Genomic DNA, 225,548 nt, shown 5'->3' with positions numbered 1-225,548 from the left:
CACTGGTGAGCTGGTCAAAAGGGAAGGACAAAGATGCTCTCAGTATAGTCCCCATAAATTGGATCGTAGATTTCGATCCTGAAGACTCTAACAAGGAGTATCTTATCGAGTGCCGCAGTGGCAAGAGGCCTTCGAATGGGTGGTTGGTTGAACCAGCACATTTGAAGTTGGCAGGCAAGTACAGTTATTATTATCAACAAAGTAAAAACAGCACAAAATTGGACAGTAAAATAAAATATTTGATGTAACGTAAGCCACATAGTTTTGTTTCTATGCACTATAGGTGTATGTACTATAAGGAACTATAGTACTGTTAGGAAGGAACCTCATGTTCTTAATTACGGTTGCATGTTTTGAAGAATGTGACTCCTAGAGTCCTAGACTCCTTGAGTCATAAATATTAATAAACGTACTTTATTGATCACATCACACAGTTAGTAGTTAGTTGCACACTACACGGCATGCTTCCGGTGAAATAATTTTTTTCCGCATTTATCCCATCCTCGGTCTGTCGATCCTCCGCTGCAGACCAGGAGCGGTGGGCTGCCAGGTGCCAGCCGACACTGACGGACCAGTACCAGTATCAGTACTCTTCATCATTGGACAGGTGGTGATCTTCTTGCATGTTTTATTAAGGATTATTAAGGGTTATTAAGGAGGAAACCCCGGGTGAACGTGGGGTTTGCATGTTCTCCCCATGTTCACCCGGGGTTTCCTCCTTAATAACCCTTAATAATCCTTAAATAAAAACCCCACACAGAAAGCATTGGAGCAGCAGGCACCGAAGGCCACCAGCGCCCACAGCGGGATTTGAACCGGGGACCTTCTAGCTGTGAGGCGACAGTGTTATCACTTGTGCCACCGTGCTACCCAAAGGTGCCTAGGGACAACAAGTCCTGATAACCACAGATACTCATGGCACCTCTCTTCCTTATTTATGATGCTTGTTACATCAGCTCCATGCCTAAAGACAGCACACTCACATACACACTCATACACATTGTTTATCACATATCCAGAACAAGATACAGTATGTTGTGCCCAGGACTTGGGAACTGGCCAGTTATGTTCTGTAACGTATATCTGATTATTGTACGGGGTTGGTCAAACCCAACACCATAAATATGAACTTTTGTCTAACAACTGTGCTCATTCTGGCGGAGAACCTGCGGAAACTCTGTCAGTCTGAGACCAGAACTGCATTGCTTTACATGTGACCTCAGTAAATACTTTGACTGTGAACTGAGGATTGCTCCGGATTGCTTTATTTATTTTTTAATTTTTTTACATATTATGTATCTCCAACTTGTTTGCAGTCCTGCTGTAGTAAATTTGGTGGGCCATATTTTCCAGAAATTCCATCACTCTTAGTGGCTGTGAAGATATAAGATCACAAGCACAACACATCAACATCTGCAAGTACATTCTGTCACTGGTGATTTTCTTTGTTTTTATTCATGTTTGTCTTTCCTTCTTACAATTAATTAGGTGCAACTAGGGGATGATGACACCAGAGTCTCTGCCCATTGTTGGGAGACTGCCAAAGCCCAACCGATACCAAAGGGAATGGCCCGCACCCTCCTGCTGTGCCTGTTCAGTGTTGACGTCCTGCTGAAGTCCAACCTGATGGGAGAGGTCAACAAGGTTGATCCAAGAGCAGAGAGACGTCAGCCTCTGGACCCCAAGAAGCTTAAAGCTTTACTCGGTAAGACTTTTAAGAAGTGATTTTTAATGGATTAATATATTTTGCAAAGTTATTGTAGATGGTAACAAACACTTACACAAAGACTGAAATGTACACAACTAAGAGAAAAACAGATGGACAAATAAAGCATTAACAGTTTAGATATTTTTTTTCAGATTTTATCAGCATTACACAGACAGTTTATTAAATACCTGACCAGAGAGGAGAATATTCTGGATCACTGTTACACCACTGTCAGGGATGCTTATCACGCTGTCCCCCGTGCTGCACTTGGCCACTCTGACCATGTCATGGTCCACCTGATTCCTGCATATAGGCAGAAACTAAAGCTCTGCAAACCTGTAGTGAGGACATCAAGGAAGTGGACCAGTGAGGCCGTGGAGGATCTCCAGCCGTGTTTCGACTCTACTGACTGGGATGTGTTCAGGACTGCCACCAACAGTCTGGATGAGTACTCAGAGGCTGTTACGTCCTACATCAGTCTGAGGACTGCTGTGTTCCATCACGCACAAGGGTGAGTTACAACAATGACAAACCCTGGTTCACAGACAGCTAAGGTTGGCAAAGGAAGAAGCCTTCAGGAGTGGGGACAAAGACAGATTCAAAGAGTTGAAATACAAGTTTAGCAAGGTGGTGAAAGAGGCTAAACGACTGTACTCTGAGAAGCTCCAACACCAGTTCTCAGCTAACGACTCTGTGTCTGTCCAGAAAGGGCTTGGGCAGATCACCGACTACAAGCCTAAAGCCCCCCACTCCATCAACGATTGACGTCTAGCCAACGATCTGAACGAATTCAACGATGTCAACAAACTCTTTAGGTGACAGAACCGCCGGAAAGCAGCTGGACCAGATTTTGTCTCCCCACCCACCTTTGAAGCACTGCACTGATCAGCTCCAGTGTTCACAGACATTTTTAACAACTCACTGGAGACATGTCACGTGCCAGCCTGCTTCAAGTCCTCAACCATCATCCCAGTTCCCAAGAAGCCAAGGACCACAGGACTTCACGACTTCAGACCCGTTGCCCTGACCTCTGTGGTCATGAAGTCCTTTGAGCGCCTTGTGCTCTCACACCTCAAGGACATCACCGACCCTCTCCTGGACCCCCCGCAGTTTGCCTACAGAGCCAACAGGTCTGTAGATAATGCAGTCAACTTGGCCCTCCACTTCATCCTCCAGCAGCTGGACTCTGCAGGAACCTACGCTAGGATCCTGTTTATGGATTTCAGGTCTGCCTTTAACACCATCATCCCTTCTTTCTGAAAAAACATACTGTGTTTTCCGGAAAACAAAACAAAACAAAACAAAACAAAAAACAGACTTGTATATATATATTTATATTGTTATATTTTTTTACTTCTTTAATACCTTATATTTAGTAGATGTGTCATGCACCCACTTCACCAAAACAAATTCCTCGTATGTGTACCAAAACTTGAATAAGAGTAACAAGTAAAGGTAAAAGTATTGTTTTGTGGTTATTAAAGACAGCAGTCAAAAGTTTGAATATCATTGTTTATATGATTTCAAATGTTTTGCCTAAAGGATGCTCAAAATTCCTTTGTCTGTAGCAGCATTATTTATTATTAATTTAATGTATATGTATGTTTTATGTAAATGAATGGTCATTTACTCCCACAAATGAAAACCCTCTAAGTAGGGCCAGGGGTGGTCACCTTTCTCACCACCACTATCACTCGTTGTTTCTGGTTCTTCCATCTCGAAACGAACTAACAAAGGCAGCTGAAGTGTGGTTAATGCAGACAGGCAGCGGAGTGAAAGGTGGAATGGAAGCATGCACGTGTCTACAATATATAATTAGATATATTATTTCATATAAATTATATATAATAACATATATATTTTTCAACATATTTGAGACATATATGTTCCCATATATATCTGATTATATTTTCTTGTACATTGAGGTTTATTATCTGATATAATTTTACATATATTTTTACATATATTCACTGTGTATTCCAATATATAATTTCATATAATGTGGGATATATTTCAATATAAATAACAATATATTAAATAATATTACAATGTATTTATATAATATTTGAAAACGGCAATAATTGCAGTATTTTCATGCCACAATATATCACTTACAGATATAATACATTGTTTTATAATACATCATGATATATTACTAATTTTCACGATATGAAAACACGTGAAATATATTGTCACATAATATATTGAGAAATATATTTTTGTTGTGTAAGGGAAGGCAAAACTGCCAAAAGAGCTGAACATAAATCCATCAATTACAAAAGAGGAAGACAGACAGACAGAGATGCACGCACACACTCCATGGGGGGTATTGCTCCTGGTACAGCTGACAGGAAGTTAAAAAGTGCAGCTCAGTTTCCAGCTCATTTTGTGTGTAGCAGATACACACTCTGTTTTTTCTTGGAAGCCATGTTTGTCTTTGGCATTCATTCTCAATGTCAAAGCTTTGCTCACTAAATTTGTACCAAAAGGATTACTTAAGTTTTTGGTTTATTCTTTCCAATGTGTTCAACAGGTCTCTGTTTTTCTTCTAATAATTTGTTTTATACCAATGGGTTTCCTGACTGTGGGCTCTGCCTGTGTCCCAGAACCAGCTGGTTGAGGGGGCATCTCTCTTGATGGACCTTGCTGTAAGTGAGGGCTTTACTATGGAGCATGTTAGGATTACTTTTTCAGAGGTAAGAGAGAATCCACACGCAAAGAGACCAGCCAGAGACAGATATATGGGAGAAACAGCAAGTTTACTGGGCTCTTTAGGCGGCGCAAAATACTGTTTGACAGTCAATGCAGGGGGAGTGCAGTAGGGTGTGGGCAGAGCACTGGTGGGAAAAGCTGGCAGGGCTGAGTGGAGGATAAGCAGAGGGGTGTGAGCAGGAGGGTGGGGCTAAGAAGCTCCACCAGAGTCCATGACACACTTCCTTTTAGGTAATTCTGAACTTTAAATGCTCTTGGATTTTGATGATTAGCAGGAATTGTCCTATTTACGCTCTGCATGCTCCCCATCCATTATTTTAAATGAGTAAATTATCCAGGAAAACACTAATTGTTTCAGAAAGTATGAAAGGTTGAATGAGAAAAGTCAAAGCAATAATGTCATCATTAAGATGAATAATTTGATCTTTGAATTATATTTTTAATAATATTACTACTACTACTACTACTACTACTACTACTACTACTAACAATAATTCGATGTTTACATATTAAATTACATATTACAATATTGAACATACTGTTTATTGTTTACATTTTTTATCATCTGCAACTTCACACATATTTTCTGGTACATACTTTATAGCTCTGGCTCTCTCTCTATGTTATACACTTAGTTATATTTTATATACTTTACATATGTCGCTGAGTAGAATATATATATATATACTGTGTCCAATTTGGCCACTAGATGGCACCGTGCCATTTTGAGTATCCCCTGGTTGCTAAGGCAATTATGCAGGAAAAAGCAGGAAGTGGAGACTCTTCCTGTTCCGGGTCACCCAAATGACATTGAAAGATGTTTTCGACCGCGTGTGTTGAGTACCTCGTTGAGACTTTACTGGTCCCGAGAGGGCTGCAAGTTCTGAAAGTCATGTGAGTCCACTTCACAGAAATATATTGTGTTATTATAAGAAACTTTCGTGCTTGTATAGTGTACTGAAAATGGCGTTTATTTTCATTGCGTAGTTTGTGGGGTGTGTGGGGTTGATGGTTGCCCCCATATACATACCTACATTGGCACAGAGTTGTGGTGAGTGTAATTTTGAAATGTACTGCACCATTTTAATTATTATTAATGTGCCAGGTATTTCATGCTGTATTTGATTGCACCCAAGGACATCGGGGGAGGAGATCACCGCGGGAGAGGATGACACATTCATCAGCTCTACTCCTGTTTGCACACCTTTAAGTGACAAAGTTGAGCTAAGTCTACATAGACATTTCACCATGTCAGAGAGGGAAAGTGACAACGAACAGGGCTCCGGAGAAGAGGCTGATTCCAATGAACAGTTGCAGGCCAAACTTACTGAACTGAGTGACAAACATGATAAGGTCATGGAAGCTATCGCTGCCTTAAGTATTCAGGATTCAGGATTCCTTTATTGATCCCCGAGGGGAATTTGTTTTTTGTAGCAGTGCTCCATACAAGATGGAATTATAGAATTAGAATAAAATTAGAAAGAAAGAAAGAAAGAAAGAAAGAAAGAAAGAAAGAAAGAAAGAAATATATATATAAAGACAATATAAAAACCCCCAGAATATTAATACTAATAATATATGTAATAACAAATATACAACACAATAAAATGTACAACAATAAAACAATATATATACTGAGCATTGGATTGAAGTTGGATGTGCAAAATTGAAATGGAAAATATACATTAAAATTACTATATATACTGAACATTGAATGTGCAAAATGGCAGTGGATGTGCAAAAAATTGAAAATGGAAAATATATATCAGAACAGACAGTGAAAGTGAAAGTCCAAGGGCCATTCAGAGGGAGGAGTTGTGTAGGTTGATGGCCACAGGCAGGAATGATTTCCTGTAGCATTCAGTCCTGAGTTTTGGTGGTATGAGTCTTTCACTGAACGTACTCCTGTGCCTGGCCAGTACATCATGAAGTGGGTGTGAGATGTTGTCCATGATAGTCCATAGCTTATTCAGCATCCTCCTCTCTGACACCACCGTCAGAGAGTCACACTCCATCCCCACAATGTCACTGGCCTTGCGGATCAGTTTGTTGAATCTGTTGGCATCTGCCATCCTCAAGTAGTGGGTCAAATAGGTCATACATTTATGTAGAAACTTTCGTGCCTGTATAGTGTACTGAAAATGGCGTAGTTTGTGGGGTGTGTGGAGTTGATGGCTGCCACCATATACACACCTACATCAGCACAGAGTTGTGGTGAGTGTAATTTTGAAATATACTGCACCATTTTAATTAATATTAATGTGCCAGGTATTTCACACTGTATTTGTAATTGATTATGTTTTTGTTTTCTTTTATTTTCAGTTAACAGAGATGTGAGCTGCCACTGCAGTTGTTTATATACCAACTTTATGCATAGTGAAGACAATTAAAGTTACCATACCTCAGTCATATTAGGATTGGTTTACACACTCCAAATACATTTAACACTGCTCCTTTATTTTGAGAGTAGTCGAGAATAAAGATCCCTGTATATAGTATTGTGTCCGGTGTCGTTCTCACACTATCACCAGGCTACGCATACTTAGTTATATTTTATATATTTCACATACTTTGTTATATTTTCAGAATTGCTGTTATTTTATGCTTATATACTTAGTTGTATTTTAAGAATTGCTGCTATCAGTTTTTTTCTATGTTTATGTCTATTGTTTAACATGCTGCTGCAACAAAAGAATTTCCCAAATTTAATAAAGTTCAGTCTAAGTCTAATGACATTGTCCAATGATATTACATTGTTAGAAAAGCCAGAAACTAACCTTTTATACTGTCAAAGCTGGAAGTTGAAAACAATTTCCTGAAAAGGCTGGAAAAAATATACAGTCATGGAAAAACTTATTAGACCACCCTTGTTTTCTTCAATTTCTTGTTCATTTTAATGCCTGATACCACTAAAGCTACATTACCTGAAGAATACAATGAACACAACAAAAAATGCAGCTGATTCCATAATACTTTATGTCCTATTTGACATGCTTAAGCTTAATTGTATTCCCAGGGTATATAAGAGGCCATTTCATATCATAAGCAGCACTGCACATGCAAAGGCCTAGAGCGGTTTCCTTCTTACATTCAAGCCTAGCACAACTCAGAAGGTGTCAGCTCTCACATAATGCCTAAAACAAAAGAATTATGTAAAGCCACAAAGGCAGCCATCTTGTCACTGCTGGAAATTGGCATGAGTGAGAGACAAAAAACTGAAGATCTCTATGACAGCCGCTCATTACACCAAGAAAAAGCAAGCCGACCATGGTACTACCTGTCACAGTCCAGCATAGCACTTACCTGTGCTGCAGCTCTTCAGCCACGCCCCATACCTGCCCATCTGCACACCTAGACTTTTAGGTTCATCAGGAGGGTATTTAAGCCATGCTGTCATTCTTCCCAGTTGCCATATTGTCTTTGCGTCATGCCAGACTCTCGAGCGTTCTTCTCCAGACTGATCTCCGGTGTCCGACCTCACCTGTTCCTGACTACTCCTCCCGTCCAAGCCCTGTGTCTGCAGGTGTGCAGATCTTACCGCCTCGGTGGTTTCAAAGAGCACATTCCTCCCCCTAGAGTGGTTTCGACCATGCCAAAATCTGTCAGTGATTTCAACGTTTGATCCGCTCTCCTCACACTCCTCAACTCCTTCTGAGCCGGCTCTCTGCTCAGTACGGCACAGTATTGTTCCGGTTGTCCGTTTTCCCATACTCCCCATAAATCGGCCGGCACCGCAATTGGGTCCTCCACTAGCCCGTTACAACTACCCAATTGCTCGAGGCAGGAAACGTCTTTCTACCCCATGAGAGGACCGTGCACTCATCCATTCCTGTGTCAGGAATTGTCGTCAGATCTCCAGGGACCTTCAAAATGAATGGGCACTGTCGAGAAATGTGACTTGTTCAGCAAGGACAGTTCAAAACTGACTTCTTGAAGCTGGTCTGAATTCACACAGGGCACAGAAGAAGGCCTTCATCAACCAAAGGCAGAGGAAGTCCCGGTTACTCTTTGCTAGGGATCACAAGGATTGGACTGTTGATGATTGGTTCTCTTCAGTGATGAATTCAATTTTGGGTTGATGCCCACTCCAGCCAACTTACTGGTTAGGAGAAAGCCTGGAGAAGCCTACAAACCAGACTGTCTTCCCCCTGTAGTAAAACATGGGGGTGGATCGTTGATGATCTGGGGTTGTTTCAACATGGGTGGAACAGGGCAAATGCAATTCTGTGAAGGGCGAATGAACTAGGTCACGTACAGGGCTACCCTTGAAAACAGTCTTCTTCCATCAGCTGATAAACTCTTTCCTGCCTTGAATGGCTGGATTTTCCAAGAAGAGAATGCCCCTTGCCACACGGCAAGGTCACTTAAAGCCTGGATGGAGAGCCAGAACATTCGAACCATGCCTTGGCCTGCTCAATCACCAGATCAATCACCAGATCTAAATCCAATTGAAAACCACCGGCTGCAATCCACAATCCAGATTCAGCCACTGTAGAACCTGCAAGACGACCAAGCACAGAGACTCCGGGGAAGGAGCTAAGTTAGTAACACGCCATGGTAGGACATGAAAGCATGCAGATGGAGAGGGACAGAAGGACAGAAGGACAGAGGAGCTCGGTGTATCTTTGGAGGTCCCCCGACAGTCTAATCCTATAGCAGCATAACTAGGGGCTGGTCCAGGACAAGCCTGAGCCAGCCCTAACTATAAGCTTTATCATTAGGTCTGAATACGTTAGCACTGAGTGGTGATGGAGAAGTGGAGGATGTGAATAATAACAGCATGAAAGAGCTAAGGCAGAGAGAAAGAATCTTAACTGCATTGGCATACAAAGTCAAGAGATTAAAAACATTGCTTGACACTAACTGTAATACTGTCAAATTTGGAAGTTTCAATGAGTTACCTAAAAATGCTGGTAACACTTTACAGTAAAGGTACATTGTTTAACATACACTTTTTCAAGTAATGAATTCAATAATAGTATTAACTAAGGGTTAACAGTTCACAAATGTGTCTAGTAACCACTTACAAATGGTGTTCACACAGTATCTTCAGTACGGTGCCCCCTGTACAGGGGGCAACCTGGGATGCGTGCGCCGTCGATGATCGAAGGTCACACTTGCGAGCACCAATCCTAACTTGTAGCATACCAGAATAAGGGGAGAAACTCAGCTAAAAGCCTCTACCAAGCATTGCCACGAAAACGAAACCTAATTCATACTGCAATAAATTATATGGGCATATAAGGAAAACACGAAAACAGCGTACGTCCAGTTTAGAGCGTCTGCTGTGTTCACCACTTTATACAAACCACAAAAGCCTGATATCATATGAAAGCAGAGAGTCTGACGACCAAAGGCATACAGTATATCTTACCTTTGCTGTTTTATGGCTACTGACTACTGTAAGTGTGTAGTTAGTTTCACTTCTTCGTGTCATTCACAAGTGAATAGGCAGAGCGCTTACAGAGGCTCACAGACGAGGCCGAGGTGTTATTTTACTGTTTTATTTGTATTTCGTCCTTTCATGAGAGTAAAAACAATACGAAAAAGAAACCGGCGCTACAGAGAAGATTGGTAGAGAGATAACGGTACTCCGCTCAGACGAGCGCCTGTGGGAAAACCTCCATAAAACTGCTCAGGTTCATTATTTTGGCATGTACTTTTGCGCAATTACTCATCAGATATGACTTTGTCTAATTCGTAGAAGAATTTGGCCTTCATCACATGATTTAAAGGTGGTTTTTACTCAAAATAATGTTTTGTTTTTTTTAATTAATAATTTCTACTGTGTTCAAGATGAATTTACTCTGACATAGTAACATATATTTTGATTCTGACACTTCTGTAGTAATCTCACAGGTTTTAGCTTACTTTGAGACCAAGATTATTCATACAGCCCTTGTAGTTGTGAAGATATACTCTTTTTATTTTGGGTAGGTCATTTGGGAGAAGACAGACAAAATAAGCCTGGTACTGAAGAGGTTAACTTCAGAATTAATTTATACAATACCTAGTAGTTTATGAAGATGCTATTAACATTTATAAATACCCTAAAAAGCATTACTGCTAGAACAAAAAGCATTAAATTACTGTTACCAAATGTTTCTTGCTAACATTTTTTGTGGACAGTTATTACCCTTCAACTTTTTGGAAAAACAAACTTTTTTTCTTTATCAAATGGCTTAGCTGTGAAGTTCATGACATACATGCTAATTGTTATCAACCATATACTAATATTAGTTAGTACCTTGTAGCAGAACTGACCTGTAATTGACCCTCTTTCCCCCTCTTTGGCATTCCTTCAGGAGAAATGGATTTGTAAAACATTCCAACTGCCAAGAGCTATTGACCAACTGAACAGTTGCAGGAGGTGCTAATTTGGAGAGAGACAAGATGTCTGGCTTAGAGACATCTCCTCCACACTCTTTCAGGAAAGCAGGAATACCAAAACCTTCCATCAAAGGTTGCCTTCTCCTCACTATGTTTCTCATGGAAATGCTAATTCTTTCTTAAAGAATGGTAAAACTGTCTGAATGAAAAGTGCCAGGTCCCAGAGGAACCTACAAAATCAGATAATGCTGATGGATTGTAAATTAGACATTCCTGAAGCAAACTGTTTGTATGTCTGTGTGCCTTCTTTCTAATACACCAGGATAACCGATTCTCTATGTTTGATTTAACTTTGGATTTTCTTACAGTGCCAAGCCCATAATCTGGAGGATATCAATGCTTTTGCGGTTGTTCTAGCTTGTAAAATGACAAAGCTGTGATTTTAACTTTTCTGAGATTCTACCATGGAACCATGCTGCCGTCTAGAGGTTTGTAGTTACGCTGTTGTTGTTACGTTAGATACTTGATATAAGACAATTATGATAAGTAGTAATAATCATTTCGGGCAAATACAGTCTGCTTTTCTTTATTTCTTTGCTATGTGGTGTTAGTTATAACTTGGGTCATCATATATATTAGGATGAGTATTTGAAATTGTTATGATTATTGTTGAATGTCGTCATTTGTTCATAAGAATTGTCTAACGCATGTTGGGAACAGTGTCGAAATGCCATTGAAAATTGATCATTTGAAATATATCTGATTGACCATAGTGAGAAGCAGATAAGCCCATTTTTCGAATCATTAATTAATCCTCCTCTATCAGGTGAAATCACATCGCTCACCCGAAAGCTGTCCCACATGCGCGACAGCCTATTGGTGATTAGACACGCCTTGGAGGATAATATCGTCTGCAGCATACAGTGCAAACTCAGTTTTCTATTCCGTTCTCGTTTCTGTAAGTCTTACTTTTCTCGTTGTCTCTTACAGTTGTTTTCTTCACTGAGTCTCATCCAGCCTTCTTTGTCTTAGTTTTGTCCATTCGTTTTGGTCTTCAAGTTTCTCCATCTACTGTGCTGCTCAAAGCAACGCTGAGTAGCGTGAGTTATTCTTCAGAAGACGTGTTTTTTTTGTTTTGTCATGAAACTTTCATTTTACTCGCCACGTTAAGCCTCATGATTTGTTTTTTTATTTGTAAATTTTAGTCAAGTAATAATAATTTTGGAGACACTTTTCGACCAGCCATCGAAGAGGTTATCAATCTTATTGTTATCAGTCTAAAATCATGCTTCACATACACAACAAAACTGAAAACCTGCAGCCAGTTGAACCTTTGGTTCAGGTTAAAACAACCACCCGGAGCCGTTCCTCGCCTGTCACCGAAACCGTCGATCCCAGTTCCTGAAACATCACTGTCCAACATCAGCTCTCAACCTTGGTGTGCATGGGTCTCCCATCGGACTGCATAGCAGATCGAGCTATGGACGATTGCTGGAAGCATCTTCAGGCCAGTTTGGAGTGGGCCTCGATAAGAACGCCGCCAACCAAGTAGGCATGCTAAGCGGGTTTGAATAAGAGTTGGTCCGTGAAGTTATGATACTGTTAATTTGCCTAAATTCTCTCAACTATTCATTCAGTCACTTAAATTTACATTTAAAACTTACTTAAAACTACTTCTCACTATCGCCAAACTTATTTTGCCATTGTGTTGCCGTAAGTTTCTCTTTGTGTTATGCCATATCACCTATATCTTCTGTCGTACTATTCATGATACATTATTCATTATCCATAATTGTGTTTAATAAATAAGACTTTGATTCAAGTCGTGGTTGGACGGTGTCCTTTTGCGCTGGATATAAACGATCCCTGTATCTAGAGTTTCAGACTGGTCTATTGTTGGTTCATTCGTTAGCATTTCATCAGCATTATAGCAGCTAATCCCTGCAGTCCTTCTTAGCTGAGGAAGGTGGTGCCCCGGTATTTTATCAACGAATGCAACATCAAATTAAGTTAATTCCCCTATTACCACTATTACTGTATTAGCTAATGTTAAATGTCAGTCTGCTGCACCAGGGGGAACAATCGGTGGTGGATTACTTGATAGACAATGGCACACCAGGGTGACTGGAAGGCCACCACTCTCCAAGACATGTGCGGGTTGGCAGAATACATAAAAGACTAAATGGTTTCCTACAAACTGTTGGAGTGGAATGGAGTCATTGAACTGGCCACTAGGGTGGATCTTCGTTTCCAGACTCGCTGACAGGAGAAGTGTCGGGGAACACCATCTCACCAACCTTCAGCTCATCTTTGGGAGACAGCGGTAGCTGCTGCCTGCTCTGCCCTCAGAGTCCAAAAGGGGGTCCAAAACCATGCTGTTCGGTTGCACCAGGCTATTAGAGTAGAGAGAGAGAGGCGTTGCCAAGCCAACCTCTGCCTATATTGTGGCCAGGCCAGCCATTTTGTCTCCCGCTGTTCAGCAAAAGATGGGGAGGTACTGGCGGACCAGACCTCCGCTCTGCACTCCTCATACCAGCGATTGCTGTTCCAGTCCAAGTTCCTCCCCCCCGGAGGCTCTCACACACTGAGCACTTACATGGACTCTGGGGCTGATACCAGCTGATACCAGATACAAATGGACTGTAATGATAAATGGACTGTATTTTGTATAGCGTTTTTCTTGTCAGAAGACCACTTGAAGCGCTTTTACAACTGAAGTCTGCATTCACCCGTTCGCGCACTCATTCATACGATAGTTAAGCCACCCACTCATTACAAGCATTATCCAATCACACACCGATGGCAGGCTGACCTACAGCCTGGCACGTCTCCGCCCAAGGGACACCTGTACTCACTGTCTGCTCTGGAGAGAGAGTTGATGGAGAACCACGTTAATGATTCTTTGGCGGCAGGCATCATCCAACCATTGTCTTCTTCATGGGTAAAAAGGATGTGACACTGAGACCATGCATTGACTACAGGGGCCTGAGTGACATCACCATCAAGAACTGCTATCCACTTAAACCACTACGTGTTCATCTACTTGGATGATATCCTGAACTTCTCCCGGTCCCATGAAGAACACATGTCCAAACTGTCCCGCAGCACCTCCTGGACATGGCCGTTGGCTGAACTGTGAACTATCAGGGGCTGAGCCCAGCTTCTTCTCAATCAAAAAAATTTTAGAAACATACTTCTCAAAAGATTGTTTCAATGCATTTTTTTCTTGCATGTCAGGGGCTACATATTGCTTAAAATGTGAAAACTGGAGAAAGAAGGGTTTGGATTTGATTTACCACACTAATGCACTCTAATCGACGTGCTGAGGTAAGCGTATCGTCTCACTTCCTGTTTCTGGTTGCTGCCTTACGAGTAGTGTGCATTTGTCGCTCTTGTTCCTCTGAGTGTAATTTGCTCTGTGTTTTGTTACAGCGGCCTTTTGTCCACACTCTAGAGTAACATTAGTTCTGCTCAAGCACCCATAAGTCTGTTTATTTAGCGACCGTCAATTTTATTTGTCTACGCGCTTGTCTGCTCTGCTAGCTATACCAACTTAGCCTAGCAGCTAGCGATGGCTTCTCTCTGTCCCTCTCCAGCTCTCTCCTGCTTGGTGTGTCACATGTTTAGGTACTCCTCTGCCTCCTTTAGTGATACTGGTACGTGTAATAAATGTAGTTTATTTGGTGAGTTAGAGGCGAGGCTTAGTGAATTGGAAGCTCGGCTCCGCACCATGGAAACAAAACCATTAGCTATAGTTAGCCAGGCCCCCGTAGTCGGTGCGGACCGACCAAGTGCAGCTCCGGCTAGCTGTCCCTCGACAGCTCCCGAGCAGCCGGGAAACCAGGGAGGCTGGGTGACTATTCGAAGGAAGCATAGTCCCAAGCTGAAGCCCATGGGTCACCACCAACCGCTTCATGTTTCTAACAGGTTCTCCCCACTCGGCGACACACCCGCTGAGAAACCAACTCTGATTATTGGCAGCTCCATTTTGAGAAATGTGAAGTTAGCGACACCAGCGACCATAGTCAAATGCCTGCCGGGGGCCAGAGCGGGCGACGTCGAATCAAATTTGAAACTGCTGGCTAAGGATAAGCGTAAATACCGTAAGATTGTTATTCACGTCGGTGGTAATGACACCCGGTTACGCCAATCGGAGGTCACTAAAATTAATGTGGAATCGGTGTGTACATATGCTAAAACGATGTCGGACTCCGTAGTTTTCTCTGGACCCCTGCCAAATCTGACCAGTGATGATATGTTTAGCCGCATGTCATCGTTCAATCGCTGGCTGTCGAGGTGGTGTCCAGCAAACGGTGTGGGCTTCATTGATAATTGGCAGACTTTCTGGGGAAGACCTGGTCTGATTAGGAGAGACGGCATCCATCCCACTTTGGAGGGAGCAGCTCTCATCTCTAGAAATCTGACCGATTTTATTTATGAACCTAACCCCTGACAACTCAGAGTTGAGACCAGGAGGCAGAGCTGCAGTCCTACACGCTTCTCTGCGCCTCCATTAGAGCAGTTACCCACCCAACACTCCATAGAGACTGTGTCTGCCCCCCGACCACGTAAACTAAGTAAACCAAAAGTACAGAGAAGAGGAGTTAAACATAAGAATCTAATTAAAATTAGAACAACCTCTGCAATAGTACAACAAGATAGGAGAATTAAATGTGGACTCCTTAACATCAGATCTCTGTCCTCTAAAGCTGTCCTAGTAAATGAGTTAATATCAGACCATAATGTTGATTTATTTTGTCTGACTGAAACCTGGCTGTGTCCTGAAGAGTATGTGAGCCTAAATGAAGCTACTCCTCCGAGCTATATTAATACTCACATTCCTCGAGGCAGCGGCAGAGGAGGTGGAGTTGCAGCCATTTTTGACTCAAGCCTTTTGATCAACCCTAAACCTAAACTCGACTACAACTCATTTGAAAGCCTTGTTCTCACTCTTTCTCATGAGAAATGGAAAACAGTGCAGCCACTTTTATTTGTTGTAGTATACCGCTCTCCTGGTCCTTACTCTGAATTTATAGCTTAGTTCTTGAAGCAGATAAAGTAATTATTGTAGGTGACTTTAATGTACATGTCGACGTTGATAATGACAGCCTTAGCACTGCGTTTATCTCAGTATTAGACTCAGTTGGCTTCCGCCAGAATGTACATGAACCGACTCACTGTTTTAACCACACCCTCGACCTTGTTCTGACATATGGCATTGAAATCGAAGACTTAATAGTCTCCTCACAGAATCCTCTTTTATCAGACCATCATTTAATAACTTTCGAATTCATATTACCAGACTACCAGCCAGTAGGCAAAAATTCTTATACCAGACTCCTGTCTGATAGTGCTGTAGCTAAATTTAAGGATATGATCCCATCAGTATTTAATTCAATGCCATGTCTCAATACAACAGAGGAGTCTTATGCTAACGTTAGTCCCTCCCAGATTGACTTCCTGGTTGATAGTGCTACAGGATCGTTGCGTATGACACTTGACTCTGTTGCTCCCCTAAAAAAGAAGAAAATTAAACATAGGAGGTTAGCTCCATGGTATACTCCTCAAACCCGCAAATTAAAGCAAACTTCACGGAAAATAGAAAGGAAATGGCGTTCTACCAATTTGGAAGAATTTCGGTCCGCCTGGCAAGACAGTCTTAAAATATACAGGAAAGCCCTCCACAGTGCCAGGGCAGCCTATTACTCTGCAATAATAGAGGAAAATAAGAACAATCCCAGGCTTCTCTTCAGCACTGTAGCCAGGCTGACAGAGAGCCATAATAAGAAGTCCTCGACTCCTGCCGTTAACAGGTACTGTTTTGTCTTCAAATGCAGAAATCGTAGAAACTCTTACTCAGTCTGTCGCAGTTTTAGACTGTTTTACTCCTGTTGACCTTCACCAACTAATTTCAATAATTTCATCATCAAAATCATCTACCTGTATTTTAGATCCTATCCCGACTAAGCTGTTTAAAGAAGTATTACCTCTAATTGACTCTTCAGTTTTAGACATGATCAATCTCTCTTTATCAACAGGCTACGTACAGTCCTTTAAAGTAGCTGTGATAAAACCGCTACTGAAAAAGCCTACTCTTGATCCAGGGGTTTTAGCCAACTATAGACCGATATCCAACCTTCCCTTTCTCTCAAAAACTCTTGAGAAAGCAGTTGCCAATCAGCTGTGCGACTTTCTAAACAATAATAGTTTATTCGAGGATTTCCAGTCAGGATTTAGAGTGCATCATAGCACAGAGACAGCACTGGTTAAAGTTACAAATGACCTTCTAATTGCATCTGATAAAGGATTTGTCTCTGTACTAGTCTTACTGGATCTTAGTGCTGCATTTGACACCATTGACCATGGCATCCTATTGCAGACACTGGAACATTTCATTGGCATTAAGGGAACTGCGCTAAGCTGGTTTAAATCCTACTTGTCAGATCGCTCTCAGTTTGTACGCGTTAATGATGACTCCTCTGTGCTCACTAAAGTCAGCTATGGAGTTCCGCAGGGTTCTGTGCTTGGACCAATTCTATTCACCTTATATATGCTTCCTTTAGGTAAGATTATCAGGAAGCACTCAATAAATTTTCATTGCTATGCAGATGATACCCAGCTATATTTATCAATGAAACCGGAAGAAACCAGTCAGTTAACTAGACTACAAGCATGTCTTCATGACATAAAGACCTGGATGACCTGCAATTTTCTGACGCTAAACTCGGACAAAACTGAAGTTATAGTAGTAGGCCCTAAACATCTTAGAAGGTCACTTTCTGATGACATAGCAGTTATGGATGGCATTGCGCTGGCCTCCAGCACCACTGTAAAGAATCTGGGAGTTATCTTTGACCAAGACATGTCCTTTCACTCCCATGTAAAACAAATTTCAAGGACTGCCTTTTTTCACCTACGTAATATCGCAAAAATCAGGCATATTTTGTCTCAAAATGATGCAGAAAAACTAGTCCATGCATTCGTAACTTCCAGGCTGGATTATTGCAATTCTTTACTATCAGGCTGCCCAAATTCGCTGCTGAATATTCTCCAGTTGCTCCAGAACGCTGCAGCACGTGTTCTGACAAAAACCAGGAAGCGAGATCATATTTCTCCAATACTCGCCACTTTGCACTGGCTCCCTGTAAAGTTTAGAATAGAGTTTAAAATTCTCCTCCTTACTTACAAAGCCATAAATGGCCAGGCACCTTCTTATCTTAAAGAGCTCATAGTACCTTATTGCCCCACTCGAACACTGCGTTCCCAGAATGCAGGTCTACTTATGGTTCCTAAAGTCTCAAAAAGCAGAACAGGAGTCAGAGCATTTAGCTATCAAGCTCCTCTCCTGTGGAACCATCTTCCAGTCTTTGTCCGGGAGGCAGACACTGTCTCTACATTTAAGAGTAGGCTTAAAACTTTCCTTTTTGATAAAGCTTATAGTTAGGGCTGGCTCAGGCTTGTCCTGGACCAGCCCCTAGTTATGCTGCTATAGGATTAGACTGTCGGGGGACATCCAAAGATACACCGAGCTCCTCCGTCCTTCTGTCCCTCTCCATCCGCACGCTCTCATGTCCTACCACGGCGTGTTACTAACTTAGCTCCTTCCCCGGAGTCTCTGTGCTTTGTCGTCTTGCAGGTTCCCATGGACAGTGGCTGAATCTGGATTGTGGATTTCAGCTGCATCTCCTGCCTTGGCCCTGCCTGACATCCACTGCAACTGCTACTGCTGTTATTACATCCACTGTCACTGTTACTGTGACTGCATGTCTGTCTCTCTGTCTCTGTCTCTGTCTCTCTCTGTCTCTCTCTCTGACTGCTTGTCTGTCTGTCTGTCTGTCTGTCTGTCTGTCTGTCTGTCTGTCTGTCTGTCTGTCTGTCTGTCTCACTCTCCCTCTCTTGCTCTTCCTCTCTCACCCAACCGGTCGAGGCAGATGGCCGCCCACCCAGAGTCTGGTTCTGCTCGAGGTTTCTGCCTGTTAAAAGGAAGTTTTTCCTCGCCACTGTCGCCAAGTGCTTGCTCATGGGGGAAGTGTTGGTTTCTTTGTAGATAAAAGAGCTTGGTCTGTACCAGCTCTATATGGAAAGTGTCCTGAGACAACTTCTGTTGTGATTTGGCGCTATACAAATAAAATTGAATTGAAAAAAAATTGAATTAAATTCACAGCAGACACTTTCACTTTCCGGACAAGTCACAACGACAACTTTGACCCAACATTCTCTGTCAGAACATTCTGCCAATTGCTAACATTTCAATTCACTTGTGTTTTTAGTCACGTGAAATTCAAACTTTACCTTCTGCTTCTCATTTTGACTAGAGGACTGAGCTAACGTTTGGTGGTAAACCCATCAACTGAAGAACCGATAGCCAATAAGACATGAGTATTTCCATGCATTTACCTGTAAACCCTGTCTGATTGGTGTGGCCTCTATCACGTTCACAGAACATACAAAATTTCAACACCACTGTCTTATAGTGACAAACTGCTCAAAGTAGACTGTGGATAATTATTCTGGGCTACAGAAAAAATCTTTGGGGCTACAGGTCAGAATGCCCAGCCCAGGTGACATCACTGCTCCTGGAGAACTCGTTCTTTGTGAAGGCTGAGAAGTGCAAGTTACACAACTCCTCCATCTCCTTCCTGAGGTACATCGTGGCTAGAGACAGCATTCACACTGAGAAAAATGATTCTGGGAGGATGTAAATGTAACACAATTAAACCTATGATATCAACAATAAAATGTTTGTTTTTCTCTCTACACAGAACAATTTTGTCCTGGACTTAATCTGTATAGTTTAAAAGACAAGACATTGTGCATTTGTCCCTTAACAAGATGTGTTTATATAATTCCAGCCAATCTTCTCATGTCCACTCATGCAGCAAACATTTTATTGTAATGGAGTCACGTGATTCCCTGGACCCGCTGTAGCTGCGGGTGTTGGAAACTGGCCTGGAGGTGATGGCAGAGACCTTAGCTGGGTCCATCTGCACAGCTTAATCTACTTAAAAAAATTAAGGGAACTTTTTGCACAAGATTATTATGTAGTTCACACAAGGCTGGTCTGTGTATGAACTACTCAATGTTTCTCACTAAGAAATACTGTACATTTTCTAAGTTAAGTCAGCTTAAATTTTCCAAGTAAAATCAACTTAGTGTTTACATGTAAAGTCATCTTAAAATCATTTTAGTAACATAAATTTTACTTTGAAAAATAAGTTATTTTACAGCCAAAATCAGGCTTACTTTAATTGAAAATGTACTTCACGCAGATACCAGTTTTGCTTGATCTGCACAGTAATCTCATGCAAAAGTTGCCTTAATTTTAATTAAATCAGGCACAATATTTCTCAGTGAAATATAACAGTAATCAATTATTACATTTTATGATACCTTTTGTATAAAGCTAACATTTTGGTCATGAAATAATTAAAATTAACAGGACTCAATATCTGCCCCACAGATTTTGAGCTTTTTTTGTCTAAGATAAGAAAAAAAATCAAATATCATGTGTTTGCAAAAACTTACGACAATCCACAAGAAATGCTGGAGAAAAGTTTGGAGCCAATATTTCATAACACATAATACAGATATGGACATTCCTAGGCTCCACTCAACAACTGGGCAAAAAATCTGAGCAATACCCATGAGTCAAACATTAGGAACAAATATTTGTTTAAAATATTTAAAAACTGAAAAACATTTTGAAATATAATTTAATCCATAAATTAACTCAACTGTGATTAGACATGTTTCTTTTGAAACGCTTGGTGTTAATTTGGAAGTAGTTGGACTCAATATACAGACTGGAGACAAGAGTAAACAAGGAAATAAGTTTATTAATAGAGAAAACAATCTCAAACATAATTTTCATTTGAAAATATGGTGCAACAGGACTGGACGATGCTAAGCTAACATTAACTTGGCGCCTGAAAGATACTATGGCCGGGCATTTTGACCGGCATGTTTTTAACTTGACGTTATTGTTATCAGAGTGGAATTGCAAGGAGACTCGTGCATGCTTATTTACACTGATATAATCTAGAGCAGGGGTCGGGAACCTATGGCTTGCGAGCCAGATGTGGCTCTTTTTCGCAGACAAATCTTCAATAAAAAAAATAACGTTAAAAATATAAAACATTCTCATGTATTTCAATCCATTCATTTCCTACCGCTTATGTTCATGGTTGTGGGTGGCTGGAGCCGGTCACAGCTGTCCTCCGGGACAACACCAAATTTTTATTGGATAATGCATAATGTACACGGGTCGTTGTGAGGTCAGGAAGTAAACTTCCCTCCATTTAATCAAGTAGTCAGCTAGCTAATTGCAGAAACCCTTTTGACGAAGAAGATGGCTAAAAGAAAAAAAGATGAGGAGTATCGTACTTTTCAGCAGGAATGGACAGAGGAAGAAAGGATGTCAAGAGCTACTGTGCAGAGTGCAAGCTAGTCAGCAGCAACTCCATGTTTGGACACAACAAGGTGACTGGAATTCTAGCTTTGCTGGTGCTTTAGCAATTGTGAGAAACGGAAAGCCATTCACAGATGGGGAGTATGCCAAAACATTCATGCTTGATGTTGCCAATGAACTTTTTGACGACTTTTCGGATAAAGGCAAGATAATCAAACGAATACAAGACATGCCTCTGTTGGCAAGAACTGTTCACGATCCCAGTTCAGCGTGATTGCAAGGTATGCTGTCGATGACACACTACGTGAGGAAAGTCTTGCTGTTTTGCCTACGAAAGGGACGACAAGAGGGGAGGATTTATTCAAGTCTTTCACTGAGCTGGCTAAAGAAAAAAATCTACCGGTGGATAAACTTATTTTGGTGTGTTCCGTGCATGGTGGGGAAAAACAGAGAGTTCATAGCACTTCTTCGTGAACATGAAAAGAGACCCATTCTAAGTTTTCACTGCATCCTACCTCAGGAGGCGCTTTGTGCTCAGATGTGTGGCGAGCAGCTTGGTGAGGTGATGTCACTGGTCATTCGGGTGGTCAACTTTATTGTTGCCCAGGCTTTAAATGATCGGCAGATGCTGAATGAAGTTGGGAATAATTATCCTGGTCTGCTTCTGCACAGCAATGTGTGTTGGTATCGCAGCTTGTCTGAGCAAAATCCAGACTTTTCTTGAAATGAAAAACGTCAAGCATCCTGAGTTAGCTAACACTGAGTGGCTCCTGAAGTTCTACTATCTCGAGGACATGACTGAACATCTGAACCATCTCAATGTGAAAATGCAAGGCATTGGAAATCCAGTCTTATCCCTTCAACAAGCAGTGTTTGCATTTGAAAACAAGCTGGAACTCTTCATCACCGACATTGAAACAGGTCGTTTACTACACTTTGAAAAACTGGGAGAGTTTAAAGATGCATGCACAGCAAGTGACCCTGCTCAACATCTTGATCTTCAGCAGCTAGCGGGCTTCACATCTTATCTCCTGCAGTCATTCAAAGCACGCTTTGGAGAATTTCGTGAGCGCACTCGTCTTTTTAAGTTCATCACCCATCCATACGATTGTGCAGTGGACAGCGCCGACCTGAGTTACATCCCTGGTGTCTCCGTCAGAGATTTTGAGCTACAAACTGCTGACCTGAAGGCCTCAGACATGTGGGTGAATAAGTTCGTCACTGAATGAAGATTTGGAGAGTTGGCGAGCAAACACAAGTGGGGAGAAATGAAAAAACTTCAATCCGCGGACCAGCTGATTGTCAAAACTTGGAATGCGCTTCCTGTCACATACCACACACTGTGAGTATTGCTGTACTAGCAATGTTTGGCTCTACCTATGCATGTGAGCAGTCTTTCTCACATCTAAAGAACATTAAGACCAACCTACGATCACGTTTAACGGATGGAAGTCTCAACGCCTCCATGAAGCTTAACCTCACCATGTATCAAGCCATCAGCAAAACCATGCAGCACCAGAAGTCACATTAATGGTAAGAAGTACTTTATTCATCATTGGTTGGCAACAACATAACAATGTTATTAAAAAGAATTCAGAGACTTAATGTACTTTAAAAGTGTTGGTCTTACATAAAATGCACACATTTACTTGTATTTAGTTTTAAACATATTTAATGGCTCACGCGGAATTACATTTTAAAATATGTGGCGTTCATGGCTCTCTCAACCAAAAAGGTTCCCCACCCCTGGCCTAGAGGCTAATAATACAGAGGAATAAACTGCTCAACACTCATTGTTGGAAACTAAAGGAGGAAGAGAGTTTATTGTAGTGCACACACGGTTTTATACATATGCATTACATGTCCCTATCAACACATATGATTGGCCATCACCTACTCAAAATATGTTTTATAAAATAAAAGTTCCTCCCGTACAATTGAGGGCATATATATTCTGTATTTTTTAACAGTTATTGTTCTAAACTGCATTTTACAATGCAAAACCACCAATTACTGGCTAACAGAAACCCTTTTATGTTAATGTATTAACATCACACTACAGACCTTCAACAGTTAGCCATAAAGTCACATGCTAACATGGTCTTAACAAAAAGCCTAAGGTTATGTAATTTTTGCATTACAAGAACAAGAAAATACTGTTACACACGTATATACTACTTGGTAACTTTATTCTTACCTTAAAATGTCTGGTGGGGTGGCGGTGAACCCCTGGCTGTATTATTATAGTATTTATTTGAGTGAAAGGCAGTTGAAAGGGAATCGTGTGACTTTACTTCAAAGTAAATATTACAATAAAATGTTTGTGAGTTTGTGTGTGAGTGGACATGAGGAGATTGGCTGGAATTACATAAACACATCTTGTTAAGGGACAAATGCACAATGTCTTGTCTTTTAAACTATGCAGATTAAGTCCAGGACAAAATTGTTCTTTGTAGAGAGAAAAACAAACATTTTATTGTTGATATCATAGGTTTAATTGTGTTACATTTACCTCTTCCCAGAATCATTTTTCTCAGTGCAGCTCCATTGCTGCCAAAAGGTGACTTTCCTGTGGACCATGCCGACGGAGAGGGCTTTCCAGACTCTCAAAGCCCAGTCCACGTCGGCACCCATTCTCCAACTGCCCAACCCTGAGCACCAGTTTTTCATGGAGGTGGATGGTTTGGACGTGGGAGTGGGGGCAGTGCTGTCCCAGCTTTCAGCCACCAACTAGAAACTCAATCCCTGTGCCTTCCTCTCACGATGTCTGTCTTACCCAGAGAGAAAGTATGACATTGGCAGCCGGGAATTGCTGGTGGTCAAGATGGTGCTGGAAGATTGGCATCCAGGTCTGGATCGACCATAAGAACCTGGAATACATCTGCACGCACAAAGACTAAACTCCGAGCAGGCCAGGTGGTCTTTGCCCAATTCCAGTCCAATTCAACTTCTCCCTGTCCTACCAGCCTGGATCCTGTAACATCAAGCCAGACACCTTGTCTCGTAAGTTCCAAGAGTAGTACTTAATAAATTGTGAACTTACGCAGTCCAAAAGGATGAATGTTGCTGAACTCCTGAATGAACTTTGAACTCTGTGTATGTATGTTTGAGAGAGAGAGATTTAATTATTCGTCTATCGTCAAGATAAAAATAGCAGTGTAGAAACTGAAAACTTAAGAGGGATGATGACACATGAATGATGGACAGAGAGAGATAAATAATAGACATGGTCTGATTATCACTGTTTTCCAAACAAAGCAGTGCTGAATAAAGAAGGCCTGTGAACTTGGGTAAATCCTTAAAAAAGAAGACATCATCCTGTATGTGTGTGACAGATAGAAAGAGAATGAGAAGATCATCTGTGTCTTTTGCATTACATTAACTGTGAACTTACCAAGGAAAAAGGATGCAAGTGAAGTCATCCCCTAAAGGACTCCTTTAACAAACAAGTGAAGGCATCCTGTGTGTGTGTGTGTGTGTGTGTGTGTGTGTGTGTGTGTGAGAGAGAGAGAGAGAGAGAGAGAGAGAGAGAGAGAGAGAGAGAGAGAGAGAGAGAGAGAGAATAGTCAGTGTTGGAGTGTTGGAGTGTTGGAATCCTGTCAGAGAGGAGGAGAGGTTCAGGCTTGTAGAAAAGCAGTCCAGCTTAACGCAGGTTTTCTGTCCCTGTTCACCACCACCACCACTGTCATCGGTCACGGGAGCTGATGAAGGCCCTGCTGTGGCAAACATATCAGAAATGTTTGCACATTTGGCAGCGTTGGCTTGAATAGCTAGCTTCTTCTTGTCTCGCAGTTTCTCTGCACCTCCTTTTCGTTTTCTCTCCTTTTTCGAAGATCTGTTTCAAAGAACAGATTACGTTACTGACGCAAAAGAGGGGAAGTGTTTCGTGATATGTGACCAGCCACGAAAAAACCAGCAACAAGTCTCCCGGGGGGCATTTTGAGTTATTTACAGATTCTGAAAGTGTAGTTTCTAAGCTCTCCAATGATGTCTAACACATGGAAATCTGAAAATATTTGAGGAAGATGTGGCCATTTGGATGTAGGCACTCCTCAAACTATTTTTTTTGAGAAATCCAGCAAGATTCTCACCTACCAGGGGAGCCAGGTAACACAGTGCTGCTCATTGCATCTCATTTACATAAGCCCAACCCCCACTGAACAATGGTTATCAAATGGAAATGGAATTCTTAAGTCCCTGAATAAAAATGAAAAACAAGAAAGGCAATATACTTAAGAGTTAGAAGGAGCAAATGTAGATACTTATTTCTAATATTAAATAAAATAAAATAAATTCTGTCACTCTGTGGTGCCGTGGGATGGATCAGTCTGTTGCTGAATGAGCTGAATGAGTCAAGTCAACTTTATTGTCAATGCTGCTATATGTACAGGACATTAATAGAGGTCGGCACTTGATGATCATAAACTCCACAAGGTGTCAACAGTGTCTAACAGTCTACAAATCACCACAGCGTCTTGACACCAAGCATCCCTGATATAAACACAGACCCCGCCACCGCGGTGTCAGCCGTAGCATGTTAGCTGGTCCAGCTGGATGGTGGAGTCCGGTATGCTGTTATTGAGCCATGTTTCCATAAAAACGAAAACACAGCACTCTCTCACGGTCATGAGTCGATCTCAGAAGGTGTATATAGTCCAGTTTGTTGTCCAAGGAGCGTACATTGGTGAGTACGATAGATGGTATAGCTGGCTTGTGTGGATTCGCCGCTAGCCTAGCCCGGATACCCCTGTGCTTTCCCTGCTTCCGCTTCCTCTCACACCGCCTGTGGCGCTTCCTCTGTGGGTGCGCTGTAGTAGTGGGGGTCGGTGTCGAAATGGGCTGCCGGAGTAGGCCGGGATCGAGTAACTCAGCTTAATTTAGCATGTGCCGGGTTTAATTTGCAGATTGCCGTGTTACCGATGTCAAAAAGAGTCCCACGGCTGTATGTGCACATTGGGACAAACAAGCGCAACGAAAACATAAAGTCACTCGAACACACCGACGAAGACAAACGTGGTGTCTACCACATTGTCGGGACAGAGAGGAGCTGCTGCATCCGCACGTGCCGCCATCACTACTACTACTCTTTGTCATATTCTTCATCGTCTTCATCTTCAGCTAAGGTCAACTGTAGATTAGGGATGTTCTTCAGTGTAATGCAGTTGCTCTCGTCGATTTCTTCAGTTTCATCTTCTAGTTCGGGTTCAGAATCAGAAGTGAGATCGCCATCAGCATAACCAGAAGCTGCATAAGTAGCCATGTGGTTCCCTTTTGATGTGCAGCTGATTGGCCGAAAAAAGAATAGAAGCAAGTGAATAGCCGTGAATAGCTAAAGAAAGCCAGTATGCTAATTTACTGTTGAATTGCCACACCCCCAGCTAGGACCGAGAATTTCCTCTTAAACAACCCAAATTCAAATACGAAGTTTATGGTTTTAAGGCCCCCAATACTGTTATGTGAAACATTGAGTGGATCCTTCTTGATTTCAACGTACATATTATGCAAAAAAAAAAAATAAAAAAATAAATAAATAAATAAATAAATTTTTATTTGTTTACACAACTTGCGCCGGGCCAAGCTGTTGCTGGTTTTCTTGTGGGGGGTCACATATGATAGGGCGAGATGAGCCCCAACACGTGTCAGTGAAGAAAATAACCTATGGACGGCAGACCAGAGTGTGTTGAGGGCCGGTCGGTGGCTATGAACAAACTCTTGCACTGACTTTTTTTTTTGCCGAATGCATTACACTGGCAGGACCAAAGCAAAAGGAGTTGGTGTTTAACAATGTGATTGGGCCAACCCAATGTCAATCGGGCTGCTGATCAACTGTCTGGTATTATGGGCCGGTTAAACAGCATGGCGGCCCACCAGGAAAATGCCCGTTATGCCAGATGGTCAGTCCGTCCCTGACAGCAGTGGCTCAGGAGGTACAGCGGAGGTGGAGCAACTTATCAGAGGGTGATTCGATCCCTGGACTTGACAGTCCAGAAGTATCCCCAAAATTGAAAAGTAAAGCTGAGAGTGAAATGTGTTTGCAATATAGTTGTTCCCATCTATAGGATATTGTGATTGGTTTCATGGATTCATTTAGCAAGGTATTGCATTTGATTTGCCAGGTGGTACAGTTTGGAGTGCCTCACCCACTTTTGAGATTTAATACTTTGTGAAGTTGTTTTCCAAAAGAAATTTGAAATGTAATAGTCAGTAGATTTGAACCATGTATCTTGATGTGACAGAGAGTCACAATTTTGATGGTTGAAATTTGTCCTGTGAAGACTGAGAGAGACAGAATCATCCAGCACGGGAGGTGGTCTTTTACTGTTTTGAATAATGGAGTGTAGTTAATATGGAAAAACTGACAGCCTGGGGGAAATGTCAATACCCAAGTATCAAATATCATCAGTCTGAAGTGGTAGTGATAAATTATGTTCTGCAGAATCCCAGGCATCTTCTGAGACTGGGAGTATGGTAGACTTGTTCCAATTGATTGTGTAATTAGAGATTTTAAAGCAAGTGTTAATGAGATTAAAGGTTTCTTCTAGCACAGGTAAGTACAATAAAATTGCATCTGCATAGAGGCTAATTTTATGTTGGAGGTTAGCGGTGAACTCCTTTAATGGTGTTGTTATTGTTATATTGTGTATGATTATTAGTTTATTATGTTATTCTGTGTATTTGTGGTGTTTTTCTCTCCGTTTCTGCAGTGGAGGTGTGGCCTGGCGGTGCTCTGAGCAGATGGCACACCACAGAATGACAGAATTTATTTTATTTAATATTCAAAATAAGTATCTACATTTGATCCTTCTAACTCATAAGTATATTACCTTTCTTGTTTCCCATTTTTATTAAGGGGCTTTTTGTAACAAAAGAATTTCCATTTCCATTTGATAACCATTGTTCAAACTACTACAATAGTTTCTGTCCTACGGGCTAACAGATACCAGATGTCACTGATGGCTAGACCAGTAGGGGGGTTGGACTTATGTAAATGAGATGCAATGAGCAGTACCGTGTTACCTGGCTCCCCTAGGTGAGAATCTTTCAGGCTGGATTTCTCACTAAACTAGTTTGAGAAGTGTCTACATTCAAATGGCCACATCTTCCTCAAATATTTTCAGATTTCCATGTGTTAGACATCGTTGGAAAGCTTATAAACTACAAAAAGGTTATCACCTTTTGTCCAGTGTTTTGTCTCTCTCTCTCTCTCTCTCTCTCTCTCTCTCTCTCTCTCTCTCTCTCTCTCTCTCTCTCTCTCTCTCTCTCTCCGCTGTGTCTGTAACCTCAATGGTTCACTTCAAAAAGCCGGCTCTAAGAGACGTTTCGTTTGCGTCCGACACAGCATTACCACATGACCATGCAGAGTGAAATAATCATTTTAATGATTTATGAGGAGATTTGGTGTGTATGACAGGTATCAATATTTACTACCCAGTACATCAGTGTTGACAGATGACTTGTAGCCTCTATAGTGATCATACAGGCATTATTATAACAGAAATATTCAAGGTATAAGCTACAATAGGGCAAACATTGTAATGAGACATCTGAATAACCTCAGCTTTGTGTTGAAAAGGTCACAGTGCACATTATCACATTTTTTGAGGGGGAGATTTTTTTATTTGTATGTTGCCTATGTTTTTTGATTTAGTTTATCTAATGGGGTTTTGTGGTGATGAGGGACTCAGTGTATCACAAAAGGAACTGGCTCACCAAAAGCTACACTTTGGACATCCTTGGTTACTTACTTAGTCATGCAATAATTATTTTACAGGTTTTACAATAAAGCTGCTTTGACAACTGTGGCCACTAGATGCTGCTGTACACTGTGAGCATATCAAATCAAAGAGTCAGTTGGGGAGCAAGAGCGTTATCATCTCCTTTTATACTATTCTTAGTGCATCACAGGATAACTGTTTAAACACCCATGCTTGTAAACATACTGGTGAAAACAAAGAATTTCAACAGTGAATTTTAATGCAGTAAACCTTGCACGTCATAAGGAATACTAATTATATGCACTTGGTCACTCCTATGTCCATAACAAGCCACAGTCTGTCTGTCACGCTGCACTGCACTGACAGCACACAGTGTAGAATCAATATAGAACAAAATGACAGAAAAATCCAAGATAATCATGATATAGACCGAACTTTAATAACTTAAAGAATCACAAACCAAGGCAACAGCAAGCCTGCGAAAGTCGCTTTTTATTGTCATCTGGAAACAGTTTCCATTGTCATGTGTGCTACTTCTGGTATGTCTGTATTAGATCCTGTTTTTTGTACTTCCACCACATTTATGTATTTGCCTATGTTTTGTGTATCTACAGTGTATTTCTGTATCAGTGTATCTTTCAAACTATTCCTTCTTTCACCTGTATTGCTATGCAAGGACAATGACATTTTGAAAATGTACAATTTGTTTTAATGTTCATTGTGATGCAGTTTCTTTGTCAAGTGTGTTTAAATACCAACGCAGTATTCTGTGCTAACACACACAAAAAACCCCCAACAGAATTAAATAGCATTCAAACAGAATACAATTTCAACACACTGATGTATTCAGTGTATGGTAAACTTTTATTCAACCTTGTTTTCAATCAGACATCATAATCATCTAGGGAGGCAAGCAGCTCTAGTTGACTTTCCATTTACAAAGCTGAGCTATAAAACTTGTTAAAAATGACTTCAACTGTGGTTGGTCACATATGAATGCTACATTGAGGAAATGAATCAAACACCCATTTTTAAAATTCCCTGATGAAGTTTGTTAGATTGCCTGTTTCCAAGTTGAATCTACTAAATTATGTATGCAAAATTTGGGGGACTGGGGTACAATGTTCACACCGCTCAGGTCAGGTTAAGATGAAAACAGCTCAGAATCACACTGAGCTTGGTCAAATGGAAGTGGAGTGGCAGTCACCTTCCACAGCTCCTGCAGAAATCGACAAAGATGTATATTATGAAAACTGCACCGAATCCCTCTTGACAAAGTGACAAAGGTGTGCACTCAAGACTTTTCACTTCACTCAAGATTTCAATCTCGTTCCAAATCTCAAAAATCTTTCTCATTTGAGAGAAGAACTGTGATGGAAAATCTATAAGTATGCTACATTTTAAGCCAGGTTGGAATTAATTTCAACAGGTAGCCGCAGAAATTTCACCCTCAAGTTTATGAGCCTTGCACAAGCTTGGCTGGTCATTTAATAATAATAATAATAATAATAATAATAATAATAATAATAATAATATTCCATTTATGGTTACTTCTCTCTCCTCCTTGAACTGCCACCTTATCGTGGTGGAGGAGTTTGAGTACCCGAATGATCCTAGAGGCTATGTCGTCCGGGGCTTAATGCCCCTGGTAGGGTCTCCCAAGGCAAACAGGTTCTAGGTGACGGGTCAGACTAAGAGCAGTTCAAGAAGCCCCTTATGAAAGAAATTAAAGCAAGGAAGCGTACGTCGCCCGGATTGGCGTCACCGGGGCCCCGCCCTGGAGCCAGGCCTGGGGTTGGGGCTCGCAGGCGAGCGCCTGGTGGCCGGGTCTTTGCCCACGGGACCCGGCCGGGCACAGCCCGAAGGAGCGACGTGGGCCCGCCTTCCCGTAGGCCCACCACCCGCAGGAAGGATCAGAAGGGGCCGGTGCTATGTGGAATGGGTAGCAGTCGTGGGCGGGGGCCCCGACGACCCAAATCCTGGACAACGACTCTGGCTATGGGGACATGGAATGTCACCTCACTGTGGGGGAAAGAGCCTGAGCTAGTGCGGGAGGTTGAGCGGTACCGGCTAGAGATAGTCGGGCTCACCTCCACGCACAGTCTGGGCTCGGGAACCCAACTCCTTGAGAGAGGCTGGACTCTCTTCTACTCTGGAGTTGCCCGCGGTGAGAGGCGGCGAGCTGGTGTGGGCTTGCTTATAGCCCCCCAGCTCAGCCGCCATGTGTTGGAGTTCTCCCCGCTGAGCGAGAGGGTCGCTTCCCTGCGCCTTCGGGTTGGGGATAGGTCTCTCACTATTGTTTCGGCCTACGGGCCGAACAGTAGCGTAGAGTACCCGGCCTTCTTGGAGTCCCTGGGAGGGGTACTGGAAAGTGCTCCAACCGGGGACTCCATTGTTCTGCTGGGAGACTTCAATGCTCACGTGGGCAGCGACAGTGACACCTGGAGGGGAGTGATTGGGAGGAACGGCCTCCCCGATCTGAACCCGAGTGGTGTTCTGTTATTGGATTTCTGTGCTAGTCACAGTTTGTCCATAACGAACACCATGTTCGAGCATAAGGGTGTCCATCAGTGCACGTGGCACCAGGACACCCTAGGCCGGAGGTCAATGATCGACTTTGTAGTCGTATCATCTGACCTTCGGCGGTATGTCTTGGACACTCGGGTAAAGAGAGGGGCTGAGCTGTCAACTGATCACCACCTGGTGGTGAGTTGGATTCGCTGGCAGGGGAAGAAGCGGGACAGACTTGGCAGACCCAAACGTACCGTGAGGGTCTGTTGGGAACGTCTGGCGGAACCCGCTGTCAGGGAAGTTTTCAACTCCCACCTCCGGGAGAGCTTCAACCAGATCCCGAGGGAGGTTGGAGACATTGAGTCCGAATGGACCATGTTCTCCACTTCCATTGTTGATGCAGCCGTCCATAGCTGTGGCCGTAAAGTCGGCGGTGCCTGTCGTGGCGGCAACCCCCGAACCCGGTGGTGGACACCGGAAGTAAGGGATGCCGTCAAGCTGAAGAAGGAGTCCTATCGGGCCTGGTTGGCTCATAGGACTCCTGAGGCAGCTGATGGGTACCGGCAGACCAAGCGTGCGGCAGCTCGGGCGGTTGTAGAAGCAAAAACTCGGGTCTGGGAGGAGTTCGGGGAGGCCATGGAGGAGGACTACCGGTTGGCCTCGAGGAAATTCTGGCAAACCGTTCGGCGCCTCAGGAGGGGGAAGCAGCTTTCTGTCAACACTGTTTACAGTGGAGGTGGGGAGCTGTTGACCTCGACTGGGGATATTGTCGGGCGGTGGAAGGAATACTTCGAGGATCTCCTCAATCCCTCTGTCATGTCTTCCGTAGAGGAAGCAGAGACTGGGGACTTGGAGGTCGATTCATTCATCACCGGGGCTGAAGTCACTGAGGCAGTTCGCAAGCTCCTCGGTGGCAAAGCGCCGGGGGTGGATGAGATCCGCCCTGAGTACCTCAAGTCTCTGGATGTTGTAGGACTGTCTTGGTTGACACGCCTCTGCAGCATCGCGTGGCAGACGGGGACAGTGCCTCTGGACTGGCAGACTGGGGTGGTGGTCCCTCTTTTTAAAAAGGGGGACCGGAGGGTGTGTTCCAACTATCGGGGGATCACACTCCTCAGCCTCCCTGGTAAAGTCTATTCCAGGGTACTGGAGAGGAGAATCCGGCCGATAGTCGAACCCCGGATTCAAGAGGAACAATGCGGTTTTCGTCCTGGCCGTGGAACACTGGACCAGCTCTATACCCTCCACAGGGTGCTTGAGGGTTCATGGGAGTTTGCCCAAACAGTCCACATGTGCTTCGTGGACTTGGAGAAGGCATTCGACCGTGTCCCTCGCGTCATTCTGTGGGAGGTGCTCCAGGAGTATGGGGTTGGAGGCCCTCTGTTGAGGGCTGTACAGTCCCTGTACAACCGGAGCAGGAGCTTGGTCCGCATTGCCGGCAGTAAGTCGGACCTGTTCCCAGTGCATGTTGGACTCCGGCAGGGCTGCCCTATGTCACCGGTTCTGTTCATCATTTTTATGGACAGGATTTCTAGGCGCAGCCAGGGGCCGGAGGGGGTTCGGTTCGGGGGCCGGCAGATTTCGTCTCTGCTTTTCGCGGATGATGTTGTCTTGTTGGCTTCCTCGAGCCAGGACCTTCAGCATGCGCTGGGGCGGTTCGCAGCCGAGTGTGAAGCAGCTGGGATGAGAGTTAGCACCTCCAAGTCCGAGGCCATGGTTCTCGACCGGAAAAAGGTGGCTTGCTCCCTTCAGGTTGGAGGAGAGTTCCTGCCTCAAGTGGAGGAGTTTAAGTATCTTGGGATCCTGTTCACGAGTGAGGGAAGGATGGAACGTGAGATTGACAGGCGGATCGGTGCAGCGGCTGCAGTAATGCGGTCGCTGTATCGGTCTGTCGTGGTAAAGAAGGAGCTGAGCCGAAAGGCGAAGCTCTCGATTTACCGGTCAATCTACGTTCCTACCCTCACCTATGGTCATGAACTTTGGGTCATGACCGAAAGAACGAGGTCCCGGATACAAGCGGCTGAAATGAGTTTCCTCCGCAGGGTGGCGGAGCGCTCCCTTAGAGATAGGGTGAGGAGCTCTGTCACCCGGGAGGAGCTCAGAGTAGAGTCGCTGCTCCTCCGCATCGAGAGAAGTCAGCTGAGGTGGCTCGGGCATCTCTATCGGATGCCCCCTGGACGCCTCCCTAGGGAGGTGTTCCAGGCATGTCCCACCGGGAGGAGGCCCCGGGGAAGACCCAGGACACGCTGGGGTGACTACGTCACTCGGCTGGCCTGGGAACGCCTCGGGATCCCCCCGGAAGAGTTGGAGGAAGTGTCCGGGGAGAGGGAAGTCTGGGCGTCCCTGCTCAGACTGCTCCCCCCGCAACCCGGCCCCGGATAAGCGGAAGATAATGGATGGATGGATGGATGGTTACTTCTCTTGGCCAAGTTTAAAAGCTGATATGACCATGAACTATTATTCTTGCCATGTCTGTCAGGTTAGGGGCAAACCAAACCAAATTATTCCCTTTGTTCTGCTGCAACCAATTCCAGTGATTGGCAAACCCTTTCAGCACATAATCCTAAATTGTGTCAGTTCACTCCCGAAAACAAAATCAGGACATCAATGGTGGTAGGAACAAAATCAAATTGGTAGAATTGAAGGTGATGAAAATACATGTGAATTGAAAAATGGAGTAGTGAAAATAGTTGTGAAATGAAAAATTGAGTGGTAAATCATAAAGTAGTTTGATTATTTTAAAGCCGATTTGATTAGTCATATGATGAAAACAGAGCCATGTTTCATAATTTTCTCTAACAAATATAACTAAAGAAAATGGAAGCGATGAAAATGCCTACGAATGAATAGTGGAAGTGATGAAATGTATGTGAATTGAAAATAAGAGCAATAAATTGTCGAATGTATTGGTAAAAGTTTGGTTTGGTAAAAGTTTGGTAAAAGTTAAGAGCCAAAAGTTTGGCTCTTAACTTGCAGGCCTGGGGTGTGTTAAGATGACAAAATGTAGCAAAATGTATTTATTTATATACATTTTTTAAAAAAGGTGATTTGCTGAACACCCTGTCGTGTTTCATTATGGCAGGGTTTACACGTTGCTGTTGATTAGGCAACACTTCTGACACACCCACCAGAAAATGCATCTCAAAGCCCATTGCATCACATGCTGTTCAACTCAGAAACCATAGACAAATGGTGCAACCTGTTTACAGACTGAGCGTGTCAGTGTGCTTTTATTGACATGGTAGCGGCATATCAAAAACTCAGCAAGTCAGTGGCTGTGGTGTTTGACTGACACTTTGGGTGGAAGTAACAAAACTATACTATACTATAACTATAAACACTCAACCCCAATGCTGTTCTGCATTGTGTTGAGCCTTTGATAATTTTTCCATTTTTCGTTTACCAAAATCCATTCAAACAGAATGTTTGAAAACAATTTAATTGTTTTGAAACAATTTAATTTCAAAACTCTTTGTTCAAATCATAGCCTCTCTGTCCATAAAACACAGAATATCCAGGAGGTAGATATTTTGTTGGTGACATAGACTGATTGACTGATGACATGACTCATGCAGTCTTGTTGGAGAAGATGAGAATTGACTGGAGGACAACATGGTAAGGTCATTATCCCTGTTGGACCTATAGAGTTCATCTAATCCAGAACTGCACTGTACAAGTATCAGGAATATAAAGAAATACATAGTGCCAAGTTAAATGCTGTTTAGTTCAGGAAAAACTGGGAAGAGGAGTGGGGTCTCAGACTGAGAGGCAAGAAACACATCTACTCCCACAGGTTCCCTAGCCATTCAGTCAGTAAGCTGCTAGGCCACAAAATTTCACCTCCAACAGCATAAGGACATGCTTATTTCAGATTTGAAATAAAGCATGTAATGCTATAAGTGCATATCTGTGCAAAAATAGCAAATAGTGAAAAACGAGAACCACTGTACCACAAGGGGGTCTATGGAGGGTCTAGCAGGCAAGGTTGAAAGCTGAAAACTTTTCAGCAGGACTGGTAGCTGGAGGGTAGCAGGCAGGGCTAGTAGCTTAAGTCTGGCAGACAGGACCGAAAGTTGATGGCTAGCATACAAGGCTGACAGATGGAGGCTAGCAGGCAGGGCTGGTAGCTGGAGGCTAGGAGGCAGGGCTAGCACTTGAAGGCTAGCCGGCAGGGCTGGTAGCTGGAGGCTGACAGGCAGGGCTCATGGCTGGAGGCTAGCAAGCAGAGCTGACAGACGGAGGCTAGCATGTAGCTGGAGGCTAGCAGGCAGGGTTCGTAGCTGGAGGCTAACAGGCAGAGCTGACAGCAGGAGGCTAGCAGTCAATGCTAGCAGCTGAAGGCTAGCAGGCAGGACTTGGAGCTGGGGGCTAACACGCAGGGCTGGTAGAAGGAGTCTAATAGGCAAGGCTGGAAGCTGGAGGCTGACAAGGCTGGTAGCTGAAAGCTAGCAGGCAGAGCTAGCAGCTGGAGGCTTGCAGGCAGAGCTGGTAGCTAAAGGCTAGCAGGCAGTGCGAACGGCTAGAGATAGCAGGCAGGGAGAAAGCTGGAGGCAGCAGACAGAAGAAAGGTGGAGGCTAGCATACCTAGCTGAGGGTTGGAAGTCAGCAAGCGCAAATGGCTGGTGGCTAGCAAGCACAGTGTAGGCTAGAGGCTAGCATACTGTAGTTCTCTCCCCTTAGGTGCTGTGCTCTAGCAGGTGGATTCCAGGTAAGCCTAGGTCTCAAGCAGTCCAGATTCAGAGTTCTTTTGCAATCCAATAAAATCCAGTGACATCTACTTAAAATATATCTTCCAGAGATCCCAGACTGCGGGAGGTATGTTGTTTCTGAGTGTGTGCAAAAGATGCTAGCTCATGGAACCATTGCTTCACATGTGGGGAGACAGGTGACAGAGCAGTGGGATGTCTCAAATGGGGGCAAGTGGGGAATTTCAGCCAGCCATCTGTTAATGCACACTTGCTAAGTAGCAGAGGAGAGCAGTGCCCCACAAAGGCAGAGAAGCATACTGGTAAACCTGCCCATGTCAAGGCAAACTGCATGACCCCCCACTTGCAAACAAAGACATTGAAGCTAAAGATATTACAGTATATTCAGTTCTTACCTGCTGCCATTGTTTCCTCATCCGCTCCCTAGTGCCCTTAGTACTTTTCCAGTCTCAGTCATGCCCACCTGCCTGCTCACCTGATCACACACCTGAGACTCATAGCAATCAGTGCAGAATACAGTGGCAAGAAAAAGTATGTGAACCTTTTGAAATTTCATTGTTTTATGAATAAATTTGTCATAAAATATGATCTCATCTTCATCTAAGTCAAGGGTATTGACAAATATAATGTGTCTAAAATAATAAGATTTTTTTTTCTTTTTTTTGATCTGTCATGTCTTTATTGAAAACAACCAAAAAAAAAACCTGAGAGTGCTTGTGGAAAAAGTATGCACTCCAGGGCCTTAGTAAAAATCACAATAATAAAAAGGTATACTACCTTAATAAAATCTCAGAATAAAATCACTTAAGTGCTTATTTGAGTTGAACATACAAAAATAAATCCTTAAAAATCCAACAGCTAATTTTGTCTTAAATTTCCATGTGTTATTTAAGTTTATTTCACAAAAAATGAGTGTTTCAGTAACTAATTATATTTCCCATATATACATAATATTTTCTGTAAATTTGAGTGAAAATATTTGAGTATGGAGCAATTATACTGATCAGTTTCAAGAACTTTAATTATTACTCATTCTCAATTATTACTCAATAGTCTTCATATCTAACAACAATTTAAGAAAATGAGTAAGTTTTGTTACGCAGAATGTCATGACGTGCCCCATTCGCGGGCAAAGGGTGGATTCATGGGAAATCTATCCTGCATTTTGCAGCCATACTATGGAGCTAAATCAGGGTCAAATGTTTTGTACTTGAAAAAATAAAATTTGAAACTGAAATTTCAAGTTTTGATCTTGAATTTTGAAAAAATACATCAACTTATTCAAAATAAAAATAAATGTATAAAAAGTTTTTTCAGGTTAAAAATAATTATGATCAACTCTGGTAATTCTTTTGAATAAATCAATTTTTTTTACACTCTCAAATCTTTTTTCAGTTTCAGATCTTTCTTTTTCAGTTTCAGATCTTGCTTTTTCAGTTTCAGACTTTTGACCCTGATCTAACGTGGGGGTTGTGGCATCAACTGAGAGGGGAGTGGAATCATGACAGAGAGCTTGACCAAAAGGCTACAGACCTTCCCCTATCATGTTGCCTTCATGGAACGTACGATCAAAAACGATTCAGCTACGTCACATGATTGGCAGTGAATAAACTGCTGTCACTGACAAACTTCCATTTGCATGGCCAAAACTGTTTTAATTTCCAAGGCTGTTTAGATGTGAGATGGGGAAGCCGTTTTAGACAGTACTGAGGACCAACTGTAGTACAGGAGCGACAAAATCACATCAGATTGTGCACAGACGCCCACACTGTAAGTGCTGAAATGTCCGATTTCCACGTAGCACTGTGAATGCCTCGCAGTGTCCGCTGGCAATGGCGTCCGGACATGCTGGCTCACCTGCTGGACCCAGCACACAGGTGAGAAAAGAAAGGTTGGGAAATCGTGATAAATATCAACATGAGGTCGTTTTGTAACAACATACAATGTTTCTGACATCTTTTAAGTGGTGAATTGTCATAGCTCAAGGTTAAGCATAGGGCTAACGTTAGCATCGAGTAGCTGCCAGCGCAATAGGTGGATAGTGACGTTAGCCTATGCACTGCGTGAAAAACACAGATAATACTGTTAGTTTGAATAAAGGTGCTGCTGTTTTGTGGTTGCAGGAATGCATGGGGTGCTGAAAAAGACTGCAGTAGCCTGCGGTGGAAAAGTTTGAGCTTTCGCCATTTAATGTATTCATGTGTATTGTTACATTCTGTGTTTGCCAGAGTGTCAACGATAACCCGGCAGTTGCACAAAGACTTTTAAACATGCTCACACAGAACCTCACACAGGGACAGCAAGAGCAGGAACGAAAGCAGGAATCCTCATCCGTAGATCAGGAGATGGCCAGGTTATAGATATGAATTTTATCTTGCATGCTAATTTTAAGGTAATTTCACTACCTAATGTTATAGGAGCATTTATGATCATGGTTTAAACAATTATTATTTTTTATCATGCAGATCTTTTCCTGGGTTTTTCGCAAGAAGAACTTACCTTGGAAAGCGAAAGATGCCAAGTCAAAAGACCTGTGCCACCGCATCTAAAAAAACCTGGAAGCCTTTTAGTTTAGACTGGCTGATTTATTAAAAAGAATGACCAGAGTTGATCATAATTATTTTTAACCTGAAAAAACTTTTTATACATTTATTTTTATTTTGAATAAGTTGATGTATTTTTCAAAATTCAAGATCAAAACTTGAAATTTCAGTTTCAAATTTTATTTTTTCAAGTACAAAACATTTGACCCTGATTTAGCTCCATACAACACGGTCTCACAGATGACCATGGTGAATTTATATGGAGGATTATACGTCGGTAAGTAGAGCACTTGCAGTTTTTAAATTAATAGCGACCCTGTCTTCCCTCATATAACGCTGGGTGTTGTTTTTTTCTTTTAAATACTGTTGCCACCATACTGTTGTGCATAAGCTAACTTTGTTGACAGTTTTCTAGCCACCAAATTGCTCAGCTAAGTTAAGTTAACACACGGTTCATTCGGTTAACACACAGTTTCACAGGTAACAAACCATCGGACCGTTTAAGTTAAGCTTTCACCGCGCACAGCTATCTCTGTTTAGATTTATAGTTGATTTAAAAAGTAACAAAGGTCCGAGAACAATCCCAAGTGGATACTGAGCATGATGTAGCACAGACAGAGGGCCGGGACTCTCTGGTACAGCGTGATGAGCAGTTAAATTCCGTTAACAGAGTGAGAAATGCTAAAACAGCGTTTCAAGTTAGCTACAGCAAGGGTAGGTTTTCTTCCTATTTTCAAAATAAAAGCAAAAGCAACCAATTCTGTCGCAATGGCTTTTCTTATGACGGCAACAGTATTTTATTTTGTGAAGATAACAGGAAGTGTTTTGCTCACTATGGCTAGCTTGAGTAGCGCCGAAATCGCTGTATTCGTTGGAACAAAATTGCAAACAGCTCTGTGTGTGTGTGTGTGTGTGTGTGTGTGTGTGTGTGTGTGTGTGTGTGTGTGTGTGTGTGAGTGTGTGTGTGAGTGAGTGTGTGTGTGAGAGAGAGAGAGTGAGAGGATGTTACTTTTACTTTATTCTGCTATAATTTATTTGTTAGCCCCCCCCAATCAATTTCACCACCAGCCACCACTGAACCTAACTGACATGTTTTTAGTGTGTTTTTCTCCATTTAATGTCCTGCTATGCTCTTTTATGTTCGTAGTTGGTATTTGTCTTGTGACATGCAGGTTGAAAGTGAGCTCTTCACAGTTATCTTTACAATGTCTGTAGGATGCTGCGGATGGATCAGCCAGCGTTCAAGAGCAGTTGGCAGATGAAGTGATGACGATTTACCTGCAGCGGAAAGATGGGTCAGTTGATGTCGGCATAGTGATTGAGGGCAGCACCGTCCTCAGCAGTCTTGGGGATCTTAGCAGAGCCTGCTGCTATCTGATGGGACTGACTTATGCATTAGATCTGCGATACCCCAAGAACCTCAAATACAGTTTTGAGGTATTCCAGAAAGTACTGCTGGAGCTGGATTCTGGAAACCTTTCCAACAGAGTTCAAAGACTGAAGAATTACCTCTGTATGTAGTTGCTGGCTAATGTTCAGCAAGATGCTCTCTGATTGAGGGAAGTTTTCGTCGGCAAGGTTTACCTGTCCAAAGTATAGAAGTTTATTGTGGTTAATATTTACATAAGAGTCTTAATGTCATCAAAAAGTCGTTCTTGGTGCATTTCAACCATATGCTGCATTCATTTCAGCCGGATGCTCACATGAACAATGTCACGCTCACTGGTGAGAGTAAATCACAGTTCAAAGACTGAAGAATTACCTCTGTATGTTGTTGCTGGCTACTGTTCAGCAAGATGCTCTCTGATTGAGTGAATTTTTCATTGGCGAGCTTTACCTGTCCTAAGTATAGAAGTTTAATGTGTTAATGTTTACACAAGAGTCTAAATGTCATAAAAAAGTCGTTCATGGTGCATTTCAGCCATATGCTGCATTCATTTCAGCCGGATGCTCATATGCTCATGTTGAAAATCAAACTACCAGTAGATAAAAGAGTTTATATAATGCAAGTTGAGAAATCTCAATCAGACTCTGTTCAGAGATAAAGTTGATATTTTATATTTGTCAAAGTAGACAAATAAATGTTTAATGAAAAATGTTGGTGTGCAGAATTGCTTTGTTTTTTTGTTTGTTTCAAATATTGACCTGAAGTACTAAAGTAGATTAAAGAGAAAATACATTTTAAAACATTAAGTAAATAGAACATATTTATTCTGATATTTGATAGTCCATTATTAATTACATTCTGTTAAAATCATCAAGTAAATGTTGCAGATTTGTTTTGTTAAATAATAATCTATTTTCAGTTACATCTACCTAACATTCTAATTTTATCTACTCAATTTTTTGAGTAGTTCAAACTTAGGGTTACTATTGCATAGACTTAAAATTTTAATTATATAAAATAAATTTTAGATTTCATGGTACTCAGTGTAGTTATCCAGATCAGCTTAAATTTTTTAATTACATTTACTTAATTCATAAGGTAAATCTAACTGATTTCACAGCTTTCAAATTTACTCAATATTTTGTGTGTAATATTGTTACACAGATTAAATTGGGTAGAGCATAGTTAAATTTTTCTGAGTGTGTGAACCCTGGAGTTAATGACATGAAAAAAGCTAATTGGAGTCAGGTTTTAGCACACCTGGAGTCTTGTTAAGTTAATGAGTTTGGGGGTGTGGACAAGAGCGATTTTGACTGATAAAAATCCCTCAAACTTTTGCAGTTTGCTCTGCACAACAAGAACACACTTATGTGAACCATGCCTCGGCAAAAAGAGCTTTCAGAGGATCTACGATTTTGAAGAATTGTTGATTTACATAAAGCTGGCAAGGGTTACAAAGTTATTTCAAAGACTTTAGAAATTCACCAGTCTACAGTTAGGCAAACAATCTACAAATGGAGACACTTTGGGACTGTTGCTACTCTACCAAGAAGTGGGCGCCCGGTCAAAGTGACACCAAGAGCACAACAAAAACTCATCAGTGAGGTACAGAAACAACCACGAATGACAGCCAAAGATTTGAAGGCATCATTGGACCTGGCTAACATTTCTGTTCATGAGTCTACATTACATAAAACATTGAACAAGAAGGGTATCCATGGCAGGACACCACAAAGGAAGCTGCTGTTTACTAAAAAGAACATTGCTGCACACCTGAAGTTTGCAACTCTCGGCGGTATTGGCAAAATGTTTTATGGCCTGATGAAACTAAGATTGAACTATTTGGAAAAAACACACATCTGGCATAGAAAAGGCATGGCATATCATCATGAAAACATCATCCCAACCGTAAAGTATGGTGGAGGAAACAAGGGCCTGGCAAGCTTGCAATCATTTAGGGGAAGATGAATTCCAAAGTATATCAGACAATTCTTCAGGATAATGTGAGAATGTCTGTACGTCAGCTGAAACTGTGTAGAGGGTGGGTGATGCAACAGGACAATGACCCAAAACACCAGAGCAAGTCCACAACAGAATGGCTCCAGAAAAACAAAATCTGCCTTTGGAGTGGTCAAGTCAGAGCCCAGACCTCAACCCAATAGAGATGCTATGGATTGACTTGAAGAAAGCCATACACATGAGATGTCCAAAGAATATGACAGAGCTAAAGCAGTTCTGCCAGGAAGAATGGGCTAAAATTCCTCCTCAATGTTGTGCAGGTCTGATCAACAGCTACAGGAAGCGCCTGGTTGAGGTTATTGCTGCCAAAAAGGGTCAAGCAGTTATTAATTCTAAGGGTTCACTTACTTTTTCCACTGCCATTTTGAATGTTGAATGAGTGTGTTCAATAAAGACATGAAAAATCAGAATTTTTTTGTGTTATTATTTTAGATGCATTATGTTTGTCAAACCCCTCGACTTAGATGAAGATCAGATCACATTTTATGACAAATTTATTCAGAAAACAATGAAATTCCAAAAGGTTCACATACTTTTTCTTGCCACTGTATAAGCTGCTCTGCCACACTCACTCTTGGCCAGACTGTCCATCATGTAATATCATCATCAAGGTATATGATTGGTCCCAAATTTATTCTGCAGCAGGACAATGACCTCAAACATACAGCCAATGTCTGTATGTAACTATCTTCAGCATAAAGAAGAACCAAATGTCCTGGAAGTGAGGGAATGGCCCCCACAGAGCCCTGATCTCAACATTATCAAATCTGTCTGGGGTTTTCTGAAGAGACAGAGGAATGCATCCACAGACGATCTGTTGTTAGTTCTCCAAAATGTTTGGAACAACCTACCAGCTGAGTTCTTCCAAAAACTGTGTGCATGTGTACCTACAATTCCGATTACAATTAGTCATTTGGCAGATGCTTTTATCCAAAGTGACATACATATGAATTCACACACTGATGGCACAGCATCGGGGTCAGCTTTTGGGTTCAGTATCTTGGCCAAGGATACTTTGTCAAGTGGACTGCTGAGGCCAGGAATTTAACCACCAACCTCCTGATGCTCTACCACCTGAGCCACAGCCGCCGCCTAGAAGAATCAATACTGTTTTGAAGGCAAAGGGTGGTCATACCAAATATTGATTTGATTTAGATTTCTCTTCTGTTCATTCATTGCATTTTGTTAACTGAAAATAAACTATTAACACTTGCATTTTGAAAGCATTCTTAGTTTACAGCATTTTTTCCACACCTGCCTAAAACTTTTGCAGAGTACTGTATTTTTCCATTTCCTGCAAATAAATGTAATTTTTTGAATATATGCCAGTGGCTTTAAAAATCTTGAATATGATTTTCTGTAGATGTAACTCAACTTAAGGCTATATATGCTTTTTTTTTTTCTTCTTTTTTGTACAGACACCACTGCTTTGTATAAAATTAAGTCTTCCACTTCATGTACTATGCAAGCTCAGGCTAAATTTAATGAAAATTGATGTCTAAGTCCACCACTGTTTGTCACTTTATCCTTATCAGCACCTACTGGGGCAACATTCTCAAATCCAGTTACTGAACATGAAAATTTGACCCAAAATTGCATGCCAGCCTTAGTATAATCAAAATTGACACAAAATGGAAAAAGTGTAAAGCAATACCTTCCACTTCGTACACAATCTTTGTGCGTCTTCCTGTGTGTCTACACAAAAAGTGTTCAGACACAATGTCACTCTGATAAGTTCCATGTAGGAGCTGGATTCAGGTTTTAGATTAAGGTCTGTTTCATGTTAAGCATTAAATATTGTCCCCATCAGAATGTAATGGTGAGTGTGAGTTATTCCCTTACCAGTTGCTCTATGCGTTCATACAGAAGAAACTGTGAGAAGTTAGAAGGGAGATGCTCCACGCTGAAGCTGCATCGTCCATCCACCAGGTGTTGGAGCTGGGACAGACAGTGGCTGAAATGGTCATAGGCTTCACAGGAAACATCCATGCGTTGCAGGGTGAAATTAATCCTTGAAAGAAATTCAGGCACAGCATGAAACCTGATTACTGCTTGAGCTGATCACAAGTGAAGTTGAATACTGACAGAGCAATCAATACACCTGAAGAATAAAGACTTAAACTTGCACTTAGACTCAACTTTATTGATCCCAATTTGAGAAATTCTTTTGTTGCAGCAGCATGTTAAACAATACACATAAACATAGAAAACTAAGTGAAAAGAGTGTTCTTAAAAAATACAACATAGGGCTCTATTTTCGATTCTGCCGCCGGTGGCGGAGGTGCGGCGCAAAGTCAGGTCTGCTTCGCCGATGGGGAGAAGTGGCGCAGACTTTGGTATTTTCGTGCGCTGCCGGCGCAACTACTCCCGCTTCTCATGTCAGTCCCACCCAGCGGTGCAACTTGGAAGGAGGGAGGGGAGAAGGCGTGGAGTGGGTTTGACACAGCGGAGTCCAATCTTCACCAATCACACCAGCTCTTTGCCTCACCTTTAAAAACGCCGCTGGTGAGGCGCATGGCAAGTTTCGAGGATGATGCCCAAACTTCTCCCAGGAGGAGAATGCCCATCCTGGCGCACCTCTGTGTGCCCGCCTGCGCTGCATGAAAATACCACTACACGGGGTGTGCACCCTGCACCCCGGCAGTGGCGGGGACGAAAATAGAGCCCTTGTCAGGATCTTGTTTTATTTTGGCATCTTGAGTTCCTGTTTTATTTTGGTAGGCTGCCCTTGTGTGTCTTAGTTTCTTTACTTCCTGTATGTTTCCCACCTCGTTATCGTGATTCTGTCCACCTGTGTCTGTTTAGTCCCCCTGGTCTATTTAAGTTTGTGTCTGTTCCTTTGTCTGTATGGGACCATTCCCTTTGCGTGTGGTTTTTCTTGTCTCACTCTACAGTGAGTATTGTGGCTTAGTCCTGGTTTTCTTTTTTGGGTATTTTAGACTTTGGTTTTTCTGAACTACCTCTTGTGTTTTGTGATTTTGTTCCTGACTGGGTTTTGTTGGCCTGACCCTTGTTGTTAATAAATCACTTGGACTCAACCTCTTTTGTGTCAAGTCTGCACTCTTACGTTCACTCCTTTTTTCTGGCCCACCACTATCCGTGACAGAATGCTCCCACCAGAATTTAACCCAGCAGACTTGATTTCTCGGTTTGGAGGAGTGGGCCAGCTTCCTGCCCAAAGACGAGAGGTCTCCATTCTGTGGGACACGGCTGGCTTTTAAGACGTCCTCCACAGGAAGGAAACGGGCCCGCGGACATAAGGCCGCAAATCAGCCTCAGGTTCCCAGCTACCAGCCCAAGTCTCAGCCTCAGCCTCAGCATCAGCCCCAGGTTGCCAGCTGCCAGCCCAAGCTTCAGTCTCAGCCTCAGGTTCCCAGTTACCAGCCCAAGCTTCAGCCCCAGCATGCGGTTGCCAGCTGCCAGCCCAAGCTTCAGTCTCAGCCTCAAGTTCCCAGTTACCAGCCCAAGCTTCAGCCCCAGCATGAGGTTCCCTGCTACCAGCTCAAGCCTCAGCCTCAGCCTCAGCCCCAGGTTGCCAGCTGCCAGCCCAAGCTTCAGTCTCAGCCTCAGGTTCCCAGTTACTAGCCCAAGCTTCAGCCCCAGCGTGCGGTTGCCAGCTGCCAGCCCAAGCTTCAGTCTCAGCATCAGGTTCCTAGTTACCAGCCCAAGCTTCAACCACAGCGTGAGGTTCCCAGCTACCAGCCCAAGCCTCAGCCTCAGCCTCAGGTTGCCAGCTGCCAGCCCAAGTTTCAGTCTCAGCCTCAGGTTGCCAGCTACCAGCCCAAGTCTCAGCCTCAGCTTCAGCCCCAGGTTACCAGCTGCCAGCCCAAGCCTCAGCCTCAGGTTCCCTGCTGCCAGCCTAAGCTGAAGCCTCAGCCCCAGGCTCCCAGCTAGCAGTCTAAGCTATTGCGCGGCGCAATGGACGGATTGACCGAGAAAATCGCTCTCATCGCGCCATCGCTTCATCGCTCGAGTTGAAATTATTGAACTTTTGCGGCAGATTCGCATGAAGACGCGCCGCGTCCTATCAGCGTTGAGATCGTCATCGACGTGCTGATGTACGGATGTGGTCGACGAGAGAATGAAATGGCGGAAGAAATGTTGTTGTTGGACGGGCTTGTCGCGCAACGCGATGACGCCGCAAGGGGTTTTTGTACCAGCGTCAAAACTGGAGCGTCTGGCGCAACGCGATTTCATTTGAGGCGCGATTTGAGGCGTTTGGTGGGAATGTAGCCTGAGCCACAGCCACAGCCACAGCCACAGCTGCAGCTGCAGCCACCCACCGAGACAGAGCCACAGCTAGAGTCACAGCCACCCACTGAACCAGAGCCAGAGCCAAAGTCAGAGCCACAGCCTGAGCCAGAGCCGCAGCTGCAGCCACCCACCGAACCAGAGCCAAAGCCAGAGCCAGAGCCGCAGCGGCAGCCACCACCGAGCCAGAGCCGCAGCTGCAGCCACCTACTGAACCAGAGCCAGAGCTAAAGCCACGGCCACAGCCACAGCCACAGCCGCAGCTGCAGCCACCCACCGAGCAGTAAAATAAATAAAATATAACTGTTAGAATCTGCTAACCTGTCTGCTCCAAGTGTTCTGTGTTTCCCTTTTCCCTAGTGTTATGTGTCTGTCTGTTCCCCTGTCTGTCTCAGCTGGGTGTTTCCCTGCACCCAGCTGGCTCCGCCTCTCCAGCAGTGCACCTGGAGCACATGAGCCTGATTAGGGCTGACTACTAGGGTGGTCGCCGGATAAGCCTGATCTCTCCCATGAGATTCCAGAGCCTGTGCCTTGTGATTGCTTCCAGTCATTGTCAGTTGCTGTCTCATTATGCACACTTTCTAGTGGCTGTTTTTTCCTCTGCCCTCATGTGTGCTGTTGTCTTTTTCCAGTGCTTACCTGCCGCGTTCAGCCCTTGCTCAGCCTCAACCCACCACGTGGAGAATTGTTTGTTCCACTCGCGCCTTTTGTTTTTCTCTGTGCTCCTTATAAGTGCGTTTCTGTTGCTCACCTTGTTGTTAATAAATTAGTTTTTCTTTATACTCTTGTCTCTGGTCTGTCCATTGAGTCCTATAACTACTATATTTAAGGCACAGCCTAACAATAACTAAATATGTAAAATATATAAAATATATATGTGTATAAACAAGTTGCAAGTGATAAATATAAGTAAACAATAAACAGTATTGTGCAATATTGCAGTAGTGCAAGTAATATGTAAACATTGAATACTGGGGTTTATGAGATTGGTAGAGATTAACTGTTTAAATTACTGTTGTATAGTGATGGCTTGTGGCAGGAATGATTTCTTGAAGCGGTCCTTGTGACAGCGGAGCTGGAGCACTCTACCAGAGCTCCTTCTCACTGGAGAAGGTGCTCTGCTGTCTGTCCACTAGGTGGTGAAGAGGATGTTCAGGGTTATCCATGTGGAATAAGAGTCTGTCCAGTGTCCTCTCCAACACTTCCTCAAAGGTGTCTAGTTTGCAGCCAATAATGGAGCTGGCTTTCCTGATCAGTTTGTTTATTCTGTTGGTGTCACCGGCTCTGATGCTGCTCCCCAGCACAGTGCAGCAAAGAAGAGTGCACTGGCAACAACAGACTGGTAAAAGATCTCCAACATCTTGCTGCACACGTTGAATGATCTGAGCCTCCTCCGGAAATAGAGTCTGCTCATACCTTTCTTCTAGACAGCATTGATGTTAGTTTTCCAGTTCAGTCTGTTGTCAAGGTGCACTCCGAGGTATTTGTAATCCTCCACCACTGTGACATTCTCCCCCACAGTACAGAGTGGTTGTGCGGTTGTCCTGTTCCTCCTTAAGTCAGTGACCATCTCCTTGGTCTTGGCCATGTTAAGCAGCAGGTGATTTCTACCAGACCATTCCACAAAATCGTCTACCACTACTCTGTATTCCTCCTCTTGTCCATCCATTATACACCACACCGGCACTGAGTCATCCAAAAACTTCTGCAGGTGGCACAATGAGGAGTTGTACTGGAAGCCTGAGGTGTACAAGGTGAAGAGAAAAGGAGACAAAACAGTGCCCTGTGGCGCTCCCATGCTACTTGATCATGATTGTGGATGTGAACTTTCCAGGCAAATAATAAGGCAGTCTCCCCACAGCTAGCAGCTCAATGTCTGGGCTACAGAAGCATTCCTTAACAGTAACATGACCGGGATTACACCACTTCTCATTCACAAACAACTATTCCCACTGAGTCCTGACCAGCACAACAAGCTCATCCCTCTTATTTGCCAGAGACCTCACGTTCCCTCTGATGATCACCGGAAGTGCAAAAAATAACAGGAGGGCCAAAGTTATAAAAGTGCACGCAAACATCGCAACACAGTTACCAACAAAGATAGAATTTTAAAAAAGGGCGGAAAAACACACTAAATTAAAGAACACAAACAAAAACAATGGAGCTACTGCAACAGGCGGCCACTTAACATAGTGCCATCTTGCTGCTTCTGTCACACATAAGACCTAAAAATGACGAAATAAGATCCCAATTTCATTGTGTGTGTGCCATATTTGATTGAGACAAGGAGGATATGTTAACAATACAGAGAAAGTGTTTATTGTTATATGTGTTACATGTGCAGGAAACAAATATGCTTTGCATTGTGGCACCAACTCCTACACTAAATTGTTTATCAGTTATGATAGTTTCTTTATCTGATTCTGGCTGAATATGAATATCCCTTATCTTTCTTACTTGTTATATGCTCTTTGGAAGTGTAATGGTGAAAAATCAGATGACTGTTCTTAGTTTCTGTCTTAAATTGTTATGTTTGTTTTATGTCTGCAACTGTATAATTGTTCTGGTGCCTATCTTGGCCAGGACATTCTAGAAAAACAGATTTTTAATCTTGACGACACTGTTCACAACAGAAGCAGCAAAGTCCTCTTCTGTCATCAATAATTAGGCTAAGGACTGTCAGAAGGATCTCTTATATCGATTTAATGTTCATTTTTTCATGCTAATGTTGTTGTTGTAATGTTATTGGGCAAAAAACATAAAATTGTGTTTAAACACATTTCACCAAATATTTGACAATACACCCTCTCTACTCTCTACTCACTGAAATGATGGGGAGTGGCTGACACTTCTCCAGCCTTGTCCCCTTTGTTATAGCTCTTGTAAAATCAGCAAATGTAACAATAAGGTGTGTCAGAACTGGAAAAGCAGTAGATTCATACTGTTCACCTGGGAGTATACTGGAAAAGCAAATATAATATCCAAATTGCAAACTACTTTAAAGTACAACAATAAAAAATACTATTTTATTTCAACAAAGTCCAAATTTCCTATTTTCAGATTTTTATTTTTTATTTTTTTTTGGAGTACTAGCTATTTATTTGTATCAGCCAACACAACAATTAGATTGTTATAGCAGTCCTGATGGACTGCTAAGCTAATGGTGAGAAGGGATTTGGACTGGGGTGGCAGTAGCAGGATGTTGCCAGTCTACTGCAATGTCCACATGGAGTAGGTGGAGAGCTCTGCTCTGCTGGTACTGTCTTGGGCCTTGCTGCCTCAGCTGTTCAACTGGACCCATGGTAGGACTGTGGTGGTCTGTGGCCGACTGACTTGCTTCTGCACTCACTCACCTAGGACTAAATCCTAGTATAGGCAACAGACTGCTGCACAGGCTGCATGGCACAGAGGGTGATGTTCACTTCACTTATCTCTTTTACAACAGCATCAAAATCATTAACTGTATTTTAGATCCCATCCCAACTAAGCTGCTGAAAGAAGTTTTACTCTTAATTGACTCTTCTTTATTAGATATGATTGCCAGATGTACCATGGCAATTCATGCTTTCATTCCTGTTTTTATTGGTTTTTGTATGCTTTTGTACATGTGTGCTTACTTGTATGTAGGCCCTGATATATGAATGGATAAATGGGGTAGTTGGGGAAGAGAAAACATTACTGCACGTTAAAATACCCTTTGAACTAAGTAATAATGATGAGCCAGATTTTCACCCTACATCAGAATGGGCACCAGGAAACCCTTATAGTGAATCAGATGATGAATTTGTGTAATATTGGTTTGTTTTAATTGGGATCTGTATTGATGATTTTTCAAATTTGATATTTTGATGTAATTCCTAAATATGTTGTTGACACTTTGTGTCAAAAGGGAGGAATGTAGGAATTAGATGACTTACTAATCCTGGGAATCAGTCTATGAATTGTAAAACTCTTTATGGCCCTTTGTCACTGAGGGGAGAAAGAGGATCAAAGGACATTCAGTGGGGGACACTGGATAGAGGGGGAAGGTGAAGGTACAATTCACTGTACCTGAGGAGTTTATGGTATAGTCCAACCCCATACTCCCGGAGCACCTCCCACAGAATGACGCGAGGGACACGGTCGAATGCCTTCTCCAAGTCCACAAAACACATGTGGACTGCTTGGGCAAACTCCCATGAACCCTCAAGCACCCTGTGGAGAGTATAGAGCTGGTCAAGTGTTCCACGGCCAGGACGAAAACCGCATTGTTCCTCCTGAATCCGAGGTCCGACTATCGGCCGGATTCTCCTCTCCAGTACCCTGGAATAGACTTTCCCAGGGAGGCTGAGGAGTGTGATCCCCCGATAGTTGGAACACACCCTCCGGTCCCCCTTTTTAAAAAGAGGGACCACCACCCCAGTCTGCCAGTCCAGAGGCACTGTCCCCGTCTGCCACGCGATGTTGCAGAGGCGTATCAACCAAGACAAACCTACAACATCCAGAGACTTGAGGTACTCAGGGCGGATCTCATCCACCCCCGGTGCTTTGCTACCGAGGAGCTTGCGAACTACCTCAGTGACTTCAGCCCCGGTGATGAATGAATCGACCTCCAAGTCCCCAGTCTCTGCTTCCTCTACGGAAGACTTGACAGTGGGATTGAGGAGATCCTTGAAGTATTCCTTCCACCGCCCAACAATATCCCCAGTCGAGGTCAACAGCTCCCCATCTCCACTGTAAACAGTGTTGACAGAAAGCTGCTTCCCCTTCCTGAGGCGCTGAATGGTTTGTCAGAATTTCCTCGAGGCCGACCGGTAGTCCTCCTCCATGGCCTCCCCGAACTCCTCCCAGACCCAAGTTTTTGCTTCTACAACCGCCCGAGCTGCCGCGTGCTTGGCCTGCTGGTACTCGTCAACTGCCTCAGGAGTCCTATGAGCCAGCCAGGCCCGATAGGACTCCTTCTTCAGCTTGACGGCATCCCTTACTTCCGGTGTCCACCATCGGGTTTGGGGGTTGCCGCCATGACAGGCACCGCCAACTTTACGGCCACAGCTACAGACGGCTGCGTCAACAATGGAAGTGGAGAACATGGTCCATTCGGACTCAATGTCTCCAACCTCCCTTGGAATCTGGTCGGAGCTCTCCCGGAGGTGGGAGTTGAAAACCTCCCTGACAGCGGGTTCCGCCAGACGTTCCCAACAGACCCTCACGGTACGTTTGGGTCTGCCAAGTCTGTCCCACTTCCTCCCCTGCCAGCGAATCCAACTCACCACCAGGTGGTGATCAGTTGACAGCTCAGCCCCTCTCTTTACCCGAGTGTCCAAGACATGCCGCCGAAGGTCAGATGATACGCCTACAAAGTCGATCATTGACCTCCGGCCTAGGGTGTCCTGGTGCCACGTGCACTGATGGGCACCCTTATGCTTGAACATGGTGTTCGTTATGGACAAACTGTGACTAGCACAGAAATCCAATAACAGAACACCACTCGGGTTCAGATTGGGGAGGCCGTTCCTCCCAATCACACCCCTCCAGGTATCACTGTTGCTACCCACGTGAGCATTGAAGTCCCCCAGCAGAACAATGGAGTCCCCGGTTGGAGCACTTTCCAGTACCCCTCCCAGGAACTCCAAGAAGGCCGGGTACTCTGCACTGCTGTTCGGCCCATAGGCCGAAACAACAGTGAGAGACCTATCCCCGACCCGAAGGCGCAGGGAAGCGACCCTCTCGCTCAGCAGGGAGAACTCCAACACATGGTGGCTGAGCTGGGGGGCTATAAGCAAGCCCACACCAGCTCACCGCCTCTCACCGCAGGTAACTCCAGAGTAGAAGAGAGTCCAGCCTCTCTCAAGGAGTTGGTTTCCAGAGCCCAGACTGTGCGTGGAGGTGAGCCCGACTATCTCTAGCCGGTACCGCTCAACCTCTCGCACTAGCTCAGGCTCTTTCCCCCACAGTGAGGTGACATAGGCTACGTACTAAAGTCCTTTAAATTTCTGAAAAACCCTACTCTTGATCCAGGGGTTTTAGCCAACTATAAATCTATATCTAACCTCCCCTTTCTCTCAAAAATCCTTGAGAAAACTATTGCAAATCAACTGTGTGACTTTCTACACAGCAATAGTTTATTTGAGGATTTCCAGTCAGGATTTAGAGCACATCATAGCACAGAGACAGCACTCGTCAAAGTTACAAATGAGCTTCTAATTGCATCAGACAAAGGACTTATCTCTGTACTAGTCTTATTAAATCTAGGTTTTGCATACAACACCATTGACAATGATATCCTATTGCAGAAACTGGAACACTTCATTTACATTAAAGGAAGAGCACTAAGCTGGTTTAAATCCTACTTTTCAGATTGCTCTCAGTTTGAACATGTTAATGATGACTCCTTTGTGCATGCAAAAGCCAGTTACAGAGTTCTGCAGGATTCTGTGCTTGGACCAATTTTATTCCCCCTATATATGCTTCCCTTAGGGAACATTATCAGGAAACACCCAATAAATTTTCATTGCAATGCAGATGATACCCAGCTATATTTATCAATAAAGCCAGAAGAAACCAGTCACTTAACTAGACTATAAGCGTGTCTTCAGGATATAAAGACCTGAATGACCTGCAATTTTCTGTTGCTAAACTCGGACAAGAATGAAGTTATAATACTAGGCCATAAACACCTTAGAAACTCACTTTCTGATTATATAGCAGTTATGGGTGGCATTGTGCTGGCCTCCAGCACCATTGTAAAGAATCTGGAAGTTATCTTTGATCAGAATATGTCCTTTGTTCCTGCCCACTGACCCCTCTTTAGCTACACAAGAGTTTTATGATTTTGTTGGGTCTTATACTGATGGCACACTTGTACAGCATGATTATCTAATTATAGCCGACTCCTGACACTGCGCTGCAAGGGGTGTTTCTGCATGGTTTGAACAGTTACAGGATGAAATTGCCACCAAAGACGCACCTCTGGATCTGGATGTCCTGGTGGATTTGGTCGTCCTTATTGACAACCATCTGAGAGAAAAGTTGAGAATGGCTCAGTTCAGCCCTCCCTCCTGCAGGTGGAGCCACCTGCAGTATGGTTTCTCCACCGGATCCACCAGATCTCTCTGTTCCTGCTGACTACCACAACCTCCAGGAAGTATTCAGCAAGGAGCGTGCGCTGTCCCCTCCTCCTCACTGACCCTATGGGTGCTTTTCATTCAGTAAATTGGTCTCCTCGTCTCCTTCACTTGCTTCCTCTCCTCGCGTCTTAGCTCCGCCCAGCGAGGACATGAAAGAGGGATGTGAGGAAGAGACATGAGGACGGAGGAGACGAAACTCCGAAATGAAAAATTCTCTCTCCACAGCGTCAGTCCAAAGCAACGCCAATTACTGATGACGTTTGCACAGCTGTAAAAGCTGTAAAAGATGATATTATGGTCAGATCTGCAGTCAGACTGTTCTACTCCTGATTGCTGTTGATGAGGTTTCAATTATATGCCGTTAGCGGCATAACAGAGGATGGGTGTGCGGTAGATTAAACCAACAGCCTTGTAGCCTTGCTTTAACATACCATAATATACCAAGAATTTTCATTATTTTCTTGGTGACAGATACAATTGGACACAGTTGAAACAAGAACCAAGATCATGGACTACTTACATTTGTTTGATACACACTGGTGTATCCTCACTCTGATCTCCTTCAGAAGCCTCCTCTCTCCTCGCTCCTCATCTCCTTCAGGTGCATTTAAGCAGTTGGAAGATCCTTCATCATGGCGGAGGGGAAACAACTTCCAGGTCAACGAAGGAGAGAGGAGATGAGGAGGCACAATTCAACGTAATGAAAAGCACCCTGGGTTGACGAAGGAGAGAGGAGACGAGGATGCACAAATCAACGTAATGAAAAGCACCCTTTGACTGTTCCATTGACATTCTCCCGAACATGCCTCTGCCCATCAGCTCTATAGCCTGTCACGTCCGGAGCGAGAAGTGATGGAGCAAAGTATCAAAGACTCTCTGGCGGCTGGTTTAATACACCCCTCTTCCTTGCCTCTTGGCGTGGGTTTATTTTTTGTGAGGAAGAAAGACAAAACCCTTAGGCCATGCATTGACTTCAGGGGCTTAAATGAGATCACCATCAAAAATAAATACCCGCTGGCTCTCATTAGCTCTGCCTTTGACTCTCTACAGGAAGCTACTATCCTTACGAAACTCAATCTACTTAATGTCTACCACCTGGTTTGCATAAGGGAGGGGGATGAATGGAAGACTGGTTTCAACACACCCCTTGGCCACTTTGAGTACCTGGGGATGCCCTTTTGGCTCACCAACACTCCTGCAGTGTTTCAGGCACTGATTAATGATGTCCTTAGGGACTTTCTAAATCAGTTCGTCTTTGTGTACTTAGATGATATACTGATTTTTTTCCTGGTCTCTACACAAACATCACAACCATGTTTAACAGGTGCTGTCCTGCCTGCTAGAGAACTGGCTGTTTGTCAAAGCAGAGAAATTTGAGTTTTATACTAACACCAGCTCTTTTCTGGGGTTTGTTATTCAGGAGGGCAGCCTAAAGGCCGATACCGAAAAGATCAGAGCTGTGTGGCTGGCCCCGGAGACCCGAAAGGAGCTTCAGTGATTTCTCGGATTCGTTTCTACCATAGGTTTGTCTTGGACTATACTAAAATAGCCGCCCCATTAACCAAGCTGACTTCTTCCGAAGTGAAGTTTAGCTGCTCAATGGAGGCTGATAGGGCCTTTAAGAAACTCAAGGGGCTGTTTACATCAGCTCCCATTCTGGTTCAACCTAACCCAGCCAAACCATTCATAGTGGAGGTGGATGCATCTGACACTGGGGTAGGGGCTGTACTTTCCCAGTACGTGGATCATCATTCATGAGGATCGAGTCATTGTAGCTCTCTCCTTGGAGATCAAGGGAGTGATTAGAAAGGTCCAGCAGCATCATCCAGATCCAGGTAATGGACTCAAGGAGAGACTGTTTGTACCACACACTGTTCACCTGCCATCCTGGAGCCAACCATACCATCTCGCTGCTTAGGTGGCACTTCTGGTGGCCATCACTAGAAGGGGGGCACTGTTACAATCCTACAGACCTGTCGGTTCCTAATGTTTTCCTTTTTTACCTTTTCCCCAGTGTTATATGTTGTCTGTCTGTTTCTCTCTAGCTGGGTGTGTCTCTACACCTGGCCCATACATATTCATTCGATGGCTAGGCCACCACCAGCTCATTACAAGCTTTTCACCATTCCCACGAACACTAACACACCAATTCTCTCCCACTCTGATCCTCCTGCTCTCACTGCACATACTTCAGGTCCTCTTTACTTACTGACCCAAAGACTATATTCCTGATGATATGAGTAATCCAGGGTTTGCTGCTAGAACTGTAAAGTGCCGGTTGGTATGGCATTCTCCACACAGAAGTTGATACAGTCCATTATATACTGTGAGTGAGAATGTTAATGTCTTTCCCATCAGCATCACATTGCACTTCCTGCTAAGTTGTGGGGTCATCTTGACAGGAACCACACAATACGTGTCCACAGGGCTGGAACTCTCTCCAGACTGAGGCTCAGTGTTTCCTCTACATTCATTTAGGAGTGGCGGGCCGCCATTCCTAAATCCTAGCCACCCCTCCTTCAAATTTCTTTCTTTTTTTTTATTTTTGCAAATACACCACCGCTGCATGTCTCCAGCTTCACAGCAGAGTCCGACGTTAATTACTCGCGAGAGCGCGCCCTTGAAAGTGACATCACGTCAAGCACCCAGGCACCAGGTCAGAGAGTCAGAGGAGTGTCATCTTGGAAAATAGGGCAGCGACTTACCGGAGAAAAGGTTGACTTATTTGCTTAAGATAACTCAGAACAGATTTTACAAGTTAAATAGACATTTGCAAAGTATTAATGGCCAGCTAATGTTACGTAACATATCGGTAGCTTAAGTGAATTGGGTCCGGTGCCAACTCAGTGTCGCTAACGTGAGTAAACTAATTGATAGCATTAAGTTAATATCTACACGCCATGATGTAACTGCTGACTGCATTTTCAGATGAGCTTGTTCAAATATTTGTCTAAGAAGAGAAATACAGCTGATGAAAATGATGCTAGTCAGTGGTGATGTGACGGTCGCGAACAAAACGGCTCTCAGAGCCACTCTTTGAAGTGAACGATCAGAGCCGTCTCCTGCCTGCTAGCCGGAGCGAGAGCCGCTTTGGTTTTGTTTTTTCTCAACTTTTTTCTGTTCAAGCCGCACATGATGTGTGGTGGCTTCAGTGTGTGTATGCACTGAGCAGGAGGGGTAGGAGCGGGGGTTACAGACACAGAACACACACACACACACACACACACACACACACACACACACACACACACACACACACACACACACACACACACACATTCAGCCTTTGAAAAGCAATTTTCAACCGGCCATTCAATAAATAGGTTGGAAAAATAAAATCTGCAGTCAAGTGTCATTTGTTTATGCTGCCGCAGAATGACCCAGCAGATCTGCACAGTACTTGAGCTGTCTGGAGCCGATGCCATCCAGACCATCTGTTGTTCACATACATTACTATGCTCCCACCCTTCCTCTTACCGCTCTCCTGTGCACTCTCATCAGTTGAAAATTGTCCATCGTAATATGCAAGTCTGGCATGAGTTCATTTAGCCTCTGTGGAGCACCTAAAACTACACTCCTGGTACTCACTTTGCAGTATGCTTAGCGCCATTAGCTCATCCACCTTATTAGGGAGAGATTTCACATTCCTCATAATAGGAGATGGTATGGATCAGTGGTTCCGAACCTGGATTTCACATTCCTCATAATAAGAGATGGTATGGATCAGTGGTTCCCACCCCCTACGATCTCTGGGGGCACCAGAGATCGTAGGGGGTGCGCGCAATTTTGTCTGCGCTGAGGTTGTGAGGTTACCAAAATTCTATTTGTGCACATTAAATTTATAAAATCCCAATAACACACCCAATTGGATAATAATCCAAATTAAAACGTTTTCGGTCCATATTTAAATCCATCCATCCATCCATCCATTATCTATACCGCCTATCCCTTTCGGGGTTGCGGGGGGCTGGAGCCTATCCCAGCTACAATGGGCGAGAGGCGGGGTACACCCAGAACCGGTCGCTAGCCGATTGCAGGGCCACATGTAAGGACAAACAAACATTCACACTCACACCTACGGACAATTTACAGTCATCAATTAACCTAATGAGCATGTTTTTGGTCTGTGGGAGGAAGCCGGAGTACCCGGAGAGAACCCACGCATGCACGGGAAGAACATGCAAACTTCACACAGAAAGGCCCCACCTGACCCGGGGATCGAACCGGCAACCTTCTTGCTGTGAGGCACGCGCACTACCTGCTGCGCCACCGTGCAGCCCCATATTTAAATCATTCAGCTATTTATTTTCTCTGACCTCTGAACTTGCATAAGCAACCTTCAGGTCAGCTAGCAGGCTAGGCTAGGCTATGCCTGGGTTGCCCAGCTGTGTGAGGATGAAACGCATCAAACACTGCTGCTACACACGGAGGTGTGTGGACAAGTGCTTGTGCGTTCTATGGAACTGCTAGAAAAAAATCAAGGAATTCTTGCAAGATCACAATCGACCACTGTGTGAACAGCTGACTGATGTGTTTTGGATCAAAACGGCATACCTAGGGGACATGTTCACAGTCTACAATGAGACGAGCAAGTGGATGTAGGGACCTGAATCAAACGTCATGCAGTGCAAAAACGCCCTGTACGCTTTTGTGTGCAAACTGGATTACAGAGTTGAAAAAATGTCAAACAGGGATTTTCCATTGCTGCTGAAGCAGTCTGCTGGCACTGTGCGTGCATCTTTTTGACGGCCATGTCCTGGGGACAGTCACCCACCAGACTGCTCCTGTCCAGGTCCTGCTATCCGTTAACCATCACGAAACCACTCAGTTCCACATCCTGAGGTCACCACACATCCCCCTCATTCTGGACTACCCTTGGTTACGACGACACAACCCACACATCGACAGGTCTATGGGGGCCATCCTAGGATGGAGCGCTTCCTGTCACCAGGTTTGCCTCAAACAGGCCAAAGTTCCACAGCGCTGCCTTACTCCTGGCTCTGTTCAAGATCTGTCCTCTGTGCCGCCTGAGTATTACGACTACCGGGAGGTTTTCAGTAAGACCAAAGCCACCTCTCTGCCTCCCCACCGTCCATATGACTGCGCCATCGACCTACAACCAGGCACGGCTCCACCCAAGGGCCGCCTGTATTCACTATCGGCTCCGGAGAGAGAGGCGATGGAAGCTTATAATAATGACTCTCTGGCAGCAGGCATCATTCGACCATCGTCTTCCCCGGCTGGGGCAGGATTCTTTTTCGTGGGTAAGAAGGATGGGACACTGAGGCCGAGCATTGATTACCGGGGCCTGAACAACCACAATCACGATCAAGAACTGCTATCCTCTTCCACTCATCTCCTCCGCCTTCGAGCCGCTCCAAGGGGCCACTATCTTCACAAAATTAGATCTCTGCAACGCCTATCACTTGGTTCACATCCTGGAGGGAGATGAGTGGAAGACGGCCGTCAACACCCCCACTGGTCACTATGAGTATCTGGTGATGCCCTTTGGACTAACCAATGCACCGGCAGTGTTTCAGGCACTGGTAAATGACGTCCTCAGAGACATGTTGAACCCTTATGTATTTGTTTACCTAGATATCTTGATCTTCTCCCAGTCCTGTGAGGAACACATCCACCATGTGCAAACTGTCCTGCAGCGTCTCCTGGAGAATTCACTTTTCGTGAAGGCAGAGAAATGCAAGTTCCACCCCCTTCCGTCTCCTTCCTGGGGTACATCATGGGTAAAGACAGTATTCAGATGGACCCAGCCAAGGTCTCTGCCGTCACCTCCTGGCCAGTTCCCGATACCCGCAAGCAGCTACAGCGATTCCTGGGGTTTGCCAATTTCTATAGATGGTTCATTCGGAACTACAGCTCCATTGCGGCCCCCCCTCACAACTCTCACGTCCTCGAAGATGACCTTTCTGTGGACTCCCATGGCTGAGAAGGCTTTCCAGACTCTCAAGGCCCGGTTCACATCAGCACCCATTCTCCAACTGCCTGATCCGGAGCGCCAGTTTGTCGTCGAGGTGGATGCTTCAGACGTCGGAGTGGGGGCAGTGCTGTCTCAGTGGTCAGCCACTGACCAGAAGCTCCATCCCTGTGCCTTCTTCTTGCGACGCCTGTCTCCCGCAGAGAGAAACTATGACATTGGCAACCGAGAACTGCTGGTGGTCAAGATGGCGTTGGAGAAGTGGCGCCACTGGCTGGAGGGGACGAAGACACCCTTCCAGGTCTGGACCGGCCACAAGAACTTGGAATATATCCGCACAGCACGAGAGTGAATTACAGGCAGGCCAGGTGGTCTCTGTTCTTCACCCGCTTCAACTTCTCCCTATCCTTTCGTCCGGGTTCCCGGAACATCAAGCCTTGTCTCGTCAGTTCCAGGAGAGGGAGGAGAGGATGGCAGGGCCCACATCCATTCTACCCGCTTCCTGTCTGGTGAACCCCGTCACCTGGGACATTGAGGAGAGGGTGAGGTCTCCTTGGATTTTGTTACCGGTCTTCCGCCATCCCAAGGGAACACCACCATTCTGATGGTGGTGAAGAATTAATTTCACATAAGCATGACGTGTGTGCATGTAGTGCATTGCATTGTTGTGTGTGATTAATAAAGTACAGTTTCTTCTTCTTCTTCTTCTTCTTCTTCTTCTTCTTCTTCTTCTTCTTCTTCACACTCACTCTTCGTCAGATTGTCCTTAGCTCTCATGCAAGACTCTCCAGCATTAACCTTCGGACAGATTTCCCGGTTTCGACCCAGCCTGTCTTTGACCTTGTCTGCTGCTCCTGTTTTCCCGTAAAGACCCCTGTTTCTGTGACCCCGATGTACCACAGCATCTTCTGTTTCTGTGACCCCTCTGTACCACAGTATCTGAGAGACTCACATGTGTCAGCGCTGCATTTGGATCCTGGTATCCCCGTGACACAGTCCTTTACGCAAGTTTACCCGGCACCTGAACCTGCTCTGTGAGGAGATTAAGAGTAAAAAATGGAACTAAACTTCAACAGCACTTTGATGCACTTATCTGAGTGGGTTGACCAGATCCACCTCAAATTTGGACACAAAAGCCTGAAAACCTCAATGACGCTTTATTGTGGAGATTGTGAGTTTTGTTTTGAACAGCATTGCCCCGGCAGTTGTTATTGAGGAGCCAGGGAAGCTGGAAAACTCACCTACCTGGTGCATGTGTCAGAAATAGCACAGACTGATATCTCCTCCTCGGGAGTTAATCTGATCAACCTGAACAGCGTGCAGGCAGAGTGAATTTCACCATTTCCCCTCAAATAGGAAGTTGCTGAATTCAGATATATACTGTCCAATCTGCCCCAAACTTCACTTCATAGTGACTGTGCCACCTACTAGCAACAGGAAGTAAGTCTTATGTGAATCATTTGATTTACATGAAAATTTCATGGTGTTACACTTGATATACTGGAATATAATGTGTAATTAGTGGATGCTTCTGTCTGGCCACTCTACCATAAAGGCCTGATTGGTGGAGTGCTGCAGAGATGGTTGTCCTTCTTCCATCTCCACAGAGGAACACTGGTGCTCTGTCAGAGTGACCACCAGGTTCTTGGTCACCTTTCTGACCAAGGCCCTTCTCCCCCAGTTGCTCAGTTTGGCTGGGCAGTCAGCTCTAGGAACAGTCCTAGTGGTTCCAAACTTCTTCCATTTATGAATGTTGGAGACCACTGTGCTCTTCAGGACCTTTAATGGTACGGAAATTTTTTGTACCCTTCTGCAAATCTGTGCCTCAATACAATCCTGTCTCGGAGGTTGACAGACAATTCCTCTGACTTCATGGCTTGGTTTCTGCTCTGACATGCACTGGGACCTTATATAGACAGGTGTGTGCTTTTCCAAATCATGTCCAGTCAGTGGAATTTACGACAGGTGGACTCCAGTCGAGTTGTCGAAACATCTTAAGGATGATCGGTGGAAACAGGATGCACCTGTTTTAATAAAACTGCAAAGATTTCTAAAAAACAAAAAACAAAACAAAACAAAAAACAAAAAAAAAACAACACTTTTTGAATTTAATCCATTTTGGAAAAAGGCTGTAACATAAAATGTGGGGAAAGTGAAGGGGTGTAAATAATTTCCAATTGCACTGTATAGCTTTGGAGACCTCCTCCCCAAATACCTTTCTGATTTAGCTTTGTATCCAAGCATTTATGTTACTTCCAGAAACTGAAAATCCGACATTCACATCCACTTCACGCTTAGACTGGCCAGCTGTGCAGAGGTGACAAAGCAGTCAGAGCTGTGCTTAGCTGTCTTTTCATTCCTGACACAAATACATTGGTCACTTTTCACAGGAACAAATAAGTATAACACTACGAAAGACTTCCCGGGGAGACTGTCTGAGGATATGCAGTTATCCCCACTTTGCTTTCTTTATGACTTTTCATTCTGCCTTTGAATTTGGCCTTGATTTCCAAAATGACTTAACATGTCATTTGAACCGTTTATTTTCTAGCATAACTCTTATGTTACAGTGTCTGTGCCATCCATGCATAAAAAAACACACAGTACTTTTGTCTCTGACCAGAGTAGATATAAAATGTAATTTCAATTCTAACAGCTGTATGATGACAATAAGTATTTTCATCTGACGAAGCATAGCACAAAGTCAAGCAGGCCATGGAGCTCAAGCTCAATTTGCATTCTAGCTTTATTGACTGATGGCTCAGCTGATCTCAAACCAGCTCAGATCAGCTGACAGCTCAGCTGATTCTCTGCTTGCACCCTTTTGGCACATCTCAAACATGGCACTATATTTAAGCTGTCATAGCCTGTTTACCCTCTCTGCTTCCTCTGCAAGCTATGTCCGACTTAATCAGTGTCATTTCTGCTGTCATTAATGCCTCCTCCATTCTGGTCCCCATGGGGTCTTTGCTGCTACTCTCCCTTCTATAGACTTTCCATGTAGGCACATGCAAGAACAGAGAGGGGCTCTCTGCTTCAGGCCTTTCATGTAAGGATGTGTAAGGGAAGGGAGGTCCCATAACAGAGCCATACTACCAAATGTAATTTATGCAGTATTAATAAATATAATTGACATAAAGTTGTCCTGACTGAATTTGGAGCTTACCTTTTCTCTATGGTGATGAAGATAGTGCAGGTGTGAGGAAAGTTACTGCAGAGTCGGTACAGTGTTCGGAAAAGGCCATCTGTCAGATCGTCATCATAGCAAACTGGTGACACAAAAAACAAATGTAAATATTTTTTTCAAATTTTTTGTCAGTCTGTGTATGTGCTCTTTGTAGTTCTATTATTCATATTGTAGCTGCAAAGACTAAAGCCAGAGCTGTAATATGTTTACCCGAGAAAAATATTCTCTTTCTAAATATTTATGTCCATGAACTGCTCTGCTGATTAAGTTATTTTGCCATTAAACTGAAAATTCTTTGGGTGCCTACAGAATAAAAATAGACTCCTCCAGCTCAGGTTACCCTGTAATAGTTGACTAAATTGTGAGAACAGTCCTAGTTGGCCAAGTTTTCATTGGCCAGTTAGTCACAGGAAAAAGCCATGTTGTTATGGCGAGTACACAAGTAACAGTGGGACAGTTGCAACACAGACTTTTTGTCTTGTAACATGAAACTTGCTAACTGGAATGCAGTGGGGGAGTCAACTCCAGATATTTTCTTCGTAAAGGGATGGTTTACATTCATAATATTTAATTAGATTAGACATAATAATTTAAGGATTCTTATTGCATGCCATAATTACATTGCATAGATCTTGTACTCATCATCTTCTGTTTATCTGTGTCCAGGTTGCAGTGGCAGCAGCCTCAGCAAGGAAGGCCAGACAGCCCTCTCCCCAGCCACTTCCTGCTGAGGGATCTTAAGGCGTTCCCAGGCCAGCGGAGAGACATAATCCCTCCAGTGTGTCTCCTCCCTGACAGACATGCCCAGAACACCTCCCTGGGGAGACGTCCAGGAGGCATCCTCACCAGATGCCCGAACCACTTCAGCTGGTTCTCCTTGACATGGAGAAGCAGCAGCTCAACTCCGAGCCCTGTCCGGATGTCCAAGCTCCTCACTCTATCTCTAAGGCTAAGCCCAGACACCCTGCAGAGGAAACTCATTTTGGTCACCTGTATTCCTAATCTTGTTCTCTCAGTCATTACCCATAGTTCATCACCATAGGTGAGGGTTGAGAGCTTCGCCTTCCGGCTTAGCTCCCTCTTCACTGGACTTCAACAGACTGTTTGAGCACCTGCATCACTGCAACCACCCCCCCGCCAACATTTGTACGTGGGGCACACGTGGGTAATAAACAGGCTGAAAAACGGGCTCCATATGGGATTGTCTGATGGGCCTCATATGGGATTGTCTGCGGGTTCCATGGTGGCCCCATGCCCAGTGCCCATGTGGGTTTCATGCAGGATTAGACTAGGTCTTAAGTGGACCCCAACTGGGCAACATACGAAGGACCCATCTTGGTCCCAGCTTCAAGTTCTATCTCGGTACTCTATGGGCAAAACATGGGCTGAAATATGGGTTGCAAGTGGGATTGTCCGCGGGTTCCATGGTGGCCACATGCTAATTGCCCATGTGGGTTTCAAGTAGGGGGTGGAGCAGCAGGTAGTGCACGTGCCTCACAGCAAGAAGGTTGCCGGTTCGATCCCCAGGTCGGGTGGGGCCTTTCTGTGTGAAGTTTGCATGTTCTTCCTGTGCATGCGTGGGTTCTCTCCGGGCACTCCGGCTTCCTCCCACAGACTAAAAACATGCTCATTAGGTTAACTGGTGACTCTAAATTGTCCTTAGGTGTGAGTGTGAGCATGAATGACTGTTTGTCTTTGTATGTTGCCCTGCAATCGGCTGGCGACCAGTTCAGGGTGTACCACGCCTTTCGCCCAATGACAGCTGGGATAGGCTGCATCCCCCCCGCAACCCTGAAAGGGATAGTCGGGAATAGAAAATGGATGGATGGATGGATGGATGGATGGATGGATGGATGGATGGATGGATTGATGGATGGTTTCAAGTAGGATTAGGCTAGGTGTTAAGTGGGCCCTAAATGGACAACATATGCAGGGCCCATCTTGGTCCCAGCTTCAAGTTCTATGTGGGCAAAAATGGGTTGCAAGTTGGATTGTCTGTAGGTTCCATGGTGGCCCCATGCTAATTGCCCATGTGGGTTTCATGCAGGATTAGAGTAGGTGTTAAGTGGGCCCCAACTGGGCAACATACGCAGGACCCAGTCTGGTCCTAGTTTCAAGTTCTATGTGGGTACTACATGGGGAAAACAAAGGTTGCAAGTGGGATTGTTAACAAGTTCTATAATGGGCCCATTTCAACTTAACCCAATGGGCTCTATTTTTGACTGCGCCGCCAGCACGGCGCAGTAGTATTTTTGCGCAGCGCAGGCAGGTGCACAGCACACTTGGTATTTTGGTAAACCGAAACGTACAGAGGTGCACCAGGATGGGCGTTGCGGCGCAGTAGGGGGAAGGTGTCGGCATAATGAGCCGACGCAATGGGATTTTCGACCATTTTGGTCCACACCGGTGGCGTAAAAGTGTGCTGAAAGCTTGCCACCCCAGACTTGGTCAACTCTGTGCGCCAGCGGTGCACCACCGGGCAAGTGTATTTTCATAAACCGACGGAGTCGTCACCAACACCTTACAGTCAGGTTTCCACAGTGTCTGGCATTTCACTGCGATCAATAATTAGCGACAGCCACGATTCAATGCAACTGTCTGAGTCAGCACATACAGTCAGACCTATATTTTGATCAGCATCTCATCTGACCACATCGCATTCGGCAAGCACATTCGGCACGCGTATTGGTCACTCACCCTGACCGAATGTACACAGGTGAAACTGGGATGCAAACTAATCAATTAACGTCACTGTGCCAATCAGAAACAGCTGTGACCTCCTACAGAGCATATATACTGCATCTATCTCAGAGCACTCGAGCAACAGAGAGAGACAGACACATGGAAAAAACGTAAGTGAAGATCGTTGTCCGCTATTACCCATGTCATTTCATTCCAAATGCAAATGTTATCATTGTAATGCTTGTTATCTACAAAGATGGAGTACATCATTGCTTTGAGGAGGATGAGGAGGAGGCCACGGATTTACCATCTAAGGACCTCATATTTAGACATCAGAATCAGAATCAGAAATCCTTTTATCCCCGAGGGGAAATTGTTTTTGTTGCAGTGCTCCTTACAAGAATAGAATTAGAATAAAATTAGAAAAGAAAGAAAAGAGAGAGAACTATATATATATATATATATATATATATATATATATATATATATATATATATAAGCAAATATAAAAACAAAATATTTATATTGAGAATATATACATATCAACAAAATATACCACAAAATATAGAACAGAATGTAAAACAATATATATATATACTGAGAAAAAATAAACAGTATATACAAACGGGTGTGCAAAGTAATACAAACGGATGTCATGAGACATAAGTGATGTCAGTCTCCTCCTGGGAGAAGTTTGGGCATCGGACACTTTCCTGTGTGGTCTCAGACCCCGTTTACATTCAGGGAAAACACATATGTTTTCATGCATTTATTTTTTATTTTTTTCATGGAAAACAATCATTTTTAAAAACTCTGGCCAAAGTGGAGATTTCTGAAAACGCCGTTTTTTTGTCGGTGTGTAAACAGGGTTAAACAGCATTTTTGGTTCTGAAACGTCACAACATGCCACTGAATACTTAACGTTATGTGAGCAACCTATATTTACACTCGCGCCCATAGGTTTGCCATAGTTCTGATGCGCTCGACCGCGTGTTTATCCGGGTTCATGTAAACGACAACATTTTTGATAATGATGTTGTGTGCACGATGTTACGATGGGCCAAAATATCCGTTTTCCAAAATACCCTGTTACGCGTAAACGTAGGGCCAGTCATCCTCGAAACTTTCCATCCACCTTGCCAGCGGCGTTCTTAAAGGTTAGGCGAGGTTGATTAAAGGTTAGCTGCTGTGATTAGTGAAAATCTGACTCGTCTGTTTCAAACCCACTCCACGCCTTCTCCCCTCCGTATTTCCGAGTTGCGCTGCTGGGTGGGACTGAGATGAGAAGGGGGAGAAGATGCACCAGTGGCGCAGTGCAAGAAAATACCAAAGTCTGCGCCACCACGCCCCATCGGCGCAGCGGACCTGACTTTGTGCCGCGCCTGCGCCGTGCTGGCGGTGGAGTCGAAAATAGAGCCCCATGAATTTTACGCAGATTTACACTCGTAGTTAGGGAAGGCCCATGTTGGCCCCACGCAGATTGCACACAGTGGATTTCACACTGGACAGTAGATGTACACATTTACATAAAAGGTATAACTAAAACCCCATCTAGTAAATTCTAGTGCAAAACAGATACTGCACAGTCGGTCAAAAATAAATTCACATGAAAAGAATGTTAGTCTCTTGCAGGGGTCCAGTGTGAGTGCAGGTTTTCATTTACAACCAAGCAGGAGGAAATCAGACTTGACAATCACAGTGGATTGGCCGCATCAGGCGTGCTCTTGCTTGGTGGGAATGAAAACCTGCAGTCATACTGGACCCCTGGAATAGACTAACATTTTTTCTTGTAAATTTATCATATATACCAACCATTTGTGGGCTGTATTGTCCATCCTTGATCAATGCTACCCCACTGACCACAATAAAAGTTGATGCATGCCTCCCTCATTCACAGACAAACTACTGTTAACGTGACACAGCATTTTTACATGTTTACACTTATATATTATTGCCTCAGGCAAATCTGAGTAGCAGCACAACACAAATAAATTAACTATTTCAATAGCAGAGAGAACATTAGAGCACACAGTGAGACTACTATCTTTTTAAATTCAACTTTATTTAACAAGCTATGAAAGCATCATAAACATGCTTGGAACCATGAAAACAGCACTTAATAACAGAACAGCCTAATAAAAGAAAAGTTTCTTCACTTTCTCAAAGCAGCACTTAATAAAAGAATAGCATAATAAAAGGGAATGGTTTCTTAAATACTTAAGTTGTCTTTGACACCCTCTGTCCTCCTCTGTCTCTTGCCCCGGTGAACCACTTAGAGAGTGCCCTCTCAGCTTCTTGTTGGTTCACTTTTGCTGTCATTGCGGTCTTCTTAAGAGCCTCTGTAAAACAATTTTGGGTCAAGAATATATCAGCTAACATTACAAACAGCATTTTTTTGTTTTTTTTGTTTTTTAACACCACTTAGAATGAAACCATGGCCAATTTCATGGACATACTGGCAGAAGTATGACAGATATAATGGAAAATCAGTATGGATTCTAAGTTCAAGAAAAGATTCATTTACCAAGTATTTGCAGTAATTGTTACACCTCAACCTTCCCAGGACAATTCACTTCATGATATAAAGACTACCCACATTTGCAGTCTGCCTCTTATATCTGCCACCATGGAAACCTAGGGCCAAAAGGACAGAAAAAAAAGGTTTACATGCAGGTTTACAAAGTCATTATGTAATTCCATATAATGCAATACATAAAAAAGTTAAGAAATAAATGTTAACTTACAACAGCAGACATTAGACTGCGGTCCTCTAGTTTCTCATCAAGAGCCTCAACATCAGCTTGAGTGTTCAGAGAGAGGACCACTCCTTCAGGAACCTCTATCAGTGATGCAACTTGCTTCATTAGCAGGGCATTTAACATCTTACTATGAACCCGTTGGTTCTCCTTCTCTAAACTCCTATAAGTGTAAGAAGTTTAGAGAACATAGCTTCACAAGTGGGGCTGGCAACTCTCTGGGCAGAGTTGGTGACAACTTGTTGAGCAGTGGGGCTGGGGACCTGCTGGACAGTGGAGCATGTGACTCGAGCAGTGGGGCTGGTCAAAGGAGTTTTTCTGGGGGAGTGGGTGGAAGTTCCTCTGAATCAGAATGCTCACTTGATTCTGGTTGCTTGCTCGCTTGACTCTGGAGTTTTGCACATGACCTAGAGAGGTTAACATGAACATATAAGGTACACCATACTTACTGCCTCCATATTATTTCTAGAGGAAATTATCTTTAACCTGCATTCCCCTATGAACACCTATCTCTTTCTTTTTAAAGAAAGACATTGCTTTATTAGACACGTACACACACAGAGTTTACAGTGGGGGGAAACTGCACACGCCATGCACATTGTGAAACTAGTTTCTCCGCATTTAACCCATCCCGTCACGTCCTTCCTCCATGGCAGACCAGGAGCAGTGGGCAAAAACAGAGTCGAACCAGGACCGTCTAGCTGTGAGGCGACAGTGTTACCACTTGTTCCATCGAACCATCTTTCATGTCTGTCAGGTCTGTTGTATGCTCAGCTTGATGTAGCTTTACCCTGGCATATGCATAAGCAGCTGTAAAATAAAATGAAACAAAAATTGCAGTGAGGCAGATATTAAAATAGAAATAGATTTCCTTAAGTCTTTACAACAATGAAAGCACATGCATGCACATACATGATATCAAGCAGAGATGTGTAATCTGCAACGGATTCATGTGCTTGTAGGTTTTCTTTCCAGCCAAGCATGAGCACACCTGATACGGCTAATCAGCTGTGTGACGATGAGATGTGGATTTCAAAATACATGTGTGCTGTCCGGATAAGCCGCTGGTGAAGGACTTTTTCAGCCTTTTTGACTCTTTTAATCTCGTAGTGTGTGTGTCTGGTCCCACACACGAACACGGACATACATTAGACCTGGTTCTGTCTCACGGGGTGTCTGTGTTTAACCTGGAGGTCTGTGACAGTGTGTTCTCTGACCTGCCTGTGTTATTTGATGCTGGTTTCTCCTGTGCTGCAGTCAAATCTGGCGCTCCTGCTTGGCGCTGTCGGGTTTTTAAGCCTCTCACTGCCAGTCAGTTCTTTGCTGCTTTTGACCAGCTCTGTGTTCCCTCTGACTCGACTCCCCCTGATGCAGAGGAGCTCAGTTCTTGGTTTCACTCCTCCTGTAAAGCCATTCTGGACTCTGTGGCTCCATTAAAAACTAGGCAGCCTAAAGCTACACCTGAGCCTTGGTTAAATGACAGGACTCGTGCAGCTAGACGGGAGTGCCGTAAAGCTGAACGCAGGTGGAAGAAGGACAAGCTGCAGGTCTCACTTCAAATCTTAAAGGACTGCTGGCGCAAGTACCAGAACACTGTCAAAGAGACCAAAAGAGAACACCTGTCAGACATTATTGTGTGCAATCGCCATAACCCACATGTGTTATTCAAAACCATCGACTGCCCCACAGTCTGTTGGTATTGAAGCATCCCCTGAATTGTGCAATAACTTCCTGCATTTTTTCATTGATAAAGTTGTTGCACAAGGGCTCTCATCTCAGCTCCTACATCTGACCCCTCTGTGTCTGTTCCCTGCCCGGCTGTGTTTGATAAGTTTGAACCTGTGACTCTGTCATATTTAGAGGATCTGGTCAGCCATATTAAGCCATCAGGCTCCCCTCACGATGCTGTCCCTCCTCATTTCTTTAAAGAGGTTTTCCGCAGTATAGGGCAGTTGGTCCTTACCATTATTAACAGCAGCTTGTCTTCTGGTGTTGTCCCCAGAAGTTTTAAACACGCAGTAGTGCAACCCCTGCTAAAGAAACCTGGCCTTGACCCTGCGATAGTGGCTAATTTCAGGCCCATCTCCAAGCTGCCTTTTATTTCAAAAATCTTAGAGAAAGTTGTCTACGCTCAGCTGAAGTGCTTTCTGGATGAACATGATATTCTTGAGGTCTTCCAGTCTGGTTTTCAAAACTCTACATAGCACAGAATCAGCGTTACTCAGGGTCTTCAATGACATCCTCCTGGCTAATGATTCAGGTGACTATGTAATTCTTGTCTTGCTGGACCTAACTGCTGCCTTTGACACAGTAGACCACAATATTTTAGTATCTTGGCTGCAGCATCTAGTGGGCATCTGTGGTAGTGTACTGGAATGGTTTAAGTCATATCTGGCAGACAGAACTATGTGTGTGAACATTGCTGTTTCTGAATCTTCCTCTGCTCCTCTGCTATATGGGGTTCCACAGGGCTCAATTTTAGGCCCCTTACTCTTTTCATTGTATTTATTTCCTCTGGGTTCCATTCTGAGAAAACATGGCATCTCTTTACACTGTTATGCTGATGACAGTCAGATATATGTGCCACTGAAGAAAAAACATGCTTTCTCTATTAAACAACTTCTGTTATGTCTTGACGACATCAAAGCCTGGATGGCCCTGAACTTTTTAAATTTTAATGAAAAGAAAACGGAGGTGTTGATGTTTTGGACCCAGTGGCCCCTGTGAACCTTTGTTACTTCTTGGCTGGATTACTATAACGCACTTTATTTTGGAGTCAGCCAGACTTCCCTCTCACGTCTCCAGTTGGTCCAGAACGCTGCTGCTCGTCTCCTGACTGGAACACGTAAGAGGGAACACATAACTGCCATCCTGGCCTCCCTCCACTGGTTGCCTGTGCATTTTAGAGTTCACTTTAAGATTCTTTTATTTGTTTTTAAATCTTTAAATGGTCTCGCCCCGCCTTACCTCTCTGAGCTGCTTCATCTTTACGCTCCTGCTCGGTGCCTCAGGTCAGCTGATCAGCTGCTCCTGGAGGTACCGAGGTTGAAGTTGAAGTTGAAGCTCAGAGGGGATCGTACCTTTTCTGTCGCTGCCCCAAGATTATGGAACGACCTACCTTTGTGCATTAGACAGGCCCCCTCATTGTCCATTTTTAAAACTCGTCTTAAAGCACATTTTTATTCCTTGGCTTTCGACCAAGCTTGAGACCTTGCTCCTGTTTTATTGTGTCTATTGTTTTTATTGTTTGTCTTATATTTTAGGTTTATTTATTAATTTTATTTATTTATGTTCCTATGTGTAACACTTTGTCACAGCTGTGGTTGTTTTTTAAAGTGCTTTATAAATAAAGTTGAGTTGAGAGTTGAGAATCAAGTGTGGTGCGATCCTGCTTGGTTGGAATGAAAATCTCCAGTTACAGTAGTTTGGACAGCACTATAGAGAACAAATGACTGGAAAAAGAATAAACTGGGGTGTCAAAGAAGCCTTTAAATAAGTAAAGTAAATAGAACAGTAGTTACTCTAATGAGGAAAGCTGTTGTTACCTGCATTTCCTATCACATGCACATTACAGAGAATCCAGTTTTTGGCTGGTGGTGTGCCCCCTTCCACGGCCTTGGTTACATTGAGCAATGTGACTGGTGGCACAAGCATCATGTTCCATCAGTGCCCTTGAACCACAATGATGTCCACCTTCTTGCAGCCATTGGGGTCAACTTCATCCACAAACTCCACTACACTGAAAGATGACATCCTGCAAAGTTCATCAAGTCATGTACTCTCTAGCTGAGGCAAAGCCACAAACATATCCCAAAGAGGCAATAAAAACAGTGGTTTTGTAAAGTCTGTTACTGTAGCACTGGCAAGCTGACCAGACAGTTTTGACAGTACACAAACTCCAAGAGAAGTTGAATCAATGGGGTACTTGAAAAAACATTCCCCTGTCTCAAAAAAGTTCATACACCACATTTTCCCAGTGGAATGCATAATGTTCCTCACAATGGCAACTCTGCCCTCCAGTTCAAAAAAGTTGGTGCCTCTGCAGTTTGAGATTATTGTGTCTTTGTGTACACATCTTATACTGAACACTCTGATGCATGGAAAAATCTTTTGGCATTGGCCCAGATGCATGGGGCTGTTTCAGTTCAACAACTTCAGGCATTTCTTTAGACATTTGAGCAATGTTTCCTCTAATTTTTTCATGTCTGGGCATACACACAAACTCCCTGAGTACACTGTGGACCACTGTGAGCAACATCAGACGTGCACGCTGTGGCCAGAAACACCAGTATTGCACCTGTCCAAAACCTGAGATCATAGCAAGTTACATGGCTTATTAAAAGAATCAAATTGCTGCAGTAATTTCCGTTTACTTTTAATATAAGTGATTTGGCCCACTTAAAATGAAAAAGACAAAATCTTGATGTTCATGAGCTGTGTAGTGTGTTATATGCCAGTGTGAGGGTACTGCTGTGGCCTGGGTGAGGGAGAGTCCTGCTGTGGTCTGGGTGAGGTTCCTGCTGTGGTCTAGGTGAGGGTCCTGCTCTGGAAGAATTGAGACATGTACACCTTTCAGAGATAAAATTTTGTTCACATTAAAACATTTGATTTTTGTACAATGACGTGTGCTCTTTGTAAAATATATAATTTTTTTTTTTATTTGCGTTTCTACTACACATAAATTATCTTGTAGTAACAGTATTTAATGATTAATACCCATAAATGAAAATTCTTAATAAATTACACTAGAATAAGCACAAATCTGACTTAAATTTCACCTTATTTTTCCCATCTGTCCTCCTCACTTTTCCAATGGTTGTACACTTTGTCTAGGTTGATGGCCCTGTCTGCTTCTTGCGTTGACTTTATGCACATCAGCTGGTCCAAATGTTCCACTTCAAGACAATTTCTGTATGGCGTTTTGCAGACCTTTCTCACTCAAAAGAGAAAAAATCTCACCCAGTTTTACTGCTTGTTCTTCTGTTTGCACACACTCCGAAAGCCATTCCATCTTAAAAGAACCGCATTTCTTTTAAACTTTAGCTTGGTGAGTGGATGTGCCATTGCCTGTTTGTTTCACCATAATAAGGGATTAGTAGTATTTGCACCGCAATGTTACCTAGCTAACCTGCAAAACGTCTATGATGTTGTGATGTGAACACATTTGCTTTTGGTAGTTCAACTATTTGACCTAAAATAGGCCACCACTGCATATTAGAGATCCTAGAAAGAGGCAGTCCATCAACTTTCACATGAAGAGTCAATGTATCTGTTGTCTGTTCATGCTCCATTGTCATGTTCTGACAGTATTGCACTTGCAAGCCCAAAGTGGTAGTAGCTTCCCTGTCCCATCACTTTGACATCACAATTCTTTAATGTACCAAGGAGGGTTCAGGGATCCTGAGGTACATCCACACCTAGCTCCAAAAGTATAGGTATAGCTAGTAGCTCTGATAGTGCAGAATGAGGCACATGCCAGTTAGCTGCCCATTCAGCCAATTTCCTCTTAGCGTCAGAGTGGGGTTTCTCTTCAGCAAAATCACAGGTCAGTTCTTCATCAGGGTCACTAGCCATGTACAACTCATCCACTTCACTATCAAAGTCAAATTCCAGATTTCCAACTTCATCAGCATTACCTGTACTCCCTGTTCCACCACCTGCACTTCCTGGTCACCGTCTGCACTTCCTGGTCCATAGCTTGTACTTCCTGGTCACCTGACTGCACTTCCTGGTCAACCACCTGATCTGCCTGCTCCACAGTCTCAAGGCTCATGAAATGCTGCTGCACTCTAGCTTTGATCCTCCTCCTCCTTGTCCTTGAACTGCCATAAAAGTAATCGATTTCACTATCCAAAAAATTGTGTTGTTTCCTGAGTTTAAAGGGTGCATTATGGTAAAATGATGTCATTTTCCTGAATTATCTGACAATTCAACATGAAGGCATGTCACTGTCAAAAATCAAGAGCAGATTATCTCTGCTCATGCAATGCAAATAATATCAGAGTACACAGAACCATACTTGAGCTCAGAACATTGTAATTGTAGCCTGAAAGGAGAAAACCATGTTTTGAGCATGTGCAGTATCTGAACAACTACTGTCAGTGCTCTCCTGCTCTTGAAGTGCACATACTCACTCAGGAGTGTTTTTTCTTTTTGACAGGAAGTGGCCAGACCCAGTCACCATAGTATCCATAAATAATTGGTTATGGTGGTCTTACCATCTTTTTGATTGGCCATTCTTGCATCTGTGCAAGGACGAAAGGAGCTGCCTGATAACAAACTATCAACATACTTTACACTAGCTAAATAAATAAAAGTGACTTTTATGCTGTCAAAAAAAAAGCCACACTGTGACAAGTAACCACACACTGCTGTCTGTTGGTTTCATCCTTATTGATCTACTTTTCAAATACACTTTCCACAGAAACATATAGACTACTGCGAATAATCACATCCATCCATCCATCCATTATCTATACCGCCTATCCCTTTCGGGGTTGCGGGGGGCTGGAGCCTATCCCAGCTACAATGGGCGAGAGGCGGGGTACACCCTGAACCGGTATAATCACATCCAAAAATACTATTTTCTAACTCATACAAGAAAAAGAATAACATAGGCAAAAGAAAATAAGCCTTAGAAATGTCTAATTTATTCTTACTGAAGTAAAATTTTCTGATTCTTCTAAGATAACAGCAAATTAGTATATTTAAAGACATCTAAAATACGTTGGTAAATTATGTCTAATAAGAATAAATCAGGCATTTCTCAGGCTTTATTTTCTTTTTGTTGTTCTTGTCTTTGGCCGTTTGTTTCATGCTTATGTATGTACGTAACACTTGAAAAGTAGATCAATACGGATGAAAACCAACTGACAACAGTGAGTAGTTGTTGTTTTTTTACTCAATTCAAGTCAAAAGAGAAAGTAAAAATGCTTATGGATTTTAAAAAGCTAATGATTTTTTGCAATAAAGCCTCATTTGCATGGCTGTTAGATGTCAGCATGGTTAAACTGTCAGATCTATCCATCAAATCCATGCTATATCATGCGCTAACATATTGAACTGTAGCCTTTATGCAGAAAATACACACAATGTGTCTGTCTACCTGTTCTAACATTATCAAACTACACTAATACTTCAATATACAAAAATAAAAATCAATGGATAGTTTAATAAGTTGAATATAACACTGTACTTTATGCAAGTCATTAGGATCAAATAAAGAGGATGAAATATTTTCCTCTATTGCAGTGAGAAGAAACAGATTTATTGCCCAAAATTAAATTCATATACTGAACCATATAATACTGCTGAACTGTATGAGATGCACAGTAGTGAATGCCATCTGTGTGAGAGTGGCCGTATGTAAGTATGTTCTACGTGTATGTGTGAGTGCTGTGTTTTTAACCCCTGCCCTTCCCCCTCCTGCTCATTGCGTACACACAGAGGCCACCACACATCATGTAGTTGACCAATCATGTGCGGCTTGAACAGGATAAAAAAATAGAAAAAAACCCAAAGCGGCTCCTGCTCCGGCTCCAGCTCCCAGGCAGGAGCTGGCTCCCATTGTTCACTTCTAAGAGCCGTTTCGTTCGCAACCGACACATCAGTAACTGACAGCACACAGAGAGGTTGTCTGTTGTACTGTATTATCAGCATGCACAGACACATACCGCAGTGCCTCCGACAGGTCTTTACGGCACTTCATGGGTGTTTTATTTAGAATCCTAGCTCTTCATCAACTCTGACTGTTTTAAATTATCCCTCTTGTTGTCTTGTGTTCTGTTAATTACCTTTGTCTTCCCTGTCAAAATTGACCGTTCCCTTTTAGCTGATTATCAATCCATTAATATTTATATATTATCACCTAATGTTGTGTTTCATGTTTTTATCAACTCAAATTTTTGTGAACAATACCAGTTTTGAACTTCCATTTGCTATTTATGGCCTGACATTGACCCACCACGCCCACCCACCCATGCCAATTTGTGGTCAATGAGCATTATATTGTATATATATTAGATTAGGTTAGACATATTGTGCTATTGTTTCACAGATTACCTAGTTTCAATGTCTAACAAGGACTTTTGTTTTGAAACCATTGAAAATTATTAGATAGTGACACAAAATGCTATGTTCCCAATCAAAATTGACTTGTATGATTTATATAGTAGAGAACAAAGCATATGAACAAAATCAAGCCCAACCAAAAAACAAATCTTATTCTCTGTTTCTCTTGGTCCTTTTGAAAAAATGAAAAGCAAAAAAAGATAAGTCGAAAAAAAAAAAATTCACAATATGTCATGTTGCGTGTTTTCATGCACATGTTGGACAGTGTGTTGTAATTTTGGCATGTGCCTTGCAAATAGATGCTCTACATTTGTGGCACACAAGGCTGGTTCTGGCATGTCTTGGTGCATACAGTTTGCACCTCTTCCTCTTCCTCTTCCTGGTGGCTCTTGCTTCTGATGCTTGAACATCTCTCACTCTCTTGTGTCCTGGTCATCGAAATACAACACCTGGGGAAGTGAAAAGTCTTCAGGGACATTGTGGCTCAAAAGATTGCAGACTCTTACTTACTTACAGAATCTTTATGCCATAGGCTGAGGGTGGATTCATTGTTGGATCTGTAGACACTGGACAGAATCGAGATACCCACGTAGGGTTGAATGTCCTTTCGGTCTACCTCCTCCCAGGCATTGTTGTACACCTATATCTCCTCCAAGTTGGTCATGTTCATGACTGTTGTTTGGATTTCCTCTGTCAGGAACAGTTTTAAGCAGGACTTTACGTCATCCACCCAGGATATGGTATACCTTGACCATTGAGTGTTCTTGATGACATTTTTTGCTGACAGCCAACCTCTCCTCTCAGGTGGGGATGAACGCCAGGACAAAGACCCTTTCTTTGAATGGAATTTAACCACAGCAGGAGCATCCTCTTCACACTGGATTGTTCCCAATCAGTAGTCTCTTCATCTTGATCATATTCTGTGTCATCCTCATCGTCTGACACCTTTCCTTCAAAGGCATCTTCAATCTCGTTTTCCTCCCCTCTCCCCTCCTCATCAGTGTCATGGTCAAAGAAATAATCTGAAGCCTCAGCCATTGTGCTGCCACAGAAGTCAATTTAGACACACACACACACACACACACACACACACACACACACACACACACACACACACACACACACACCTCTATACACTAATTGTAATCTCACCCATTCGTTTTAAATGAACAGTCATTTCTGACTGGGAAGACTAAGGGTGTACACAAGTTCATTAAAACATCAAAAGTTGAAAAAAAAAAAAAATCTCAAAATTCATTTTGTGTGTTCAGATGCCATGTGTGAACAAAGTCAAGGAATCTTATGACAAACAGATGAAATTAATGACATAATTTAGAAAGAGAAAATGTCATTTGGTCAGATTTGACCGCAAAGACAACAGGCAGGTTAAGACGTGACTTTATTAAAAGAAAAAAAAAAACAATAATAATAATAATCTAATGTAACACTAGCTCTGTCAATGAATACACAACTTGTTTTATACAATATTAGCAAATGTCTGTCTAACTCAGGCACACTAAGAGGAAAAAAAGCAGCTTGGCAACAAATTACAAGAGCTGCTATGAGCAGCTGCTGAACTAATTCAGCTTGCATTGTTGGGCAAAATCAGAAGATTCACAAACATTTTGTGTTTAAACTGTAAACATTTATACTGCCTTTGATTTCGAGAGGGGCTGTTTTTAAACCAGTGTAATAGTAGGCTCAGCTCAGCTAGCTAGCGACTAAAATTAGCTATCATTAGCTAAAACACTCACGAAAACATTAGAGGAGTTCAAATTTCCCCAGTGTCTTGGATTAGAATTATTCGATAATAATGACCATTTAATACAAGGACTTTACATGATAGTCAACTTGGCAGATACACTACTCACCTGCTGCTACCTTCGCCCTCCGCTGCTCCCTCTACTGCTGTTGTTGGCACTGCTTTGAAGAAATTCAAATTAAAAGACTGCGGAGTGTGGCCGTTAGATGGTAGGCTACAATACGCATGACCTAAAATCGAACTTTTTTAAGCCATGAGATGTAGCTGGCCGCAGCATTTGCCTTGTTATAAAATAACATTATATTGCATTTGTCAAAACATGACATTATTTTATTATTTTAATGATTGGTTATATGAAGGGATAAATAATTATTATTGATAATACATAATTTAATTAAAGAAAAAATCCAAATACTACTACTACTACTACTACTACTAATAATAATAATAATAATCATAATGAAATGGTTGAATACTTTCATTGTCAGGGGTCCATCTTCTAAGTATGAAACATAATTAAATTTAAAGCCATGACCTGTTTACTTAGCTTTTTTCCTGGAAAATAATAATAATTGACTTGTGCATATTTTTTAAACAATAGACTTTATTATTATTATTATTATTATTAGTAGTAGTATTAGTATTATTTTTATTATAGGTTATATTCATTTACACTATAATTCTAATATAATAATCCATCCATCCATCCATCCATCCATCCATCCATCCATCCATCCATCCATCCATCCATCCATCCATCCACTTTCTATGCCGCCTATCCCTTTCGGGGTTGTGGGGGGCTGGAGCCTATCCCAGCTGACAGTGGGTGAGAGGCGGGGTACACCCTGGACCGGTCGCCAGTCGATCGCAGGGCTAATATAATAATAAATCAACATATTTTTTCTTCTATATTAGGCTATATCTTTTAGCTAGTAAGGAAATAAAATTATTACTGTGAAAGTTTAAAATTTAAAAAGTCTATTATTATTCCAGTGGCATAAGGATATTCTGCTGTTGTAGCTGATCATCCTCATGCCACTACCTAGCCATTCCACAGGTGCTCCTCCCCCACAACTGTTGCCTACTTGTGTGTTTTTCCCCACAATGTAGTCTACAAGCTGATAAAGAAATTTTTTGAGAGAAATATATATTTTTTAATTTTCATAATCTTTGTTCAGTTAATGTATGATCTTTAGTTTGTTAGTTATGATGAAGATCTTCTAATGCATCTAAATGCTCCCACCCAAATAGGCTCAAAAAGCAGGCCGTAGTGCCCTTGACATGATTGCAGCACCAAAAATTGCACCAAGCGATCCTTGAGAGGTGGCAAATACAGTGGAGTTGGTCCTGTGGTGAGGAGCACTCACACTTGTCACACAAATTGAAGTTTGGGGGTCAAACGTGCTTAGGCACGGTATGGATTGCCCTTAGTGTCTTGACAACATTCAATTTCTAATAGCAATGTCAGCAGCCGAATCATCAAAAAAAATCTGAATATGTTGGCTTATGAGACCCCAGGAATGTGCCTTGTCAGTTTCAGTGTAACTGGACTTGGCCTTTCCACACTAAGGTCCCTGTCTGTGAGGAGACCACGGGCCAAAACTCAGGAAAGTCTTGGGGCGAGAGGCTGAAACTCACCAGACACGTTTCTAGGGCCCAAGACACCAACATATCCCAATTTCAGCCCCTAGTGATATCACTGGTTCCAAGAAGAACAAGAGATTTTGAAGCTGCATCCCAGAGACCCAGAAAACATTGAAAAAAAAAGGGGGGCATGTTAATAAAACCATATGGTTCCCAGATAATGTTATCCGATTCCTGCCCATGTCATCTTAGCCCACATACATCGCTTATAGGGCCCACACAGTCAGCCCACAAGGGGTTCCCATATGGGACCTGTATTATTTAAACCATATGGGACACACAGAGTGTTAGCCAGATGAAGCCCATGCCCACTCAGCCCACATACATCCCTTCTGGGGCCCACAGAGTGTTAACCAGTTATAGCCCATGCCCGCTTAGCACACATACTGTATATCCCTCATTGGGCCCCTATAGTCTGCTCACATGGGGTTCCCATATGGGGCCCATGTTAATGAAACCATGGGTCCCAGATAATGTTACCTGGTTCCTGCCCATGCTCTCTTAGCCCACATACATCCCTTATGGGGTCCATATAGTCAGCCCACATGAGGTTCCCATATGGGAGCCATGTTACTAAAAGCATAAGGTCTGACTTACTTACGGCTATGCGGACCAGACTCACACTTCATCGGTACAAGGACTGGATAGTGCCCAACAGGATACCCCTGGGAACAAGGTCATAAGCCTTCTCCAGATCCACAAGACACAAGTGGACTGGTTTGGCAAACTTCTACGCTCCCTCCAGCACCCTAGCAAGGGTACAGAGCTGGTCCATGGTTCCATGGCCAGGGTGAAAGCCACATTGCTCCTCCTGACCACGCAATGTTGTAGAGGTGTGTCAACCAGGAGAGCCCTACAACATCCAGAGCCTTGAGATACTCAGGACAGATCTCATCCATCACCTGGGCTCCACCGCTGTGGATTTGCTTACCTACCTCTGTGATTTCAGCCCCAGAGATTGCACAACCCTTCCCCAAGCCCATGGCTCTGCTTGGCGCCGGATGGTTTGCCAGTACCTCTTTTGATCCGACCTTCTTCAATTGCTTCACCGAACTCCTCCCATGCCCGAGTTCTTGTCTTGGCGACCACCACAGCTGCACACCACTTCGCTCACCGGTTGCCATCTGATCCAACTCACCACCAGGTGGTGATCAGTTGACAGCTCTGCACCTCTCTTCAGCCGAGTGTCCAAAACATGGCTGCAGGCCAAACCATACGACTATAAAATCGACCATTGACCTATGACCTAGGGTGTTCTGGTGCCAAATGCACTGGACATCCTTATGTTTGAACATTGTGCTAGTTTTTGACAAACCTCGACTCGCACAGAGGTCCAGCAACTAAACACTGCTTGGGTTCAGATCAGGCCAATCACGCCCCTCCAGGTCACGCTGTCATTGCCCATGTGAGCGTTGAAGTCCCCCAGCAGGACAATGGAGTCCTCAGTCAGGGTAGTATACAACACCAAACCCAAGGACTCCAAAAAGAATGAGTACTCTGAACTGCTGTTTGGCACGTAAGCGCAAACAACAGTCGGGACCCATTCCCTGACCCGAAGGCACAGGGAAGCAACCCTTTTGTCTCCCGGGGTAAACCCCAATGTACAGGCAGAGTGTCTGGGGGCTATCAGTAAGCCTACCACTGCCCTCCGCCTCTCACTGTGAGCAACTCCAGCATGAGACAGAGTCCAACCCGTCTCAAGGACTTGGGTTAAAGAGCATGCACTATGAGTCAAGGTGAGCCCAACTATATCTAGTCGGTACTGCTCAACCTCTTCCACAAGCTCCACCACCTTCCCCACCAGACAGGTGACATTCCATGTCCCAAAAGCTAGTTTCTGTGTCCGGGGATTAAACCACCAAGGTCCCTGCCTTGGATCGCTGTCCGATCCATACTGCACCTGACCCCTATGGCTCCTCCTGTAGGTGGTGGGCTTACTGGAAGATGGACCCATGTCTCCATTTCTGACTGGGCCCTACCTGGCCCCATTAGCGAAGGCAATGGACAATAATGTCTTTGTGGTTTCAGAATCAATTCTATAAAAAGAAAAAGGGCATTATTCTAACCTGTTTATGGAATTTGGGGAGGACACATCTGTGAATTCCAGCCTAAATGTCTACTTGGAAAACATTACATGGTTGAGTAGATACACTGATGATATACAGTGGGGGAAATAATTATTTGATCCCCTGCTGATTTTGTAAGTTTGCCCCTTACAAAGAAATGAACGGTGTATAATTTTTATGGTAGGAGTATTTTAACAGAAGAGTGAGACAGAATATCAACAAAAAAAATCCTGAAAAAACACATTATATGAAGATTATAAATTGATTATTTGATATCCTACCAACCAGCAAGAATTCTGACCCTCACAGACCAGCTAAGTGCCCATGGGGCAGACAAATTAGTGTTGTCACTTTAAGAAAGTTCTCAAGTTCTCAACTGAATCTCTACTTGTTATAAGTAAAAAAAACATCTGTCACAGAATCAATCTCTTCCATTCAAACCTCTCCACCACCACGGGCAAGACCAAAGAACTGTCAAAGGATATCAGGGACAAGATTGTATACCTGCACAAGGCTGGAATGGGCTACAAGGACCATCAGAAAGAAGCTTGGTGAAAAAGAGACCACTGTTGATGTGATTATTCGAAAATGGAAGAAATACAAAATAACCATCAATTGCCCTCGCTCTGGAGCTCCATGCAAGATCTCGCCTCGTGGGGTAAGGATGATCAACAGAAAGGTGAGGGATCAGCCCAGAACTACATGGGAGGAGCTTGTAAATGATGTCAAGGCAGCTGGGACCACAGTCACCAACAAAACGGATAATGGATTGAGATCCTGCCGTGCCCGCAAGGTCTCACTGCTCAAGAAGGCACATGTACAGGCCCGTCTGAAGCTTGCCAGTGAACACTTGAAAGATTCAGATAAGGCTTGGGAGAATATCCTGTGATCAGATGAGACCAAAACTGAGCTCTTTGGCATCAACTCAACTCGCCATGTTTAAAGGCAGAGAAATGTTGACTATGACCCCAAGAACACCATCCTCACTGTCAAGCATGGATGGGGCAAGATCATGCTTTGGGGCTGTTTCTCTGCTAAGGGTACAGGAAGACTTCACCGCATTGAACGGGGCCATGTACCGTAGAATCTTGGAGGAGAACCTCCTTCCCTCAACAAGTACACTGAAGATGGGTCATGGATGGGTCTTCCAGCATGACAATGACCCAAAACATACAGCCAAAGCAACAAAGGAGTGTCTTATGAAGAAGAACATTAAGGTCATGGAGTGGCCTAGCCAGTCTCCAGACCTTAATCCCATAGAAAATCTGTGGAGGGAGCTAAACCTCAAGTTGCCAAGTGACAGCCTCGGAAACTTAAGAATTTGGAGAGGATCTGTAAAGAGGAGTGGACCAAAATCCCTCCTGAGATGTGTGCAAACCTGGTGACCAACTACAAGAAACGTCCGACCTCAAGGGTTTCCCGACCAAGTACTAAGTCATGTTTTGCTTGAGGATCAAATACTTACTTCACTTGACCAAATGCAGAACAATTTATAACCTTCATATAATGTGTTTTTTCTGGATTTTTTTTGTTGATATTCTGTGTAAACTTACAAAATCAGCATGGGATCAAATAATTATTTCCCCCACCGTATATATACATAGGTGATACCACTTCTATTCTGGGTCAGAGGGAGAACTTCTGCAGTTCTATACAAACTCTTTACCATTCTAGTAAAAATGTGCCAAAAACGCCTATCCAAGGCATACAGGCATACAGTACAGGAGTACATGCATGGTTTTGATCTCTTTTGAAAGGCAGCACTCTGAACTTTTATCTCAAGCAGTCAGAATCACTGAGTGCTACTGACAGAGTAATACAAGTTTGAACACATTGAAGAAGGGTTTTTTTTCTGCCTGAATATTATTTTGCAAATAGAGGCTTGTAGATGACTATATCTGGGACTCAATAGCTGGAAAACACAACGGGACCTCAGCATGAAGCCTTACCCTTGTCCAAGTTCAATAATAACTGATAACAATACCACAGAAACTGAATATTTTCACGTTCTCTCTAATGGTATATTTAGGAGTAAAAAGTAAAAAGGCAATTTACATTATTTTTATCTACATAAATATCTATACTAATTTTCATGAGATCAAAATTTTGGCCATCTACATTTATATATGAGGTTATTTAGGTATTTATACCTATATTTTGGCCATATATATATAGAGCTGTAAACAACCTACTGAAGTGGCATATTGGCATGTGCAGAATTTCACTGGCTATTCAAAGCATCAGCCATCTTCAAAATTGGCTGCAATGGACTCACATGTGAAGACTGATCCTCACATATGAGAAGAGAAGGAAGACCTTTGTTTAGCTCAGACTGTTATTGGCTTCTCTTGTTTCTTGGCTTCATGTGGCAGATCTTGATTGGTCAAGTGAGTGGTCATTTGAAACCTGAGACTCCAAAGAGTAGCTGAAGGAAAGATGGTGCCCTTCAATGTTTCTGTGGATTATTATGTTGTTTTAGACTGAATATCTTTACTGCAATCGATCGTGTGGATGGGAGTGTCGGAGAGTTATTGATCTGTGGCTCACTGAGAGACATAATGCATGAGTTGCCTCAATGTTGTGTCAATTTTAAACATGGTTGTTTGTCTGGTGATGGTGTTTATTGCTCCTCCTTTTCTGACTGTATCTTGAAGATGGAAGCTTTCTAACAATGTATAGTATGAGTATAAACATCAACACAGAGTTTGTGTTAATACAAAAGGAGAAAAATAAACGAGAAATGTTTGGACAGGCTGTGGGTGTTGTCAGATGTTAAGGTTTAGCCTGGATCTCTCTTTAACTGAAATCAATTTTCTTGATCTTAAGATCTTGACAATGACAAGATGACATGGAGATTTACATACTTCCATATTTAGAAAACCAACTGATCACAACACCATTCTCAGGGCAGGCAGTTTCTATCCCCTTTGGTTGACTGATAATATACCTGTTGGGCAGTTTAAGAGACTCAAACACATTTGTGACACAGAATTAGATTTTGAACGAAATGCTCATGACATCAGACAAAGATTTTAAAAATGAGGATATAAACATAAGACTATATCCATGGCTTACAATAAAGTGAAACGTCTTACTTGAGAACAATTACTGGTCCGAAACATAAATACCCTATGCTCAGATGAGGGGGGTATTCCAGGTAGGAGGTTCAACAAACTCTGAGTCTATCCCTGAACTCTGAGTTGACTTACTCTGAGATGGGGAACTCTGAGTATCCGGTTCCAGAACAGCTGATCTGAGTTAGTTCAATCAACTCTGACTATGTTAACCTTGAGTTGTGCGCATGCACAACCACTATGAAAAGCCATCATCAATGGAGCCTTGATACCACGAGTCACCATGACAACTGAAAAAAAAAAAAAAAAAAAAAAAAAAAGATCAAGTTATTTTACTTCGATGGAGTTGGAGGTCTTATTGCAAGCCTATGGGGAGTATGAGCACATATTTTGGCGTAAATATGTCACCACTGAGGCAGCGAAGGAGAGAGAAACGGTATGGGAGAAAATTGCTACCCGAGACAAAGTGTAAGTTTGAATGTACTATTCCATTGATTTAACATTTAATCGTACTTAAGATCGTAGCATACAGTTATGAATATAGTTGCTTTTGTCAACGAAAATTATGACTAAATATTGTCGTCAACGAACCTTTATCACGTGACGAAAATGAGACGAGACACAACGTAAATGCTGGTCATGTGACGATAACTATAACTAAATATATAATGCAATATTGTTGACGAATAAAAACGAGACTAATTGTGGTTTACAAAATAAAAACTCTGCTAAAATGTTTCTTCATTTTCGTTGACTAAAACGAGACGAAATGTTCTAGCGTTATTTTGTCTCGTTTAGTCGCGTTGTTATAATTATTTTGCAGTATTTCTGTTTCCCGTGTCTCACTTCAGGGGCTGCATCAGGTCGCACTGCACAGTTGCAGGTGACGTCACGGCATTAGTTCCCACTCGTGGCATTATTTAGAAGATGCAGCTGCGGTAGGTTAACGTTAACGACAGACAACCGACACACAGAACGGGGCCGATGGCCGGCCAGCTGTCTTTGCTTGGTAAAATAAATATGTTGTAAACTCAAATCAGAGCGTCTTCTTGTCTGGAATGTCGGTATTCTTGAGTCTATAAGGTAACAATATAATAATGACAACCTTGTTTGAAAATTTTGGTTTTGTCTATACTACTAGATACTATATTGACTGGGTTAAATAGTAGAATTGCATTACTCAAAAGTTACTACAATTTTCATTGACTAAAACTAGACTAAAATGTCATCAGTTTTCGTCGACTAAAACTAGATGAAAATAGTCATGGATAATTCTGACTAAAATAAGTAATAAGTAAAATAAATAATAATGCTCAGAGTTTTAGTCGACTGAAAGTTGACTAGACTAAAAAGACTATGAACGTGACTAAAACTAATAAAAACTAAAATGACAGCTTGACACAAAGACTAGACTAAAACTAAAATTAAAACAGGCCGCCAAAAACAACACTAGTTATGAATATAAGTAGGAATGAAATCTGATTTTCATTTAGGTGCAATCCAACAGGGGAGAAAGAAGCGGCTAAAAATGAAATATAAAAACATCATTCAAAAAGGTAATGCATATTTTGCTAGGCCATGTACCTCACTTTGATTTTAATTTTATTTTTTAATTGACTTAAAATGTTAATACATCATATCACTTAATACCCCACTTAAAAGATTAACACTTGATACAATGTTTACACATTTTATTTTATATGTATTGAAGTCATTTAAAATGTGACGTGTCCACGAACACTCAATAAAATACTAATTTAGAAAAAGATTAAAATTTGAGTTCTGCTCAGCCAACAGAAACAAGGCAGAGGCCTGAAAAACAGGTGGGGGGCCACCTCAACCACCTCTGACAGAGGCTGAGGAGCTGGCCCTCAGCCAAAACCGTGACGGACCGGTGGCTGAAAGCATCCCTGGGGGAAGCTCATCTGAGCTTGTCACCCCCCAGGACACAAGTGCTTACGTCAGATGCAAGTATACACTTTTGTCTTTTTAAAAAATAAAATGTATATTATATATAAAACTTATTATAAAACTGTATAAAATCTCCACCCCCCCAACAGTTGTGGATGGTGTCATCTGCCTCGTTCAGCCTCCTACTACTGAAACAATTGAACACCCTGCAGCTGTAAGTATTCCATACATAGATCTTGCCTTAGATGGTAGTTCAAAGTATTCTGAAACAGTATCTTTTCCTGCATCACAGGAGGAGGATGATGATGATGATGATGATGATGATGATGATGATGATGAAACACTGCTGCCACAGGGAGAAATCCAGAGAGGCCCACTGAAGAGTGTCCTAATATTATGTATAGCTACTGCCAGTGCTCTACCCATTCACATTCCTTTACATTCTTGAGTGAAATCTGGAGTTTGACATGTACACTGAAGTGATGAGCATAGATAATGGACAAACAACTAGCACATTCTTGTCCTTCAACAGAACATGGCTGGGCATCACCAGGAGGAGGGTCCATCAACTTCCACAGCACAGCTTGACACAGTGAGATTTTTGCTCAATACCATGTTAAATCTGTTTGTAGATCTGTAGGATTTAAATGTCATCCATATGTTTCCCAGTTACCAGTGAAGGAGTTTTATAGAGTCCACCTCATCAAGAGTATAGGGAAAAGTGAAAAGGAAATGGCCTATCCGGATCGCCAGATTAGAAAAACAGACCTTGAAATTCTATTACTGGAACGCCAGTTGACGTGGGTGCACTTCACAGGTGAAATATGTTAATGGGTGGAACTATATTACAAATCCTAACGGCTGCTTTTGTAATTTTAGGGAAAAAAGAGGACCAAATCACATGTGAATTTGTCTTAATCAGAAGTAATTTCTGCTGATTAGGTCCCTGTCAAGTTATTTGGGCTTTGACATCAGTTTCTGCCTAAACTTGAAAAGGGCTTGGAGGTGGACACAGAGGACACTGGGGCAACTCAGCTCTTCTTTCACTTTTGCAAAGTTTAAGTTCATACAATAATGGCAGTTGTTTTTTCAGTTGTAGTTGTAGTTGTAGTTGTAGTTGTAGTTGTAAGCAGAGCATGGGTTGATAACCTTTAACCACACAAAACACAATATTAGCTATTGCTGAAACATTCACATTTCAAATAAAATAAACAACTTCATGACTTAAATGCAACAACAATAACCTTTCTGTCCTTGAATGTGGCCCTGCAATCGACTGGCGACCGGTTCAGGGTGTACCCCCCCTCTCGCCCATTGTAGCTGGGATAGGCTCCAGCCCCCCCGCAACCCCGAAAGGGATAGGCGGTATAGATAATGGATGGATGGAATAACCTTTCTTCCAAATATTATTATTTTCCAAGCAACTTAATTTTCGTTCATTTCTCAAACTGATTATTCTTTTACTTTTTAAAGCAATATGTTTTAAATAACAAATTCAAGTTAACTAATTTATTTCCTATTTCCTAATAAATGACCGTTCAAATTTTAACTTTCCAATAATTTCAAATACTATAAACGATATTAAATATATAGGAAAATAAATAAATAATAAATACATTTGCACCTAATAAAATATTAAATGCAAGTTTGCCCACCGTCTTATTTAATAACGTGCACAAGCACCTTTAACATCTTATCTAGTTAAACAGTGTCGGCCCTTGCAATTCAACACCGTAAACCACATGAAACTATTGCGCAACACACGTTGCTAAACAAATTTGAAGCGGCGCATGCTGGCACATAAGGAAAAGATATGGGCGCACTGTCAAACTAAACATAGGAATGAACATCTCCGAAAGAGTCAAATCAAACATTGTATACATCAAATAAATAAACAGTCATACCAATAGCGTCTCTGAAGCCCTCCACAGAAATGTCACCCTGCTGCATGGAGTCTTTGTCTCACTGTTCCAAACCAAAGTGAAATGCAGCCTCCACCAATTTACCTGATCATCCGGCTGACCTTTCCGCTCAGCGCTGCCCTCAACTGGTATACTACAAGAATTATTTTGAATATTTTGGATTATGGGCTCATGTGACTGCTATTGGTATTAAATAATATTACATTTACAAAAGAAAATATACTACAAAATTTAGAGAAAAACTACTTTTGACATAAGTCTACTTTTGACTTAACACAGCCCTTCCATTCTGCATGTCTGCAGGGTGGATGGGATGGTCATCCTCAGGGTCGTTAATTTGTACACCATGGTGTAGCTCTCCTCTGATAGTTGCAATATTATGGAGAACAACACATGCCACAATGATGTCAAATGCCCTCTCTGGGGTACCCTGAGCTTATGCAGGCACTGGAACCGAGTATGCCTTGAGTATGCCTATGGCCATCTCAACCTGGGCTCCAGTCCTGCAGTGGGCCACATTAAAACGTTGTTGAGGCCCTGGCTCAGGGTCAGGGTAAGGGGTCAACAGAGTGGGCAGGTTATGTTCACAGAGTCTGTTACCATGGTGACTGACTCAGAGTTTCAGTTACCTCTCTTTCTGGAACGGTAAGCAAGTAAACAAAGTCAAACAAATCATTGAGAGAAACTGGGACAAATTGAAAGGTAACAGTTTTCTCAGAAAAGCTCTTCCAGATGCCCCTACCAGCAGCAACAGACTCTGTATAGTGGCCTATAAATGTATGAGTGTGATTGTAATAAGCTACCACTAGGTTTGGACTTGTTCTCCTGCTGGGAAAGCCAGTCCAGGCAGAAAAGTATGTTTCAATATATTTGGTCTTATAAATAGCCTAATTGTTTTTTGAAATCTAACTGCATGTGCATCCCTTGCAAAAGCTTGAACGGCACCAGGATCTGCCAGTAGTTATACTCCTACCAAGTTGGATGTGAGGCCTCTTCTGTCATCAAAATGAACGAGATGCGATGAAATTGTCAACAGAAGGTTACAGGCCCTACACACTTGCAAATTACTCCTAGCGGCTTAACTGGGTTCCCCTCAAAATACATGTTGTCAGCAAAGTTATGACCTTGATGAAATAATGAAGCTTGTGAGTTTTCATCAAACACTGTTGCCATGATGACATATTATTTGGCATGAAAATGGAAGCCGTTGTAACATGTAATGTACATTGTCCAATCTGCCTAAAAACAGCGGGGTGGTGCAATGATATGACAGTGATCCTGCAGCACTGTCATACCGACTTGGAATCATTTTTCATCAACTGCAAATTTTTTACTTCTGTCCCAGCTGAGTGCACCTGCCCAATAGCAGGTGGATAACAGCTTTCCTGTCTGACAGGAGGCAGCACATGAAGCTGGTGAAACATGTCTCTGACTCCTAGACCATCTGCACCATATGCCCCAATGGCCATGTCCTTTCCCTCTGCTTTTTTCTCTGTACACCAAAAGCTACACCTTCAGTCTGTCAAACTTCTGAAGTTTGCGGACCTAACCGCCCTCCTTGGGCTCATCACAGGTGGGAATGAATCTGCCTCCAGGTGGAAGATGACCATCTGGTGACCTGGTACAGTCAGAACAACATCGAGCTCAATGCTTAAGACAGTGAAGATGTTGTGGATGTCAGACAGAGCCCATTCCCACCTGCCCCATTTACCCATGTGACAGTCAACACTGGTTGGAGTTCTGCTTCCTGGGCACCATCATCACCCAGGTCCTCAAGTGGGAGCTGAATATCAGTTCACTCACCAAGAAAAGCCAGATAGAGGGTGTACTTTCTGCAGCAGCTGAAGAAGTTCAACCTGCCAAAAACAATGATGGTGCACTTCTACACCACTTTCTCAATCATCATTTGGTATGCTGGGACCACTGCCAGGGTCAAAGTATCAGTTGCTCCCCTGAGAAGGTTACTGTCTGCAATTTGTCTTCCCTCTAAAGCCTCTCAAATTTTTTTTTGCTCCGACTACAACACATTCCAAGTTAAAAGTCTTTTAAGGCACCGTCAAGCATCAAACCTCTTTGGATACATCATTTCCCTAGCCTGTTAGAAGTATGGAAAGATTGAATATAATTTATTGAACATAAAAAATGCAAATATTGTTTACTGTTTCTTCCATAATTTCACACTAAATATACTGCTCAGTCTTTTTTTGTTTGTCTCTTGTCCTTGTTGTGCTGTATGTTCTTTTTTTTCCTATGCAAGTACATTGATTGAGTGCAATTCCTTGTATGTGCACAAATACTTGGCCAATCAAGCCGATTCCAATTCTGATTTCCGATTTTGATTCCAATTAAACAACAACTGTCGTTTACTTAATTTCAAATAGTTGAGCTTCTGTTTCAGCTCAATAACCTTTTGAAAGTGAAGCATGGTGTCCTAGAGAAGAGTTGTTCAATGTGTTTTAGTTTTGATCATGTCAATGACCTACCATCAGCAGCAATGATGAAGCTGGTGTTGTTATACATATCTGCTACTTCCTCTTCTGTCCAGCTAAACTCCACATCGGCATCTACAAAGATTAGACAAATGGAAAGACAGACATTTTCTATGGTCAGAAGGTGGTTGGTTCTGGCTATAGCAGCATCTCATACACCAAGGTTGAAGAAGAAGGCCTTGGAAGAAGGTCTTCCAAACTTACATGACACAGACATCCTTTGACTTGGCCATTGTTAATACAGTTGTAAACTGCTGCAACTTAGCTTGAGTAGGTGAGGTTACTGACGTGGGCAAGGGGCAAACTAGCCCGCCTCCAAGTCGGCACATGCATTTCACTTCACATTACACTTGTGTTAATTTAAGTAGGGCTTAGGAAAAATGGAAAATGCCAAATAGAAAAGGGGAGTTTTAGTAACTTAACTTTAAATTTAGTAAAATGGGGTTTGCCAAAGTCAGTAGGCTATACCTGTTATTTCATTGTTTTTTTCATGGCTTTATTGTGTTTGTCCTTCAAAGTGGTGACCTAGGGCTCTATTTTCGGCTCCACCGCCGGCGCGGCGCAGGCGCAAAGTCAGGTCCACTACGCTGATGGGGCGTGGTGGCGCAGACTTTGGTATTTTCGTGCGCTGCGCCGGCGGCGCATCTCCTCCTCCTTCTCATCTCAGTCCCACCCATTGGTGCAACTCGGAAAGAGGGAGGGGAGAAGGCAGGTGTGGGTTTGACACAGCCGAGTCAAATTTTCACCAATCGCAGCAGCTCCTCGTCTCACCTTTAAGAACGCCGCTGGTCAGGCGCACAGCAAGTTTCAAGGAGACTGACGTCACTCATGTCTCCTGACATCCGTTTGTATTACTTTGCACACCCGTTTGTATATACTGTTTATTTTTTCTTAGTGTGTGTGTGTGTGTGTATACATACATACATATATATATACATACATACATATATATATATATATATATATATATATATATATATATATATATATATATATATATATATATATATATATATATATACATACATACATACATACATACATATATATATATATATATATATATATATATATATATATATATATATATATATATATATATATATTCTGTTCTATATTTTATAGTTCAATATAAATGTTTTGTTTTTATATTTGCTTTATATATATATATAGTTCTCTCTCTTTTCTTTCTTTTCTAATTTTTTTCTAATTCTTAAAATTTAAAGGAACACTGGGTAACCCTTTCTTTTACGGTACAGTAATTACTGGGTATTTACTGGGTATTTACCCAGTAATTAGATGGTAACAAAAACATGTTACCAGGTAATTACAACTGGTAACAAGAAGGTAAGTACAATGAAACTATGGACAAATTACTGGGCATTTACCTCGTAACTGTTTGGTAAATTTTAGTGTGTTATTGGGTTATAAGCTGGTAATAAGCAGGTAGCTACAGTCCCCTAATTACTAGCTACTTACCCAGTGAATATATGGTAACAAAAAGATATTACTAGGTATTAACCACTCTAATAAGAAGGTAAGTACAATGAAACTATGGGCAAAGTACTGGGTATTTACCCACTAAATTATAAAGCATTATTGGTAATTATTACTGGTAATAAGTGGGTAAAAACAGCAAATCTACGGCTGAAATACTAGGTATACTAGGTAAATTATACTTAAGATTGTAGATACTTTCCCTTTGCCATTGAATCAACACAAACTTGTACCATGTAGGTTCAGATATATTACTATGTAATACATGATCATTTACCTGGTAAGTAAACTAAAACTGTACTGTAAAAGAAAGCCTTGTTTGTTTCCATGTAATTACCATGTTCTTACACATATAATTTGTAATGGATAACTCACCTCACTGGTAAATAAACACAAACATGTACCATGTAGGTTCAGATATATTACTATGTAATACATGCTAATTTTTGTGGTAAGTGAACTGAAACTGTACTGTAAAAGAAAGCCTTGTTTGTTTCCATGTAATTACCATGTTCTTACACATATAATTTGTAATAGATAACTCACCTCACTGGTAAATAAACACAAACATGTACCATGTAAGTTCAGATATATTACTATGTAATACATGATCATTTACCTGGTAAGTAAACTGAAACTGTACTGTAAAAGAAAGCCTTGTTTGTTTCCATGTAATTACCATGTTCTTTCACATATAATTTGTAATAGATAACTCACCTCACTGGTAAATAAACATAAACATGTACCATGTAGGTTCAGATATATTACTATGTAATACATGATCATTTTTTATTTCATTAGGTAATCACGAGCAGGGGGCACAGAGGAAGCCAGGACACGAAACTTCAAAATAAAACGGGAACTTGAGACGGACCAAAAGACACAGACCATGACACAGGAAAACAGGACACAGAACTTCAAAATAAAACAGGAACTAAAAACACAGACCATAATAGTCTGAAAAAACGCTGAAACATTATGTATGTTTGTTACACTTTGTAACATGCTTGCTTATCTTTAAACAAGCGTCCAAGAATGCCCTCTTTGTGTTTTTTTCCAAGCCAGTGATTCCATTCAATGAACCTTAGGTTCATCCTCAAAGCCTCCTCTGAAAAGTTGCCCCGGTATCTGTAGATGTCCTCTTTATAATTTCGCCATGCCCGTTCAATGTGTTGCGTATGCACACCAGTCCCAGGGTGGACAAAATATCTTTGGTGATTCACCTGATAGTGAATGTACCCTCGATTGGACAAACTATTGTAGGCCCTCCAGCAATCACTGATCACCTCAGTGCCCGGTCTAATATACCTTTGTATTATTGGCAGTAATCGCCTTCTTGACCGATTTTTCACCAATTTCAAGATGGGACGTCATCTGGACCTCTTCACCTCCAGCATGCCAAAGACCCATGAGCGCCTTTGCCAGGTGTGTCCTCGTCGTCCACATCCGTACTGAAAAATGAGCATGTCATATATAAAGGTATTCCACCGAAAATGTATCATTTGATGTTGGATGATGATGCATGTTAGATTCACCCTCATGGTCATGGTACACACTAGAGATGAAACAGTATGAAATTTTTATATCAAAATACCAATGACTGATGATAGGTATTTATATTGCCATGGTAATTCACATGTAATCTACTATTCAAAGCATAAATTACAATTTTACTAAAACAAACAGTACCTTTCTTTTGTGTCTGAATTTGCTCTCATCAATTGCGACAAAAGCTCTCCTCCCTCCAATGCGCATTCCTCGTCTTCTCTCCAGTCGCCTGACAGCTTTAACGCATATTTTTCGTAAGAGTGTTGTCACCCGAGTCAGTGACTTGCTGCTCCCACATACTCCATCCTCTATCAGGTCGATTTGCCGCTTTCGCAAACCCTGTGACAAACTAAGACAAAAAAAAGTATATTAGCAACTGATCAGCCTGATTATAATCATAAAACAACAATGAAGAATCTAATTAGATTTTTACATAAAACATGCTAATCTGGTCTTAACAGGTCAGCAATAATAGGCCACATTCGTACAACATAAAGTGTAAAAAAAAATACACTGAGAGACAGACACGGAGAAGGACCCTGACCTGTGCATGATGTCAGCCAACTTGGCAACGGAATGTGTGACCCAGAGAATATGGAGCCCTCCCTGATGGACCTTGTGATGCCCCTGCTCTTATGGGCTGTCTTTCTACAGATCCTGTAACAAAATTTGCAGATGGCACAGAGAAATAAGAATTAATTTAATGTGTTGACTTGATAAATTAAATTTACTATGTTTCTTATGTGTTTTTGAAGGCAAAACACTATTGTTCATTCATAGTGACCTCTAAAAGTCTTTGAAAAGTGACTTGTTTCATTATTTTGGTTTTATGCTTCAACATGATGCGTTTGAAGGATTTAGTGTAGTTTTATATGGAGTTAGATTAGTCTCAATATTAATAAATGCACACAAAAGGATTCACAAGTACATGTTAAGATTTATATATAAATGACTCTCTCCACACAAATATTTTCAGTGCGCACACATATATTTGATATTTAATATAAATGTAAAAAAAATATCCACAAATAACCAAAAAAGTTTCACAAATGTATTTCTGATGCACACACAAATATTTATTGTTTTAAATATATGCAATAAGAATCTACAAATATATGTATTTTTATATATTTTATTTATTAATATTATATGAAATGCCAAATACATGTGTGTGCACTGAAAATATTTGTGTGGAGAGAGTCATTTTCACCAATAACAAATAATATTGCAAAGCATTTTTACTTGTTTCTAACATTTCTTGCACCAAAAGTGTAGTTTAACATTGGGCACAGTTGTCATATTAAGTCCGTGGTTGCATATCCATTGATTACAGCACATCTCAAGTGTGTGACTTGTAGTCACCACTCTAGTCAAGAGATTGTGCAGACAAAATATGCTTGAATGCCATTCTACATGTAATTACCCTCAACCACTAACCCTAAGTATAGACCAAAAAACACAGACAGATCTAGATATCAATAATCCCACTTAGGTCTGGTTGGTATTTCAATATTCTGAATGACAAAATGCTTATTTTCTTTTAAAACCTGATCAATTTTAAGAAGGCTAAAGATACAGCAATGTAATGGTACACTTATATGCGTGTGTGTAGCAATGATCCGTCGACCTTACCACCTATATCCATCTTTTGTTGTGTCTGTTCTTTTCAGTTTCATTCTGCTGTTGCAGACAGGGCATTGCTTTTTTCTTGCCAACAGCCTGTTCTTCTGAAGCCATCTTATCAGGTTTTTACCACCTTGTGCTGTCTTCTGCAGTAATTTTCTTGTCTGTGTCATTTTACTGGAAAGAAAAAAAAAACCAATTCAAAATATAACGGATGTAACATTAAATGCATCTGTAATATCATCGTGTTGCCTTTATATATTGATTTAATAGTTTCAACCTACTTTTACCAGGTTCGAAACTCCCCATAGATATCAGCAACGTTCTCCTCTTCTTCTGTCCTCAGTTCCTGCTGAATTTCCCGGCCTTTTCACTTTAATAAAATCAACACCAATGCACCGACTACAACAACGGAAATACTTCACAATAAGAGTGTCGCTTGTGAAAAAAAACTGTACGAGTGCACCAAAGCACCAGTCTTTCATAAGTCACTTTCATTACGTAACATTTATTGAACATTTTCAAGTCCATTCATTCACATGTAATTTGTACTGTCACATGTACGTAGATTGTTAAACAGAAATGTCTTTTACTCGCTGGCGATCTCCGTGTAGACCGGAAGATGCGTCAGACCTGTGGTGCTGCTCTGTCAAATTTGATGAGAAAAGAAGACGGCTGGGAGTGAATAACGCACCCTTCAAGGAGCATTTTGCTAAGGTATTTTGATTGTGCAAGATACAGTGAACTGTTTTGTGATAATTTAGATGCATAACGTTATTCCTTCGTTGTAGCCTACTTACTGCATTTTGACTACCAAAACTCAGCAACAACGTAACGCAACAGGGAACAAACTTAACCAGAGCGATGGATTCTCTCCATGGCTTTGGGATGCATATAAGTTAATATTCTGTTGTGCATATAATTTTTTTGTTGTAATCATTTAACAGACAAGCCCCTGTGTACTGACGCCAGCCAATGTACAGTCTTTCTCAAGATGTAGCAGGCTCGCTTTTTGAACTATGCTAATGTGTTTTGACGTTACAGTTTAATTCGGGACTCTTTTTTTTAGCAGCCACATGCTGAGCGGATTATTTCTCTCCGTCCCACACTGCCAAGGAAACCCGCTGTACAGTGTTGGAGCCATTGCAACTCTGCAGCCTGAGATGCTGGTATGTGATACAAAGCAATATTTCATAGAGCCAGCACACAAAATCATTCGTGTTTATGATATTTACTCTTTTATCAGTTGAAGACGATTGATCAGGTGGAAATGAGGGGTCAGTCACAGTGATATTTCTCCCTCATCAGATTTTCCATCCTCACTGAGGTCCTGAAGCTGTCAGAGTCTCTGACACGTCCACTTCTTTTTATACAGCCTGTTTCTTGTTTTTTTCTGTCTTTTTATGAGCTAGATATAGCTTAATAGCAAGCAAAGGCTGCTGTGCTGTCTCCTAATGAATGAAACGTCTTGAGTAAACAATAGGCGCTGCTAAGCAACCTGGCATGGCGCCAATCTAGAGTTCAGCCATACAGCTATTTCTATGGGGGTAAAAATGACCCCTCTGCGGTTCTAGGTATAAATGGTCATATTTTTTTTCTTTATATCTCACACTCCTGATAATTCACTACATGATTAATAAATCAATATTAGGTAAAGTCATGAACTGACAGATGTCAGGAATTTATTTTCACAGAATTGCGTGCATTTGAAAATGCCAGGGGGGTAAAAATGATCCCTTGGTGGTTCTAGTGTTAAGTTATTTTGCTAAACATTAGCTACAGTCCATGTGCTAAAGGACACTAACACAATGTTAGTCTTTCTTTCTTTTACATGTAGTCATGCCATTCACACGGGGTAAGAGACGAACAGACACATCAAAAAGAAACAGCAACCCACCAGATGAAGACTTGCTGCAGTCTGGCAATGAAGGTAACTTAATTTTATATGGGAAAGGATGTAAATACTACAAAAGTATTTTGTGTGGTTGCAAGATAGGGTTTTCCTGGCTCAAAAGGGGTATATGCTGCCCCAGTCATGAGGAGTACTTCCCTTGGTTGACATTTAATGGCCTGTACTGTGCAGTTTATCCAGACAGGTTCTGACAATAATATAATATACTGCAAATGTAAAGTAAAAACATTAAGTGTATAATGGCCACCCGGTGTAAAATTGTTATCATGCACCCTCCTCTGGTTGATAATTGAAACAGGTTTTGGAAACACTAACTCCGAGCACCTGTTCTCAGGCCCCTCCACCGCTTCCAGATAATGACAGTATTATTATGCAGCTCATTGCAGCCCTAATATATATCAATATGTATAAATTTCCTTTGCATCTTTTTTAGTTGAAGAGATTACGCATCTCTCTGCTCCAACCACTGCCCCAACCATGGCTAACCTACAGGGGGATTATAGACTCTTAAAAGAGGAGAATCGACTACTCAAAGAGGAGAACCGACTACTCAAACAGGACAGAAACTTAAGACCAGACCCTCAACTTCTTCTAAAGGTATCCAGACAGTGTTCTTACCAAAAACAACATGGAAGGCTATTTCTATATTCTAAATGAATTCCGTATTTTGTATCCATATCACACAAATAATATAAGAAAACTCTACAACAAGATCATTTTTTAGGTGGAAAATCAGAAAAAAGAATAAAAATAATTATTTTATAATTTTGGTACTCTGTTAATGACTCAGATAAAAGGAAGCTAATGGATTCCTCAGAGTCTGACTCATCAGACTCTGGGTCAGACTCCTCCTCAGAAGAAGAAAAGAGGAAGAAGAAGAGGAAGAATAACAAGCAAAACCCTGCAAAATTTGGGAAAAGAGGTGACTTTAATCATTATAAAACACACAATCATCTTATATTGTATAATACAGTCATTGTAGTTCATCATAGTTCAGGGCATTGCCAAAGACAGAGTATCGTCAACAACTATGATAGAAACTGATTTTCAATATTGACCATGTCCTACGCAGAAATTAGTATGACAGCTATTTATTAGAAACACTGTATATTAGTTAAACAGAAGAAGTAAGGCCCAATAATGCTGAGGGTCCAATGTTTAATAATGCTGAGAGTCCAATGTGACCCATTTTTACATTTGAGAACAGTAAAAACACCCTAAACATTTTTCCTCTAACTTAACCTGACTTCTAACGTGACCAAGCATGGGCCATACATAATACATACAGGTGAATTGGTCTTTCCTGCCACTAGGCTACACTATTATGATGATATTAAGTCTATTTTAACTACTTAAATCACACTAGCATAAACTGATTTGTTGAACCCAGCCTGATATAAACATTAATAAGACTCAGTAACAAATCACACAGCTCCATGTTGTCCCTGTGTGATGTTCAGGGACAGGTCAGGACAGTCTGAGGACTGACAGCTTTGAGGTTTAAGTTTATAATAATGAAATGCACCATAAGACTGTGACAGGTCCTTATGTCTTGACTAGATGTCATCTGTTCAGCTGTAGTAGAGGAAACTCCACTGTTCTCAGCTCCACTATGACGAGCGTTTTTAAATTTTTTTTAATTTTAAATTTAGCTTCGGTAGCGAGCCAGCTAAAATACGGGAGGGAATCGGTGTCTTTACCAAAGCTTGGGCGCCGTGCTGAGGCACCAGGTCAGTTTGAGCTGTGTTCATGAAGTAACAGGCTACTGTTCAGGCAGCAGTGAGCACTGTTGGTGGCTTTTTGACTCGTTACTCACTGGCTGTTGGTGTTTTAGCGATCTACATGCCTGAGGCCAGTAGGTAGGCTACAACAGCTTTGTCTCTCTCTTGTGCGCTATGCACACGTTTTAAACAGAGATCCTGCTACATTATGTCAGCTTTGCTTGTTTACATTTCACAGAAAAACTCCTGTGGAAAGGACAGATTAACTGCAATTGATTTAATTTAATTGATTAAATTCTTACCGACAATTAATCGATAGTTGATTAATTGTTTACGTCCCTATTTCATACGTATCACAAATGTTGATCAAAATACGACTTTTATTGATTTATAAATTGCACCATTAAGTGAATCTGCAAGTCTGGTCACTTCTCCACTGTTTTGCTCACCCTCCTCGGTTGTGTGCACTTGTTTTCATTGAAGCCTTTGATAATCAATCAGTGGATTGATGGATTATCATATACATGATACAATGTATGTATGTAAGTGTCTTGTGAAAGGTAATGTCTTTTACCAAAGTTGCCTCTGCCTCTACTTGTGTACAGCGGGATACTTTATTTCAGATTTTAAAGTTCTGGGTTTTTTTTTTTGTTTGTTTGTTTTTTTGGTGTTGTTGCAGTGTTGTCTTTGAATCCCAAATCTGCAGTAATAAGTATATATTATTTAATAATGCTCATATTTGCAACAATTTAAACTTTTGCACACCTTGTTGCTTTCTACTGTGCCTTCGTTATGCATTTAAACAATTAAACATTCCTTTTTGTATAGTACAGTTGCATCTTACTCACTGGGTAATTTGACATGTTTTACTTAGTAATGTTGTGGAGTTATAAGTTTCAAGTTTGTGTTTATTTACCAGTGAGGTGAGTTATCTATTACAAATTATATGTGTAAGAACATGGTAATTACATGGAAACAAACAAGGCTTTCTTTTACAGTACAGTTTCAGTTTACTTACCAGGTAAATGATCATGTATTACATAGTAATATATCTGAACTTACATGGTACATGTTTGTGTTTATTTACCAGTGAGGTGAGTTATCTATTACAAATTATATGTGTAAGAACATGGTAATTACATGGAAACAAACAAGGCTTTCTTTTACAGTACAGTTTCAGTTCACTTACCACAAAAATTAGCATGTATTACATAGTAATATATCTGAACCTACATGGTACATGTTTGTGTTTATTTACCAGTGAGGTGAGTTATCCATTACAAATTATATGTGTAAGAACATGGTAATTACATGGAAACAAACAAGGCTTTCTTTTACAGTACAGTTTCAGTTTACTTAGCACAAAAATTAGCATGTATTACATAGTAATATATCTGAACCTACATGGTACATGTTTGTGTTTATTTACCAGTGAGGTGAGTTATCTATTACAAATTATATGTGTAAGAACATGGTAATTACATGGAAACAAACAAGGCTTTCTTTTACAGTACAGTTTTAGTTTACTTACCAGGTAAATGATCATGTATTACATAGTAATATATCTGAACCTACATGGTACAAGTTTGTGTTGATTCAATGGCAAAGGGAAAGTATCTACAATCTTAAGTATAATTTACCTAGTATACCTAGTATTTCAGCCGTAGATTTGCTGTTTTTACCCACTTTTACACACTTACCAGTAGTAATTACCAATAATGCTTTATAATTTAGTGGGTAAATACCCAGTACTTTGCCCATAGTTTCATTGTACTTACCTTCTTATTAGAGTGGTTAATACCTAGTAATATCTTTTTGTTACCATATATTCACTGGGTAAGTAGCTAGTAATTAGGGGACTGTAGCTACCTGCTTATTACCAGCTTATAACCCAATAACACACTAAAATTTACCAAACAGTTACGAGGTAAATGCCCAGTAATTTGTCCATAGTTTCATTGTACTTACATTCTTGTTACCAGTTGTAATTACCTGGTAACATGTTTTTGTTGCCATCTAATTACTGGGTAAATACCCAGTAATTACTGTACCGTAAAAGAAAGGGTTACCGAGCACTGCAACAAAAACAATTCCCCTCGGGAATAAATAAAGGATTTCTGATTCTGATTCTGATGTCTAAATATGAGGTCGTTAGATGGTAAATCCTCCTCCTCCTCCTCCTCCTCCTCCTCCTCCTCCTCAAAGCAATGATGTAGATAACGTGAAGCATTACAATGATTACATTTGTATTTGGAATGAAACGATGTGGGTAATAGCGGACAACGATCATCACTTGCGTTTTTTTCCATGTGTCGTGTCTCTCTATCTCTGGAGTGCTCCGAGATAGATGCAGTATATATGCTCTGTAGGATGCTGTTTCTGGTTGGCACAGCGACGTTAACCGATTAGCTTGCATCCCTGTTTCACCTGTGTACATTCGGTCGCGCTTGCGATGTCGTCAGATGAGATGTTGATCAAAATATAGGTCTGACTGTATGTGTTGACTCAGATAGCTGCATTGAATCGTCGCTGTTGCTAATTATTGAACGCAGTGTGCGTTCGATGACTGACCAAGCGCTGCTGAAAACACCATTTTCACACCACGCTGCCGTCTTGTTGACAGTGTGATATATGGCGTCATCAACCACATTTGGATAGCCGTTATCACCTAGCAGCCACCCATCCAGAGGGGTGTCCCCCTGAAAGACTGTAGGGATGCTAGAATTCGCCAGGATGAACGAGTCATGTGCCGACCCGGGGTCGGCATATACGTGGCGTATACGTGGCGCTGCAACGCCCATCCTGGCGCACCTCTGTATGCCTCGGTTTACCAAAATTCCAATGCAATGTTGCAATGTTCTGTCCCGGTTTGGTTTTTAAGTAGCCACACCACTACTTGGTTGTTAGTTGTACTCATAGTTACATCTAGCCTGCAAACTAACCATCCTATTTGCTAACCTGGCCCAGTTAAACTAACATGGATCATGTTAGAAACTGCAAGTTTATTCGCCCTTGTCTCCACAAGGAGACACCAAGTGTTGGTTCAGCATACTTGTGGTAGTACCTCCCACATCACCTGCCACTCTTTAAGTAGAGGTCTTGATTATGACTTCCTTCTCTTTGTCTCCAAACACCTTCACCTTGATTAAGTGTTTGTAGGTGTTTGCCATTTGTCTTTTAAATAATCTTCAATTCAATTCAATTCAATTCAAGTAGCAGCTTCTTTCTATTAATTGGGATTATGCTGTCCTTATAAATTGGCATGAGGGTTAATTGATAATCCTTTATCTAATTTGTTAAATATGATATATTATGATGAACTATGTGTTCACTTAGGCTCACCATCATTGGAATATTTATGGGACTGTAATGTGCAATATTTAACATGATTTAAAGGTCAGATATTGTAATTTCTTTGTTTAGAACAATGGCAATCATCACGGCAATCAACATTGTGGATACATAAACTAGATAATTGGTTATGTCCAGATAAATTCCGTACAAGCCATTGTGTTTCTATTGATATTCAATTACTTATTGTTTTGGAATTGGTTAAATTTGGCCACTACTGAACTTTACTGTAATCCACAGGATTTTCAGATGCATGCCATTTATTCTGCAAAGGCCTAATACCTTATGTTGATAAAAGTGAAAAATAATTTGCTCATCTGCTCCATGATTTGGATGTGCTCTAAAAATTAATGGGTTCTTCATTTGCCCATGCTCCATCCTTCCACCAAGTTTTTCCATTATTCTGCTGACAAACAAACATATAAACAAACTGAACAAAAGGACCAGATCGCTTTATTTGAAGAGCAAGAAAAAGTCATAAAAAATATAATGCCTAGTAAATCATGATCACACACAATTTAACAGAATTCATGTGCAGTATTTTAGGCTGTCTCATTACCTGCAAGCTTAACTACAAAGAGGGTATGACATCACTAATGAATCAGAAATCTTGATAATTGAAATAGCATAATCATTAATATATTGTTTTTACATTAAGGCTTGCATGAGATACTGTTAAGCATTGTACATTCCTGATTGTTCAGGAAGTATTACATGAATTCCTGCTCTTTCATGCATGATGTCCCGTATGCATTTATAAGTCATGTACCCTTACCATAAAGTATAACCAAAACATCCCTGGTTGACAGATATGTCAGGCTGGTGGAAAGAAGAGAATTACCCACTGAAAGATTACCGTGATGTCAAATGAGATATGGAGATCATCAGCTGAGATGATCCATACAACTTCCAAATGTGGAGAGACACTTTAATCCAATTTCAAATATCTCAGAGACCTCATCTCTCTGTTTTGCTTATTTAGTTATCTGATATTTAATCCAACCTGTCCCTGGCGTGATCAAGCTCCAGAAACCCATATTCATTCATTTTGGCAATGTCCAGGTTAAACCTCCTAGGACCTGGCGTCGACATTTGTGGACATCACATTTTGGGTTGTCTAGACCGAGTATTGTGGTCTACAATTTCGCCTAGAACCTACTGTCGCAATTAGAGATGAGGTGCAATGTGCCTCATCCATGGTACAAAGATGCTACGGCAAGAGGGAGCCAGGACGACAGGTCAGTGCAGGGATGACATCTGCATCCCCGCATAATGAGATTGGGTACCAAGCCCCAAGAAACACAGACACCCTGAACACAAGGGCAGCTGACCTGAGAGAACAGATAAAAGAATCCTGGGGGAACACAACTACCTACCTGCCAAGGCTAAGAGACAAAGTACCAGATGAATCTCTACTGGAAGACGTGAACATGGCACTGCTGACTATATCCACCGAAACCATCACTGAGACCAATCAGCTGATGTATGCAGCGGCAACAGCCATCCTGTGCAGGCTACAAGATGAACAACTGTAGCTGGAAGGAGCAGGGGAACCCTCCATGGAAGAGGACACTGGAGAGCAAGATCACGGCAACAAAGAGGGACGTTAGCTTGCTAACTGAGCTACAGAAAGGTGTAAAGATCAGGAAGGAAGTGCCAAGGAGATACAACAAGCTGTCCATAGATGAAGCTCTGGAGACTGCCAAGCAGAGGCTCACAGCTCTGGCTACCCACCTTAAGAGATACAGCGGAGAAGCCGAGACCAGGAGAATAAATAGACTCTTCTCCAACAACCCAGCAAAGGTCTACTCTCAATGGCAGAGTAGTAAGAAGACCCAGATAGACCCACCAAAGTCTGAAACTGAGCTCTACTGGAAGAGTATCTGGGAGAAGGAGGCATTGCATAACACCAATGCCCAGTGGTTGCTCGAATTAAAAGCAGACCACAGTGGCCTCCCAGAACAGGAACCAGTACAAATTACCACTGCAGACATCCAAGAAAGAGTGTCTAAGATGAAGAACTGGACAGTACCTGGGCCTGACATGATCCATGCCTACTGGCTCAAAAAGCTAACCGCACTCCATGAATGACTGGCAGCACAGATGAATCAGCTGCTAAGATCGGGAACCCACCCAGAGTGGCTGACCCAAGGCCATCATGAAGGACCCACAGAAGGGCCCGGTACCATCCAACTACCGGTGTATAACCTGCCTGAGTACAACATGGAAGCTCCTCAGGCATCATAGTGGCTAAGATGAGTAGGCACATGGATCAGTACATGAGTAGAGCACAGAAAGGAATTGGCAACAACACCAGAGGAGCCAAACACCAACTACTGGTTGACAGGGCAGTCACCCAGAACTGTAAGACCAGAAGTACTAACCTGTGCACTGCCTGGATGGACTACAAGAAAGCCTATGACTAAATGCCACACACATGGATACTGGAGTGCCTAGAACTGTATAAGATCGACAGGACAGTTAGAGCCTTCATCAAGAACTCGATGGGGTTGTGGAAGACAACTCTGGAAGCCAACTCACAGCCAATTACAGTAAGCATCACATTTGGTATATACCAAAGAGATGCACTGTCCCCCCTGCTGTTCCGCATAGGCCTAAACCCCCTCAGCCAGATCATCACCAAGAATGGCTTTGGATACTGATTCTGAAGTGGGACAACAATCAGCCACCTCTTCAACATGGATGACATCAAGCTGTATGCCAAGAGTGAGCGTGACATTGATTCCCTCACTCACCTCAGCAGGATATACAGCAGTGACATCGGGATGTCATTTGGACTGGATAAGTGTGGACAGATGGTGTGCAGAAGAGGGAAAATGATCACCACTGAAGGGGTTGAACTACCTGAAGGCAACATAGCAGATGTTCAGGACAGCTACAAATACCTAGGGATCCCACAGGCAAATGGGAATCATGAGGAGGAAACATGGAGATCAGCCACAGCCAAATACCTTCAGAGGGTGAGGTAGGTCCTGAAGAGTCAGCTGAATGGCAAGAACAAGATCCAGGCAATAAACACTTATGCCCTGCCAGTAATCAGATACCCTGCTGTTATAATATCCTGGCCACTGGAAGAAATGGAGGCTATTGATATCAAGACAAGGAAGCTCCTTACGATGCATGGAGGGTTTCACCCTGAGTCCAGCGTCCTGAGGCTATACACTAAGCAGGAGGAGACAGGAGGCCGCAGACTAGTGAGCGTCAGAGCCACTATCCAAGAGGAAACAGCAAGCCTCTGGGAGTACATCAGGAAGATGCCCCCCAATGAGGACCTGCTGAGTGAATGCCTCAGGCAGCAGAAGCCCAGCAAGGAGGAGCCAGAAAGGTTGGTATGGACAGACAAGCCCCAGCATGGCATGGACCATCAACAGCTTGAGGAAGTGGCTGACATATCGAAAACATACCAGTGGCTGGAAAAGGCTGGACTGAAAGACAGCACAGAGGCACTGATCATGGCTGCACAAGAGCAAGCCTTGAACACAAGGTCAACAGAGGCCGGGATCTCCCTCAAGCTCCAGGCCTCTGGTAGAGGACCCGAGCTTGAAAGGAGGCACAATACCGCCCCAGGCAGGGCGAGGATTTTTTTTTTTTTTTTTTTTTAATAATAATTGTATTTGTATACTCCTCCTTGAGTTTCAGCACCTGAATGATCCTAGAGGCTATGTTGTCTGGGGCTTAATGCCCCTGGTAGGGTCTCCCAAGGCAAACAAGGTTCTCGGTGACTGGTCAGACTAAGAGCGGTTCAAAAGCCCCTTATGACAGAGAAAAAACAAAGGAAGCATACGTCGCCCGGATTGGTGTCACCGGGGCCCCACCCTGGAGCCAGGCCTGGGGTTGGGGTTCGCTCGCGAGCACCTGGTAGCCTCTTTGCCCACGGGACCCGGCTGGGCACAGCCCAAAGGAGCGACGTGGGCCCGCCTTCCCGTAGGCCCACCACGCACAGGAAGAATCAGAAGGGGCCGGTGCTTTGTGATATGGGTGGCTGTCATGGGCGGGGGCCCCGACAACCCAAACCCTGGACAACGACTCTGGCTATGGGGACATGGAATGTCACCTCACTGTGGGGGAAAGAGCCTGAGCTAGTGTGAGAGGTTGAGCGGTACCAGCTGGAGATAGTCGGGCTCACCTCCATGCACAGTCTGGGCTCTGGAACCCAACTCCTTGAGAGAGGTTGGACTCTCTTCTACTCTGGAGTTGCCCGCGGTGAGAGGCGGCAAGCTGGTGTGGGTTTGCTTATAGGCCCCCAGCTCAGCCGCCATGTGTTGGAGTTCTCCCCGCTGAGCGAGAGGGTCGCTTCCCTGCGCCTTCCAGTCGGGGATAGGTCTCTCACTGTTGTTTCGGCCTATGGGCCGAACAGCAGTGCAGAGTACCCGGCCTTCTTGGAGTCCCTGGGAGGGGTACTGGAAAGTGCTCCAACCGGGGACTCCATTGTTCTGCTGGGGGACTTCAATGCTCACGTGGGTAGCGACAGTGATACCTGCAGGGGTGTGATTGGGAGGAACGGCCTCCCCGATCTGAACCCGAGCGGTGTTCTGTTATTGGATTTCTGTGCTAGTCACAGTTTGTCCATAACAAACACCATGTTCAAGCATAAGGGTGCCCATCAGTGCATGTGGCACCAGGACACCCTAGGCCGGAGGTCAGTGATCGACTTTGTAGTCGTATCATCTGACCTCGAGGAAATTCTGGCAAACCATTCGGCGCCTCAGGAAGGGGAAGCAGCTTTCTGTCAACACTGTTTACAGTGGAGATGGGGAGCTGTTGACCTCGACTGGGATATTGTCGGGCGGTGGAAGGAATACTTCAAGGATCTCCTCAATCCCACTGTCATGTCTTCCGTAGAGGAAGCAGAGACTGGGGACTTGGTGGTCGATTCATCCATCACCGGGGCTGAAGTCACTGAGGTAGTTCGCAAGCTCCTCGGTGGCAGAGCACCGGGGGTGGATGAGATCCGCCCTGAGTACCTCAAGTCTCTGGATGTTGTAGGCTTGTCTTGGTTGACACGCCTCTTCAACATCGCGTGGCAGATGGGGACAGTGCCTCTGGACTGGCAGACTGGGGTGGTGGTCCCTCTTTTTAAAAAGGGGGACCGGAGGGTGTGTTCCAACTATCGGGGATCACACTCCTCAGCCTCCCTGGGAAAGTCTATTTCAGGGTACTGGAGAGGAGAATCCGGCCGATAGTCGAACCTCGGATTCAGGAGGAACAATGCGGTTTGCGTCCTGGCCGTGGAACACTGCACCAGCTCTATACTCTCCACAGGGTGCTTGAGGGTTCATGGGAGTTTGCCCAAACAGTCCACATGTGTTTTGTGGACTTGGAGAAGGCATTCGACCGTGTCCCTCGCGTCATTCTGTGGGAGGTGCTCTGGGAGTATGGGGTTGGAGGCCCTCTATTGAGGGCTGTACAGTCCCTGTACAACCGGATCAGGAGCTTGGTCCGCATTGCCGGCAGTAAGTCGGACCTGTTCCTGGTGCATGTTGGACTCCGGCAGGGCTGCCCTTTGTCACTGGTTCTGTTCATCATTTTTATGGACAGAATTTCTAGGCACAGCCAGGGCCAGAGGGGGTTCGGTTCGGGAGCCGCCAGATTTCGTCTCTGCTTTTTGCAGATGATGTTGTCTTGTTGGCTCCCTCAAGCCAGGACCTTCAGCATGCACTGGGGCGGTTCGCAGCCGAGTGTGAAGCAGCTGGGATGAGAGTCAGCACCTCCAACTCCGAGGCCATGGTTCTTGACCGGAAAAAGGTGGCTTGCTCCCTTCAGGTTGGGGGAGAGTTCCTGCCTCAAGTGGAGGAGTTTAAGTATCTTGGGATCCTGTTCACGAGTGAGGGAAGGATGGAGCGTGAGATTGACAGGCGGATCGGTGCAGCGGCTGCAGTAATGCGGTCGCTGTACCGGTCTGTCGTGGTGAAGAAGGAGCTGAGCCGAAAGGCGAAGCTCTCGATTTACCGGTCAATCTACGTTCCTACTCTCACCTATGGTCATGAACTTTGGGTCACGACCGAAAGAACGAGGTCCCGGATACAAGCGGCTGAAATGAGTTTCCTTCGCAGGGTGGCAGGGTGCTCCCTTAGAGATAGGGTGAGGAGCTCTGTCACCCGGGAGGAGCTCAGAGTAGAGTCGCTGCTCCTCCACATCGAGAGGAGTCAGCTGAGGTGGCTTGGGCATCTTTATTGGATGCCCCCTGGACGCCTCCCTAGGGAGGTGGGTGAGATGTGGGATGCAAAATCCAGGAAAACTAGTGCACAGGGCTCGTACAAGTAGCACAAGCGCAAATTACCTCAAAAAATATCACAGTAGTGCAACATTTGGTGGCACGGTGGAACAAGTGGTAACACTGTCGCCTCACAGCTAGAAGGTCCCGGTTCGAATTTCCGCTATGAGCGCTGGTGGCGTGTCCTCCACTATGCCTTCGGTGCCTGCTGCTTGAGGAAAAAAGGGTGTTGTGTCCAATGGCCATGGCAGCCTGATGAGGGAATCACCCTCACCTGAGTGTGTGTGACGTCACCCTGATGGGGAGGGGGGTGTTCCCCAAGTGATTAAGGCCCAGCTGAGGACGCCGTGGATGTGTGCTTCAAGCTCCAGGAGAAGCTTTCTGCTCCCTTCGGTTTTCCCCAAAGTTTTTAACCTTTTTGTAGACAATAAAGAAATTGATTTTAAAGTTAAGAACCGCCTGTTATTCCCTGCACCTCACAAACTGGTGCCGAAAACCCGGGAATGCAATCCAACAGAAGATGATCAAGACTGTGTTGGATCAGAAATTCGACTGAAGCTGCAGGGATAAAGAAAGGGAGAAGCACGGCTGAAGGTGCGCGAATGAAAAGGATCAGAGGGGTCGTTAGAGCTGCCACGACCCGGCTGATGAACAAGATTGATGAGGAACTACGGGAGGAAGAATTGGACTATGATGCTCTTGAAGAACTTATGGAACAGTTAATCCACAAAGAACAAAATTTAGTTGATTACGACAGAGACATTGAAGCAGCAACTGAGGAAAATTATTTAGATGAAGAGATAAACTCAGCGATGGAGTATATGGATCGCATAAGCGCACGGAAGACGAGAATCAAACGCACAATGTGCACGGATGAAGAAGCGGGCAGCACAAGTAACTCCAGTCAAAGAAATTATGTACAAAGAAATCATACAGTAAAGCTCCCAAAATTAAGTATGCAGAAGTTCTCCGGAGAAATAAGTGAGTGGCAAGGGTTCTGGGGTCAGTATAAAACAGCCATACATGATAATGAAGGTCTAAGCAAGACAGATAAATTTAGTTACTTAAAGTCATTTCTATCCCGCACCGCAGTGAGCGCAGTTGCGGGTCTTGCATTATCTAGTGATAATTATGATAATGCAATCAACATGCTTAACGGAAGATTTGGCCGTAAAGACCTAGTGATAAATGCACTCATGAATAAGTTAGTAAGATCTATCTACTGATGCTTTCTTGTTTGCTTTCAGAAGATTTATTTCCAGATGTGGCATCTGTAATGTAATTTACTCTGATAATGCAAGAACATTTAAGAGAGCTGAACAAGATTTAAAGTGTTTATGAGATCTGATGAAAGCTAAGGAAATGCAGGAGTTGTTCACAGAGAAGAGGATTTCTTGGAGATACATTGTGGACCGGGCCGCCTGGTGGGGCAGTATGTGGGAGCGCTTGGTGAGATCCGTCAAGACGTGCCTCCGGAAGGTGCTTGGGAGGTCTTACCTTGAGCGTGAGGAGCTCGAGACATTGCTTTGTGAAGTTGAAGCTGTGATAAACTCTCATCCCTTAACCTATCTTCACACAGAAAGCAGCGAACCCTCACCTCTAACCCCAGCTCATTTCCTAACTGGACAGAGGATTACCACTCTTCCTTCCTGCCCGGCTCACGACTCCAGCATGGATAAAACGAGCGCTGTCCAGCTTAACAGGAGATGGCAGTATCATCAGAGGTTGACTAATAATTTCTGGAATCGTTGGAGGAAGGATTATCTGATGGAGTTTCGTTCCGCGCATTGCGTGAGTAACCTGAACCAATCTGCACCATTCAAGGTGGGAGATGTGTTGTTACATGAAGACAAACAACCAAAACACATGTGGAAATTGGGACGGATAGAAGAAACATTTATAGGAAGAGATGGGAAAATCAGATCTTGTGCTGTCAGACTGCCTTCTCGTTTAATTCTCAGGAGACCGGTCCAGCTACTCTATCCGTTGGAGGTGGATGAATGTTGACCTTAAGATGCAAGTTCATCGGGCCGGAGTTTGTTGTGTCCAATTGCCATGGCAGCCTGATGAGGGAATCACCCTCACCTGAGTGTGTGTGACATCAACCTGATGGGGAGGGGGGTGTTCCTCAAGTGATTAAGGCCCAGCAGAGGACACCGTGGATGCGCGCTTCAAGCTCCAGGAGAAGCTTTCTGCTCCCTTCCGTTTTCCCCAAAGTTTTTAACCTTTTTGTAGACAATAAAGAAATTGATTTTAAAGTTAAGAACCGCCTGTTTTTCCCTGCACCTCACAAAGGGCCTTTCTGTGTGGAGTTTGCATGTTCTCCCGGTGTTCACCCGGGGTATCCCCCATAACTATAACCCCACTAAAAACATGCAAGAAGATCACCACCTGACCAATGGTGATGAAAGGAACTGGGTCCCCGGGCGCCACTGTCGGCTGGCAGCCCACCGCTCCTGGTCTGCTATGGAGGAAGGACGACCAGGATAGGCAAATGCGGAGAAATAATTTCACTAAGCATGGCATGTGTGCAGTCTCCCTCCTGTAACATGTGTGCTGTGATTAATAAAGTAAAAATCTTATCTTATCTTATCTCTTATCATTTGTAGGAATTAGATGACTTACTAATCCTGGGAGTCAGTCTATGAATTGTAAATTCTTCATGGCCCTCTGTCACTGAGAGGAGAAAGAACATCAAAGGGCATCCAATGAGGGACACAGGATAGAGGGGGAAGGTAAAGGTACAATTCACTGTACCTGAGGAGTTTATGGTATAGTATAAACCCTAAAGAAACAGGATGAGTGAACTCCCCCAAAAGGTCGTTGTCTTTGAAGGAAGGTTTATGATTACCAGGTGTGTGTGTGATAACCATCTGTCCTTTTGTTGAAAAGTATAAAAGCCAAGACATTGTGGAGATCTGCAGAGAACACTCTGCATGAGTCTTCCCTCCATGCTGCATGTATTAAAGAGACCTGATTCATCACACCAAGTCTGTAATTCTTCAGAGAATTAGCAACTCTCAACAAGCAACACAGAGAATTTCCCTGACACATTACACAGGGAAGTAGAAGCGCAATCAAGTTATATAAATGCAATTTAAAGATCGTGGGTGGAGAAGCAGCAAACGCCAGCATCCTCTCTCACCACGCGCGTGAATGGCCAGCAAATAAATAAATAAATAAATAAATAAATAAATAAATAAATGAATGAATGAATGAATGAATGAATGAATGAATGAATGTCTGTCTGTCTGTCTGTCTGTCTGTCTGTATATACATACATATATACACGTATATATATATACACGTATATATATATATATATATATATATATATATATATATATATATACGTGTATATATATATGTGTGTGTGTGTGTGTGTGTATATATATATATATATATATATATATATATATATATATATATATATATATATATATATATATATATATATATATATATATATATACACACATGTGTATGTATATGTGTGTGTGTATATATATATGTATGTGTGTGTGTGTGTATATATATATGTATGTGTGTGTATATATGTGTATATATATACATATATATATATATATGGAGCCTATCCCATCTGTCAACAGGCAAGAGGCAGGTACACCCTGGACCGGTTGCCAGTCGATCACAGTGTAGATTACATATAATCCCTATTTCCCGTTTTTGCATAATCCAGTGGGCTGAAAATTCACTGAAAACTGGGATGCATTTTCACTGCACCATTTTATTAGTAAATCATGTGGCTCTAGGTTTATACTGTAGCACATTGATTTGAAAAGCAGAAATAAGTGTGTGTGCTACCTGTACAAAGGTCATGCTGGAGCCAGTCTAGATGTTTCACTCTAACCTCTCCACCTGATGAATAACAAATCAGAGGACATAGTATTAAGCCAAATAAACCGTCATTCCTTAAGGTATATACAGTCATGGAAAAAATTTATTAGACTTGAAACTAGAAAAATTAATATTCTTGTTCATTTTAATGCCTGGTACAACTAAAGGTACATCTGTTTGGACAAATATAATGATAACAACAAAAATGGCTCATAAGAGTTTAATTTAAGACCTGATATCTAGCCAGAGTAGCACGGTGGCTCAAGTGGTAACACTGTCGCCTCACAGCTAGAAGGTCCCCGGTTCGAATCCCACTGTGGCGCTGGTGGTGTGTCCTCCACCATGCCTTTGGTGCTGCTGCTCGAGGAAAAAAGGGGGCCTTTCTTTGCATGTTCTCCCCGTGTTCACCCGGGTTTTCCTCTGTAATAACCCCCACTAAAAACATCTTCTTGCAAGTGGTGCAAGAACATCACCACCTGACCAATGGTGACGAAAAAAAATGGTCTGCCGTGGAGGATTGACAGTCCAAAGATGGGTCAAATGCGGAAATATAATTTCACGAGAAGCATGGCGTGTAGTGTGCAACTAACTCACTGTGTGGTGTGATCAATAAAGTACGTTTCTTCTTCTTATTTTCCATGGTTTTCTTGATAATAACCAAAATCACTTAAGTTCTTACATCAATAGCTATGACATTGTACTGCCAAAAACAGTGCTTTTAGGCATTCCATGTTTTCTTTTCTGTCTGTTAGTCACATGATACACATAGGAATTAGTACTTGATTGCTTAACCATTGTTTTTGATGACTGCAGCCATGCGCCTTGGCATGCTCTCCACCAGCTTCTGACATTGTTCTGCTGTCACAGCAGCCCATTCCTGTTGCAAAAATGTAAACAAATTTGCTTTGTTTTTGGGCTTGTGGTTCTCCATTTTGAGTTTGATGATGTTCTACAGGTTTTCAATTGGATTCAAATCTGGTGATTGAGCAGACCAAGGCATGGTTTGAATGTTCTGGTTCTCCATCCAGGCTTTAACTGACCTTGCCGTGTGGCAAGGGGCAATGTCTAGTTGGAAAATCCAGTCATTCGAAGCAGGAAAGAGTTTATCAGCTGATGGAAAAAGACCTTAGCCCAATCATCAACAGTCCAATCCTTGTGATCCCTAGCAAAGAGTAACCAGACCTTCCGTGCCCTGTGTGACTTCAGACCAGCTTCAAGAAGTCGGTTTCAAACTGTCCTTGCTGAACAAGTGACATTTCTCAACAGTGCCCCCTCATTTTTAAGGTCCCTAGAGGTCTAACAACGATTCCTGACACAGGAACGGATGAGTGCATGGTCCTCTCGTGGGGTAGAAAGACGTTTCCTGCCTCGACCAGCTAGCAATTTGGTAGTACCATGTTCGGCTTGATTTTTCTTGGTGTAACAGCTGTCCAACGGTTGTCTTGGAGATCTTCAGTTTTTTGGCTACCTGTCTCTCGCTCATGCCAATTTCCAGCAGTGACAAGATGGCTGCTTCACATAATTCTTTTGTTTTAGGCATTATGTGAGAGCTGACAACTTCTGAGTTGTGCTACGGCTTGAATGTAAGCAGGAAACCACTCTAGGCCTTTGCATGTGCAGTGCTGCTTATGACATGAAATGGCCTCTTATATACCCTGGGAATATGATTAAGCTTAAGCATGTCAAATAGGACACAAAGTATTGTGGAATCAGCTGCATTTTTTTGTCGTGTTCATTGTATTCTTCAGGTAATATACCTTTAGTGGTATCAGGCATTAAAATGAACAAGAAATTAAAGAAAACAAAGGTGGTCTAATATTCTGTATTTAGTGACAGTATTATTGTTGGCTATATGTAAGCAAGGGAAACATGATTTGAGTAATTATGAGGATCATAATTGTCTCCTACTGATATATTATCACAAAATGGCAGCAAATTGGCAATATATTACACTTAGACACCAGTGCCCATGGCATCCGCTGCAACTGGAAAAAAACTGAGAAAGAAATAAGGGAAAAATAATAAGTAATCTGGCACACTTCTCTTCACATCTCACCTGAAGTTTCCATCATGTGTCTGTTTAATGTTACATTTCTCTTGCACATGCTTAGAAGGTCTTCTCCAACATCTGTAAAACAAAGTTAGGTGTTTCAGCATGAAAACAAAAACAAAATTAAAAAAAGTAAGATGATAGTAGATGAGAGGTCTATTTTGCTCAGCATACTTTTGCTGAACTGCATTTCTGCAATCCCCCACCCCTGATAGCCTTCAATTTTTAATTTGTTTTCCAGTCTAGAAAAGCACAAGTGAGCCAAGATCATTACTGAACCACAACTGTGCAACTGGACTCTAAATTACTTGGGAACCCTATTCTCTTTATACTCTTCTCTTTCGGCAGTCTAGACTGAATAGGTTTGAGCTGTGTCCGTATATAGTATGTGTACCTGATATTGTGTGATCCAGTTCCAGTAGAACTAACCGAAAGCTAACCTTCTTTCTCATTCGAAAGCTTTAAGAATTAATTACAGACTGTCATAGGCATTACTGTACAGTTAACCCTGAAACATGATCTGTTCCTATTTAAATCTACACAGCTTCCAATTTATTTACAAGTGACTGGTAATTCCTCATATTGTTATTCAGCTGTTGCTCAGAGGTATCTTTGTCTCTTTCTGCACTTGCAATTGTCAGTCTTGTTGAACCACTGTACAGTGCTGTACTCTGTGTATAAGACTTTACTTTTTGGAACCCCTTCATACAAAATAACATCTATGTGCTAAGAGGACTTTGTTCAACCTAAAAGCATGAAAGACAATTCAAAAATGGAGTAGTCCTCTCAGCCATTCGAATTAAACATTTGCGACAGGCACTTGTTTTTGGCAATAAATGTCCTCCTCAAATTCACTTTAGTCTCCACAGTTTAAAACATGTTCAGCTCCAGGTTGTTGTGACTGCATCAGAGGTCAAGCTGTTTTAGCCTGTTTTTAATAGACAGGAGGTTAAAACAGCATGGGAGAGAAAAGAGCAGCGGACAGAGCACAAATCACAGGGGGGCACCAGCATTGATTGACCAGGTGCTGGGCGTGATTTATCCCAGCCTTACCTACTACTTCTTGTCTGTCAGAAAGTTTGCGATCCAGGTGGAGGTGGGTGCAGTGAACTAGGTGAATTTCAATTTGTCTTTGGGGAGTTGCAGTGTTGCAGGAAGTAGTACAGTCCAAGGTTAACATTATTATTCCCTGACCTGTTTGCCTGTTAGGCAAACTGCAGATGGTCCAGCAGGGACAAACAAAAAACATTTTGTTTCCTGCACTGTAGCACAGTTTAACTGGCACTACAGTGTATTTACCTGCCTCGCACCTCCTCCATGACCCATAAAATGACACTGCTCCTCCAGCTAAGATCTCTCAAAAACTTTATGGGCGTGTTAAAATTTGTGAAAAAGTAAGGGACTTTCAAATATTCCACAATTGCTCTCTGGTGATTGTATTTGGATAAAGAGAGATGAAGACTGAACAGACAAACAAAAAAGAAAATGTAGAAGAGAAAGCAAGACAAAGGCAGCTATAACATTCCTGAATGATGATCAGAGCTAATTACGCCAGATATTTCAACTACTGTGCTGTGGATTATGTCAATATCTTTGAATTTCTAAGTTAAACAACTGAGATTTCTGTGAATGGACTTGAGCATGGAATGCCATTCTTGAGCTTCAGGTCAGTGTGTGTGTGTGTGTGGCATAATAATTTCTGAATTCTTTGTCTTTGTCTGAGCTGTCACAAACTCAGAAATCTCACAATTTCAGTCTACATCAGCCATCATGTGACTACTCTTTTGTCAGCTCGATTCACTGATGAAAACCATGAGACAATATTGAAAGCTAAAAAAAAAAAAAAAAAACACAATACAGACCTTTGACGAGCACCTTCTAAACTCAAGCTGATTTAGTGGTATTCACAGAATTCTCAGCTGCCAATCCAAATATAATAACCTATTAATCTACATCTACAATTTAATTAGGACATCTTCTTGATGGCATTATACCTGTGCAGTACACTGTTTTGGCTAAGGTTGACATGATGATGCTGGTTAAGCCTGTTCCAGCTCCAAGCTCTAGGACTGTAGCACCTCTGAACACGGTCGGCTTAGAGAGGATGAAGTCAGCCAAGAGGAGTGCCCCTCGCCACACCTGATATGAGCAAAAAAGACACATTGATTTAATGCCTTCTTAATATTAACCACCACTTGTACAAACAATTCATGGAACAGTTCAACATTAACTGTTTTCATTAACAATACAATGAAAATACCTTTAACGTCTTACCTCAACAACTTCATAGATATCTCTAAACATATGCTTATTCTGAATTGATGCCAGCAATATGTTTCAAACAAGTTAGGACGGGGGCAAAAACGACAAACAAAACTTGGAATTCTCCAAAAACACGTATTTGGAACATTCCACAGCTGAACAGGTTAATTGGTGACAGTATTTCAATTAGGTCTGAAAGAGTCATCCTTGAAAGGCTCAGTCATTCACAAGCAAGGATGGGGTCTTGTTCATCACTGATTACATTCTGTTTTTATTTACATTTTACCCAGATTCCCAACTTTTTGGAATCAGGGTTTTACATGAAACATTAAATATCATCAGCTAATACATAAATTATTTCAAATATACATCTACTAAATGAGGGCTGCACGGTGGCCCAGCAGGTAGTGTGCGTGCCTCACAGCAAGAAGGTTGCAGATTCGATTCCCGGGTCGGGCCTTTCTGTGTGAAGTTTGCATGTTCTTCCCGTGCATGCGTGGGTTCTCTCCAGGCACTCCGGCTTCCTCCCACAGACCAAAAACATGCTCATTAGGTTGATTGGTGACTCTAAATTGCCCCTAGGTGTGAGTGTGAGTGTGAATGGTGTGTGTATGTGCCCTGCGATCGACTGGCGACCGGTCCAGGGTGTACCCTGCCTCTCGCCTGTTGACCCCGAAAGGGATAAGCGGCATAGAAAATGGTTGGATGGATCTACTAAATGATTGCAACCCACTAGAATCTTTAGAATCAGAAAAGCCTTTATTGCCACGTATGATTTTACACATACGAGGAATTTGCTTGGGTGAAGTTGGTGCATGACACATCTGGTAAAAAATAAGCTATTAAAGTAGTAAAAAATATAACTAGTGCTGTCAAAAATATTGCGTTATTACTGCATTAACGCAAATAAATTTTAATGGCGTCATTTTTTTTTATCGCGTGATTAAAGCTCTTAGTGACCTAGTGAACTTGTAGTTTTTAATAAGCTGTGGCCACTGCTAGTAACGTTAGGAAAACTACAGGAAACAAAATAAGAGGCATGCCCCACGTACATGTTTGGTCTTGCTCGCTAGCTGTAAAAGAGTAGGCTACCGGTTTGTGTGGATGTCAAGCGCGAAATGCCGAATTGGATGCGAACAAGATTCTAAATGGGAAGTTTAGTTTCAAAAAGTTGTCAGATGGGTCGACTGACAACACCAAAGTTATCTGTGTGTATTGTTAGTGTGAACTGAGTTATCACTGTAGCACATCTAGTCTGAAATACCACTTGATGGCCAAACACACAGCTAATGTCAATTCTCCGCCACCTCCTTGTCAAAAAGAGGCGACAATGGATGGCTTTCAACAGAGGCATGTAGATGCTATTATGTTCAAAGGAAACTAAAGAAAGGAAAGTTTAAGCCATGCTTTAACTGCACTATAGCTTGGGTCCTAGTTTACAATGATGTGCACTTTGTAACTTTATCTTGTATTACCCTGTTTTGATCCCTTAGAAAGGGCTGTTGAAGGGGCTTTTTTGTAACCAAGTTTTTATTTTTTTGTCATCTGTTTATTGACAGTCTTAAGTTGTGTGAGATTTTGCTTCAACTGTGAATGACTGCTCAAAGTGAGAATGTAAGTGTGAAATATAAAATTGAAAATTATTTTCAATAAAAAAACATTTGCACAAAGCAAGCCTATCCACTTTTCCATGTTGATAAGAGTATTAAAATTATAATTAATGGGAAATTTAGAACAGATAAAAATGTGATATTAATTTGCGATTAATTGCGAGTTAACTATGACATTCATGAGATTAATCGCGATTAAATATTTTAATCGATTAACAGCACTAAATATAACAATACAAATATACATACACAAGTCTTTTTTTTTTCTTCTGAAACACAGTCTATTTTTTTCAGAAAGAAGTCCAAGCTGAGCGTTAATGTAATCAGAAAGCCTTTATTAGTCCCCCGGAAGGGAAATTTCATTTCAGTCACATCCCGTCCAAGAAACATGAAAAAAACAATGACACATAACATGGGGAGTACAGGAACAGGAGAACTGTGGGTCTGCACAATCCAGCAATCAGCGCCCCGTTTACTTAGATAAGAAAAAGGAGAACAAGAGGGAGGAAGAGGCAAAAAAAAGCAAATCCCAAACTAGACTCCTGTGTGTGTATGTATGTGTGTGTGTGTGTGTGTGTGTGTGTGTGTAGGGTGGGGGGGCAAAGTGTGGGATTAGGAAAAAAACACCTCAGCACACAAGCAACATAATAAGACATTACAACAAAACTCAAAGACTTGCACATGTGGGAGCGGGTGGGGGGGGGGGGGGGGGGGGGGGTTCACAGCACAGACACAGAGGGGGCATGCACGCAGCCACATTACGGCGTCTCGCAGCAACCCTCCGTGCTATACTACGACAAGGAAAGGAAGGGGGAAGGAGCCACGAAGGCGTTGACTTTGAGGGGAGTGTGTGTGTTATATGTGTCTTCGTGTGTGTGTATGTGTAAGCCCATGTACATCATCTCTGCTCAGTCCCAACCCATTGTCTCTTCCGTCTGATGACTGATGACGAAGACACAGCCGTAGCCATGGAGACGACCTCGGAGAGTTCTGATCCAGAAACAAAGTTCACGGGAGTAGAGGATGTTTGGGGGAGGAGATAGGGCCAGAGCGTCCTGTCTGCATAACATCCAGGAGAGTGGAGAGATGCCGACCTTGAGAAGGCCAGTTATCTCGGGGAGCCAATGAAGATAACAATTTGTTTAGGTTAGGCCAACACTGCAATTTTCGTCTGCCTTGAGTCTTTCTGAGTCTCTCGGTGGCTGTAATTCAAATATATCCAAATTCGGTGGTCAATTTGATCCAAGCTGAGCTGACAACTTCTCCAAGTTGGAATCCACCCTGTGAAGGAGTTCAGAATTCGCATCCAGCTAGCGATTTTGATCAAGAATCGCATCCAGTTTGCGACCGATCTCACTTATTGCTTGAGTCTGAGTGTTGACAGCCCTGCACATTCCCTCAACCATGACGGGCAGCCTCTCGGTAGCCAAGTGTCCTGCCATCAACTTCCAAACTTTGCGATAAATCAGGAAGCTGATAACTCCAGACAGCAGAAAGCCTGTTATCATAAATCCAAATGTGTAGACATCTTCAACATCCTCAACGGAAAGGATCGACAGGCACACGATCCTCCACCTTTCCCAGGAGTCCATCGTGTATCCGGCTGCAGACGTTCTGTCAGGGCAGGAGGGCTCACCTTGACCCAGTCTCTTTGTCGAGAAAATTTGGTCGATTGCATTGAGAGACCAGCTAATCAAATCCATGATTTTGGGTTTTCGGAGAGAATGCAGAGAGAGGCTCCAATAGATCAGACACAGACCGCACAAGACAAGAGCAGCAGCAGCAGGGCAGATAAGGGCAGGGAGGGAGCAAGAGAAAAAGCGTTGAGAGCCTGAAGTAATGCATAGAGTTATGGCAATGGCAAATGGCAAATCAATGTGACAAGATGAGTAGAGATGAAGTGTGAAGAGTGTCGGGGGGGGATTCCGGGCCTTGTTGATCAGGCTACAGCAGACAGGAAAAAACTGTTCTCGTGGCGTGAGGTTTTGGACCTGATGGACCACAGCCTCCTGCCAGAGGGGAGTGTCTCAAAGAGTTTGTGTCTGGGGTGAGAGGGATCAGCCACAATCTTTCCTGAATCGCCTCAGGGTCCTGGAGGCGTACAGGTCCTGAAGAGATGGAAGATTGCAGTCAATCACCTTCTCTGCAGACCAAATGACACGCTGAAGTCTGCCCTTGTCCTTGGCGGTAGCAGCAGCGTACCAGATGGTGATGGAGGAGGTGAGGATGGACTCAATGATGGCTGTGTAGAAGTGCACCATCATTGTCTTTGGCAGATTGAATTTCTTCAGCTGCCGTAGGAAGTACATCCTCTACTCTGCTTTCTTGATGAGGGAGCTGATGTTCGGCTCCAACTTGAGGTCCTGGGAGATGATAGTTCCCTGGGAAGGTAAGGACTCCACAGTGTCAATAGTGGAGTCACAGAGGGTGATGGGGACAGGTGAGGCTGAGTTCCTGTAGTCCACAACTATCTCCACTGTCTTAAGAGCATTGAGCTCTAGGTTGTTCTGGTTGCACCAGGTCACCAGATCGTCAACTTCCCACCTGTAGGCAGACTCGTCTCCATCAGAGATGAGTCTGATGAGGGTGGTGTCATCTGCAAACTTCAGGAGCTTGACGGACTGGTGACTGGAGGTGCAGCTGTTCGTACACAGGGAGAAGAGCAGAGGAGAAAGAACGCAGCCCTGGGGGGATCCGGTGCTGATGGTCTTTGAGTTGGAGATGTGTGAAGCTTCACGCGCTGTTTCCTGTCAGACAGGAAGTCTGTATTCCACCTGCAGGTGGAGTCAGGCACGCTTAGCTGGGAGAGCTTCTCCTGAAGCAGAGTTGGGATGATGGTGTTGAAAGCAGAACTGAGATCCACAAACAGGATCCTGCGTAGGTTCCTGCAGAATCCAGGTGCTGGAGGATGAAGTGGAGGGCCAAGTTGACTACATCATCTACAGACCTGTTGGCTCTGAAGGCAAACTCCAGGGGCTCCAGGAGAGGGTCGGTGATGTCCTTGAGGTGTGAGAGCACAAGGCGCTCAAAGGACTTCATGACCACAGAGGTCAGGGCGATGGGTCTGAAGATGTTAAGTCCTGTGGTCCTTGGCTTCTTGTGAACTGGGATGATGGCTGAAGACTTGAAGCAGGCTGGCATGTGACATGTCTCCAGTGAGGTGTTAAAAATGAATGGTTGCTGGACTGTCCCTTTGTCTTTCAAAGCGGCAGTAGAACTCGTTCAGGTCGTTGGCTAGGCGTCGATCATTGATTGAGTGGGGGGCTTAAGGCTTGTAGTAGATAATCTGCCTGAGTCCTTTCCAGATGGACACAGAGTTGCTAGCTGAGAACTGGTGTTGGAGCTTCTCAGAGTACAGTCATTTCACCTCTTTCACCACCTTGCTAAACTTGTACTTTGACTCTTTGAATCTGTCCTGTCCCCACTCCTGAAGGCCTCTTCCTTTGACAAACCTGAGCTTGGCTGTGAACCAGGGTTTGTCATTGTTGTAACTCACCCTGGTGCGTGATGAAACACAGCAGTCCTCACAGAAACTGATGTAGGACGTCACAGCCTCCATGCACTCATCTAGACTGTTGGTAGCAGCCCTGAACACATCCCAGTCAGTAGAGTCCAAACACGCCTGGAGATCCTCCACAGCCTCACTGGTCCACTTCTTTGATGTCCTCACTACAGTTTTGCAGAGCTTTAGTTTCTGCCTGTACGCAGGAATCAGGTTGACCATGACGTGGTCAAAGTGGCCCAGTGCAGCATGGGGGATGGCGTGATAAGCATCCCTGACTGTGGTCTAACAGTGATCCAGAATATTCTCCTCTCTGGTCGGGCATTTAATAAACTGTCTGTATTTAGGGAGTTTGTTGGTGAGGTTACCTTTGTTAAAGTCACCAAGGACAGTAACTAAAGAGTCCGGGTTGGTCTGCTCCACACACAGTATCTGGTCTTCGAGTATACGCTGTGCGTCCTGCATGTTGGCCTGCAGCGGGATGTAAACGCGGGCCAGAATGAAGCAAACTCACGGTGTGAATAAAAAGACTTACAGTTATAAGGTTACGATTAGGTTATCACATTTTTAAGAAGTGGCTCACCTTATCGTGTAAGAAAATAAGGCACAATTTGTTAACACGGTGACTACACAGAAAAGACAAACTGAACAAAAACTGGATACGATTAGCTTTATTAAGTTAAGAAGTTTAGGTCGGAGTTAGGTAAAGTAGGTTTGTGTTGAAAGGGTGTGGAATGTTTTCTTTGTAACATGTACATTTATGAATGTTTTAGTTTTACTGCAAACAGGGACTGTGCCTTTCTTGTAGTAGCTGACTGACAATACACTAAAGAGTAGTAAATCACATGCATATGTACAAATACAAGACAAAATTAACATGGTTAACACATTACTGTTTTTGTGTTTAGTTGCTAAATTACACAAAGAAAAGGTGCTACTGTAGCTGACAGTGTGACTGTATGTGAGGGGGTGATGCACATGAAGCTGGCTTCAGTGCCATCTCGTCATCTGGAGTTGTTGACCCTCGATTATTGCTGAATTTTGTGAAGTAGTAATAACTGCAAATAACACATCTGATCATGTTAAATGAAAGCATATATTAGAGTTCTCCAAATTTAACCACAAAGATATAAGATTATGAGATCTTATTGTCAATAATGTGTTCTCAGTCACAGTTAAATTTGTAAATGCATTTTTCAACACTTTCAAAAACAGTCTCTGGTGCATGGGATGCCCCCTTGACTCAGTGGAGGTGGTAGGAGAGAGGAGGATGATGGCTAAGCTGTCATCCATGATTGAGAACGACTCCCACCCCCTGCAGGACACTTTAACAGCACTGGAGAGCTCCTTCAGCGAGAGACTGCTTCACGTGTATGAAGGAACGCTATCGCAGGTCCTTCTTTCCCGCAGCTGTCTTTACACACCAGCAGTGCTCCCAGTAGACCACACACTCACAAGACTTTCATTATGACTGCACTATAATACACATTAACTGTGTTCATTCATACTGTGAAAATATTTGCTCAGGTGAATTTCAACTTAGGGTGCAATATATCAATTCCTATGTGCAATATAGGAACCTATTCACTATCAATACTCCAGTCAGGAGAACTATCATTCAATGTGCAATATCAGTACTGAATGTTCATATTCAGATCAATGTGCAATCATATCAAGGTGCAATGTTCATATCAATGTGAAATATCAGTATTGTTTGTTTACATTTCATTATTCCTTGTTTATATTGTTTATATTGTGTGGTTTGATATTTAATGTCCTCTTACTGACACCCTCTATGTTTGCTATCCACTTTTGCTGCTGTAATACCTGAAATTTCCCCACTATGGGACTAATAAAGGTATATCTTATCTTATCTTATGTAAATCTTAAAACATGATGTTCTCATGTGTACAGGGAAGCGGAACTTTTCCCAAATGATGACATAAGCTGTCCATTGAGGGTAACAGGCTATATGCCAGTAAACCTGTGAAAACAACCCAATAACTTTCTCTGTGATCATTTATTTTGAATGCCAACATATATATACATATGTTTATTGTTATTAAATTGGATTTCTGATTATTTTTTGAGAGATGACACCTGTTATGGCTGTGGTTCCTGGCTATGTTTGTTTTTTTTTTTTTTCCTGTTTCCTCTTTTTCTTATGTGCGTCCAGGGCTGGAGCGTGGCAGGGGCGGAGCTGATCTCCTTCGCGGTAAGCGGTGAGTCGACACACCTGTCTCTAATTTCCCTCATTATGGTCCGCCTTCTTAAGCATGCTGCTCCCATACTCTGTTGCCAGTTGATCTTTTGTCCTTGCCTCTGTGTCTCGCCAGATCAGATCTCTCGGCCTCTGCCATGTGTCCTTCAGCCCGGGCGTCCGCACGCTGTGCTCCCGGTATTCTCGTGAGTTTTGGTTTCTGCCTGTGAGCATTTTCCCTGTTGGAGTTTTTGGTGGTTTTTTGTGTGTCTGTTGAGTTTCTCCAGCACTGGTCGTTTTTGGTTTGCCTGAGAGCCTTTTTCCCCGAAGAGGAGTTTTGTGTTTCTTCCTGCGCTGACCGGCTCCGCACCTCTCAAGGAGACGAGTGACTCTACACGGTGTCTGTTGAGTTTCCTCCAGCACCTGTTGTTCTCTGTGGCCTGAGTGCTTTCCCGTTTAACAGTGTTTTTTGTTCTCCTTATCCAGAAGCTGTCGAGTGACATCCAATGGGGCTGCCTCCTTAGTTTGGACATTCGCCATCGGGCTGATTATCATTTTTTCCTTTCTCTAATAAACTGTTATCCCTGCTCTCCGCATCTGAGTCCTGTGTTCCAGTGCCGGTCGCAACAACACCTCAGTTTTGATGTTTTATGACTGTAGCACAGAAGCATGGAAATGGCTCACCAGAGTAACTGGCTGTGTGTGCAGGCCAGTCACAGGTTAGTCAGCCATATGACAGAAAATTACTGAAATGTATATGTAAAATTGCTGAGTCGCTTTTAAATCATCTGCTCAATAATATTCAAAAAAAGCCAATGCAAACTATGATGTGAGAGACAGTACAGACTGTCCAGTTGTAAAGATTAGAAGACTTTGGGGTGTCCCAATTTCTTGAGATATGCTTGGTTCAACTGGTTCAGAGAGAAAAAAAATAGCAATGAAAAGCCATAAACTACCCTCTTTTTGACCTTGTTGTCATGGCAGTGCATATAGTCAGGCAAGTGGAAGGGGCATTGGCAAGCTGACAGGAAAATTACTGCCTTTGATGAGTGTGGCATGTGTGTGCTCCTTTGTAACAGTTCTGTAATTCTTGCAAGGTAACAGAGACTGACCAAAGACTTTTTAACCATCAGCTGAGCTGTCTGTCCCACTCCTTATCAAATGTTGGTTGGTTTTATCTTGTTCAGGTGGACATAGGTCACTACAAAAATGATATGGGAGCTCTAATGTGGATGAAAATTATTTGACCAAAAACTTAACCAGACCATCAGCCAGGAGGTTCTTACTAATCAAGATTGGCATCAGTGTACTGTGTTAGACAAGTGTGATTTTGAGGTGAACAATTGCCTAAAGGCTTCTGAGAAAAACGGTAAATGGACTGCAATTACAGAGCACTTTTGTAGTCTTCTGATGACTGACATGCCATATCAGCATTCACTCCTTCATCCATTTAGACACATACACAGTAATGACAGAGGTTGCCTTGCAAGGTGCAAGGTATTATCGACGTTGATCTACTCAGGCTGGCCTGTTGGTTTCACAAGCAACCATTGGATGATTCCACAGGCATTTTAAACATTTTAAAAGGAAACCCTCATTTGATTGGATAGCAACTCCAATCACATGAGTGAGTGATAATGTGATTATCACCCTGAAGGTGGCACGGCAGATAGCAATGCTTGGACATTGACTGGTGTAACAGATATGCACCATCTATCTGAAAAAATAAAGAAACATGGGCTGTCGAAGATCCATGTGGATTGCTGCTTGAGATTGTCATCTTTTGGGAGGGTGAACATTGCCACTCAACTGGATGAGGGATACAGGCCAGCTGTTCATAGCCACAATGACGAGTTGAGCAAGAATCTTCATATCCTCTACCGGCTTATCCAGTGTGTGAAATTCTGCGAATGTTTGAGCTAGCTTGTTCATTTTTGCAAATCCATGGCCAAAATATGGTTTTTCCATAAACTGTATTTGTTCATTTTTACAAACCTATACAAATGGCTAAGAGATCAGTGTTCATTTTTGCAAATCCATGGCCAGAATATCTTGTTTTTAGAAAATGTTTTTTTTTTAATACGTATTATAATGTATATACATATTATATAATATTATAATAATAAAATAAAAATACAAGTAAGTATATACACTAGTATTTACAGCAAAAAATTGCGCAGTTTCAGATGATAAACATAAACAGTAGACCGTATGTTGATTGCAGTATGACAGATAATATGTAAAATATTGGGGTTTGTGAGGTTGGTGGATTAACTGTTTAAGTTGTTATTGTGCAGTGTGATGACTCGTGGCAGGAATGATTTCCTGAAGCGGTCCTTGTGACAGCGGAGCTGGAGCACTCTATTGGAGAAGGAGCTCCGCTCCGCTCTGTCTGTCCACCAGGTGGTGAAGAAGATGTTCAGGGTTATCTATGATGGATAACTGTCCAGTGTCCTCCTCTCCACCACTTCCTCAAAAGTGTCTAGTTTGCAGCCAATAACGGAGCCAGCTTTCCTGATCAGTTTGTTCAGTCTGTTGGTGTCGCTAGCTCCGATGCTACTCCCCCAGCACACTGCAGCAAAGAACAGTGCACTGGCAACAACAGACTGGTAAAAGATCTCCAACATCTTGCTGCACACGTTGAATGATCTGAGCCTCCTCAGGAAATAGAGAGTCTGCTCATCCCCCTCTTGTAAAAAGCATTGATGTTCAGTTTTTTCTAGTTCAGTCTGCTGATGAGGTGCACTCTGAGGTATTTGTCATCATCCACCACTGTGAAGGTCCACTAACAGACAGACATAACGCCGCCCAGTCAGACAAACTGTCTGTCAGGTAGTCAGTAATCCAGGAGATTGTGGACATGTCGACTCCCATCACTGACAACTTCTCACCCAGGAGCAGTGGCTGAATGATATTAAATGCACTGGAGAAATCAAAGAAAGTGATCCTCACAGCGCTGCCGCTACAATCCAGGTGGGAGTGAGCATGCTGCAGCAGGTGTATGATGGCGTCATCCACACCCAGATGGGGTTGGTAGACAAACTGTAGAGGGCCCAGTGATGATTTCACCTCTGGTCAGAGGTGGGCCAAAACCAGCCTCTCCAGCACCTTCATCATTAAGATTTAAGATTAAGATAAAGAATTCCTTTATTTGTCACTTTACACACAACATGTGTAGCTGAGGAGGGAAACCGTACATGCCATGCAATTGTGAAATTCTTTCCCGCTTTTTGACCCATCCATGGTCAGTCAACAGTACATTAACTTCATATCTCCTTGTCTTTTGTAATTTTTGTAAGATTGAAAACAGTGAACAGAAAATAAACATTACAAAAATGTAGTGTTCACACGTGTGTTAATGTTTAAAATTACACACATCAAGGATATGGTAATAATATACTCTCTTTTACATACACTTTCCCACTAATAACTGAACAGATGGATATAAACATAGATAACTAGGTACCTACAACTATGCCATCTTGTGGAACGTCTAAGAAGAACTTGGAAAAGATCACCATTCACACATCCTTGCTTGTGAACACTTAAGTCTTTTGAAGCTGCCCCTTTCATGATTCATGATACTACCATCTCTACCATTGATACTACCAATTAACCTGTCTACCTGTGGAATGTTCCAAACAGGTGTTTTTTGAGCATTCCACAACTTTCCCAGTCTTTTGTTGCTCCTGTATGTATTGCTGACATTAATTCAGAATAAGCATATATTTACAAAAATCAATTTAGTTGATCAGGTAAAAGATTAAATATGTTGTCTTTGTACCTTTTTCAATTGAGTATATTGTTTATTATAAGAGTTCTGTTCTGATACGGAACTACTGAGGTGTCAATGACGCGGGTGGTGGCTAGGCTGACACGCTAGATGTTACCTGAAGTTACTGGCTAACTATTGACTTACTGTGATCTAAGCAAAACACTTGTAAACGGTCTTATCAATCAACGGTAATCCATTTATTCCACGAGTCATGAGAAAGCACAGTGCACAGCGTTTGCTATTAGCGTTCAGCGTGTAGCGTAGTGAAGCATAGAGTAGCGGTAGCGTAGCGGTCAAAACCCTTTGCACTTCCGGGTAGCACACCTAACCAGCAACACATAGTTCCTAGCTATATACAAGGTGAATCGCTAATTAACATGCGCCACCCAGTGGACAAAAATAAATCACACTCAAAAGGAAACCATACATTTTGGCTCCTACACACCGGCCCCTAATTGTTGACGGCAGGCAGATGCAACAATTCACAAAAAAAATGAAAACAAAAAGGAACCAAAATGTAGCAAAACACCAAGTGATACGTACAACGTAATAACACATTCATAATCATACCCCATGTACTAAGCAGAGTTTGGTCACAGGTCTTTCAATGGTATTGGATTTTGTCTGCAACCTGACAGATCGTACCAGGCCCTGCCTATCAGGAAATACCTCAAGCACCCTGGCCAGTGGCCAAGATCCACGGGGAGCAGAGGCATCTACGATGACGACAATATCTCCAACTTTCAAGCTTCTCTTCCTCTCATGCCATCATGCCGTCGTTCTTGAAGCAAAGGCAAATATTCTCGGACCCGTCTCTTCCAGAACAAATCCGCAATATATTGCACTTGTCTCCATCTTCGTCTGACATACTGGTCATGAGGCTCAAAGACTCCTGGTGGCATAGCGGGCTTTCCTTTCAGCAAGAGCAGGTGGTTGGGCGTGAGCGGTTCCAGATCAGTTGGGTCATCGGAGAGCTTGGTAATAGGTCTGCCATTCAAGATGGTTTCCACCTCGCAGAACACTGTATGCAAAGCGTCATCATCCAGTGTCTGCTGACGTAGCACCGAACTTAGGACTCTTCTCACCATGCGGATGATCCTCTCCCAGACTCCACCATGATGGGAGCCTGCTGGCAGGTTGAAATTCCAGCGTATTCCGGCTTGTGAGAGGACTCCTTCAATCCGCTGATGTTTGAGCACACCTATGGCTTCTCTCAGCTCCCTGTCTGCTCCAATGAAGTTGGTTCCATTATCTGAGATCAGGTGAGTCACTTGACCTCTTCTGCTTATGAAGCGCCTCAGAGTGTTGATGCAGGCATCTGTCTCCAGGGAAACTGCCACCTCCAAATGGACCGCTCTGCTGGCTAGGCAGGTAAATATGGCTCCATACCGCTTGCAGGTCCCTCTCCCTTTCTTCACTTCCACAGGACTGAAGTAGTCTACCCCGGTGTTGGTAAAGGGGGGTAAGTCTAGCTGAATCCGCATCTCTGGAAGATCCGCCATCTTTTGTCCCAGGATCCGTCCATTATAGCGTCTACAGAAACTGCATTCCGTGATCACTTTCCTGACAGCTGCGTTAGCCTTGGTAACCCAGAATTTCTTCCTCACTGAAGACAAGGTGTGCATATGACCAGCATGGCCTAGGCTCTGGTGAACGTGTTTGAGGATGAGCGCTGCAAGGTGCTGCTCTTTGGAGAGGATAATGGGGTGTTTGGACTCCTCAGGCATTGCTCCTCTACTCAGCCTACCTCCACCCTCAGCAGGCCATCGACCAAGACTGGATCAAGCTTGTATATGGGACTGTGGCGACTAACTGCTGCCTTTGTGGAGGACAGTGCAGCAATCTCCTCCTTGAACCGCTGCTGCTGGCAATAGCAAATGACTGCAGCCTCTGCCTCCAACAGATCATCTATCGTCAGGATGTTACACCTGGGTGTTGCAGTGAAACTTTGGCCATCAGCTGCACTTGACTGGATTGTCACAGGCCCCTTCAGCCGTTTTCTCCAGCGAGCCTTCTCCAATAGAGTGGACTTCAAACAGAGAAACCAAGCTGCTGCCCTCTTGAGCCTCTTCCAGTCAGAGAAATAACTAATGAGCTGGTCAGTAGGTGTAACATCATTGCACACATTAATGGCATTCATGGCAGCCTCTCTCTTCACCTCTTTGTCATCAGCACTCAGGGAAACATCAAAGGCATTGTTTGGCCAGTCCTCCTTATGTCTCCAAAGAAATGAGGGCCCTTCCCACCACCTACTGGTCTTCAGGAAGCCTGCCACCTTCAATCCCCTTGATGCGTCGTCAGCTGGATTGTCTTTGGAGCACACATGCCTCCATTGCCATGGTTCTGATGACCCTTGGATAATTGAGATCCTGTTTGCCACGAATGTGTGAAATCTCCTATCCTCGTTCTTGATATATTTGAGGACTGAAGTACTGTCCGTCCAGAAGACAGAATCCTCAAATGTCCACTTCAGTTCTTCCTTCAGCATTGAATCCATCCGCACAGCAAGAACTGCTGCAGTCAGTTCAAGCCGGGGAATAGTCACTGCTTTCAGTGGGAGACCTGAACTTGACCTTCCTGGTTCATCATCCTCAGGTATGTCACGGTTCCATATCCGGCTTCGCTGGTGTCGGCAAAGTGGTGTAGTTGGGCTCGAGTGACCTTGCCATACGTCGCTTGTTTGACACACCTGGATATTTTGAAGGTATTGAGCAGGTCCAAGTCCTCCAGCCATGAGTTCCACTGGCATAGGATGTCAGGTGGCAAGGACTCATCCCATCCACCTCCTCTCCTGCACAGCTCCTGTAGCATCTTCTTTGCAGGCAGTGTGACTGGGGCCAGGAAACCCAGGGGATCGTACACTGAGCTGATGGTGGACAACATACCACGTCTGGTAAGTGCCTGTTGCTTCTTCTCGATCTTGAATCGGAATGACTCTGTTTCCACACACCAGAGTAGACCTAAGGCTCTCTCAACTGGCAGCTTCTCACGGTCAAGATCCAGTTCCTTTAGATCCTTAGCCCTTCTTTCTGTTGTTATGGCCTGCAAGACACCACGGCTGTTGCTGACAAACTTATCCAGGGTGAAGCCTCCCTTCTGGCACAGTGCAGTCAGGTCCTTGATTGTCTGAATGGCCTCCGCTTCTGTGGCAGAGCTTTTCAAGTAGTCATCGACATAAAAGTTTTCCTTGACAGACTGACATACAGTAACGGGGAACTCAGACTGGTGGTCATCAGCATTTTTTCTCAGTGCATAACTGGCACAGCTTGGTGAGGATACTGCACCGAACAAGTGCACGGTCATCCTGTATTGCCTCAGCTCCTGAGTGACGTCTCCATTTGGCCACCACAGAAACCGGAGAAAGTCTCTGTCTTCCTCTGCAACCTTCACTTGATGGAACATAGCCTGTACGTCACTCACAGGCACAGGTTCGTCTCTGAAGTGCAGCAGGACTCCCAGAAATGAGCTTGTGAGGTTCGGCCCTTGAAGCAGCTCTTTGTTTAAGCATGCTCCTTGGTAGGTAGCACCACAGTCGAACACCACCCGAAGGGTGCCTTTCCTTGGGTGGTGGACTGAGTGATGGGGGATGTACCAGACTCTACCAGGTTCGCCTTGAAGCTTCTGCAGTGGCACGGGTTCTGCATAGGTTTTGCTGATAAGGCCATTCACATATTCAGCATACTCCTGGTGCAAGCCTTGGCTATTGAGGAACCTTCTCCTCAGGCCCTGCATCCTCTGCTTCACCACGGCGATGTTGGGCAGAGACACCTCTTTCCTCTTGAAAGGCAACTTCAGGCAGTACTTTCCCTCCTGCAGCTTCGCTGACTGTTCCACTGCCTCCATAAACCTGATGTCATCTCTGGACATTTCCTTCTCCTCCAAAGTCTTTTCATTGAAGTCGTGGTTGTATTGACTTACAAGCATTTGTTCCAATGTTTGAAGAGAGATGCGGTTCACTGTGGCGGAGGGTGCTAGTGCGCCACTGCTTCCACTCAGTGGGCCGTTGACTACCCATCCTAGCACGGTCCTGATGGCATAGGGCCCATTGTCGTGGCTATTGATGACCTCCCAGGGCTCTAATACCCTGGGTGCACTGGTGCCAATCAACAAGTCAACGTCCGCCTTCACGCTTGGGATGCGTACCTTCGACAGGTAGGGCCACCTAGCCAGATCCTCAGATGTGATCATGTTCTCCACAGTGACTGGCATTTCCTTCTGTGTGAAGACTTCAGGCAGGGGATAGAAATTGTTACTCTCCACCTCAGACACCTCTAGACCAGACAGGGTGTATGCAGGAACGACTTTTCCATGCCCCATTGTCCTCAACAGGAAGCTGGTTTTCTTGCCTGTGATGTTGAGTTTTTGCATTAGATGTTCTGAGCAAAATGTAGCTGAGCTACCAGGGTCTAGGAAGGCATATGTTGTTATAATGCGGCTTCCCTTTGCGGACTTCAACTTCACTGGCAGAATGGACAATACACATTGGTCCCTACCGGCCCCTGTATGCCCACATGTTTCACTGGTGGACTGCTGGGTGTCAGCAGAATCCTTTGACTGTCCTGGGGTCTGTTACTGTTTAATATGAAGCACAGTTGGGTGAGTTTTTCCGCAGGTGTTACATGTCAGGCCCTGCTCACAGTCCTTGCTCATATGTCCAGTATGTAAACAGGCGAAGCAAACTCCCCTTTGCCTCAAGAGGAGAATTTTATCCTTGTGCTTCTTGCCTCTGAACTGCTTGCATTCCTCCAACTGATGACGACGATCACAGCACAGGCATTTCACTTCATCCACTTCCTGAGTCTGGTCCTTGCTATCTTCAGACACATCCTTTGACGTTACAGCAGCAACAATGTTTCCCTTTACATTGCCCCTGGGCTGTGACTTGAACTTTGATGGAGGCCTTGTCATAGATGAGGCAGAGGGTGGATCCTGTATATCGCCGAACAAGGGGTCAGACAGAATCTTGACATGACGTTCTATGAACTGCACCAGGTCAAAGATGTGGGCTCTGTCATGAGTTCTTTCCATGATGTCATGAGCTGTAGTGCGCCATTGCTCTCTCAATTTAAATGGCAGCTTTGAGAGAATTGTCCTCATGTTTACAGGCATGTCCAGCTCCTACACATAGCTCAACTCCTGCATAGCATTACAGCAGCCACGTAAGAACAAAGAGTAGGCCTGTAGCGACTTCACATCCTCCGCCTTAATAGCTTGCCAGGCCAACGCTTTCTTCATGTAGGCTGTTGCCAACTTATATGGGTTGCCAAAGTGTTCAATGAGGAGGCCCTTTGCCACTACATAGCCACGCTCGGGCACCATATGCTGGCAGCTGCGTACCAATTCCTGCGGCTGACCTCTGGTGAACTGCTCTACATAGTAAAGGCAGTCCCCCTTTCCAGCCTTACTCTCCACGCCCTGTTCGAAGGCTTTCATAAATTGAAACTGGAAAGGGTCCCCATCAAACACTGGTATCTCTCTTGATGGTAGAGATGAGATGCACTGTTCATGAACCAGAGCGGCTGTGATGTCATTCTGGCTTTGCGTTATTTCCAGTAGGTCAGGTGAGTGTGTTGTGTTAGAGGCATTATTGGTAGGAAGTGGTTGTGCAGCCATTACATGCTGTTGATGTGCTCCATGTGCTGCTCCATGTTGCAGCTGAGGGATAGCGCGTTGCTGTTTTAGAACATTGTTGCACCATTGCTCAGTTTGTTTTTTGCACGCCTCTTTTGACAGTACGTTGTTAGGTGGTAGTGGGCCCTTGGTAGACACGTGTTGTGTTTGCTGTGGTAGAATAGGCTGAAATTCCATTGCATTGGGATTAAGGTTAGCCACTTTCTCCTTTTCCTTAGCGCGCTGCTGAGTGACTCCTTCTGTCTGAGGCCTGCAGCACAGCTAATTTAGCCTCTGACGCAGCCAACTCTGCATCCAGGTCAAGCTGCTCCTTTCTCCTCCTCAGCTGTTGCTCCTGCTCCTCAATGGCATGTTTCTCCTTTAAAGCAGCTTGGCGAGCAACCAGCGCCGCTCTGTCCGCCTTAGCCAGCACCCTGGCTTAACTTGTGCTTGACCTACCACTACTACCAGTTTTGTGTGACTGTTTGCTACCCACCTTAGAGACACTGTCATTTGGATTAATACCACCCTCACAATCAACATTTTCATGTGCAGCTTTAAACCCACCATTTACATTGACAGGAACACTTGAATCAGCATCAGCATTCAAAGCAGTTGGCAACTCAGTGTGAACATTTCCAGGACCCATTGTCAGAAAAACCTTGGTTTTACAAATAACATCATTATTTGGAATCATTTTTGCTTTAAACCAAACGTCATGCTTTTCTTTTTCTTCGACAGGTAATAAACTTAACAATGATTCATTAATGCGTTTTGCATCATTACAATTTTCCACCAAACATTTCAGAGCGTTTTGTAACTGAGGAATATCATGTTTTAAACCGTCCATTGATTTCCTAATAGTGCTTGCATTGTCCAATTTTACTTTTCTGTCCTCCTGTAAAGTCAAAAGTTTATTAGCAAGCGCGTTTGTACGCTTGCTTTGCGGATCGACGCCACTAACAACACTACAAGGTTTACTAGCAACTGCTTGTTTATCGTGCGCATCCATTGTAACGAGAGTTCGATGAAACAAAGAAAAAAGTCTGTGATGTCACGCAAAGTCAGTCAATCAAACGACGCACGATTTCCACAGTCAAATGTCTGCCAGCATTTAATACGTGTTGTGTTTGTACCCGGGTACTGTGTGCACACAAAATAAAAGATTTAAATGGCCATCAAAGATTGTAGCGCTACAATACCTCTTTCGTCGGGCGCCTGCAGTCATCAGCTGATTTGTTGAATGCTCCAAGGTATGGTTTTCCCCATCAAACGAAACTCCTTTTCAGTAGTCCATGAATCCAAACGATACATCCACAACGAAACAGCTCTTCATGCCCCTAATTCCACAAGCGCAGAAGACTCCGACGTGCAAACTAATTCCAAACAGTCGCAAGGGTTTTGACTAATATTATAGGAGTTCTGTTCTGATACGGAACTACTGAGGTGTCACTGACGCGGGTGGTGGCTAGGCTGCGCGCTAGATGTTACCTGAAGTTACTGGCTAACTACTCTATTGACTTATTGTGATCTAAGCAAAACACTTGTAAACGGTCTTATCAATCAATGGTAATCCATTTATTCCACGAGTCATGAGAAAGCACAGTGCACAGCGTTTGCTATTAGCGTTCAGCGTGTAGCGTAGCGAAGCATAGAGTAGTGGTAGCGTAGCGGTCAAAACCGTTTGCACTTCCAGGTAGCACACCTAACCAGCAACACATAGTTCCTAGCTATATACAAGGTGAATCGCTAATTATCATGCGCCACCCAGTGGACAAAAATAAATCACACTCAAAAGGAAACCATACATTTTGGCTCCTACATTGTTAAAAACGATTAGATTTAGTTTAATTCATGTCATACAGAGAATGCCAACTTTTTTGGAATCAGGGTTGTAATAGGCTAAAACAAGTGAAGTTAAAGTTTAAAGGGTTGCATATAAAATACTGAACATTGACAAAATATGCAAAATTTAAAAAGTGAGAAAAATTACATATTCAATTATAAACAGACAAAATATTTGAAACATTAAAAAAAAAAAAAAAACTTCAGTAAGATACAACAGTAAAATATGCATGTAAAGTTCCTGTACATTCATATCTGGCTACAAATATAAGAAGAAAAAAAAACACATACCTGTGTAACACAGTACAAATTAGGTTTCCATTCCTAAGCACACATATACAGTTAGGTCTGGAAATATTTGAACAGTGACACAATTTTTATCATTTGGCCCTGTACGCTACTACAATGGATATGAAATAAAAGTGCAGACTTTCAGCTTTAATTTGAGGGTATTTACATAAAAATGAAGGAAAGGCTTAGGAATTGCAAACATTTTCATACATAGTTCCCTCATTTCAAGGGACCTAAAGTAACTGGACAATTGAGTCAAAAGCTGTTTCTGTTAACTACCCACTTGCCACAGTGTAGTTTAGTGTTTGTTTAAGGGCTGTTTTTGTGTTTGAGATTGTGTTTTTCATTTGTCGTTATTTATACTATTGTATAGGGTTCTATTCCGAAAACTCTAAACGTGACAGAACAATCTGGCCCCAATTGACCTAGCAGATACTCAGCCCGATTTCCTCGATTGTGAGTTTGCTCATTGACATTGGCAGACATTGCCCTAATCACGCTAGATGAGCAATTGATTGTAAACACACTAGGCAGTAAGCAACTAACTCACTCAACTCAAAATAACTGACCAAAAAGCTCCACTACACCTGGTTAAATCAGGGAATCGTCACGAGATGCTCCGGTTTAAGATCCTGCCCTCCCCTTCGGTTCCATTAGTTTTAGGTTATCCCTGTCTCATCCCTGCCTTTTGGGCTGACTAACACCCCTGCAGTCTTCCAGGCTTTAGTTAATGATGTCTTGAGAGACTTGAGAGACTCGTGTTTCGTTTTGTGTTTGCTTATTTAGGTGACATTTTAATTTATTCTCCCAACCTGGGAGAACACATTCAACACGTTCGCTGTGTACTCCAGAGGTTATTGGAGAATGAACTGTTCAATTAAGTGGAGAAGTGTGCCTTCCATGAGTCATGTGTACCATTTTTGGGGTACATCATTGAAAGCGGGCGGATTACAGCAAATCCGCTAAAGATGCAGGTGGTGGCCAAGTGGCCCACTTCAGCGGTTTTTGGGTTTTGCTAACTTTAATAGATGTTTTATTTTGAACTTTAGCCATGTGGTGGCACTGCTCAACCACCTGACCTCCATGAAACTAAGATTTGCTTGGTCTTAGGAGGCGGAGCAAGCCTTCCAACTGATTAAGACATTGTTTACTGCACCAAGCCCAATGATTTGTCCCGGCAGTTTTTGCAGTCGGGGAGGAGTAAGAGGAAGAGCCCGGGCCATCCTTCCCTCAACCTGTGTGCTGGCAGCAGTTTCCTGGAAGGTGGGGGCGTTAGTCTGCGACACCCTGCGCATGGAGCCGGACCCTGGTGGGGCCCTCCTCACTCTCTCTTCATCCCCAGCAGAGTACGCTCCCAGGTGTTGCAATGGGGGCATACATCGAACATGGTCTGCCGTCCGTGCACAGTCCAGACACTGTTTTTCCTCAAGAGGAAGTTTTGGTGGCCCTCCCTGGAGATGGATGAGAAGGAGTTTGTCGCCTGGGGCAAGGCATTGCATCAGGCTCCCTCTGGTCTCCTTCAGCCCCTCCTGGTTCCCCACCAACTGTGGTCTCATATCGCAGTGGACTTCATCACGTCATTGCCTCGGTCTAAAAGTAATGACATAATTCTCACTATCATCAACTTTGTGGCTTTGTCTGGGTTTCCGTCGGCCTGAGAAACTTCTGGAGCCTCATGTACAAAGACTTGCGGGGATTTCCTACTGAGATATGGCGTACGCTCAAATCCAGAAAACGTTGTACGCACAAAAATATCCAGATGTATGAATCTGAGCGCACACATGAATCCAAGTACATTTCCTTTGTACATCCCAATCAACGTGGAATTGAGTGCACATGTTGGAGTACCCAACCCCTCCCGGTCCATGCCCCTATTTAAATACGCAAATCATATTTAAATGAGCCCTGCACCTGGGATTCCCCTCTCTGCACGATCAGAAAATCAAAAAAAATTTTCACCGAAAGCGAATTGGAGGCGCTACTCGCTGAAGTGGAGGTGCGCAAAAATGTGCTCTTTGGCACTCTGGCATAAGCAACAAATGGAAGAGAAGTGAGTGGGAGAGTGTGTGAGAGACTGTCAATGCTGTGGGATCAGAGAAACGGACACAAGCAGAAGTGAACAAGAAGTGGTCTGACATCAAGGTGGACCAGCGTCTGGTGGGGGGATATGCTGTCTGGCAGTGGTATGCCGTGTTGGTGTGCCACATAGGATGCTGCACGCGATCACAATGCGGCACACCTTCTTGGGACCGATTGTCCTCTCAACGCCTGACCGAGTGCGGGAATGGAGGTCATTGTACCTCTGCTCTTGGTCAGTCTGAGGGTTGGTGAGAGGGGTCATCAGCCAGCTCTTAAGTGGGTAGCCACAGTCGCCTGGGGCAATTGAAAGCAGACAAAGTACATTGGATTTACTAACCCTAATTCTATACACTACATACATGGATCACACGCTATTGTTGCAAATTAGTGCAGAAGTGCGCCTAGGTTGAGGCTGATTACGACATTTCACACCTTACGCACAGAGTTTTTAACATGAGTACTTTGCACATAGAGACAATCAGGGGCTTGTTAGAAAGGTCTTAAGCTGTAGTTTAACCAGCAACAAACAGCAAGTCACTAACTTTAACCACTGACCAGTAATAATGCTGTGAAGACGGGATAGAATTTGGGGGCGCACATGCTGAATGTGCATCACGGGGATTAATATTAGGACAATTACACAAATTTACGTTTACGCTTAACGTTATGTTACGTGATACAAAGTATCATTTCAAAGGGGAAATGGACCTCTGACCTGTCTTCGAAATTATCAAATTCACAAATAGGTTGTAGCAGAACTGGCCTCTAACTGACCTTCTCTTACCCTCTCTGACTTCTCATGAGAAACAGAGGTGTAAACCAGCCAACTGATTGAATTATAGACCATCTGATTTACTTATAATGAAATGTGATTTCGGAGAGAGACAGGATGTCTAGCTCAGTAAACTACCCTTCTTGCACGTTGAAGGAAGAGAGCCAAAAGGTCAACGCCTTTACCTCAAGGGCATCGCCTACCCAGGATGTCCCATGTTAAGGCTAATTCTTCCCCAATAGCCCTAAGGGCTCAAGACAATAAAACTGTCTGGAGAGACAAATGACATGCCTCAGAGGAATCCACAAACATCAGCAAATGCTGATGGGTTGTAAACTGGACATTCATTGAAGCAACTGGTGATACATGCTTGTGTGCTTTTTCTAAATACTCCAGGATAACCAGACTTCTATGTTAAACTTAACTTTTGATGTTTTCACCTTACAGGACTCATTGTACACATAATATTGGTGTTTTCCCAGTATCTCTGACCTGAAGTATGACAAAGTTGTGATTTTAACGGTTTTATAAAAGTTTGTCTGAATTGTCACCATAAAACCATACTGCCATCCAGAGGTTCCTAACCATCAGATTGAATATGCTTGACTTGACACATTTATCGATAAGTAACCGTAATCGTGATAATCATTTTGGCAAATATAGTCTGCCTTTCTTTATTTCTTTATCTTTATTTTTGTGTTAGTTATACCGTGAGTCATCATACATATTAGGATGAAATTGTTACCATGATCTTTAATGTTGTCATCCAATCATAGGAATTGCCTAATGCATGTTGTGAACAATGTTGAAATGTCACTGAAATTGTCCATTCAAAATATATATGATTGACCATAGTGAGAAGCAGATGAGCCCCTCATATGAATCATTACTTAATTCCAGCTCCATGAGGCGAGATTACATCGTGCGCCACAAACCGTCTCACATGTGTGACGGCCTGCCCATTAGACACGCCCCAGAGCGAGATTTAAATGTCTGCAGCTGCAGCATGAATTCAGTGCGCGTTACTCAGTCTTGTCTTAAGTTATGTTACGTTATGTTTAGTTTTGTTTGTTACTTCTTAGTTGTCTTAGTCTTGTACAGTCGTTTTGCTCTTTAAGTTTTTCCCGTCTTCGAGCTATGCAAAAGCCATACCGAGTAGCGTGATTTAATTTTCTGAAGACGTGTTTCTATAGTTTTGCCGTAAACTTTCATTTTTCTAAGCCACACGTTTTGTTTTAGTCTGTAAATTTTAGTCAAATAATAATAATTTTGTAGACCCTTTTCGATCGGCCATCGAAGAGACTATCAATTTTGTTACTATCAGTCTAAAATAATCCTTCACGGACACAACCGAACCAAAACCCTGCAGCCAGCTGTTGATCCTTGGTCTGGGTTAACAACCATCCGGAGCCGTCCCTTATCTGTAACCGACACCGTAGAACCCAGTTCGAGAGACATCACCGTCCAACATCAGCTCTTCACCTTGGTGTGCCTGGGCCTTCCACCGGACCACCGAGCTGATCGAGCCACGGATGAGCACCTGGGTATCTTCGAGTTAGTTCGGAGCAGAACTCACCAGGACGCCAGCAATCCAGTAGGCATGCTCAGCAGGTTTGAATAAGAGTTGGTCCGTGAGGTTAAGATACTGCTAATTTAACCAAATTCTCTCAACTGCTCGTTTAATCCCTTATCTTTACGTTCACGTCCCTATTATCCCCTTACAACTACTTCTCACTATTGCCAAACTTGTTTTACCATTGCGTTGCCATAAGTTTCTTTTGTGTTCTGTCATATCACCTCATATCTTCTGTCGTACTATTCATGATATATCATCCATTATCCATAATTCTGCTTAATAAATGAGATTTTTATTTAAGTCCTGGTTAAACGGTGTCCTTTTGAGCTGAATATATACGATCCCTGTATCCAGAGTTTACACTTCAGATTATCAGACTGGTTTACCGTTAGTTCATTCGTTAGTATTTTATCAGCGTTATAGCAGTTAATTTCTGCAGTCCTTCTTAGCTGAGGAAGGTGGTGCCCCGTCATTTTGTCAATGAATGCAACATCAAATTAAGGTAGTTCCCCTACAAGGTTAAAGGAAAATATAAAATCACTCACATTGGTCACTGTCTTGCCGTTGTGATAAATACAATGTGAAATCCATCCATCCATCCATCCATCCATCCATCCATCCATCCATCCATCCATCCATCTCTATACTGCCTATCCCTTTCGGGGTTGCGGGGGGCTGGAGCCTATCCCTGTAGTCAATGGGCGAGAGGCGGGGTACACCCTGGACCAGTCACCAGTCGATCGCAGGGCAAAAAATGTGAAATAAGTGTCAGTAAATCCTCTCTGTCTCTGAACACACGCTTTCTTCACATTGCACCATTTGCAATATCTTCGAATACTGCTAAAGCAGCCATTGTTTTTAACAGTATTTTTTGCACAACTTTATATCCACTCATGTACGTGGGCGTGTTAATTGTTCATCAGTGTTAATTGTTCATGTGTCTCTGATGTGCACATCCCAACATCACCTCTAATGTTACCAAAGGATCAACAGCTGTGCGTACGCCAGCCATTAAGTTGGCGTGAGGTACCGCACATTTCCACGGTCATTTCACTCTTGATACATCTGAACTTTGCCGTGAAAAAGAGCATACCCTTTGTACATGAAGCCCCTGGCCTTTTAGTCCAACAGGTTTTCCGCATTCATGGAATTCCTGTTGATATTGTTTCTGACAGAGGCCCACAGCTCAGGTATATCTCAGATTTGGAGAGCTTTTAGTTCTGCTCTGGGTGCCTCTGTAAGTCTTTCCTCAGGCTTCCCATCCACAAACAAATGGACAGACCAAGCTTGCTAATCAGGACTTGGAAGCCACTCTATGGTGTGTGGCAGCCCTGAACCCCACTAACTGGGCGTACCACACTGGGCAGCAGGTTTGGCTTTCCTCCAAAAACATCCCTCTCCGGGTCAAATCCTGCAAATTGGCTCCCCATTACATTGGTCCCTTCTGCATTGATACAATTATTTCACCTACTGCAGTTCGTTTGACACTTCCTGGTAATATGAGAATCTACCCCACTTTTCACATATCCCAGTTAAAGCCTGTTGCCTCCAGCCATTTGTGCCCACCTTCCAAAGTCTGGAAGGCCAACCCTGGCAGGCCTGGTTTCTGTGTTATGGCTGGGACTAATGTTTTGTGTCAGAGTTTTCCCCTCCAGTGTAGCAGTAGGGGTGTGGCTAGGCTGTTTGGTGGGCAGACGGGACACCTGAAACTTCTAACCTCTACTCATTATCTCTCCATTTAAGCGACATTGCGGAGATGTCTCGTTACCAGATTTTTTCAGCTTTATGCTAGACTTTTGAACCAATCCTAGTTCCTGTTAGCCTGTGTGTGTTTTTTCCTTGCCTTGTTCATTAGTAGCTTGTTTGTTTATCCCTGGCTTGTTTTCTAGTAGTTTGCTTGTTCCTAGTTTTGCGTCTCTCCCTACCTGCTTGCCATGGTGTAGCTGAGTGTTTGTTTAAAGGCTGTTTTGGTGATGAAAACGTGTGGGGTTTTTTTGTTTGTAGTTATTTATACTATTGTATGCGTTTTTTGTTGTCAAATAAACCATTCTTGTTTACACAGCTCCCTTAGTTCCGTGCTTTGTTTCTGCCCCCTTGGGTCTTATTCTAAAAACTCTGAACGTAACAGTTTCATGAGCAGGTGTGGGCTATTCCCTCATTATTTCATCACCAATTAAGCAGGTAAAAGGTCTGGGGTTGAATTCAGCTGTGGCATTTTCATGTGGAAGCTGTTGCTTCGAATCAAGAACATGCAGTCAAAGGAGCTCTAAATGCGAGTAAAATAGGCCACACACTCACATTGAGCCAAAAAAGTTTTTCAGGGAAAAAAAGTGGAATATTCTACAATGGCTAAATCAATCACCTTGGGCTCTATTTTTGACTTTCTTGCGCAGACTGCGCACGGCACAGTGCGCCAGAGCAGCATATCCCCCCACTAGAAGAACCAGAAGCTGGACCCATGAATGTGCATCCTACCCAGGAGGCCATTCGGGCCCGGCAACACTTGATTTCAACCATATGAAAGAGGCAAGGACGCAGAATTCACTTATTCACTTACTCATTCTTCTTCTGGCTCCCAACAAAGGCGGACGCTTTTTCTCTTGCTCCCTCCCTGCCCTTATCTGCCCTGCTGCTGCTGCTCTTGTCTTGTGCTGTCTGTGTCTGATCTATTGGAGCCTCTCTCTGCATTCTCTCCGAAAACCCAAAATCATGGATTTGATTAGCTGGTCTCTCAATGCAATCGACCAAATTTTCTCGACAAAGAGACTGGGTCAAGGTGAGCCCTCCTGCCCTGACAGAACGTTTGCAGCCGGATACACGATGGACTCCTGGGAAAGGTGGAGGATCGTGTGCCTGTCGATCCTTTCCGTTGAGGATGTTGAAGATGTCTACACATTTGGATTTATGATAACAGGCTTTCTGCTGTCTGGAGTTATCAGCTTCCTGATTTATCGCAAAGTTCGGAAGTTGATGGCAGGACACTTGGCTACCGAGAAGCTGCCCGTTATGGTTGAGGGAATGTGCAGGGCTGTCAACACTCAGACTCAAGCAATAAGTGAGATCGGTCGCAAACTGGATGCGATTCTTGATCAAAATCGCTAGCTGGATGCGAATTCTGAACTCCTTCACAGGGTGGATTCCAACTTGGAGAAGTTGTCAGCTCAGCTCGGATCAAATTGACCACCGAATTTGGATATATTGAATTACAGCCACCGGGAGACTCAGAAAGACTCAAGGCAGAGGAAAATTGCAGTGTTGGCCTAACCTAAACAAACTGTTATCTTCATTGGCTCCCTGAGATAACTGGCCTTCTCAAGGTCGGCATCTCTCCACTCTCCTGGATGTTATGCAGACAGGACACTATGGCCCTATCTCCTCCCCCAAACATCCTCTACTCCCGTGAACTTTGTTTCTGGATCAGAACTCTCCGAGGTCGTCTCCATGGCTACGGCTGTGTCTTCGTCATCAGTCATCAGACGGAAGAGACAATGGGTTGGGACTGAGCAGAGATGATGTACACGGGCTTACTCATACACACACACAAAGAGACATATAACACACACACCCCCCTCAAACTCAACGCCCTCGTGCCTCCCTCCCCCCTCCTTTCCTGTCGTAGTATATCATGGAGGGTTGCTGCGAGGCGCCATAATGTGGCTGCGTGCATGCCCCCTCTGTGTCTGTGCTGCGAAACCCCCCCCCCGAAAACCCTCACCCGCTCCCACATGTGCAAGTCTTTGAGTTTTGTTGTAATGTCTTATTATGTTGCTTGTGTGCTGAGGTGTTTTTTTCCTAATCCCACACTTTGCCCCCCCACCCGACACACACACACACACACACACACACACACAGGAGTCTAGTTTGGGATTTGCTTTTTTTGCCTCTTCCTCCCTCTTGTTCTCCTTTTTCTTATTTAAGTAAACGGGGCGCTGATCGCTGGATTGTGCAGACCCACAGTTCTCCTGTTCCTGTACTCCCCATGTTATGTGTCATTGTTTTTTTCATGTTTCTTGGACGGGATGTAACTGAAATGACATTTCCCCTCCGGGGGACTAATAAAGGCTTTCTGATTCTGATTCTGATTCACCAATGCATTTTTTGCTTCACCAATATTTGTGAAAACGCCTATTAGTTGACACAATAGTTCACATCCACCTTGCTGTCGGACCACTTCTTTTTCAGCTCTGCTTGTGTGCGCTTCTCTGACCCCACAGCATTGACAGCCTCACACACACTCTCCTCTTCCATTTGTTACTTATGCTGGAGGACAGCATGCCAAAGAGCACATTGTTGCGCACCTCTACTTCAGCGAGTAGTGCCTCCAATTCACTTTCAGTGAAATTCTTTTTCTTTCCCGTCTTACTCATTTTTAATTTTCTGATCGTGCAGAGAGGGGAGCCCCAGGTGCAGGGCTCATTTAAATATGATTTGCATATTTAAATAGGGGCGTGGACAGGGAGGGATCGGGTACTCCAACATGTGCATTCAATTCCACGTTGATTGGGATGTACAAAGGAAATGTGCGTGGATTCGTGCGTGCACACAGATTCATACATCTGGAGATTTTTGTGCATACGCTGTTTTCTGGATTTGAGCGTACGCCATGTCTCAGTAGGAAATCCACACAAGTACGGGGGTGGAAACATCATGCTTTGGGGCTGTTTCTCTGCAAAGGGACCAGGACGACTGATCCGTGTAAAGGAAAGAATGAATGGGGCCATGTATCGTGAGATTTTGAGTGAAAACCTCCTTCCATCAGCAAGGGCATTGAAGATGAAACGTGGCTGGGTCTTTCAGCATGACAATGATCCCAAACACACCGCCCAGGCAACGAAGGAGTGGCTTCGTAAGAAGCATTTCAAGGTCCTGGAGTGGCCTAGCCAGTCTCCAGATCTCAACCCCATCAAAAATCTTTGGAGGGAGTTGAAAGTCTGTGTTGCCCAGTGACAGCCCCAAAACATCACTGCTCTAGAGGAGAGGAGATTACAGGCCTCTCATCTTTTTAAGTGGGAGAACTTGTACAATTGGTGGCTGACTAAATACTTTTTTGCCCCACTGTATATATATAAAAAGCAAATCTAAAAACAAAATATTTATATTGAGAATATATATATATATAAACAAAATATACCACAAAATATAGAACAGAATATAAAACAATATATATACTGAACGGGTGTGCAAAGTAATACAAACGGATGTCATGAGACATGAGTGACGTCAGTCTGCTCCTGGGAGAAGTTTGGGTGTCGGACACTTCTGCGTGGGCTCTGTCATCCTCGAAACTTGCCATGCGCCTCGCCGGCGGCATATTTGAAGTTGAGGCGAGGAGCTGGCTGACTTGGCTGTGTCAAACCCACTCCGCGCCTTCTCCCCTCCCTCTTTCCGAGTTGCACCACTGGGTGGGACTGAGATGAGAAGGAGGAGGAGATGCGCAGGTGGCGGAGTCAAAAATAGAGCCCCTTATCTCAGTCTGATTGAGCATGCATTCCACTTGCTTAAGACAAAACTTAAGGCAGAAAGACCTGCAAACAAGCAACAACTGAAGACAGCTGCAGTCACAGCCTGGCAAAGCGTCACAAAGGAGGAAACCCAGCATTTGGTGATGTCCGTGGGTTCCAGACTTCAGGCAGCCATTGCCTGCAAAGGATTCTTGAGAATGAACATTTTATTAATGATTACATTCAGTTGTCAAATTACTTTAGGTCTTGAGGACTATGTATGAAAATGTTTGCAATTCCTAAACCCTTCCTCCAATTTTGATGTAAATACCCTCAAACTAAAGCCGAAAGTTTGCAGTTTAATTTAACCTCAATTATTTCATTTTAAATCCATTGTAGTAGGGTACAGGGCCAAAATGATGAAAATTGTGTCACTGTCCAAATATTTCCGGACCGAACTGTACATGTACAACATGTAGTGCATATATGTAACTGCTCATATAGAACTTAATATAAGCTGGATAACTGTAGTTTAGTACTTTTCAGAGATGGAGGTCCTGATAAGAAAAAGTCCTGCCATCTACTGATGTTTTATTCATTTTCTTCAGGAAGTCAGGAAACCAGCATTTGATAGCATGTGACAGGGCAGAAGTATAGATGTGGGTGAGAGGTAGAACAGTTTAAGACTTTGTAATATCTAGCATGTACAGGGAGCCAATGTCATTAAAGATTTTCGAATCTTGGTTAATATCTTGCCATCAGTGTTTTGTACAAGCTGTAATTTGCTAATAGTTGATTCAGGTAGGCCAGAAAAAAGGGTGTTGTAATAGTCAAACCAAGACGAGATAAATGCTTGAACATCAGCAATGAATGGGACAGAGTTTGGCAATATTTCGTAATACTAGGGCTTTACGTTGTTTTATTCCTTCCAGCTTCAGCAACTGATGGTAGACTTCAAACTTATTGGGGATGTAAACCTGAGTATCATCTGCATATGAATGGAAACCTAATATGTAACAACTGATTAAGAGACCAAGGAGCAACATGAAAATAGAGAAAAGAATTCGGCTAAACACAGATCCTTGTGGCACACAATAACTGACCTTAGCGTCGTCTGATGAACATTTGTTAAACAAAGTGACATATGTCAGTTAAATATTATGTAACCCACAAGAGAGCACTGTCAGTGAGACCAATATAAATTTCTAGACAATCTAATAGTATTTGGTCACGTCAAATGCTGCACTTGAACCACTAGTACTGAAACTGAGCAAGTCTGAAGCAAGTGATAAATAATTTATCATTTTTGTCAGAGCAGTTTCTGTGCTGTGGAACTTATAAGTGCAAGGGCAACTGGACTTCCTTGTACTTCTAGAAGACATTTGGTCTCTCATCCAAAAGGCTTCTTCAGTTCTAACAGACTAGTGGGAAGTCCCAGGCATTTGTCATCTTGCGGGATCATAGCTCCGTCCAGCTATCATGGGGATGGTTGGGGTCATATGAGTCATGGTGTTGTTGGGTGAGAACAGGTGGGTCATTGACCCACCTGGCCATCATGTAACTCAACAGGGTCACGTCCTGGTGTGAATGGCTGTTAAGATGCCTGGGGAGAGATCTCAGGACTGTAATGCAAGTGGCTTGTAAATGGTGTCTTAGACCACTTCCTCTGTTCAGTGATGGTCTTTCCAGTTTGGCATGGATGGCTTCTTTCACTTTTCTTTAAAACTATCGGTCTTCATTGGCCAAAATATGTACATCATTGTTCTCAGATGTAGGTGGACTGCTGAGTTTTGACCTGAGGTATTGGCTCTCCTGTCTTGTGCCATGTGCTTGTGAAGTGGTTGCTTTGTTTCCCCAATGTAAGAGTTATTTCCTTACAGTCTTCACTGCTTCCAGGATAAGAATGCATGTGAAGAGTGAGGTGACATCATTAGATACCATGGTTTTATCCAAGCCCATTTCTCACCTTGTTGGCAAAATCCTGGGTGTTTTTGATTTGAGTGTGCCGACCAAGGAAGCTAGAATGTTTGCTAGATGTTTGGCGAAATTATAGGTAACTTAGTTGATGCTGCTGCTGCTGCTGATGCTGATGGGTCTGAGTGGGGCTCCTTGCTTGTGTATCTTTGGGAGTCCATAAATGTAAGGAGTGGCTTCCCCCAGGGTACAAACGGTAGTATAGTGGTTGGTCAGTGGCGGCAGTCAACATGTTGAAATATCCCTGGGCAAGTTACTGAACCTCAATTTGCTCCAGAAGCTGTGCCATCTGTGTATTAGTGTACTTGAATGGTTAATGCTTGTAATGAGCTGGTGGCATAGCCACTATCATACAAATGTTTGTGTGAATGGGTGAATGCAGACTTTGTAAAAAGCGCTTTGAGTGGTTGTCAGACTGGAAAGTGCTATAAAAATACAGTCCATTTGCCATTTGTCTCTCTTGTGTTCAGGTTTGTGCATTTTTAATGTGGTGAGAGCTAGATCTGAGAAAGACAGGCCAAGTGTCAGGACTAGGTCAAGTGCAGTCTGAATATTGCACATAACTGCACCCATTTGTGTTTGTTTACAGATGGATATAGTATCTGTCTCTTTTTTGTTCTGTGTATGTTTTCATTAAGGCATATTGCATGTTGTTTATTTGTTATGTGAATTTGTTACAGAATATAAATGTTGTGCTCTCAGACAGGGCTCTTACATGAATGAATATTCAGTTTGAATAGATATGGGTCCTAACACAATAAAACCAATATTTTAAATGAAACAGAAATAATATATTAAATAAAGTTGAATGCTATAAGAACATCTGACATTTGAGATCATAAGCATACAATGTGCCAATGCTAGAAGAGGTACACCGCTAAAAGGCTGAAATACCTACATCAAAATAGAGATGGGATGGACAAGTATTCTCAACCCCAGGCAGCAGAGCACCTAGAGGTATCAACATCCTGACTGTAAAGTGAATTTCTTTTTGACTAACATAATAAATAGCTGACAAAGATGAGATATCATAGTCTCAGGTTTTTGTTTTTTTTTGTTTTTGTTTTTTTCTTTTACGAAATCAAAAAGCTCTGGAGAACTTGCATTTTTATCACCCCTAAATGTAGGTTTATCAAAGTCTGCTGGGGATCTCACTCGGATGGGAGAAGACTTCAGGAAGGTCATTGACTGCACTGTAGAACGTTCAAACTGTCCCCTCCATTCAATGGAGCCCTCTCTTATGCTTTTAAAGGTGACATATTATGAAGCTTTTCCAATATGTTACATAGGTCTATGATTTCCATAAAACATGTTTCTGAAGCTGTTTGCTGGAAATAGCTTTCAGGAAAAGATTCTTGCCTCCCTCTATTTGCCTCTATTTCAGTCCCTTTCAGAATGTGCTGTTTCTGGTGTCTGTAGCTTTAAATGCAAATGAGCTGCTGCTGTCCCACCCATGTTACCATGGTAACGGGGAGAGCGTAGGCTCACGTTGCACTACGCATGTGAAAGTAGCGGACATGGCGGCGGTAAATAGACCGAGTTCGTCAGTAGTTGAACGTACGTGTTCGAACCTGAATCGGATCCTGAAGGAGGGGAGGCTCCTACAGAACCTCAGAGAATTCAGCAGGACGCTTCTGAAAGTTTAGTCTAAAAACGTCTTTCTATTTTTTCTCTTCAGTATGAGCACCGCCTGTACAGGAGGCAGCATGAGAGGCCTGCAGTTCAGACGGTCAATGCTCACGCTAGGAAGCACCAATCCTAACTTGTAGCATACCAAAATGACGGGGAGAAACTCAGCTAAAAGCCTCTACCAAGCATTTGCACCCAAACGAAACATAATTCATACAGCAATAAATCATATGGGCATGTGACGAAAACACTGAAATAGCTTATGTCCACTTTAGCGCATCTGCTGATTTCACCACGTCACACAAACCACACAAGCCTGGTATCATATGAAAGCAGAGAGTCCGAAGGTCCTGGTTGTTTACATAAAGAGGAGGGGGTTTCTAGTAGTCACTGGGTTGCTGAGACATTGACCAGTCTAACTGCGCTGTTAGTTTCAGTGCTCCGTCTCATTTACACATGCAGGGGCAGAGCACACAGACGACACTGCTGAGCAGCACTACTGACCATTCACTTCAGGCTGAGGAAAAGTAGCTAGCTAGAGCACACACATTCAAATGTAAAAAAAAAAAAAAAAAAAGGGGGTGCTGTTATTGGCTGAAAATGCTGGTATAAAGCTTTATACGTGCATGAATTATCTTTTTTTTTGTATTTGATTGTATCAGTACACATGTGGAAATTGTGTAACAATGCTTTTCAGAGCCTGAGAACATATATGCTGCCAGGAGGTGCCACAGGTCACAGTATCTTTACCTGCACTTACAGTATGATTGCAGTGTATGATTGCAGAAAACATGCCACTGTAGATACTGACCTTATGTTATGCATAACAGGTTACAAGACGGCTGCAGCAGCTGGATGAAAGGCCTCCAGGCATGATTGACCATCCAGGTTTCGAACCTGTTTGCCTAAATGTGCATACAACACTTACAGGGTTGACTACGGTCCTTTACAGCTATGGGGGACAGAGCAGCGAGTTTCATCTTAACTAACTTCATTGTTCATATGCCATTATAAACTAAATAAAGTCAGTTATATCTTTTCTTGAACATATAGCCAAGTTTTTTCTTAGCAAATACTGTATATTACACATTTATCCACATGAAACATTTTATAGATATAGAATACATATTTATTGACATGAATATTTGTACATGGAAATACAGTACAAGTGAAGGAATCACTGAATCCATATTAGAAAAATGTGAATACAGATGTTTACATTTGCATAAAGTTAACACGAATGTGGCCTCAGTCGTCACTGCACTCTCTCTTCATGAACTTTGGAAAGCTCAATTTGAAAAGAGGATCCCCTGATGATGTGGTTTGTCCTCTAACAGCATTCTCGCTGTAATGCAGTGCAAAACTATATTTTTATGATAACAGGCCATACTTAGGAGTAAAACATGACAGCACTGTTACAGTGTCAATTCAAGCACTAAAGGCTGCAACAGCTCACTGCTACACTTGATCAACAGCAGGTAACTGTAATGATGCACTGGCCTATGTAAAAAGAGAGAAGTGACATCAGCTTTATCTTACGTGTATAGCTATGCCAACAGCTGCATGCAGCGTAAAAAAGGATCACTCATAAATAAAATCCAGAGAAAAAACGCTTGGAGTGTAAATTGTGCTGGGATGTAGCAGTCTCAACCATACACTCGTTTTGCCCTGGGCTTTTCTAACATACACCAGTTTAGAAGATATTTCCAAATGCATTATTTTCACAAATTCCAAAGCTTAGACCCGGTGAAGCCACTGTGTATGTATCGCTTGACCGACCTGGTCGCTGGGTTTGCATATCGTCGCTGTCCGATAAAAAACACGTATCTCCACTTTTAACGATTTTGACTTTCCATTGGCTAAGGAATATTCACATTCTCCCCCAGCAACAGGTAGCGTTGGGGATCCAAGTGACCAATGGAAAGACGTTTTATTACATCATATATTTAACACGTATCTCCATTGGGTGTCAGAAGTTTCCATCAATGCGCGTATCTCCCGCATCTGGCCCTTCTGGCCCCCCTACCCTTTGTTGAGGAATAGCGTCTGTGGAAGTCAAAAGCCAGAGTCCGATCATCAGTTTCGTTCACCAGGAAGGTAAAGTATAACCGTAAATCTATTGTATGACAACTGTGTTCAAGTTTTCGACTAGTTAACAGACATTCACGATTGTCATTTGCACGTAGTATTTCACATATTTTCGTTCTGTACAACTCAATCCTGAGGGCTAACCGCTCTGACCGATCCAGGCTACCCGATCCAAAATGAGCTTTGTTGCTGCCAACCTCTACTAACGTTGCCTGTATATCAGATGATTTGTCATGTCCGTAAACACAGACTGTATACCGTCAGTTCTTGGCAGACTTATTATAGCATCTAACGCTAGGCTAATGTTGTCCTTACATCGAGCGATGCCGTTCAAAAACTTTTTATAACCATGACAGTGTTGTTTACGTTAGATTACTGACTGAGATGTATTCATTGACGTCTGATGTGTCTGTTATGTGCACTGTTTTCTCCTTTTCAGGCTAGACATGTCTCTCACATTAGAGGAGCTATGTGCAATAGCTAAAGTAAAATACAGTAGAGCAGTTGAGGCAGAGAGGAGGGTCAGCAGCAGTGAAGCGGAAGGTTTGTGGAATAAATAGGGTTAAGTCAGCCACAGCAAAGGATGCAGAGTTTTTACAACATTGAGTTATGTCAATATTACATTCAGTATTCTAAATCTGTTTCTCTTTATCTTTTCAAGATTCACCTGAAAGTCAAAAAGATTTGGAGGACTATGTTCCTGATGAATCAGAAAATGAAGGTAGGTATTATTATTATTGTTGTTATTTTGGCATCTTTTGTTTAGAAACCTTCCCACAAAAAACTGTACCTCAAAGAGATTTCACAGATCTCACAATGTAAGAACATTATTTCACAGTAAATGTTTTTTAATGTATGTTTAAGTGTTTATCTTTATTTAATCAGAAGGACAAGATGAAGTGGACTCCTCAGGTGGTGAGGTTCGTCTGGGAAGGCGGAGGAAGAAGGCTGATCCTGAAACCTGGAAAATCAATGTCCAGAAAAGGAGGAGAATGAGGGGTCAATCCTATCTCGGTAGGAGAGATAAAGAGCCTGCGTTGAAGGAGGCGAGACATATGGGGATGCCCTGCCAGTCTGTGGCCTGCCAGTCTGTGGCCTGCCAGTCTGTGGCCTGCCAGTCTGTGGCCTGCCAGCGGTCCTCTAAACTGCACTGCAGACAAGTTGACAAGTCAAAGAGGGAGGAGATTTTTAAATACTTTTGGGAGAAATTAGACTGGAGAGAGAGGAAAATTTTTGTCCAATCTTTAGTGGAGGTAAGCAGTGTGAAGCGGCGGCGGACAGGAGCAGATGAGTCCAGGAGGTCAGCATCCATTTTTTGTCACCTTGTTGTGGATGGTAGAAGACTTCGAGTGTGTCAACGCATGTTCCTGTCAACACTGGGGATAAAGCAATGGTGTTTTTTGAAGTGGGTGGGGAGAAGAGGGAAGAGCCCTGAACAGACTAAAAGAGTGAATGTGAGAGTGAGGGCAGGGACAGAAGCGCAAGAGTTCCTGAAGACCTTCCTTCTAGACTTGCCAAAAGTACCATCGCACTACTGTAGGTCGTCCTCTTCGAAGATGTACCTGGAGCCTGTTTTCAAGTCTATCAGCCACCTCCACACACAGTACAAGCGTTCTTGTGCAGAACACGGTTTCCACCCTCTGTCCAGGCAAGTGTTTTCCACCATTTTTCACGACCTGAATCTTTCTCTTTTTCATCCCAAAAAAGATCAGTGTGATACCTGTTGCACATTCAAGGCTGGGAACCTCGACGCTGCCATGTGGGAGGAGCATTGCATTAAAAAGGATACCGCACAAGCCATGAAGCAGAAAGACAAAGAAGAGGCAGGTGAGAAGACCTTGTTGGTGTGCATGGATCTACAGGGGCTCCTGCTCTGCCCTAAGCTGCAAGCCTCCGCCCTCTATTACAAGACCAAGCTCAGTGTTCATAACTTCACCATCTTTGACATGAAATCACATGATGCAACAAATTACCTGTGGCATGAGGGTGAAGCTGGTCTTTCTACCAACGAGTTTGCTTCCTGTATTGTGGATTATCTTGAAGCACACCCACTGTATGATGAGTACATCCTGTGGAGTGATGGATGCGGCTACCAGAACCGAAACCTGCTATTAAGCAATGCCCTCCTCAAGTTTGCCACTGAAAAACAGAAGCCAGTGACACAAAAGTACCTTGAAAAAGGTCACACACAAATGGAGTGTGATTCTGTGCATAGCATGACAGAGAGAAGACTGAGGCACAGAGAAATCTGCTGAGTATGCTGCAGTGATCCGGGGTGCTCGCTCCAATCCCAGGCCATACAAGGTGAGGTACGCCAACCATGCTTTCTTCAAAGACTTCAAGCAGCTGAACCTCTGCAAATCCATACGACCAGGAAAAACTGCCAGCGATCCTACAGTGCATGACCTCCGAGCAATCAGGTATTTTATTATACACATACATTCTCACACAAATGCTACCTAATTATTTTTAGATACTACATAGGACATAAAAACAGAAAGAAATAACCATGTATGGTTTCACTTAGTTTTCACGTTAGATCTTATCACTAAATAATTCCTTAATGTACTGCATCAGCACATTAATAGATCTGACAACACATATTTAGAAAACTAGGTATGAAGATTATCACAACTTCTTTACTCTAAACACATCATTTCAATGTGTGAAACATCAAATACAGTAATTTAGCTTTATTTCATAACATCCATTGAACTACATTTCCAGCCAGTATGCTAGCTTAACAAGCCATTAAGGGCAGAAGCAATAACTTGCTGAACACATCATACTTATCTCTGAACATAATCTCCAGCTTGTATTTATAACAAGAATGTCATCACAATTTAGCATCAATACTTGAAAAAGGAATTCAACACAACTTCTATGTTAATACACTGTGTAATCTCTGTCCACTGTCTGTCTTTTCTTGTCCAATTCTTTCATCTGTCTATTAGGTACAACGTGGATGGCACTATGGCCTACAAGATTCATCACTCAGATGAATGGACACCCTACCCGTGCTCATCTCTCAGAAGAATGAGTGTCACCACAGTGACCCCACTGTATGCATCCAGCCAAAAAATAAAAGAACTCAAGTTCAGGCACCTCCAAGACTTGAAGAAGGTTTTGCCACAAGACTTTCATGCCTTCTACGACGGACTGCAACATGAGTGATTGCCATCACCAGCTGGAATCAACACACGCACACACACAAATGTTCATAGTTGTGCCAAAGTAGTTAAGTAGTTACAGTTTCAGTGCAGAAATCAGTTTTGTTTGATGTTCTGTTTATGGCTTTGTTGTGTTTTGTTGTTGATGTTGTGTAGTGATGAAGAGCTTGTGTTTAGTCAAGCGGCTAAACAATGCATAGCATTTTACTATATTGTATTTTGACATGTAAAAACTTAACTTAATATTTATTCATTCTTAATTAATTTTAAGTGCTCAAACACGTATTTATTTCATGAAAAGCCTGATTTCCATTTCCTGTCTGTTCATAATTATAATTGTAATGTTGTCATGTATTCTGTGATGTCTAAATTATTTTTTTAAATTAATGAATGCAACAAATTATATTATTGAATCTTGATTAAAGCAGTTTCACTCTATTTGGTCATCATTATCTGCTAACATTTAAAAATATAACATGTTAATATGGTTGTTAAAACATGAAATAATTTATTTAGCTTTGATATCATCAGAAGGTATGCTGTTGAATAGATACTAAAGGTGTTCTGCTGAAAGAAAACATCTGTGCTAAAAAAAAAAAAAAAAAAGCTTCCCCTGTTTTGCGGGTTTAGAGGTATTTTTTTCAGCAGGCCAGCCTTCCAGGAAATTAGCAGAAAGTGCACTTTATGTTAAGGATGTTTTTTTTTCGGCAGAACACCTGCAGGATTTGTAAAATGTAGCCAAATGTATCTGTTCAGGAGGAAACACTGCACCGATTCTTGTAACAAAGCATCTTAATAGCCCACCGATACACGTAGGCCGAAAGGTAAGTTTCTGCAATAATTTGTGTGGTGCAGTGTTACGCAGGAACAGAAAAATTATGACAGGGGTTTAGATAATATCTTTGGGTAAATAATGTTAGGTTTTAAGCAAGGGATAGACGATAAACTCTGATTTCCTTGAACCGAGTCAGACTGATGCATGTGCGTTAATACAGTATTAGATGACTCTTCGCCTATATGGACTAATCTGATTTCAACACAAAATACCAAAAAAATCTTAGATTAGGGTAATGTGCTATGTGGAAATGTAGGATAGCCTGCTATCAATAGTTTATGGATTTAGTGGGACATGAACGGGAGACTCGAGGCTCGAAAATGACCGGACATCATTGGAACGCATTATTTAAAAAACACGTATGTCCAATAGCACTCACAACAACGCACGTAAATCCGATTAAAATACTAAACGGGTTGCTAATCACCGTGTAACTATAGGTTTTCATTTCGAGTCCTAAGCGTGTCTAATTACTGTGTTTTGGGTTTAATTTGTAAGTTACGAGTAAAACACTTTTTTCATGCTCCTGAAAAAAACGAGTTTTGGAAATACGTGCTTTTTATCGGACAGCGACGATATGAAGACCGTGCTGATTGCTAATAGAAGCTAGCGGTTAGCGTTAGCTTGTGCTATATGGCAAAACGCTACTTTGTTAGTTCGTGTAGAACTGAAAAATGAACACAGCTAAACATTTGTAAATGCTGGCATCTCCCTCAGACATGCACTAAATCATTTACAAGACCAGAAACGTGGTGTGATGTACCAGAAGCTACGGTAGCAGCGAGCTAACGTTTGACGGCTGAAGCCGTAGTCTCGAAGCTAGCGGTTAGCCTTACGTCGTTCTCAATGGCAAAACAAACACGCTACAACACGCAAGAGTTCGCGCTAATCTACAAAAGAAACACACAGCTAATTATTTGTATACTTACATGTCCTTCCTCTGCAGGTATTCTACACGAAGTTGGAAGTGAGCCCTCCTTTAGATGAAGTCTCTCGGCTAATCCTGCCTCGTACTGACCGAGGTTGGAAAAACAGTCAGCCTTGAAGTGGTTAGCACACACCAGCAGGTTTTTGCCGACTGTAGCGGGGACGTTGCCTTCAAAAATGAATTGAATCCACGCTGCTCTTCTGTCCTCTACGGCTGAGAGCCGATGGAGCGATTTGTGCTGCTCTTTACAGCCAACAACAGAACAATGCGTGTAGCGCCCCTACCTACACGGTGCTTTCGATAACGAAATGGCGTATCTGTGGTAGCGCTGTATCTGGTGGGTGGAGAGACACCGGGGAGATGGGGAGGGAGCGCTGGCTGGTGGGCGGGAACATGTTTCCTTATTGCGTATTAGCGACCGACAATTGCAAATGGCTCGTGTGGAAGGGTGTTTTCAGAAATCCGTATCTCACTGGAAATAGCGCGAACGGTCTTATTTCACACTTTGTATGTGTGTGGCAGCACCAGAGACCCAAAATAACACCCCAAAACCCAGAAAAAGTTGGTTTTTCATAATATGGGACCTTTAATTAACTTAAAAATACAATGACACTGACCAACATTTGTGCCGATCGAACCTTCACACCCACAAATATTTTATTTATTTATTTATTTATTTATTCCAAGGCTCATAATTCATATTCACGAATTCCCGCTCATATTAATATTATATCTGACCATGCACATCTGTCAGTTTTTTTCTCTCCTCTAGTCAAGAAACACAAAACTACAGAATGGAGATTCAATGACTCTTTTTTGACAGATGTAGAATTTATCTCTAAAATAAGAGTGAAAATGTCTGAGTTTATTGCCACTAAGACTCAGGCTAGACTCTCATCTGTGCAAACAGTAAGGGAGGTCTTAAAAGCTATGTGCAGAGGGTGGTTAATAAATTATTCTACTGCAATAAAAGAAGAAAATATTATGTTTAAAAAAATCTAATAACTGAATTTAATATTTTAGAAACAATACATGCTCAATCCCAAAAAATCCTGGACTCAGTAATTCACTCTTTCTGATAAAATCCTACTTGCAAACAATCCTACATGAGGAGACATCATTTGCTCTCTCAAGACTACATAAGAAATAATTTGAATCTGAGAGACAACGCTGAAAAAATGCTAGATTTCCAACTAAACAAAACAAATTAATCTAACCTTTCAAGAGTTCTACTCTTTTCTGATGGGGACATGGATACATCATTTAATGACATATCTTGGCCCACCGTAAATTTTGGTGAAAAGGAGACAATGGAGAGGTGTTCTGGAAACAGCAGTAAAATATGCCTCAACTGGTAAAACACCAGGTGATGATGGTTACAGCATGGAGTTTCATAACAACTTCCAGGATGAGATTTTTTTCCCCCAGGATGCCAAAAGCAATTTGAGAATATGTAATGAGGAGGAATCTTTGTTCATCCAACCATAGAGAACAAACTTTCTTAGTGGTGATTCAACAGTAAATTAGCAGACTGGCTTTCTTTGGCTATTCATGTGCTTCTGTTCTTTTTTCAGCCAATCAGTTGCAGGTTAAAAGGGAACCACATGGCTACTTAGGGAGCTTCTGGTTATGCCAACAATGATCTCACTTCTGTTCGGGTTCAGTTCTGAAGCTCGACGCCACTCCCCCACTGTGAACTTAAGGACGGTTGGAGCGAGTCGCTTGCCATCTGTAGGATTAAGTATGGATATTAATGTATTAAGGGCTGCACGGTGGCGCAGCAGGTAGTGCGTGTGCCTCACAGCAAGAAGGTTGCCGGTTCGATCCCCGGGTCAGGCGGGGCCTTTCTGTGTGAAGTTTGCATGTTCTTCCTGTGCATGCGTGGGTTCTCTCCGGGTACTCCGGCTTCCTCCCATAGACCAAAAACATGCTCATTAGGTTAATTGATGACTCTAAATTGTCCGTAGGTGTGAGTGTGAGTGTGAATGTTTGTTTGTCCTTGCATGTGGCCCTGCAATCGGCTGGCGACCGGTTCAGGGTGTACCCCGCCTCTCGCCCATTGTAGCTGGGATAGGCTCCACCCTCCCGCAACCCCGAAAGGGATAGGCGGTATAGATAATGGATGTATTAATGTCTTGATAAACGATTTTATGCCGATAATTACTTATGATATTGTTTGCGTAGACTTGAAATGGCGTGCAAAACTCTGGAGTTCGCTTCGTGTATCACTTCGGTAAAGTTATGTATATGGGGGTGACCATCAGAGACAGAGGGAGAGAGCGAGTGAGAGAGAGACAGAGAAAGACAGGTAAAGTACCAACAATAGGTATCGCTTGGTACCGGTACCAAATTCCAGGTTCACAAGGCTCTCAAGTCTCACGCTTTGAGCGTGACAGTCGCGCTTTTCAGTCTTTTGTCATGCACTACTGCCATACATTGTATTTCTCACGTAGACAAATGACCAGGATAATGCCAACACCAAGTTGCACCGCTATTTTTTCTACATTGAGAAAAATAACCCGCTTAACCTACTTAAAAAAAATTGAGGCAACTTTTTGCACAAGATTGTTATGTAGTCCACATAAGGCTACTCAGTGCTTCTCAGTAAGAAATACATTTTCCAAGTTAAGTCAGCTTGATTTTTCCAAGTAAAAACAACTTCCATGTTTCCATGTAAAGTCAACTTAAAATCACTTGTAAAATTTAGTAATTTTTACTAGAAAAATCATATCAATTGTACTTGAAAAAATGAGTTATTTTACAGCTAACATCAGGCTTACTTTAATTGAAAATGTACTTTTCACATACAAATAATTAAGTAGTTCAAATACCAGTTTTGCTTGATCTGCACAGTAATCTCATGCAAAAGTTGCCGTAATTTTAGTTAAATCAAGCACAGTATTTCTCAGTGAAATATAACAGCAATTAAGTATTACATTTTATGATACCTTTTGTATAAAGCGAACATTTTGGTCATGAAATAATTAAAATTAGTAGGACTCAATATCTGCCCCACAGATTTTGATATGATTTTAATATGACACTTTTTTGTTCTTTTACAGGGTCACTTTCAGGAGGAGCCAGTGCTGTGGACATCTCATAATCTCAGCTCTGGGAAGAGCTGATCACAACCTGGTTCGTCTCCTGACTGTCTACAAGCCTTGTTAACAGGCAACCAACTGTGTCCCGCAGAGTGAAGAGGTGGTATAAATAAAGATTGACTGATTGATTGATGTAGTAAGAGTTACTTAATATCTTCAAAAATAGATTTAGTGGCAAGTATATTTTACTTGATACTGGTGAATGAATTATACTTGATATTACAGCAGTAAAATTTACTTACTTTTTAAAAAATTTTTTCAGTGTACACCTTCTTTTGACCCAGCAGACCGTGAGAGAGTGCTCTGTTTTCATTTTACAGAAACATGGCTCAATAACAGCACAGTGGACTCCGCCATCCAGCTGGACCGGCTAACATGCTACAGAGCAGACAGAGCCCTCATTGAAGGAAGTAAGACCTGCGGCGCTGTGGTGATTTGTAGACACTGTTCACCCCTTGTGGAGTTTATGATGATCAAGTGCCAGCCTCTGTTAATGTTCTGTACATATAGCAGCATTGACAATAAAGTTGACTTGACTTGACTTGAGAATCCCTCGGCCTTGCAGCGGAGGAGCTGGAGCGTAAGATATGAATGTGCTGATCAGCCACAGGAGCTCATTCAGCAGCAGACTGATCCATCCCACTGCACCACAGAGTGACAGAATTTATTTTATTTTATTTAATATTAGAAATAAGTATGTACATTTGCTCCTTCTAACTCTTAAGTATATTACCTTTCTTGTTTTTCATTTTTATTCAGGGGCTTTTTGTAACAAAAGAATTTCCATTTGTTCAAACTGCTACAATAGTTTGAACAATGGTTAGGGGGTTGGACTTATGTAAATGAGATACAATTAGCAGCACTGTGTTACCTGGCTCCCCTAGTAGGTGAGGATATTTCAGGTTGGATTTCTCAAAAAATTTGAAGTTTGAGGAGTGCCTTCATTCAAATGGCCACATCTTACTAAAATATTTTCAGATTTCCATGTGTTAGACATCGTTGGAAAGCTTAGAAACTACACTTTCAGAATCTGTAAATAACTCAAAATGCCCCCTGGGAGACTTGTGGCTGGTCACATTTCCATAACAACAAATCTTTTTAAGGATCCCATGCAAATTTGGACCATTAAGTATTTTAAATAGTTATGAATTGTTTACCAATATTCTTGTGACATGCCTGGAGAAGGTAATACACTCTGTAGTACATTCAGACCAGATGGGCTTCATTTGAGGATGACCTGCCTCTAACAAGAAGAGACTTCTTCATGCAATGTCAAGAGCCTCTACTTTTTGGAATCCAGCACTAGCAATATCACTGGATACTGAAAAAGCTTTTGATAGAACACAGTGGCCTTATTTATTTCAATTACTGTAAAAATTTGACTTTGGGCAAATGCAATGGATAAAGCACTATAGAATGGACCAACTGCTGCCAATCAAATGTTAAAGCCAATGGTTTAATATTGCATCCTCCCCAAATCCTCACATCCACACAAGCCTCCTCAGCCATATCAGTCATTTTCATTTTTGAACAGCTGACTGGTGCATTTGGGCCAATCAAGGTACAATTAGAAATAATGTGAATTTACAGAAGCATCTGATCAACTTTCTGGATACAAAACCAATTGCATTACAAGTAAGGCTATCCCTCTTAACCAGTATACCAGCGCATCTTGGCTCTGCATAGAGGTAAGATCTTAAGACCGAGCCCGAGCCCGAATTTCGGGCCGGGTCGGGCCCAAAATGCCAATCATTAACTATGGGTCGGGTCGGGTCGGGTCGGGCCGGGCTTCTCTCTCGCTAATTTTTTTTAATAAATATATATTTATATAATATGTATTGTATACTAAAACGATGTATGGATATTAAACTAAAGGAATACTTGTTATAAAATAAACAATTTGGATAAAACTGAGAAGGCGCTGTATGGTAATTGCTATTTAACTACTAAACAGGAGCCGCATATGGCGCAGAGCCAGAGCATGCCCTGCGCACGTGAACGTCGTGGCCCCGCCCTCTTTTTAATCTTCCCCAGTCCGCATCCATTACATATTTTTGACCTGGTATCCCGATATGGAGCAGCAAGAAGTGAAGAATAAACTAAAGACGGGGGAATTGAAAAGACAAACATGCACTGGTAAGAGTGAGGTGTGGAAAGGCTTCAAATTGATTGTTGAAGATGCTACAGAAACCTGTGTCGAAACCTGTGAAACCTGAATGTAACCAATGTGGCGCTTTGCTCTCATACGAGAGCAGAAAGACTGGCACCTCGACACTGAGCAGGCATTTAAAAAACTGTACTGGCACTGGCAGAAATGATGATCGTCAAAAATCTATATTATCAGTTTTTCCAAAGACCGCACCTCTTCGTGCTAAGCAGGTCATCACAGACAAGTGCGTTGACTTTTGCTGTCAGGACCTTAGACCATTTTCAGTAGTTACTGGCGAAGGTTTCAAAAGTCTGGCCCAAGAACTGATCAACGTTGGGTCAACTTTTGGCCGTGTACCTGTCGACTCGGTCCTGCCCCACTACTCCACAGTGTCAAAGGCGTGCATCGAGAAGGCCGAGGTAAAAAGGAGCTTGTTAATTGAACGGGTAAAGAAAGCTCTAGCAAGTGGCTGTGACGTCGCCATGAGTACCGATATGTGGACGGATGATTACAGAAAGATGAGTTATATTGCAATAACTTGTCACTTTACTGAAACAGACTTCAACTTGGTCGGCAAAACCCTCACCACTGCTGTATTTCCAGCAGAAGACGCCAAAACGGGGAAGAATATAAGAAGAGAACTGGTGCGGCTTCTGGTGAATAGATTTGGTTTGGAACCTTCATCTTTATCCAGAATAGTGTGGGTGACAGATCAGGGGAGTAACATCGTGAAAGCTTTGGAGCCTTACAAGCGCCTCTCGTGCCTTGACCATGTCATTAACACTGTACTTCGCCATGGGCTGGACAAGGACGCACTGTCTGTAAACGCCCCCGACATCAGTGCAGCCAAGAGTGTTGTCCGTTTCACCAAACAATCTGGTTTGGCAGCACAACTATCCAAAACAGTGCTCCAAATGGGTGAGACCAGATTCAGCACTGTTTACTTGATGCTCAAGTCTGTGCACGAGATATATAAAGAGCTGTGTGAGAAGCTGCAGGCACGCGGAGAGGAAGCGCGTATGGACAACATTGCACCAGATCTGTTAGATTTTTTGATCTCCTTTCTAGAGCCTTTCTATGCAGCACAATGAGAACTGGAAGGAGACAAATATACCACACTGAATCTAGTTTGCCTCTGGAATGAGAAGTTAAAAAAGCACTGCCAGCCCAGTTCTACGGATAACCCACAGCAGGCGTTTGTGCGCCACAGTCATTCTGAACTTTTGGATCAAAAAATCAAAATACACATGTTGCACAAAGTTGCACTGTTCCTGTGGCCTACCTTCAACAAACTCAAAATGATGACACCGACAGAGGTGTCAGAGGTGCACGCACATGTCCGCACACTCTTGGAAGAAGAAGATGAAGGAGGAGAAGCCACCACTACAACTTTTGAAAACGAGGAGGAGGCGCACACCAGCAGCACCCTTTCCCCACCTGCAGCCAAACGAAAAAGGAGTTCTTTTTTCGCTGAGTGGGAAAACGCTGATGATGACGATGATCTTGTTCCAGATGAGGTTAACCTGTACATTAGTCAAAGGCATGCTATGGCTGATGACCGAGATTTGCTTGGCTGGTGGAGAATAAACTCCAATATATACCCGAAGCTTGCCAAGTTAGCAAGATCTGTGTTGTGCATCCCCGCAAGCAGCAGCAGCAGTGAGCGAGTTTTTAGCGCAGCTGGCCGCACAATAGATCAGCGGAGAACTGAAACCTGGCACAGTGGACGCGATCTTATTCCTGCACGACGACCACAAAATATAAACAACGTAAGTAAGCCATATCCTGCTGTTCAAATCGCCATTTTAATTATTGTCTGAGGGTTTATTTATTTCCCTTATGTCACAGGAATAAAGAGCAGGAGTCAGGACACGAGGCCGCAAGTTGCAGACTATAGGCAAGGCCAGGCAGCAGCTTAAATGCTTTTATTCCATTTTTGTTTTGCACAACTTGTAACGTATATTTGTTTGTTCATATTTGACATTTATTGTATTATATATTCACTAAGCTTTTGCTTTTTATTTTAAAATGATAGTATTTCATCTAGCTTGCTTATTTATATATTATGTTATATTGCTCTTTACAGCAGGCTGTTCTTTTGTTACAGTGTGATTTTTTTAATTATTAGTATATTCTAAAAGTATGTTCCTTAAAATGTTCTTATTTATTTTGTTTGTCAGTGCTCCTTAAAGCAGGTTGTTCTTTTGTGTGTTCCGATGATCATGCGAGTCATTAAAATAAAGAATGTTATTTAAAAGTGTTTTAGTTTATTTATGTATATTAATTTATTGTATTTCTGTGTTCTTGCTCTCCGATCATTTCATTAGATTTTCCATTTTCAGACCAAATCAAAAATAGAGAAAATTAAAGCTTTTATTTTAAATATTGTTTAAAAAAAACTATAGAAATAACAATTTCATCAATCTTTTCCCATTTATTTGATTTGCATTATTCTATTAAAAGTCTAGTGGACTGCAGTATTTCTCCGCGTAATTAGGCAAGTGCGCATCAAGATCTCTCTTTCGCTCTCTTTGTCTGGCCTCTTATTCTGTGTTCCCGCCTTCAGTAACAGTTAAAGGAAGTGGTTATCAAACTGGATCTAGCTAGCACATTTTATAGTTTGTAAAATACGTGGTACGAGCGACCAGGCTTTGCCCCGTCACTCTCCAGCTTTGAGAAACATCCACCTGCTCAGTTCCCTCCAGCTGTATCTTCTCCTCCTGTCCCTTTACCTTCCCGACCGTACAAACTCACAGTCAAAAGCATACTAGGAAGCTTTAGGGCTCCGCTTTTTCAACCAGAGGCAGTGGCACCTGTTTCACGAGCCATTGCTGACTGAAGTCTGTAATAACCAAATACACGGCTCGGGACACGCGCGCGCTTTACGCAGCGCTCAATGCCAGATGTTCAAGAGGACGAGACCCGAGACTGAATTCCCGCACAATACGCACTTTACATCGAGATGACCGCCCTGGACCACCTACCTCAGCAAGTCTGACTTCTGCAAACAGCAGCTGGTCCAGAAACATGTATGAATGGATTCATCCGTGCGCACAGTCTCCAGCGGAGGATTTTTAAAGTCTGTTTGTTTCCGCCTTTGGTAACGAAGACTATAGTGAACCTGCTGCGCTCTGGAGGCTTTACCCCGTGTATCTCAGATGCCCTTCCTTGTGATCTACAATGAAGCCCAGAGACCTGCTCCTGCTGCTGTTCCTCTCCTTGTCAGAGAGGCGCGTCCATGTGAGCACAATATCACACACAGAAATATCTTTAACAAACTTTTCCAGCGTTATTTCATTGTGTAAATGCATTTATAATGATCATAAAAATATGTAGATTATTTTAACATTAAGAAAACTTGCGATATAAAATTTCGGGTTTTTTCGGGCTCAGGCCTGCAAATCAAGTTAATTGATCGGGCTCGGGCCGGGTCGGGCTTTAATACCCACGGGCCTGGGTCGGGTCGGGTTGGATTTTTTAGGGCCGATCTTACCTCTAGCTCTGCACCCTTTGTCTGGAAATGTCAAGGTATGATTACCTTAGTATAAATAGTAAATTAGCAAGATATTTGACTTAAACAGCCCTAGCATTTAAGTAACTACAGGTGATATATGGAGATGGAGTAGGAATTAGATGACTTTCTAATGCTGGGAATCAGTCTATGAATTGTAAAAGTCTTTGTGGCCCTTTCTCACTGAGGTGAGAAAGAGGACCAAAGGACATTCAGTGAAGATTGGGGGGGAATTTTAAGGTACAATTCACTGTACCTGAGGAGTTTGTGGTATAGTATGAACCCTGGGAAATAGGATGAGTGAACTCCCCCAAATGGTCATTGTTTTGGAAGGAAAGATTTATCATTACCAGGTGCACGTGACAACCATTTGTCTTTTTGTTGTAAAGTATAAAAGCCAAGACATTGTGGAGATTTGGAGAGAACACTCTGCATGAGTCTTCCCTCCCGGCTGCATGTATTAAAGAGACCTGATTCATCACACCGAGTCTATAATTCTAGAGAATTAGCAACTCTCAACGAGTAACATGGGGAATTTCCCTTACAATGGACAATCCTATCTTTATCGCTGCAGAGCAAAGGAGATAAAGATGATCTTTCTATCCAAATATTCCTTTCTTATATCAGCCATTCTATTCAAGTTTCCCCAACAATGATTTAAGGAAATAGCCATCATTTTCAAGCTCCCTGTGGCAGGACAAAAATAATCAATCTTAAGAAACTGGTCATGCCTAGAAACAAGTGTGGTTTGAGTGTTCCTGTGTGTTCTCTTTACTATTTAGCATACTGTAGAATGTGATCAAAAGAGGGAAGGAGGCACTGGATGCCTGACTGTGACAGAGACATCCTCTCAATGCCTTCAGTAATGTAAAGCAAAGGGCTGGGTGAGGACTGAGAGATACTGGGTGTCTGTCTGTGTGTGCTGGCCTTTGCACTGATCTGTGTATCCTTGTTTGGGTACAACATGCCAAGAGATTGACTTAAGTTGACACAATGTCTTCAATTAGTGATGTTTGGATGTATAACATCAGACTTAAACTTGTCTTTACAGTTCTGAAAGATTTAGAAATTTTCAATAACCTTTAACCCATGGGTGAGGCACACTGATATTATCCATATATTCAGGACAAGAAGACTGTTGACAGATTTGATTGCTTTCCCTAAGGTTGGACTAATATGAGTAGATGTTGTAAGTGACTGTCAGCCAGTTTCTCCAGTAGCAGGCTGCTGTGAGGTATAACTGTCTGTCTGATGTGTTTGCCATTTTCCCCTCCTGTAATGTAGGTACTAGTTAAACCAATCTTTGATGCTCTGATATTTTGAAGGAAGTGGTTGCCTTGTGATAAATTTAGGATTTACTGTGTGCACACTTGTCTAAATGTAAGGGGTATGTGGACAGTAGTCATGGTGGCAGGCCAGCCCAGGGAGGGATGACAGAAAATTTCCCTGATTTTCAAATCCCAGGTTGACAGGTATGGCTTGGTTCTTGTTCTTATTCTCTTCAAATAATGAAGAAGCTTTTTTTCCTCTGTCCTAATTGACTGTGCTGGGCCCTTGCATAAAAAAAACAGTAAAGGTGTCAGAAATATTTGTCCACTATCATGGCTGTGGCCACTGGATTCCCTGAAACTATAAACTTACATGTTAGAGATAAGGTGAAAACAGAAGCTCTGCTCCAGTTCTATTCTACAGTTGGTTTTCTGGTTGAAGTTCATGACCATAGGTCAGGATGGATCAGGATTGTTTCAGGAAATTATGCATGAACTAGGGATCAAACGGATTATGTACTCGACTCCCATCCACTGTCACAAAATGCCATTGAATGCTGCCATCAAACAAACTCATAATTAAAGCATAAACTTTGCCAGAATTGCCAATTAGACTGGATGTCTACCTACTGGATGTTTATTTTTTGTGGCCTTTGATAAAGTTAGTGGCAGTAGAAAAATGCTTTTACCATTTGACAACAGGTTAAACAATCCTTTCACACAGTTTTATTTGGTTCACCACTACATTTTATGTGATAAAGGAATCAGAAAAGAATGGGTTGGTGGCAATGATCAGGGGAAACAAAGAGTTGTGTTAATTTATTTGTACTGACCTGTTTGCCAACGTCCTCCAAGGGTGTGGCCATCGTGTGCTCTGTAAATAGAGTGGATTCATAAAATAAACATACAGGCTGTGTGTAAAAACACTCCTTATATATTTAGTGATCTACATCAATGGTTCCCAACCTGGGGTGCGCGCCCCCGACTGGGGGTGCCAGAGATCGCAGGTGGTGCACACAATTTTGTCTGTGCAGAGGTTGTGTGGTTACCAAAATTATATTTGTGTACATTAAATTTACAAAATCTCAATAACACACCCAATTGTATAATCAAAACTCTGCATAATCCAAATTAAAACATATTTTTGGTCTACATTTAAATTCATTAAGCTAGTTATAACCTCTGACCTCTGAACTTGTGTAAGCAACCTTCAGGTCAGTTTGCGGGCTGGGCTAGGCTAGACCTGGGTAATTCGGTCCCACACATCACACTTGTAAAACACACATCAGATATCTGGGGAGATTTGGGCACATTTATGAAATTATGTCAGCGTGCAGCCAATTGTCAAGAACTTGGCAAGACACTGCTGTGCTACTTTAAGAGTTTAACATCTGTTGTGCGCACTCAAAGAAAAATACCAAATATCATAAAGTGCTTCCAAACCTTTTTCTTTTTCTTTTTTGTTCGAAGAATAAGCTACAGCTATTACAGCCCTACAGCAGGTCCCTAAGACACTGTTGACTGTCAGTTGTATGATGTTGGCCTCATCAAAGACTGTGAACCTGTTGTCATCACTCTGAAGTCAGTCTTTAGACCTTGCAAGGCTCAATATCCACTCAAACAAGAAGCCATCGATGGCATAACATTGGTTTTTGAGTCTCTTAAAACAGCAGGAGTAATTGTTCCCTGTGATGGCTCTCCTGTACGTACGCCCTTCTTCCCTGTCAAGAAAATGAGAGATAAAGATCAACCAACAGGATGGCGTTTCGCTCAGGATCTGTAAGCAGTAAATGCTGCAGTCCAACCCAGAGCACCAAACATTCCAAATCCTTATACCATCTTGTCTCAGATCCTGCCCAACGCAAAATTCTTTTCAGTGGTAGACCTTTCAAATGCTTTCTTTAGTGTTCATCCAGCTGCCTATTCTGGTTGAAAGTCTGGTGAAAGTCCCACCATTTACAATGAAGCTCTCAGACAAAATCTTGAATCTCTTGTTATCTCTTGTAGCAGAACCGGCCTTTAACTGACCCCTTCTTTCCCTCCTTTTCTGGTGATACTCAAGGGAAATGGAGGTGTAAACCCGCCAACCGATTGAATTATAGACCGCCTGGTTTACCTATAATGCAATCTGATTTCGAAGAGAGACAGGAAGTCTGGTTCAGTAAACTACTTTACTAACACACTGAAGAAAGAAAGCCAAAAGGTCAACGCCTATCTCTAAATCAGGATGTCCCACGCTATGCTAATTACTTCCCCAATAGCCCGAGGACTCCATACAACAAGACTGCCTGAAGAGACAAATAGCAGGCCTCAGAAGAATCCACAGACATCAGCAAATGCTGATGGTCGTAAACCGGACATCCCTTGAAGCAACTAGTGACTCACGTTTGTGTGTTTTCCTCAACACTCCAAGATAACCAGATTTTATGTCAAACTTAACTTTTCATGTTTTCAACCTACAGGACTCGGGGTACGCATAACATTGATGTTTTTCCCGTATCTCTGACCCAAAGTATGACTAAGTTGTGATTTTAATGGTTTTATAAAAGTTGTATGAACTGTCACCACAAACTATACTACCATCCAGAGTTTCCTAACCGTCAGATTGAATATGCTTGACTTGGTACATTTATCGATAAGTAACCGTAATCGTGATAATCATTTTTTTTGACAAATATAATCTGCCTCTCTTTATTATTACCTTTACTTTTGTATTAGTTATTCATTGAGTTATTATGCCTGTTGGGATAAAATTGTACCATGGTTGTCATTTAATGTTGTCACCCAACCATAGAAAGTATCTAATGCCTGCTGTGAACAATGTTGAAATGCCATTGAAAATTGGTCATTGAAATTATATGTGATTGACCATAGTGAGAAGCAGATGAGCCCCTCGTATGATTCTTTGATTAGTTCAGCTCCATGAGGCGAGATTACACCGTGCGTCACAAAGAGTCTCCCGTGATTCGATGGCCTGCCTTTCGACACGCCCCGGAGCGACCTTTAAAAACTGCGTGTAGTGCGCGTTTTAGTAGATTTTAGAGTAGATTTTATAGTAGAGTAGATTTGTAGTAGATTTTTAGTTTTGTTTTGTTCTTTTGTTCTGTTCCTTTGTTTTCTTTCACGTCTAGTTACTCTCAGCTGAATTCCTTTCTTTGCTTTTGTCTTAAGTTTTGCACAGTCGTTTTGCTCTTTAAGTTTTTCGTCTTCGAGCTACTCCAAGCCATTCCGAGTAGCGTAAATAATCTTCAGAAGACGTATTCTTATAATTTGCCGTAAACTTCAAAGTTAACTTCTTCTTTAGCCAAACGTTTTGTTTTGTTTTCATTAGTGAAATTAGGCAAGTAATACTAATTTTGTAGCCTTCTTCGACCGGCCATCGAAGAGACTCTTAATTTGTACTATCAGTCTAAAATAATCCGTCACGGACTCAACCGAACCAAACCCTGCGGCCAGCTGTTGATCCTTGGTCCGGTTCACAACCATCCGGAGCAGTCCATCATCTGTAACCGACCGCCGAACCAGTTCCAGAGACGCCCCGTTCCGCACCAGTTTGTCATCTTGGAGGTCTGGGCCTTCCACTAGACCACCAAGTAGATCGAGCCGCGGACGAACATCTGGAACGTCTTCGAGCCAGTTCGGAGCAGAGCACAACGGGACGCCAGCAACCAAGTAGGCACGCTAAGTGGGTTTGAATAAGAGTTGGTCCGTGAGGTTAAGATTAGGTCAATTCGTCCAAATTCTCTCCATTAATCGTTCTTTCCCCTTAACTCCGCGTTCGCGTCCCCATTACTCCTTTTAGACTGCCTCTCACTATCGCCAATTTATTTACCCTTGTGTTGCCATAAGTTTCTTGTTTGTTCTGTCATATCACCTCCCATCTTCTGTCTTATTGTTCATGGTACATTACCCATTATCCACAATTCTGCTTAATAAATGATATTTTGATTTAAGTCCTGGTTAGACGGTGTCCTTTTGAACTGAATATTTACGATCCCTGTATCCAGAATTTACACTTCAGGTTATCAGACTGGTTTACCGTTAGTTCATTCGTTAATATTTATCAGCGTTATAGCAGTTAATTTCTGCAGTCCTTCTTAGCTGAGGAAGGTGGTGCCCCGACATTTTATCAACGAATGCAACATCAAATTAAGGTAGTACACACTACATTATATAATGGTGCCCTCCGCGTGAGGCGGATTCAAATTGTTTTATTCAGTAATTAAGGCTTCATCGCATCACATCTGTGCTGACTTTCCACTGAGGAGCTTATGTGCGCTGTTTGACTCAACTACGTTTGTGCGCTGTTTTGATAAACTGTGGCTTTGTGTGTGAGCATTTCAACCTGTGCAAACTATATATGTGTTCTTGTTTTTAAGTGTGAGTTAACTGGATCCTGATGATTTGTTATTTTGAGCTCTGATTGAATATTGAACTGTTTGAATTACGTTGTGCATGCCGCGTCGCCGTACGCTATTAATGTTGAAAGGCCTGTTGGCACGTTATAACTGCTGCGATGTTCCAGGGTTATGATTGTGTCCTGTATTAGGTCAGTTTGGCTGCGAGTTTCCAGCAAACTTGATCGGTACAGAACCCTCGCGTCTCTGTATCAGACTAGCTACCTGATAAGGGACAACTGCTTGACAGTGGGGGAGTAGAGCGGATATCCGCCGTGACAAAGAGCGCAGACTCTTGATTTGCTTTAATAAGTTGTGACCAACGCAGGTCCCTTGTGAGAATTAAAAGAAGCGATTGCTAGTTGTTTATGCGGTGAACCGCTGATAAAAGTTGTGACCCACGCCGGTCATTTGCGAACGTTTTAAAAGAAACGATTGTTGGTTTGGTGAATTCAGTGAACCACTGATACGAGAGTGGAATCTTATTGGTTGATCGTAGTAGCGATCTGATTACAGTTCCGTGAATCTGGCTGAGCCGAAGTGCTGATCTGAGTGTTCGAAGAGAACCTGTGCTGAAAAGAGAATTGAAAGAAAAGCCACCGTGCTTATTTTGTCTTGTTGAATTTTAACTTGTACGACGCCTGTCGGGCGGCCGTAGGTCCGTTATCCAGACAATCCGTCGGAGCGGATCTTCCTTCGGTGTTAACCCGTAGCTAAGAAGCTAAAGTTAACTTGAGAGTGTGTGGAAATTGGAGAATAGACGATTGAATTCAACGTCCTGTCTGAAGTCTCTGATAGTGAAACTGTGTGTTTGAGACGGCTGCTGCTTGTTGTATCTGCCGATGCGAAGCTTGTGATCGCCGGAGCTTGACTGACGCTGGTTAGCTAGAACAGCTAGCTCCTTTCAGGGGGGTGGAGCCAAACGCGCCCACCTCCTTCGCTTGCTGCTTTTTAAGAGCAGTGACCCCTTGTCCACTCTCTAGCGCCACCCTTGGTAATGCCAGTGTATTGAACCCTCTATCTTCTTCTACTGTGCGTAAAATAACCACAGCGCCCCTGCTGGCGATGTGAGGTTAACCCTTTAGGAGAGACAGAAACATAATACCTCCCTCTGGTGGACACTTCGGTTAACTGGGTTTGACGTGTGTCTTCCAACTTGTGTGTGCAACTCGTGATAGTCTAAACTGTATTACCCAAAGTATTATTTTCTTCTTACTTAAACCTACTCTAAAAATCCAGTTACTCATTTAATCCTTTACTCTCTTATCCCTGTCAGGTTAATTGGCATTTATAGTCTGACCATTTCATTAAACTCAAAATTTTGGAATTGTCATTCTAGCTGTGTGATTAACCAAGTCTGTACTTATCAACCAAAACCGATTATCGTAGTTTCATTTGCAGATTAACTCCACATTTACATTTAAGTAATTGCTAATACTCTAAATTACTCCTAAATTCAAAACAAATAAAGCATCGTTCCATTTGTTTAACTGATTGGATCAAAGAATCAAATTAATTTTCTAAATTGGAATTGTAAACTGGATTGGCAATTTCTCAAATAAGTCAGAGATACAGCTGTATGCTTATAAGGAACACCCTAAATAAATAAATTAACAATAAATAAACTTTGAAACCTACACACTTGCTTATTTACCGACTTCAATAGTTTTGTATGTATGCTAACAAACATTTGAAATTTGGGTTAAGGCTTAAATAAAAACAAACAAAAAAAAATAAAATAAATAAGAACTTAAAGATTTAAAATCATTTTACACTTGCTTCTTGAATTTAACCATTTGTCAATTTACTTGCATGCTATTGTGTTCAATTTTAACCTTGTTTTCGTGAAGACACACACAAGTTTAAACCCTTTTCAACCGAGTTGTTCTGTAACCTAGATAAAGCTAGATTCCAACATGGCAGACAAAGACCAGTCTGGACCCTCCATTGAGAGGGACCGCCCTGATAGGCTGGAGCTAGCATTAATGGATCTGACCGGAGATTTACTGCCTGGTTATTTGGATCAAATGTATAACACTGATCCAAAGGATTTAGACACTATCATGTTACAGTTGACCACTCCTGTAGTAAATGATGAAGTTAAAAGCAAAGAAAAGCCTAAAGCGCTTGGAAGCATAGCAGTAGTGATGGCTGCTCAGCTTAGGCATTCATACAAACTGCTAAGACAAGCAGAAGAGAGGATAAAGGCCTACAAGCGTGAGGTCAAGGGCCTGCACGAAAAGAATGAAACCCAGAGACAGTCCCTGCTTGAGGCAGAGGGACAAATTCAGAGGTTGATCTCTAATGAAGAGTCACAAGAAAGGGAGACTAAACGTCTGGAGTCAGAATTAGCCCAAGTGAAAGAATGTTTGGGTGAAACGAGTAAAGAAAGAGACTTGAATAAAATACTTCTCCAAGGAGCTGAGAATAAGGTGGATCACTTGGAGCACCAGATTCAACTCCAAGCTGAGTCTGCCGAATCTGACCAAAGGCACCTCCAAGACATGCATGCACATCTGGTGCAGGCTGAGGAGCAGGCTAGTGAATCCCACCATCAGCGACAACTGATGGAAGCAAAACTGGCAAACGCCAGAAGAGAGCTTCCCCTTGAACAAAAGGGAAGACGCCGAATATCTCTTGATGATTTCCTTCCAGAAGAGAAGGGAGATACTAAGGTCCTTGGAAACACCCGACGGGATGTTTCCTCCCCACGAGTTCCACTGGAACCAGTCTATGTTCCAAGGAGGCTCTCACCTAACCATGAAAGGGGGAGCCCCAGTCAGCGTCTTAATCCAGCCACCTCTAACTATACGGCGCAAGGGCCTACAGATAGAGACTTAGATAAGATCGCTCGCAACATAGCTCGGTTTGAACCAAATCTTGGTGGTTCCGATCAGACCAGCCAGTATCTCAAAGATATCGAGTTCTATCTTCGTAAGTTTCCCGGTGCTACTGTCGATGATAAAATCTATTTAATCAAGGTGACATCTAACCGAGAGGTCAGCAGATTCATTGAGAGACAGCCTGATTATGTCCGAAATGATTATGACTTGCTCTGTGAAACATTGCTGGAAGAGTTCTCTGATCCTCTTTCCCAAACGGGCTTAACGGCTGCTCTCTCAGTCAAACAAGGAAGACAAGAGTCACCCCAACAGTATTACAATCGCCTACGTCAGGCTTACTTCGGCTCCAGAAACGAGCCAGGGATGGAGGAAGATCTTAACTTCAAAACACTCTTTGTCCAAAACCTCCATCCCACCACTAGCCATCATCTTGGTGTCGCAGCTTGTCCGCGCACCTGCACTAGTCGCCACCTACGCGAACTAGCTGCAATGGGGTTTGCAAAGCAGAGACAAAGCACCCTTAAACACCCAGAACCCAGCACTATCTTGAGTCTGGGAATTGAAGCCCTGGAACTTGAAGGAACTTCTGTTGGTGAAACACAAAAATCCAACACGTTCTCTCCCCAAAATAGCCGATATGTGCGAGGTCACAAGGAACCTCCACCTCGACGAACGGAGTCTGAATATGGTTATTCTCAACCACCACAATCCGGTTTCAGACCCAACCGTTCAGTGTTTGGGGCAAATCGCCACCAGTCCAGTTTCGGGCAAAACAAATTTCCACCCACCTGGCATGGAAATTACCAAGCCCATAGCTACCGGCAAAATGGCCGACGCGAGTTTCGAAATCCTGAACAACAGGAAAACCGACCCCCAGGACACAACTCGTCCAGAGGGGAAAAGAAAGATGACAATACTGAAAGCAACCCTCACTTAGAGAACCTTAGCAAGGAAGATCTTGAGGTCATCAAACGGTTGATTCAAAACGAACGAGTAAAAGAAAAAGCAAAAGCTGACTTGTTCACAATATCCGTCACTAACGCTGAACCTCCTCCTTCAGTGGATCAGACCCATCAAGCTGAGGTAGCTACAGAGCTGTACCTGAGTCCTGATGAACTTGAACCCACTCTCCCTACAAGGCAGATTGCAGGGTCAGACAAGGAAGAGACTACGCCCCCGAGCGCAGTTCTGGTGGTTCAACTCGATTCCACAGAAAGCTCTACCAACGAAAACCCTTCAGTCCTCGAAGGTGAATCACCCTGTCTCCAGTTCTTGTGTAATTTGACCCGAAAAGGGGCGGCACGAAAATTGTGTCTGTCAACTATACTTGAAGGTAGACTAAGGCAAGAAGCTCTCCTCGACACAGCGGCTGACATCACCGTAATGTCAGCAGCACTGTTCAACACACTGCAGGCTGCTGCCCGTCGATCGAACAGGGACTTGAAACTACAAGCCTGCTCCCTGAAAGTCCAACCATACGGTCCTACCAGTACCACTTTGACAAATCGGGCTTTGATACAACTAACAATCGGCCCAATGACCTGCGTTCACCCTGTGTACGTGTCTCCGCTGGACACCATTCCGCTCCTTGTCGGTAATGACCTCCTTGATCGTTTCAAACCTCTAATTGATCTTAAACACTTGAAGCTCTGGGCACAGGTCCGCGAACCTCTGCCCCTTTCTCTTCTCCAGCAAGACACGGCTCAATGCTATGCCCTTGACGCTGAACCTGAGAGTCAGAACATTCTCCCAGAACCGCCAGAGGCCACTGGGGATGATGAGACATCAGGCGTGACTCCAGACGTCACCCCAACATCACCTTGGCCACAACAAGAACTGTTGACCGAACAAAACACTTCTCTGTGTAAGTTCGATGACTCTGCCACTGACAGTAAACACTGTCCAAAAGTGGTCAACAACACTGATATAAGTGGTGTTTTTGCTGATGACACGGTCTTGGCCCCCTGTGCTGACAAGTCAGCTATCAGCTGGCAATTCTCTGAGACAGTAGTACAAGACCACTCCAGCAGCCAGCTTATGAAAACCACCTCCTGCTTTCCTGCAGATCCCCTGCCTCAACCAATTTTGGCAGTCGATAATATCTGCTCATTGAAGGTGGAACGGCGTCATAGAAAGCTGACTCATGCCTTTGTGGTTACCCCAAATCTGCCACATGATATCGGCAGCGATGTACTGGTCAGATTGGACACTCAGGTAGATACAGTTCACAACGTCCTTCGGTCACTGCCAGGGGTTGAGGAAGAAACTCCCCCTGACACTGAAAACCTTAAACCAAACCTTTTTCCCCACCCACCCACCCCTAATGTCCACATCGTTACTCCACCTCTCTCTGCTGCTCTCGCTCGACCACGTCCCAGTGCTTGTGACACACCTGCTTTCTCTGACGACCTCGGATCCATCCAGACGCCATATCCTGTGCTTCATGGCCTTCTTTCTCGGGCCCTTCTGTTCTTCTTCGCCGTCCTGGGCTTTCTCGTTTATGTCTCTGATGCACTCGCTTCTGTTGCCCTCGCGGTGTACCAGAGCCACAGGGGGGTGATGCTAAGGCACGCCCATGACTCTCCACGTGCTAAACACAAAGTCTGGGATTTGCAACTGACTTTGATTCTGATGGCTATTAGAGCAATGCCACATACCACCATAGGCTTCTCTCCTTTTGAGATGATTACAGGTCGACAAATGACTCTACCAGTGCACCTGCTCTATCAACCAGGTGGAGCTAACATTTCAACAGCCTACACTACGCATCAGTACATGGCTGATCGGAATGAACACTTGGAAACTACGTTTTCCTCCGCTCCAGAAAACCTGAGTGAAAGTATTGAAAGATGCAAAACCTGCTATGACCAAAAAGTATCACATGTAGAGCTCCAAGTGGGGGACAAAGTGTGGTACTACATCTTTGCTCCAGCTACTGGAGCCACCAATCAAGGTCTCGGGAGGCTCACCTGCAAGCTCCTTCCCCACTGGGCAAGTCTTCATTTGATCACTGACAAACTTCCTCCAGTAATGTACCAGAACCAGATAAAACCACTCAAAACCCCCATGGGAATGAACGGGGACGCCAGAGTCTCAGTTAAGAGTTAAATTACATTATATAACGTTAACTACTGGTAAGAAGGATTACAAATTTTAAGGTACCAGTAGTATAGAAGAAATCTGAATTAGACATCCCGGTCTGAACACCTCCAAAAATTTGAAATATCGGTGATACTTGCTCCGTCCTTGTAATCCAACCATTTGACTAGGAATCAAGTGGGGGACAGTTTATGCCATAACGATTTCAGTGATCCTAATTAAAAGATACGACAGTAGATACAATCCACACGTTGCAGCAGTTACAAAAAGTTCACTATCACTCAGTCACAATCAAGTGGACACAATAAGAGATACAAACAATTTATTGGTGGTTTGTTAACAGCAGTTGGTTACCTTCGACACTCTTCTCAGCATCAGACTCTTGTCAGATAACACAGTCGGTTGAATATGGTCAATTGATCTGTAGATGTACGTCAATCTGTAAAAAGCTATATATTTTTGTTCTTCTTTTCTTCCTTTTCTGTAGTGCAGGTTGACGACGCTCACGCACAATTAGTTGACGTATTAATGTTGGGTGTGTTGTGTGACATTGGATCCTCAGTGAACAGTTTAGCTGTAAGTAGGATTTCCCCACATCTCTAGGTCACCTGTAAACTTTTAGAATCGCGTTTTTCTTCAAGTGTATCCTAAGCTCATAATGTAAAGGAGCCAACATAGCCCCTGCAATCTTCAAGCTTGCATACTAACCTTAGTCTCCCCTTTATTGCATGTTTCCCTTTTATTTTGTTATTCTTCCAAGTCGCTATAACGAGTAATTGGCTCTTAGGATACCTCAAACGGACCCAAACTCTGTTCAAATGCTGCTGTGTGCCACCTGTTCTGCTTGATCTTTCAGCGATCCGAAGTTCCCTGGACAGCGACCATCGAATCGAGTGGGGGATATGTAGCAGAACCGGCCTTTAACTGACCCCTTCTTTCCCTCCTTTTCTGGTGATACTCAAGGGAAATGGAGGTGTAAACCCGCCAACCGATTGAATTATAGACCGCCTGGTTTACCTATAATGCAATCTGATTTCGAAGAGAGACAGGAAGTCTGGTTCAGTAAACTACTTTACTAACACACTGAAGAAAGAAAGCCAAAAGGTCAACGCCTATCTCTAAATCAGGATGTCCCACGCTATGCTAATTACTTCCCCAATAGCCCGAGGACTCCATACAACAAGACTGCCTGAAGAGACAAATAGCAGGCCTCAGAAGAATCCACAGACATCAGCAAATGCTGATGGTCGTAAACCGGACATCCCTTGAAGCAACTAGTGACTCACGTTTGTGTGTTTTCCTCAACACTCCAAGATAACCAGATTTTATGTCAAACTTAACTTTTCATGTTTTCAACCTACAGGACTCGGGGTACGCATAACATTGATGTTTTTCCCGTATCTCTGACCCAAAGTATGACTAAGTTGTGATTTTAATGGTTTTATAAAAGTTGTATGAACTGTCACCACAAACTATACTACCATCCAGAGTTTCCTAACCGTCAGATTGAATATGCTTGACTTGGTACATTTATCGATAAGTAACCGTAATCGTGATAATCATTTTTTTTGACAAATATAATCTGCCTCTCTTTATTATTACCTTTACTTTTGTATTAGTTATTCATTGAGTTATTATGCCTGTTGGGATAAAATTGTACCATGGTTGTCATTTAATGTTGTCACCCAACCATAGAAAGTATCTAATGCCTGCTGTGAACAATGTTGAAATGCCATTGAAAATTGGTCATTGAAATTATATGTGATTGACCATAGTGAGAAGCAGATGAGCCCCTCGTATGATTCTTTGATTAGTTCAGCTCCATGAGGCGAGATTACACCGCGCGTCACAAAGAGTCTCCCGTGATTCGATGGCCTGCCTTTCGACACGCCCCGGAGCGACCTTTAAAAACTGCGTGTAGTGCGCGTTTTAGTAGATTTTAGAGTAGATTTTATAGTAGAGTAGATTTGTAGTAGATTTTTAGTTTTGTTTTGTTCTTTTGTTCTGTTCCTTTGTTTTCTTTCATGTCTAGTTACTCTCAGCTGAATTCCTTTCTTTGCTTTTGTCTTAAGTTTTGCACAGTCGTTTTGCTCTTTAAGTTTTTCGTCTTCGAGCTACTCCAAGCCATTCCGAGTAGCGTAAATAATCTTCAGAAGACGTATTCTTATAATTTGCCGTAAACTTCAAAGTTAACTTCTTCTTTAGCCAAACGTTTTGTTTTGTTTTCATTAGTGAAATTAGGCAAGTAATACTAATTTTGTAGCCTTCTTCGACCGGCCATCGAAGAGACTCTTAATTTGTACTATCAGTCTAAAATAATCCGTCACGGACTCAACCGAACCAAACCCTGCGGCCAGCTGTTGATCCTTGGTCCGGTTCACAACCATCCGGAGCAGTCCATCATCTGTAACCGACCGCCGAACCAGTTCCAGAGACACCCCGTTCCGCACCAGTTTGTCATCTTGGAGGTCTGGGCCTTCCACTAGACCACCAAGTAGATCGAGCCGCGGACGAACATCTGGAACGTCTTCGAGCCAGTTCGGAGCAGAGCACAACGGGACGCCAGCAACCAAGTAGGCACGCTAAGTGGGTTTGAATAAGAGTTGGTCCGTGAGGTTAAGATTAGGTCAATTCGTCCAAATTCTCTCCATTAATCGTTCTTTCCCCTTAACTCCGCGTTCGCGTCCCCATTACTCCTTTTAGACTGCCTCTCACTATCGCCAATTTATTTACCCTTGTGTTGCCATAAGTTTCTTGTTTGTTCTGTCATATCACCTCCCATCTTCTGTCTTATTGTTCATGGTACATTACCCATTATCCACAATTCTGCTTAATAAATGATATTTTGATTTAAGTCCTGGTTAGACGGTGTCCTTTTGAACTGAATATTTACGATCCCTGTATCCAGAATTTACACTTCAGGTTATCAGACTGGTTTACCGTTAGTTCATTCGTTAATATTTATCAGCGTTATAGCAGTTAATTTCTGCAGTCCTTCTTAGCTGAGGAAGGTGGTGCCCCGACATTTTATCAACGAATGCAACATCAAATTAAGGTAGTACACACTACACTCTCCAGTCACTGCTTTGTTACAGTATGTTGATGACCTTATGATCTGCAGTTCGACCGAAGAGCAGTATGAAGCCGAAACAGTGAAACTCTTGAAACATCTGGCTAATAGTGGTCACAAAGCCAGCTTGTCTAAACTTCAATTGGTCCAGGAAAAAGTTGTTTTCTTAGGTCATGTCATTACTTCTGAAGGGAAAACCCTTTCTTCAAGAAGATGCAGTAGATGCAATTCAGAATTGTCCAAGACCCATCACAAAGAAACAAATGATGTCATTTCTTGGCATGTGCGATTATTGAAGACAATTCATTCCAAACTATGCCATTCTGAGGCTCCATTCGCCTCCCTCATTCATGGCAAAGGTTTACAACCACAAGACAAGATCACATGGACTCTTGAAGAGACACAACCTTTCAATGAACTGAAACTTCCTTACAGGGTTCATGGTGGCCCCCAAACCCGGTGGTGGACACCGGAAATAAGGGATGCCGTCAAGCTGAAAAAGGAGTCCTATCGGGCCTGGTTGGCTCATGGGACTCCTGAGGTGCCTGACAGGTACTGGCAGGCCAAGCGCGGGCAGCTCAGGCGGTTGTAGAAGCAAAAACTCAGGTCTGGGAGGAGTTTCGATAAGGCCATGGAGGAGGACTACCGGTTGGCCACTCTCCACAGGGTGCTTGAGGGTTCATGGGAGTTTGCTCAACCAGTCCACATGAGTTTTGTGGACTTGGAGAAGGCATTCGACCGTGTCCCTCGCGTCATTCTGTGGGAGATACTCCAGGAGAATGGGGTTGGAGGCCCTCTGCTGAGGGCTGTACAGTCCCTGTACAACCGGAGCAGGAGCTTGGTCCACATTGCCGGCAATAAGTCGGACCTGTTCCTGGTGCATGTTAGACTGGGCTAGCCTTGGGCTGCCCTTTGTCACTGGTTCTGTTAATTATTTTTATGGACAGAATTTCTAGGCACAGCCAGGGGCCAGAGGGGGTTCGGTTTGGGAGCCGGCAGATTTCGTCTCTGCTTTTTGCGGATGATGTTGTCTTGTTGGCTCCCTTGAGCCAGTACCTTCAGCATGCACTGGGGCAGTTCGCAGCTGAGTGTGAAGCAGCTGGGATGAGAGACAGCACCTCCAAGTCCGAGGCCATGGTTCTCGACCGGAAAAAGGTGGCTTGCTCCCTCCAGGTTGGGGGAGAGTTCCTGCCTCAAGTGGAGGAGTTTAAGTATCTTGGGATCCTGTTCACAAGTGAGGGAAGGATGGAGTGTGAGATTGACAAGCGGATTGGTGCAGCGGCAACAGTAATGCGATCGCTGTATCGGTCTGTCATGGTGAAGAAGGAGCTGAGCTGAAAGGTGAAGCTCTCGATTTATCAGTCAATCTACGTTCCTACCCTCACCTATGGTCATGAACTTTGGGTCATGACCGAAAGAACGAGGTCCCGGATACAAGCGGCAGAAATGAGTTTCCTCCGCAGGGTGGCATGGTGCTCCCTAAGAGATAGGGTGAGGAGCTCCATCACCCAGGAGGAGCTCAGGGTAGAGTCGCTGCTCCTCCACATTGAGAGGAGTCAGCTGAGGTGGCTCGGGCATCTCTATCGGATGCCCCCTGGATGCCTCCCTAGGGAGGTGTTCCAGGCATGCCCCACCGGGAGGAGGCCCCCGAGGAAGACCCAGGTGGTAGTACTAGTGGTAGGTACTTATCATGGTAATATGGGTTGAACTTCTTGATCATCTCTTTGAAACCTTGATCGTCAACCATGGACAGGGGTCTCATGTCCGTCACCAACATGTACAAGATTGCTTCAGTCAGGAGGACATGTGCTAGCCGAGGTGTGCATGTTCCTGGCTTGGTAACAAAGTCGTCCATTGAAAAGGAATGTATTTTTTTAGCATTGTAACGTAGCGTTAGAAAACATCAGCGTTACCACATCACTGTTATAACGTTACAGCAAACACATATGTGTGGTAAGGCTAATGAAATCGTCGTCGTTAGTGTTAACGTTAACATACAGCTATCAATATAAGTTGAACCAGCCACAATGACGTGCTTCCTTTTCAGATGCTCGTGCATCGCCGTCGTACTGCCATGGGAGACAGCAGAGGGTACTGGGGCAGTTTTGAGAGAGAAACAAAGCTTCAAAAAAATAAACAACGAATCGACTACTAAATTAGCTGTCGACGATTTTGATAGTCGACGTAGTCGTGACTAGTCCACTAATCGTGGCAGCCTTAACCAGAACCTTATCCCCTTTGTCGAAAAAGTTGAATATTCATCTATAACAGAGTCAGATCATGCTCCTGTATTACTAGATGTTGTATTTCCTCTTGACCAATTAGAACCCCCCTCCTGGAAATTAGATAGAACTCTCCTGGCCGATACACACACACACACACACACACACACACACACACACACACACACACACACACATATATATATCCGCTTAGGACAGTATATCCAGGTGGGTCCTTAGGCAAGACGCTTTGCCGCTCCAACAAGGTCTCGTTAGGGTGCTGGGGGACCAGGACACCCACAGGGGAAGCTGGCTACTGGAACACGACATACATGGAGCAGGACAGAGAACAAACGACTGCTGGAATGCTGCTACACCAGCAACGCAAAAAAACAACTTGTGACCCAGTGCTCTAATATCTGTAAGAACAAGCTACTGTCACATTTAGAGATTGATGAGGTACAATGTGCCTCATCCACGGTACAAAAATGCTATGGCAAGGGGGAGCCAGGATGACAGGTCAGTGCAGGGATGACATCTGCATCCCCGCATAACGAGATTGGGTACCAAGCCCCAAGAAGCACAGACACCCTGAACACAAGGGCAGCTGACCTGAGAGAACAGATGACAGAATCCTGGGGGAACACAACTACCTACCTGCCAAGGCTAAGAGACAAAGTACCAGATGAATCTCTACTGGAAGACGTGAACATGGCACTGATGACTATATATCCACAGAAACCATCGCAGAGACCACTCAGCTGATGTATGCAGCGGCAACAGTCATCCTGCGCATGCTAGGCTACAACATGAACAGCAGTAGCTGGAAGGAGCAGGGGAACCCTCCATGGAAGAGGAGACTGGAGAGCAAGATCACGGCAACAAGGAGGGAGGTTAGGTTCAGGTAAAAATGTGTTTGTAGGTGGATTTCTGGAGGTGTATAGCGTGTGTTTGAAAGCTGGCGGCTCCACTCTGGTGGATCGGCGCGGGGTGGGCAACTGCCATTTTCTCCTTAGCTTGCTAACTGAGCTACAGAAAGGTGTAAAGATCAAGAAGAAAGTGCCAAGGAGATGTCCATAGATGAAGCTCTGGAGACTGCCAAGCAGAGGCTCACATCTCTGGCTACCCACCTTAAGAGATACAGCGGAGAAGCCGAGACCAGGAGAATAAACAGACTCTTCTCCAACAACCCAGCACAGGTCTACTCTCAATGGCAGGGTATTAAGAAGACCCAGATAGACCCACCAAAGCCTGAAACTGAGCTCTACTGGAAGAAAATCTGGGAGAAGGAGGCATCGCATAACACCAATGAGCAGTGGTTGCTCAAACTGTAAGCAGACCACAGTAGCCTCCCAGAACAGGAACCAGTAGAAATTACCACTGCAGACATCCAAGAAAGAGTGTCTAAGATGAAGAACTGGACAGTACCTGGGCCTGACATGATCCACGCCTACTGGCTCAAAAAGCTAACCGCACTCCATGAATGACCTGCAGCACAGATGAATCAGCTGCTAAGATCGGGAACCCACCCAGAGTGGCTGACCCAAGGCCGTACAGTCCTCATCATGAAGGACCCACAGAAGGGCCCAGTACCATCCAACAACCAGCCTATAACCTGCCTGAGTGCAACACAGAAGCTCCTATCAGGCATCATAGCGGCTAAGATGAGTAGGCACATGGATCAGTACATAAGCAAAGCACATAAAAGAATTGGCAACAACACCAGAGGAGCCAAACACCAACTACTGGTTGACAGGGCAGTCATCCAGGACTGTAAGACCAGATGTACCAACCTGTGCACTGCCTGGATTGACTACAAGAAAGCCTATGACTCGATGCCACACACGGATACTGGAATGCTTAGACCTGTACAAGATTGAAAGGACACTTAGAGCCTTCATCAAGAACTCGATGGGGTTGTGGAAGACAACTCTGGAAGCCAACTCCCAGCCAATTGCAGAAGTGAGCATCAAATGTGGTATATACCAAGGAGATGCACTGTCCCCCCTGCTGTTCTGCATAGGCCTAAACCCCCTCAGCCAGATCATCACCAAGAGTGGCTGGATACCGATTCCGAAGTGGGACAACAATCAGCCACCTCCTCTACATGGATGACATCAAGCTGTATGCCAAGAGTGAGCGTGACATTGACTCCCTCACTCACCTCACCAGGATATACAGCAATGACATCGGGATGTCATTCGGACTGGATAAATGTGGACAGATGGTGTGCAGAAGAGGGAAGGTGATCGCCACTGAAGGGGTTTAACTACCTGAAGGCAACATAGCAGATGTTCAGGACAGCTACAAATACCTAAGGGATCCCACAGGCAAATAGCAATCATGAGGAGAAAACATGGAGATCAGCCACAGCCAAATACCTTCAGAGGGTGAGGTAGGTCCTGAAGAGTCAGCTGAATGGCAAGAACAAGATCCAGGCAATAAACACCTACGCCCTGCCAGTAATCACATACACTGCTGGTATAATATCCTGGCCACTGGAAGAAATGGAAGCCACTGATATCAAGACAAGGAAGCTCCTTACAATACACGGAGGGTTTCATTTTCCAAGAATTGGCAGTGGATAATATCTTCATTCATGTGAAGTAGGATGGTTCCTCAAATTAAAATCAAAGCCCTTTACAGTACTAGTACGGTACAGTAGCATAGCTGTGTTCTTCCAATAATAATGTAAAGTCCTCCAACTTCTTGCAGCTAACTTCTTCAAATATTTCAAATAGACAACACACTTCATAAAGACCTTTCAGGGAGCAAATTCAACTCCCCTGGACTCCCAGTTGAGGAAAATCTTAAAGATATCAAAGATACAAGAGGAATTGTCTTCAACATGTAACAGATTTTGACTTTCACAGAGACTAAACCCCTAAATACTTGCACTACATGGTACCAAGACCTGGACTGTACCTTTCAAGACAGTGAATGGGAATCACTATATGAGGTGGCACTCACCGAACACATAACAGTCGTCATCGTCTTTTGCAGTTCAACATTATAAACAGAACCATATTTTACAGCAGAAAGACTCAATAGGATCAATTAATGTCCTGGAGATGTAATAAACTAAAACATTAATGTGGTTCAGAATTTAAAGAAATTATTATGAAAGAGACTGTCAAAAAAGGGAAAGTTGAGTTTACCAAACTGACTATGATGGTTATGGAAAATTGCAGATCCTCCTCCGTCTCCATGTGACCTGAGGACATTTTTTCATATATGGCAACATAAGAAATTCTATTCAAACTCAAAAGAAAACCACATTTTGGTCTGGTTTTATGAGCTACATGGGAAATATTTCACTGTATGCTGTGAGCTCACAATGATTTATGTTTTATATATGTGACCCTCCACGAGAAAACCAGCAACAAGTGGGCCCTGTGCAAGTTGTGTAAACAAAGAAAAATCATCCATCCATCCATCCATCCATTGTCTATACCCAACTATTCCTTTTCGCGGTTGCAGGGGAGCTTGAGCCTATCCGAGCTGTCAACGGGGTACACCCTGAACCGGTCGCCAGCCAATCGCAGTGCAACATACAGATGTAGCGGCCTCGAAATTCCCCTAATTTCATGCTGGGGCCCTGGCGGGTCCGTGACCGGTCCCTGCTCTGCAGTAGGCGGTTCCGTGACTGTAATGAGATCCCCCGCGATGACGTCATCGGCACGGAGCCAACTCATAATGCCCCTAAGCTCCATTCGCGGAAACTACCTGCACTCGCTCAATCAGTCCACCAGGAGGAGCAGTCATTATTACCGTGTCAGCTTTGCTGAGTCGTTCATTAGATCTGCACATAGCCTCCACTGCTGTAAGAAAAACTGCTTGTCTAGTAGAGCACCCTGTGCAGTTTTGTAAATATAATTATGCTTAATCATCCACATTATTGTAGTGCTCGTTCACAAACTTCTTGGATCTGCTCATCTGCCCATCCTGCCTTTTCCTCCACATCTCTCTCCACCTTTGGAGAGGCTCCCAGCCCATCTCCGCGTGCCGAGTGATTTGTGCCCAGAAAATGAATCATGAATAACAGTTGTGCGTCGCGTTTTTCTAGCATTCTGAACTGCTAAACAGTTAAATGTTTAATACTCTGCCTGATTCGCAAAGCCACTCTGCTTTTCAGTTGGTGGGTTTCCTGTTTGTAGCGCATTTTAGATTTGCGGGTCGCTATTTGATGCGGTTACCAGCAATACGCAGAGTCCTGTATGTGTGTGTACAGTATATTACTGGACAGAAATCATTTACAGTGCGCTGAGGAGGGAGGGACGGGAGGATGAAATGCCAATTTCAGCCTGTGATCTGTTAATGTCTGACTGAACAGCCTCACGGAAGTGATATTTTACAGTTCTACATATTTTAATCTAACGAAATTTGTTAAAACAAGTCACTTGGTGCTTTCAAAGTCATGTCATTGAGCTGAAAGGTTCCAGATTTCATTCGCCTTCACAGGCGGCTGCGGAGCGCCGCAGACGGCTCGCACTACGCACTGCGATGTTCAACATCATAGGCTTAATATACCGTAGTTAATTATCACTGATCTTTTTCATCACTCTGTCTGTGTGACTGTCTGTGTCCTCCTCTCTGTGTCTCTTTTTTCAGACTGTTCACGCAATGAATATAAACAGAAACTATTGAAAAAAGTTATAGTTGCGGGAAAACATAGTACTCAGAAGCGCACCAAGAATGCATTTTTTACGTCAGGCGTGCACACGTGTTTGATATTAATATTGTGCCGCTGCACCTCAAATAAATGTTTTTTTTGGGAAACGGAAATGTTCAACATGACTTCATCATGTTAGACCAGGCAGACAGGTTCTGACTACAACATCAACTCTCCCTCCGCAGCCAGCGAGCCTCATCCCCCGCACGGACACCTACATTCAATCATGAATAATCCTAATGGGCCAATCAGACCATTGAACAAAAACAATGTTGTGCGGCATAAAGGGCCATTGGGCCGATGTAGATGGGCCAATCTACTTGTTTTTATTGGCCAATCAGTTAACACACACACATGAAAACGGCCAATAAACAGTGAAATCAGTATCATGACTATTTCTCAGATTATGATTTCTGTATCTATCTAATCCGTGGCATGCAATATTGCACCCCGATTTTGGATAAAGTATAAATCCAATTGTTTCATTGTTTCAGCTGTCGTGGCCAAATCCCTTGTTAACTTATTAAGCTCTTCCGCACAGTGTGACATCTATTTTAATGATTAGAGAGCTGCTCTAATGGCCACTGATAGACAGTCCATCCTATTCTATAAACTGTTGGTGGTTTGTGAACTTCACTGCATTTGTGCATTTGAAGCGATTAACTCCTGGCACATTTCAGAGCTGAGTAAACCTGTAGTTTCACTGACACATCGCGCATCATCACCACAGGCGTCATGATGTTCTCCTGTCTGTCACTCTGTCAGGCATGTGTAGTGTCGAGCCGGCCGCGTTGGCTGAAAAGTCATCATTTGCATTACAGTGTATCCTTTGTTCTAACTCAATGGATGGTCGCCAGCCAAACAGGCTCCCAGCCCCCACTGTCCCACAGACTAGCTATGGCCAGTAAAATAGGTGGAGGGCTGAGGGGAGCGCGTACCTCCAGTAATTAAAAATCAATTTGTGCCACAGATATTAATATTGTGTCGCTGGCTACTTTATAGATTTCACTAAATGTTTCCATTACACTTAATTACATTTATGGATAAGCCAACTTTCCCACCTCCCTCATGCATCAAAATGTATATTATCAATCCGACCAGGAAATCTTGCGATCGCAAAAATTAGCGCATATTCAACCAATACTAATATGACTGTCTACTGGCTGCTTCCTGGTCTATTTTTGCCGAGAGCCGCGCGCCTGTTGCAGAAAACATTGGCGAGCCCTGGAATCTCCAGATGACGCGCTCTGCTCCTGCAGCTCCGTCTCTGTTCCAGCGCATGTAAAGTAAAATTAGGTCATCATTTTTGTTGATAATTATCAAAAGCAAACTCTATGTAAACAGATGGAGCCTGTTTATTCTTGGAGTCACAGGCTGTTTTGTAAAGCTACATAACTTTTATGACTCAGGAATGATTTTGTAACTTTTTTTTTTTTTTTTCGAAGAAGATAATATGCAGCAAAGGGCTGAAAGACGGAATCGAACCCATAGCCGCTGCAGAGAACTTCATACATGGGGCGGACGCTCTACCAACTGCGCCAAATCTCCGCCACATGATTTCGTAATTTTGAGCTGATACTGAATGTGAAGTATGGTTATTATCATATAGGAAGTGATTATATACAACTTTTTTACACGAGTTTGTTTTTTTTGATCGCAACAATCACAAAAAAATTCATACAGTATATTGTAAGAGAAAAACTTAGGAATTTCCTGTTTGCAAATCGAAAATATGTATTAAAACAGGCTGATGGAAACACACATTTATGACTTTTTTAAGACTTTGTGCGAGAAATATTTTTCTAAGTTGATTTAAATAATCAACGTAAAATAGTTGAGTAACTGTGACTGCCTAACTACAAGTAAGCCTACTAAAGCAGATGAATGTAGTGGAGTAAAAATCTTTGCCCTTGAGATGTGTTCTTGTGAGGGACACGCCATCTCCTGGTGACACCCTGCAATTGAATGAAGAGGCGTGTTTATAGTGGATTCTGGGCACACCCCCAAGAGGAGGGGGGGACTGGTAGCTGGCTGGCAGCCGGCTGGGAGCCGGCTGGGAGCTGGATGGCCTCTGGCTTGGAGGGGAATTTTGAGGCTGCTGCATCTGTACACAGACACACGACCATTCATGCTCACACTCACATCTAAGGACAATTTTAGAGTTACCAGTCAACCTAATGAGCATGTTTTTGGTCTGTGGGAGGAAGCCGAAGTGCCCGGAGAGAACCCACGCCTGCATGGAAAGAACATGCAAACACAGAAAGGCCCTGCCTGACCTGGTGATCGAACCAGCGACCTTCTTGCTGTGAGGCACGCGCACTACCTGCTGCTCCACCGTGCCGCCCAATGAAAAATCAATTTTTCTTTTTTTTTAAATTAGTGATTTTCGTTTTTTGCAGAATATGATATGAGTTGAAATCATGAAGAAGCCACTCCATGTTTCAAATAAATATACTGGGGGCCTTATAACAATAAACTTGGCGTTGTTTTAGAGGAAATTCTCGGTCCTAGTTGGGGGTGTGACGATTCAACAGTCAATTAGCATACTGGCTTTCTTTGGCTATTCACGTGCTTCTGTTCTTTTTCTGGCCAATCAGCTGCACGTCAAAAGGGAACCACATGGCTACTTATGCAGCTTCTGGTTATGCCGAGAACAATCTCACTTCTGATCCTGAACCTGAACTAGAAGCTGAAACTGAAGAAATCGACAAGAGCAACTGCATTACACTGGAGAACATCCCTAATCTACAGCGGCGGGTGCGGACGCATCGGCTCCTCTCTGTCGCGACAATGTGGTGTCTACATGTTTGTCTTCGTCAGTGTGTTCGAGTGACTTTATGTTTTCGTCGCGCTTGTTTGTCCAATGCGTACATACAGCCATGGGACTCTTTTTGACATCGGCAACACAGCAATCTGCAAATTAAACCTGACACAAACTAAGCAGTTACTCCAACTGGACCTACTCCTACTGCAGCGCACCCGCAGAGGAAGCACCGCAGACAGTGCGAGAAGAGGCGGAAGTGGGGAAAGCACAGGGGTATCCGGGCTAGGCTAGGGGCGAATCCACACAAGCCGGTTATACCATCTATCGTTCTCAACAATGTACGCTCCTTGAACAAAAAACTGGTCTATATACACCTTCTGAGATCAACCAAGCAGACCGTGAGAGAGTACTGTGTTTTTGTTTTTATGGAAACATGACTCAATAACAGCATACCAGACTCCGCCATCGAGCTGGACCAGCTAACATGCTACAGAGCAGACAGACCCGCGACGGCAGGGTCTGTGTTTATATCGGGGATGCTTGGTGTCAAGATGCTGTGGTGATTTGTAGACACCCCTCGTGAAGTTTATGATCATCAAGTGCCGGCCTCCGTTAATGTCCTGTACAAATTGCAGCATTGACAATAAAGTTGACTTGACTTGACTGATTCAGCTGATTCAGCAACAGACTGATCCATCTCACTGCACCACTGAGTGACAGAATTTATTTTATTTTATGTAATATTAGAAATAAGTATCTACATTTGTTCCTTCTAACTCTTAAGTCTATTACCTTTCTTGTTTCTCATTTTTATTCAGGGGCTTTTTGTGACAAAAGAATTTCCATTTCCATTTGATAACCATTGTTCAAACTGCTACAATAGTTTCTGTCCTGCAGGTTAACAGATACCAGATGTCACTGATAGCGAGACCAGTAGGGGGTTGGACTTATGTAAATGAGATGCAATGAGCAGCACTGTGTTACCTGGCTCCCCCAGGTGAGAATCTTTTAGGTTACTTTGTAGTTACTTTGCGGAGTGCCTACATTCAAATGGCCACATCTTCTTCAAATATTTTCAGATTTCCATGTGTTAGACATCGTTGGAAAGCTTAGAAACTACACTTTCAGAATCCGCAAATAACTCAAAATGCCCCCTGGGAGACTTGTTGCTGGTTTTCTCGTGGCTGGTCACAAACATATGCACACGTGCATGGTTCACTTCACCAAATACACCATTACTTTTATTATGGTCCTTGTATGGTGGTGGGGGGACTGGTGTTGTGCGAATACTAGTTTTTCTTTTGTTTTATTTGGTTTGTCTTTGATATTTCAATTCTGTCTTTTCTTACAGTGTATACTGCTTTTTGTTTGAGAAAGAAAATCCAAAATTAAATTGTTCTAAAAACTGACCAAGATAGATTTCAATATTATAGTGACAACCACACTGTCAGCTGTCTGTTACAGATGCAGTTGCTGAACTAAGTAGGCAAAATATTCACAACACACCGACACCGTTATCACTACAACCAGGCCAGCTGTGTGGGCCAACACAAACATTCACCAATTAATAATAAATTAATTATTTGATCCCCTGCTGATTTTGTAAGCCTGCCCCCTTACAATGAAATGAACGTTGTATAATTTTTAGTGCTGTCAGGCAATTAAAAAAATTAATCTAATTACTTACAGGATTTGTAATTAATTAATCGAATTAATCGCATTTTAATCTCATATCTGCTAAAGGTCCCCAAATAAAGAATTTGAATTCTAGGACATTACAATTCACTGATATTCACATTACAGCTGGTGAATTCTTTTCATCACTGTAGTTCTCGACGGTAGCTGGAAATTAGAGTCAGATGACGCTATCTGAAATGCCTTTTAGGCCCTCATCTTCCACGATTGAAATCGGCCTGCAATCAGCAGCAACCCACTTTGCGATTGAGTTTGTCAGTTTTTCTGTCGTGGCTTTGCTCATTCGTTTTGATAACTCAGCAAGTGTGGGTTGGCGGAGTGAGCTCACGGTAGCACTAGCGGCACTAGCAGCAACTACATGTTTAGCGTTTAAATGATAATTCAGGCTGGAGCTGCTACGGTGATAGGAAAATTCTTTTTTACACAAGGTACAAATCACTGCATTCTTGTTAATAGTCCCGTCTTTGTTCTTTTTATAAATAAACTTGCCGTTCAAAGGTCCAAGTAGGCTTGCCTCGCTCTCCGGTGTCGCATCCATGTCTGTTGTCACCCTGCTTTTGACTAGTGGCGCAGGTAATATGCGACCTGCCACTGCAGCCTACAGGTCACTCAAAGGGCCAAATTTAAAATGCTTGCGCATTGACTTGCCACTCATGATTAATTATGTTAATTTTTATAGCGCGTTAATTTGCAGCGTAATTAATTAATCTAATTAACGCGTTGACCTGACAGCCCTAATAATTTTTATGGAAGGTGTATTTTAACAGAGTGAGACAGAAGATCAACAAAAAATCCTGAAAAAAAACACACATACAAAGATTATAAATAGATTTGCATTTGATCATTTTGATCCCTTACTTACTTCGTAGCATTGTTTTCTAGCACCTAGGTCCAGTTGGACCAAAGTTGCGCTTACTCTTGTTGTTCTCTCCCATCTAGAACGTTGCTTGTGATGAGTGAAAATCTCATATGTACGTCGCTTTGGATAAAAGAGCTGTCAAAGGATATCAGGGACAAGATTGTATACCTGCACAAGGCTGGAATGGCTACAAGACCATCAGCAAGAAGCTTGAGACCACTGTTGTTGCGATTATTTGAAAATGGAAGAAATACAAAATAACCATCAATTGCCCTCGCCCTGGAGCTCCATGCAAGATCTCGCCTTGTGGGGTAAGAATGATCAAGAGAAAAGTGAGGGATCAGCCCAGAACTACACGGGAGGAGCTTGTAAATGATGTCAAGGCAGCTGGGACCACAGTCACCAAGAAAACCATTGGTAACACACTTCACCGTAATGGATTGAGATCCTGCAGTGCCTGAAAGGTCTCACTGCTCAAGAAGGCACATGTACAGGCCCGTCTGAAGTTTGCCAATGAACATTTGTATGATTCAGATAAGGTTTGGGAGAATATGCTGTGGTCAAATGAGACCAAAATTGAGCTCTTTGGCATCAACTCAACTCGCCTTGTTTGGAGGCAGAGAAATACTGACTATGACCCCAAAAACACCATCCCCACTGTCAAGCATGGAGGGGGTAACATCATGTTTTGGGGCTGTTTTTCTGCTAAGGGTACAGGAAGCCTTCACCGCATTGAGGGGCCAGTGAACGGGGCCATGTACCGCAGAATCTTGGAGGGGAACCTCCTTCCCTAAGCAAGAATACGGAAGATGGATCATGGATGGGTCTTCCAGCATGAAAAGGACCCAAAACACATGGCCAAGGCAGTGTTAATTTTGACAAGAATTTTAAATTTAGTTTTAATCTTAGTCGCTCACTGAAAATAATTTTAAATTTAGCTTTAGTTTTAGTCGCTTACTGAAAATAATTTTAAGTTTTCTTTTAGTCTTAGTCCCTTATTGAAAATAATTTAAAATTTTGTTTTAATCTTATTCGCTTTCTGAAAATAATATTAAATTTAGTTTTAGTTGTCTTTAAAACTGGTAGGAGGTTGAGCAAAATACATAGATTAACATCTAAAGACATTCATAGCAACCTAAAACAGATTAGTAAAAGTGCTTAGTTTGCTCAAAGACTGACTTGAGACATTAAGTGGCATTGACTCCGCAAACCCCACCAGCCTACTGGAAGTGATACATAGTCTTTTTCGGATGGAATATAAGAGAAATATTTCCATAGATCGTCTCTCCTCTTCCTTCCCACCTGACATGCTGGTGAAGATGAGGCTGTAATTTTTGTTATCAATATCTTTTCATTTAAATTGTCGTCATAATTTAGTCATGCAATAAAATGATGTCAACGGTTACTTATCGTTGGAATTTTTGTTGACAAAATTAACACTGGGGCAAGGCCCAAGGAACAAGGGTTTCTCCACCAAGTACTAAGTCATGTTTTCATTGAGGATCAAATACTTATTTCACTTGATCAAATGCAGATTAATTTCTAACGTTTATATAATGTGTTTTTTCTGGATTTTTTGTTGATATTCTCTCTGATTCTGTTAAAATAAGCCTACCATTAAAATTATAGACCGTCCATTTCTTTGTGAGGGGGTAAACTTACAAAATCAGCAAGGGATAAAATAATTATTTCCCCCACTGTGTGTGTGTGCGTGTGTGTGTGTGTATATATTAGTGCTGTCAATCAATTAAAATATTTAATCGCAATTGATCGCATGGATGTCAGTTAACCCGCGATTAATGGCAAATTAATCGCACATTTTCATCTATTCTAAATGTTATCAACATGGAAATGTGGATAGGCTTGCTTTGTGCAAATGTTTTTTATTGAAAACAACAACGCATAGTGTTATATTTCACACTAACATTCTCACTTTGAGCAGTCATTCACATTTGAAGGAATAAAATCTCACACATCTTAACACTGTCAATGAACAAAAAAAAAAAAAACTTTGTTACAAAAAAAAGCCCCTTCAACAACCCTTTCTAAGGGATCAAAACAGGGTGATACAAGATAAAGTTACACATCATCAAGTGCACATCACTGTAAACTAGGACTCAGGCTATAGTTCAGTTAAACTTCACTTAAACTTTCCTTTCTTAAGTTTCCTTTGAACATAATAGCATCCATATGCCTCTGTCAAAAGCCACCCATTGTTGCCTGGTTTTGACAAGGAGGCGGCAGAGAATTTGCATTCGCCATGTATTAAGCCATCAAGTGGTATTTTAGACTGGATGTGCTATGTTGATAATTCAGTTCACACCGACAATACACAGATAACTTTGGTCTTGTCAGTCGACCCATCTGGCAACTTTTTGAAAAACTAAACTTTCCATTCAGAATCTTGTTAGCATCCATTTCGGCGTTTCGCGGCTGACATCCACACAAACCGGTAACCTACTCTTTTACAGCTATATATATATATTAGCGCTGTCAATAATATCATTTAACGGCAGCATTTTTTTTATCGCAAGATTAACACTCTTAGTGACCTAGTGAACTTGTAGTTTTTTATAAGCTGTGGCCACTGCTAGTAACGTAAGAAAAACTACAGGATCCGGCTGTAAACCAGAAACAAAACAATAGGCACGCCCCACGCAAGTCTTTGGTCTTGTCCGCTTGCTAGCTGTAAAGGCTAAGTAAGCTACTGGTTTGTGTGGATGTCAGGTGCGAAATACTGAATTGGATGCAAACAAGATTCTGAATGGAAAGTTTAGTTTCAACACACGGCGAAAGCGAATTCTCCGCTGCCTCCTTGTCAAAACCAGGCGACAATGGATGGCTCTCAACAGAGGCATATGGATGCTATTATGTTCAAAGGAACCTTAAGAAAGGAAAGTTTAAGCCATGATTAAACTGCACTATTGCCTGAGTCCTAGTTTACAATGATGTGCACTTGAAGGGGCTTTTTTGTAACCAAGTATTTATTTATTTTTTTGCCATCTGTTTATTGACAGTGTAAAACTGTGTGACATTTGATTCATTCAAATTCAAAGTGAGAATGTTAGTGTGAAATATAACACTACACGTTATTTTTAATTAAAAAACATTCGCACAAAGCAGTCAGAGTCAAAGTCTGAGAATGTATGTATGCATGTATTGAGTGTGAGCAGTCGACTTACTGAAGTATTAAATGCACACACAGGACCTCTAGTAGATTGGGTGTCAGAAATGAATTGTCATTTAAAAAAAAATTCTTTCCACTTTTTGGCACTTCTTTCCCTTCTGCAAATTCATGGCACTTAGCTTATCTTGGCCTAAAACAGCCCTGCATCACACATCACAGGCCATAACCAAGATAAAGCAGTAATTTCAATTCAAAATGTTTCCTGTACCTTTATGGAAATGTAATCTTTGTTGAAAGGCTTGCCTGTGTCAATTTAATTTTGTGTGACTTTCATGATAACCACGATGATGTTAAAATGATAAAAACATGATAAAATCTAGATTCTTACCTATCCTGATAATATCTTTGAAGCACTTATCAACTTCATCATCCATGTTCTCCTCTTCTTGTTCCAATACAGGGTTTGACTGTCTGAGAACCATGGGACAGGCCAGGTCTCGGCTGCTACCCTCCATAGGGTTTTTTCTTGGTCTGGGGAATCAAAATAGTAGTATGAAGTATATCTGTGCAAGGCAATATATCAGCCAAAACTGTGATTAACCTTTGTGCAACTGGAGGAACAACAGCATTATTCATGCTTCAAGTAACATCTTCTAGCAACTAGGACTGCCATTTTTGGTACATCAATAGTGACTGAAGGAATAATCAACTGAAAAATGTCATTAAGATTATTCAGAGATTGAGATATATTCCATCCATCCATTATCTATACCGCCTATCCCTTTCGGGGTTGCGGGGGGCTGGAGCCTATCCCAGCTACAATGGGCGAGAGGCGGGGTACACCCTGAACCGGTCGCCAGCCGATTGCAGGGCTGAGATATATTCAAGAGAAATATTCTGTATAATATAATAAAAACAAAATTCACATAGTATTTTGTTTACACTGCATATTGATGGAACATACAATCTGGTTGTAAGAATATATTCAACCTTTACTTAGATCAATGGAAAAATCATTGAGGGTAACCCTCATTTATTAGGACAAGATGACACCATCAAAAACACAAATATACAAAATCAGTTCAAACAGTTATCATGGGAAATATACTGTCCAAAAATTAAGGGAACACTTAAATCACACATTGGATCATGATGAACAAATTACTGAAATTGAAAATCTTTGACTGATGTACATTGTATAATTTGTTGGGAACAAAATTTTGTAACAACAACAGAAATAGAATAGAAACAGAAATCATCAACCCATTGAGGGCAGGATTCAAAATCACACCGAAAATCAAAGTAAAAAATACTGAAATCACAGCAACTTGCATGGATTTCATCACAGCAACTTATAATGTGACTCAATAGTGTGTATGGCCCTGGCGTGCCTGTGTACACTCCCGACAACATCTGGGGATGCTCCTGATGAGTCGATGGATGGTGTCCTGGGGGATGTCCTCCCAGACCAGGATCAGGGCATTGGTGAGCTCCTGCATAGTCTGTGGCAGTACATGGTGGCGTCAGATGCACCGATACATAGCGTCCCATAGGTGCTCAATTGGATTTAGGTCAGGGGAACGTGAAGACCAGCCAGTCAGGAACAGGTAATTAAATAGTAATAGTTCTTAGTTTATTTTCCATTTGTATCTAGCAGATGGGACCACTACTACAGAAAACTGCAGAAAAGCATGAAGCTAACCTCTTAACAGTCTAAAGTTCTCTAGTGTATATTTTAAATTTTGCTGCTTTTAACAAGTATGTGTAACTTAACTGAACATCAACCAAGTGAAAAGCCCCTTGTGTGAGTTTAGTCTAGTCAGTTATGTCATTTCTCTTAAACAAGTGTAATTAGGTGGAAATGTATTATTCATGAAGTTAATTGGTAATTTGTTAATTTAAAAAAAGTCTTATTCACATATGTTTCTATCCATCAACAGGAAGCAGAATAGAACATTATTCTCATCATTCAGGCAAGTAGAAAATAATATAAGCATTATATTGTTTTGTTATTTTCCCTTATTCATCCCTTGTAACATAATATCAAATTGTGGCGAATGTGTGAATGTTTTACACCATTGTTTTAATATCACAAATTGTATCTCTTCATTTTCAGGGTGCCATTATTTGGAGGAGCCAATGGACTCAGTGGACACCTCTCCCAAAAGTTGTTTTGAACATGTTCGTGTGTGTGTGTGTGTGTGTGTGTGTGTGTGTGTGTGTGTGTGTGTGTGTGTGTTAAACGTTCTTGGATATCTGATTGATGAATATCATATTTCTGTAATGAATGTTGAAACTCTTGTCGTGGTGAAGAAGGAGCTGAGCCAAAAGGCGAAGCTCTCGATTTACCGGTCAGTCTACGTTCCTACCCTCACCTATGGTCATGAACTTTGGGTCATGACCGAAAGCACGAGGTCCCGGATACAAGCGGCTGAAATGAGTTTCCTCCGCAGGGTGGCGGGGCGCTCCCTTAGAGATAGGGTGAGGAGCTCTGTCACCCGGGAGGAGCTCAGAGTAGTAGTAGCTGCTCCTCCACATCGAGAGGAGTCAGCTGAGGTGGCTCGGGCATCTTTATCGGATGCCCCCTGGACGCCCCCCTAGGGAGGTGTTCCAGGCATGTCCCACTGGGAGGAGACCCCGGGGAAGACCCAAGACACGCCGGGGTGACTATGTCACTCGGCTGGCCTGGGAACGCCTCGGGATCCCCCCGGAAGAGCTGGGAGAAGTGTCTAGGGAGAGGGAAGTCTGGGCGTCCCTGCTCAGACTGCTCCCCCCGCGACCCGGCCCCGGATAAGCGGGAGAAAATGGATGGATGGACTCTGTTTCAGATGGTTGTAAGGTTTCTACCAGATCTATACTATATGTACAAAGTATTGGGACACCAATCTAATACAACAGCTCTGCTGTAAATTCAACTTTTATGAAACTTCTATATCTTCAGTTTTCGTTGACATTGTCAGAAAGGTGATAATTCTACTTCATGTTTATTACTCAGGTTGTGGTGGATGGTGCTGTTGTACTGGAGTGCATTATACTGACAAATGTTCCTAATATTTTGCCAAAGTCGCCAAAATATTATATTAACGTTTGTCAATGTAATGCAATCCAGTACACCAGCACCACCCACCACAACCTCAATAATAAGTATAATTATCATTCTGACAATGTCAACAACTGAAAAATGTTTTTCTTTTCAAAAGCTTAGTAAAAGTAGAATGTATGGCAGAGCTGTTGTATCGGATTGCTTTAGACTGCACAGGTGTCTAAATAGTGAATAGTGTATGTAATACTAAATAGTGTATGTTGGATGCAGTGTATAGTGAGTAATACTGTCTATTTGTTGTTTGATGCCAATTGTAGTGGACTTAGTAGTGGATTGACAGTACTTGTTTGTTGAACTGTTTAAAATGTTATTAAAAAAATAAACAGTTTCATTGTATTGTAACAGTCGTGTGATATGTGATAAATATATATTAAATGTATTGAGTAATGGTTAAATTCATTTGATAACATTAAACAAAAGAAAATTGGCAACAATTACATAATTATATTGAGTAATATAACTTAATGCAACCAAGTAAATGAAAATGTCATAGCATAAGAAAATAATAAAAATCTACTTATTTAATTCATAACAGTAAATACTACAGATATATACAATTTACTTAAAATTTACTTAAAATTTTAAGGAAAATTATGTTTCTGCCTATGAAAATACAAGCAGACTTTACTTAATTTGTTTAAATAAATGTAACTTAAAACTTTGATGTTTACATCAAACATTTACTTAATATCTTCACAAAAGTTTTGTGGTCAGTGAAATTTACTTGATACTGGCAAGTGTTACTTGATATTGCAGCATTAAAATTTACTTAAAGCATTTGTGTGCAAAGTGTAACAATAGATTTTTTAAGTAAATCTTATGGGTTGTTTTTTTTCAGTTCACTCGTGCTTCCTCAATGGACAGATAAAATGGACACCAAAAATGTATATCTGCTTGCTAATGTTCTTAGCTCCCATAAAAGGACGAAATGCAAATAAAACAGCAACATAACACGTCACGCAGTTAGACCAGTCAATAGCTCAGCAACCCATTGGTCTATTTGGATGATCAACACCTCTTTTGACCAGTCAGAGTCAAGAGATTCGAGGGGCAGCACCCAAATTCACCATAGTAACACCAATGACGATCCAGAAGGAAGTAAGCCCAGAGATAGGTTATCACATGAAGAGCAAACCAGGACCTTCGTGATTGATCTCAAACTAACGCAGAGTCATAGGAGGAGACATTAGCAGCGTTTTTTCGAGCTGGAATATAACTTTTGACCATAGCAACGGCAAAGGTAAGACATACTGTATGATTTAGCGAAGTTTTTTTCTACTACTCTTTGGCTGCTAGCTCGCAGAATTTTCGTTGCACAATGAGGAGGCAGACATCTTCGTGATCAGCACTCTCTGCTTTTATATGATACCAGGCTTGAGTGGTTTGCATTAAGTGGTGAAATAAAGTGGACATACGCTATTTTTGTCTTTTTGGTACAAGACATGCTTGCGGCTAAGGTGGTGGAGCAAATTGCTCATGTTAGCCTGACAAAAAAAGCAGACATGGCTCCTCTGTGGTTCTTCTGTGTCATCATGTTCTACTAGTTCTGCAGCTTTGATTTTGGAACTTTCAATGTCTGTCCCATCCTTCTTCACCGCAACGTAACACCAGAGCACTATAGTTTACCTTCACCACGCCCTGCACCATGCCTGTTTAGAAGCGCAACATTGAAAACTGTGTCGCGCGGTGCAAAGTTCTGGACATTGTCTAATCGCACCGGTATCCGGTGTGAGCCGGTGTACCACCCAGCCCTACTTGTGGATTATTACTCAAAATACATTGAAGTGGATGAACTAAAAGATCAGCGCAGCCACACTGCAATACAGACTCTGAAAGCTCAGTTCAGCAGGCATAGCATCCCTGCCACCCTTAGGACAGACAATGGTCTGCAGAATTCGTCAGAGGAATTCAAGGAGTTCTCTAAGAGCTATGGCATCCTGCACAAGACATCTTCACCACACACACCACACTCAAATGGTGAAGCAGAGCGTGTGGTGCAAACAGTCAAGAGGCTATGGAGCAAAGCACCTGACAAACACCTTGCGCTGCTAGACTACAGAACTACTCCACTCAAGTCAGTAGGCCTGTCACCAACTGGGCAGTGCTCATGGGCAGGAGGCCTCGCACTCTGTGAGCCGCATGGGGAGGACATTACTTACTTTCACATTGGTAGTGCTATGTGAGTCTACGCTCTCCCCCTTACCATGGTAACACTTTATGGGTGTATGGTTGAGACTGCTACATCACAGCCCAATTTACACTCCAAGCCAACCATTCTGTGCAATGAGTTTCTTCTCTTGCAGCATTCTGAAAGGGACAGAAACAGAGGGAAATAGAGGGGGGGGGGAATCTTTTCCTAAAAGCTATTTCCAGCATACAGCTTCAAAAACACATTTTATGGAAATCACAGACCTATGTAATTATTGAAAAAGTTTCATAATATAGCACCTTTAAAATCCGCCTCCTTCCCTACAAAGCCCTAAGCCATTTTCCAGTCTTTGTCTGGGTGGTAGACACCCTCTATATTTAAGAGAAGGCTTACAACTTTCCCTTTTGATAAAGCTTACAGTTAGGGCTGAGTAAAGCTTGCCTTGGACCAGCCCCTTGTTGTGCTGCTATAGGAATGAACTGCCAGGGGACTTCTCATGATACAATGAATGAGTCTTTGTGCTTTGTCGTCTCGCTGGTTCCAATGGATGGTGGCTAAATCTGGATTGTGGGTTATGGCTATCTCCTGCCATGGCCCTGCCTGACACATACTGCAACTGCTACTAGTTTTAGCCATACTTCAGTTATTACTATATCCATTGTCACTGTTACTGTGATTGCATTTCTGTCTCTCTCTGTCTCTTGCGCTCTCTCTCTCTCTCTCACCCAACCAGTCGAGGCACCACCCAGAGCCTGGTTCTGCCTGTGGTTTCTGCCTGTTAAAAGAAGTTTTTCCTTGCCACTGTCACCAAGTGCTTGCTCATGAGGGAATTGTTGGGTCTCTGTAGATAAAAAGAGTTTGGTCTGTATCAGGTCTATATGGAGAGTGTCTTGAGACAACTTCTGTTATGATTTAGCACTATATAAAACTGAATTGAATTGAAAATTGAATAACTGTAAATTAATAGTGATATATGCATATGCATAGAAATAAGCATCTTAAAAAATGTGATAATGATCTAGTGCTTCTGGCTGTTCACAACCCACTCTGTAAAACCACATACTGTCACAATTCATCTGCTCCTTACCTGCTGCCACTCTCCCTCTCATCTGCTCAACTGCTCAAGGCAGCACTCTACCATTCAGTCACACCCACCTGCCCATCACCTAGTGCACACCTGAGACTCATCTCTAATCAGTGCTGCACTTAAGCTGCTCTTCCACACTCACCCGTTGCCAGATTGTTCTTCACCTTTTTTTTTTGTTGTTTCTCATTGTGCTGTTTTTATACTGTGTTATATTCTAACCTTATTTGTTAATTTTTATTTTTTGGTGTGTAGAAAGCACTGTAACTGTGCGTTTTAAAAAGTGCTATATAAATGAAGTTTTATTTACTTACTTAATATGTATGAAATGTAAGAATTCATAAATGTATGAAATGTATTGTGCTGTAATCAGGGCATCATTGGAAATGAGAGCTTGCTCCCAATTGGCCTTCCCTGAATAAATAAAGGTGAGAAAAAAGGTGTACTGATGGAAATAAAACATAAAAAATGCAGTCATCTGAACAAAGTGAGTGGGCTGCACCTCTCCTCCCAAAAAAGCAAGCAGAATGAAAGTTATAGAAACAATCTTTAAAGGCTCTTGAAGACATGCACATAAAGAGATTTCATTCCAGTCTTGTTATCTTCAACTCAGATAGAAGACTTGTGTATCTATTGAGATTCTTTCACAGTAGCTATACATGCTGTGGCCAACTTGAGAACTGCCAGCACTGAGGGACGATAGTATGGTTATGAGGAAGCCTTGTGAAAATTGACCCCTCACCCTGTCCAGATCATTTCATATACATATTTGGTTATATCTGCAATTCTACAAAATGTTTTTTAGACAGTATGTACGTTTCCATCCAGTAACTCAGATTAGAAGATCCACACACTCTAATCAGTGCTACTATGTACCAACAGAGCTGAACCCTCTAAACCATGCAGCCAGGCCTATACAAGCAGCCCAACTCCAACAGAGCAACTGGTTCTTAGGTCCAGCCTTGCTGTTTTGTGACAAAACAGCGGAGACTCCTGAATCCAGAATCTACACCCTAACTAAGCCTGAAGTCGATGATGAAATCTGTCCTAAGGTTACTGTAATGGTAAGGCAGGCATCAGTCCCAGTGTGGCTTGAGCAATGTTCAAGCTTATGAATACTCCATCAAACCACAGCCAGACTAAATCATGTTGTGGCATTCTTCCGTCAGCTTTCACAAGCCAAAGCTGTGATAATTCATTCTAACCAGTAAAAGTCATTCAAGGAGGAAAACTGAAATATTTGAAGCCAGACAAATTGGAATGGGTCGATACAGACTTCTAACTTAGAACCTAATATAATACTAATAAGCAATTAATAACCACATCAAACCTTCACAATATGAAAATCAAACATCAGAGGTTAATACAATATGACCAACTAAAGCAGGGCACAGTATAACTTACTCTTGCTCTTTCTGATGCTAAACTCGGACAAAACTGAAGTTATAGTAGTAGGCCCTAAACATCTTAGAAGGTCACTTTCTGATGACATAGCAGTTATGGATGGCATTGCGCTGGCCTCCAGCACCACTGTAAAGAATCTGGGAGTTATCTTTGACCAAGACATGTCCTTTCACTCCCATGTAAAACAAATTTCAAGGACTGCCTTTTTTCACCTACGTAATATCGCAAAAATCAGGCATATTTTGTCTCAAAATGATGCAGAAAAACTAGTCCATGCATTCGTAACTTCCAGGCTGGATTATTGCAATTCTTTACTATCAGGCTGCCCAAATTCGCTGCTGAATATTCTCCAGTTGCTCCAGAACGCTGCAGCACGTGTTCTGACAAAAACCAGGAAGCGAGATCATATTTCTCCAATACTCGCCACTTTGCACTGGCTCCCTGTAAAGTTTAGAATAGAGTTTAAAATTCTCCTCCTTACTTACAAAGCCATAAGTGGCCAGGCACCTTCTTATCTTAAAGAGCTCATAGTACCTTATTGCCCTACTCGAACACTGCGTTCCCAGAATGCAGGTCTACTTATGGTTCCTAAAGTCTCAAAAAGCAGAACAGGAGTCAGAGCATTTAGCTATCAAGCTCCTCTCCTGTGGAACCATCTTCCAGTCTTTGTCCGGGAGGCAGACACTGTCTCTACATTTAAGAGTAGGCTTAAAACTTTCCTTTTTGATAAAGCTTATAGTTAGGGCTGGCTCAGACTTGTCCTGGACCAGCCCCTAGTTATGCTGCTATAGGATTAGACTGTTGGGGGACATCCAAAGATACACCGAGCTCCTCCGTCCTTCTGTCCCTCTCCATCCGCACGCTCTCATGTCCTACCACGGCGTGTTACTAACTTAGCTCCTTCCCCGGAGTCTCTGTGCTTTGTCGTCTTGCAGGTTCCCATGGACAGTGGCTGAATCTGGATTGTGGATTTCAGCTGCGTCTCCTGCCTTGGCCCTGCCTGACATCCACTGCAACTGCTACTGCTGTTATTACATCCACTGTCACTGTTACTGTGACTGCATGTCTGTCTGTCTCTCTGTCTCTGTCTCTCTCTCTCTCTCTCTCTCTCTGACTGCTTTTCTGTCTGTCTGTCTGTCTGTCTGTCTGTCTGTCTGTCTGTCTGTCTGTCTGTCTCTCTCTTGCTCTTCCTCTCTCACCCAACCGGTCGAGGCAGATGGCCGCCCACCAGAGTCTGGTTCTGCTCGAGGTTTCTGCCTGTTAAAAGGAAGTTTTTCCTCACCACTGTCGCCAAGTGCTTGCTCATGGGGGAATTGTTGGTTTCTTTGTAGATAAAAGAGCTTGGTCTGTACCAGCTCTATATGGAAAGTGTCCTGAGACAACTTCTGTTGTGATTTGGCGCTATACAAATAAAATTGAATTGAAAAATTGAATTGAATTGAATAGCATCTATATATACACCACACAAGCTCTGCTGACTTTGTTTTTACACGACAGCCCCCTCTGCTGCATGCTGTGTCAGTCTGTGTGTACATGTCCTTGATAGACATGCCCCATGGTACACTGACTGTTGAACCTATATAATGTACTCTGGATGGTCTGCCAAATAAATGCCATTAAGATGCATAATCCTACCCTTTGTCTAACACTGGCAATGAATCACATTATATTTACAAATTAATCTACGTTATGGGGAAGGCTACTCCTTCCAAAAGACATATCAGCCTATACCTCATTTTCATTCTATTTCTATGATCTCTTTTTCTTTCTTCAGGAATGTTGCCTTACATTTCGAATAGAGTTAAAAGAGGCAGAATCATGCTTTGAGTGTGATATTATGATCCAAGACTGTCACCCTAAAAAAAATAAATACTATTTTAGGTTGTATCATCCACTCCTTGGGTGACACACAATAATGGTTCTGATCTTTTTTTTTTTATTAAATGTTTTAACAAGAGTTTTTCCATACCGATGTGTGATGTTAAGGTCTCCATCCTCATCCAAGAATGGTTCCACATTTCCTTCTCCACTAGTCTCTCCATATTTTCCTTGTTTGGTTGTTGTCCATTGCTCCCCATCCTCCCTTTGGTCATCATATTCATCTGCTTCCTTTATGCCTTTCCCTGGGTGATTGTAGTCATGCCAGTCACCATATGACAAGATCTTAAATTTGGAGACGAAGACTAGGTGGATGAAAACAGCACTGTTAGAACATGACTGGAAATATATACAAAACATTTTAACATACAAGGTTGAAATGTGATATTAAACACTAGATTTATTCAAATGCATCACATGATGATTTTATCATTCTTCGTCTTAGCAACCTTAATCAATCATTAAGTATAGCAGTAGCATAATAGTTAAAGCTTAAAAAAAAGTCTGATTAGGATGCTTTTCTCTGTTTTATGTCATTATTAACAGCATGCTTTTGATTTTTGATTTTTTTTTCTATCTTAAAATAATTTCGTTCAGTGGAATGTAATGAAACACAATTTATATTGTATTCTTGCCATACAAAATTCTTTTGTATGAATTGGGAACAAATTACTAACTCAGAACATTTGCTATTTAAGTTACCATTTAAGATGTGTTAATATTTCTGGCAGATAAAAAGTTAAGTCAAGTAAATGGTAAATGAACTGAATTTATATCACACTTTTCTAGTCTGACAACCCTCAAAGTGCTTTTACCAAACATATTTAATAATATAATTATACAATCAGTGCTCACAGGCCGCTTGGATTCCACTTTTTCTCTCACATGACCATTTTCCGATGTACCTGCCTAACACACTTGTATCAGACAACACTTCATACACGGTCTATAACTAAAAATAGAATCATACACACCAGGCTGCCCAACATTATTGAGACGTGTCATGAGGTGGTGTGCATTGGGCAGGAGCATATGAACATCTGACAGCACAGTATCATGACGAAAAGTGATCTGGTCCATGGCTCTCATGGTCTTAAAATAGTAGAGCATTCCATTCACCTGCTTCCCAACACCTGGGGATACAGTTTGGGCATACACAGGCTGACAGTTAGAACATAAAAAAATCAATTCTTGCAGCCTAATTCATATATACATATATATTTATATACAGGATATTACTTGTACACAAAAACATCAGAAAATAAGGTTCACAATCAGATAATATTTGATCAAAATGTCAGGGACATTGAAATCTTCCAGGCCACATGGACCAGCACCAATTGGAAACTCTGCACACAACTCCACTTTCGATGATTAAAAACAAAATGTTTGTCAAGATGACACATACAATAATTCAACAACACAGATTAGGACATTATTCTATTTGCTTATTTTGTAATGTGAAGGTATGCAAAAAAAAAACAAAAAAAAAAACACGTTTATGTTGAAATAATGTATAGAAGCATGTCTCTCAAATTGGTTTGCCCTTTTTTTGAAAATTTTTGCATATATGCTGTAGTGCTCCCCAAAACCTACAGAGTAAAAGCAGTGGAGTTAGAATCCAACACGAAGCATGTATATTCCGGGGCATTTTATTTGAATCTATTATTTTCATTCAAAACTATATATTGAACAAACATTTCTATTTGACCTGTAACGATATGACCATAGTCAAAACTCAGTGTCTCAGCACTACAGGCTGTGTCTTGTACTCCAGTGGGGTGCTGGTTGTAAATTCACTGTGTTCTATTATTTGTATTGTTTCACTCAGCAAAAGAGTCTATTGCATAATACTAACACAAAATGAACAAAACTAGACCTCCACGCAGACCGGAGAATTATGACATAGTGCCATTTAAGAAGCTCACTAATGTGAAGAGGCATGTGCCCCTTCCATACCCAATCATGATACTATGACCTGTTACCAATGAACCTGTATACCTGTGGAATGTTCCAAACAGATGTTTTTGGAGCATTCCACAACATTCCCAGTGTGCTATTGCCCCTGTCCCAACTTGTCTGAAATGTGTTGCTGGCATCAAATTCAGAGTAAGCATATATCACAGAAATCAATAAAGTTGATGATGTAAAACAATAAACAAACTTCCTTCATAGTATTCTTAATTATATTATCAAAAAAGTTAGAGAAATTATCACATTCGATTTTACTTGTTTAACACAGCCACAACTTTTCTGGAATGAGGTTCTTATAATAAAATGTTAATCCTCAACCTCATTTTGACAGTTTCAAATGTCAATAATTTAAATCAATCCCCCTAAACAAGTAGCAAACTATCAAAAAAAAAAAAAACGTGAAGTAACAATGTGATTTTTTTCAGCATTCACTGATGGATCACACATACTGTTGATTACAGGGCAAAAACACGAAGTATTGATAGGCACGATCGAAAATTAAGGATTTAAACTAATGATCGTAACTGATATGAACTGTGGAAACAAACTTGAAAACCTGTTCTAAATGTTACATGTAAACTTTACAAGTATTACATGCTTTATGTTACGCAAATCTGCTGAAAACTACTGGACATATTCATAATTGAGACTTTGCCTGGCTTGAACACTGAATTTAAACTTTACCGTTATACTTCCATAGCAAATAGCTGCGAGAACGCCCAGCGGATTACGCTACGCTTTGACTGTTAACTCCTGACACTCGTGTTAAACGTGTTTAAAATCTAAACAACATTCACGAGAGCTTTTAATACAAGACATACTCTACCTTCCGGTAACAACTGCAGAAAGCACACTCTCATCAGACATTGGTCAGTCAAGCTCAAACTAGTGCACCTTCGTAATTCGTCCGGACTGCAAGTGCAAAAGAATGGCTTCAGTTCCACCAGGACGAGAAATTTCGATAGGGAACTGTGTGCGGCCATGGACCGGTCACCCGCTCCAGTTTGGCTGGCGCAATGAATTGTCAGAGCATTTAATCCATCGTAACTCTCTGAATACTAAACTGATTTTCACGCAGTTTTTTTTTTTTTCCATGCAAACGTCATACAATACGGTACAGCAACGTCATACATGTAGCAATGATACAGGACAAATGGTTATAAAGAAAGACGTATTTTAATATTCATAGTTGGATTAAGAGTTATAGAATATTCTGATATAGCCTAGACTGTAGACAGGTATTTTTGCGAACACTGTAAACACAAACATTACACACACACAAACACACACACACACACACACACACACACACACACACACACACACACACACACACACACAAACATATGCTAGAGAAGCAGATAGTGGCAGTAAAGTCAACTATTTTAATAATTTGAAGAAACAATATATGATTAGGCTGTATATAAATATTTATGTATATAAACAAAATACTGACTAATGAATACATTATATTTCCACATAAAATATAACAATAGATAGAAGCTATATATCAGAGAAAAAGTGAAAAAATATAAAATCATATAGGGCTGCACGGTGGAGCAGCAGGTAGTGCGCATGCCTCACAGCAAGAAGGTCACCGGTTTGATTCCCAGGTCAGGCCTTTCTGTGTGAAGTTTGCATGTTCTTCCCGTTCATGAGTGGGTTCTCTCCGGGTACTCCGGCTTCCTCCCACAGACCAAAAACATGCTCATTAGGTTAATTGGTGACTCTAAATTGCCCCTAGGTGTGAGTGTGAGTGTGAATGGTTGTGTGTATGTGCCCTGCGATCGGCTGGCGACCGGTCCAGGGTGTACCCCGCCTTCCGCCCATTGACAGCCGAGAAAGGCTCCCCCCCCCCCCCCCCCCGCGACCCCAAAAGGGATAAGCGGCATAGAAAATGGATGGATGGATGGATGGATAAAATCATATATGGAGTATCAATAAAACTCATATACATATAATAGATAATATATCAGATATAGTTATATAGTTATATATCAGAGAAAATGAATGTATAAATCATATATAGAGTATCAAAATCATTCATATATATAATAGATAAAAGTTAGATATCAGAGAAAATCATAATGCATATATATAAATCATATATGGAGTATCAATATAATCACTATATCAGAGAAAATTAGAATATATATATATATATATATATATATATATAATTTATAGCGTATCAATATAATTCAAACATATATATTTAAAAAAAGTTATATATCAGAAAATATATATATAATATATATCAATATATTTCATATCAGGTCAGAGAGAGAAAGAGAGAGCTCCAAGGCTGTACAAAGCAGAGAGAGAACAAAATGTAATGTAAATGTAAATTCTCAAGTTAACACATCCCTGCCCCAAACCATATTTACACTTGTACAAACTTGCTCATGAAAGTTTTACAGCTAAAACCCCTGAAAGAGGACTGTTTTGCAGAGCTTTTTTCTCGTGCTCCCTTTCTGCAGGTCAAGAGAGGTGAGTTTGGCAATGTGGTGCAGCCTTGTCTTGAGAAACACTGACACAACCAATGACAACAAGTTGGAATGATGGTTGTCGATACTAAACTGTGTCTCCTCAATGTGTTCCCCAAGCAGAAAATTCCAATCTCCTCCTGGACGATGTGTGTGACTGATGACACCTTTGGAGCTTTCTTTGTTGAAGCTTGGTGAATCACCCTCTCTGCAGCTCTCAGCACCTTATAATAATAATAATAACAATAATAATAATAATACATTATATTTCTATAGCGCTTTACACAGTGCTAAAAGACACTTTACAGAACAGAGAAAATAAAAAAGAACAAAGCAACTTTGATATACAAAGAATTTTTAAAAAGATTATAAATTCAAACCTTCACTGTGACTTGTGATGGTATCACTAGGCCGCCGTTGTTTTTCAGGGCTAGAAGGTGGTAGCTCTCATCAAACGATGATGGTACAGCATCTCTGACCAAGCTTGCACGGCACACATCACAGGACAGCTTTCGTAGAATCTGCCAGATTACAAATCCTGCTATTTACCATGTTTGCATCTGTAATATCCAAAAATTAAATTGGACAAAATTAAGACTACCTTTGTAATGTATGTGGATGTGGGAGGGGAAAATGTTGAGTCTCTCTGAGGTACTTGTATGCCTTTGGACCATGTAGATGGAGCGTGAGTGCAAACTCCCTGTAGTCTTTTGTATACTCATGGCCCTGCTTTGCCATGAAGTCTATCTGAAGATCTGAAATTTTATGAGCAAAAATTAATAAGTCCCCTTCAGATAATAACTAAGGAGTTTAATAACAAGTGTAAGAATAACATGTACATGAATTTCAAAGTGCTAATTTCATTTTACCTGAGTAGAATTCAAGCATTTCTATGAGCTCTTCATTAATGATGTTCTTTTCCCTCAAATCCCCCAAAAGACTCTCTACATTGGTCTTTGCCCTCTTTTCTCTGGCCATGGAGTTCTTCTTCTCTCGCTCCAGACTTTCCACTCCTGCTAGGGCTTCATTGAGTCTGGTCTTACAGTAAGAGCGGTAGGAGAAGCAGGCAAAGCATAGCCATGATCCTAGAGAGAGGGATGAACATGGTCTGAGGGATGTCTCACTTTGACACCACTAGTATATGGCCCACATTCTTTCTTATAGTCATCACCTGTCAAAGCCATTGCCAGCACTGTGTGTGTGTGTGTGTGTGTGTGTGTGTGTGTGTGTGTGTGTGTGTGTGTGTGTGTGTGTGTGTGTGTGTGTGTGACCAGATATTTATCACGCTGTGGGGACAAAAATCTGTTTACAGTCACATTGTGGGGACTGACCTCCCTTATGGGTACAAAATGCAGGTCCCTTTAATGTAAATCATTAAATTTTAGGGTGCAGACTGAGGATAGGGTTACGGGTTAGGTAAGGTTAGGGTAGGTACAGGGTTAGGAATAGGCAAATATTGGTTATGGTTAGGGGAAGGTAAAAACGTAAAATCCTATTGGATATTACGAGGGGCTCTGGCACAAGGGAGGAGAGGGAAACCAAGAGTTTGATTAAAAAGGCCGTTTAAAATGGAGTCCACATGTGGTTAAAAGAGGATCCTCCCAATAAAAACCCCTAAAAAAATATATGAGACGTGAGAGACATAATAAATACAATAAAAGACAATAAACCAATAAAACATGGACTGTTATATGGATTTTAAGAGGGGTCCACAGCACAGGGAGGGTAATAAGGGTGTAATGTAACTGAATAAAAAGAATATTTTTCTTCAGGTCTGCTGGTTGCTTCGGGTTGCTTTTATTAAGAGAAGTTTTAAGAAAAATGGCTGCTTGCTGTGGTTGGTAAAATATGAATATAAATAATTAAATGAATTGCAAATCAAATCATAAAATCCTGGATTATTCGAGAAACTAGAAGCAATGATAAGACATAGATTTATACACATACACACACATATATATACACGTATATTTCTGTTGATCCATATATATATATATATATATATATATATATGTATTAAAAATACTTAAATAAAACCCATGCAACGTTAGTGTTAAAATATAAAATACAAAATGTAAAAGAAGTGCTAAAAGTGCTTATAAAAATGATAAGTGCTAAAATAAGTGCAATGTTAGAAAACCACATAATTCTGCATTATCAGGCGTTCCATAACTCAAGTAATCCAGTATAAATAAATAATGAAAGACAATAAATAAAATTAAAATTTTAAATTTTAAATTATAAATAATATAAAAGTCATAATCTTTCTCCATTTTCCTAAAAACCCGAAAAAAAAGGGGGGGGGGGGCAGAAGAGAAGTTAAAATTCAGTTAAAAGGCAGAGATAGATGGATCATTTTCAGAATTTTTCATTTAATCCTGTCAGTTGGATGGTTTTTAGTTGGTGGATCCATGTTCTCTCTGCCGCCCGTCGCTGTGCCGTAGACCACCTCTGATTGCTCTCCAGGCCTATACTTTGAAGATTGTGAGGTCCATGAAGTTTAAAATGGTTGTATAAAGTGTTTGTGCCATTCCCACTATTCATCTTAAAAATGTGTTGTTTGATCCGTAAAATTAGTTGATTGCCCGTCTCCCCCACATAGAGCTTCTGGCAGGCCTTACATCTAATAGCATATATTACATTTTTAGTGATTCATTAGATAATGAATGTAAGTCTATGTAATGTCCCCACAAGTGATATAAACACGCGCGTGTGTGTGCGCGCGAGAGAGGAATGCATATTCAACATGTCTTCAATTAGTAAAGTAAGTAAGTCGGGTGGGTATGAGACATGAGACGTAGCTTACTGTTGTTAGGGTGAATTACATGTAAATAATACAGTCTGTGCCACCTGTGTGAAATTCGCTGGTCAATGTTACCAGTACCAGTACCAGTAATATTTGTTTTATTACTACAATAGCATTCTTGTGTCAGTTGCAATCTAAGTCAGCGTTATGACTTATAAAGTCTCAGTTCATAGACACCGGCACTAAACATAGCCAAGCTAGCTGGCTACGATTTCACTGGTGGGCATAAATACAGTGCAGTAATATTCAATTCACAAAATAGAACCAATAGTCATGTTCAATATTACTTGTGAAAAGTAATCCCCCACGCCCAGTTTTCGACAGTCCGCCGATTTGAACAGGAATATGCTGCACAGTGCTCTGGCATCTTGTTCCTTCTGCTGTTCAAATAGGAGTACGATGACTGGTCCAAGATGGCGGCCGCATTTCTTGCACCCCAGCAACCAATGCAGTGTCTACTCTTATATGTCTATGGTGTGTGGCTTACGGGAAGGTGGGCCTAGATGTCGCAGTATTAGGTTCAGGTTTTTAGAATTATGTCAAAATATGTTTGTGCCTAGCTTCATAATCTCGACAACAAGTTAACAAGTTAACATAGGTCTATGAGTTCCAGAAAACATGTTTTTGAAGCTGTTTGCTGGAAAAAGATTTTTGGAAAAGGTTCTCGCCCACCTCTCTTTCCCTCTGTTTCAGTCCCTTTCGAAATGTGCTGTTTCTGGTGTCTGTAGCTTTAAATGCAAATGAGCTGCTGTCCATTGCATACAAATGAGCTGCTGCTCATTTGCCCATGCCCCACTCATAAACTGTTACCATGGCAACGGGGAGAGTGTTGACTCCAAGGTAACATTGCCTGTGTGAAAGTAGCAGACAAGGCAGAACCTGAATCAGATCCTGAAGAAGGAGGGGAGGCTCCTACAGAACCTGAGGTTCAGAGTATTCAGCAGGACGCTTCTGAATGGATAATCAAAAAATGTCTTAATAAAAGTAACTATAAGCCAGCGGTTAGTCTTACATCATTCTCAATGCAAAACACTCACTACAACACACAAGTTAGCGCTAATCTACAAAAGAAACACACAGCTAATTGTTTGTATACTTACATGTCTGAAGGTATTCCACGCAAAGTTGGAAGAGACAGTGTAATGGTTGCCTAGTTCCACCTTGTGTAAGGTATTTTGGGATGGTTAAGAATGTAATACCTTTTATGCACACACACTGATTACAAGCAAACAGGGGCCAATTGCACAAAACTAGGAAAAGGGATTAGGCTGGGATATGTTGGTTATCCTGGCTCACTTATCTGTGATCCGGTTGCACAAAAGCAGGATAGTTGAAAGCGGGATATGTTATGGGATAAGTTACCATGGAGATTTATTCTGTGGAGCTAGCCTGCCCCAGACCAGGCTAAGTTCAAGGATCAATTTAATCTCATCCCTTATCTCAGTCAGCAGTCATCACAAACGGAAACCAATAGTTATTCCACTGCCCACTACACATTGTTATCACATTCAACTAGATCCACTTTCATTATTTAAACATTAACAACAAAACATAAGTATCATTAATTTCAGTTTCAATTAATTTCATTAATTTCAATCATTCAATTCAATTCAATTCAATAGTCCTTTATTAGTCCCGCGAGGGGAAATTCCAAAATTCCATTGTAGATAAATGATGATCTTAGATGATGTTGCAATCATTAGATAGACAGTTTCCCATAGACTATTTATAAAATACACATCCAATATAAATATAAATACACATCAAAGAGTAAGAGGATAAATCAAAGCATCAGTTCCTTTCAAAACTGAAGTCACACACTGACTCTACAAGATAGAAAGCACAGAATCAAAAGCATATTATACAACACAAGAATAAATACACTTTCAAAGGTCTGTATATAATACACCCCACATGTCTGCGCACACTGAAATAAATGTAGGACAAATCCATCCATCCATCCATCCATTATCTTCCGCTTATCCGGGGCCGGGTTGCGGGGGGAGCAGTCTGAGCAGGGACGCCCAGACTTCCCTCTCCCCGGACACTTCCTCCAACTCTTCCGGGGGGATCCCGAGGCGTTCCCAGGCCAGCCGAGTGACGTAGTCACCCCAGCGTGTCCTGGGTCTTCCCCGGGGCCTCCTCCCGGTGGGACATGCCTGGAACACCTCCCTAGGGAGGCGTCCAGGGGGCATCCGATAGAGATGCCCGAGCCACCTCAGCTGACTCCTCTCGATGCGGAGGAGCAGCGACTCTACTCTGAGCTCCTCCCGGGTGACAGAGCTCCTCACCCTATCTCTAAGGGAGCGCTCCGCCACCCTGCGGAGGAAACTCATTTCAGCCGCTTGTATCCGGGACCTCGTTCTTTCGGTCATGACCCAAAGTTCATGACCATAGGTGAGGGTAGGAACGTAGATTGACCGGTAAATCGAGAGCTTCGCCTTTCGGCTCAGCTCCTTCTTTACCACGACAGACCGATACAGCGACCGCATTACTGCAGCCGCTGCACCGATCCGCCTGTCAATCTCACGTTCCATCCTTCCCTCACTCGTGAACAGGATCCCAAGATACTTAAACTCCTCCACTTGAGGCAGGAACTCTCCTCCAACCTGAAGGGAGCAAGCCACCTTTTTCCGGTCGAGAACCATGGCCTCGGACTTGGAGGTGCTAACTCTCATCCCAGCTGCTTCACACTCGGCTGCGAACCGCCCCAGCGCATGCTGAAGGTCCTGGCTCGAGGAAGCCAACAAGACAACATCATCCGCGAAAAGCAGAGACGAAATCTGCCGGCCCCCGAACCGAACCCCCTCCGGCCCCTGGCTGCGCCTAGAAATCCTGTCCATAAAAATGATGAACAGAACCGGTGACATAGGGCAGCCCTGCCGGAGTCCAACATGCACTGGGAACAGGTCCGACTTACTGCCGGCAATGCGGACCAAGCTCCTGCTCCGGTTGTACAGGGACTGTACAGCCCTCAACAGAGGGCCTCCAACCCCATACTCCTGGAGCACCTCCCACAGAATGACGCGAGGGACACGGTCGAATGCCTTCTCCAAGTCCACGAAGCACATGTGGACTGTTTGGGCAAACTCCCATGAACCCTCAAGCACCCTGTGGAGGGTATAGAGCTGGTCCAGTGTTCCACGGCCAGGACGAAAACCGCATTGTTCCTCTTGAATCCGGGGTTCGACTATCGGCCGGATTCTCCTCTCCAGTACCCTGGAATAGACTTTACCAGGGAGGCTGAGGAGTGTGATCCCCCGATAGTTGGAACACACCCTCCGGTCCCCCTTTTTAAAAAGAGGGACCACCACCCCAGTCTGCCAGTCCAGAGGCACTGTCCCCGTCTGCCACGCGATGCTGCAGAGGCGTGTCAACCAAGACAGTCCTACAACATCCAGAGACTTGAGGTACTCAGGGCGGATCTCATCCACCCCCGGCGCTTTGCCACCGAGGAGCTTGCGAACTGCCTCAGTGACTTCAGCCCCGGTGATGAATGAATCGACCTCCAAGTCCCCAGTCTCTGCTTCCTCTACGGAAGACATGACAGAGGGATTGAGGAGATCCTCGAAGTATTCCTTCCACCGCCCGACAATATCCCCAGTCGAGGTCAACAGCTCCCCACCTCCACTGTAAACAGTGTTGACAGAAAGCTGCTTCCCCCTCCTGAGGCGCCGAACGGTTTGCCAGAATTTTCTCGAGGCCAACCGGTAGTCCTCCTCCATGGCCTCCCCGAACTCCTCCCAGACCCGAGTTTTTGCTTCTACAACCGCCCGAGCTGCCGCACGCTTGGTCTGCCGGTACCCATCAGCTGCCTCAGGAGTCCTATGAGCCAACCAGGCCCGATAGGACTCCTTCTTCAGCTTGACGGCATCCCTTACTTCCGGTGTCCACCACCGGGTTCGGGGGTTGCCGCCACGACAGGCACCGCCGACTTTACGGCCACAGCTATGGACGGCTGCATCAACAATGGAAGTGGAGAACATGGTCCATTCGGACTCAATGTCTCCAACCTCCCTCGGGATCTGGTTGAAGCTCTCCCGGAGGTGGGAGTTGAAAACTTCCCTGACAGCGGGTTCCGCCAGACGTTCCCAACAGACCCTCACGGTACGTTTGGGTCTGCCAAGTCTGTCCCGCTTCTTCCCCTGCCAGCGAATCCAACTCACCACCAGGTGGTGATCAGTTGACAGCTCAGCCCCTCTCTTTACCCGAGTGTCCAAGACATACCGCCGAAGGTCAGATGATACGACTACAAAGTCGATCATTGACCTCCGGCCTAGGGTGTCCTGGTGCCACGTGCACTGATGGACACCCTTATGCTCGAACATGGTGTTCGTTATGGACAAACTGTGACTAGCACAGAAATCCAATAACAGAACACCACTCGGGTTCAGATCGGGGAGGCCGTTCCTCCCAATCACTCCCCTCCAGGTGTCACTGTCGCTGCCCACGTGAGCATTGAAGTCTCCCAGCAGAACAATGGAGTCCCCGGTTGGAGCACTTTCCAGTACCCCTCCCAGGGACTCCAAGAAGGCCGGGTACTCTACGCTATTGTTCGGCCCGTAGGCCGAAACAATAGTGAGAGACCTATCCCCAACCCGAAGGCGCAGGGAAGCGACCCTCTCGCTCAGCGGGGAGAACTCCAACACATGGCGGCTGAGCTGGGGGGCTATAAGCAAGCCCACACCAGCTCGCCGCCTCTCACCGCGGGCAACTCCAGAGTAGAAGAGAGTCCAGCCTCTCTCAAGGAGTTGGGTTCCCGAGCCCAGACTGTGCGTGGAGGTGAGCCCGACTATCTCTAGCCGGTACCGCTCAACCTCCCGCACTAGCTCAGGCTCTTTCCCCCACAGTGAGGTGACATTCCATGTCCCCATAGCCAGAGTCGTTGTCCAGGATTTGGGTCGTCGGGGCCCCCGCCCACGACTGCTACCCATTCCACATAGCACCGGCCCCTTCTGATCCTTCCTGCGGGTGGTGGGCCTACGGGAAGGCGGGCCCACGTCGCTCCTTCGGGCTGTGCCCGGCCGGGTCCCGTGGGCAAAGACCCGGCCACCAGGCGCTCGCCTGCGAGCCCCAACCCCAGGCCTGGCTCCAGGGCGGGGCCCCGGTGACGCCAATCCGGGCGACGTACGCTTCCTTGCTTTAATTTCTTTCATAAGGGGCTTCTTGAACTGCTCTTAGTCTGACCCGTCACCTAGAACCTGTTTGCCTTGGGAGACCCTACCAGGGGCATTAAGCCCCGGACAACATAGCCTCTAGGATCATTCGGGTACTCAAACTCCTCCACCACGATAAGGTGGCAGTTCAAGGAGGAGTAGGACAAATCCGTACACATCAAATGAACAGACAAATGAATGGATGCAGTAACCTCCCTGCAAGCTTGTATACACACAGTATATAGCACAAACATAAGAGGCCAAATCAATCTAAATTTAAAAAACAAAACAAAACAAAACACACAAATTCCTCTGCCAATGCAGGCCATATTTTACTGAAATTCACAGCATGCGTCTCTGCCAATGCAGGACATATTTAACCAAAATTTAAAGCATGCATGTTAACTAAAATAATTTAACACATATTGGTCCCTGACCAGCCGACCCTGATCATCATCAGGGAAGATGGCAGGATTGTTCCAGTCCATGTGTGATGGCACTCTGGGGGGCCCTCTCCTTCCTCAGGCAGGCCACATTGTGGAGGACAGCACAGGCCACAGGTCACACGCCCTCAAAGGGCTAACCTGTAACTCATGAAGACAATGAAAGCGTGCCTTCAGGAGGCCAAAGGTCATTTCAATCCTGGCCCTTGTCCTGGCATGGGCATGATTGTAGGCCTGCTATGCTTCCTGGGGGTATGTGTACGGTGTCAGGAGAAAAGGCTGGCAGGCATACCCCCTGAAATTATAAGATGAAGACTATTAAACCTGTCAACACAAATCACAAGCAATGTACAGTTTTCATTAATTGACAATGTCAAAAAGTCATGTTCACCTGAACATTAATGCTGTGAAAGAATTTCTTATTCACAAAATCCGCCTCATGGGCGTTTGAGGGGGATTTTATCTTGATATGTGTGCAGTCCAATGCACCAGTGACATTGGGGAAACCTGTAACACAAAGCAAAACACCTTTGCACCCTCACACCTCACAAACTACAAATAGTTATTTAGTTATTGTGATACTTTTTAAAAAACATAGTTATCTACTACCTCAAAGAATAGATAATCAAACCGTTCCCTTTACTCACTTTTTATTGCCATAAGGTGTTTTGATATATCTGGGCAATTGCATTTCAGGGTACATTATGTGCCTTTCTTTTAGCCTTAATACAGCCAGTGTTTCAACTTCCAACCAACTTCCTACTTAAGTGAGATGACAGATGGAAAGTCCATAGTCCGTGTGCCTCATGTCATCTGTATCATAGCCCTAACTGTGCATACATTAAACAGACAGACACCCCCAAAATTCCATTTGACCTTGTATTTTATTTTTTTAAGATGTGTCATCTTCTTGGAGCTGGGGGAAGAAAGGAGTATAATGATTAATACATTATTGGTGTTACAGTCAGCATAACTCCAGTGCGAGGTCTTCTAGCTTTTTTTTTTGTAGGCCATCTCAACATCTGCCAGTTGTATTTGCCGCCATAGATGGGTGGAATACAGCTGTCTGATAGCTTGTGAGTTCTGTAAACGCATGACAATTAGCACAGCGGGAATTTTGCATAATGGGAGTGTCCTTCCATGAATACTCACTATGTTGCCAGGCTGGCTTTCTCCCGGTACAGCATCTGGGTCCTGCTACAGAAATGCACTGCATGAAGAGTACTATTTCCGTCAATCATCAGCACTGTATATTGCTGGGGAAGTTCCCTCTCAGCCCCTGTGACTGTGAGGTGTTAAAATGCAAATGTAAATGCTGCAAGCTATACAAATGCAATTTTTCACATTTTGCCACCACAACACCAGATGAAAAATGGTTGAGCGATTAGCTTGCAAAATTCCAGCAGGGTAAGTCCACTGCTGATTCTTTCAGTAGGAATAAAAAGGGAACGCACCAAAGTAACTTTTCTTTTTTTAATTTTCGATGATGTCAAACAGTTTAAAGAAGTTTACATGTTTCATAAAATATGCAGGTACAAAAAGAGAAAATCAAAATATCTATCAAAATCACAGCATGCTTTTCTTTCTACACAACAAAAATTGTCTCGTGAGTAATTCCAAGACCGCGACCTTGCATATGATTGGATGCCTCCTCTGACGCAATGACTTCGGCATAAAACGACCTCGGCGCATCTGTGAACATTGTGACCAGGAACTCTCTAAAACACATAGAAAAGAAGAGAATAGCATAGAAGACGCTATTTTATCAATGGAGTTTGGATCACAAAAGCTAGGGTTAGGGTCTTGCTAAACTTTAACTCTGTTCATACAATGGCCAGACGTCGTCTTCTGTTCACCCCAGAAGGCACTCCTCTGTGATGAGTGGCTTCCCTGTAAACGGGCTGTAAATGGCCGATAATCAACGGACATTGCAGGGGTTTACTGGTTGTAAATGTGGGTTTCATGCAGCGATGGAATTTTGTGTGGGCACCAAATGATGACTCCTCATCATTGTAGACTGAATAGTCATTCCACATGCTTGACATGATACCTCATGCCTTCGAGAATCCAGAGAGATGGTCTCCTCATCCTTGCCGTCATCTGCTGCTGCTGCTGATGTTGCTGGTGCTAACTCTGTTCATACAATGGCCAGACGTTGTCTTCTGTTCACCCTAGAAGGCACTCCTCTGTGATGAGTGGCTTCCCTGTAAACGGGCTGTAAATGGCCGATAATCAACGAACATTGCAGGGGTTTACTGGTCGTAAATGTGGGTTTCATGCAGCGATGGAATTTTGTGTAGGCACCAAATGATGACTCCTCATCATTGTAGACTGAATAGTACTTCCACATGCTTGACATGATACCTCATTCCTTCGAGAATGCAGAGAGATGGTCTCCTCATCCTTGCCGTCATCTGCTGCTGCTGCTGATGATGATGATGTTGCTGGTGCTGCTGCACTGGTGCCTTCACCCTATCACTTTTAATGTGATTAATATTGAAGCTAGTAGATGAAACATGCATGAGTACTCACTGGATCAGCATCTTCTGGTGTTGGTGGCTCCAACAGTGCGACGGTGTTGCCAGAAACTGCAAGGCAAACCAAAGTCAGATGGTCCAAATGTATTCGATATGAATGTGGTTATGTCCCATGTAGAAACGGAAGAATGTACCTTGTATGAAGCGGGTGGCATCTTGGGAGGGACATATGTTTTGTCTGTCCCCCCAGGGATCCCCTCCAACACAGGCCTGCCTTATTGTGTGCCAAGGCTTTGTCCTCTGCTGGGGTGAGGTCTGAGGGGGAGCCAGGATGACAGGTCAGTGCAGGGATGACATCTGCATCCCTGCATAACGAGACTGGATGCCAAGCCCCAAGAAGCACAGACACTCTGAACACAAGGGCAGCTGACCTGAGAGAACAGATAACAGATTCCTGGGGGAACACAACTACCTACCTGCCAAGGCTAAGAGACAAAGTACCAGATGAATCTCTACTGGAAGACGTGAACATGGCACTGATGACTATATCCACCGAAACCATCACTGAGACCAATCAGCAGATGTATGCAGCGGCAACAGTTATCCTGTGCATGCTAGGCTACAAGATGAACAACAGTAGCCGGAAGGAGCAGGGGAACCCTCCATGGAAGAGGAGACTGGAGAGCAAGATCACGGCAACAAGGAGGGATGTTAGCTTGCTAACTGAGCTACAGAAAGGTGTAAAGATCAGGAAGGCAGTGCCAAGGAGATACAACAAGTTGTCCATAGATGAAGCTCTGGAGACTGCCAAGCAGAGGCTCACAGCTCTGGCTACCTGCCTTAAAAGATACAGCAGAGATGCCGAGACCAGGAGAATAAATAGTCTTCTCCAACAACTTCTACTCTCAATGGCAGGGTAGTAAGAAGACCCAGATAGACCCACCAAAGTCTGAAACTGAGCTCTACTGGAAGAGTATCTGGGAGAAGGAGGCATCGCTTTCAATTCGAGCATGGTTGCTCGAATTGAAAGCACACCACAGTAGCCTCCCAGAACAGGAACCAGTACAAATTACCACTGCAGACATCCAAGAAAGAGTGTCTAAGATGAAGAACTGGACAGCACCTGGGCCCGACATGATCCATGCCTAATGGCTCAAAAAGCTGGCATCATAGCGGCTAAGATGAGTAAGCACATGGATCAGTACATGAGTAGAGCACAGAAAGAAATTGGAAACAACACCAGAGGAGCCAAACACCAACTACTGATTGACAGGGCAGTCACCCAGGACTGTAAGACCAGATGTACCAATCTGTGCACTGCCTGGATTGACTACAAGAAGGCCTATGACACAATGCCACACACGTATACTGGAATGCCTCGACCTGTATAAGATCGACAGGACACTTAGAGCCTTCATCAAGAACTCAATGGGGTTGTGGAAGACAACTCTGGAAGCCAACTCACAGCCAATTGCAGGAGTGAGCATCAAATGTGGTATATACCAAGGAGATGCATTGTCCCCCCTGCTGTTCTGCATAGGCCTAAACCCCCTCAGCCAGATCATCACCAAGAGTGGCTTTGGATACCGATTCTGAAGTGGGACAACAATCAGCCACCTCCTCTACATGGATGACATCAAGTTGTACACCAGGAATGAGCGTGACATTGACTCCCTCACTCACCTCACCAGGATATACAGCAATGACATCGGGATGTCATTCGGACTGGATAAGTGTGGACAGATGGTGTGCAGAAGAGGGAAGATGATCACCACTGAAGGGGTTAAACTACCTGAAGGCAACATAGCAGATGTTCAGGACAGCTACAAATACCTAAGGGATCCCACAGGCAAATGGCAGTCATGAGGAGGAAACACGGAGATCAGCCACAGCCAAATACCTTCAGAGGGTGAGGCAGGTCCTGAAGAGTCAGCTGAATGGCAAGAACAAGATCCAGGCAATAAACACCTACGCCCTGCCAGTAATCAGATGCTGGTATAATATCCTGGCCACTGGAAGAAATGGATGCCACTGATATCAAGACAAGGAAGCTCCTTACAATGCATGGAGGGTTTCACCCTAAGTCCAGCGTCCTGAGGCTATACACTAAGCGCAAGACAGGAGGCCGCGGTCTAGTGAGCGTCAGAGCCACTATCCAAGAGGATAAAGCAAGCCTCTGGGAGTACATCAGGAAGATAGCCCCAAATGATGACCTGCTGAGAGAATGCCTCAGGCAGCAGAAGCCCAGCAAGGAGGAGCCAAAAGGGGGACAAGGACAGACAAGCCCCTGCATGGCATGTACCATTGACAGCTGAAGTGGCTGACATAGTGAAAACATACCAGTGGCTGGAAAAGGCTGGACTGAAAGACAGCACAGAGGCACTGATCATGGCTGCACAAGACAAGCCTTCAACACAAGGTCAATAGAGGCCGAGATCTACCACAGTAGACAAGACCCCAGGTGCAGGCTGTGCAAAGATGCCCCTGAGACAATCCAGCACATAACAGCGGGGTGTAAGATGCTGGCAGGGAAGGCATACATGGAGGTATAACCAGGTGGCTAGCATTGTACATCTGTACCGAGTATGGGCTGGAGGTCCCAGTATCAAGGTGGAAGACGCCTCCAAAGGTGATCCAGAACGACCAAGCCAAGATCCTGTGGGACTTCCAGTTCCAGACAGACAAACTGGTGATGGTGAACCAACCAGACATAGTGGTGGTAGACAAAGAACAGAAGACAGTCACAGTGGTGGATGTAGTGATCCCAAGTGACAGTAACATCAGGATGAAAGAGCATGAGAAGGAGGACTCTCAAGGAGGAGTTGGAGAAGAGGTGGGGCATAAAGGCAAAAGTGGTCCCAGTAGTGACTGGGGCGCTCGGAGCGGTAACCCCCAAGCTGGGAGAATGGGTCCAGCAGACACCAGGAAGAACATCTGAGATCTCTGTCCAGAAGAGCGCACTCCTGGGAACAGCCAAGATCCTGCACAGAACCCTCAAGCTCCCAGGCCTCTGGGAGAGGACCCAAGCTATATATATGTATATATGCTAATAAAACAACTTACATGAGATAAGATCAACTTTATTTATCCATCCATTATCTATACCGCCTATCCCTTTCGGGGTTGCGGGGGGCTGGAGCCTATCCCAGCTACAATGGGCGAGAGGCGGGGTACACCCTGAGCCGGTCGCCAGCCGATTGCAGGGCAACTTTATTTATCCCAAAGGGAAATTATCAAGTTATACAGTCTGATGGAGTTACATTTACACAATGTCACTTACATCTGCAGTCAATTTCACTTACAATTTCAACTGATTCATAAAATCAGAATACAACTATGTTTTCAGAGATGTTAACAATTTGGATTGTAATTGTGATGGTTTCAGTGGAGCACTGAGTGTGTATTTGTGCGCTACTTTCGCATTCAGGATTGGTTGAACTTGGTTGAGCTCAGTCACGTATCCTGGATGTCTTAATCCTTTTCTTCACCAGGGAAATAATTCTTCTGTCATCCACCACAGTTGTTTTCCATGGTCTTCTGGGTCTTTTGGTGTTGCTGAGCTCACCAGTGCGTTCTTTCTTCTTAAAAATGTACCAAACAGTTGATTTGGTGTTCGACCCCCCCCCCCAACTTAGCTCGTACCAACGAGACAGAACACAATCAAACAGGCAAAGAACTGCAAAAACACATGGTTTGTTTATTGAAAATAGAAAGGGTAGAAATTTCTTTGTTTGTCTGTCTTTAGTTTTGTTGTGCTGGGCAAGTTGGGCTTTCAATGTGAATTCTGTGACTTTCTTACAGATATCTTCAGGTAGTGATGACATAAGTTTGTGCTGTAGGTTGTCAAATTTCACTTTTAGGCTTTCAATTGTGAAATTGACCTGCCTTACTCTCTCATTCATTGTTTTTGAGCCTTTTCCAGGATTTTGTCAGTCCTGTAGCCTTTCATGGTGGATCGTAGGCGTAGGCTTACTGGTGTGAGGCTGTTTTGTCTACATCTCAGGTTAAACCTGAGATGGTTTCTGTAATCCGTCATTTTCCGAGCCATCCTTTCATATTCCCGCACCATTTTTAGGGTAGCCAACCCAAAATGTTCAGAAACATGCCTGTGAATATTCTCATTCATCCAGGTCATTGTAAGCTTCAGGGCATTCAATCGATCGCAACTGGACTTTGTCAGTTTGTCTTGGAAGACGTTTCGCCTCTCATCCGAGCAGGCTTCATCAGTTCATGCGCACCGGACTAGATAGGACAGCTCTAGTCCAATGAAATGGTGTTAGGTTCAAGTATTTTTCCTTTGAGTGAGGCCAACCCCCAAAACCAAGGATGGTATCACTCTATTGTGAGGCAAACGATCCCCCATTAAGGCGGGGTAGGGTGCGACCCTTGGGTGTCAACGACAGTCGTCTGCCTCGTTAGTGTCCCATTCTTGTCATTGGGAGGCTCCTTGAGCCGTGTGTGAATGGCTTTGTTGTTTATTTTCAGAGGCTAAGTTTTTGAATGAGATGAAAGGACAGCATTGTATGTGGGAGATAGGTGGTGTCTCAGACCTCCCCCTCTGTTCAGAGATGGTTTTTCAACCTTGACATGGATGGCTTCTCTCACTCCTCTTTCAAACCATCTGTCTTCTCTGTCCAGAATATACACATTTTTATCCTCAAAGGAGTGTGCTTCCTCCTTGAGATGCAGGTAAACAGCTGAGTCTAAACCTGAAGAGTTAGCTCTTCTGTGTTGTGCCATGCGTCTGCTCAGTGGCTGTTTTGTTTCCCCAATATATAAGTCTGTGCATTCCTCACTGCACTGGACTGCATACACCAGATTGTTCTTCTGAGCATGAGGTGTCCGGTCTTTGGGGTGCACCAGCCTTTGTCTGAGAGTGTTCCCAGGTTTGAAATATACATATATACACATATGGAATGACAATGTTATGCTGTCTGTCTCTCTTTTCTTCCTCTGTCACTCTGTTCTTTCTGGAAGCGGCTGAACTTTTCACAAAAGACCAGCTGGGATAACCACAAGTTTTGAGAGCATCCCTCAGGTGTTTGTGTTCCTTGTCTCTGGCCTGTTGGCTGGTTGGAACATTATCAGCTCTGTGCTGGAGAGTTCTGAGAACACCTAGTTTGTGTTCCAGTGGGTGATGTGAGTCAAAAAGGAGGTACTGGTCTGTGTGAGTAGGTTTTCTGTAAACCCCAATATGGAGGCTCCTGTTATTTCCAATGTGGACATCACAGTCCAAAAAAGGCAAACTCATGTCCTTGACATCCTCTCGAGTGAATTTGATGTTCTTGTCCACTGAGTTAATGTGCTCGGTGAAGGCTTGCACTTCTTGGCTCACCTCATACAGTAGCTAAATAAAAACCCCCTCCCAAACTAACTAAATACTGGTGGGCCAGCCAAAAAGAACAAAAGAAAGGGAGCCACCACTGTCCAGCCCACATGGGGCTGGCAGAACTGGGTTCTCCCCTCTACCCTAACATAAAACAACTAAAGCTTTGAAGGCACTTATTTTATGTTTTTAGCACTTATGTTTTACTA

General features: G+C 42.9%; 1 protein-coding gene and 1 pseudogene across 3 annotated transcripts; both read right to left on the bottom strand.

The window, feature by feature from the left end:
* Positions 1-28,521: 28,521 nt before the first annotated feature.
* Positions 28,522-207,526, bottom strand: mettl22 (methyltransferase 22, Kin17 lysine). Of its 3 annotated transcripts, none has more exons than XM_070980235.1 (12): positions 207,472-207,526; positions 205,646-205,804; positions 204,763-204,976; positions 195,442-195,584; positions 167,139-167,179; positions 116,684-116,828; positions 114,696-114,767; positions 112,607-112,660; positions 90,889-90,969; positions 62,498-62,600; positions 43,882-44,050; positions 28,522-30,092 (listed from the first exon to the last, which is right to left on the bottom strand). In XM_070980235.1, exons 1-12 carry the CDS (start codon positions 207,503-207,505, stop codon positions 30,018-30,020), a joined length of 1,290 nt encoding a protein of 429 aa, XP_070836336.1. In that variant the 5' UTR covers positions 207,506-207,526; the 3' UTR covers positions 28,522-30,017. The 3 variants fall into 3 exon arrangements, with proteins under 3 accessions (XP_070836336.1, XP_070836337.1, XP_070836338.1); XM_070980236.1 differs by having other exon boundaries at positions 207,330-207,486; XM_070980237.1 differs by lacking the exon at positions 90,889-90,969 and having other exon boundaries at positions 207,472-207,521.
* On the bottom strand, positions 93,381-103,638 carry LOC139343079 (uncharacterized; annotated as a pseudogene).
* Positions 207,527-225,548: the final 18,022 nt, after the last annotated feature.

The sequence above is a fragment of the Chaetodon trifascialis genome, chromosome 15 (genome assembly GCF_039877785.1).
Source record: "Chaetodon trifascialis isolate fChaTrf1 chromosome 15, fChaTrf1.hap1, whole genome shotgun sequence".
NCBI lineage: Eukaryota > Metazoa > Chordata > Actinopteri > Chaetodontiformes > Chaetodontidae > Chaetodon > Chaetodon trifascialis.
Note: the sequence above shows the minus strand (reverse complement) of the source record. Positions and strands in the feature narration are given on the sequence as shown.

What these genes read in the sequence shown, in the direction of transcription:
- mettl22 (XM_070980235.1), bottom strand. Translation starts at nt 207,505, where the DNA reads ATGAGAGTGTGCTTTCTGCAGTTGTTACCGGAAG. An exon ending in CCAGCATGACCTTTGTACAG is followed by an intron (nt 90,970 to 112,606) that starts GTAGCACACACA and finishes TAATCTTTGTAG; the next exon opens with ATGCCGATGTGGAGTTTAGC. An exon ending in CTTCATCATTGCTGCTGATG is followed by an intron (nt 62,601 to 90,888) that starts GTAGGTCATTGA and finishes TTGTGTCACCAG; the next exon opens with TTTGCTATGATGACGATCTG.